This window comes from Pseudonaja textilis, chromosome 1, assembly GCF_049901715.1.
Source record: "Pseudonaja textilis isolate UNSWEBS1 chromosome 1, rPseTex1.2, whole genome shotgun sequence".
Classification (NCBI taxonomy): domain Eukaryota; kingdom Metazoa; phylum Chordata; class Lepidosauria; order Squamata; family Elapidae; genus Pseudonaja; species Pseudonaja textilis.
In genome coordinates this window covers 279,375,960-279,664,317 of record NC_141990.1, presented here as the reverse complement: position 1 = coordinate 279,664,317, position 288,358 = coordinate 279,375,960, and the positions used below count along the sequence as shown (strand labels likewise).

Sequence of the window (288,358 nt, the reverse complement as noted above, 5' to 3'; positions counted from 1 at the left end):
TCTAACTCTGATTATCTGTTATCTGTTAACTAGTTATGGACTTATCTCTTGCCAAGGTATTTTTCATTTAGAGCTCCCTTCTTTTCTAGAAAGCAGAAGGAATGGCAACTTGAAGTGTTTTGAACAGCAATTAATGAATTGCACCTGTTCCTTGGGAAAGAAAAAGGCAAGGTTACATTAGACGGCAAATATATAATTTGTAGAAATCTCTAAGAAATGGCATGATTTGAGAGTTAGGTTGATGCATGGGAATGTTTTCTTTACTTCCTGTTATGAAGATTTGCGTGCACCGTATTGGGCAAATCCAAATAAATCATGTTATGGCTTAATGCAATGTGAAAAATAATCATTGCTGATGAATGAAACTGACAGCAATCCAAGCCTTATGCCTGTAAGCCAAATAGTCGGTTGAGTGATCATAAGGTGACCAACCATCCTCCTTTAGGGAGGACAGTCCTCCTTTTGTAAATTCTGTCCTCTCTTGAAAAGTGTCCTTCTACATGTCCTCCTTTTTGATATTTGAAGAATAATCTGTAAACCTCTGTATTTGATCGATGCCAAGCTGATCCGTTGTCTGTGATGTGACGTATTTGACATGACGACTCATCAAGGCTCAGTACAGTGTGGCAAGGAGCGATTATGAGATGCATATGCTCCACAAAGGATAATTGTTTTGAGAGAGTATGCTGCATGAAAGAGTGTGCTGTGTGCAAGAGTGCACCGTGCACAAGAGTGTGCCACACACAAGAGTGCACCTCGCGCACATGGCTTTTTTTTCCTTCAATTTATTTGTGTCCTAGTTTTCATTGTAAAAAAGTTGGTCACCTTAGTGATCAGCATCTCGTAAGAGATAAGATAATGTTTATTGTTATTTTTTGTAAATACACTGGTCCACATTAAAAATGAAATACTGTTGTCCTGCTCTCAAGAGAAAGTATATATCTATCCAAACACATACATAACACACATATACACCTGCTGTATTTATATATGTAAATAGATACTTGCATCCAGGGTGGGATTCGACCAGTTTGCACCTATTTGCTAGAACCAGTTGTTAACATTCTAAGCAATTCAAAGAACTGGTTGTTAAAAGAAATCACTGGCCTAATCCTGTAAGGATGGAAGGAAGGAAACATTCTGGTGTTGCTTACAGAAACTGCCTCTCCATTAACCCTTATTACATTCTTGGCAGGACTAGATTTCCTGTCTCAGGAATTTCTCTGGAGTATTTTTCCCCTCCTTTGCTGGTACTTTGCTTGTGTGGAGTGACCATTCAAAGTTACAATGGCATTGAAAAAAGTGACTTATGATCATTTTTCACACTTACGACTGTCACAGAACCCCCACAGTCATGAGAGGCCAGGCAAGGAGATGCGTGCCTTGATGTGAGTGATATTGAGTTGGCCACACCCAGCCAATAACATGACCACCAAGCCATGTCCACCCAGTCACATGACAACCAAGTCACCCCACCACCTAAGCCACATCCACAGAACCAGTTGTTAAAAAATTTGAATCCCACCCCTGCTTGCATCCATCCATACACCCACACACATACATACACACGTATAGAGAACGAGAGGGGGGGAGAGGGAGAGGGAAAGGAAAAGGGAGAGAGAGAGAGAAACAAGGAAAACAAGTTGTGAAGAGGATGTGTAGTATCCCAGACAATCCTGAGGACTCTGTTCAAGCATTGCTTATGTGCTAAGAGCAGAGGTGGTATTCAGCAGGTTCTAACCAGTTATGAGGAACCGATAGCAGAAATTCTGAGTAGTTCGGAGAACTGGCAAATACCACCTCTGACTGGAGATTTTACAGTATCCTTCCCCTGCCACACCCACCAAACCATGCCCACAGAACCGGTAGTAAAAATATTTGAATCCCACCACTGGCTAAGAGTAAATGAATTGTGAAAGAAATTATCAAGATGACTAATTCCTTTCCACAAAGTTGAAAAATGGGAAATTGTAGCATTTTCTATTCACAGAGAAAGAATCAGAAGAAGTGTGGATCACCAATTGTTTTGTTGATGGGCAGTTAAATATTTTACAAATTAGAATAAAAGAATAGAGAATAATTTGTAAATATTTTACAAATTAGAATAAAAGGATAGAGAATAAAAAGGAAAGGTGGAAAATTAATTAGAATAAAAAAATAGAGAATAAAAAGGAAAGATGGAAAATCAGTTATCAAAGGAGCAAAAAGGGAAACACTACATAAATCCAAATCATGAGGGAGGATTATGAAAATATCTGAGGTACCGGGCTTCCGGTTTGAGCTTCTACGGTGACAGACCAAAACCTCATCTCTCCAAGGCTTTGATCCGTGCTCGCCGCTGGAGCGCCCCGAGCCGGCTGATTTTGGGGCTAAGCCACCCCGTAGAGGTGGTGAAGAGGGGGGAGACTGCCTGCAGGGTTGAGGAGAGCTGCATCTCTCCTCCCCAGCTGGCCATTACTCCCTTTCCCAAAGGTGGTTGTAGCGGTGGTCAGAAATGGCCACCACAAAGAAGAATTCGACCGGAAAAGAATGTGCAGGAGGAAGATACGAAGAGAAAGTCTTGGTTGACCGGGTCAAAAGCAACAAGTAAGGTACCCTGGAATTTAAACTTAACAACATTGTTCCCAAATAAGATTTTGAAGCTGCGAAGGAGAGAGAGAAGGGAAAGGATTAGGTTTTATTTTCTTCCCTTCCTTATACTGACAGCTAAGAGACTTAAGCAAGAAACTGAAAAAAAAAATCCACTTTGACATTAATAGGCATCTAAGCTGAAAATAAAAGTCAAAGGGTTAATAAAGATTTTTGGACATTTAAAAGTTTTTAAAAGCTGGAAAGGAGAAGAAAAAAAGAATAGAAGGGCAGGATCTGGAAAAATGGAGGAGACTGCCTGGAATTAAGGAATGGAACTGTAATTAAAAGGAACTTACAGTGAAATTTTAACAAGATTCCTCAAAGGTACATTTTAATGGAAACTTGGTAACAAAATAATAGAAACCCAGGAAGAGAAAGTGGAAAAAAGAAGCAAATAGAAACAGCCTTGGATTATTTGGATTACTTGGTGATTTTTGGTTTTTGCATCTAGATGACTAAAATTAACTGGGTGGTTGTTTAAAAGTTTTTTAAAATGGTATCACTCTTAGAAGAACTGAAAATGGAACTTAAAAAATGGAAAGAAGACTCACAAGAACGGAGAAGTTCTTTTGGCTTCGTGTTTCAGTTCTTAGAAATGGAGATCTGGAACTATGAGAAGCAACAATAAATGCTTGCAGAACAAGAAGATTGGGACAAAGAAGAAACCATCTTTAATTATCAAATAATTTTAAGTGGGGGAAAAAAAGAAAAGTGGGGAATGAGAGTGAAAGGTTTAAGATTAGAAAAAAACAACCAAAAAGAAGAAGAACAATTTGAAAGATAAGTATAATATTAGAAAGCAACAGAAGAGGGGATTACAGATGAGAGAGTTAGAAGTAGAGAGATGAGGGGGTAAAAGGGGGAGGGAGAAGAAGAGGGGGAAGAAGGCAAGGAAAAGAAGTTGTAAAAGACAGAAACAAGAAATGGAGAAACAGGGAAAAGATATAAGGATTGTAACCATAAGTTTGTTTAGAGATAATGGGTGAAAATTTAATTGTAAAAGGGATTCTGCAAAGGTACATAAGATAGCTTTGTTATATTACAAATAGAAATAACTTTAGAAAATATGATGGATAAAATATTTATTGTAATGCAGTGGGATGTTTGTAAATAAATAAATGAATTAAAATGATTGAGATAATTAAAAGGGAACATTTTTAATTATTAGTAATGATTTATAAAAATATAAGTGAGAAATATGGAAAAAAAAGAATTAACTATGGAAAGTTTATAAGTGTTCCCAAGGAAGTATGATATTCAATTGAAAAGAAATGTTAAAGATGTTAAGATTTTAATGTATATTAATGATAGAATTGAATTGGAATGGAATGTGTTTTATTTACACACACACACACACACACACACACACATATATATAATTTTTTCTTTTTAAGAATATAGTGTCTATTTTAAGAATGTACCAAGAAGAATTCGATTGGAAGTTATGTATTATATTGAATGCTATAATCTTAAAGCTATACATTGAAGCTTAAATAAGAGCTTGAATTGATAAAATTAAAGGATATAAAGGTGTCATACTCTAATTGGTAACTACAGGGAAAAATTTGCTTAATAAGAAAAGATAATGTGAAATTGTAACAGGACAGACAAAAGTATAAATATAATGATTGAGAAATTGAGATAATTAAAACAAAGTTGAGAAAACTAAAAGAGGGGAAAAATTATGTAGAAAATATAAAATGGTAATAAGACATGGAATAGAATATAAAAATGAGCAGGAAATTGTTCTGTGTCTATATGAAGAAGTGATAACCTGGGACCATGCTATTTTGAAAAAAGATGTTTTATTTGTATTTTGTTTTTGTGAAAACCCAAATAAAATTTTCAAAAAAAAAAGTAAATATCTGAGGTATCCTCTATTTCACATGAATATGAAAGATGGAAGAATTTTAGCACAGTCAGACTTATAAGATTATTTTACTAAAACCAATCTACATAAAACTAGTTTTCAGTCTTTGGTGGAATCTTTGTATTTCTTGGTCTGGTCTACCTTGTAGGACTAACAAGGAGTTAATAAATCAGACAAAGCTGTATTGCTTATATTGCTTACTAAGCTAAACACTTTCCTATATAGAGACTTATTTGGATTTTTTTTAATTGTGAAAACTTTGATCAGTGCATAGTGAATTTGAGAAGAAATTTTTCATGCATAAGACATTATCAACATGTCTTATGCATGAAAAACACTGCGTGAGAATTTGAAAAAAAGGCTGTTCTTATGCTCATATCCTGCCTAAGAACTTCCCAGTAGGCATTGATTGGTCACAGTAGGAACCAAATGCTGAACTAGGAAGGCCCTTAATCTGGTTGTCTATGGAGATTCTTAATCATCCAGGTCATTCAGGTGGTCCCAAAGGGGCTTTTCAAGAGGCAACTGGACTTTCCTGATTTTCTTTGAAGAAGTTTTGCTTCTCATCCAAGAAGCTTCTTCAGACCTCTGAATTCAGATACAGATACAGATAATCAGAGTTGGAAGGGACCTTGTAGGTCATCTAGTCCAACCCCCCACCCAAGCAGGAGACACTACACCATTTCTGACAAATGCCAGTCCAATCTCTTCTTGAAAGTCTCAAATGATGGCGCTCCCACAACTTCCGAGGGCAAGCTGTTCCATTGGTTGATTGTTCTCACTGTCAGAAAGTTTCTCCTTGTTTCCAGGTTAAATCTCTCCTTTTTCAGTTTCCATCCATTATTCCTTGTCTGGCCTACAGGTGCTTTAGAAAATAGATTGACCCCTTCCTCCCTGTGGCAGCCCCTCAAATATTGGAAGACCTCTATCATGTCTTCCCTTTACTAGACTAGCCAAGACCAGTTCCTGAAACCGTTCGTTGTATGTTTTAGCCTCCAGTCCCCTAATTATCCTGGTTGCTCTTCTCTGTACTTTTTCTAGAGTCTCAAGATCTTTTTTATAATGTGGTGAACAAAACTTGATGCAATACTCTAGGTGTGGTCTTACTAAGGCTTTATAGAGTGGTATTAGTATATAGAGTGATATCAATAGCCCTCTCTTAACAGAGAGGGAAGGGCATGACATTATCTAACTTTCAGCATTTCCAAGTAGGCTCCACACCCATTTGCACTACTCAGGTGGCCCTGAGGACACAGATAAGTGGCCAAGTGGCCTCAATGGATCTCTAAATGGTGGCTCTCCAAGTGGCCTCAATGGCTCGCTAGATGGTTGCAAATGACCAACTGTCTTCAAGGAATATAAATCCTTCTGTGCTTTTCAGACAGTATATAGATAATTGGGAATTGGGAACTGTCCCCTTAAGGGAATGCCTCATGGTAAATGTAGTCAATGCCTCATGGGAAATGTAGTTCATGTCAGTTGGTCACATCTGTAATCCTGATTGGCCACTGAATTGACCCTTGACTGGGTTTGGGGGAGTTTCCTTTATTCTTGCTTGGACCCCAGCATCATGCTGGTGTCTTTCCCTTTGCTCCATCGTTATGGGATGAAGATAACTATATTTTCACGCTATGAAGACAACTATGCAAAGGTTGGACATTAGATGAATCTCAACATAACTGTGAGTTATATCTTGAAGATGCCTATTACAATCCAATAAAGAAACTTTGTATGGAAGCCTTTGTAGAGTTTATCTAACTCTTTATATTCAGCCAGGAAGTTAAAGACAGAATACCTTCCATTCTATACCATCCAGTCAGAGCTGAAGAAGGTTTTTGGATAAGAAGCAAAAGTCTTCAAAAAACAAAAACAAGAAAGTCTAGTTGCTTCTGGAAAAACTACCTTTGAGACAAAGGTGGTCTCTTAATCATGGAGCACATTGAATGAGACCACCCAGCCATTCCTTAATCAATCTCACAAGATTTTTGGAATGAGATAAAGTGTGCAAAGAGCTCTGCATATAGCTCTTCGACTCCCAGAGGAAATGTGGTATACAAATATGGTAAATAAATAAATAAAGAGAAGCTATTTTGAGATGCAAGGATTTGAGGCTGATTTTTCTTTGAACAATGATTTGCAGAATAAAAATAATGTTTGACACAAAACAAGCTTTCTTAGAGTATAAAGATAACATGAGAAGAAGATGTTGTATTAGATTTACAACATCATTTTTTCATGTTATTTTTAGACATTAAATATTAATGACTTTTCTTTAGGAGAAGAAAATATTAAAGTTGTTTTTCTAAACATTTGTTCTAAAATGTAAAGTCATGTATGCTTAAAAATAGCAAGCAGTCATCTGAATATAATATTTTAGGCAAGAAAAAAGGAATGCTTAATTTAGAGGCATGCAGATGGGTCAAAAACAGATCATGCTTTACCAAATCAAGTTGATCCTGTGATTCTGCTCTGATATTAGATGGATTAAAGGGCACTTTTACATTCCAGTTCATAAGCAACAACTAATTCAGTACCCTATCATTTTCCAGTCACCTGGTTGCAGATTAACTATGCGTATAATCGGTATATGTGAACACTCTTTTAGAATGCAATTACTATGCTGCTACAGGCTCTTAATTCTTCCTTCTCCTGAAATTATGATAAAGTCCTAGAGAAGCCTATGAAAACATGGCCAGTTAAGCACGCTGTCTCTGTGGCTGGTTTGGTTTTCATCTATTCACAGGTGCATAGGAGTGTGAAAATGAAACAGTGATCTGGGTAAGATAATCTCAAAGCAGACTATTCTACACTAAAGTGGGTCAGGAGGTGACATTTGTTGAAATTGGTGGGGCAATGTAAAAAATGTCCACAACAGTAGAGATTCAGTCAGTCTCAATTATGTGCAGATGGTACATGATGGTAAAATCAACTGCCTAAAAAAGTAGATGATTAAGTCATTTGTAATTGTACTGTAGTAACATAGCCAATGTGGGATTTTACAAATCTGATATCGTCTGGCAAGAAATGATTCTTCTATACCACTCATTAATTATTTGCTAGTTTTGGTGAGAATGAAAATAGAGTGAATCAAATCCAATGCCAGGAAAAATCCGAATATTTGGATTGTATAATAAGCATTCATTTATTGTTTCATATTTCTCTGGCAGCATTTTATAAGTAGCTGCAGAGTTACAGTAGATGCCATTTCTCCTTCAAGTCACAAAAATGATTACTAAGATAAATATCAAATCTACTGCTTCAGCATTTTGTTTTATTCATCTTTCAACCAAAGCCAGCCTAGATGAGAGCTTCTATGCATTGATCAAAGCTTAGCCTAGGCTAATCTACAATAGAGAAAGATATTATGTGAGCTGACTTGTATTTATCTATTTAGCTTCCTGACAAAAGAATCAACTATCACTTTATCATAACCAGCTGCACTATGGACACAACTCTCTGAATAGTCAGATATAATTCGGAGTTTTGTCATCCAGCCTTCCATTTGCTCAGTTTCAGATCATGGAGCAAGAAAGATTTAATCTAGGTCCTATGCTCACCTTGTGCAAATTGAAAAAGTTATACAGATAAGATTTACAGAATAGAAAAGCAGCCTCTGTTAAGTGCCCAGCATGCTTAGAGTTATTATAGTGGAGCACCCTATCTAATTCTCTTCTCCTCTCTCCTTAGCTGCCTATTAGTGACTAGCATTTCTGAAGTGCAAACCAGCTGCTGCATGACAATGTGGATAAATCTGGTTTCCTTGTATAATGTGCAGAAAGCTGAAGGGAGCATGAAGACATGATTCTCCCTTTCAACCTAACAGAGGAAAATCTTTCCATGTCAGGTTTTGTAATCACTTGCAAAACAGGGAAGCAAGGAATATTTTGCCTGACTGCTCCTAAATGCTCCTACAAACTAAATAAACAAATTCAAGCATCACTTTAATACATTCCTAGGTACTAAGAACAGAAACAAAATTATAGTTGGAAACACTCCCTAGCTGGGTCATGGAGACCAATTCTCTGCTAGTGCAGGAACTCAAATTAAAGCATACTGGAAGACAGATGGCCTTCCATGTATTTATTTAAACAATTTATATAGCTACCCATATCTCATCACAGTGACTCTAGGTGGTGTATAGAGGTTTAGCACCTACAATGTAATTTACAAAATAGACATCCAAAATAATAGTATAACATTTGCTTGGGGTCTAAACATTATTTCATTTTCAAGGAGTAAAGACAAGAACTAGACAGACTTACCAATAGGACTGGCTTAACCTTCCAGTTCAAATGTAGAGGGAATATCTAATTATTTAATACCTTATGAAAACTCAAGAGGGTCAGGACCATCTAGATTCTAGTGAAGATAGTGTTCCATAGAGCAATTCTATATCCTTAAAGGAATTACTCCTAAGTCCCACATGGTGATATTTCTTAATAGAGAGCATCTGGAAAAGCCAATCATATTGGTTCTGGTGGTACAAGCAGAAACAAAGGAGGATAGATAGTTCCACAAATATATGGCCTTGTGCCATGTAGGTGACAGCCAGCACCTGAAGCTAGTACAGATATGTTACTTTGATGTATTGTGGTACACCCAAAACTATCCACATTGCTGCCTTCTGGACCAGATGCAACTTCAGTATGTTCTATAAGGGCAGCCTGATTTACATTACCTTATTGCAATCCAACCAAGAAGTGAGTAAAGAGTAAATTACTGTGAGGAGGACTCCTCAGTCAAGAAATGTGCACATGATAAATATGTGCTAAAGCCTTCCTAGTAACCAACATGGTTGCTACCTACTCTTCATGCAGGAGCCATAAGTTTAGTAAGAATTCCAAATTGTCACCAATTCTGTCTAGGAAGTGCCATCTTAATTAGAGATAAATACTGTATGTTTGTTTCTTTATTAAGTTTATATAACTGTCCACTTCTCAAATAAGACTTTGGATGAAAAATTTTCAGATCCATTTGATCGCAAAACCCACACCCTCTTGGTATGACCAGAGTTGAGCAAAAAACTGTTCTTCCCCATCCAGACCCTTACAGCTTCCTGATACTGGGTCAGAACCAGTATTACTTAGTTGGCTTGGGACAAAGATGGATAGTTTGATATCACCAGCATACCTTGCTTCATGTTGACAAAGAACTTCCCCAGTGGCTTCATGTAGATGTTAGATAGGAGCTTGGAGAGACTAGAGTCCTAAAAGACTCTGCAAAGCTGGGGTCTCCCTGATTATCAACATCAACTGGAACTGGCAGAAGGAGGAAAGCCAACACCAAGCATTTAAAAAACGCTATCATATCTTCTCTCAGTTTTCACTCAACGATAAGCAAATCCTGTTTTCTTAACTGTTTTTTGTTTCCAATCCTTGATGATATTGGGGAGAGCTGTTCAGGTAAAGAGCCACATCTGAATGGTTTTTGAACACTGATGGTTTTGTATTAGATCTGTATCTCAGTTCCCTGAGCTGGTCTAGAAGGATACCCTGATTGAAAACCATTTATAAGTCAAGGACTGTTAGAATGGATGCATTACCTCCATAGTAAGCTCACAAGAGGTGATTAAAAACTGCTCTAAATAGATCTGAATCTATACCAAGAAAAAAAAGGATCCAGGCAATCTATTTCATCCCCTAAATAGGGAAGGTTGGAACTGAATGAAAATTGACCAGTTCCATAAATGGCTTATTGATTGCAGATAACAGCCTTGTTAAGTTTGAGCAATGAGAGGCTGAACCAGAGCATGAGTGCAACAATACTTTATTATAACAATAAAGGGCTGACCGTGCTTGCCACGCCTGGAACTGGCTCGCAGCAATCAGCAACTGGTTGGACCCCGCAGCCTGCTTTTATAGCTGGCTGCTGGGGAGAACCAACCAATGAGGAAAGGGGGAAGAATGCCCACACAAAGTGAGTGGACCTGAGTGAGAACTCCTAGAGTTCTCAGGACATAACACCCCTTCCCCCCAGATGCGAGCATGCATAGTCTTTGAGGTAGGCAGGAGGTTTATGTTGGCGCCCGGAACGGCGTAGCTCTGGAACATCGTCTGTCCGTCCGGGGTCTGCCTGGGAAGGCAGAGTCGGCAAAGTGTCACCAGTGTGCCCCTCGGTTTGGGCCTGCCCGGGCTCGTAGGGTTGATCACTGGGGATGTGCTCCCGTAGACTGGATCGGGCTGGTCAACTGTCTGGGCGCCGCTGTCTGTGTTCGGGCTTTGAACCGGCTGTAGGTGTGAACTGATCGCCGGGCGTGATGTGGATGTGAGGCTGAGGATGAAGCCTCCCTCGCCTTGTGCCTCTGGGTCCCTGCTGGCGATGGTGCTGAGGCGTCTCACGCAGTTGGTCTATGTGCCTTCTCCAGACGCGGCCATCCTCCAGTCTGACCCGATACGACCGCGCCCGGTGATGGCTACGATCTCGCCCGGGATCCACAGGGGTCTCCAGCGAAGTTCCTCGCGAAAACTGGCTCCTGTAACATAAAATGTCTAACCCCGATGTGGAAGCGAGGGGAGAGTCAGGGCAGTATTGTGGGTGTAGTCTGTCCAATACAGTCCTCAGACGCCTGCCCATCAGGAGCTCAGCTGGGGACTTATTGGTGACTGAACAAGGAGTTGAGTGCTGGCTCATCAGGAACCGCGAGAGTTTGTGGTGCCAGTCATCCTTGTTGAACCTTGCCAGGGCTTCTTTAGTGGTCCTGACGGCCCTTTCAGCCAATCCGTTACTGGCAGGATGAAATGGGGCTGTGAAAATGTGGTGGATACCCAGGTTGGCAGCGAAACGGCTGAACTCAGTCGATGCGACTGTGGGCCATTGTCGGAGACAATGGAGTCGGGTAGCCGTGCTACTTAACAGGCGTGTTAACACGTTGGTGATTGCTAGTGTGGTGGTCGTGGATAGCTGTGCTACGTCAATCCATTTGGAATAGGCGTCCACGACCACTAGGAACATCTTCCCATGCAGAGGGCCGGCCAGGTCGATGTGAATTCTGGACCAAGGAGCGCTGGCGCTTTCCCATCTAGTAGGGGTGGCAATGGGGGAGCAGGACGGGATTCCTGGCAAATGCTGCAGGAACTTACCCAATTGACAATGTCCTCGTCTAGACCCGGCCACCACACGTAGCTGCGTGCTAACGCCTTCATTCTCATGATGCCAGGATGTCCCTCGTGCAACGCTTCCAGAACTCGGGCACGCAGTGAGGCCGGGATGACCACCGAGTGCCCCACAGTAGACAGCCCTGCAGACTGGACAACTCCTGCATGCGAGTCTTAAAGGTGTGAATTTGTTATCAACATTGCCACCCGGCCACCCTCCTCCTCACCCAGTCGAGCACCTGGGCGAGCGTTTGGTCTGCCTTGGTTTTAGCAGCAATGTCCAGGGCAGTGATGGGTAGGTCCAACTGGGTGATCTCGAAAATAGCGTGGACAGGAGCAGGGTCTTCAGCCGGGCCGGCAAGGGGCAGCGACTGAGTGCGTCAGCGTGGGACAGTGTTTTACCCGGGCGGTGTATAAGTCTGTAGGAGTAGGCTGCTAGGAAGAGAGTCCACCTTGTCATCCTAGGGGAGAGTACTTGAGGGGTCTGCTTGTCCCCGGCTAGTAGGCCCAGGAGGGGTTTGTGGTCCGTGACCAGCTCGAAAAAATGGCCAAAAAGGAATTCGTGAAATTTTTTCACGGCTGCAACAGCTGCTAGAGCTTCCTTATCGATCTGGCTGTAATTGCGCTCCGTTGCAGAGAGCGTCCTTGAGAAAAAGGCGATGGGAGCCTCGGCGCCATTGGGAAGCCTGTGACTTAGCACCGCCCCAATTCCAAAGGGGAGGCGTCTGCTGCCAGTACTAAAGGGAGGTTAGGGTCGAATTGAATAAGTACCGCCTCTGACGTGAGTAGTGATTTGACAGTGTGAAAGGCATGGTCTTCTTTGTGCCCCCAGTGCCACGGTGACTTTTTATCCAGTAATCTGTGTAGGGGTTCAGCTACTGATGCTTTATGGGGCAAAAAGGATGCGTAAAAGTTCAATAGCCCCAAGAAGGCCTGTAGTTCAGTTTTGGAGGTTGGAGTGGGTGCCTTGTGGATTGCCTTAACCTTGGACTCCAGGGGGTGAATGCCAGAGGCGTCAATTTTATAACCCAGAAAGTCCACCTGTCTAGTGGCAATGGCACATTTTTCTTTTTCAACTTGAGGCCATGCTGTCTGAACCTCTCTAACACAGCTCAAACTCTTTGGAAGAGTTGGGGTCTGTCCCTGGCCGAGACTAAGATGTCGTCAAGTAGGGTACTACACCAGGAGGCCCTGCAAAATCCGCTCCATGAGGGATTGAAAAATACCCGGGCAACACTTACGCCAAATTGGAGACGCTTGCATCGGAAGGCACCCCTGTGAGTGACAATTGTCTGGAGTTCCGCTGTTTGGTTATCTACAGGGAACTGCTGATATGCTTGAGACATGTCCAATTTAGCAAAAATGCTGCCTGGTTCGAATGTGTGTAATAAGTGCTGGATGACGGGCACAGGATAAGCGCTAACTTGTAGAAATTTATTGATTGTTGTCTTGTAGTCCGAGCAAATTCTCAGGCTACCGTCTTTTTTGAGGGGTGTGACAATGGGCGTCTCCCACTTGGCGAAATCTGTTGGCTCAATGACCCCTTGTTTTAATAGTTTATCCAATTCCGCATCTAGTTTTGGCCGAATAGCAAATGGGACCCTACGCGGTTTTAGCCTGATTGGGACTGCTTGGGGGTCAACTGAGAATGAGATGGGGTACCGTTATAACACCCAGCTCTTCGCTGAATACATCTGAGTAATCAGCGAATAAGGAGTCAGTGTCTGAGGTTGAGACAGCATGGACTCCTGTTAGCCCTAGGCCGAGATGGGGAAACCAATCGAGCCCCAATAAGGTGGGTAGATTGCCGTTAACTACCACTAGAGGTAGGTGACCTTTAAAAGCTTTAAAACTGACAAGAAACTTGCCTCTGCCGATTACAGGAATGGTCTTCCCTGGTAGTCCTTCAGGCCAAACTGGCATCTCTGGAGCCGGCTAGTGGATAGGCTTGGTTGGAGCCTCTTAAGGGTGTTCCACGAGATAATTGAGAGCGCTGACCCTGTGTCAACCTCCATGCGGCACGGTTTACCTTCTAGGGAAACGGAGAGAGAAATTTTACTAACAGTGTGGCAAGTGTGCTTGGCAAGGTGGTGCGTGCGACAGTTCAATACTTGCCTCTGTGGTCCCGAGTGTGAGGGAGGGTGCCTTTGTGCTGCGCTTTGGGGGCTTGGCAGACTCTCGCGATGTGTCCCCTTTATGGCAGTTATTGCAGGTGGCTCCTTTAAACTTGCAGGTGGCCCTCTGATGAGATCCCCACAGGCTAGGCACAGGGTGATGTGCTTGGGTGGACCGATGTTTTCTTGTTTGGCTCCTACCTGCGGCCGTCTGTCGTTGGAGAGGCGGTGGACTTCGTTTTCATCACTGATGGTTTCCTCTGCTACCACCTCCTCGGAGTGGACTGGAAGTGATGTCAGCTTGGCACTTGGGCCCTGGATTTCGGTGGCTGAGTTTGTTGCCAGCTCAGCTGCCAAGGCCTCCTCGACTGCTTGTGCGAGGTTGAGGTCTTTTTTGCAGAAGGCGCCTTTGCAGGTGGAGGTCCTTGACCCCGCAGACTAATTGATCGAGGAGCATGTCCTCCAGGTAGGTTCCAAACCCACAATGCAGTGCTGCTGTTCTGAGAGCGGCCATATATTGATTGATGGTCTCCTTGCTCGATTGCTTCCTCATACGGAAGGTGAATCTCCTGGCAATCTGTGAGGGCCTGGGGAATAGTGGTTAGTGAGAATTTCAAGTAACTCAGACCACGGAACATTTTTCAACTCACGAGGAGCCACGAGCGCCGTGGTAGTATCGTAGACGGTGGCTCCACAGTAGATTAGGAAATACGATTTTTTCCGATGCTCTCCCGCATCCGCCAGGCCAACTGCATCGATATAATGATTAAAGCGGTTCTTATATGATTCCCACTTCTCCTCGTCTGGTTTGAACGCCGGGAAGACTGGATTGGAACTCATGGTGCTGGGACCGGTTGAACAACCTGTGGAAAAATCTCTCTGGGGCAGCAGACAATGTTTTAGTGCCCGTGGTGGGCAAGTGATTTCAGCTCAGAGAGGCTGTTTGCAATCCTCTCTTTCTCTCTGGGTTAACCACGTTTGGCTGTTAGCCGTTGATGGCGTTTGGATTCGCGCCTGTGTGGGCGCCAGTGACTGGCTACAGCGCTGTGCTGTACCTTTTAGGTTTGAAATTCAAATGACAACCGTTTGAATTTCGCGCCTGATACTGAGCGGCTGCGGCTCGCAGCGCTTCACTTTCCCTGTAGCTGGGCTAACAAGCGGCTACAGACGCTTCTAATCTTTCGATTCTGACCGCTCTCTCTGGCCGCGGATCAGCGTTGCTTCTTATCGCTTGCTGGCCGCTTTCTGTCAGCGGATCAGCGTTTGCTCTTTTTGTTTGCTCTTTTTGTTTGCTGACCGCTCTCTGGCTGCGGATCAGCGTTTCTTATTGCCGGCCGATCGCTCTCTCTGGGCTGCGGATCGGCGGCTAGGTGACTCAGCGGTTGCATGGTGCTTCTGGTAGCCATCCCATCCTCGTCGCCAGTGTTAAGTTTGAGCAATGAGAGGCTGAACCAGAGCATGAGTGCAACAATACTTTATTATAACAATAAAGGGCTGACCGTGCTTGCCACGCCTGGAACTGGCTCGCAGCAATCAGCAACTGGTTGGACCCCGCAGCCTGCTTTTATAGCTGGCTGCTGGGGAGAACCAACCAATGAGGAAAGGGGGAAGAATGCCCACACAAAGTGAGTGGACCTGAGTGAGAACTCCTAGAGTTCTCAGGACATAACAAGCCTCTTTCTAAGGACGTGGCACTACCTCTCCTATTAATACCACATGAATTGAACCACCTGCCCCTCCTAGGCCAGTGGTCTCCAAGATTTCTGGCTTTGTGGACCAGTGGTGGTGGGGGAGAGAGATGCTCGGCAGGAGCAGTGGGCAAGCACATTCATGTGCAGCTCCATTTGCACATGAGGCACACACACTTGCTGCTCAAATAAATGGAGTTGTACATGTGTACTCACCCACTTGCTGCAGATGCAAGTGGAACATACTCACCCACTGCTTCCAAGGCCTAGTTCTGAACAGCAGTGGGCCATGACCTGGAGACTGGGAACCCCTGTCCTAGGGGATGTTAACCAGCGAGGAAGGACATGCATTTAAAACACAGGTGGCTGAGTTAACATTTCCAAAGACTCTGTCCAGTTCATCTGTACTAACTTATAAATCCAACACTGTGTTTTGCCATTCTTATTGATGTATGATAATGCCAATGAAATACTCTTACCTGCGCTTGATAGAATTCATACTTTTTTGCCCTCAGTGGTATTCTAGGTATCCTTTATGTCACCTCATTACCCATAGTGTTATGTCCTGAGGACTCAAGGAGTTCTCACTCAGGTCCACTCACTTTGTGTGGGCGTTATTCCCCCATTCCCATTGGTCAGTTCTCCCCAGCAGCCAGCTATAAAAGCAGGCTGCGGGGTCCAACTGGCTGCTGATTGCTGCGAGCCAGTTCCAGGCTTGGCAAGCACGGTCAGCCCTTTATTTGTAAAATAAAGTACTGTTGCACTCATGCTCTGGTTCAGCCTCTCATTGCTCAAACTTAACACTGGCGACGAGGATGGGATGGCTACCAGAAGCACCTTGCAACCGCTGAGTCACTAGCCACCGATCTACAGCCCAGAGAGAGCGATCGGCTGGCAACAAGGGAAACGCTGATCCGCAGCCAGAGAGAGCGGTCAGCTAGCGAAACGAGCGATCAAAAAGAGCAAACGCAGATCCGCAGCCAGAGAAAGCGGTCTGAGTCAAATAGAAACGTCTGTAGCCGCTTGTTAGCCTCGCTACACGGGAAAGTGAAGCGCTGCGAGCCGCAGCCGCTTTCATTTGGCGCGAAATTCAAACGGGTGTCATTTGAATTTCGAGCCAGTAGGAATCACAGCACAGCGCTGTAGAGAGTCACTAACGCCCACTTTTTGGTGCGAATCAAGACACCTCCAACGGCTAGCAGCCAACGTGGTAACCCAGAGAGAGAGAAAGAGAGGGTAGCAAAAAACCTCTCCAGAGCTGATATCACTAGTAACTCACGAGCGTTCGTAGTCCCAGAGAGATTTCTCCCGCAGGTAGCCCAGCCGTTCCAGCACCATGAGTTCCAATCCAGTATTCCCGGCGTTTAAACCAGACGAAGAGAAGTGGGAATCGTATAAGAACCGCTTTCAATCATTACATCGATGCGGTCGGCCTGTCGGATGCGGGAGAGCATCGGAAAAATCCTATTTCCTAATCTACTGCGGAGCCACCGTTTACGATACCGCTGCAGCACTGCGTGGCGCCGAGAGAATTAAAAAACGTTCCATGGTCCGAAGTTGCTTGAGATCCTCACAAACCACTACGCTCCCAGGCCTTCACAAATCGCCAGGAGGTTCACGTTCGAATGAGGAAACAATCAAGTAAGGAGACCATCAACCAATATATGGCCGCCCTCAGAACAGCAGCCCTGCACTGCGGGTTTGGAACATACCTGGAGGACATGCTCCTCGATCAATTGGTTTGTGGGGTCAAGGATCTCAACCTACAGAGGCGACTGCTAGCTAAAAAGACCTCAACCTCGCGCAAGCGGTAGAGGAGGCCCTAGCAGCCGAGCTAGCAACGAACTCAGCCACCGAAATTCAGGGCCCAAGCGCCAAGCTAGCAGCGTTCCCAGTCCATTCCGAAGAGGTGGAAGTGGAGGAAGGCCACAACGATGAGAACGATGTCCATCGCCTCACCAATGACAGACGGTCGCAGGTAGGGGCCAAACAAGAATACACCGGTCCACCCAAGCACATCACCCTGTGCCTAGCCTGTGGGGATCACATCAAAGGGCCACCTGCAAGTTTAAAGGAGCCGTTTGCAACAACTGCCATAAGAGGGGGCACATTGCGAGAGTCTGCCAAGCCCCCAAAGCGCTGCACAAAGACCCCGCCCTCGCACTCGGGACCACAGAGGCAAGTATTAAACTGTCGCAGACGCACCGCCTTGCCAGGCGTACTTGCCACTCTGTTAGTAAAATTTCTCTCTCCGTTTCCCTAGAAGGTAAACCATGCCACATGGAGGTTGACACAGGGTCAGCGCTCTCAATAATCTCGTGGAACACCCTCAAGAGACTCCACCCCAGCCTATCTACTACCCGGCTTCAGAGATGCCAGTTCGGTCTGAAGGACTACCAGGGGAAGGCCATTCCCGTGATCGGCAGAGGCAAGTTCTTTGTCAGTTTTAGAGCTTTTAAAGGCCACCTACCTCTAGTGGTAGTTAACGGCAATCTACCCACCTTATTGGGGCTCGATTGGTTTCCCACCTCGCCTAGGGTTAACAGGAGTCCATGCTGTCTCAACCTCAGACACTGACTCCTTATTCGCTGACTACGCAGATGTGTTCAGCGAGGAGCTGGGGTGTTATAATGGAACCCCATCTCGCTCACCGTTGACCCCAGGCAGTCCCAATCAGATTAAAACCACGTAGAGTTCCATTTGCTATTCGACCAAAACTAGACGCTGAATTGGATAAACTACTAAAACAAGGGGTCATTGAGCCAACAGATTTCGCCAAGTGGGAGACGCCCATTGTCACACCCTCAAAAAGATGGTAGCCTGAGAATTTGCTCGGACTACAAGACAACAATCAATAAATATTTACAAGTTAGCGCCACCCGTGCCCGTCATTCAGCACTTATTGCACACATTCGAACCGGGCAGTATTTTTGCTAAATTGGACATGTCTCAAGCATATCAACAGTTCCCTGTTGATAACCAAACAGCGGAACTTCAGACCATCGTCACTCACAGGGGTGCCTTCCGATGCAAGCGTCTCCAATTTGGCGTAAGTGTTGCCCCCGGTATTTTTCAATCCTCATGGAGCGGATTTTACAGGGCCTCCTGGTGTAGTACCCTACTGACGACATCTTGGTCTCTCGGCCAGGGACAGACCCCAACTCTTCCAGAGAGTGCGAGCAGTGTTAGAGAGGTTCAGACAGCATGGCCTCAAGTTAAAAAAAAGAAAATGCGCCATTGCCACTAGACAGGTGGACTTTCTGGGTTATAAAATTGACGCCTCTGGCATTCACCCCCTGGAGTCCAAGGTCAGGGCAATCCACGAAGCTCCCACACCGACCTCCAAAACGGAGCTACAAGCTTTCTTGGGGCTCCTAAACTTTATGCATCCTTTTTGCCCCATAAAGCCTCAGTAGCCGAACCCCTACACAGATTACTAGACAAAAAGTCACCGTGGCACTGGGGGCACAAAGAAGACCAGGCGTTTAACGCCGTCAAATCACTACTTACGCCAGAAGCAGTGCTCATCCACCGACCCCAACCTTCCTTTAGTACTGGCAGCAGACGCATCCCTTTTGGAATTGGGGCAGTCCTTAGTCACCGACTCGCCAATGGTGCCGAGGCCCCCATCGCCTTTTTCTCCAGGACGCTCTCGGCCACGGAGCGAAATTACAGCCAAATAGACAAGGAAGCCCTAGCAGCTGTTGCAGCCGTGAAAAAGTTTCACGAATTCCTTTTTGGCCACTTCTTGAACTGGTCACCCACCATAAGCCCCTCCTGGGCCTACTGGCCGGCACAAACAGACACCTCAAGTCCTCTCCCCTCAGATGACAAGGTGGACGCTTTTCCTAGCGGCCTACTCATACAAACTTATCCACCGCCCGGGCAAAACTCTATCCCACGCTGACGCACTCAGTCGCTGCCCCTTACCCGCTCCGGCTGAAGACCCAGCTCCTGTCAATGCCATTTTTGAAATCACCCAGTTGGACCTGCCCATCACCGCCCTTGACATCGCCGCCAAAACCAAGGCAGACCAAACGCTCGCCCAGGTGCTCGACTGGGTGAGGAGGGGGTGGCCGGGAGGCAATGTTGATAACAAATTCGCACCCTTTAAGACTCGCATGCAGGAGCTGTCCAGTTTGCAGGGTTGTCTACTGTGGGGCACTCGAGTGGTCATCCCGACCTCGCCATGCACCCGAGTCCTGGAAGCGTTGCACCAGGGACACCCGGCATTGTGAGAATGAAGGCGTGGCACGCAGCTACGTGTGGTGGCCGGGTCTAGACGAGGACATTGCCAATTGGGTAAGTTCCTGCAGCATTTGCCAGGAATCCCGTCCTGCTCCCCCATCGCCACCCCTACCAGATGGGAGAGCGCCAGCGCCCTTGGTCTAGAATCCATATCGATCTGGCCGCCCGTGCATGGAAAGATGTTCCTAGTGGTCGGGACGCTTATTCCAAGTGGATAGACGTGGCGCAGCTATCCACGACCACCACACTAGCAATCACCAACGTGTTAACGCGCCTGTTCGCTACCCATGGACTACCCGACTCCTTTGTCTCCGATAATGGCCCACAGTTCGCATCAGTAGAATTCAGCCGTTTTGCAGCCAACCTAGGCATTCGCCACATTTTCACAGCCCCATTTCACCCTGCGAGTAATGGGTTGGCTGAAAGGGCCGCCAGGACCACCAAAGAGGCCCTCGCTAGGTTTGGCAGAGATGACTGGCACCACAAACTCTCACGGTTCCTGATGAGCCAGCACTCAACCCCTGTGCAGTCACCAATAAGTCCCAGCGGAACTTCTGATGGGCCGGCGCCTGAGGACTGTATTAGATAGACTGCACCCACAATACTGCTCCTGACTCTCCCCTCGCCCACTTCGGGGTTAGACATTTTATGTTACAGGAGCCGATATTCGCAAGGAATTTCGCTGGGGACCCACTCTGGATTCCGGCGAGGTCATCGCCGCCACCGGCCGAGATCATATAGAGTCAGGCTGGAGGATGGTCGCGCCTGGAGGAGACACATAGACTCAACTCAGAAGGCGCCTCAGCAATCTCGCAAACAAGAATCCAGAGTCTCCAGTCGAAGGGGAACCGTCCCATCCGCCACCCAGCCACACCGCACCCAGTGACCAGTTCTGCGCCAGCGGTCGCCCGTCCAGCCCAAACTCGGACAACAGCGCCAGAGAGTTGATCAACCGGATCCAACCCACGAGAGTTTGACTCCAGAAACCAACCCGGTGGTTTCCGAGGATGCCCAGTCCAGAGAGAGTGTTGGCGACACTATGCCAGCTCAACCGTCACAGACTGATCCGAACAGACAGACTGCACCCACAATACTGCCTGCTCTCCCCTCGCTTCCACTTCGGGGGTTAGACATTTTATGTTACAGGAGCCGATATTCAAGGAATTTCGCTGGGGGACCCACTCTGGATTCCGGGCAGGTCATCGCGCCACGGGCCGAGATCATATAGAGTCAGGCTGGAGGATGGTCGCGTCTGGAGGAGACACATAGACCAACTCAGAAGGCGCCTCCAGCAATCTGCAAACAAGAATCCAGAGTCTCCAGTCGAAGGGGAACCGTCCCATCCGCCACCCAGCCACACCGCACCCAGTGACCAGTCTCGCAGCGTCGTTCCGGTCAGCCCAAACTTCGGACAACAGCGCCCAGAGAGTTGATCACCGGATCAACCCACGAGAGTTTGACTCCAGAAACCAACCCGGTGGTTTCCGAGGATGCCCAGTCCAGAGAGTGTTGGCGACACTATGCCAGCTCAACCGTCACAGACTGATACCGAACAGTCAGACAATGTTCCCGAGTTGCGCCCGCTCCGGCGCCAACACAAACCCCCATCTACCTCAAGGACTATGCGTGTTCGCATCTGGGGGAAGGGGTGTTATGTCCTGAGGACTCAAGGAGTTCTCACTCAGGTCCACTCACTTTGTGTGGGCGTTATTCCCCCATTCCCATTGGTCAGTTCTCCCAGCAGCCAGCTATAAAAGCAGGCTGCGGGGTCCAACTGGCTGCTGATTGCTGCGAGCCAGTTCCAGGCTTGGCAAGCACGGTCAGCCCTTTATTTGTAAAAATAAAGTACTGTTGCACTCATGCTCTGGTTCAGCCTCTCATTGCTCAAACTTAACACATAGTTCCTCTGAAAACTATGGAACTCCCATGCATAAAGATTCCCCACAGCTATGATCCAATCTGATGCCACTGTTGCCCTCTCATTCCAAGTGGTGACTTAAGGCCTCAGTCCAGAGCCACTCCTTCTGAAATGCAGTTGAGTTCACCAGGTGCCTGGGACAGACCAGTTGAATAGGTCCTATCTCTCTTCAGTGAGATACAATGCTAGAGTACTTCAAAACTAGAGAGAGTGAATTCTCACAAGTGAAGGCAAATACATGTGTCCCAGGATAATCTTGCAGGATCCTATCTGGGTCGGTCACCAGGACCAGTGGTTTTGTTTTCCAAGCTTTTGAACTTGTATTGAAACCCTTCCTCGGGGAACTTCTCTCTAGCAGAAGAGAACTCTCCACAATAAAGGCCTCATAGTAATATCCTCCAATCCCAGATAAAAAAATATCTGCTTGAACACACCCTGGGATGAGGAAACACTATTTTCCTTGGTAATTGTTCCATTATCAAATACCTCTTCTTGTTAGAGTATTAGGAAAATCTTCATTTGGAATATGCTTTCCCATAGTTGGCTATTCTGTACTCCGGCTCAAAGAAGTTGTGATTTTCTTCTATAGCCATTCATATTGTCTCTCAGTTTTTCTCAAAGAAAAATATATTTTCCCCCTCAGTTGTTTCTTGTCCAATCCCCGTTGGGACTGCTGCAGGCGAAGACCCACATCTAACAGGATTTTGAATACTGACTATTTTGTGTTAGTTCTATATTCACTAAGACCTTGTCTCTGCCCAACATTCCATTGATCCATTCTGAGGCACACTGCCAAGTTTTCATGTTTCATTTCTAGTCTTCATATTTCATTTCTGCTTCTCCTCCCAGCCATGATTGCAGTCTGAAATTGTGGAGTAATGCAATGCATCATTATTGGAACCTGCTATTTATCTCCGTTTGTTATTATCTACTTTTTCCACCTATAATGGATGTTTTAAAAATTAGAGTGTTTAAATAGCTGGTCCATACTGTTTTAAGTTTTAAGAAAGGTAAAATTACTGGATTAGACCACTTAGCACAGCTTATATCTATATTAACTGGGAACAAAGCACCTCATTTTTAGCATATTTTTTTTAAAAAAAATGTTAAAAGAAGGTATTTACTAAACTGGAAGGAGAGGGAGGATTAAGTATAACATAGCTAATGATAAAATCCAGGTATTGAATACTTAAAATAACATCTCCTTTAAGTCAAACTTTACTTCTGATGAATTCATGATCACATCCACATAATTTTCTTGGTAGAGATGTGGAAATAGTTGCCATTCCTTTATTCTGAGAGCTTTCCAGTCTAGTATTCAGCCCTGATGTTTTTGGGAAATTTCCCACCCAAGAATTAACTACTGTAGTCCTGATTCTATTTAGCTTCTGAGCTCAGACAAGTCAGGTAAGATATTGCTGCAGTTGAGATATTAGTAAACTCAAATATGCATTAAAAACCACCTGTCTTTTGAAAAAAAAGGATGATGTACAAACAAGGATAAAGTAATACACAACCAAAACATAGATATGCAATAAGATATACTCAAAACATTTGGGTACACAGAAGATGATCCATATCTCAGACAGGTTAAGTAATATTATTAGATTAGGTTAATATTGGCTTTTCTAGCTCACTCATGATTGAGTGGCATTTGGATATGCTGAACAGTGGGTTTGCTCATTTGTTGAGAAAGAATAGCAAAAACATAGGCATGGGGAACTTGTGGGTCTTCAAATTTTTTCAGATTACAACTCCAATAATTACTCGATGCTAATAATATTGACTGGGCCTGACATCCAACAAGATCTGGAATACTGCTAGTTCCTGAATTCTAAATCCGAGGAATGCTATTGTTCTGTATAATAATACTAAGTCCCAATTTGTTCTGAATTTTAACACCAAATGACATTTTTGAAAGGATTTGGCTGACATTGTTCAAATTTTTCTAGGCCATGTCTTCTTTGAGGCTGATTCCAGAAAATAGTGCAAGGGACATTTTACTAGACATCAATGGCATATAGTAGGTGAATAATCTGCAGCCAATTTTCTTTTCACCCTTGATGGGAATGAAAGGAGCCAAAACCTCTTGCTCATTAAAAAAAAAAACCCCAATATTTGCAGTTGGAGAAAATTAAAAGACAAAACAAGTGCCTTTAAACTTCTGCAAAAAAACATCCTATAGTATAAGTAAGTTCTACTGAAGTTCTACTGAGATTACAATTTGGAACGCATTAATATTATTTTATGAATGATACTCCCCTCAGTTATCTTCTTCATGCAATAGGAAAGAAGCAATTAGAGACCTAAATGGTAATAAGTTAGGTGAGTACCCATTACATTTGAAATTAATCCAAGCTAAGGGAGACAAATTATGGATTTGGGATTAAATCTTTTTTTTAAAGGGATGCATCCTTGCACTTGGAGTTTACCCATGCTTAGATAACAGCAACAACCAAACATGATTCTGTTCAATTTTTACTACTGTCTCCTTCACTCCTGCTCCTGAGATTGCCAGATATATTAATCTGAATTTTGGGGCTCTCCGTACACAAGGAAAGCACTGAACCAAGTTGACTGCTGCCCTTGTGTTTCTACCTAATACTGCAGGGTTTCTCATGGGCCTACCTGCTGAGTTTATTAAATTCAGAGATTAATTGGCTTGGATACTGCTCTGGAGGAGATGATGCAACACAGCTTTTGGGGGGTGAGTGGGGGCGAGATAGAGGTAACTTTGTCTTTTGACAGAAATATAGGAATTTTATCTTTTCTTCTGAAGTGAACATGCTATGATACTTTGTCATTTTTCTCTGGTTTTCTTGATCACTACGAGAAGCAGCTTTGCTATGCCTCTGCACATTGACGTTTGCTTTTTGTTAGTTTCCTTTTAATCAGAACAAGGAGGGGGATAGAATACTGGTTAGCTTCCATTTTTAGCGCTCCCCCACTAGCCAGCTAGAGAGAGCAATGATGGTTCAGGGAAAAAGAGGAGGAACTAACAGAGCAAGCCCAGCAGCACGCAAATGTTGCTAAATATTGGGTTTGTGTGTGAATCTGATGGGCATGTGGAAAGCTTTAATTACATGAAAAAGGGACCACTGTACTGAAAAAAAATGGAATACACTCTATATGGAGACATTTTACAAAAAGCTATTTCAGTAGTTACTTATTACAGTGTAACAACAAAACTGATAGTGGGCTGACTCCCATGGGGACATACTCCAGCTTTTTGCAATATCTACAAGGTCTACCATTTGCTTCTGGGCACAGTTCAGAGTATTGGCAGTTATTATTAAAATCCTAAATATCTTTGTTCTAGGGACTTGGGAAATTACTCCTTCCTTGCAGGGCCTACAAGGATAGGTCAAAATGGTAGATGGAGCACTGCAATGTAATCACCACTCCTTTTGAACATGCATGTGATGTCATGATATCTTGAAAACTGTGAAGTTTGCATCACAATGAGCAATCTACCTAAGAGCTATAGTGGTGCAGTGGTTCGAATACAGTATTGCTGGCTTACTCTGCTCACTGCCAGGAGTTTGATCCTGACCAGCTCAAGGTCGACTCAGCTTTCCATCTTTCTAAGGTTAGTAAAATGAAGACCCAGACTGATGAGGGGCATAAGCTGACTCTGTAAACTGCTTAGAGAGGGCCAAAGAACACTATGAAGTAGTATATACTGTAAGTCTCAGTGTTACAGTTGCTCTGTTGCTATTTTTAATTCCTCGAAGCAGCTGTCTATATTTTGGAATTTGACCAATGTGTGGTTTTCTGCTGCATAAAGTTTTTCAATTATTGTGTCCTCTTTGAGTGGTGCAGAACTAGAACTAAAATAAAATAAACTATACGTTGTTAAATATATCATAGAATCATAAAATTAGAGCATTGGGAAGGACTGTTTAGGACATTGAAACCAGCTTTGCCCATTGCAGGAATCCAAACTAAAACATTCGTTGGTTCATTAAGCCTCCACTTGAAAGCTGGAAACCCGTCATCACTCACTAATTGGTTCTATTGTTGATGTGTTCTTATTGATAGGTAAATTCTCCTAATATTTGGCTGAAATCTGTTATCCTATAAGATAACAATTCCTGTATATTTCTCAATAATAAATATAATGTATCACATTATAAAAATCAGGAGAATCTCTCTTAGCTTTATAATTCAGAAGTTCTGAATGTGTTACCAGTATTCTCTGACAACAATCAGAACTAGAAATGAGAAATTAAAGAATAAGCCACTCTGTTTCTCTTACTAAGATTCATTAGGGCAGGGCTGTCAAACTCCTAGTGTCAACTCTTGAAGCATCCCTGACCTGCTCTTGAGTTGCCATAGGCAAGGGGGATGGGAAAGCGAACTTCGCAGCTGCATCAAGGAGCTTGTATCTCAGTCAAAACAAAGCACATTCCAACCGATATGTCGAGGTCATCTCTTCAGAAACCCACATTGGCTGGAGGGAGTGACTTTTATAACCCGTGAAATTGCTTCATTGGGGAATGTGACTGATGAGACATTGGGGGGAGGGGGAAACAGGGTCAAAGGCAAAGCGTGAGGCAGTGATGGGATTCAAAATGTTTCACTACTGGTTCTGTGGGTGTGGCTTGGTGGGCATGACAGGGGAAAGATACTGAAAAATCTCCATTCCCTCTTCATCCCACTAATCTGCTTTCTGGCTCTGTTCTCTTGTGCAGGGCAACAAAAGAAGACACAGCTGATCAGATCAAACTTGGGAGGCAGAGAATAGATGGGGGCAGGGCCAGTCAGAGGTGGTATTTGCTGGTTCTCCAAACTACTCAAATTTTCCGCTCCTGGTTCTCCAGAACTGGTTAGAACCTGCTGAATATCATCTCTGAACTGAGGTCAGAGTTGGCTCCACCTACATGAAGCTCCTAATAAATAATCTTTTGAAACTTGGGTTGAGGCTCATGATTTAATTAGGGCATCAGTCGGAACCCTGACAGCCAGCCCACGGGCTGGATACATCATGTGCTGGCCATGCCCACACCGGGTTTAGTGAAGGTGGAAAAAGTTCCGATACATCATTTGATGCCACAATGACAATGTGAGTTTGACATCCCTACAATAGTGGGGGAAAGAGTAAAAATAAAGGCCCAAGAATTCTGACAATACTTTCAGATATTAACTTTATATGTAGGTAATTTAAAATAGTTAAGTTCTTAGTTGCTTTCTCCTACCCTTTCAGTTTCAATCTATTACATAGCCAGGTGAGAATTTTCTTTCACAATTAGGTAACTAGTTACCCCTTTGCTTTCTTTCCAGAGTGAATAGCATTTGCCAAAAAATAATGCTTATGGAATCTGAAGTAGGACTGGGATTAAACTGTGAAGTCCCTCTGTTCAAATGGATTGGAACCTCATTCAGATTGGTATTTTTCTTAAAAAAGGACATTTCTACTTTATTTTTACTTCTTCATTTTAGAAGCCAGAAAAAAGATTCCTAGTTTAAACTGATGCCCTTGATTATGTGCAAAAATGCCATGTTTTACCAGGATCACGGGATTTGTTATTTGCACTGTTTCTTGCAAAAAACAAAGCACTAGCTCACACCAATGCCAAACCCAAACAAAACCAAGCAGCCTCTCCCCCCAATCCTATTAGAAAGGCCTTCTTAAGGATGGCCTGCCTTCTGTAACTAGTTTTCTTATTTACATTACCTTCATACATTTTAATGTAACTGTATAAAGTACAAGTTGTCCTTGATTTACAACAGTTTCTTTAGTGACCATTTAAAGTTACCACAGCACTGAAAAATGTGATGTATGACTGTTTTTTAAAGTTACGACCTTTGCATGATCGTGTGATCAAAACGGCTATGTTCCAAGGTCATGTGATCACCTTGTGTGACAAAGTCAATAGGGAAGCCAGATCCACTTAATAAGTGTGTTCCTAAATTATCAGCTACAGTGATTCACTTAACAAATGTGTCAAGATAGTTTGTAAAATGGGACAACATTCATTTAACAAATGTCTCACTTAACAACATAAACTGTGGGCTCAATTGTGAGGACTACCTGTATTCTCTTAAATGTAAGCGTGATGGCCTCCTCGGATGCTTCCCCGCATGCCCCTCCACATACTAGCTTGTGGGAGGATGAGCCAGTCACAGGTATGTCAGAAGGGGGGCAGGTGGCAGCACACCCAGAGGTGGCAGCATGCCTGGAAGCAGCCAGTGACCTTGAGCTGGGATCGGAAAGACCAAGCATGGGGGAGCAGTCACCAGAGAAGTGACCAAACAAGGAGCTGACTGAGTGTGGGACAGTCGAGACACAGCCACAGCAGGACAGCCCCAAGGCTTCAGGTGGAGAGAATGCATAGCTGCAGGCAACCAGTGTGGATCAGGATGCTTTATTAAAGAACAGGATGTGATGAAACTGGGGAAAATAGGGATAAATATGAGAACCAAACACAAGATAGCAGTATTGAGTTGCTACTGAACATAACAATGAATAAATACAAGTAACCTAAATCTCACCGGTGATACTCTGTGTGTGGGATGTGGGTTTGTCTTTGGATGAATATGTGCCACAGATTAAGCTGGATTCTTTTTTGTGCTTTTGCCTCCTCCAAATGCTACAGGAAAAAAGAATCTGGCTTCCCAGCGGGCACTTGTTTTGAGTGTAGGCTTATGGATAAAGGGGTTGGGTCAGTTTCAAAATGATATAGATTGGTGTTTGTCTCTCTGGCCACTAGATGGGACTAGAGAGCAACAACAGTATATGTAAAATTATACGCTGGGGCATGACAAGTGACTTATAATCACTTTTCACATTTACAACTGATGCACCGTTTTTGTGGTCATGTGATCAAAATTGGCAACTGGCAACTGGCATGTGATCAAAATTGGCAACTGGCATGTATTTATGACAGTTACAGTGTCTCCCATTTAGGTGATCATGCAAGCAGAGTCCACGGGGAAGCCAGATTTAATTAGCAATTATGTTGCAACTTAACAACTGCAGTGATTCTGTTAACAACAGTGGCAAGGAAGATTGTAAGATGAGGCAAAATTCAGTTGACAACTGTCTTGTTTAGCAATGGAAATTAAGGACTCAGTTGTGGTTGCAGGTTGAGAACCACCTGTGTCTATGTGCAATTTCACATTATACATTTTAAAGATGTGTAGAGCTTGCATAGATAGCATTAGAGATCAGCAGGATGTTGCTTTACCATTGGCCCCCCACAATTCCCTGCCCCGAAACCCTGCTTCTGATTTTAACCACATCATATAGTTTAGCTATCAACATACAGGTTAAAAGAAAAGGATTACGTGTCATAATATTATTCCTACTTGCAATCAAAGCATAAGTCTATGCAATATGTAAAAGATCAGCAAAGACTGTCACTATTTGGATAAAATATTACAAGATTTGAAAGAGAACAATATTTACAAGAAGCCTACATTTGCGGTATGATTTATGTATGAGAATGTACGTGTGTGTGTGTGTTACGTGTGTGTGTGTGTATCTATGTACACACACACACACACACACACACACACACACACACGTAGGTATGTATGTAAATGACCACTAGATGTCAGCAGAGAACATATCTTAATTATATGTACATTGTCAGCCTGTCAGCTTCCCTAATTTTAAGTGCCACATAGAAGCTGCTTATGGCTTTATTTAGTTTACTTTTGAATAAATGCAACAATAAATTAAAAAAGCTATAACTTTAAAAAGTTTAAAACATAAAATTAAGGATAAGTTATTTTCAATATGCTCAGGGTATTTATTTGGAAACTGGGTAGCCTGCGCCTGGTTGGATCATCATTTCAGATATATTTCCTTACCTAAACAGATAAAGAGAATGATTATGGGTTGGCAAAAGAGCAGTGAGAGTGGAAGCAGCTTCTGACTTCCTCACAGCTTCCCTTTTGGATTTCCTTGTGAGAAGCTGGCAGGAAGCATCAGAAATCCTCCCTCCCTCTATCAAAGAAGGTGCAAGGGATACTTGTATAGATCACTTCAGAATGAGGAAACCTCCATCATGAAAACCTTTTCAGGGCACCTGCAGTAGAGCTTCTGCCCAGCAGGATCATATGTCTTCCCTGGACTGGGTGGGAGTGGATGGCCAGGTCTTTATTGGAGCTCTTGCTCTGAGCGTCCACATGTTGAGATTCTGCAAATGACTTTCAAACAGAGATATTTTCTGTAGTGATCCCCAAACTGGGAAATCACAGTTATAGAAATATGTTAGGCACACATGTCTCAAATTCTTTCCTTTTAAGGTCTCTCTCTCCCTCTCTCCTCCAGATAAGCTTTATGTTTTAAAGCACCATTTTGAAATTGTCAGTCACTCCTCTTCCTCATTGTGCCTCTTTTCCTTTTAAAATATTACTGTTTTTATACCTGATTGTTTGATTTTAAATGATGTTACTGCTTTATTATTAATATATTCTTTTTTTTATTATGTAGAGTGCTTTCAAAGCTTTGCAACAGGCAAATACACTATTGAAATAAAGGAAAGAACACATAAATGAATGTTGCTATTAGAACACAAATGAAGGTTGCTCTGTTATAAAAATGATTTAATTGTGCTCTCTGCCTCATGTGTCTCAATTCCTCAATCTGCCAGAGAGCACTATGACTAATCACTGACCTAGCCTTTCAGCTTAATGTGCATAATGCCCTTGGCTTTTATCACCATTCCAGAGACCCTGTGAACTGTTTTATTTTTTACTTCTAAACCAGAGACCACAATTTCACATAAAGTGACCTCTCCTGGTTAAAATTGCGTGGTGAGCACAACTGAGGAAGGGAGGGAGTTGCTTTTCTTTGCCTTGCCTTAAGCAGGCAAGCATAAGCAACAATCCCCTTGATTAATGCACAAGACCACCCAAGTGATCAGATGTGGTGGCTTTTGCTGAAAGAGTTTTGATAGTCTTTGATTGGCTGGAGTGTTCCAGTCAAGGTGAGCCTCTCTGTAGCTTGCTTTTTTTTTAAACTACATGAATGCACCCCAGAATATCTCAAGCCACTAATTTGAGTGACTTCCTCTATACACTCCTCCTGTGATACTTTAATCTTCAGAAGCGCTGTGCACCTAACTTAACTGATGATTTGATGTAGCTGCACTTGCTAGCTACTTGAACACAGCTAGGGTGGGAGATGCCCTGGGAATACCAAAGATGTAATTACTTTATATATTTTCCCAAACTTGCCATCTTTTTTCAGTTTCATCCTTCAGGTTTTGAATTTGAAATTTGGCTACTTGTAACTGGTCTTTAATTTCAGTATTTTTTTTAAATAAAAGCACCTCACATTTGTTTGCATTGCTTGCATGTTTGCATTTGAGAAAGACTATAATTGAATAGTCATAAATTGGCAACCACTAAACTGCTGAATGTTATTTATCAAATGTCACTTTATATTAAGGGCATCAGAGATGGTATTCAGGGGGTTCGGACAGGTTCGGGAGAACCTCTAGGGAAAATTTTCAGAGAACCAGTAAGGAAATTTTTTACTGGCTCCACCCACCCAATCCCACTCTTACCTCTCAAGGAAGAAAGAAAGAAAGAAAGAGGGAAGGGAGAAAGAGGGAAGGAAAGGGAAAGTGAATGAGATATGGATAGATGGATGGATGGATGGATGGATGGGACCTCGAGGTCATCTCGTCCAATCCCCTGCTCTAGCAGAAGACCTTACTGTATATGATCTTGGTTATTTTGGTGCCTCTAACACAGAGGCACTAAATTGGCAAAATGCACTGCTAAATTGGCCATGCCACCCAGTCACATGACCAGCAAGCCACACCCACCAAGCCACACCACACGTTTTTTGAATCCTACCACTGAAGGACATGACTGCATAGCAGCTATATCATTCCATCTGTAATTAGCCATGGTTTTCCAACCATCAAATATAGTTAAATATGATACATCAAGTGGATTTCAGTCTGTTTTCTAAAAAGTACCCCATGGCTCCTATCTTAGTGACTGAGATGTACTGTAGGATACAGTTCCTTGTATTGGCAGACCTGATAACACCAGAAGGGACAGTTTAACCTAGGGAAGCTCTGCCCATCCATTTCTCTGTGTGGGAAGAAGCAGGGAGATGTCACTCCTGCAGAGAAAAGAAAGACAGTATAGGGTAAAGCAGGAAGTATATACATGCATACACACATACATACATACATACATACATAGTTTTCCCAATGGAAACAATTGCAGCAACTGAGAGAAAAAGTCAAGTGTCCTCTCTCCTGAGATTAAAAAAGAAAAGAAAAGAAAAGAAAAAAAGGCAGTTAAGAGTGGGATATTTCATATAGCAACTCACTCTTGGTTGAGTCTTTGGGACTGTCACTGAAGGAGGGATATGAAGGACTGGTGGTGATTATTAATATTGTGCTAAAGTACATGTTTTAATGGCATTATGTATCTCTTTTTATTGTTTTGGAATGTTGTAAATGACCAAGTCTGTTGGAGTATGATACTTTAGAAGGTAGTATAGATCCATGCAATATATCCATGTAATATATATACAGTGTTTGCAGGGGTTCAGTTCAGCCGATTCAGCGAACTGGTAGTTCTGAAGACCAGCTGACCCCTCCCCTCCCCTCCCAGGAGTCCCCATGTGGCCTGTTTTGGATCCCAGGTAAGTGCAGGGAGGCTTGCTAGGCCTAAAACAGGGCATGGGGGGGGGTGCAGTGTGTCTCCCATGCCCTGTTTTGGCTCTCAGGAGGCATGTGTGTGTGTGAATCCCACCCCTTAGTGTTTGTGTGTCTGTATATGTGTGTATGCATATGCATATACATATATATTACAGATACATACATATATACATACATACAAGATAAAATCCATAATACTTTATGAAGTGTCACACTCTGACAGACTCTTGGTCCTAGCAAAGTCAAGGACAGAACATGGAAAAGGTTGCACATCAAAGAAACAGCCTTAAAACCTGCATTTTTTCCCTGAAAAAAGAAAGCAAATGGCAGACAGGAATGGAATATGCAGTTTGTTCTGGATGTATTTTCCAGAGCAGGCTAATATGTCCAATATTAGCCTGAATAGAATAAATAAATGAACAAGTAAAAATAAAATTAACAGAAAAGCACAGCTAGGTTAGTAGCAGTAGAATAGAGAAAGGATTTTAGAGGAAGGGGCATTGTTTTAACCCCTATTGGATATAAAGATTGGCCTGACAGCCTAGATCAGGGCTGTCAAACTCACGGCCCATAGGCTGGATGCGTCAAGCACTGGCCATGCCCACGCCCAGCTTAATGAAGGGTAAAAAAGTCAAGATACGTCATGTGATGCCCCTGTGACAACATGAGTTTGACACCCCTGACCTAAATGAATTCCATGGGATAGATCCCAAATCCTAAAATGAGTAGAGAAATGGAATGCAAGAAGATTCTTAATATGAAGCTAATAGTGTATGTTTTAGTCCTTCCTACCTATGAGGATTACAACCCTGAAATCAATTGCTTTTGGGTGGGGCTGGGGTGACTGAATGGAGCTGAGCATTTACTGACTGGATGCCATTTCTGATGCCTATGTGGAGTGCACAACAGATATTTTCTCTTTGTGCCCTGATAGAGAAACACCTGTTGCTGCCTAGGATAGAACTCTCAACCTTCTGTGTGGGAGCTGAGTATCTTCACCTCTAGACCACCGTGCCTCTCACCTATGAGGATCCAGTAGGACAAAATAGATGCAAAAAGTTCAGGCTTGGTCCAGAAGGATTTAACTATTTTGGCAGGTGTGCAATTTTATGCCTACGCATGTGAATTTGAGACATATACACAAACCCAACACAGCAATTTGAACAAATAAAATGACATGTGGTAGAAGAATGTAAGGTTAGTATATAAGAAGAAATATAGATGGAAATACATGCAAATATCCATGTTGATGAACTGTATAAGCAATTGATACAGAAATGAATGTGAGATTTACAGAGGTGGCACCAACATCTCAAAAGAGATAAGATGTGGGAAAATACCTATGTAACTTGTGGAATTGTTGAGATGTAGAAGGGAGTGTTTGTCTCCATGGAGATGAAGATCAGAGAAGGCTTAGAAAAAATTCACAGTACTTAAAAAACAGCAGTGACAGGGAAACAGAAAACACAACCTTGCATTACTGCTCAACATCTATTTAGCTATGATACCCTGGAGCCTGACGCAAAAAGTAGTTGTGTCAGGGGCATTATACTTTAGATCTCTATCTCCCAACTGGATTCTGTATACAAAATGAGTATTGCATTGTTGAGAAAATTAGTTTATGTTTTGCTCATCTTGACAAAGGTATTCATAAGACTTTCATGTCTAGTTCCCCAGTAGGCTTTAGCAGAGTGAAGAGAGAAAATAACTGTTTACATAACATCCAGTTGAATGCTCCCTAGGACTGTGTATGCAGAGGAGCAGTTTCACAGTTTCACAACATAATAATAAACATCTATTCTGCATTCAGTGGGTATACATAAAACCCATTAAAATTAACGGATTTACACCCACCCACACCCACACCCACACAGAAAGACACAGAGACACAGACACAGACACACGTATCTGTCCAAAGCAGTTCACTACAGGATAAAGGCCTCTTCATTGAGTAGTCTTGACCACCTACATGGAATTGTACTCTTAAATTTCTGGAATGTGCTAATTGCTCTCTCTCTCTCTCTCTCTCTCTCTCTCTCTCTCTCTCTCTGTGTGTGTGTGTGTGTATGTGTATAATGTTCATTTGTCTATCAACTATGCCCATGTTTATATAAAATCAACATGCAATTCCTAGAGAACTTGTGTAAAAGTTAATTGTGAATACAATATTTTAATTTGGACATAGGTTGCACTCAGTGCAATTATGTTTGAAACTGATTGTGTATTAAGATGGGTGGGAAACAATCCATCCAATATTTGTCTCAAGCCAATCCCATCCACATAAAAAAATGCCACTCCTTCCACTATTATTCTGATATTACAGAAAAGAAAGGAGAAATGTTGAATTATTTTGTGAAAGGTTCAGTTGCAAACTATCATTTTCTGGCTTGTCCTGGATGGACGACTTCTCTCCATACAGGATGAAGAGTATTGGCTTTTTGTCTCTTCCTCTATGGAGGAATTAAGGTCTATGGGAACAGAATAGGAGTCAATGTTATCATGTGTGGAGAACTTCAGCTACATTATAATTCTCGATAAGGGTCAAAGCACAAGAATCTCACTAGAAGAACATTCAATAGAGTCTCCTTGGTTATTTCATGATTTTATCAATTGAAAAATTATGTGTATGTCCGTTGGGAAAAAAAAATCAAGTGATAAATAGTACCTTGTGAGCATTCTGTTGCAATACCTTGTAAGCAAGTCTTCGTTTCATTCATCTCTTGTTTACTATGAGGAAGGAAAATTCAGCAGTGTCACAATGAAATCAATGCAATAGTAACTTAGGTTTGTGTGAAGGAAAGGGCTACAGGTAGTTTCCATACTCTATAGCCACCGCATAATTTCTGCATGGGCTGGTTTTTATGACTGCTTTGAACTGCAAGACATATGAGCTAGAAACAGCACCTCTGCTTTTGGCCAATCTATATTTTTGCAATTAGGGCAATTGAGTTTGTCAGTTGAAGTACACTTGCTTTGGCCAATAGTGATAAAGTTAATGGGGTTGTGCGGAATGAATGGGAAAAATTAGGGCAGGTAACTGGAAGTTCCAAATCTCCGATATAAGATGACAACTGGATAATTTATATTAGATCTAAGATAGCTTTATGAGAATACATTCTGAAGAACATTCTGAGAAAAACAATGGATGGTGATATAAGGTAGTACTGTTTATATTTTCTACACTTCCAGAAGTTTGTATTGTTTGAATGACCATTTAAAATTGCTAAAAGCCCATTTAACATTTTACAATTTTCGCATGCTATAAAATCTAACAAGTCATTAAAATGCGTTCATGTTGCTCTCCAAACTGTACTGTAATCCTGATGACATTTTTTGTTCATTGCACAGATCTAGCTGTGCAGTGTTTTCATTTTCACCCATCCATAGCAGTTGGAACTGCAACCCCAATATTGCTTTAGTGGATCTTAAAAGGGCTGTATGGAGAAAGGAAGGAGGAAAGAAAAAAGCCTACTTTGAATTTTAACCAGACTACCTACAGTAGAGGCATAACATTAACAAAGATGCTTAAACAGCACTCTGCAAAGATGTTAAGAAAATATTTGTAGTGATTCACACACACCTATAGACAAAAACAGTTCTTGTTGCTGTTGAAGCAACAACACAGCACAGCCTTAATTAAAGCATCATCTGACCTGGTTTTTTTAAATGCTACAGTTGCAGAATCCTGTTAAAAGAAAAAAAAAAGGATTAATTACAGACGGGCTGTGTGTCATGATAATTAACAATTGCCGCTTCTCCTATTTGTCACATTCTGAAACTTTTTTTCCCGTGCTTTAGTTAGGCAAAGGGAATCAGAATTTTTATCACATTCTTTGCCCGCAATCCCTGATGGAATTGTCACCCATAAATTTGCACAGCATATACAAAATATTGCGCCATCAGCATTATTGCACCATCAGTGTTTTTCACAGGAGAGTGTGCCCATATATTGCCCTACGTGAAGTGGTAAACACAATGATGGGGATAGTTAAATATGAATTAATAAAAATTAATACATGGCACTGAATACACCATTATTGACTATGCTGTTGAACTGCTATATAAATACCAGCTAATAGAATTAAAATTATCCATTCATCCTGCTCTTTTTTTTATTTTTATGATTAGCAGCCTATCTCCCTCCCCCACCCCCCCACCATGTGTACCAACCAAAATGATACAAAGTCAAATGGTGGATTACATAATGCATATATTTGCAAAACAACATGAATCGTGCCAATCCATTTCTAAATATTGGAAGTGAAGATTCATTGGTTCCTTCTTTCTTTGGCCAGAAAACTTACTTTATGAAGGATGTCAGGCTGACATGTTTGTTGAACATCTTCTATATATTCCATTTTATCTTTACTTAATTTAGAACAATAGATCATACAGAAATGTGAAATAAAATGCAATGGCTTTAAGGCAATATACTGGTGAACAGCTGAAAAATCCCAGGAGCTATTGTGTATTTTGCTCAGTTGTCCGGTTCTCTAGTCTAGGTCATCAACTATGTCTGGCACTTATTGTCTCAACTGTTAAGCAGGAGCTATATTAGTGACGCTGGGGGCTACGTTGCAAATTCTAAAAAGAAACAACTAATATTCCTTTATGTACTCCTTTCATATCTGCTAAGCTTTCCCACAGATCTCTAATCATACGAATTATATTCTTCTTGCCCATCTCTGAATGTTGTCTCTGGTGCTGTTCAGGAAGGACACAGAGAAAGCAGAACTGCTGGGATCTCTTTGATATATACTTGAGTTTGAAAGACTTAAGAGAATTCTATTCACACTGAAACAATTTGAAAACAGCTTTCAAGATACTTAGTTTGGACTGTATGCATTAGGGCAGTTCCCCTGCAACTATGCCCTCTCATCTTTCTGTTCCATGAAACCAACAGTCAACCACTTTGCTTTCTATAAGTAGGACTTTCAAGAGATAAATAGTTCAATTTGTCTCTGTATGCACATTTCTCTCCCCCCCGCTCTACATGTGTAGTGATAGATGTAGCAGTGCCAAATGACAACAATCTCAAAAAGGCACATGAGAAGCAGAGCATGAAAGAGGAATTCAAGAAGATGTTGAAATTAAAGCTCAAAGTGCCTAGTGGTGGTAGGATTCTTTGGGGTTGTGACTCCCAAACTGGGAGAGTGGCTCCCACAGATCCCAGGAACAATGTCAGAGGTCTCTATCCAGAAGGGTGCAGTGCTAGGAATACTGCAGTACCTTCAAACTCGCAGGTCTCTGGTAGATAATTTAAGACTGAGAAACCTACAACTCATAGAAGTGAGAAGGGAACACACACACACACACACACACACACACACACACACACAGAGTTTTAAAGCATCAAAATGCAGAAACATAAAGGTACAACAAGCAGTTTAAAAACAACAGCAATAAAATTCTTTCAAAATTCTACAACTATTAAAATAGCATAGCAGTTAAGATCGTGGCTTAACTTAGAGAGAAATTACTGTTTCAAAGTCAAGAGCAACTTTTTAAATTATGATTTTTCTTAAGAGGCTAGGTTTTCCCCTCTGTTTTTTTAAAAAAAATAAGTCCAGGCTTTTACTTTATCATTTTTCCAAACACTTGTTAGAAGGATTTTATCCTCAGCTCCAAATAGTTAAAAACAAACTTATGGGTTTTCTAGTATGGATTTGTACTGGACTTTCTAGTGCCTCCTGGACTTATTAATTTTTTCTCTGGAGAAAAATTATCTTCTCCAGAAAAGGAACAAATAAATATCATCCCTCGTTTCTGCCAGGTTTCAAACTGAGAACTTTGGCTGCACCAAGCAAAGATCTTAACCACTGTGCCATCAGTCTGGAACATGGGTAAAAGAAAGGATAGAGTGCAAGATAAACTCTGGCTCAATTGAAAAAGGCTCAAAGTAGCCAAATTTTGGCATGAACCCACAGAAAACTTAAATGATTAGGCAGTGGCACTTTCCATGTCTAACAGGATAAAATTACTTTGGAAATGGAACAGAAGGTCTGCGAGGCTGGTTTGAAGGTAAGTGGTAGATTAATAGTGATGCCATCCAATTCTGCACTTTCCTTTCTGGTGATGGATCAATTGGGCAATGCAGATTAATCCTCTATGTAGCATTCTTTTAATGGAATAATCTCCTAGCAGTGTCTAACAGGGTTAGGGTTTACTATTTTCTCCAGCCTCAAAGGCTTTGCTATTACAATCAATATTTTTTTTTATGGGGATTTTTGGTGAGAATTTCTAACTGATATTTGTTGATGCAACTTTGGCCATGGGAGCATAACTCAGTTTCTGTCTCCCAACTGAAATCACAAATAGTCCACATAATACAGGCCACCCATCAGTTCCTGATTGATGATATCCTCCTCCTTTTACCCCAGTTCATTGCAAATGTATTCACACCTGTGTTTTGCAGTTTTGATTTAAAAATGCTACTTTCCAAGGTGAGCTGATTTAAATCCTTCAGGACAGTTGATCAATATTTGGGTCTCTTATAGTGCTTCTTTGAGCACCAATTGGCTGGTTATTGCCCTGGCCAGCCATTTTATCCTGGTTGCTGACCAGGGAATCTTGGCTGACCAACTGGAAGGACCTATAAGGATCATCTAGTTCAACTAATGTGCAAGAAAACCAATCAAATCACACTTGGAAGATAGTTGTCCAACCCAGGGGTTCCCAATGTTGGCAACTTTAAGATGTGTAGACTTCAATTCTCAGAATTTCCCAGCCAGCAATATTTTTATGGTTTTTATCAGCAATGCTGGCTGGGGAATTCTGGAAGTGGAAGTTCACACATCTTAAAGTTACTAATATTGGTAATCCCTGGTCCAACCTCTTATTAAAACCACAACTTCCTATGGACAGACAGTTCCACTACTGTAGAGATCTTAGAGTCACAAAGAGTTTCTATATATTTATGAGGAATATAAACAATTCACAGTCATAGAACGAATTCCACTTGATAAAATGAGTCCACAAAAGAGACCTTGAATAAGATAGGTGGATTTCAACTCCCAGAATTCCCCAGACAGCCTAACTATAATAACCTTTACTGGCTGGCAAATTCTGGGAATTGAAGTCCACCCATCTTAAAGTTGCTAAGATTGAGAAAGAGTGCACTACTACATTTTGGTATTTGGCTAAAAACTAGGCATGTCTATCATATTAACAAATTAAACTGACAAGGTAAAGTCATTTAATTACACAGCTTCATTATTCTGACAGACTTACTTCAGTTTACAGTAATCTGACCATCCACTGGAGTCTCAAAACCTTGAAGATGACTTGGTTTCATCTGTTCTGGCACTTTGACTGTATATTAATTAATGATGTGACCTCTGAATAGACACTGAGGTTTTCAGCATATGCTAACAAGCAATTTAAAAAAAAAACATGTCTCCTCATCAACACTCCTTCAGTTTTCAACTTCCGTAACTTTCCCAAGTATTTTTTGAATGACACCTTCAAGGATTCCTTTTCCTTCACCCGCTGAACTTTGCTTTCATTGGAACTTGCAGTGACAGCAAGACTGAATAATTAGCAGCCTTTTGTCATTGTTGATACCTCCTCAAAGCTTTTGTTGATGACTTCTTGGAACTTAGGGCAGAATGGCAAAGGGTTCTGGGAGGCATTACGGTCTCCAGCTGGATTGGCAGCAGGAGTGTGTGGAAGTGTTACAAGCACTAAATACAAGAGGCTCAATATTGATGAAAATTACAGACCTCAAGTTGTCACATATCAGAATGGATCAAGAGTGGGCTTTTTAATTTGATATGATTTAATGTATTGAATTATGCTATTATGCTTCTCATATGCAATCAAAGTTCTGTGGTATATATTTAAAAACAGTAAGACAATGAAAACCAAGAAAATCTTATTAATAAATAGCAAAGATTAAAAAAGATATATAAACATGGATTTATTTATTATGTATGTATGTTTATATATGTATGTATGTATGTATGTATGTATGTATGTATGTATGTGATATCTTGCCACAATGTTACATTCCTTTGTGCTTTATAAGATGTCCAAAAATAAAATTAAAAAGATCCAAAGAACAATTAAGACAAAAAGAAACTAAATCATTAAATCATAAAATTAACTCTCATCTATCCATCTATCATCTTTCTAGGATGACATTCAAATCAAGCAAAAGAATTTTTGAACATGACTGGGAGAAATGGAACATACTAGCCTAGTACCTCAAAGACATAAATATTGGCATAGTTTCCATAGAAGAATGTACCATAACTGGGACAGCTGTTTCCTTTAGTCATCTGCTTCACTTCACTTAGTGTCAACACCTGGAGGATTGTCACAAAGGATGACTGGGCAAGTAGATAAGGAAACAGTTTAGCCGATGTCTGCTCAAGTTTGTAACCACCTTGTAATCAGCTAAGAAATGAAATGCTATGTGAGGACACCCTTGGATTCTATTTAAGCTACAGCTTTGCTTGATTCATATGTTTTTTATGATTTTCTCATGAAGTTCTAAACTCTTTTTGCATAGAAATAAAAAGGGTTCTATCTACTCTAAATTATTGCTTCATGTGAGGTCTACATATTGACATTTTTATACCGATTACTATTATAGCATTGGCTGGAGTCATTTCCTTTTGCAGCATTTGGGATAATTGCTAGGTCCTGGCAAATGAGAGCTGGGGAGGCAGCAAAACCTACCTGCCACAATGCAGTTTATAGGTGCCCCGCAACTGCAAGAGAAGCACTACTTCTGTGTCAGCCTCATTGCCTTTTCTTTTTAGTTTGTTTCTTCATGTCAACAATGAAAGATTGAAACATCCATGCCAACTTCTTTTTCTGTAATATATTAAATCCAGGTGTTAACATTTGTAATAGTGAAAGAAGAGCAAAGCAGTGAAACTTCATTAATATACTAACAACATACTCAGCTATTTATATGATTGAAATTACTTCTTTCCATTAGCAAGAGCTGAGCTATAAGCAAACATGTGTTATGCCATTAAATGTTTGATAATAGAATAGAATGGAATAAAGTAGAGTAGAGTAGAGTAGAGTAGAGTAGAGTAGAGTAGAGTAGAGTAGAGTAGAGTAGAGTAGAGTAGAGTAGAATTCTTTATTGGACAAGTGTGATCGGACCCACAAGGAATTTGTTTTTGGTGCATAAGCTCTCAGTGAACATAAAAATACATTCATCAAGAATCATAAGATACAACACTTAGTGATAGTCATAGGACACTAAACAAGCAATCAAATCATACTAGAAAACTATATAAAACGATCTTGATAAACCAAATAAAAAAATCTTGATAAAACCAGTCCTTTACATGGTGGGATATAATGGGGTAGAGCTTATATTTGCTTGGTCTTTTCCCATTCTGCCCTTTAATGTTATTTTTGTTACTATATAGTTTTGTTATTATATACACAACTATGTGAAATCACAGCTGCCAGTTCTTTACTCGGTGTTGGCCTTCATATGCATTGAGTTTTTCCCAAGAATCTAGAATGTCATAATGTATCAGGATAGTATATATGTGGATCCAAGTATAGTCTTTTCCAATTGACAGAAATTTTGTTAATGTGCAGCTAAGATTGTTTATTATGGCACCCGGAGTGCTGATAACCATTGGGATCACTACTGTCAGTTTATGCCATAATCTTTCAACTTTGATTTTAAAATCTTGATATTTTGTGATCTTCTCCAATTCTTTGTCTTCTATTCTACTATCCCTTGGGATGCCACATCAATTTCCCTCACTTTCTTGTTTTCATATTATGTGCTTAAGAATTTATCAGTTTTTATTCAGAAATCCCACAATATTTTAGCTTGCTGTTTTTCAACTACTTTTAAAACTCTATATCCCCACCAATTCTTCATTACTGGCACATAGGTTTTACAGATGTTCCAGTGAATTATTTTGGTCACTGGTGACCATACACCATTTAGTTTGGTGACAAATTGTTTACAATCAAATTTGTGTGATCATCTTACACAAACTGCATATATGATCTACTGTATCAAATTTGTGTGATCATCTTACACAAACTCAGTATATGATCTACTGTATCTTTGTCTCTTAGCACAATCTGCAAAATCAATCCAGGCAAAATGTAAATCGGTGTTTCAGCTTAGGCAATCCACCCACTCTCCCCTCCCCCCCTGCCATATTATCAATGTTTTGTATCTCTGCTTTTCCTTTTATTTATTTTCTGTTCTACTGGATGGATGTTATTTTCTTCTAAACAATCCTATCCTGTCCACTATTATGCTGGCAAATAATTTAAACATTGTAGGTAAGCATATTGTTGAGCTATAGTTTCCTGGTATTGTTCCTTTTATTGGTTCTTTTTGAATCAGATACATTTTGCCAGTTATTAACTAGTTCCTTATGCAATAGTTCATTAAGCTCTTTAGCTATAATTGGATGAAAGCAAGTCAGATATCTGAGCCAAAAACCATGCAATTGATCATTTCCAGGAGATATTTTTAATTGTTTTTCACACAACTTTTAACCATTTCTTGTTTTATTATCAGTTCTTCCTTATGGTTTTATTGAATTCAACTTCATTTTTTCTATCCATCTATCATTTTTATTGTTTTTGAACATCTTGTAGTTCTTTCCAAATCTGGATTGTTTCATTTTTATTTTCCTTTTCTTGTCCTTTTCCATTTTTAGAATTTCTGTTATGTTTATGCTTTGGTAGAATCATCTCTGGTCTGACTGGAATAGGTGGTTTTCTTGAATTGGATGATTCACAACTCACAGCGTTCAATTTGTCCAACAATTGCTGTTTGTTGATTTATAATTTTCAAAGCTTCTCTAATTTTTCTTGTGTTAAGCCAATATTTTTAATTAGGCTTGTTTTGATCCTTACACTCTTCCGTTTTTGCTCTTTCATGTCCTTTAAATTACTTGCATCTGATTTTAATTTTGTTATGTTGGCTTCCAGTCTGATGTTCCACTTTGGGATTGAATATGATTTTGTTTTTAGTTTTCTAATTGTGATACTCAGTTCTTCTGAAATGACTATTGCTGTACTGTAGGCAAGCTGATTGGTTTGTTTGATAGAAATTATTTTATCTTTGCAAGTGATTTATTCACATACTTCATTGCAGATATAAGGACTTTGTGGGGTATTACTTTTAGGAGAAAGGAGAATTGTGACAGGATGATAGACAAGAGAGAGAAGGCAGTTAAGACTAATGGGATGGAATTTCCAGTAGACCATATAGCATACATATAGACAAACTAGAAATACAGTACTTTAGTATCCCGCATTCCAGTGGGAACCACAATGAAGAAGGAAGGAAGATAGCAACATTCAAATAACACCAAAAGATAAGAAAAGTCCTGAAGATCAAGATCTATACCATCAACATGTACACCCTGCTAATCAACAGCTACCTTGCTAATATAGTGAGCTGGTCAAAGGAAAACAGGGAGGCTGTCTTTATGAAGACCCAGAAGCTTCTCACAATGTTTTCACCCCAAGTCCAGCATCTGGAGACTGTACACGAGGTGGAAAGAGGGCAGACAGAATCTGGTAAGTGTCAAAATCACTATCCTGGACAAAACCCAGAACATCTAGGAGTTCATCTGTAAAATCAGCAGACATGGGAAGAAGCTCAAGCAAAGAAGTGCTTTGGCAAGACAATAGTCTTTATTGGAGGTATTATCAATAGATAGCTGAAGTGGCTGACACTGGAAAATCCTACTAGTGGCTAGAAAGAAGTGAACTAAAAGACAGCACTGAGGCACTGATCATAGCAGACAAGAACAGTCACTAAGCACCAAATTATATCACACTAGACAAGACCCAAGGTGCAGACTTTGCAGAAGCTCCTCAGAGACAGTCCAACACATAGTGGGAGAGTGTAAGATGTAGGAGAATAACAGGGAGAAGACCTTTTGGGACTTAAAAGTTCCCTGAAGATGCGCTCCAGAACAAGTCTGAAAGCTTGGAAGACAAACTGCTGATCCTGGTGATCGACCCAGATTGGATCCTGGGCATGTATATTCACCTTCATTCATTTAGAAGGACAATCTGGCCAATCAACCAGACACCTTGATAGTAGACAAGGACCAGAAGGCAACATTGGTGGTAGATGTAACAGCCACACAAGAAGGAGTATGAGAAGCTGGAGAAGTACCAGGGTTTGAAGGACAGTTTCAAGGGGATTTGGAAGGTAAAGGTCAAAGTGATCCCAGTAGCGGTCAGAACTCTCAGAATTCCTAAGCTGTGCTTCCTAAGCTGGGACAGTGGCTCCAACATATCCCAGGAACAATATCAGAGTTCTCTTTCCAAAAGAGTGCAATATTAGGCAACTAAAATACTGCACAGGACCCTCAAACTCTCAGGCTTCCATCCATAGGGATGAGAAAGGAATTTTTATTCAACTGTATTCATATTCATCTGAAGGCATCTGACATACTTAATACTTATGCCTCCTATTTAATCCCCAACAACAACCCTGTGAGTTGGATTGGGGTTAGAGCTGAAAAGCTGAAGCAGATTTTCACCGCTTGAAAATCACCCATCCGGATTTTGTGCCAACCTGAGAAATCATGGTTTCCCGATTTCCAGGCCAGCACCTAACCACTACACCAAGCTGGTTCTCATTCAATGTATTTATTTATGCATTCAAATTGCTTTCATTATTATCTCTTGCCACAATAGAAAGAGCACAACACCTGCACAGAAACCCATGCCAGAAAACTTAGCTTCTTCATTCCTCAATAAATAAATAAATGTTAAAGCAATGTTTGGGTCTGAGAGTTTCATATAAACACACAACCCAGTGTAAGTTACATGGACCTAATAGATAGCTAAATGATTTAACTTTTAGCCAAATCACCTAGTTAAATAACAACTTTAAGCACGCAAAAGAGGAAATGTACAGAAACAGAAAAGAGTGATTATTTTTCTCAGCTTGACAAATTATTATGTATTAGAAGAAACAAATAAATAAATGTCAGAAGACTGTGTTGTACCACATGCCCAGTTTTCCATTGTCATCATTGCTGGAGATAGCACAGGTTTGACAAATAATAACTCTCCAAGTATTAAGTGAAGCAAAAATTGTTTTTCATCTCTCTACTCACCACACTAAAACATTTTGCTGCGTTCATTGCTAGCTATATGTTACACAGATGAACTGATTCCCCATTTTTCATAACATAAGACAACTGGCCAAAGTTAATGAACTAGAAACTCTTCTCAGAGTACCTTAATTTAATACAACCTAGCATATTTTGGACCAGAGACTTCTTCCTCCAAGCCATTTGGCAATCTGTAAATAACTTGGCAGTTTTCTGATTTATAATAAACCTAAAGAGGTTTTTTTTTTGCAAGTTTACCAGATGCCTTTTTTTTCATTGGATGCAGATTAAATATACAGTAAAGTGAGACTTATGTCAAACTATGAACTATGTATGAACATAGATATTTGTTGAGAAATATCCATTTGAATGCATGCCATTCAAATCTACATAGGACAGGGGTGTCAAGCTCAAGACCCGTGGGCTGAAACTGGCACGTGGGGTGCTTCAAACTTGCCCTTGGGCCACCCTGGAAACAGCCAAGGACCGGCCATGCCCCCTGGCCCCCAAGGTCAAACACAACCCCAATGAAGCCCTCGATGAAATTAAGTTTGACAGCCCTGACTAGGACATGCAGTATCATTAGTATAGCAGGAATGATCCAACTTATGTTTGATTTATTCATTAATAGATGCATGGAAAATACTTTAGCTGCATAATATCCCACATCAGCAAAATTGGTTATTAATTAACTAGTTTCATACCTGCCTTTCCTTTAGGAGCTCAAGGTGGCCTACTATCACTAAGTATATTTAAAGACAAATTCAGTCCCAGTCCAAGATTTTCTGAAAGTGCCCCAGACCCATCCATTCAAGTTATGGCGGTCCTTTTACATGGCAAAATGATCATATCATCAAAAGCAACACATTCATAATTTGACTTTCCTAGTTGTGAAAACATTAATCCACCGAAGAGCTCAGTGTTTTCTACCCTTTCAAAATATGCCAAATGAAAGACTTGGATGGGTCATCTCACTTTAAAAGAGAGAAAGTGATCTTTATGTGTTATCAGGTCGATACACTGAAGCTGCTGATGATTTGAGCAATGATAGAATATTGTCTAGGCAACAGATCATGCCAAGAATTTGTTTAATTGCATAAATGAATGAATGAATGAATGAATGAATGAATGAATGAATGAATAAACAAATCTAGTTGAAACTAAATTCAAGCTCAATACATCTTCTCTTCTACCAATAGTGAAGGCAATGGACATGGGCATGTAAGCTATCTTCCATAATTCAAGGAAAACCCTTGGCTGTAGGCTTTGTAATTGTTTTCTATAGTGCTCACCTTTCTGGCATTTAGGCAAATATATAATTGTTGTTACTATTTTTAATTCACCTTCTCTTTCAAATGATTGCCCAATTAACTGCTTCAATATGTTTTGAAATTCCTAATTTAAGAATATCAACAGCACAACATTTGGTGTAGATATTTTGATATGAGCAGTAGCTGGTAGTGGTAATACAATAATAATTGCTGGCTCATTTACGGACTATTTAGCTCGTGCAGTGAGCCAGATGAGAACAACTAATGAGCACAGCTTCTTGCTGTAATTAGTAGAATAATCCTGGCTCACAGATGATTTACAATTTGGGGGAAAATATCTATATAGTGATTTTGAACACCTATATACTGAAGTCCAGAGGTACATTCTTGTCCTATGTTATGTGATTCGTCTTTCTTCTTTGGAGGGCTTGCTCTAGCATTCATACGGAGGACAAAATGTAGCCAGCAGTAATGGAAATATAATGTCTTTAACAAATGATTCATTTGTTAAATCTCAGAGAAGATTACATGGTTTAAATTAAGGATTGCATACTTTGATTTCCCTCCATATAATATGGGAGTTTTGACATGTTGTTTTTGGAAAATGCAGCTAAATAGGGGCACAAGGCCTGGTAGTACTGTTAACTTGTTATTTATCTCTTCCTGCCCTCCTCTCCCTTGCTAGTTTTATGGAATAGGAGTGATGCTGTACAGAGGAGAGAAACAAAAATATTTCATATATCCTGAAAGTATTATCATTCCTGTTTTTGGAGAAAATTATGAAGCAATCATGGGATGGAAATAGGCTCTGTCTAAGAAAATGGATGGTGGTATGCCAATGCCAAAGTTGCCTGTAGTAACACACAAATTCAGTTTGTCCCATTATGATCTCTTTTCAGCATCCTTGCAAGTACAAGAGTATAGACCTCATGAACATAGACACTCATTAGCACCAACATCCTCATCTCTGATATTCACACATTCTTCAGGAATTCTACCAATGATGGCATTGAAACATGACTTATTTTACTTTTGCTGTTTGTCTAGCTGAATACTAGATAAGTATTTGTCATGAGTCCATTTAAGACAACAAGATTGTTACTAAAGAAATAAAATAGAAACATAAGAAATATATCTTTGTTTGCATGATAGGTCAGTTACCTTAGTTACTTGAATAGACTGGGGAAAAAAAATCCAGAACATGTCTAGTTCTACACTATCATGAAGGCACTATCACTTTTATTTGTTTAACAACGCTTTAATTTTAAGATACATTAGGAATAAGGTAATGATAATTTTGTGTAATTGATAAACCTCTGGGAGAAAAAGAGAGATGTTTAGTTCAGGCTATTTTTGTTAGCTATACAGATTCCCAAATATTTCTGGAGAATAAACAAAAACCATCACATTCATGTAAATAAATGTGCAAACAGACTCAAACCAGGTGGAACTACCATGGCAACATTAATCCTTGGTGACAACTGCCCTTTCTCCAACTCTGGAGAAACATTTTCTCTCATTTCTGTCTGTGTTTTATTTTTGTATATGTCATATTGGCTAGCTGTTCTGTCCAGCAGATGAACTGAGTGGAGAGATGTCCACATGTCACTTGTAGAAAGACAAGGATGGTTAAAGATGAGCCCAGGAATTAAAAAGAAATACAAAATTTACTGAGAGAATCAACTACTGCACAAAGTCAAGGGACAGGTTGATACTCAGAAAAGTAGGAAAATGACTGGGATGAAAAAGTATTGTTTCCAGCACTCTACTGATTTCTGAGTGAGGGTGTATCTTTTTTAAGGAGAAATGATTAGAAATCACTCAGATATTATATGATAGTACAGGTTCCCAAGGGTACTGAGAAGCCTTTACTCCCATGGAGTTTAGCCTTGAAGTTTTCCAACCTTGTGCTGCTGTTTTGCTGCTCCTCCTTCTGGCAGTTCTTTGTCATGGAACTGAAAGCTATCAATCAGAGTCCTCAGTTTTAAGGTTTGAAAAGGCAAGGGGACTTTACTCCATGACTTCACACAATAAAGTTTGGCCTACTAGGTGAGAGAGATAACTTGCTCTCTTCAAGTAGAAGGACTTGATCAGAAGTACCACAATATGAGTAGCCATGAAACCATTTCTTTTCCCTTTCCTTCCCCAATAGCAAGTTTAAACTTGAGGATGATGATGAAAGAAAAATGATGATGGGGAAAATAAAACCCTCTTGCAGTTTTCCTCAGGTTATTTCTCCTTGGATGTGAAAGTCATAAAATGATGAGTCTACAGAGTGATGACAATTCAGTAGAAATCAGGATTCTTCATATACATTTTAGTCAATTTGTAAGGCACACCTATCATATTGTTGACAATTTATCTTTTTTTAATGGGGGAAAGTAATCAAATTCTTACCTATCACACTGAATGAGATTGGTAAAAATGCAGCATAGGTTTTTTTTTTTTGCCAGAATGGTAACTACTGTCATAGAGGAAGTTGAAGATTCCTCTATAGCACTTTTGAATTTATTCCTACACATTAATAAACACTAACAATTGTTCTGCAAAAGATGAGGTTCCCTGTTTTCCTCAAGACTTCCTTTACTGATGTTACATACTGTTTTGAGATGTATTTTGAAAACTTATAGTATTCCTGTTTCAGGCACAAATCTTCCAGTGTATGAGATCCCATTAAGGAATCCTCACTTGCCACCATTGGTGTATTGAGTAAAGTTGGGGTCCCATGTCTGTTCTTTTCAAAAGCAACTGCAGTCATGCAGCGCCCCCCTCCTTCCCTCAGGCATTCACCCATTCCTTCAGAAGAATTGTATTCACAGGCCTGGTTTTCAACCTGGTTTTGCAGCTGCCTGACTAATTTAACCACACTGTAGTGTTTTCAAGGACATGGAGCTTCACTCCACCCAGTCTTTTGAGCTTATAAAAATGAATACTAAGAGAGTGTGAAGTGGATGGATGTGTAGCAAAAAGGTAAAAGCAAATGGCCTACAGATGAGAAGTGAAAGTGACACCTGGAGATTGGCAGCTGTTACAACTTACAAGAGGACTGTCATTCAACTACAGGGGTGTCAAACGGGTGTCCTGCAGACCAAATGTGTCATGCACAGGCCACGCCCATCCCAGCTCTGCGAATGGGAAAAACATCACAAAACGCCACGTGACAGCAATGTGACGCTGCAAGTTTGACACCCATGAACTACTAGGACCACAAACTATGATGAGCAGTAGATTCTGGTGGAAGCCCAGAAGCAATTAGAAGAGGAACACCCTGCACTGAAAGCAGCTCATCCCAACTAGTGCAAGAACATTTGAAAAAGACGAAGGTTGTGTGTTACTTTAAATATCTTGAGGCTTTCAACTGAGTATTAGAACAATAAGTATTAAGGACTGAGTGTTAAAGACATATTTATCTGGCAACATCACCTTGCAAGCCTAGAAGGGTGGAGCTGACCCAGAGAAATATTCTTGGGGACAGTATGTGTTGCAATAAAGTGGTTTGTTCAGATATGCTATGCAGTCCAGTCCTTGGAGAGCAAAGAATCCTCATATGGTCGTTTTCAGAATAAACTTCCTCAGAGACCTTGGTAAATTTATTTTTATTTACCAGAAGCAACATTTTATATCTTTCTTCCTTTTATAGCATACTACCATTACAATAATACAACATATACAAGTCATCTGAATCAATCACCTATTTAACCCATTAGGTTTTCTTTACTATAGGTTGTTAGATGTTTGAGTAATTTATATCTATTTTCCTCATTTTTTCACATTTCTTTTTCAACCAGGTTTCTTTTTCTATTGGTATTAATATTTACTGGCTTATTTGGTGCCTTTTTCTTTTTACACTTGCCTGTTTATGGATCCATTTCTGTTGGGGAAAAGTTACTGAATTTGCTGTTAGAGAGAGATAGTCATGATAGCAGAAGTCTTGCTTGGATTAAATTCTCAAAGCTTCAAAGAGCAAATATGCTATTACTAACAGGGTTTCACAGTTTCATCATAATCATATATATTATTTACATAGAAGTAGCCACATCAGAGAAAACTTTAAACAGTCAATTAGAATGTTTGGGCCTTTGACAGTTGCATACTAAAATAAACCAAATGCAATCATGCAAAGCATTTAAAGTGCTGTGTAATTCCATGTGTGCAGAATTAAATGCAAATAGGTTGCATTTATGTTTTATTGTTTTTCCAGCCTTCAGCTTCTCTCATCATCTGCTTTGTATTTTTATTGTGGATTGGCTTAGAGTTATATTCTGAATCTGAGTGAAAACAATCAGATCAAATCAAAATTTGTCAACAACAGTGGCAGTTGAATTTGATAGTTTGAAAAATATGCCAAAGAAATTAAACCAATGGCGATCACAATAGAAATATTCCCAAACAAATAATTTTCGCAATTTTAGAATATACCATGCAAAGTTAGCTGTTCTGTGTTTGGGGATTTCCAAACTAAAAGTATGGCAACAATTTAATTTAGGGGGAGCTGAGTTTTGCAGACACACTGCTGATCAGTTGTTTTGTGGCAATGGAACACAACTAATTTTGTTTCTACTTGAAAACCATTTTTGGGCTGTGTGCTTGAGGTGGAAGAAAATGAAAGTCTGATTTTGGGTTTTGCTGATTAGATAAATTAATTGTTATAGAAATGGCTAGTATATATTATTATATAAAAGTGAAAAATTGAGGTTTTATGCTATTACCTTATTTTACTGCACCAAAAGGAATCAGAAGTCAGTGCCTTTTCTTTCTTTTCCCCCTCTGCCCTACACTTTTTCCCCTTTCCTTTTCTGTCCCTTCTTCACCTACTACTTCGTATTTCTACTTTCTCTTGTATTTTTATATTTTATGTTATATTTGAATGAACAAATAAAATTTTGATCACCCAAAATTCTGCCTATCAGCCTTTCTTTTCGCTTTTTTATGCTTTTTTATGTTGTTGGAAGAAAAATCCACCTAGTTCAGTTCCAAGCCAGGAGAAAAGCACTGGAAATAAAATGGAAGCTGGAGGCAATTGGAAAGAAAGGTTCCATTTATTGATGAAGCAAAACCACCAACCACATGTGATTCTGGGACAGCTGACCAAATGGCTGAATAGGTGGATGGATTTTTATAGTTTCTGTAACTTTGAAGTTTGGGATATGGACAATATGTGTTTCTAAAAGAGTGTTGGGCAATTCCTATTGTGGCTAATGGCTTTCGTCCTGTGTTGGATCTTGGGTGAGGGGCTGCTTGTTCTAATCCTACCATTCTGCTTTTGTTCCCTGTCAAGCTTTGCTGCAAGGAGTTTCAAAATATCCTGTCTTGAATGGATTTCTGCCTGCAGTGTTTGCTTTGCTTATGAATGGAGCTATTTAGATAGTTGGCTTCCTCTTTCAATAAGCTCTTTATCTCCTTAAGTGCTGGTATCTGCTGTGGGCTATTAAAGAAAGACTGGGGGCTGCTTTCTGCCTCTAAAAACATGTTTCTCCATTTCTCCTTTAGAGAAATATAATCTACCTTTTTAAATATTTCCCAAAATATTTCATTCTTCTGGGGAGAGGGAAGGGATGCTTCCCACACATTGCAGCAACAGCAACAATGGATCTGGAGAGTTTTCTCCAGGCAGCAGAGATGATAATGGCATTAAGATCTGGGCTGCAATTGGGACTTTGAGCAGCAGCAGGATTGCATAAACAGCTGGAGGAGGCTTTCTCTGACATTTGGGGAACTGATTTCCAACTTTTAATGCAATGGCAGTAGGAAGGAGGCTTTTGGATGGATTCTGCATCCTGTGGCTGCTATTGGATTACATTGAACAGTGGCTGTTTTGCTAGTCATAGCTCTTCTGCTAGTTTCCTCTATCTTGGTGGACTGAACATTTATTTTAGCCCTCTCTAAAGTCTTCCTCCTTTGGCATCTGGAGGAGTTGTAATTGTGGGAGTTGGACTTTAGAACTTTGAATTGAGGAGTTTTGGTCGGAATTACTTGGCGGGGGGGGGGGTGTTTTTCTGGGGTGCTGCTGCTGTTTCTTCTTGATGAGAGACAAAGTAGTGGGAGCAGACCTTAGGTTCCCTGCCTGTCAGTTGGTAGGGCTTTTCCCGACGTAGGTGAGAGAAAAATAGGTCATAGTGTGGCACATTGGATGGAGTGGATTGCAAATTGATCTGAAGTTGTGAAAGAGAGTGGTGGAGTAATTGGTGTCTGAGCTAAAGAATGTCGAGTGAAAGACATATTGGTTTGTGCCAATCTCTGTTGGTATGGTTGATATGATGGAGCTTTTGGGCATGAGAGTAGACCAGCTAGGTTGGGAAGATTGTGGAGGCTGGGGAGAAAGGAACCGGTGGGGCTCTTAGGATAGTAAGAATTCCAGAATTGCTTACTCTTGTGTTTTACCCCAAGACAGTAACTAGGGTTCCAGAAATCCTGGCTTCTGGTTGCTATTGTTTCATGTATAATCAGTCTGTAATAAAGGTGATCTCATCCATAATTTAACTGTGGTATAACTATTAAATCAACTTAAACTGCATGTGTAGAGACTCAATATTTTGTAGCTTGATAAGCTAGTCCTGTACTCACATTTATGGCTGAACCTGAAGCTCAGTGGAAATGTTGATGTTGCTCTACCTCAGCCTTGTCTCTGATTGAATTGTTGTGGTAGAACAGAGCCAGAATAACTCCATCATTAAAACAAGAAAATCCATTTAGGAGACCTGACATTTTGAACATTGCACACTGCCAACTGGTTTGCAAATTATGTTTGCCCTCTGAACTGTTTATTGATCAAGTAAAGTGTAGTAATAAACTGCAGAGAGGTATTATTAGGATTCTTCTTAAGTTCCCCCTCCTCCAGGCACAATAGATTAAAATGAAATTTCAAAGTTCACTTTGGAATGTAATCAGTCCTTGCTCCAACAGAAGCCATACCCACTGAATGTATTTATCATGTTACAAAACAAACCTTTTGTCATCTTTTTAATACAAAAAAGTCTTAAGGATATTAGTTTTTTGATATCTATCTAGTATCCACCCTATCTAACCACCCATCTACCCACCCATCTACCTACCCATCTACTTATTTGTCTGTCTGTCTGTCTGTCCGTCTGTCCGTCTGTCCGTCCACCTACCTACCTACCTACCTACCTACCTACCTTCTTAGAAATACAGTGGTAATATATGTAAGCCTATTTATAAATTTAATAAAGATTTAAGATTCCAGTCTTTGTTTTCACACACATCAAATTGGCTCCCTTCTTCTCTTTTTCAATATAAGCATATAAAAATCCTAATGTTAGAAAAGCTAAACTTGGTAATTGCATATTTCTTTTAAATTATCTGCTGCTCTGTGCTTCCCACTGACCTCTCGGTCCTTGTTTTCCAAAGACATAAATTTTCAAAACTCTTGTTGTGAAATTAAACAAGATGGTTTTGTTAATCATGCTCAGATTATGGGGGGGAAAGGTATGGGGCTTTTTATGAAGACTACAACCTGATTTCTTCCAATTTTGCTAAATCATATTCATATGGCTGTCTGTCTAAAAACACATGTCTTAAGAGCACTGTCAGAAAAAAACATAAGGGATCATTCTATCTGGTGCAATGCAAGCAGTGAACAGAAAATGCCTTTTGAGTTATATTCATTAGAACAATTTGTCCATAACTTCTACTTAACTCCACATTATATATGCCTGAAGATACTTTTTTGATTGAAGTATTTTGAAGTTATTTCATTGCTTCATAAATGTAGCTAGTTATCCTTCATTTGCTTCTCAAAATTCACAAACGTACCATTCTATTTATTTTGTATGCTAGCTTTATGGCAACAACCATAATGTTAAAATTGGCAGATATATGTCACTATTAATGCAGAGTCACCAGGGGAGTAAAACTTGCAGCATTATGGCGATGTCATGTGACGTATCAGGATTTTCACCCCCTTCACTAAACCATGGGGTGGGGTAGGGGGAAACACATTAATCATCCAGTCCATGGGCTGCGAGTTTGACACCCCTGATATAGACTAATGGAAAATCCCTTTATAGGTTTTTAGAGAATACTTTTTCACTTCCAGTGCCTTCCATCTTCAAGAGCTACTTCGAAAACCAATCAAACTGGGCAGCTTTGTACTATTTATTTGGTAATACTTGTAAGTAAAAAGTAATACAACTAACAACAATGATTATTTCTACTCACTAAATAAATTGTTGTAGGTCTCTTTAGTATTTGGCTAAGAGAAAAAGTCAGGGATATGGAGTAAATTACTGATACTCAGAAACTCTTGGTTCAACTTACAAATACTCTGATTCATTTAATATTTTAATTAATGTTTCTGATTAACTAAAAGCATGTTTTCATAGCCTAAATATCATTTTTTAAAGTAGCCATTGTTCTTTCTTCATTTATCAACTTTTGATAGTTTATATACAAGAGGTGTTCAGAATTTCAGTTGAAACAGCTTCTTCTTACCTTAGAGCAGGGCTGTCAAACTTGTGGATGTGAAGGGGCAAAAAGTCATGATATGTCATGTGATGATGCCATGATGGTGCAAGATTGACACCCCTGCCTTAGAGCAAAGAGTATGGCAAGGTGCTTTGAACGAGAGTAGAAAATGAGGGGAGAGCCATTATAGCTACTAATTAGTTACTGTTGTTGTAATTCAGCTATATTTTGCATATTGATGAAAATTTTAAGGCAGTGGAAGAACTTTTTTCTAGAGATAAATATAATTGAGCGGTACTTGGTGCTCTCTGAGCTTAGTTGTTTTCAATGAATAGTGCATTGATGATGTTACCTAGTATGGGTAATGAAACATCTGCAAGAAAACAACCGATTTAGAGAGCAGCAAAGACCTCTTATTTCAACCCTGAGGTATAAATATATTTCTTTTACTGATAAATAAAATTTGACACATTCACATAATTATTAAGTTCACCTCTGATATAATATTCATGTTCTTGAGCAAGATATGGATAAGAGAGACAATGGCCTTGACTTGACTTCCGAGGAGTAAATTCTTTTAAACATGAAGTCCAAAATAGACTTCGGGAGTGTGCTGTCAGAATCCACTTGGGATACATCAATTAGTGGTAACGTTTATCACTGTCACCTATGTCCTTCTTTTGCCACCTATACTGAGGTATTAGGAAAGGATGGGACCAAAGTGTTTACTAATGTAGTAGATTCAATCCAGACACTTCCAGTCATTGTTTGGCCCTCTAGATATAAGCAAGATTTGTTTCCATTTCCTGGAATGGGGTGAAATAAACAAGATGACTGAAACACAATATTTCTTTTTAAAAGCAAATGGCATAACTGAATCTTTAACTTTTATATTGTTGTTCCAGGACAGCAGGCCTAGCCAAGAAAATATCCTTTTTGAAGGAATTTTTAATTAAAAACATATTTAAATCTTAAATTAGTTACATCTATGAATACAATAAATGGACTGAATAAAAATCTCATTTGGCAGGTCATTCAGAACTGAGATATTTCTGGACTTCTGGAATGAGTAAAATGTACATACAATGTTTTCTCAACTGCTGTGTATTATGCTTTTAAGATTGTATGTGAATACAAATGACTTCAAGTCATAAGCAGAAGAAAACAAAGGATAAATAATAGGATACAAAATTGCATCTCTCACTGTGGTAGTAATTATTTGTATTTCTCTTTTTTGCATCAGTGAATCTTCCCTTTTAGCCTGAGACATATGAACAGACCAAACAATTAGAGAAATAATTGATGATCAGTGCCTTCAAAGCTTGCAGTGGCCTAGTGTATGCTTTAAGAGTAAAATAATAAGCCAATTTTTCATTGGTGATGAATGTGTAGTGGTGATATTCTCAGACAGAGGTTGGGAGATACATCTGGATCAGATGAAATTTTTTTTTTCTAAATCTCTTTTCAGATAGTTAGCCTTTAATGAACTGAACTTTTGCCCCTTGTTGGTTTAAGATTCCAATTAAACTTGTTTGTGGTGCAGGCAAAATAATTACATACACATGGTGCTTAGACAGCTTTCCAGTTGTTTCCTGATGGGACTAAATTTCACTTGAAGATTATCTATTGCAATGTTGAAAAAAAAATAGAAATCTAGGCTAGATACTCTGTTTTTTTGTAGCTTGCATGTTAATCATCTATTTAGTTTGAATGTATACTAAATGTTTGAATTGCCAGTTGACTGAATTCTGAATTTAGGGGCCTACAAACTCTTGTTTCAATGGCTACAATGGTACACTCAGTACTACTCTGTCTGTGCTCATTAATTATGACTCTCTAGGGTTTCCAGCTGATGACATGTCCACTCAACATCTTACTCTCACCTGATTAATATCCAGGTGAAGAGTTTTATTGTCTTGCTGACATATTTATATTATCTTTATATAACACCAGGGATACAATATTATCTTGCCTCTTCCATTTAAATACCACACTATTTCAAAAGTAACAAATAAATAAACAAAATCAAGCCTAGATTTAGGAAAGATTAGATTTCCCACCTCTAATAGTTCTAGGGCACAGGTCACTCTGTGCCTAATTACTTAAGGTTCAGAGTGTGGTTTCAGTTCAGGGTGATTATATGAGCCATACCATCTCAAGTTGTTTCTATTAATGTTTTTATACAAAACATTTCTGCAAATATCCAGATTCCTCAGTTCACGTTATCAATTGTCTTTTCCTTCTTATTAATTTAAATAATTTATGTGGTCACCCATCACACAGCAGTGACTCTGGGCACTATACATAGATTAAAAACCAAATTGTTACAACAATAGGCCATGATGTCCAATACATCCTAATCATAAAAATCACATCAACCACACAATTTGCCTAACCTCCTGGCCCAAAATCCTGGGGAATCAGCCAGGTCTTTAGACCTTTATGAAAGGTTAATCTCAGCTTTGACAAGTATTAGAGTATTTCATTTGCATTACATGCCCAAACAGTATGAGTTCTTTTATTTGCTGTTAACTGGAGTATCCATTTTTTACTTGGTCCAGGATAGATTGGTTCTTCTTGCAGACAGAGAGGCATGTCACATTTTTCAACTTTCAATTTCCAAATAATTAAAGGTGATCAAAAGTTGTGACATGCCTTGGGGATTGTAAAGTTATTTTGGATACGTTAATGTAATTTAGATATGCTTGGTAAGTAACTACATAAATATCACAACACGTTGTGGGTGCTTCATCACTGGAGGTGTTTAAGAAGAGATTGGACAGTCACTTGTCTGAAATGGTATAAGGATCTCCTGCTTGAGCAGGGGGCTAGACTAGAAGACCTCTAAGATCCCTTCCAGCTCTATTCTGATTCTGATTATGTAAGTTTTTAATGTTTTGTTTGTTTCATTAACTAATTCCAAATCCATGCTTCAAGAGTATCTGTCTTCTTTCTTTTGCTTTTCTCTACATTCAGAAGTCACATATTACCATTGGAAATCTTTTGCTTTAAGTCAGGGTTTGGCAACCTTTTGGACCTCAGGGACCACCATACTCATAATTTTAAATCCCACAGACTACTAATATGAATTTTGACTGATGGTGGCTTGCTGACGTTGGTAGAAGGGAGAGAGAGAGAGAGAGAGAGGGAGAGGGAGAGGGAGAGGGAGAGGGAGAGGAAGAGGGAGAGGAAGATCCAATCTAATCTTGGAGGACTGGTAGTGATGTTCTTTCTCTCTCTCTCTCTCTCTCTCTCTCACACACACACACACACACACACACACACACACACACATCACACACACACACAGGTCACACACACACACTCTCCAAGGCAGCCACATTCTTAACCTCCTTTTCAGCTCCATTCTTGGGGGTGGGGGGGAGAGAGAGAGAGGGTGAGGGAGAGGGAGAGGAAGAGGGAGAGGGAGGGAAAGAGAGAGACCCTGGGAAAATCCCCCCAAAAGTCTGCAGGAAAATTCCCCACCCCATTTTCCTACTGATCAATCATTCTTGACCATCTCCAGCTCCGTTCTCAGGGAGGGAGGGAGGAGAGAGAGAGAGAGAGAGGGAGGGAGAGAGGAGAGAGAGAGAGAGAGAGAGAGAGAGAGAGAGAGAGAGAGAGAGAGACTGAGACTTTTGGCTTCATGCAAGGAAAGCAGCAGAAGCAGCAGAAATCTTTCTTTCTCTTCCCCAAACTCCACCAGAAATTAGTCTTTACCGATGCAGCTTCTTGGAGCAGGATGCTTTGCAGGGTCCCAAAGACTCATTTCTGGTGGAATTTGGGGGAGAGAAAGAAAGACTTTTCCTACTTTCCTTGCGTGCAGCCAAAAGCAGAAGAAGAAAGAAGCAGCCCGGTGGCCAGGCCAGGTGTGTGAGGTGCTTGGGGCAAGTTCCCCCCTCCCCTCACTACCTAGTGTTGCTTGAAATGCAAGCAATGCAAGCCTTGTGTTCCCACAGGCCACATGGGTGGCGCAGTCTTGTGTTCCCACACAGCCTGAATTAATTGCTTTGGGAGTGACATTTTTCTGCAGACCACCAAAATTTTCTCATGGACCACCAGTGGTCCCTGGTCCACTGGTTGGCAACCACTGCTTTAAGTAACCTAGTGTTTACCCTTTATAAAACTATATACTGTCTATGTTATAAGTTAATCACATTGCTTATTAATTATGTGGTGATTAAGTGACCTTGCTTGTTGGAAGCTGGTTGGGAAATGATTATGACATGAATCAGAATGCTGCAACCATAGTAAATAGATGCTGGTTGCCAAGTATCCAAATTTAGATCATGTGACAGTGGGGTTGCTCATGTGAGGACTGGTGATATCACTTTTGTTATAACTTTGAATGGTTGCTAAATGAATGGTTGTAACTTGAGGACTAGCTGCAAATGATCATATCTTTTAATGACCCCATAATCCCTTCTGGGATGGAGTCTGGGCAACTGAATGGAGCTGAGTGATTACTGGCTGGATGCCCTTCCGGTTGCCAATGTGGACTTATATTCAGCAGATATATTCTCATCATGCCAAAGAGAGAAATATCTGCCTCTACTTAGGATAGATCTCACAGCCTCCTGATTGTGAGGCAAGAGCTCCACCTCTAGGCCACCATACTACTCACTACCTGTGAATGATGAAGTGCTTTAATTGGGATGGTATTTAAATGGGATGGTAACAGGGGTGGGATTCAAATTTTTATCAACTAGTTCTGTGGGCGTGGTTTAGTTGGTGGGTTATGGTTGTAAGTGTGAAAAACAGTCATAAGTCACTTTTTTCAGTACCATTGTAACTTTGGTTACTAAATGAACTGTTGTAAATCAAGGATTACCTGTACAAAAATACAAAAAGCTTCTTTGCTTGCAAAAATACCAATCGTTAGATTAAAAATACCTGCAACCCAGAATTACAAATCAGGCAGGGTGCCAGAGCACCTTGAGGAATTAAAATAGTTAAAATGCAATGATAATTATCAGCAGCCAACTCTTGCTCATAAAGTGAAACCCTTTAGCAGAGAGGTCATTTAAGCTCTCCAGAAAGAACACACCCAGGAGAAGCAATCCTTAGATCCATTTGCACCACTTAAAGTCACCAGCTGGTCTTCCTCACCTCACAAGATATCCTAAGGAAATCATCCAGATTTAAGGAAAGGTCACATGCCCCCCAGAAAGCCAGTAAAAAATCAGTGCCAAGCTTGCGTCCTGCCTCTTGGGAGTATACCCCAAAAGGACAGTGCCAGATACTACTAGTGAAGGAAGACCCCATCCCCAGACAGAAAAATAAATAATGAGGCAGGACAAAATTCAAACACAATACAAATTAAATCACAACAGTACCTGTTGTTTATTAAATCAAATATCAGAACAAATAGACACAGGAACTAGCCAGATTTTTGAACCTTGCTTCTTTTCAGGAACAGAGATTAACCCCTTTCCTTCCAAAAAAGGTGAATAGGGAAAAATATCCCATCAATAATCACAGGATTAAATCTCACCAAGCACAGAATTAAACTTCATCAAAAACCAGTTTTAGACCAAAACTCAGAAAGGGTATGTAAGCTCATGTTTGAATGTCAATCCTTCTAGCTACTCTTGCTGAATGTTACTCATCTTGGTTCCTTGTCATTAAAAACTTCTTTCTGGCAGCTCTGCTTCATTATTCAATTATTTCTTCAAAGTGCTGATTGTCCAGGGAAGTATTTCCTCCCAACAGCAGTGTAAAAAGCTTAAAACAACCCTTCCCCTTTAAGAAAGTCAAGCCCCAGAAGCTCTGGAGTCAGGAAGTCTAGGCGTACTACTGCCAAGAATGTAATAAGGGTTAAAGGAGAGGCAGCTTCTGTAAGCAACAACACCAGAATATTTCCTTCCTGCCTTCCTTACAGGATTAAAGTAAAAAACAAAAAACAAAACAAAAGGAGATTTCTTCCAACAATCGGTTCTCTGAACTGCTTAGAAAGTTAACAACAGGTTCTAGCAAATAGGTGAGAACCAGTTGTTAGGAATATAAGTCACCTAACAGGTATTTGGGTTAGAAATATATAAACCAGGATAGACATTTTAATACTGTCTCTTTAAGAAAATGCAAAACTGTAATTAGGTGTGGTTTTTCAAACGGCCATAAGATGGAGCCAGAAACCTGGATTGTTTAGTCTGAGTCTCAGAAGAGAGATGAGTGTATCTCTGTTTCCTTCTGTTGGAAAGTTCCTCCATTTTTTCTAATTGACTGATATTACTGGATTTAATGTAAGTCTGTTGCTGAACCTTTTTTTGACACTGGACTTTGATATTTGGATTATCCCTGGATTGAAAAACTGACTGATTTACCTGTGAATGATTTTGGATTGCTTGTTTGGACTTTGCTTAACGTTTCTGGAAGTAAAAACCTACATTTACTGTACAGTGTATCTGTGTTCTGTATGTGTATTATTCAAACACTACTCTCAAATATGTCTCCCTGTATGCGCTCATTCTCCTAATGGGGAATTACCTCAACACCAGTAGAATCCCACCCCTGGATGGTAGCAAGGGCAGTAAAACCAACCATTTGGAGCAGGAGTGCTATTGTGAACATATTTTCTTTAAAATGACCTTACAAAATCAGCATGGAATTTTGGTATTTTGGTCACTTCCTAGAAAAGGGGGATGCTTAGGGAATTGTGTTGAATAGCCTTTCATGTGTCACATTCATTTATGGTTATTGCAATGTACAAGTAAATTCCAAGCCACAAAATACAAATTTTAGCCAAACCATTCCCGGGGTTGCTGCATGTAATGTTGTTAAAAATTTATCAATTTCCTTTTGGAACAATCTGATCTCCATCAAATGACCATTTATAAGCAAACAGCTCAAAATGGTTATTTTCTTAATCTCTTTTGCAGATCCTGGTCTGGACAACCCTTCCATATTTCATTTCAAACAAGAGTTAATTTGGGAACCTGGACAATGGACCTTGCAATTTGATAGCTGTAGGAGTGGAGCTAGGAGACAAATTCAATGGTGACATAACAAATCCTAATGTGGCAGACATCCCACAGTTTCGGTATTAACTATTGTTATTTCTGCTTTTAAGGCTATGATTATAAGCAACAAACAAATACTCATAGAAGTTGTGGTATTAAGGATATGGAGTTGGAATTTGATATGATTCCCCAAAGGGCCTTATGATCAGTAGGAATTCTAAAGGCATGTTCATAAAGAAAGTTGTGAAACTTCCTGATGCCTGTGATAACAGCATGGGCTTCTTTCTCCACTTGTGTATAATTCTTTCAGCAGAGGTCCTAGCCTAGAACAGTGAGCTACAGGTGTTTCTGTTCCATCTGGCAACTTCTGGCTAAGCATAATTCCAGAGCTATTAGGAGAAAGATCAGTGGTATATACTGTACAAGCACAGTCAGAAGTTACCTATTTCTTCTAAGAAATCTCAAATTTTGCAATTGAGAGATATTACCAGCTATATAATGTAAACAAAAATGCTTTCTTTTCAAGGTGTCCAGGAGCAACCATTTTAATACTGGATCTGTTCAAGTTTCCAATCTGGAGATTATTTGTGACTAATAACAGAACCAAATTTCCTACTGATCTTCAGCTCTCAGGAAAACCCCTTTTCTTGCCAAACACTTTTTTTTGCCAACACTGATTTGATGGCCACCAGATGGATCTGTAACTGGCTTACAAACCAAACTTAACGAGTTGTCCCTAATAGTACTACATTTACATAGAGGGAAGTAAGCAGTGGGGTACCACAAGATTTGGTCTTAGGCCCAGTACTCTTCAATATTTTCATAAATGACTTAGATGAAAGAATAGAAGGGAAGGGAAGGGAAACTCGTCAAATTTCAGATGACACTAAGCTGGCAGGAATAGCGAATAACCCAGAAGACAAGCTCAAGATCTAAAAATATCTTGACAGACTTGAACAATAGGCCTTATCTAATAACATGAAATTTAATGTGGAGAAAAGCAAGGTTTTACACTTAGGCAGGAAAAATCAAATGTACAAGCACAGATTAGGCAAAACCTAGATCAAAAACAATAACTATGGGAGAGCTTGGAGTCCTAGTAGATGATCACTTAAATATGAGCCAGCAGTGTGCGGCAACAGTCATAAAAGCTAATACAATTTTTTTCTGTATAAACAGATGCATCCAGTTTTGGTCACTATATTACAAAAAAGATGTTGAGACTTTACAAAAAGTGCAAAGAAGACCAACTAAGATGATTAAAAGCCTGGAGACTAAAACATATGAAGTGCAGTTGCAGGATTTGGCTTCGACTAATCTAGAGAAAAGAAGGATGGGGGTGGGATATGATAACAGTATTCCATTATTTGAGACTTGCCACAGGGGGTTGGACTAGAAAACCTCCAAGGTCCCTTCCAGCTCTATTCAGATAGATTGAGAACACTAAAATGGTGCTAGCATATCCAGGCCTAAAACAACTGATTTTTATTGTTATAACATAGGAGCAACAGAAGGCCAGCACAAGACATCAGCTGTCAAGTGCATAAGTTGCAGCACACAGAAAAACAATAAGAAATAATAAAATAACACTTCAAAGGGCAGACATCTATTTTGGAGATGCACGATACAAAATACTTTCTTCTTCTGTTTTGTACAGCTTTTAGTTGACTTTTGTACCAGAATGCCAGTGATTTTTTGAGAAATAACTTTCTGTATTCTGGGTTTCATTTCTGTCTTAGTCAAGTTCTCATTTAAAAGAATCAGCCTTTATTAGTTAGCACTGAATACTAATGGAAGCTGATTTTGATCTGATCTGGACTGACCTATTGATAGATGATCCTTGTGGTTTGGCATTTCACAGTTCCTTGTTTTTTTTCTTGCTAATACCACATATTTCACTATCTATAAAGCTTGTATCATTATTTCTCTAAAATTAATATATTTTTATGTCCTGCCTTACTATTGCCCTATGATCTGGATGGCAACCATTTATGGAGGGCTGAAACTGACAAAAGTTGTCTTCTAGCAATCCATCTCTCATCTTTAAGCGACTTCTGTGCTTTTCTGCTTTAGTGCCAAAGATTACTTTTCTTCCCTTGGAATTCAAGTGGTCCTGTCCAGTTGGGCTGGAATGCTTCAGTTTGTTGCAGATGAACCTGTAGAGAGTCATGGAGATAATCTTGAAGAAAATATTTGTAACTTAAGTTATAATCAAAACAAGAATGGCAGAAACATTCCTGAGAAAGGATGCAGAATAGGCTCAGGCTGATTCCTCCCTGACATACTGGGGTATAAGAAGGAAGGGAAGAAAAACATAATCAGATTTACCATTCACATAATCTGTCTCAACAAAGCTTACCACTGGTACCAAGTATCTGCAGTGTTGATGCCTTAACCTTACAAATACACATTAAATTTAAGTGTCTCTGTGTGATGTGTGTGTGTGTGCATGTAGGAGAAAAAGATATATGGAAATATTACATTTGTGCTTTTTCCTACTTCTGAGGAACAACTAGATCAGTTTGGGAAATTAATCTTTTAATACTACTACTGTAGCAAGACTAAATAAATCTATATTGTTTTTTAACATAATTTAATGTGTCTTTTCTAGGGAAGTTCTGGAGAACAGAAGTCAGGGAAAACTAGTTCCTTGGATCTGTAGGGAGAGATGGTCAAAAAGAAATAGTAATAGCACTTAGACCTATATACCACTTCAAAGTGCTTTACAGCCCTCTCTAAGTGATTTACAGAGTCAGCATATTGCCCTCAAAAATCTGGCTCCTCATTTTACTGACCTCAGAAGGATAGAAGGCTGAGTCAATCTTGAGCTGATGAGATTTGAACTGCTGGCTGCCAGTAGCCAGCAGTCAGCAGAAGTAGGCTGCAGTACTGCATTCTAACCACTGCACCACCATGGCCTCCATGTCTTGCTTCTTTATAAGGTTTTCTGAACCTCCAGAAGACTAGCTACTTATGGAAGCAAGAGGATTTTTTCCCAATAAAGTAGTATATGAAGTTTATGGACATTGTTGTTATTTTTACAAATCAGTTACATTAAACATAAATGTCACAGAGGTGTAAACATAGCTGTTTACAATCTTTCTATTAAATTGTAAGTGTAACAGGCTCTTTTTGGTGGTTTTGTTTGCAAGCTTTTGAAAATCTGTTTGTTTTCTGCAGATTTTGTCTAAAATTAAGCATTTTGGTTGACAACATGTTTAATTTACCAACTCAAACAACACGCTCCTGACAAACAAAAACAAACCTGTAATATAAATCTATATTATGTAATATAAATATAAAATTATACTTATTAGTTATAATTAATACAAAAATAAAATTATTTCAAACTCCGAAACTCAGTTTCCAAGGAGAATGACAGTCTTTTGGACAAACATGAGATTTACCTTCTTCTTTTAAAGCTCTTTTTTGTTTGCCAATTTGCTATCTCTTTCAATTCAAAACTCCCATGAATTTAGTCTTTGCCCTATCACATGAAGACATTTCTATTCCTGAAAAAAAATGTGCCTTTGCTTTTCTCCTTTTCCTTAGAAAGTACAAAATAGAAGGAAAAAAAAGCAAAAAAAAAGATGTAGCATTTTTATCGGTGACAAAAGTATAATACTAATGATGGTTGTTTACTTATTTAAATTTACTGGCCACCCAACTCCAATGGACTTACAGCAACCATACTGGTTTAGCTTTCATGGAAACAGGGAGGTCTAAATGGATGGTATCAGAGCTAATAGTAAGTAATAGCTTGGTTGAAGGGGTGGGATTTCCCCTACAACAGTGGTGTCAAACACAAGGCCAGCAGGCCAGATGACCTGCAGGACCACCTTGGAAACAGTGAAGGACTGGCCCGCGGTGCCTCCACCAGTGAAAATGGACCTTCAGAGACCTGTGCACTTCCCTTCCAAACTCCATTTTTGGCTGCGATGCATCCTGCAACCCTCTGCCAGCGAAAATGGAGCTTAGGAGGGCCATACATGTTTTCACTGGTAGAGAGCTCAGGCCAGCACAAGTGCCCCTGACATGAATGACATTGAGCTAACCACATCCACCCTGCCCCCACCCGAGGTCAAACACAACCTGATGTGGCCCTCAATGAAATTGAATTTGACATCCCTGCCCTACAGGAGCCAACAGACTGCTGTAGTTACCTTGCAACAAAAGTGAAGTAATGTATCCCAAATGAACAGGACCCTTGAGACAGCATAAAGGGAAAAGTGTATTTTTGGAAGCGGAAAAATATACTGTGGTAGCATTTTATAGGACTGGATGATAAGTAGAGAGAAATTTCTTCTTCTGCCCTTCAGAAACAGTTCCAGATCTGTTTTGATGATAGTGCAGCATGCAGTGTAGGATAAGTCCTGAGGCTCTTTTGTGATTAAAGTGCAATCAAGGACAACACAGGGTGCATTATTGTACATTAAACACACTATTATCTTCCTTATAGTCTCCCTGTGAAATGGCAGTCTCCATGAAATGTAGAATAACTATAGACTTCTATAGAGAGATGCATTTTTAATTAAATCCAAACAGAAATTTTGAATCAGTTATATTAGCTTCCAAAGATAGCCTGGCAACTATGTTGGAACTTTTGGAACCTTCACATTATCTTCAAAGACAGCTCTTCATAGATTAAATCATATTATTAAATCTACTTTCACCAGATCCTTCTTCTTCAACAAGGTAATTGCTGGTGTACCAACAACAACCATGATCACACAGAAACCACAGAATGTCTAATTCTCCCTTGTGAAGTTAATGGCAATTATGTAATATTATCCTTTTGAGATCATAGTTCAAACAATGACTTGTATTACAATACAGTACTTCAAGAAAAATCCTGCTCTTAAAAGCTATAGAATCACATAGAGCTGGAGATACCTTGTAGATCTCTTTTCTAATCCTGTTAGCTCTGTGATTTTTATAAACCTTGTTTTAATCTTTGCACAACTCAGAATTATTTTTATGTACTGTAATTTATGGTGGCGCTTTTATATCAGACACATTTCTATGCTGTTCAAAGTAGACATCTTCTGTGAATGAAATAGTGTTATAATATTGGCCCAAGGCTTTCCTTTGCTTGAGTTGCTGGGTTTTCCTTTTTAAATTCTGACCAAGGAATTAAAATAAGGTTTTCATTGTCAAATGTCAAAATGATACAGTGGCATGGCAACAGTAGTAATACAACTTCATTTTAACTCCTTAGCTTAAGCAGCTTTGATAAGAAGAGTAAATACTGTGGCAATCTTCTAAAAGAGTTATTTCCAAGTTCCCATAATGTTGAATAATAACTGTGTAGATCAAGTTTTAACAGGAAACAATCCCAGACAACTTCATCCACAAGGTGATCCAAAGTATATGAAAACAGATAGCTGTCACAGTTTAATAACTCAAAATGACCTTCGTGCTATGAATGCGATAAATGACTTTTTTCTCTGAATCTGGATCGGCATCTGTATATTAACTTTTTTTCAAGATGTTATCCAGCTAAAATTACTGTTGCTTTTCCAATAAAATATTTCAGTTGAGGTGAATAGCAACTCAAATAGTTCTCCATTTTTCAAAATAATTTACACAACCATGCCAAATGCTTTGTTCTTGCTTTGTCAAGAACTGGTATTACACAATGCATTTTCAGGTAGAAATAATGATTCTCAAGTGACATGTTTTTCCTTTTATAAAATCCAGTTTTATTATGTCATTCTTGTCAACACTGCTGAATATTCAAAGTGAACAAAGTTAATTGCTGGGGAAAATGAGGGTCACTACAGACTGAGCAAAAAGGAAGACACTTAACAGAAATCTATCATTTTATGACAAGATATAATTTATTCACACTTCATAACAGGCATTGGCAGGTCTCAACCCTGTCTTTGTCTTTGTGGGAAATTGCAATTATAATAATATATGGTGACATTTGACCTTAAAGGTTGCAGCCTCATTTCATTACTCATGAAAGATTTTTTTATTTCTCAGGAAATTCTTAGCAGCTGCAGCTTGAAAAAAAAAAGACTTATGACTCTCAATTGTATTTGTTCTTCATCTCATATATCTAGATGAATTGTTAGCACACACTGTTTCCTAAGCTTATTGTTATTATTGTGAAAAGGAATGATATTATATTGCAGTCAAATGCTGATATGCACAAAACCAAATGCTCAAGTATGGGGAGTACTGGAAGACCTGTATGTTGGATGTTGTGTTCGTATATGTTGGATTATATCAGTAGATAAGTAATTATGAGCTGGAAAAGACATGGTAACAGATCAGCCAATGGGGATTGTTTGAATAGACATGGTAACAGGTCACCAATGGGGACTGTTTGGAAACTGAAACATAGTATTTGTTTGTATGGGGCCATAAAAGACAGTTTGAAGTCTGGACGTGGCTTAGACTTGCTGGACTATAAAAGCATTGGTTTGTCCTTGGATTCTTCCCCTCTGTAAATTTTTGCCTCTGTATCTCTCTACTCTATAATAGAATAGAACAGAGTAGAGTAGAGTAGTGTAGAGTAGAGTAGAGTAGAGAAGAGTAGAATAGAATTCTTTATTGGCCAAGTGTGATTGGACACACAAGGAATTTTTCTTGGTACAAATGCTCTCAGAAAAGAAAAGATACATTTGTCAAGAGTCAAGAGTCATAAGGTACAACACTTAATAATAGCCATAGGGTACAATAAGCAATCAAATCATACTAGAAAACAGTCAATATAGATCGTAAGGATACAAGCGACAAAGTTACAGTCATACAGTCACAAATGGGAAGGGATGGGTGATAGGGAGTGATGAGAAGGTTAATCGTAATAGTAGTGCAGACTTGCTCCTTTGAATATTGCTTCTGTGTTCCTGATTTTGTATGCTGACTTCTGCTGTATGATATTGTATATAAAGAAGTTTCTTATGTAGATGAATCCTGCAGAATTATTTACTTGTGTGCTGGATGGATGTGCTGCACACTCTGATAGATTATATATTTATATTTGCACAAGTAAATATAGATAAGTTGGTGCTAAAAATGTAGACAAGTCTCTTGTCAATTATATGTGTTTGTGTATGTATGTATGCATGTGTGTGTGTGTGCACACACATGTACAATTAAATACATAAAACATAACATCCAGTCTCAATGACATGCCTCCATGAACCCATTCATGTGGTCTGGCTAAGCCACATAAAAACAGCTTGTCTTTCTTGTCTTTCTTACCTACCATTTGAATTCCTGATGCTAACTTGGCTTCATCTTAGTTTCCAAGGCCAACCAAGGCAAACTAGGTTCTATTATCTGCAGAAACATATTGCCTGTTTCTTATTTAGGTACTGCTTCAGTTTATGAAACTGTTATTTATTTATATAATTTGCATCCTATTCTTTCCCCCCCTCAAAGATGTTTGGTCAAGCAATCTCTCTTCTCTGTTAATCTTGCACTGAATCAGTTTCATCCTATGAGAAATTGATAATTGCACCAAAGTAACCTAATAAAATAAAGGTCTCCTTGATTTTTTTGGATATGTTTGGTCATATTCAACTATATGCACAATATTTAACAATATGCCTTCTTATGAACAGGATTTAATTTGTTGAGCTGCTATATTGCCATGTGTTTAGTTTGGATGTTTAAAAATATGTTCATGTGCTTATTTTATTTTAGATTTCTTAAATATTCATTATTTATTTTCTGGAGTATGAATTTATAGTTGTTTATGTAATAGTGATACTGTAAAATAAGAATTAAAAAGGAATTAAGGAATTCTGAATTAATTGGAAAAACCTATAATCCTATAATCATATTATATGCTATTACTTGCTTATTCCACAAGCCATATCCTTTATACTTTTGACATTGATTAAGTCAGTTGGGGATTTGCAATTCCTTGATCTGGGTTTATTTATTGGATATTGGATCATTTGAAATATAAAACAGAATTGTGTAAAAAGCAGCAATTGTTCAACTATTGACTAGTGTAGCTTCCACTATAAAAACGATTTCTCCCACAACTTTTAGTAATATATACTCCTGATTCACGATCTCCCATTTCTTAATTTTCTCTATTTGTATCTTTCTTCTCCATGTTGAAACGAGAAGTCAGAAAGCCTGGCATGCATCTAATTCTATCTGGTCCCAAAAATCAGTCTCCAGCCATGAATGTAACCTCATTTTTAATGTTCACATTATTTTAGATAGAATAATGATGATAGTTTAGATCACCTACATTATTGAGGAATATCAAAATAGAACAATATTATGTAGGCTTTTTTCTCTTTGAGATAATATTCTCAAGTTCAGTTGCCAATGCTCAAATTCTAATTGGCATGAGACTGATGTGGCCAGAGAACATGCAGTGAGGGATGGAGGCAAGCTGATTTCCTTAGTTCAGATGAAAAAAAAAAAGTGACAATGGAATCTGACCCATTGCTACTAAACTTGTCCTCCACCACAAAACTTATTGGACTGGTATCCCACCTTTTTTTTTTTTTTTTGCTGTTCCTAGTTGCTGCTCAGAATATCATCAAGATGATTCCCTTTGCCAATTTCATAGTTTTCCTCCTTGAATCTTCCTTACCCTAACTAGCCTTGCTCAGCATCTTGACACCTCCCTCCCAGGAGCAGAGTACAGTTGAACAAGGAACCAGCCAACTGTTAATCATGCAACCTACTTTACTTTTCTTGATAAATAAAAGCTGGGTTTGCTGGCATAGTAAATGTCTTTGGTTGCTTCCATAATCTTCCAACAAGGGTCCCTTCTCCTGTGACTTATCAATTTGTGAAGGTTTCTGTTTTAACAGTATCAGATATCAGATTACATTAGAAGTCCATGACTGAATTTTTCATTCAGCATCACTATATCCAATTAGTATTATAAATGAATAATGTCTTCCTTCTTTATTTATCCTTAACAGAGGAGATGCTCCTTTAGTCTCTGATCAGTTCTCAATTTTTTTTACTCTTAAACCATTTTCCTTGGTAATTTTATATAGTCTTTTTTCATAGTTATAAAACTTTGTGAAATAGATTCTTTTTTTTCATAAATGATTTTTATTGTTTTTCACCAGTACAAATTGTATTTACATTTCCAACAGCATTTTGCATTGACATAGTTTTGTCATATATTTTCTATCATCCATTCATATATATAATCAATAATTATCTTTACTTATGTTTGCTATTAATCTCTTTGTCTATTCTATATATTTACATCTCTATATATCATTATTTTAAGGATGTGAAATAGATTCTTAACAGGATAAGATTTATTATGAATTTGGGTGGTCTCTTTAAAAATTCACACATAATTTCTTGTTCCCAAAGTTGTTAAAGAGACCCTAGATCCCGCAAAAAATGCCATCATATTTTAATTTTTAATGTCAAAAGGATACAATTATTAACATGGATAGAGAATAATTACATTAGCTGTGTTTAATTATTGGAATTTTAATTCAATGCAAGCTTAATTTTCCCCACTCCTTTTTTGAAGTGTAGTCTCAGAAGATCATTTCAACATAGGGAGGCTCTTGGCAGAAGAAAGGTTACAAGTAAACTGATCACTGTGATGACTAAACAACATTTTATGAGTGTGAAAAGACTGAATAGTGGCCATTTAATTCCAAACTTTTTAAAACTAAGTTTCCAGACATTTCTGGAATTAGCCAATGCTTTCGGTTCATCACATGAATCTGTTCCATTTTCCAGTTCTGCTAAATGACATAACATAAGCCCAAGAAGAGTTCATTTTATTTTGGTGAAGTCTGTCTAATAAAAATAGGCTCCTTTTTCCAGACTGTCTTTTCATTAGGGCAGAAAGCAAAGGCCTTGAAAGTGGTAGAAAAACATGGTGTAATCACTAAGGAACCATTATCCTGTCCCTAGTAACCATTAAGTGTAAGCTTTCCAAAGCCAGGAGAGTAAATTACTCATTTATTGTTACTTGAGCTGTCTATGAGAGATTGAAATCTGGACTATTAATGATTTTTCATTCTGTTTTGGAGAGATTCTGTGAGAGTTCGTGTGCAACTTTGGATTCTGGCTGTCTACATTTTCTTCAGATGTGCAATAAAATAGAGGTGGAGTGTCATTTCTTCAGTATGAAAAACCCTTGTCTCTTAGAGCCGCTCAATTTTTTTTAAGTGTAATTCCATAGCAACTCAGAAAAATATTAGCCTGCTTGAAGTTTTATGTTTACTCAGGGCAAAAAGATATTACTAGAGTTTATAAATGAAGAGAACATTTAATTTATGGTTGCCTTTTATTGGCTTTACAGTGCATAGTTTGTGATGATGATAAGTCGTATCTGAAACAGTCTTTTTCTACTACCACATGACCCTGCTGTTTAGTGCCCAAGTAAATAATCTCCAACAGTGGCTAAACTAGAATATATTCAAAAACTTTGAAATTTATGATTAAACACAAAATATCCTCTTTGGATGAGGACTAGTAGCAGCAGATATATAGTGTAGCATTTTCTTTAAAAAAAATCACTTTCCCTGTGTCTGTTAAATTGCTTCCACTGTTTTCTTTGTAGTAAACAACCCACCAACCCACCAGGCAAATTCAAACAAGCAAAAGTGAAAGAACTGCAATGTAATTTACACCACAAGGTAAAGTATAAATATGAAATAAATTTGCTAGCTAGAGAATACAACCGATTACTATCCCATCAAAATGCAAGAATCAACACACTAGATACAAAATGTTCTGGGGGAAAATAAGATAAAATTGAAAAATAAAACATATGGCAGGAAAACATTCCAGAGGCAGGGAATTATTTATTTATTTATTTATTTATTTAGTCAATTGCTTACAAGATAATAGGTATAAGTAAAAACATAGTTATGAATACATGGATACATATAAGAAAAAAAAATAGGATAGGGACGGTAGGCACGTTGATGCACTTATGCACGCCCCCTACAGACCTCTTAGGAAAGGGGTGAGGTCAATAAAAAAAATACTAAAAAAGTACTAGAGAAAATTTTTTGGTTTTTTGTCCTTTCATAATGCATCTCTGTTGGAAAAGGGCCTTACTGTGCCAAGTGGCTCTGAGAGTCTTTAAATTCTTTGAAATGAATGTGTATTAGCCATTGGAAATGATAGCAGAATCTTCAGAAGGCTGTTTTTTGCCCGCAGCTGCTGTTTTCTGTTTAACCGATCATTTTGACCAGTGTTTCCCAACCTCACCAAATTTAAGACATATGGATTTCAACTCCCCCCCAACCCCCAGACAGCATCCCAGTTTATTCTGTGGGTTGAAGTTCACACATATTGCTGAGATTGAGAAACATTGACTTAGATCATAGGTTGTTTTAGACTGTTCAGCAGAAGATAATAAGCTGCAGTAGGGATGCTATTTTATTCATCCCTGCTCTCCAAAATCCCAAAATAATACCTCGTCCTGTAACCAATTCACAAACAAGACCTGCTATTAGTCACTTTTTACCCATTGTCAGACAATTGATCACAATCCTATGGTTTCTTGACCAGTCTTTACTTTTTTGAGATCTTAAAGCAACATCTTCTAGAATATTGTATCTTGTAGGATGATTGTGTTACCATAGTAATAGTTAAAAGAAGTGCCTTGATTATTTATTATGGGTAGATAAGACATATGAGAACCAATTTGGTCCAATGGTTAAGACACCAGGCAACAAAACAGGAGACCGTGGGTTCTAGTTCCACATTAGGTATGAAAAATGGCTGGGTAACTTTGAGCCAATCATTTTCTCTTAGCCCAACCCACCTCACAGGGTTGTTGTTGGAAAAACAGGAGGAAGAAATAGAACTAGATTTGCTTATTCTTTGAGTTATTTGTAAAAATAATAAAGATGGGTTATATTTGTAATATGTTGTGGTATGATGAAGGGTTGTGGTCTGATAAAATGTGCATTCGCTTTCTGTAAACTTCCTGTATTATGTTGCATATCCTAAAGAGCTTTACATATTAAAAAGGCTACCCTAGAAACAGGTATATTTTCCACTTATGGTGTGGCATAACCCTAGGTCCCCATAGATGGTTGAATGCTGATTGTGAGATAGCACCATGAGGTTGCAATGTAGCATGGGTTTTCATAAAAAAAGGAGTTCTAACAAACTCAATACAATTCAGTGTTATGTAAACAAACATAGGGCTTTATAGTAAGAGATACATATGTTTTTGTAGGCTACAGTTCACTTGCTAAAATATAAGAAGCATTGTTCAGGTGGCAGTTGATAGAAGAAAATGGGATCATGCAGCAAAAAGGACAGTTTGTGACAATTTAATATAAGACTTAAGATAAATCAAGGGGATTCCATTTTTGCTTGGTTAATAAACAATTGAAGCAGAATAGGAAATGTCTTTTCCATGTAATGCAGGCTCACTAGTTGTTTTGATTCTCCAGTTTTGATTTTGACTGGTTTTTCAGAGTAACCCATGTCAAGAAATTAGACAGGAGGGATTATTATTATTGGTCCTAGTGGAATTTCCATGGTTTTTTAATGATGAGAGCTTGACAAAGAAGTGCATTGCTTTTGTTGGGTGCACTTTTACTTGGGGAACAAATCACAGAGTCTTTGGAATTTTGTGATTTTTACATGATCTTATGTTGCTCCTTGTGCTGCTATTCAAGTTCTGCATGTAATGTGGGAGGATTGCCCAATGAACTTGAGCTGTTCATCCTCAGGAAGCTAGATGGCAGTATGCTAGGCAGGGACAGTTCACGGGACCATGGATGGAGAGATGTCAAAGTGTCACCAAAGTCTTTTCTTGCACCTCCTTTCTCAGTAGTCTTGCCAGTTTGAGGCAAAATGTGCTGAATGCAAAGTAGTGTGACGTTCCAGAGCCCTATGTAAATTCTGAATGTTCTCTTTGTTTTTAGTACACTGCATTTGCCTTTTAAAAGAGGAAAATTCGGATTTAGAGGACACAGTCCTTCAATACAAAGCTCTGAGGATCTGAGACCCAAGACTGACTTCTGCAGAGGGATTATAATAGCAGGGAAGAGAAGAGGTCTGGGCTGGTTATCTCAATATGGCTGTGCTAGAAGAACATGTCAAAATAATTACACCTTGCTAGTATTTTAAAGCTGCAGCATTTAAAAAGACAATATAAATATAGGGAACATCCTCTGTGCTTCTTTTTTTACCTGACTTTAGTGAGTGTGCATAGCTGTGTTCAAACCAGATTTCAGGTATTCTACTAGATTGAGCAAATTCCTCCCTTCCATTATAAGCATGGATTTAAATTTTATTTTCTAATTTCCAGTTAAACATATGTATTTGATTGAAGCATTGGTTTATATTATTGCTTAATCTGATTTTGTCTCTTTTGAATGGTTAAAAATAAGCAGTATATTATTGGTTGCCTAACTCTAGCCCCAAATAAATCATTTGTTTTATTAAATTCATAACTTCATTTAACATATCATTTTAAGGAGGGGTTGGTACAGGTAGTTCTCAACTTATGACCACAACTCAATTCAAAATTTTCCTTTCCAAACAAGACAATGGTTAAATGAGGTTGGTCCATTTTTCAAACTTTCATGCCATTGTTGTTAAGTGAATCACTGCAGTTATAAGGTTAGTAACACACAATTGTTAAGTGAATCTGGCTTCCCTATTGACTTTGCTTGTCAGAAGATTTTTAAAAAGTGATCACATGACCCAGAGTCACTGCAGTGGTCATAGATTCAGGCCAATTGCCAAATGCCTGAATTTTGATCACATGACCATAAGGATGCTATGACAGTCATAAGTGTGTAAAATCATTATACATCACTTTTTCAGTGCCATTGTACTTTTGATCACTAAATGAATGATTGTAAGTAGAAGACTAGCTGTATTGCAAAGTTTAAGAATCCTTGATCTTTATGTTTTATACTTTTCTTGAAGAAGTTGATCATTTGTGAATTCAAATTACGAAAAGGGGTTTGAACCTTCAGTTGAACAAAAGAACGTAAGGGAAATTAGAAATGCCTCGGTGGATCTGATCAAAAACATATTGAGTCTACCTCTTTTTGTTTGCTGAAACTGACTTGTTAGTTAGTGCCTAACTCAGTTTCCAGAGCAATATATTCCCAGATGTAATTCAGTTGCTTAATTATTAAGATGTAAGTAAATTTAAACTACACAGGACTACTGACTTTCTTATATAGGAGCTTGTCTATTTGTGTTTTCATTGAAACTGTTCTTTCATGCACTATTGTCACTGTTATCACACTATTGGTGTAGCAAACATAGCTTTTGTTGTTAAAATTACAGTGAATTATGCTTTAATTGAATCCAAGTACTTTTACTTTCTTCTGTTGTATTTCTATTATTCTTTTTTTACTTCATGATTTTTGAACTGCCCTATGAACTCATATAAAAATGAAAGGCATGTACATACATACTTTTACATTTCAGTAATATTGATTAAGATCTCAATCTCTATAGACATTAAGATCTCAATAGTGATAAAGATTTTAGGCTGCATTGTAATTAAAAACAGTTGGATTGCTGGCTACAATAAATTAATTACAAATATTTAAAGAAATAAAGGAGGGGTGATTGCAGATGTTTGCTTGAATGCATTGTCCTTCTCTTTCCAGTAGATGGCAGATACAGTTCTTCTAATATTAAAAAAAGAAGAAAATATTTGATTTGTTATGAACATATCATATACTTTTACAATGGGAAGCTGCAAATGTTATTCCCAATATATATAACAATGTATAAAATATATTAAAGGAAAAAAATAAATGTATTGCTGGAAAAATATTGAATTAAAACACTAAAAATGGAAAATAAATATTGAGAAGCAGATTCTTGATTAAAATCCAGACAAATATTACAGCCTGTACTAATGTATATTTATTCAATACACAGTCTCACCAAGTAAATGTAAATTTTGGAGTTTGTATTCAAATTTTACTTGGTGGAATATAGTGGGTCTACTTTTTAATTGTCTAAGAGTATACCTGTGGTATCTCAAGATTAAATGCTGGTAAAACTAAATCTGTCTGCTAATATGATGGCAGCAGTATAATAGAAAATTGGATTTTATTTTATAACCATACTCAACAGGGGAAAAGGGGGATTGCAGATCTAAACTGGTGCCTGTTGATGTAAAAATATTTAGGTGATGTAATTATTCATCATTTGCACTTTCAAATATTGGTGAGCTCTAAATCCCTTTTCCCTACCACATATATACTATACTAACAATGAATGGAATTGTAATCTGTCAAGTTCAGATGAGCCATATACAAATATCTCCCTTCTTTTCATGTAGAACACAAACCAGGCTTTAAAAAACCAGGATGATATCCAGTGAAAAGATTGCTGATTCTTTAATGTAGTAATTATTTTTTAAATTTTAGAAGAATCAATGTGCTTTCCACTTTTGTAACTTACAGCTGGTATGAAGAAAACAGTTGTCCATTTTAAACATATGACATGGTTGGAAACACTGACCTTTGAATATAGCAATGAATGTTTACAATCCAAAATGCTGGGGGAAAGATGATCCTGATGGAAGGAGCACCAGACCTATTGACGAATTTGATTTCTCCAAGGTCAAGGTGTAAAGAGCAATGAGCTATTATCATATTTGTATTCAAAACCATTATATTTTACCCAGTTGGTACATCAATCCAGTCAGTGCATTTTATAAAACTCATGGAAGTATGATGAAGAAGTAGGAATGCTGTAATCTAGAGCAGATTTTGTTCCTTCAAGTTGCTTTGATTTTCAGAGAGAGAAACAGAGCCTAGGAAAGAGATAGACATTATAGTACTAAGGGGTTCAATTTGATACTAAGCCTTGTCAGAGAAAATTGACACTTTAAGATCTGACTTTCTTCGTTATACTTTATGGACTTGATGTGAAATCCTGAACAAGTCACTAAGATGGAAAATTGGAGACAATCACCTGAGAAAAATGGAAAGCATTTGAGGTAGAAGAGGACCAAAACACTTGAATCAGATTATTGGCACATTTATTTTCTCAGTGACCTTATCTTATTTCATTCATATATATATATATATACATATACATATACATATACATATACATATACATACACATACACATACATACATACATACATACATACATATATATGAAATATATTATCTCTCTATCTCTCTATCTTTTTTTTGCTGTCAGCAACAGCCATTTTATTTCATTTTTTAAAATATTTTATTGAAGTTTAAAAACATAAAACTATATCCATTGTTATCAACATCAAGACATCTTTTACATTTTCTTACATTTTTCAACATATGATTACTTATTCCATTACCATTACATCTTACTTTTGTTACAAATCAATATATTTCATCTTACACTTCAATCTTTTCTATAACATATATACATATTTACATACTTCTTCATTCTTTTCCTAATTGCCATTTTATTTTCTTTTTATTTCTAAACCACTCATACTAGGCATCCCAGGCTCTGTAATATATTGAATCTTCTTTGTCTCTTAATTTCAACATTAGCCTGCCCATCTCTATATAATCTATTATTTTCTTTATAACCATGCCCTTTGATGGTATCCTTTTCTTCTTCCAAAGTAGCGCATACAAAATCCTTGCAGTTGTTAGTATATGTAATATAATGTACCTATCTTTTTTACTACATTTTTGTGTTATTATACCTAATAAAAAAAAATCTGGATTAAATTCAGTTTTCTGATTGATAATATCCTCTAGCCATTGTCTGATTGTATTCCAGTATTTCTTCACTTCTGGGCATGTCCACCAGATATGAAAATAAGTGCCTGTTTCTTTCCTGCACTTCCAACAATTAGGGTTTAAATTAAACATTTTTGCCAATCTAGCGAGGACTAGGTGCCACTTGTAGAACATTTTATACAGGTTTTCCCTGTATGCTATGGATATGATTATTTTGTAATTTAGTCCCCACATTTTTCCCCAATTTTCCAAATCTGTATTGTGGCCAACATTTTTTGCCCATACCACCATTGTTTCTTTGACCACCTCCTCTTCCATTTTAAAACCTATCTATCTATCTTATATGTAAAAAAAGAGACAGACATCCCACTCTCAGGAACTAAAAATTTATATTGGTCATGAAGCTTTCATTAGCCTCTGCTAACATCGTCAGATTGTAAAACTACCAGAGTTTTACACTCTGACCATGTTAGCAGATGCTAATGAAAGCTTAGTGAACAATATAAATTATTATGTGTGTGTGTGTGTGTGTGTGTGTGTGTGTGTGTGTCTTTTTAAAGCTCTTTTCCTGTGATATTATAGCTCAAGATTAAATCAAGATCTTTAACACAGGCTTTGTATCCACATTTGATGCTGGAGAGAGGGTGTGACACTCACTATGCCCTTTTGAGATGAAATCTCTCTTCATGTCTAGCTCTTGGTTGTAGAGTTGAACAAAAGGTTGTCTGGGTTATAGCAGTGCTGTGTTACTTTTTGCCCATGAAAATTTATTGATTGTACTACTGTGTTTCTCCAACAATATGGCCTCCACCAATAGGAAGGCCCAGCATGATTTCTAGGCATGAGGTGGAATTAAGCCCCGCCCCCAAAATTTAGGCCTATTCAAACCATGCTTTTCCCTGCCATTTCTCACATCGTTTGTTAGAACTACGCGAAGTGAAGAGAAATGGGCGGGGGAAGGGCAGGGGGGATGGGGAGAAAACTTGCCTTTAGGAGTGTCCTGCAGGTAGCCTAGGCTAGAATACCCCGGTAGCCGATAGAAGCTCCCTGAAGGTAGAATCCCCAGCCACTTCAGGGTGTGGTGTGGCTACCTGTGTCCCCTCGCCTTTAGGGCAGTCTCTTTCGGGTGATGGAAGCTCCCCAAATGCAGTCACCAGCTACTTCAATCGGCCGGTAGAAGCGGCCTCGCAGCGAGGGGAGTGTGTGTGTGCCACGCCTCGCCCCGAAGCAGCTGGGGACTCTGTCTTCAAGGGAGCTTTGATTGGCCGGTAGAAGCAGCCTTGGGGCGAGCACACATACACACTCCCCTTGCCGTGAGGCCGCTTCTATCGGCGGACAAAATCTTCCTTGAAGGCAGAGTCCCCAGCCACTTCAGGGCGAGGCATGGCTGCCCATGTCCCCTCGCCTTTAGGCAGTCTCTTTCGGGCAATGGAAGCTCCCCCAAAGCAGTCACCAGCCACTTTGATCGGCCGGTAGAAGTGGCCTCAGGGAGAGTGCACACACACACTCTCCTCGCTGTGAGGCCACTTCTATAAGCAGATGAAAGCTCCCTTGAAGGCAGAGTCCCCAGCCGCTTCAGGGCGAGGCGTGGCACACACACACTTCCCTTGCTGTGAGGCCGCTCCTACTGGCCAATTGAAGTAGCTGGTGACTGCATTTGGAGAGCTTCCATCACCCAAAAAAGACTGCCTAAAGGCGAGGAGACACGGGCAGCCACGCCTCACCCCAAAGCGGCTGGGGACTCTGCCTTTGGGGAGCTTTCGTCGGCTGATAGAAGTGGCCTCGCAGTGAGGTACGTGCGTACAGGCCGCTCTAGGTGGGGGAGGAAATTAAGTCACCCCTGAAAAGACGGCCTACCCATTTTTTCAGGGGTCCAATAAAAATAAGGCCCGGCCTTATTTTGTGAGAAACACAGTAGTATACTTGACATGTAGTGATGATGATTTATGTTTTGCCACTGAAGGCTCATTTAGGATTTTGAAAAACTATAATGGAGTCTTTTATAAAATGGTTGCCATTTCTTAAAAGATAAGCTGATGAGCAAAGCTAAAATTAAAACCTGAACTTTAGAATGCAAACCCTTTTGTCTGAATGCAGTTTACTGTTTCAACACAATCACAATTCAAATACAGTAATTTTCCCTAGAAATCAAATTCAAGGCTAGGATAATATCTGAGTCTAAGTGTCAAACTATATATCTGGCAACATTAAATCCAGAATGACGAAAAATCAATTTTGATACTTATATTCTCAAATAGTATGTTTAACTCATCCCCCCTCCCCCAAAGTAGTAAAAATGATCAGGAAGAGCAAGATTTTCAACACATACTAAAATAATTACTTTTGAGCCTATTGGCTCAAAAGTGGACTTTGTTCTGAAATTATCAAATGATATATCTTTTTCATGATAGGACTCATTTTCAACATCATTAATTTTCCTTAATTTTCAATGAGTTGCTTGTTCCTGTTGAACAAATAAATCTTTTTCTCCATATTTTTTTTTTTTAACACTCACCCTTTATGATGGCCCTTACTAGAACTATTTCTACTTATAACATGTTCATCTTTACTAGAACTGCAGTATTTCTATTTACAGTAAACTTTTGTTGATGATATGATCAGTAGTAAAGTTTACTGTAACTAGAAATACTGTAGTTCTAGTATTTCTAGATAGGTTTTTTTAGTTTTTCTAGTAGTTTAATGAACATTCAAAGTTATGGTGGCCCAGGAAAGGCTGCTTTATGGTCCTTAAAGCACTTGTAGCCATCATAAGATGTCATGCCACACAACCCATGGTTACATTATTGCATTTCTGGCACTTGACAACCAGCTCGGCTTTATGTCTGGTTGCAATAAGTTCTAGTTGTCACATGACTGAAATTTGTGGTATTTTCTGCTGGCTTCAGACAGAAAATCCAGGAAAATGAGTTTACAGGATTTGCTTAATGATTGCATAATTTGGGCTTGTGACTGTATAATTTGTTTAATGACCACTGTAAAATGGTGGCACAACCAGGTGCAGACATGAGGGTGTCTCAACTTACAACCATCACTACTTACAACCAAAATTCCAATGTGTAAGTCAAGGACTAAATGTATACCACAATGTTCTTGACTACAACTATGTATCAGAGGTTATGTCTCTTCTACTTCTATCAAATCAAGACTGGTAATTAGAGTTCATTGACAATTTCAAAAATTTCTTCAAGGTGATTAGAGTCGTGCAAATCTCTATTCCTCTTTTTGTTGGCCAACCTATTTCTTACACTCCTTTTCATTCCTTTCTTTTGTCCAAGCTCAATGCTAAATCATTACAATATTTTTAGATTTGATCAATCAATCTAAAAGATAGCTCTGAAAGAAGCTAAATCCATTAAAGATTCTGTATTGAATGAAAAAGGCCTGTCCCTCAGTGTGTTAAGGAAAGGGTTACAGAAGTGTCCTTCAATAACCTCTCAGCATTGACAAGCTAACTGCACATAAAGAAAGCCTTCTTTCAGAAAAAAACGCTTTTTAAAAAAACGCTTGTAAACTCTTGCTGTTGATTTCTCATTTGTCCTTTTTACCCAAATCCCTCTGCTCTCAATTTTCTGGATTTATAACTGCAGATTTGGGTATAAGAAAGAAAAAGCACAAGTTTTACATCAAATCTCTTGCTGTTCTGTAACTGTGAGTGGGCTTTTTTTTTTTTTTTTTGAAAATTTTATTTGGGTTTTCACAAAAAAAAAAACCCCATAATACAAATAAAACATCTTTTTTTGAAAATAGCATGGTCCCGGGTTATCACTTCTTCATATAGACAAACTCAATTTCATGCTCATTTTTGTGTTCTATTCCATATCTTATTACTGTTTTACATTTTCTACATAGTTTTTCCCCTCTTTTAATTTTCTCAACTTTATTTTGATTATCTCATCTCAATTCAAATCATTATATTTATACTTTTGTCTGTCCTGTTTCAATTTCATATTATCTTTTCTCATTAAACAAATTTTCCCCTGTAGTTACTAATTGGAGTATGACACCTTTATATCTTTTAATTTTATCCATTCAACTCTTATTTAAGCTTCAATGTATACCTTTAAGTTCATAACATTCAATATAATACATAACTTCCAATTGAATTCTGCTTGGTACATTCTTAAAATACACACTATATTCTTAAAAAAAAATATATATATATATATATATATATATATATATATATATATATATATATATATTTTCTGAGGTTCTCATGGTATTTGTATGTGGATCTTTGGTTGTTCGGGTTTTCTCCTGCGTAAGATTCGAAGTATCTAGGCAACGTTTCGATGAAGTCTCATTCATCATTAATAGTTAAAATGTTCCCATCCTTTCCTAATTTAATTCTCTCATTCACTTTATTTCATTTATTTATTAACAAACATTCCACTAGATTACAGTAAATATTTTATCCATCATTTTAATCATATTTTCTAAAATTATTTCTATTTGTAATATAACAATACTATCTTATGTACCTCTGCAGAATCCCTTTTACAATTAAGTTTTCATCCATTATCTCTAAACAGGCTTATACTTTCAATTCTTATACCTTTTCCCTGTTTCTCTATATCTTGTTTCTGTCCTTTATAACTTCTTTTCCTTTCCTTTCCCCCCCTCTTCTTCTCCCTCCCCCTTTTACCCCCTTGTCTCTCTACTTCTAATTCTCTCTTCTGTAATCCCCTCTTCTGTTGCTTTCTAGTATTATACTTATTTTTCAAACTATTTTTTTTCAAATCTTAAACTTTTCATTCTCTTTCCCCCTTTTCCTCCCCCCCCACATAAAATTACTTGATCATTAAAGATGGCTCCTTCCTTGTCCCAGTCTTCTTGTTCTGCAAGCGTTTCTTGTTGTTTCTCATAGTTCCAGATCTTCATTTCTAAGAGTTGAAATATGAAGCCAAAAGAACCTCTCCCTTCTTGTGCATCTTCTTTGTACTTTTTAAGTTCCATTTTCAGTTCTTCTAAAAGTGGTGCCATTTTAAATACTTTTAAACAACCACCCGATTGATTTTAGTCATTTAAATGCAATAACCAAAAATCCAAAGATCACCAAATAATCCAAAGCTATTTCTTCTTGCTTCTTTTTTCCACTTTCTCTTCCTGGGATTCTATTATTTTGTTGCCAAGTTTCAGTTAAAATGTATCTTTTAGGAATCTTGTTGAGGTTTCACTGTAAATTCCTTTTAATTCCAGGCAGTCTCCTCCATTTTTCCAGATCCTGCCCTTTTATTCTTTTTCTCTCTTTTCCTGCTTTTAAAAGCGTTTAAGTATCCAGAAATCTTTATTATCCCTTTGACATTTTATTTTCAGATTAAATGCCTATTGATGTCAAAGTGGATTTTTTTTTCAATTTCTTGCTTAAGTCTCTTAGCTGTCAGTATAGGGAAAGGAAGAAAAAAAAAACACCAAATCCTTTCCCTTTCCTCTCTCCTTCGCTGCTTCAAAATCTTCTTTGGGAACAAAGAAGTTTTTTATAGTTTAAATTCCAGGGTTGCCTTATCTTGTTGCTTTTGCAGTTTAACCCAGTCAACCAAAACTTTCTCTTCTTATCTTCCTCCTGCACATTGTTTCTGGTCGAGTTCTTCTTTGAGGTGGCCATTTCTGACCACTGCTGCAACCGCCTTCGGGAAAGGGAGTAATGGCCAGCTGAGGAGGAGAGATGCGGCTCTCCTCAACCCTGCTGGCAGACTGAAGAAAAAGCATTGGGAGAAATGTGGAAGTGTTTTAGAACAACCACATCTCTAGTTCTTTTGATTGAAGGGGACAATAAGTTCAATTGTCTCCTGGTAGCTTTTCTTTTATCCGAACCCCAAAGGATTTATTCCCAGTTTTAGGAACTGTTCTTGATGTGTCCTTTTGGAGGTAGTTCATGCTGATTGGGGCTTATAGAGATTGCAAAATCAGATTATCTACTCTATATTATGAGAACTGGAGGTGAATGGTGGGGGGGCAGTAGAATAATATTATGAGAACTGGAGGTGAATGGGAGGCAGTAGAATATTTATGGAATAATAATGACTATGAAATGTCTTAAATTCAGCTAAGCTGATGACAACATATTCTAAGTATAATATAATACAACATATCCTAAACTGTGTGTCCATATCCTCTCATGTGGGGAAACATTACTCATTTGTTAGCCACATGTTGCATCAATTTTACTGGGGAATTGCTTAACAGAAAAAAACTAACAGGAACTTCTGAATTTTAGACATGTATATTAGACTATCCTTTTAATCATCTGTCGCTTGGTATTTAGGGAATGCAAATGAAAGTCTTATTATTTTGCCTAAGCTTGAGCAGGGAAAGAACAATTCTCAGAGTTGAAAAGTGGGAACTTCAAGCTGTTCTGACACTAGTTTGGTGTATTTTCATTCTGTAAGTCACCTAAAGATGTCTGAAGTAACCATTGGTGATTAGATACTGATAATGATCAAGAGAAATCAACTACCCAAGTCCTTGTGGAATGGAAAAGTGTATACATTTTATACAGTCTTGTATAAAGTCATTTGCCTGATATCAGAATTGTTTCAAATTAGATCCTAAACAGTGACATATCTTTTAATAAAGAGTACTAGCTATCAATCAGATTCGCAAGTGGCATGACTAGCACAACTATAAATACTGTGATCTAACCCAATCAATGTTTTTGATCCAGCATTTGGTGTGAAGCCTCCTTTATAGAACAGGAAAAGATAATCTAAATTTCATTTTTAAAAGAAAAATGACTTGCTTTCACGAAGCCTCCATAAGTTGATGAGAAGAGATGCCATATATGGGCTTGGATGTTTCTTCCTAATCATACTCAAGAGTTCTTCAAAGGGAAGTAGAGGGAAAGTTGTCTGTCATTGTTGCTTTAGTGGATCCTGCATAGAACAGGTAGCTAGAATTGATGACTCTAAGGTCTCTCCAGCTCTGTGATTCTACAAAGATCCTATGAATAAATTGTGCAACAGATGTACTGTATCATTCTCAACCTTTTGCATAATATATATAGCCATCTGTTATGTTGTCTAGAAAAGACTAGATATTAAGAACTGGGAAGCAAAAAAACAAAAACAAAAAAACAACCCATAACTCTGAAAAGTTGTAATTTACTCTTGCTACATAGCTTTTTAATATCGCTACAGTTCAATTGTTCCTGTAATTGCAGTTAAAATGGGAAAAAATGACTTTTTACCAATAAATTAACAAATAACCATGAAAACTCTCCATCCATTATTGTGTCAATGGAATTGAAAGAGATAAAAAAGAACAATGATCAGAATTCCACATTTGTGGTAAAAATGTTCTTCATATACCCTTACTATCTCATTTGTGTCATCACTTTTGTATGTCATACTTTGAATATGATTTCAGAGGAATCTACTTTCTGAATTGTGTGTTGTTTAAGTGTTCACTTGAATGACAATGCGTAGCCCACATTTGTGCATGAGAAAAATGGTCTGTCATTCCATTCTTCTATGATTCCCCCCTCACCTGAGATGCCTCATTCCCAACTTCTATATCTAACCTACAGTTCTGACATTTTCTACTCAAATACTTATAAGTCTGATCTTCCTTAGATTTTTTTGCCCCCTAGTTTTTAGTTTATGTAAAGGAGGGAGGCTGCATTTACTTCTTATGTTTCTTATATGTTTCTTAAGCTGCCTTAAGAAAGTTCAAAACATTATTAAAGATCCATCTCATCCTGGGCACCCTTTTTTTTTTGAACTATTACCATCTGGGAGATGATACAGAATAATAAAAACAAGGACAAATAGGCTGAAAAACAGCTTCCACCCCAGGGCAGTAGCTCTGTTGAATTCTACTGTATAGTGCAGTGTTTTTATTTATTTATTTATTTGATTTGTCAATTGTTACAAGATAATAGATATAAGGATAAACATAGTTATGAATACATGAAATGAATACATATAAGAAAAATAAACAATAGGACAGGGACAGTAGGCACGTTGGTACACTTATGCACGCCCCCTACAGACCTCTTAGGAAAGGGGTGAGGTCAATAGTAGAAAGTCTAAGGCTAAAGTTTTTGAGGTTTGGGGAAGAAACCACAGAGTCAGGTAGAGTATTCCAGACATTGACCACTCTATTTGGTGTGGTTAACCTTGAGTTTGTATCTATTGTGTGCTCTTGTATTGTTATGGTTGAAGCTGAAGTATTCATTGACCGGTAGGACATTGCAATGTATGATTTTATATACTATACTTAGATCGGACAGAAGACAGTGTAGTTCTAGGTTTTCTAGGTCTAGAATTTCAAGTCTGGTGGCATAATGTATTCTGCAACGAGTAGAGGGGTGTAGAACTCTTCTTGTGAAATATTTCTGGACTTTATGTGAAGTGGGTTCCAGACTGATGAGCTGTATTTGAATATTGGTCTAACAAATGTTTTGTATGCCCTAGTTAGTAGTCATGCCCTCACAACATTAAAACACTGAAAAGTATTGTAAACATTAAATTGATCTACAGTTACAAACTTCCCACCAAAATGTACACAACTCCTCCAGATATTTTAAATCTATAGAAAATATTTTGGTATCCACATTTTTAATCTAATATTTGCAGGAGCAATTTGAAATGTGAAATGTCAGATGGGCCGGATAAAGCACATCCTGTTTTCCCCCTTGCTTTCTCTTAAAATACTTCTCACAAATAACTATCAGCACAGCTCAGATTGACACTACCTGTGTGACCGAATTGACACGCACCGTGTGACCAGATAGGTTCTTGAAATAAGTTTGAAAGCCTGTTTAGTTCAAATGATTGCCTAATCTTTTCTCCCATAACATATTCCTCAGAGGCTTTCCAACAATCTTGAGAGAAAGCCTGGGATGCAAGCGTGCTAAACAAATGACAGTGTTTTATCCTCCCTTTATTGTTTGAAAGATGGAGGCAGAAGGAGGCTTGCATTTGTTCCAGTGATGGAAAGAAAAATCTCCTCCTCCTTCTTGAGATTAAGGGCTTCTGCTCAGAAAATGACAATCACTAGAGAGGATGTTCCCCTCACCTCATGTTTGGTAAATAGAAAAATGACAGGTGGTGGGTAGGATTCTTGCTAGTTTTTCTTTCCTGTCACAAATCAAGGGGGAGGTGGAGCAGCAGCAGCAGCTGAAATAAGGGACAGCCTAGAGCCTCCACTCTGTAGTGACAGCACACTTTCTTTCTTCCCTGCATGGGGCTGCCTCTTGGTGGGGGTAATGGCACTATTCACTGCTGTTCTGCTGGATAGGAGACAACTCGAAGGAATTAGCTGACAGGTTTACACTCCTGCTTACAAGAAAATTGTAACCCGGCTCAGAAGCAGCCACAAAGCAGGAGGATTCAGAATTTCTTCCGGCCTTCCCGGCTAGTAAGAACTGTTGCTACCTTTCACTAATACAAGAGCATCAGCTGTGGAAGAACCATTAGCAGCCGGGATGAAGGCGGCTTTGAAGGTATTGACCAAATCAAAGGGAACTTGGAGGGTGTAACATTCTCTCTTTGGATCAGACCTTTTCAACTTGGTAGCCTCTGCAAATGTGCCATGTAGGTTGGGGATGATGGAAGTTGTAGCTCCCCTCCCCCTTGGAAGGCACCTGGATGAGGAAAACTATTACTGAAAAACCAGAGCTAGGTTGGAGTTTTCTGAAAACAGGAAGACTGTGATAGATGGATAGCAAAAAGCTAGAGAAGGCAGGGCAGGACATAGAGGTGTTTGGCAGAGGAGTTAGGGGAGTTTAACAAAGTTAAAGTTGGAAGAAAGAGTTGCCAGCTTTTTCCAAATCAGGCTTGTGTTATTTTTCATAGCTATGAAATAAGCAGAAGTACCCAGGTGACTCTTTCTCTCCAGCCAGAGTTGGACTAAAACTTCACCTGCCGTTCAGCTGTTCAGCGCTCAAGAACCTCACCACTACACAGGCGACGGCAACCGGCCCTGACCCACAAGTTAGGCCAGGGTCGCGTCCAGGAGCGTTTGTCAGGGACAAAGCGTCGGGCCAGCTTGGAAGTCAATTCGGCGGCCAGCGGAGCGCAGGCGGGGCGGGGCGAGAGCCAAGGGAAAGGCGCGCCAAAGGGAATTGTTCGGTGCTACCCGATGGGGAGGTCCGTCTCTTTGGGTTTGGGTCAGTGCCCCGCCACTCAGGCGCCTCGGTGCGGCTGCTGCTGCTCAAGGCCGCCGGGTGGTGGCTCAGGCGCCTACGCCTGCTTTCCCGCCCTTCCTTTTTCTCTCGCAAAGCGCGCTTGACCGCCCAGTCGCCGCCGCCGCCTCCTCCTCCTCCTCCTCCTCTTCTACCGAGCGCTGGGAGACGCGGCGGTGGTGGCAGCAGCAGCCAGAGAGGCGCTCTCCCCTCGAGGCTCGCCTCTTCTCCAAGGGTGGCTTGAGCTCCACTCGGCGTCCTTGAGGAAGTTTGCCAAAGCCTCCCCCCGCTTCTTTATCGACGGCACTTATCCTGGCAAACTCTTCCTAAACCGCGCTTCTCTCTCTCTTTCTCTCTCTTCTCTGTCTTTCCGCCACATCTCTCGCGCTGCGGGAAGTTGTCGATGAGTGCTCCGCCGGTCATCCGACCGCCCAGTCCTTCGCAGCCCGGAGGCGGCGGGGGCAGCGGCATCTCCTTCCACCTTCAGATCGGCCTCAGCCGGGAGCCGGTGCTCTTGCTGCAAGACTCCTCGGGGGAGTTTAGCCTGACCCATGTCCGGGAAATGGCTTGTTCCATCGTCGATCAAAAGGTAAGGAGCCTCCGTCCCCCGCTTGAATTTGGGGGAGCGGAAGACGTCAGACTTGTACAGGAGACAGCATCTGGCCTTCCCAAGCTAGGTAGCTTACTGCTCCCTCTTCTGCCATCCCAGCCCCCGCAGCCCACGCTTGCTCGCCTCGTTTTGGAAAAGTCTCCCAAGATAGCTGGGGGAAAGTCACCGCTCCAGGAAGGCTTGGGATTCGTTTTAGTGAATAAAACGCGAATTCCTTTTGACTCTAACGTCCCCGAACTAGCATATAATGTAAAGTTGTGATGCATCTTTTCTTTGCTCCTTCCAACTGAACTCCCTGCTTTCTTCCCTCGGTCGGGTTACACTTTCCGTAGTGGCTACTTGTATTTGTTGACTCTCGGCAGAGTTTGATTGCCACGCGGGAAAAAAAAAACACAAAACTTTACTGCTCCGCCGCGCCTCCCCCTCTCCCTCCCTCCCTCCCTCCCCCTCTTCTGTGTCCAAGAATGAGAGTTTAGTAGGAGGGGCTGGAAACAAAACGAGAGATAGGGGCGCACTGGCAGCTGTCAAAATAATCCCTCGACCCTGCATTATACCGCTGGGGAAATAAAAGTTTCCACTTTGCAAGCCAGAAAGCAAAACAAGCCGGCACGCTTGGCAGCCTGAGCTCAGGAAAGCAATCCGATGCCTGCAAGCCGGTATGACCTGGGATATGTGGAATGCCGGCTCTGACCTTACAAATGGAATCCGGCTGCCAATTCCGGAAAAAAAGACTCCTGGGCTGAAATAAAAGAATTCCATAAATCCATTTAAAAAAAAAATCTGTGATTTCCCAGAGTATGCAGAGGTATTGCTCCTACAAAAGTGAATCTTGCAAAGCAACCCAACAGCTAAACTCTGCTAAGTCAAATCCTGGAAATTTCCCCAAAGTTGTAATCTTTGGATATGTCCAGAACTCTCATAACATCCAGGCATATTCTCCTGCAACAGAGGTGACAAATTTGGGGAGCACCACATGGTGAATAAAAGTGCAGCCTCAAGCACGATGCCTGTAATGTTGAAAAGATGTACAGCATGGTATTTTATGGATAGATGTGCATTTTGCTGCAGCTTTGCTTGCTCATCTAAGGAATGTCAACAACTATACCACATTTTTAAAGTTATTTTGACCTCCTTTCTCACACTTTCCCTATCATCTGCTTTAGCCTCATTCCTTCACTTTGAGAGTGGTATTATCTTTTCCCCTTCTTTGGTACATCAACACATGTATTGATTTGGTGAATCTGGGAATGAATGAATGCATGTGGCTGAGGAAAATAGGGTAATTCAAACCTCAGAACTGCTGACTTATTATTTGTGCCTATTATTTGTGCCATATTTGTGCCATTTATTATCTGCCTCCTGTGGTTCCCAGGAGTTTCCATGCTAATTTGGAAGGTGGTAAAATTGCAGAGGCTATAATTTGGGGAGAGATTGCACCTTCCTCTTTGAATATGGTAAAGTTCAGTTCCAAAAATCTGGTGGTTTTACAGAAAGTCTTTTAAGATATGAAAAGTATTTTATAATACTTTATAGACAAACTGGCTTGTTATGGAATGGGCTGTTCAAGAAACAGCCAATTTTCACAGATGCATAAAATGGATTCAGAAAGTAGCACCTGATGACAGTTGATTATTTCCTAGATTTCTATTTATCCATAGGCAGCTACCATTTGTTTCTCATGAGATTGAACTTCCTGTTCACTGAATTTTTTGTTGTTGTCTTTCTTTTATGTATTTGTGTGTGAAAAGATAATGATGCCATATTAATGAGAAATTAAAGCTTGATAAAAATACGGTGTCCAGAAGGAATTTTCAAAATACCTCTAATGAGAAAGTAAAGGGATTTGCAAAGAAATGAACTCTCTTTCCTAATCAATACCCTAGTCCACTTTCGTAATCAAGTAACCTTGGATTTGCAACTGAGGGTCCAAAAAAGTTTTGCCTAATACTTTCTTACATGTGTGTGTTCTACCTGTTTAAGAAGGAATGCTATTGTTGACAAAATCAACAGGTAGATATAGCCTGTGACAGATTCCTGTCCTGTCAATACTGTAGAAAACAATATATGTAGCTCAGGGTTGAACTATGGAGGCCTTAGTGATCTCTGACCTTGGTTGTTTGCTTGCAGACATTTCATTACCAGACTAGGTAACATCATCATCAGTAACAGAAAGGTGTAAGTACTTAGAAACAAAAAGGGGCCGGTCATTAAATTTTAATGTGGAAATTGGGTAAGGTACTAAAGCACTTCATATTAGGAAATAATGAATAGTGCAAAAAAGCTGTTAGAAATCAATGGCATGCCCTAAAAATATCAAATCTTATGGGCATAAGGACAGAAATCTCAAACTTTTGCAACCAAAAACCTGATAATGGAAGCCAAAAATACTTTTGGATTTTACCCTTTTATATTGGGGACTTCCCTAACTACACTACAGATACTTTTGACTCCTTGTTAAGGGAAATACCGTAGCAGAGGCTTAAACATCTTTGGCACTGAAGGAAAAATGACAGGTATACATATCAGAAATAAGAAAGTCTTCTTTTCTAACACCTGTATTGTGCTCAGTGAACTTTTAGGTGCTTAGGAAATGTTTATGTTTGGTACCAAATTGAATTTAATGCAAATGATTAGGATAAGTATGTCAGGGTTTTTTGTTCAGGACAAAAATATGATGTCAGAGTGGATAGGAACCTTTTAGAAATGTTGGTGCTGAATTTCAGTTGGGGGAATTTTCAGGTGACCTCTTTGCATAATAAACTTTGAGAGGAGAACTTGATCAGTGGACTATGGCTGTAAAGAGTTAGTACTTTCTGCAAAAAAAGAAAAGAAAAGAAAAAAAGAAATAAATAAAAAACCAAAGAGATGCAGAAACCACTAACTTTTTGTAGCCATCCAGTGATGGTTCAGATTTTTGCATTCTAGAACTTTGAGATGAAAATATATGCTTCTCTTATAGTCCTTCCATCTCCTTATTGATGACTCATTATTGATGAGGAAGGTTTGCCATAAAATTGGGTTCAGATCCAGTTAAATGCATCTTATGGAGTGATGGGATCAACTGTCCTTCAACTTTAGGGTTTTCTTTTACATCTAGATAGGCTTTTTAGTATCTGACTTTATCTGGTTTAAGTAGTGATGAGTTGCCCATACCCTGCCTCTAATGTTAGTTTTGCTCCATTACTTAGATTGTGAACTTTTCCACACTTAGTTATGAGTCCACATAAAGATGGAAATGATTGGGCTTTAAAGTTTATTTATTAATTCAAATGATTCATGGACAAAAATCAATGTCTCCTTTTTAAAAACAAAACAAGTGTTAAGTTCGGAAGGTCGGGCTCATAAAGATGAGAGACTCCGGTTCAGTAACAACAGCTCTTTATTTATCGGCTAGAACAAGCTTAAAAGAATAGCAGCCGCGGCGGCTCTTTTATAGAGCTCGCCAGGACTTGGCGGCCAATGACATTGCTTTAAGTCTCCCGTGCTTGGTTTCAACCAATCGCGGCAGGCTCTTAGCAAGCCAATCATAACCGCCCTGGTTGTCCAATCAGGTAGCGGTTAAAACGGACCAATGGGAATGCAAGGTTTCAAGTCTGCTAATATGGAACAACAAGCATGCTTCATTTTTTCCACTGCAGCTTGTGTAGAAATAGAAGGAAAGTGGCATAGGGTAGGAAATATCAGGTTCACAGCTTAAACAAGAAAAAAAAGGCATCCCATCCTAGGTGCAATTGTTCCCTTTTATACATTGGTGGCCCATTAAGGTGATTATATTTTCTGGGGAAGAAGATGTCAGGGATTTTTGTGTTGTGGGAATAGTGGTAATGAGTGCAGGATGATGGGCCTTGGGTAAATCTGGATCCTTTCTATCAAACAGTGACATACTGATGAGTGTTGGACCCATGCCTTATCAATTGCAATGCCTGCCTTGTGGAACAGCAGCCTTCTGGAGATTCAGATGTCCCCAGCCCTGTTAGCATCTCAGAAAGCATCTTGTGGCTATTTCCCCAGGCATTAAGGCTAGGAAGGTAGATGAACTCTGTTGTGGCTGATGTGTTTTTTTTGGTGAGTGGTGTTATTGTTTATCCTTGGTTGCCAGGTGTTATATGTTGGGATTTTTCTATGTTCAATCTTTGTAAGTCACCCAGAGTCACTTGTGTTAGATGGGCAGCTTTATAAAACATATGAAATAAATACATTTGTATTGATGATTTAGACCAGGGGTGTCAAACTCGATTTCATTGAGGGCTGCATAAGGGTTGTCTTTGACCTCACAGGGCTGCAGGGGGCATGAGCATGATTGGTGTGGCCAACTTGATGCCCCTTGTGTCCGGGAGACCTGTGCTGGCCAAGTGCTAAGGCAGAACTTCCCTGAGACCCTCACTTACTGTCATTGTAATCTCCTTCCTTCCTTCCTTCCTTCCTTCCTTCCTTCCTTCCTTCCTTCCTTCCTTCCTTCCTTCCTTCCTTTTCTTCTTTTTCCTTTCTTCTTCATTGTCCTTTCTTCTTTTTTTCCCCTCCTTATTTTTTCATCCTTGCTCTCTTTCCATCTTCCCTTCTTTTTCTTTCCTCTTTCCCTTTCTTCTTTCCTGTCCCTTTTTATATGCCCAAATGCAAAAGGGGAAACATTTCTCCCTTTGTTTTGTTTTTAGTTTTTTTTGCTAGCCCTCGGCCAGCAAAAATGGAGCCCAGATATAAAGATATACTGAATGAGAAGGGGGAACTCAAAAAATTGTTCTGCTGCACGTTTTAAACTTTCCTCTCTTCCTGTATCCAGGTGGATTCTACACTTGTAAAGGAAAAAGCATCAAACTATATATATATTGAGTTTCCTATGATTCTGTTACTGAAGTATTAATCACTTCTACACACATGCTAAGAAATTATTGGTACCTTTTATATGAAAGAAACATGATTTCTTCATTCATCTCTTAGAATAGGGGTGTCAAACTCAAGGCTTGGAGATCCGATCTGGCCCACAGAGTGCTTAGATCTGGCCCATGGGGCCACCCTGGAAACAGCAAAGGAGCAACCCGCAGTGTCTCTGTCAGCAAAACAGAGCTAGGGAGGGCTGCATGCTGGCAGAGGGTTGCAGGAGATCATTGCAGCTGAAATGGAGCTTGGGAGCCTGTTTTCGCTGGCAGAGTGCTTGGGCCATCACAGGTACCCCTGAAACAAGTGATGTTGAGCTGGCCATGCCTACTCTGGGCATGTCCACCTTGCCCCCTGAGGTCAAACCCAACCCTGATGTGGCCCTCAATGAAATTGAGTTTGACACCCTGTCTTGGAAACTATGTTAAGTGAGCCCAATATTTTATTTAAAAAAAGAATGGACACTGAAGAGTAAACAAAACAAACCACTCCATTAATTATTTTCAAACTTTAGAAACATGTAATCCTTTCTGCCATAATCCAAGTCATTACCTATCCCTACTGTCTATAAAACTGAAACAACTAATTAATTTAAATAGCATATAAATAGTTGAAAGTTAATTTGACCTAGAGATTTCTTATAAAGCTGGAGTTGTGGTGGTACAATGGTTAGAATGCAGAATTGCAGGCTGACTTTGCCCACTGCCAGGAGTTTGATCCTGACTGGCTCAAAGTTGATTCAGCCTTCCATCCTTCCAAGGTCAGTAAAATGAGGACCCAAATTGATGGGGGCAATATATTGACTTCTAAAATATCCAGAGAGTGCTGTAAAGTATTATGGGGTGGTATATAAATCTTAAGTGCTAAGTACTATTGCTATTATATTTATTATGACTGCATTCAAAATATGTATTATAATAATTTCTGCCATAAGCATCAAATAATCACAGCGAAATTCTGTTTATGCCTGGAGGTAAAATATCTTTCCACTTTGCAAAGGAAAGTGGGGTCATTGTCATTAACTAGAAAAGGTGAAGTTCATGTCTTCATTCTGTTTAGAAATGTATTAAAAAGCAAAAAGCTACCATAGCAAATATTTTGTTTAGCTTCACCTAGAACCTACACAGAAAATTGGGTATTGATTAGATTTTTACATTTTACATGATTATATTATTTTTCCTTTAAAACTTCTGGAAAGCTGGCAAAGGATAATGTTAAATTATCCTTCTACTTCATGCTCTGCTGTACCAGTTTAGGTAATCAAGTCATATTTATTGAATTACAGTGAAGAAATTAACTTTGACATCTGTTAGATAAGAAGTAAAATCTCTAACACTTCCAAGTATGCTTTAATGTCTAATTTATTATATAGGGAAAAGGTTGTTTTTTCTTAGCTCCAGAGGCAACAGTCTTGTCTGCCTTTTCAGGAAAAAGGATGACTAAGTAGGAAGTCCTGTGAAGTTTGTACTAAGAAATGAAGAGACTTTTCCCCTTTGTATTGGAGTTGTTGTGTGGGAAGGAGAGAATGGGGGTGGGGGGTGGGAGGGGGAGAAGAGAGAGTGGGTGCTATCTGGCTGCATCCCAACTAGAGTCTTTATCTAACTTGCTCTGCAGGCTTTCCTCCTGCTTCCTGAATTCGATGAACCAAAACAAACATGGTGATGCAATTATCCATAGTTGTATGCCACTTCTTTATGCTTCATTTAATCAAGGAGTGTCAACCCTTTAACCTTAATGCCTAAGTTGTTGGCAAGGAGGAGAAAACAGATATGAATGAGAAGAAAAAGGAAACTTTTGGGGTATGTATATAATATATGTACATCATGTGTAAGCCACAGGAGACCCGAGTTTGTGATTACACACCTACACTTTGGTTGTTCATGTGGACAAGGTGTTACTAGTTGGCTTCCTGGTGCACTCCACTGATTTTGCATTTGGATATTTAGTGACAGGCTACTGATTCTATTTTCAGTTCCCCAGTGCTTGAGAATTTGAGTGCTTGACAGCAGGGTGCATTTGGCACTTTTATTGGAGCCATATGGAGCCATTTGCTCTGCCTACCCTGACTGTGATGCCCATTATTATATACTTACAATGTAAAATTCTTTATTATACATATAAGTGAGTATGAGGAAAAGTATATGGTTTTTACTGAAGATAAAGGTGAAATCTGTTTGAATTTTTTACAGGATTTTTGTTGTGGGGTACACATCAGGGAAAGGTCACCAAATGAATCTGGAAGTTCTTAGAAGTGTCAGGGCATTAATATTTATACTGAGAGTTGCTGTACATGCATAAAAGAGAGTCACTAATAGCCATGGAACTGGCACATTTTTTGAGAGTCTATGACAATTCGCTGCAGCCAACTCACCATGGCCAACTCACAATGGCCAATTCCCTGCAGGACAACTTGCCATGGCCAACTTGCTGTGGGGCAACTCGCTAAGGGAAAAGAGTTACACTAATATCAAAGAAATGCTGGAATAGAATCTTTAAAAAAAGGATGCAAAATGAGGGACAGAATCAGGGGTGGGATTCTACCAGTTCGCACCTATTTGCTAGAATAGGTTGTTAACATTCTAAGCAGTTCAGAGAACCAGTTGTTAGAAGAAATTACTGGCCTAATCCTGTAAGGAAGGCAGGAAGGAAACATTCTGGTGTTGCTTACAGAAACTGCCTCTCCGTTAACCTTTATTACATTCTTGGCAGGATTAGACTTCCTGTCTCAGGAGCTTCTCTGGAGTTTTTCCCCCTCCTTTGCTGGTACTTTGCTTGTGTGGAGTGACCATTTAAAGTTACAATGGCACTGAAAAAAGTGACTCATGACCATTTTTCACACTTATGACTGTTGCAGCATCCCCACAGTCATGAGAGGCCAGGCGAGGAGATGCGTGCCTCGATGTGAGTGATATTGAGTTGGCCACACCCAGCCAATAACCACCAAGCCACGTCCACCCAGTCACATGACCACCAAGCCATGCCCACTACCTAAGCCATGCCCACAGAACCGGTTGTTAAAAATTTTGAATCCCACCCCTGGACAGAATGAAATGTTAATGTCAAAAATTAAAATAATTTTTATTTGTTTTAAACAATTACATTGAATTATTAAATTATCCAGTGATGAGTTGTGCTGTGACGAGTTGTCCTGCAGCAAGTTGGCCATGATGAGTTGGCCACAGGGAGCTGGCCATGGTGATTTGTCCCATTCTGTTTATTGAGGTACTGTATGTATGTGTGCAGTGTACAATGTAATGACACTTAAGTTGATAAAAACCTTTGCATCACTTTTTCTATAATATTTTCATTCAGTGCTAAAAATATCTCCTTATTTTTTTCAGATAGACACTTTCTAGTACTACCAAGGAATTGTGTAGCTTTTCTTTCTTCTATATCTCTTTGTTTTTGTTTTTTTTCTGGTTACAAGTATGACAGAGCATAGGAAGGCTCCAAGGGAGGTGGTGTCTCTGGGGGTGGGGTTGATCAGGAAACCCAAAGTGTCCTTTATGTTTCTGTGATTGAAGCTCCACCCTGTTTTACATGTATCAACACGATCCAGATTCCTTCTAAGATTTAGTTGATGAGATGGGAAATTTTATCTTCCATTCAGATGATATATTACATAATATTTTTAGAATACAAATTTTCTCCTTTCTTGTTTAAATCCTTAGCCTTTCAATGCATAATTCACCAGGATGTTTAATCTGTTATATTATCTAACTTTGTGTGTGTGTGTCAGTGGTGGCATGCTATCGGTTCGGACCAGTTTGGACTGGTTTGGCTGAATCGGTAGTTAAAAAAAAAAAGCCTCAGATCAGCTGATAGGAGGAAAACAAGCCTCCAATCAGCTAAGAGGATAAAAGACCAAAAAGCTCATGGGAGGGTTGCTCCTAGTTTTTCAATTCTTCAACCTTTCAGCTGATTAGCTTATTAGGGGTGCGCAATCACCCACTGAATCAGTAGCGACTAAGGCAGGATCCCACTACTGGTGTGTGTACATATGTATATTTGTGAAAGAGAGATAGAAGAGGAACCGACAAAAAGTTTTTACCTGCCTTCGTTGAGATCAGGTAGTTTCATCTTCCATCAAATATCCTGGAAGAGCAAGGATTAGTATGTAGCACCCACCAGTATCATGTCACTCATAATTCTTTCAGATAGCACCCATGGGATTCCCCCAAAGTGTGAATATGTATATTTCAGAGCAATTCTGCCCTAATATTTCAAGAGAAGGTCCTATGAGTTTTGATAGTGTTCATGTATTGCAATATTTTCTTTGGTGCTAACAAAACCCTAGATGAGAAAGCATTGAATTTGTAACAGGCTATTTGACCATTCTACAAATAGAAGTGGCTAAAATGACTCACTTTACACTTTTCAAATTTGAATAATTTTATCCATCTCTAACTCAAAGCATTATGCAAAATTAGGTGATAGTGCCTGACATCTGAAAAGATTGGTTCTTAATGGTTCTTGCCTATGATGCCTCTTATATGAAAAGAGGGAAGAATTTCTAGCTACTGAAAAGTTTATTTCACTTAGCAGATCCCAATTCACCAACTTGAATCATAATTAAATCTCAGATTGCCTAGCTCATGGGAATACTTATGGCTTTAGACAGAAGCAAACGACAGAAAGAGGAGTGCACATTTGTGGGAAGAGGCATGTAGCAGGAATAGCTCTGCTTGTAAGTAGCATATGGGCTTGAAGTGCCAGGCCTTGTAATTAGGTCTGATAGGCACCAACTGTGCTTGGCAGAAGCTGAGAGAGTGTGTATTTAAGGCTTTACTCAAGCACTGTTAAGTGTTGAAATAGTTTTCTGTTATAGCTCAGACTGTGTTGATTGACTTCTGGGTTCTTGGGTTCTGCTTTTACATAACTACTGTACATTTCTGCTTGTCTAGTGAGCCTTGATATCGAAGTTGTTACAGTACACCTGGTGTCTCCCTCTCTCTCTCTCTCTCTCCCTCTCTCTCTCTGTGTGTTTTTCACCCTGACAATGAATCTACTTTTCTGAATCTGGTTTGCTGTTAGAAATTCTGTGTTTTGAAGTAGACTTGCACTGCAAATTTACATGGCTTAAATGATTTATCACTTGCTAAAAGATCTATGTAAGCCAGGGCAATTGTTTGAATCTTACCCCAATCTAAAGATAGAAAAAGGGAATCTACCTGTTATGTGAAATGTGCCTAAGAAAAATCAAGAGTGATCCAGAGGTTTTACTTCTATTTAGCAGCATGGAACTACTTAGTAGATCCTATTTCATACAAAGTTGTTTCATGACTGAAGTTGCTTCTTCAGTGATTGCTTTTAATGGGAATTTGGGTGTGCCAACCAAACTACAGTGAGACTTGAATCCATTATTATAGGTAGAATCCAATAGTTGATCATAGCTTATGGCAGTGCATAGTTGACTGTGACAGATCTTAGATAGGGTCTATTCTGGTTAAATGAGAGATGACCAGGAAATCTCTAGATTATAGATTGTAGGCCAGGATGCTATCCAGATTAAAAGCTATGAATCAATGAATGACAAAAGCATGTTATGATTCTGATAACTATTAGAGCATATGGGTAGTTATAAAACTCAAGAGCTTAACAGTAGGAATAAATGCTTGATATACTTAAAATACTACAGTAGTGATTAATAACAATTCTTTTATGTTTTCCAGAAGTTATTTTTAAAAAATGTTTTAAAAGTGTCTGCATATGTAGGTATTCATTTTCTTTCATCACATTAAGTGTTGCAAATCATCTAAGTGTAGCTAAAAAGGATTTAAAAGTCAACCAGTGACTTTTTTAACACTGGAAAAAATCTCTTCAAGTAGAGTGATCATACAACTATGTAAATGTTACACACAGCAGACTATTAGCTTGAAATATTATAGCTTTTTACTGTGTCGTTGTAAGCACCAGAATGACTACTTCAAGTTAAAGATTAACAAAGAGTAAAACATGACAAGCCTTGTTGGCCAGATTAGGGGAAAAATGAATTTTCACATTTTCAACTCATTTGTTTTCAGTAATCATTGCCCTGTTTCTTTAGTGATATCATTATAAAGCAGTGAAAGAGATGTTCAGTTTAGGGAAGCTTACTTGTTCTCTCCATCTGGTACCCTTCTAGTGGCAAATTCCCAAGAAAAACTAATGCTGGACTACATGCTGGTAATTACTGGTTTTGAAAAGCTTTTTACTGGCAGTTATTGGGGAATGGAAAAATGAAATAAATAATAGGTTCATCAACATTATGTGAAAATTAGCAATCTTGCTTTTATTTGCCCTTCAGTGCAGCTTCTGTTAATGCCAACATTCTGCTACTCCCACAAATCCACACATTGATTAATTCAGCTGGAAACAGATAAACTGGTAGATGAATGTCTTAACCTCTCTGCTTGTTTCTATATTGTGATTTCTAGACAAGCCTGCTGTACTGTAGATAGTTTCTAATCTTTGCAGATTTCCTGGACTAAAGTGTGCAGGATTCCTCCACTTATCCTTTCATTGCTGCTATTTTCACTTACCGTTTGTACAATTTCCCTAAATATAACCTGTGCTGAAAAGGCTACTGAACTATTTTGCTAATGACAACTTTGCATGGCATCTCTCTGAATAGAAATTGTGCATTCTTTCTAATAGACAAGGACTTTGGTATTCAGAAGGCCTAGTCTCCTCTTCTGAGGACTAGGAGAAAAATTAAGGACAATGCTTTATAAGAAAGAATGCGGAAACAACAGATAATAGTTGTCATTAATTTATACTGTTGCTAGCAGTAGCGATTCCTTAATAATAGAATTCTGAGTCAGTTTTCATTGCTCCTCATTTACACTCAAAGTTATATGGATAAGTGCATGGGGCTCTATGCTCTTAATGTATTGCTGTGAGCTTGCAGGAAGCAAAACATTCAAACTAGTGTTGATGGCAGTTCCATTTTGGGCTAGGAAGTGTTTCTGAAGAGCCTTTGTTTTGGAGAAAGAGAAAGGAGCCAACTCCTTATAAACTTTGGTGTTTCCATTACAGCAGATTGTTCCAGACTAGCAGGCTTGTAGCCTGCAAATCTGATTGGCCCGCTGAAAGCCGATCGTGATTGGTCGCCATAGACTGATGCGATTGGCCAGTAAACGGGCTGCCGCGATTGACCCTGCCAAGAGCGGCAAACTCAAATCGCCTTCATTGGCTGCCTAGCCGCAGCCAGCCCTATATAAGGGGCTGCTGCGGCTGGGGTTAGTTGCTCAGATCTGAAGTCACAAATAAAGAGCTTTAGTTACTATCTGAGTCTTGCCTCCGTTCTTGAACCGTCCTCCCAGATATAACTCTGGCGACGAGGATGGGATGCGGAGGCAATGAAAGCTATTGAAATTGAGCTAGCCGAAGGAGCACGTGGCTGACAGAATGCAACGATAGTGACATGGCCAGCAGCGCTATACCACCCGCACCATTAAATCCAGCTAGCGAAGATTGGGACTCATACATGGACAGATTTCAAATGTTCCTGGAGTCCAACAACCTCAAAGATGCCACGCCCAGCAAGAAACGAGCCGTTTTTCTAACCCATTGTGGGCCAGCCGTTTGTAAGATGGCTAAAGCCTTAGCCAAGCCAGCTGAAGTTAAAACCATGGATTGGGACACCCTTGCTCCCATCCTGCGCAACCATTACGCCCCAGCCGTGCCAACTCTCATTCGCAGGCATGAGTTCTACCAGAGGGACCAACATGAAGGTGAGCGTTGGGGATTTTGTGGCAGACCTGAGGAACCTGGGTGGTTTGTATGGCTTCGCCAACCTCGAAGAAGCCATGAGAGATCGCATCGTACTTGGCCTCAGAGACCCCACCGTTCAGAGCAAGATCATGGCCAAGGGGGCCATCTCGCTTGCAGATGCCATAGCAGATGCCACAGCAGCCGAAGCCACTCGTAAATCGGCAGCACGAATGCATCGAACCAGCGGGACCAACCGCCAACCCACCAACAATGCTGGTAAACTTTCAGACAAGTACACATCAACCACCCATCACGAAGACGTCGAGTCATCCTCAGACAGCGAGGAAGAAGAAGTCCACAGGCTCCGGTCAGAACGTGGGCAACGGGACCAGCGGGGTTGCAAAGCCAACTACCAATGCACCGGATGCGGGGGAAACCATCCCCGATCCGAATGCAGATTCTTAGATGCCATATGCCGTTTTTGCGAGAAACGGAGACACATCGTGAAGGTATGCAGAAACAAGAGAAATTCTAGCCCCAGACAAAGAGAGAGCAGCCCAAAGAGAAACGACGGCAATGCCACCATGCAGAGGGACTGCCCTAGCAACCAGTGGAACTAGTACAGCAGACCCCGAAGGTTTAACGACGCCCCCAGATGAGAGGAGGCTCATCAAACCATCATCATTGGCCACGCTTCATCACTTGATGCTAAAAAGATCCGAGTAGAGGTCACGATTGAAAACAAACCATGCAACATGGAAGTCGACTCTGGGTCATCACTATCCATGGTATCCTGGAGAACACTCAAGCAGCTAGTCCCCAACATCCGACTCCAAGACCTCAGCAGTCAGAGACTCATACTAAAAGACTATCAAGGCAACCGGATTCCAGTCGCAGGTACTCACCATGTGCAGGTCTCGTTCAAGGGACATAAGGCAATTCTACCACTCACCGTCGTAGACCGAGACCGGCCAAGTCTATTGGGTCTTCAGTGGTTTGCGCCACTAGGAATCGGAGTGGCTGGCATCCATCATACTGAAGACAATGACTGGGAGGCGGCTCTCGTCCACGATTTCCGAGAAGTGTTCAATGAAAGCCTAGGCAAATACAAGGGGTCCCCCATTTCATTTAATCTTTGCCCCAACATAGCACCCATTCGTCTAAAGCCACGCCGAGTTCCCTTTGCTCTTAAATCTAAAATTGACGAGCAACTGGACAAATTAATCGCACAAGGCGTGTTAGAACCTATTGACCACGCCCGATGGGAGACACCAATTGTCACCCCCATAAAACCTGACGGGTCCATAAGAATCTGCGGTGACTACAAGGCCACCCTCAACCACGTGCTACAGCAGAGCGCCTACCCAGTGCCAGTTGTTCAACATCTCCTGCATTCACTTGGGGGTGGCAAAATATTCTCAAAATTAGATCTGGCCCAAGCTTATCAACAGCTACCAGTTGATCCCGAGAGTGCAGAAGCCCAAACTATAGTCACACATTGTGGTGCATTCAAATGCAACAGGCTCCAGTTTGGTGTAAGCGTAGCCCCAGGCATATTTCAAAGCCTGATGGAGAGACTATTACAAGGGATAAAAGGGGTCGTGCCCTATTTTGATGACGTATTAATAGCAGCACCCACAAAAAACCAATTAGAAAAACGTCTCAGAACAGTCCTACAGAGGTTCAAAAATGCTGGCCTCAAGGTTAAGAAGGAAAAGTGCCAGCTTTGCACAGAAAGGGTAGAGTTTCTTGGCTACCTCCTTGACAAGCAAGGAATCCACCCCACAGAAAAAAAATTGGCAGCTATCAAAAATGCCCCAAGACCTAAAAAAAAACCCGACCTCCAAGCCTTCCTGGGACTTATTAACTTTTATAACATCTTCCTACCCCAGAAGGCGACTGTTGCTGAGCCCCTTCATAGACTACTCGATAAAAGGGCATCCTGGATTTGGGGACGTCGGGAGGAACACGCCTTCCAGCAAGTAAAAGACCTCCTTACATCAAAGGCAGTACTAATTCAGTATAACGAGACACTACCTTTGACTGTCACGTGTGATGCCTCACCATTTGGGGTAGGGGCCATCCTGAGCCACGTCCTACCAAACGGCTCAGAAGCACCAATTGCATTTTTCTCACGAACTCCTTCAAAAACAGAAAGAAACTATAGCCAATTAGATAAGGAAGCCCTTGCAATTGTCTCTGCAATAAAACGATTTCATGAATATGTTTATGGGAGACCATTTTCTATTATAACGGATCATAAGCCACTACTTGGGATCCTGGCGGGTGACAAACCTACTCCACACATTCTCTCCCCCAGAATGACGCGATGGTCAGAATTTCTCGCTGCCTACGACTATCAATTAAAGTACCGCCCCGGGAAATCTATTCCCCATGCAGATGCCTTGAGCCGCTCACCACTACCCGAGCCACAGGAAGACCCAGCTCCCACACTCCCCATACTGCAAATAGAGACAATGCCATCACCTCCACTAATGGCTCAAGACATCGCTTTTGAAACCAAAAGAGACTCTTGTTTGGCACGAGTTCTTGGCTGGGTGGAGAGGGGATGGCCAGATTACGACACTACGGAAATGTTTAAGCCGTTTAAAAACAGACAAACGGAACTTTTTTCACAAAAAGGGTGCGTTTTGTGGGGAGACCGAGTTGTTGTACCAACTAAGTTACAAAAAAGGGTCTTGCAAATGCTACACGATGGACACCCGGGCATCGTATGTATGAAAGCACTGGCAAGAAGTTACGCCTGGTGGCCAGGTATAGATAAACAAATCGAAACCTGGGTCGCCTCTTGTAACAAATGCCAGGAAAACCACTCTGCTCCACCTAAAGCCCCACCAACAGAATGGGAAACACCCAGGGGTCCTTGGTCTCGCATTCATATTAACTTTGCGGGACCTACGAGAGGCCACACCTTCTTAATAACTGTTGATGCCTACTCAAACTGGCTTGAGGTCAATAAAATGAAAGCAACCACTACTGAGGCGGTCATTAAAAAACTGAACAGACTCTTCGCCACACACGGGTTACCAGATGTCCTGGTCTCTGACAATGGGCCCCAATTTACTGCCTTAGCCTTTGAACAGTATTTAGCGGAACGGGGCATCCGACACGCACTCACATCGCCGGCTCATCCTGCGGCGAATGGTAGGGCTGAACGAATGGTTTAGTTTACAAAGAAAACCCTGCAGAAAATGGATCAAGGCAACATCCACGACAAAGTCACTAGAATGCTGCTCCTACAACACATCACACCAAACAGCACGACCAACAAGTGCCCAGCTGAACTCCTGATGGCCAGGAAACTCAGATCGCCTCTAGATCATTTGCACCCTGCCTAGACCCCGGAAAAGCCCCTGGGTTCCAGCAGCAAGCACCGTGTTTTCAAGGTAGGAGACCTTGTTTTCGCAAATTTTTTTTCTGGGGATCCCCTTTGGATTCCTGCCCAGGTAACTCAAGTTACGGGCCCCCGCTCCTACCGTCTACTCACCACTGATGGCAGACCATGGAAACACCATATTGACCAACTGTGCTCCAGACTAACCACATCTTCCAACCCTGACCCTAACTTTGACACTAGGGGGGGAGGGGAAGCAGTGAACTCAGAATTAGAACCAACACCTGTCTATTCCGAGCTATCACCGAGATCACCGCACCATGGTTGGCAACACTCACCAGCTGCAACTGAGACTGGACAGTCGAACGCTTCGCCAAGAAGCAGCAGCCAGGCAGGTTCAGCGAGCCCCGGGAGCCATGGCAGTAATAGCGAGGCTGAGGACTCCATCACCCCGGGAGCACCAGAGGAGAGCCCTAACCATGACACTGGTTCACCGTTCCTGTTTGATCCAGCAAACAGTCCATCTGAACCCGGGTTTGAACAGGGTCAAGCGGAACTGCGTAAGTCAGGCAGACAGGTGCGAAGACCTGCCTACCTGAGAGACTATATTACGCCACCCCTTAAATGGAACCGAGAGGGGAGGGGTGTTCCGGACTAGCAGGCTCGTAGCCTGCAAATCTGATTGGCCCGCTGAAAGCCGATCGTGATTGGTCACCATAGACTGATGCGATTGGCCAGTAAACAGGCTGCTGCGATTGGCCCTGCCAAGAGCGGCAAACTCAAATCGCCTTCATTGGCTGCCTAGCCACAGCCAGCCCTATATAAGGGGCTGCTGCGGCTGGGGTTAGTTGCTCAGATCTGAAGTCACAAATAAAGAGCTTTAGTTACTATCTGAGTCTTGCCTCCATTCTTGAACCGTCCTCCCAGATATAACACAGATAATATATAAGAACTGGATATCTTGTGGGTCCCCCCACCCGATTACCAATGAGCAGATTTGGGCAAGTGTTAAGAACTCATAGACTAAATCGTAAATTGTTGCAAGGCTAGGGTTGTTTTTTTTTTAATGGTTATTTTAAACTAAAATAGGGATATACAGAAATGCCATATTTTAAATGTACTGTAGCATCGATTAGTGTTCTGTCTAGTTTCAACTATTTGTTTTTAGCTGCTTGAGAACTATAGGGCATTTGAGTTTTCTTTCTTAATATCTACCAGGAGTGATAATGGCTAGATAGATAGTACTCATATTTATGTGAAGATATTCCAACTTCATGGTCTCAGGAGAATGGCTTGAGATTGTGCAGATCTGAAGTTTTCCCCAAATCCAGAAACCCCACTGTAAGGCAGCTTCTTTTGTTCTATATCCAACAATGATTAGTAAATTCCTCTATTTGAATGATTTGTAAATTGCTGTGCTTTTCCTGAATATGTATCCAGCTGGGCAGTTTTTCCACGAAAACCTGTCAATTCCTTACTAATACTAATAGCTCTATTTGAAGGTTTTAAAAATAGTATTTTTATTTCAATGAATAACGTAATGCATAATCATACAGAAAGTTATCTGAAAACATCTTTCTTCCTTTCTAATATCCAATAATTCCTGGTGCTATATCTATACTGCTGCTGATATCAAAGTTTGAAAAAGCTACTGACAAATTCAGCAGAATGAATAAAGTTTGTATTGTGGAAGAGGTAGTATATTTGATGATTATTCCTCTTGGTTGGTTAACCTTACCTGTCATCTAGTAGTGTTGTTGATTGCCCTGAAGTGCCTATGTTTTATTCATTTATTTAAAAGATTTCTATAACTGCCCATCAAAACAGAGTTGTGGGTGACTCACAACAGTACTATGTCCTGTGATTCTTGCAAAAGCAAGTGGTTTTATGAAAGTTTTAGTAATACAAGCAATAGAAGAATTATCCCCCTTTGAAGTTACTTTGATCAGTAGACAAGGCAGAACATCAGGTAGTCCTCAACTTACAACCATTTGTTTAGTGACCATTCAGAGTTACAACGGCACTGAAAAAAGTGACTTATGACCACTTTTCACAGTTCTGACCTTTCCAGGATCCCCATTATCATGTGATCAAAATTCAGATGCTTGGCAACTGGTTCATATTTATGACCGTTGTGGTGTCCCAAGATCACATAATCACCTTTGTCAACCTTGTGACAAGCAAAGTCAACAGGGAAGCCAGATTCACTTAGCAACAGGGTTACTAACTTAGCAACTGCATTGATTCACTTAACAACAGAGGCAAGAAAGGTCATAAAATGGGACAAAATTCACTTAACAAATGACCCAGTTAACAATAGAAATTTTGGACTCAATTGTGGCCATATGTTGAGTACTTCCTGTGTGAAATTAATGCTCTTCATTTTCAGGATGAGATAATTCACATTAAAATATTATATCTTTGGATAAATATATCAAACTTTGTAGTTGATGTCTTGCAAACAGCAGAGCTTTTTGTGTTTTTGATTATTTTATTTCAAGATGAACTGATAGCGCGCCTATTGAAGTTTTCAAAAATAGCCCAATCTGAGACATACTGTGCATATTGTCTTGCCCTCCCCACTCCATTTTCCCCCCTGACATCTGCAGCTCATGTGACTAAATATTTGATTTGCTGAAGTGAACATTTTGGATCTGACTGTCATGGTGTTTGCTCTGATATTACTGACATCTTACAAATGCCTTGCAGCGTAGAAGTAATTGTCTCCAATTCCCAGCATCACATTTTAAGATATTAGTATGCATGGATGCGTGTGAAAGAGAACTGCAGCTGAAGGGTGTGTGTGTGTGCACTCATCATACTCTGCAAACTAATCTTGGTTTTTATTTGTTTCATAGATTGAATGGAATGTGGAAAGAATTCAAACTAGGGTTATTATCAGTTTTGATTGTACCCATTTTCTATTTCAGTTTTGGAAAAAAATGAGCATCCATTTTTTAAGGCAAAATAGTACAATGACAGGAGTGGGGAATGAATCCTGTAAAACAGCAAGTAGTAGTAACTTATGGAATAAGCAAGAATACATACTTTTTATATGAAAAAGCAAAATATTTTTAGCGTAGAGAAATAGATTTTTTTTTTGTAAATTTTATTTGAGTTTTCACAAAAAGAAAAGAAATACAATTAAAACATCTTTTTTGAAAGCAGTCCTGGGTTACATTTCTTCGTACGGAGACAAATTCAAGTTCATGCTTATTTTTATATTCTATTCCATATCTTATTACTATTTTACATTTTCTACATGGCTTCTCCCCTCTTTTAATCTTCTTGATTTTATTTTATTTATTTCATCTCAATTCAAATCATTATATTTATATTTTTTGTCTGTCCTATTTCAATTGTCTATTATCTTTTCTCATTAAACAAAATTTCTCCTGTAGTTACTGATTGGAGTATGATGCCTTTATATCTTTCCCCTAAAGTTATAATACATAACTTCCATTTGGATTCTGCTTGATACATTCTTAAACTATGCACAGTATTCTTAAAAAAAAAGCAAAGGAAAAAATTATAAATGTATATAATTAAAACAACATTCCATTCCAATGCAATTCTATCAATATTAATATTCATTAAAGTCTTAACATTTCTCACATTACTTTTCAATTAAATATCATACCTCTATGGGAACAATTATAAACTTTCCATAATTAATTCCCCCCCATCTCTTCACTTATATTTTATAAAACATTCTAATTAAAATGTTCCCACTCCTTCCTAATTCAATTTTCTCATTTATTTTATTTCATTTACTTTATTCACAAACATTTCACTAAATTACACTAACTATTTTATCCCTTATTCTAATCATATGTTGTTTCCAATTATCTAAAGTTATTTCTATTACAAATATAACAATACAATCTTATGTACCTTTACAGAATCCTTTTTTCAGTTAGATTTTCACCCATTATCTCTAAATAGGTCCTGTTTCTTTATATCTTGCTCCGGACCTTTGTAACTTCTTTTCCTTTCCTTCTTCCCTCTCTTCTTCTCTCTCCCCTTTTTACCCCTTTGTCTCTCTACCTCTCTTTCCCTCTTCTGTATTCCCCTTTTCTGTTTCTTTCCAGTATTATACTTATTTTTCAAATTATTTTTCTTTTCTTTGGTTGTTTTTTTAAGTCTTAAATTCTCCATCCTCTTTCCCCCCTTTCCTTTTTCTTCCCCACATAGAGCTACTTGTTCATTAAAGATGGCTTCTTCTTTGTCCCAGTCTTCTTGTTTTGCAGTCTTTTCTTGTTGTTTCTCAAAGTTCCAAATCTCCATTTCTAAGAATTGAAAAACGAAGCCAAAAGAACCCTTCCCTTCTTGTGCATCTTCTTTGTACTTTTTAAGTTCCATTTTCAATTCATCCCAAAGTGATGCCATTGTAGAAGTTTTTAAACAACCACCCGATTGATTTTAGTCATTCAAATATAATAACCAAAAATCCGAAAGTAATCCAAATACACGCAAGCTGTTTCTTTTTGCTCTTTCTTTTTTCCCCCACTTTCTCTTCCTGGGGTTACTATTTAGTTGCAAAGTTTCAGTTAAAATGTATCTTTTAGAAGTATTATTGAAATTTTACTTTAGATTCTTTTAAAGTCTAGGCAGTCTCCTCCCTTCCAGATCCTGCCCTTATTCTTTTTCTCTGCCTTCCTGCTTATAGAAGAAAATTTTTTTAATGTCCAGAAATCTTTATTGTCCCTTTGGCATTTAGTTATATTTTCAGCTTAATTGCCTATTGATGCCAAAGCAGATTTTTCCAATTTCTTATTTAGGTCTCTCAGTTGTCAATATAAGGAAGGAGAGAGAAGAAAAAAAAAAGCCAAACCTTTCCCTTTTCACTTTCTTTTGCTGCTTCCGACTCTTCTTTGGGAGCGATGTTATTTCTTGTGAAATTTAAATTCCAGGGTACCTTAGTTGTTGCTTTTTCAACTTAGCCCGGTCAGCCAAAACTTTCACTTCTTATCTTCCTCCTGCACATTCTTTTCCGGTTCTTCTTTGAGGTGGCCATTTCTGACCACTGCTCCTATCGCCTTCGGGAAAGGGAGTAATGGCCAGCTGAGGAGGAGAGATGCGGCTCTCCTCAACCCTGCTGGCAGTCTCCCCCCTCTTTACCACCTCTACGGGGTGGCTTAGCCTTGAAACCAGCCGGCTCGGGGAGCTCCAGCGGCAAGCCCAGGCAGAAACCGCACACGATCACGGATTCCTGTCTGTCGTCGAAGCCCTTCAAACCGGAAGTCCCCACGTAGAGAAATAGATTTGATTCCCTAAAGATGCATTACAGATAGATGGGAAAAAAATAAAAAGCAGATGGAAAATGAAAGCAAAAGCTGGCAGTTTCAGGATTGAACTTAATATCTCCCTCAAATTGCTATGGACTAGTAGAACTGAAGGGAACAACAATGATACCCTTTTTTAAAAAAATTGTATTTTTGGATAGGATCTACCATTAGATAGAGTGAGGTAATTCTCTGACTTTGCAGAATCAAGTCTGGTTAGTAGATTGATGTGAAACTACTAGGAAATCCCAGGCTGTAGGAGACACCACAAATTGCAAAAATATGCTGGAACTAAGAAGTTTTGTATCCATGAAGTTACATTAAAGTCAACTTGAGGGAGTATTTACATTGATAACTAAATTAGATATGCAGTTGGTAGGTTCAGAACTATTCAGAGCAGGATGAGCGTATATTGCTCTATACAAAGCAGTTCTGGTACTCCATAATATGAACTGCTTGTTACAGAGAGACTATTTGGAAGAAATACCTTTTGTATTAGTGTTTTGCAGCCACATTATTATTTACGAAAAGTAAGGATAATCAGATGATGGAATGAAGCTGCCAAAATTTTTTTAGGGGAATTATCAGGGGTGGGATTCTACCAGTTCGCACCTATTCACTAGAATTGGTTGTTAACATTCTAAGCAGTATGGAGAACTAGTTGTTAGAAGAAATTACTGGCCTAATCCTGTAAGGAAGGCAGGAAGGAAACATTCTGGTGTTGCTTACAGAAACTGCCTCTCTGTTAACCCTTATTACATTCTTGGCAGGTCTAGACTTCCTGTCTCAGGAACTTCTCTGGAGTTATTTTCTCCTCCTTTGCTGGTACTTTGCTTGTGTGAAGAGACCATTCAAAGTTACAATGGCACTGAAAAAAGTGACTTATGACCATTTTTCACACTTACGACTGTTGCAGCATCCCCACAGTCATGAGAGGCCAGGCGAGGAGATATGTGCCTTTATGTGAGTGATATTGAGTTGGCCACATACAGCCAATAACATGACCACCAAGCAACGTCCACCCAGTCACATGACCACCAAGCCATGCCCACCACCTAAGCCACGCCCACAGAACCGGTTGTTAAAAAAATTGAATCCCACCCCTGGGCATTATAAAAGCATTTTTTGAATTCAGAAAACATTTGCGAATCCATTTCAGAGTTGCCCATTGAAAAGACAGATGATTTTCTCTGAGCTTCATATTATGTTCTTCTTATTATTTTTTAAAAATTTTTATTGCTTTTTAAAACAAACAAACAAACAAAACATAAAAACATCAAGTCATCTTCCATATATATACATACAGTGTGCCGGTTGGTTTACAAATTGTTTTGCGCTTCCATTTCATAGTCTTCAATTATAATTACATTGTATATAATCTCATATTTTCAATCATTATTAATCAGTCATTTGACTATACTTTTATTCATGTTTTACAAAATGATCATATTTTATTTAATTTGTTTTATGTCAATTCATATTATCATCCCAGATCTATCCTAGAATCATTTTTGTTGATATAATAAGAAAAGAATACATCTTTATATATTTATTATTTTCTAAAAGTCTACATATTTCATTACTATATTTTATTGTCTAACCATTGATAGAATAGATCCCAAATTTTATAAAATTGATTATCATCTTGTTCTCTAATTTCAAATGTCAATCTACTCATTTCAGCACATTCCAATGTTTTCTTAATGATTTCCTCCTGTGATGGTGTTTTCTCATTTTTCCAGTTTTTAGCAAATACAATCCTAGCCGCTGTTAATACATTTACAATCAGGTATTTCAAGTCTTTACTATATATTTCAGGTAAAATTCCCAATAAAAGTATCTCTGGTTTCAAATCTATATGTTTTTTTTGTCATTTTTTCCAACCACGTGTAGATTTTAGTCCAGTATTTTTTAGCATCCGCACAAGTCCACCACATATGGTAATATGAGCCAGGTGTCTGATGACATTTCCAACATTTTTTGGATTTATTCTTGAACATTCTTGCTATTCTTGTCGGGGGAAATGCCACCTGTAAAACATCTTATACAAATTTTCTTTATATGCTGTTGACATTGTCATTTTATAATTTTGAGACCACAATTTTTGCCATTTCTCTAAATCAATCCCATATCCAAAATTCTTCCCCCAAGCAATCATAGTTTCTTTAACTTGTTCTTCTTCTAATTTAATTTCTAATAAATATCCATACAATTTTTTAATCACCTTTTCATCAGTACCTGTCAAAATCTTACCTAAGTCAGTCAGTTTATCATAGAAACTTTCTGTTTTAAAATCTTTATTATACCTTGAGTGTATTTGCACATATGAAAACCAATTCATCTTCAAATAACATTGTCTTTTAATCTTCTCCCAGTTTAACCACAGAGACTCCCGTATATAATGTCTTCTAAAGTACCCCTGTGTTTTAGTTCCTTTATACCATAGAAAAGCATGCCACCCCAACAACAGATCATGTCCTTCTAATGTCAACAATCTAGTATTTCTTAATATTATCCATTCCTTAACCCACATCAAATTTGTAGCTTGGTCATACAACTCCCAATTAAGCAAACCAAATCCTCCTCTTATTCTAGCATCTTGCAAAAGTTTTAACTTTATTCTCGCTTTCTTACCTTGCCATATATATTTCAACACAATTTTATTTAAATCTTCAAAGTAGTCTTTCCCAAGCCTAATTGGAATTGTTTGAAACAAATATAAAATTCTGGGTAATATATTCATCTTGATTGTTGATATTCTCCCTATTAATGACAGTTGTAATTTTTCCCATTTCACCAAATCTAGTGCTATCTGCTGTTTAAGTTTGATATAATTATTCTCTTTTAGTGTACTGCATCTTGCTGTCAAGTATATCCCCAAGTACTTGATCTTATTCGTGACCTGAATTTTCAATAGGTCTGCCAGTTCTTCCTTTTGTCTTGATAGCATATTCTTTGTCACAATCTTTGTCTTATCTTTATTTATTTTCATTAAATTTCTTCAGGTTCTTGTATACCTTAATCCAATCGGTTGGTTAGATGACAGTAAAAATTCAAAAATGAAGGAAAAGACTATAAACGCACCATAAACACACACAAAAAAGAAAAAGTTGTAAAATTCTAAAAAAGGCAAAAAAAGTGAAGAAAAGGCTAAAAAAAGAAAGGAAAAATTCTTCAGGTTCTTCAACACTTTAATCCAATTAAGAGGTCTCAGATATAAAAGGATGAATAAAAATACCCCCCCCCCAAAAAAAAACCCAATATGGAAGGTAGATGGAAAGATAAAAATACCAGGAAGGGAGAGAGAGAAAAAAAGGCTACTCCCTTAAAAAGAAAAGAGAAGGAAGGGAAACATTAATACTAAAGCTTTTCCTTTAAAATAAAAAGCAGGCGTAGAAATTTAACTTCCAAAGACAAGAAAAAAGAACAAAGACAAGTTCCAAAGAGCCAAAAATCCAAATAGCTATTATAAAAAAATGATGAGGAGGGGTAGCACAGCTTAGAAAGAATAAAAAGAGCACACTGCACTTTGTTTAATTATCCAAGGCTCTTGTTATAACTCTCTTCTCCAAAGACATCACTTTTTCTTTTCCTAAACTTCAACACCAGACTCCAGCTGTTGATAGAGACCCAGAAGAGCACCTGCAATAATACTCTCCCATGCTCTTCCCCTCTATCTTATCAAACAGGCAATGTCCTTGAAAAAAAGTCTCAGTTCTTTCTCAGCTTTGTCTGGTCAAAAGAGAAATAGAATACTTCCAAGCCTCTAGTTGGTAGTGTTACAAGGTTTCTTTAGCTTTCACTTTCCCCCTCTTTTTCCAAGGAAAATATAATAAGAATTAATTAAAAAATGAACAAGATATTAAAAAAAACAACTAAAAGGGAGTCTCTGGCTTAGAATATTATAAAGTCAAAAAGGAATAAAGAATAGAGAAAAAGAAGAGAAAAAAACCAGTCTAGTTTGAAAATATAAGATCATGTGTAAAAAATCCAGCAATGAGAAAAAAAATAAAAATATTACTTTGACATTCCTTTTTAAAATCGCCGCTTAATCACTTCTGTCAAAACTTTTACAGATTCTTTCTTTCCCTTAGGGTGTCCTTTCAAGTCTTAAAATAAAGAAAAAGTTCTCACCAAACCGGCACACTCTCTTTCTGTTCTCTTTCGTTTTGGAGCTGTCCCAACTTCAGCAGCTTTAATGGCTGACTCTTTGCCACTGGCAAAAAGAGCTTCTCCTGGATCTACCAGGGACTTTGCAATATCCCTGGGATCAAAAGGATGTGCTCTTTACATTCACCATCTCTTCGGGATGGTTTAGCTCCACTTGGACCGTCCAGGAGCAAAGATATTGGCAGCGATCTCAGACCTCTGGAATCGCATGCCGTATCATCGCGCCGCCAGCTCCGCCCTCCTGACCCATATTATCTTGTTATTATTGAAGCTTTATCATGCATATATGCTTGAGCTTGTTGTAATTTCTCTTTGTCACCCTTCAATAGCATTGGATACAATTAGTCCAAGATAAGTCGAAAGTTCCAAGTTAAGCAAAGATATTTTTCTTTGTATATGAAGAAAAATGCCTAGTTGGCATAGTGTCATAATATATAACAATATGGTTTATTTTATTTGACTTTTGTTAGTTCCTCAGATCTACTTTGAACCCTTGCTTGCTTTTCTCCTATTCCTTCTTTCCTCCCATGTCAAGGCTGTTTGATTTGAATGTTATAGATACTATGGTGGTAATTTTTTTTTTGCAGTACTTGAAAGTACTAAAAATGGACCAGGTTCCAATTTCAATATGGATTTTTTGATATGATCATGGATTTTCAATAGTTATTTTTACTTTGTATACTTAAAACAATTTCAAATGTACTACTTAGACTTCTGGTTTTTTTAAACATCATTTTGAGCTTTTAAAAATTGGTTCAAATGTTGCTTTATAATGCTCATTATGGAAATAAAAATACTGAAGATAAGTAGGTACAACAGAGTTTTATAACACAGAAATTATATTTATTTAGTAAGTAAGTCTATCTTGGGGTCACAACGGACTATCAGGAGATTCAAAAGCTCTTGAACCAGACATTATTCTTTTCAGTTCATCATATAAAAACACAGATCTGTATGCAATTCTGTAATGAGATGGCATTATTTGTATGATGCCTATTGGTTTTAGTTTTGTACGAACAATCAGAATTATATATTGTTGGCTGATGTTCTGCAATTACAGCAGAACAAAGTTAAGATAATTGAAACAATATACTAGCTGATTTTAGTAAATTGTATAACCTTGTCATGTCAACAATTTTACATTTGTTTTAATATCAACAACTGTAACATCATTTGTTTTTATTTTATTGCATTTGTTTATCTTTCCAGCTATTCAAAACAACATACTTTTAAAACTGTAAAATTCAAAATTCACTATAAAAATGATACAGTCAAGGATAAACAAAAACCCATGGTAGTTAAAACCTCTTTCAGCTAAAAAAGGCTTAGAAGAAAACTTTTTATCTGTTGCCTAAAGGAGAACAAAGTAAACCTCCATAGAAAGTGTTTAATGAAATAGCTCTTCATTTTTGTATTGAGTTAGGAAGCAGTGACTTACATCTACATGTTGAACTTCCATCATAACTATAAAGTCTTTCTAGACCAGAGGTGTCAAACTCATGGCCTGCGGGCTGGATCCGCCACATGCTGGTCCTTCCCCTGCACAGTTTAGCAATGGGGGAAAAAGTCCTGATACATGACGACATGAGTTTAACACCCCTGTTCTAGACTATGTACTATTTATGCATCATCACAGTGTTCTGTTGCTGCTGTGATTTTATTCTGGATTTTTATTTTGGCATGGTTGCGATGCTATACAGTGCAATTACTTTTAAACTATACAATTGCTGACTTCTACTGTTTATTCCCTGAATGTAAAAACTATATAAGAAAAGTTTAATTTACAAATATTCTAAGGAGCCTGTGTCAATAGCTTGCTTCTTCTATCACCATCTTAGCTACCAGGCCTTTTTCTAGATGCTATATTTTTATTACCAGTATGCATTCAAAGTCTGTGTTTGCTGTATTTGAGTCCCTTTGTTCCCCTTTATTAGGAAATTTCATGTGGCTGCTCCCAAATATTTATAAGTAATAAAGAATCCTGTAATGACTTTTAACACGAGGGCAGAAATTTTAGATGTTTAGTTAAGTAACGGTACAAGAATCTAACATTATTGGGTAAGTTAAACTTGAATTAGTAAGAGAATTGTAACTGTAAAATTGGTGGGCATTACTTAATGTATCTTTCTTTAATACCTCAGATTGATGAAGAAATAATTGTTGTATTCCTTTGTTCACAAAGGAGATAAAACATGATTATGTAGCAAAATTAAAGAGGATTAAGTATGAGCAACCTAAAGTGTAACAAAGCGTTTCAGCTGAGGCAACTTTTAAGCCTCTTGAAAAATAATGGCTCATAATATACTAACTGATAATGGCTTTGTAGAGATCCATTTGTTGAAATGTCCCTTATAAAGAGCATTGTCTTTTAGTCTTGCAAGTTAGTAAAGGCTTCATGAGGTTGGTAATACATTCCTCAGGCAAATTATTAGTTTAGAAAAATGAATAAGAAAATTATTCTCACTGGGAGACCTCAGTTAATCCTGATTTTTGGCGCCCCTGCTGTTCAGTGAACTATATGCCACTAGCATAGATAAAATACATTTATTCTTTTGCAAGAATCAGACCCAAATATTCTGGGATTCTTCATTGTAAAATGTTACTTCTGAAACTGAAGGAACTAAACCATTTTATTGTAACTTTTATTTGTAGGGGAAATTTGAATCCTGAGTTTTTCAAAGAATGACCATCAATCTCTCTAAGCTCCAATAGAAATTAGAAAGGTTGAAAATGATATGATAAGTAGATTTGGGAGTAAGACTTTTACTTTGAAATTTATTATTTAAATTGTGAGGAAGATTTGTCATCAATTCTAAAACAGTGACAAGTTCTAAAAATTCATATTTTTAAATAAAGTTTGTTAAAAAAGGGTTTTCATGTGTGAAATTGTTATTTGTAACTGCATTTTTATTGTCATCCCCCTGAAAGCATATATTTGCTAAATTAATAAAATTATAATGGTTTTCAACTTACAACTACATTAATAACGAGTGTCAAACAGTATATTTTTGTTCTTGCTGGCAGTAAGTCTTGAAATCATATGCCAGCAGAAGAAAGAGAATTTCTGCACAATGCTCTTTTATAAGCCATCTAGATCTTGTTGAACTACAATCAAGCCAGCATTGCCAATGATGCATTGGCATTAATTAATCAACAGCAACATCTAGATCCATGATGGCGAACCTATGGCATGCGTGCTGGAAGTGGCATGCAGAGCCATCTCTGCTGGCACATGAGCCATTGGCCTAGCTCAGTTCCATTGCACATGCACACACACCTCCCACCAGCCAGCTGATTTTCGAGTATCTATCATGCATGCACAGGGAGCGGGGAGTATGCAGAAGATGCATGCACATGTGCAGGGAAGCAGGGGGTTGGGGGAGCATGGGGGGTCATGTGTGCATGTACAGGAGAACATGGGAGGGTCATATGCCCATGCGCAGGGGGCAGGGGGAGCATGGGGAGTCATGCATGGATTGCATTATGGGTGCAGGCATGCATACGCACGCACTTTTGACACATGACAACAAAAAGGTTAGCCATCATTGATCTAGATCCCCATCACTGCTCTAGACAGAGATCCCTTGATCTCAATGGATAAACTTGTAGATATATACTCATGTCTCTAATGTTGGTACAAAATGCTACCTTTTAAATTAAAATTATTTATTTATTTATTCATTATTTGTTTATGATAAATTTAGTTTGAGGTGCTATGTCACTGGGTTTAAAACATTTTGGGGGATTAAAGAGAATGTAGAATCATAAACTAACATAGGCATCCATATTGAAAAGTACATCAAATAAATGAACAGGTAAGCACAATATATTATTGGGTGCATATTGCATAAAATTTAGTTCAGATCTCCATTCTGAATCATTCTGCTCTGTCTCTATTCAGCAATTTGGAAAAAAGAGTTCATTTCTTGTTGGACTGCATCTTAAGGGATTTATTCAGAATCCTCTTAGAACAGGCAGGAAAGAAGAAAGAAAGAAAAGAAAAGAAATTAAAATGAAGTTGATTATAATACATCTTTTTTAGAAAGTGAAAAGACTGTTGAACATATCTTTGGGGCATTTCAGCAGCAACGCAGTTATGGTGAAAAAAAAATTAATTCTTTGCACGGATGAGTTTATATGCTCAGGAAGTCTTGAATTTCCCATGAAAATATGATCATTTGTATGCTATACTCTTATTTCTGTAAATAGGTATAAAATTCTTCACCGCATGAAAACTTTCAACATTGATTACTACAGTGGTATTCAATGGCACTGCCAACAGGAATCATTCCCAGAGGTGTTACAAGGTTTCTCTAATATTGATATGATGGAAGGAAGGAAACTGCAGCTCTCAATATATGAGATTATAACATCTACAAGCCTGTTTAATATATGGAGGAAGACAGATGATGAAGAGGAGAAAGAGTAGAATAATGGTGCTGGAAAGCCATTTACTTCCAAATATTTTAACAGAATTCCCAATGTGGCATTTTAAGATCTCCAAAGTACCTTGTAATATTTTGATTACCACCAGTCAGGTTCTATGCTTCCTCTGTATATGTTTGTGAATGATCAGCCCACATCAATCCACTGCAGGATGAATCTCTCACCACTGAAGATTATACAGGTCCTCAATTTACGACCACAATTGAACCCAAAACCCATTGAACCCATTGCCAGAATGTGGCAAAACATGGATATATGATCCCGGGACACTACAACCGTCATAAATGTGAGTCAGTTGTAAAGCATATGAATGTAAATCATGTGACCACAGAGATGCTGCTAAGGTCATAAGTCTGAAAAATAGTCATAAGTCACTTTTTTCAATGCCATTGTAACCTTGAATGGACACTAAGTGAACTATTGTAAGTTGAGGACTACCTGTACCGTGTTCTGTACATTTGTGTACTATTCATGAAGCCAGGCAAGGCACTCATGCTTCCTCTCTCTAGGAAGAAGGCAGCGGTGAAGCATTTTTGAAAATGTTGCCAAGAAAACTGCAGGAATGTGTCCACTCACCAGAAATTGAATGCACAAAAGAAAGGCACATAATTCAGATACTTGGTGAGAAGGTTTCATGAAGAAAAATTGCATTAATTGGCATTCAGAAAACTTGCATAAGTTAGAGCAGCATAACTGACATATTATAGGACCTAATTATTAATTATTACTTTATTGTCACAATGAGATTGGCTGAGCCTCCCTTCGTGCACCCCTCCCCCAACTGTAGGGTCTCCCGCTTGGGTGGGAGGGTTGGACTAGATGACCTACAAGGTCCCTTCCAACTCTGATTATCTGTTATCTGTTATCTGTTAACTCACAGTGAGGACAGCAGTCCCTAACTCAGTCCCAATCTTATTGCACTATGTGACCTTGTTGCACAGCGCGCCGGTCCTGCAAGTCTAACATACTATGTTGACATGAAGTTATTTTCCATTCAGAAGTCTGACAGCCCACAGGTAGAAATTGTTCTTCAGCCTGTTGGTGCAGCTAGCTATGCTTCTATATCTCCTACTCAATAGTAGGAGAGTGAAGAAATGCTGACCAGGATGTGAGTCGTCCCTGAGAATTTTCCTCACTCTTCTAAGGCAACGAGCCCTAGCGATGTCATCTAATGGTATCAGGGAACAGCTCATGATGTTTTGTGCTGTGCTCACCACTCTCTTAATGTCTTTCTATCCGCGGCTGTCAAGCCAACATACCACACCATAATACAATATGTGAGGACACTTTCTATTGTGGACCGGTAAAAGGAGGTCATCAGTCGTTGTTCCACTTTATTCTTTTGCAAGACCCAAAGGAAGTGGAGACTCTGTTGGACCTTTCTGGCCACCAGGGTTGTGTTGACTTTCCAGGTAAGATCTTCACTGAGGTAAACTCTTAGGAATTTAAAGGAGGAAACTCTCTCCACACAGCCCCCTTGATGTAAAGTGGGGCGGGTTCCTCTCTCCTTCTGGAAGTCTAACACCATCTCCTTTGTCTTGCTGATGTTTAGGTGCAGGTTGCTTTCTAGGCACCATGAGGATAATTTTTGAATCTCTCCCTGTACACTGTTTCTAAACATAGGATATGTAAACAAGACAATGTATACAAATGTCCTGAGGTCTTAACAGGATCTCTAAAAAGTTTGTAGGTGAAATAACAAAACTCTTAAGTGATTACTGCCTAACACTAATCAGAACGTTACTTTTACAATGATAAAGTCAAATGAATCATGCAAGATGATTCAATAGTTTTAGCCATTTTTCTTTTAAATAAAAGATTTTTAGATTGACAGCTAATGTTTGCAGGTTGCTAAATAATACAAGCAAATATACAAGTTGCTACATGCAGCTCACTACCATGACTTTAAATAAATTTGAGATTACCCTTATTATCTAATGATATGTTTAGAAAGAAGAGGTCTTTGAGATTTTAGTTTTCCAGATGCTTAGACAATGTGCTTTAACTACTGCATTCACAGGCCAGTCTTGTAACACATAAGAACTGCTATTTTAAGATTTGTATAGTGCATAATATGTACAGGATTCAAATACCACCACATCATTAATACTTGCAAATGTGGATAGCCTGAATTAGCAGTACTGTCTTCAGTTCTATGTTCTGTTGAAAATTTGGGATTCTTTAGGTATATAAATTTAAATTTTTAATTTTGTAATATTGCTGAATTAATATCTGATTAATCATTCAACAGACATATCAAATATGTATGTATATCACATTTTACCATAATTGAAATGAAGATAATTAGTGTAAACAATAATATAAACTTCAGACAGTTTGGTATTCTTAAGAGATAAAAATCATTAATTGATTTGTAAGCTAAATGTATGTATTTTTTATTTTGCCAAAACTGTTGCTTTCATTTGTATATTGTATAAATTTGATTTAGCTTCTTTAATAAGTCATTGAAGATCTGACTATGGAATAAACTAAGAATCAAAACCTTTAATATGTATGTTGGTTCACATTTTATATCTAAAAATAATAGAGGGCTTATATCTCATAGGTAGAATTCTAGAAATCAAGTTTCAGTAAACTTCAAGTGACCAAAGTAAGAAATGGAATGAAGATAAAATTATTTAAATCTTCTAATTTATATATGCATCGCAAGTGGTATTTTTCAAGCTGTCTCAAACATACTCAAAGACCTGTAATAATCAGGATACCATTGATTATTCTGATTATGATGAATTGTTGAATGGGTGAATATATCTTGGATTTTGGAGAACTTTGTTTAATCATTGGCTTGACATACCTGATCCTTGCTATACTAGTCTATCTGCCTGAAAGAACTGCATATTTTCTGTCTTACACCTACCGGAACATTAATCCACCAAGTTCTTTGTGCTGCTTAAATTTAGAAACCAGAAATAACGCAAGCATTTATATGGTACTAGCAAATTCATCCATATATTTGTACCACAGCTCCTAAAACATGGATTCATGAAGAGATTCCTTCCTTTCAGTTTATACATAACCTCCTTAATTTGCCTCTCAGAAATGTGGTATGAACATATCCTACCATAGTCAATTATCAAGTTGAAAAATTAATGTACTTCTTGTGAAATTTTATTTGTATCATACTCTTGTAAAGCTGTATTTCTGTTGAATTAATGCCAATAAAATTAATGCCAATAAAAATCACACCCATTTATATTCCCATGATAGAGAATTGGGCATTTGATTGGTTCTCTGAACCAAATGAATACTCTCTGCACTGTTTTAATGAACACCACTTTCTTTCCAGATATGTTTTTGTTTTGGTTAATTAAACATAATTATTCATTTTATATTTGTTTGTTTAAAGCCATTATGGGAATCTATGGTTCTTCAGATGTTACTGAACTATATAGCTCCTAGCAGTTCTTGCTTACATGAATAATGGAGAAGAAATATGAAAACTGCAATTTAGCAAAACTTGGAAAGTCACATGTTCACCACCACTGCTTTAAGATGATTGCATTCCAGGTTTATTTGTTCATCTGTTGCTTCCTGAAGAGTTGTTTTCAAAAGATACGACACACATTTTATTTCTTACTTGATTTACACATTGTTTAAAACCCACCATTTTCCTATAGTCAGATTTTATTTTTGGATACACAGTTTCTCTAATATGAAATCAAGGAATAGTTTTGACAGCTGCAGTCAATGGTTTTAACCTGACCTGAAGCATTTTTCAAGGCTGATTTTGTTGGTGGTGAAATAAAAGGTGACACAGACCTTGCTTTGATTTGGATGACATTTTCTTGGAAAATTGATGCTGTAAAATATGGAGTGCAGAAAAAGCAAGCTCAGCTTTGAAAACAGTACAGTTTAATGGCTAATATGAAATGAACCCTGCTGGATTGGATTCAGAGTAAATGAGTCAAACTGGAATCCTATTGATTTTACCTGGAGAAAAACGTATTATAACAGTTACCATTATATTCTTTGATGTACACCCTTTCAGTGTGGAACATATGCAACTTTCCTCGAAGAACGCAATGGCAAGTCTTTTCTATATTTTTGCCAAGAAAACTATAGAGCTGTGTCTATGAAGCCATCAGGGCTTCAATTATAAATTACCATTTCTTGAATATGTTGCAGTAGCAGAATGCTCTCCAAGATTATAGGTCTAGCTGTATTATACTGGATGATCAGACATAACAATTTATTAGTGTTTGGATAAATACAAGTCATCCAATTTTTGAAACTGGAGAATATAAAAGCAAGATTGGCATGTAAGACTTTGTTCTACAGTTGTTGGAGAACTTGCACAATTGGGTAAATTTCTGAATAGGATTTTAGTTTCCACCCAATTCACAGTTTGTTGGGTCCTTGCTGCTCTCTGAGCTTGGTGGTTTTCTTGTACTGATGATGTTACCTGGTTTGGAAATAAAACATCTGCAAGAAAATAATCAAGCTCAGAAATAAACCCCAGAGATAAACTCTGAACTACAGATATTCTCTCCTATCAGTTCACAGAGTCTCCTACTTAGAGTATCTACAAAAAGGCTTGTGGAATGAACTTGAATAAGCAGTTAAAACGGCATCATATTAATATACACCCTATTTTTTTATAATTGAATTTGGTCACATGATTAATTCTCTATCTACTAAAACATAGCAGATTGAAGATATGCTATACGTTTGGGCTAAAAGCTAGATGATTTCAATTATTATAGATTTCAACTGCCAAATGTCCAGCTAGCATTGCCAAGGATCAAGATATATGTGTCATCTAAAACCCTGGTAGGAAAATAATGTGGAAGACTTCAGGTTACACCTTGCCGGAACTTAATTTGTCCATCAGTGTGATCATGAAATGGTTCAGGTGAAAGTTAACTTCCTTTGTGAGATTTACAAGGTGTGGGTGAGATGGCAGTTTTCACAGTTCCATCATATTGAATTCTCTCTACAAATTCCATCTTCCCACAATACAGGTGCATTCCAATGTGTTTTAGTCCCAGTTGCTGGGAACACAGCTGAATTATTGTTGCTAAACTTTTTTTGTTACTGGAGGTTTTTATTCTTTGTGATACTGTTCTGGGTTCAGTATTTTATATGGCTTCTTTTTTTGATGTTTTGTTTGATGTTGCATGCCACTCACACTTATTTGAAATTGGGATGGATTACACATATTGCAAAATAATAAATATTAACCAAGTAGATAAATGTGTTGTGCAGAATATTGGAATTTGTTTTTCTAAAACCTGGAACAAATAATAAGCACAAAATTTCAATATAGTTTAAAGTTAAGAATTTACATAGTAATAGGAAAATATCTAAAGTAAAATAGGCTCTTAATATTAGTGAATTTATTTTCAAAACTTAGTAATATCACTTATAATTGGCGACTAGGATTGAATACATTGATTAAATCAAAAGTAAAGTATCTTAATTTAATTAGTAACTGGATTTTTGTTTTTTTTTTTAGGGTCAGGGGAATTAGACAAAAACCCTGAAGGATGACAGTAGTGTTTCCATATTGTTCCCAAGAAAATGATTTGGGCATATCCATTGAATTATCTGGGTCAAATTTTATCTTAGGATAAAAAGTTTAACTCCAGATCATAATTATAGGATTAGAATGTATGTATATGTATTATTTTAGTTTACTTTAGTGTCATTGCACCTCGTACAATGAAATCAAACACCATCTTCAGTGCACATCATGACCATGACCATGAAAATAAACACAATCACACATCCATCACCCTTTACACATTGAACCGGAAACCCCAATACCACACCAACACTGTGCTATACAGCAGAATTCAAAAAAGCTACTCCCCTGGGATAGAAGCTGTTTTTCAGCCTATTTGTCCTTGTTTTTATTATTCTGTACCATCTGCCGGATGGTAATAGTTCAAATAAGGGTTCCCAGGATGAGATGGATCTTTGAGAATGTTTTGAGCTTTCTTAAGGCAGCAGGAGCTATAAAGCTCTCCCAAAGAGGGGAGAGAGCAACTAATGATCATCTGGGCAATGACACTAACCCTTTCCTATCTGCCACTGTGCAATTGGCAAACCATACAGAGGTGCAGTATGTTAAAATGCTCTCTATGGTGCAGCGGTAGAAGGTCACGAGCAGTTTTTCATTTAGTTGTTGTTTTCTGAGAAGTCTCAGGTAGTGTAATCTCTGCTGGGCCCTTTTGACCAGGGCTGTAATGTGGTCATCCCAGGTCAGGTCCTCTTTTAGGATAATACCCAGAAACTTAAAACTGGCCACTTGCTCCACTTGGTCTCTATTGATAAGCAAGGGCTGGATGTCTGATCTGTTCCTTCTATAATCCACCATAAGCTCTTGGGTCTTATTGGTGTTGAGGACCAAGTTATTGTCTCCACACCACAGAAGCAACCGGTCCACCTCATCTCAATAGGCAGACTCATCCCCTCCCCCGGAGATAAGTCCCACCACTGTTGTATCGTCTGCAAATGATATGTGTGTGTGTGTGTGTGTGTGCTTATTTCTGATTTGGTAATATTAATCTTGTAACCAGAAATGCTCCAAAACTGGAAGTTTTTAAGAAGAGATTGGACAACCATTTGGCTGAAATAGTAAAGGGGTTTCCTGCCTGATCAGGGGGTTGGACTAGAACAGGGTCTCCAACCATGGCAACTTTAAGCCAAGCGGACTTCAACTCCCAGAATTCTGGGGGTTGAAGTCCGCTAGGCTTAAAGTTGCCAAGGTTGGAGACCCCTGGACTAGAAGACCTCCAAGGTCACTTCCAACTTTGTTGTTCTGTTTTCTTTTGTTCTGTTCCGTTCTGCTCTGAATTACCACTTAACATTTAACATTTAGCAGATACAGTCTTGGAACTATTTTTGTGGCTCGGAAAAACTACATTTATGTTATGTGTCTCATTGGACTGCTTTTAGTTTTTTTTCAATGTAAGTCTAGATCCAACTGTTCCATGCAACTAGTGAAAACTGGGGGAAGTTAATCATATTAATATTAATCTATTAATAATTTGGATAAATTCTAATTGCTTACTATTTCTGAACATGATATGTACATATAGATAAGAGTCTAATATTTGTAATTCAATTTAATTTTATATTATGCAAACTTAAAATGAGATGTTAAGTGTATTATGTTGTCATCTTTTTCAAATTTATAAAATCTGCCCATTGCCTTGTTTCCTTTTTTAATGTAGCTATTTTAGAAGTGTAACAGCACCATCCATGCAATCCTTATTTAAATCAATATTAACATAATTGCTACTTTAAGGCTTCAAAGTTCTCACCTTCTTTTTTTAAATTATTATTTGCATATTGTTTCAACTAAAATTATATTTTCTTTTCCAAAGAAAGTTGGAATATAAACTTATTTAAATTTATCAAAATAAATGTTGCTTTTTCATTAGTAATTTCGGAAGTTGCTGGCAAAGATTTGATTTTTATAGTTGTTTGCTTCAATCCATACATGGAACAAGTATACATAAAGTGAAAATGTGAAAGAAGTTTTGTAGGTGCTAACTGGTAGTTATTAAAGCTAAAGTTCAAGATAACTTTTGTTTTTGATCAAACGTGCTTTTGTTTTGTCTGCCGAGCTCTTGAACCATGTACTTTTTATGTAAAGAATGTAAACAATAATTTTGTACTTCAGCCTTCCACACTGCAAATTCAGACAACCTCATGTTTTCTTTCCCTTGTATGTATTTTTTCTATTGTGATTGTATTGTATATACAGATATTCAAAAGATACAATAGTAACTCAGGTATTTTCAAAGCAGCAGCTGTATAGTGAAGCTGTCTTGAAAATTTAACAGAATTTACAAGAAATTATGAGAGCTTGGAACACATTTAATAATGTTGAGGTTGCATTGTGGAAATGTCATTTTCTTTTTCAATAGCAAGTTCAAGTTCCTATTGATTTTTTTTAAAAGGGACTGTCATACTGATTGCTTCATCTACAACCTGCCACTCTAAACTGTCACCAAAATTAATTGAGCAGTAATCTGAGTAATTCACCAACAATGCAGTTTATTTAATCTTTAGTGTTAATTTGAAAAAAGAGTAACTGCATAAAAAAGTGAGAATTGAATAATTTGCATTCAGAGAAATTTACATCTTATTTTTTAATTTAATGCTTAGAAAGATATTGAGATTCTTCACAAGAAAATAATCCCTCGCCATTTCCTAGTTTACATATAATGATTAAAAAAATAAGCCTTCATTTCTTAATTTCCCTCACATACTTTTTTCATCTTGTTTTTCCTTTATGGATGACAAATACATTGTTTAATGCAGGCATGTCCAAAGTCTGGCCCAGGCGCCAATTGTGGCCCGTTTTCAAATTTCGAGGGGACTGCAGCCTCACCTCCCCACCAGCTCAGCCTGTCACTCATCCCTGCCAGCTGGCATTTGCCCCTTCACTGCACAGCAGTTCCCATGAATGTCAGGCTGAATGGTCAGCCCCCACACATTTTCACCTCACCAAATCTGGCCCTCCTTGCAAAAAGTTTGGACACCCCTGGTTTAATGCATGCATATGCAGTAGGTTTTAATTTCTGCTATTCTGTAGTTTACTCAAAATTATTTAGAGTATCAAAAAAGTAAATATGATATCTAGCACTGATATTATGATGACCATTATGCAAGATTCTGAATAATATAGTATGTTAATATGTTATTGGAAATCCATACATGTCCTATTTTCTGTGTAGCTGAAAGTATTTTGTCAAAAATCTGATTTTTGTGTGTGCGTTCCATGTTTTCAAGATTAAAAACCATTGTAATGGAATTGTTTTGTCTAACATCTAAAATCAAATATAATAAATGGATAATTAAAAAAAAGGAGATTGAATGAACAATAAAGCCCTATTATCAGATCTGTCATTACACTGCTATGGCCATACTTTGTTTTGATGGCAGTCTGCCATAAATTATGCGAGCGGGGGAAGGAGGATACAGAGAACGGGATGATTGGAACCAAAAACTGCAACCAGAGACTATGGCTGAATGATCAAGGACACACCCACCAAAGGACACACCCACTAACATCCACCAAAGAGGCACCAACTCTAAGACTGTTACCAAAACAACTAATTTGAACTCTATTGGACACTAGCTAAACGGTCAAAGGGTCTAGGAGAAGGGAAAACTATTGGCTTTACATAGGAATATTCAGATCTGGCTTTTCTTATACTGTAACCACTTGGCTTTAGTAGACTTTCTTGGAGTCAAGGGTCTTTCCTTCTAAATTCCCAAGCTGTGATAGGCCTGACGCCTATGATTACAGTAAAGTCCTATAGTTACAGATACAGTAAGACTATTTAAGATGATAACTATGGCTCCCTATATATGCAGTTATGTCATTTCAAATCATAGCAATGGGGAAAATTAGGAACATTTATCTGTGGTAACTGTAGTTAAAGGAGGATAAGATTCAGCACAATTTAAAATTTCTCTCTCTTTTTCATTTAAGATTAAATTGAGAAAAGCCCAGAATATCTATGAGAACATCTGCTATTTTGCATGCATTACAGTCCCTGTTTTTAATATGTAACAGTTTTTTTTATGCAAAATATGTTGTCTTCTTTGATAGTCTTACCTAATTAAAGATCCATTTAATTGTTTAATAATGTCACTGTGTACACAATTATTGGATAGCCCCAAATGCAGGTGTTTTGGAGAATGAATGATGTTTTGTATAATATGAAGATGAGGAGACCTAAGTGATAGGTGTACACAGAGTGTACAGTATCTATATATCTAGGTAAGAATCAAAAGGTGATTTGACTGCTTCAGAGCATAGTACCAAAATATGGAGGAGGTATTAGATATAAAAAGATGTTTAGCACAAAATACTGCTAAAGTATCATTAGCCATGTATACACTAAAATAGAAGCAATGGATGGAAACTAATCAAAGATAGAACAAATGTCAAACCAAGGAGATATTGCCTGACAGTGAAAACAATCAGTGGAATGACTTGTCTCAAGAAGTTATGGGTGCTCCAACATTGGAGATTTTAACAAAGAAATTGGGCAACCTTCGTCTGAAAATCGTATAGGGCTTCCTGCTTGAGCAGAAGGGTAGACCAGAAGACTTCCAAGATCCCTTTCAACTTTGTTTTTCTATTATAGTTGTCATCAAATTTATTCCCCACTGCTGATAACCATGATACTTAAAACTTGGAAGGTAAGTATGAACTTAATTATTCTTTATTAAATCATGTTTAGCAATTAGGTAATTTTTAGCTATGCCAGTAATTGGTTTTGAATACCAGTATTCTGTGTTCTATGCTGGTCCAAAACTATTCATTAGAATGCATTCCTGGTTAAAGCCAATGAGTGCTTTGCAATCACAGAAGTAAATTTAGGGGTGGTATTTTATAATTATAATAATATACTGGTAATTTTACGATACTGAAGGTTAACATATGAATGCAAACAACTGATACTAACAGATAATGAACAACTGGGAATCACTAATACTTCTCTGAATGTAAGGTAACATGAGTTGAGAAATCTATGGATCTCTGTAGGTTTCAAATATAGACTTTGTATGTAAGATGAGAGAAGGAGAATTAAAATTATATAACTACAAGTAATGGGTGATAATTTCACATAATATTGGCATTTATAAATCTGCCTAACATAATACTACCACAAATAAGATAATACCATGTAGTTTTGTTAAGTATAATATGATTACAGATATTTTAGGATTCTATTATGCACTTAAACCCATTTCATAAGTTCATAGTACTTTGATAATATAATGGAAATTTAAATTTGGTATTTATAAAGAGTATGAACTAGAACTTCACTTCATTCAAACAGTGGATGATCCTGCTGGGAGCTTACAGTTCTGAAAATTCCCCTAATAGAATAGATCAGAATTCTATGAAATTTTATAAGTTTAGGTTTTTCACTTCTTCTCATTCCATCCCTTTCTCTTTGTCTTTGTGACACCACAATAGTAAAATTCAGAGTAGAATCTCTTTCTTTAAAGCAACATGCTTTCCATTGTATGAGTTGATCATTATAGGTAGTCCGTGATTAATAGTGGCAATTAGGACTGGAATTTCTACTGCTAAGCAACATGACAATATAATGCAACATCATGTGACCATGTTGCTTAGTAGCAGAAATTCTAATATTCTGATTTTCACTGTTAAGTGAATCATACCAGATTTAGCAAGGACATCAGAAGGTTGCAAATAAATGGCAGTCACATGACCACAGGGACACACATCAAATCCATATATGTACGAAGATTGGTTGTAACTACCACCTGTTCAGCACTGTTAATGTTTGAATGGTCACTGAATGAGTGGTCATTATAGTTAAAAACAACAATTTAATGTAGGCATATGAACTAGAAGGTTACTGCCTATATATAGTTGTTGCCATTCAAATACAGTATTTTATAATATGTGTTGTTCAGGTAATATCAAATCACAATTTTATGAAATTCCTGATTACCTCTCAACCAAAATGTAAATCACTGAACCGGTAGTTATACCGGTTGGCTCCCACCCCTGCTCCCAACTCCCATAAATGTTTGCTACAGTTATAACAATATTACACAAAATATTCAGATTGAAATGCATCCTGAAAACCCATAGCTACTCATTGCTTTGTTGAAATCGCTTAAGGAAGATTGTGTGTCCATGAGCTGTGGAAGATATGCTATAACTCCAATGTAAAGTATATTGTTCAGTATTAATCCTTATTTTTGTTCCGCTACTTTATTCTATTGTGTGTATTGTGTTGTGCTGTATATACACTGTATTGTACTGTATTGTACAGGTAGCCTTTGTTAACTGACTCCTTGTTCAGCTACTGTTCAAAGTTACAACAGTGCTGAATGAGGACACTTATAAGCAATTGTCATAACTTCAGCACAGTGCCCCCATGTGACATGATTGTGATTCAGATGCTTGTCAAACTGCTTGCAGTTATGATGTAAGAGAATCCCTCGGTCATATGATCATCATCACTACCAACTTCCAACAAGCAAAGTCAATGGGCAGCTAGCAGAATGTCACAGATGGTGATCATGTGATGGCATACCTAATGACCATAAGGAATTCACCTAATGATGGCAACTGGAACTGTCATAATTTGGCATGGTCACATAATACAAATGTGTCACTTAGGTAACCTGGTCTCAATTATCATGATTAACTTTCTATATTATGTTTCAATTTAAAATGGGATTGTTTATCCAAGACTGTTCATTCATTTAGCTTTCTTGGCTCTATTATTATGTATATAAAAAGGAATGTCGATTGCTCTTTATATGACATACAGATGGACCTTGCAATATCAAAGATCCATTTTGGGATATCACATTAAAGAATTCAAGGTTGGGATATAAAGAGCAGTTTAGGAGATTTATGCTATTCCAGTAGAATGTTTTAATTTTTCTCTTCTTCAGATGGATGACTTTCTTGCAGTGTTTGAAAATATTTTTGAAAACTGCCATATGTTTCAAAATCAATCTGTGCCACTACTGTGGCTACAGTGCAAGAAAAAACAACTTTATGGTTCTTTTTGGATACTAAAAATTTGGCAGCTGCATTCTCATACCTACCTACTATAAGAATATAAATACAATTATTTAGAGATTAATAATTACTACTCTAGTAATATCCTTTAGCAAATTATTTCAAAAAGAACAGATTTTAAAAAAGGAATTTTATTATTTGGCACATTTCTTGTTTCCAGTTTGTTTTTTTTACTATTTCTCCTTCATACACAATACAATTATCTAGAATTCTACTATGACATAATTGTTCACAAAATATTTCACATTAAAATGTTCAGAATTATCACTGAAATGTACATTATGTACAAGTGGTCCCCATTTAATAACCCCTTCAACCAGTGACCTTTAAAGCTTATAAAGGCATTAACCAAGTGGTAGTTATGACTGTTCTGCATCTGTTTGGCTGGTGCAGCATCCTGAAATCATGTGATCATTGCGATCTTCCTTGCTGGCTTCTGAGAAACAAAATCAATGGGGAAACAAGCAGGAATTTGGAAATTGCAGTTACATGAGGTCCTCACTTAATGATCTGCTCTGTCCTCGCTTAACAGTAGCAGCAAGGTCTGCTGGAATTGCCTTCTCTAAGTTGCATGGTCAGGTGGTTTTTCTGACAATGAAAGAGTTTGGTCCCAGTTAGTATCATTAACTGTGGACCACCTGTATATAAGTATATTTGACAACCATATAAAAGATAAATATTGTTAAACTATACAGGCATATTTTGAGAAAGTAGCTTTAAGTGGCTTTTGAACATCTGTTGAATGCATATTTCGTGGATTACAAAGTTTGCATCTCCAAATGTATAAAATATTTATTTAACCAATTCATGCATGTTAAAACTTAATTAAAATATACCGAGAGAAGTATAGTATAGAACTGATCTTTCTTTAGAATCAAATTATTTTATTTGCCTGTGTGCCTTATCTTGCCTAAATAGTGTTTGGTTTGATATATTTAATGCAAATCCAACAGCATTTTAATATTAAAACTATCACATCAAAATGATACTTTCGTTTGCTGTGATATTATGCTAACTTCGATGGGTTATTATCAAGACAATAACCTTCTTTTATTTCTAGGGATTAGACACTAAGGATTATGACAAATAATTTCTCATGGACCAACTTTAAGAAATATTTTCTAAACATGTTATTAAATCCAACTATGGCTTTGAAACTGTTGACTGGCACTGGGCAAACTGAATATGTGACATAAATTCTTACACAATTTCACTAGTTGATCCTTTTTTCTGAGCATACTTCATGCAACTTTAATCTTCTGAGCTACATATTACCTGGGATTTAAGCATCTTTTTATGCTTGAATATGTCAAAAGTCTGAGATCTTTAAATAGCTTGATTTTAGATTGTCTATGGAAATTTTCAGTCATCCAGATCATGGTTGTCCCAATGGTGCTTTTTTCAAGAGGCAACTGGACTTTCTAATTTTTCTTTGAAGATGTTTCATTTCTCATCCAAGAAGCTCTCTCATCCAAGAGCTGAAGAAGCTTCTTGGATGAGAAGCTAAACATCTTCAAATAAAAACCAGAAAGTCCAGTTGCCTCTTGAAAAAAATCACCTTTGGACATTGATATTAGACTGTCTTGAAGATATTTACAGTCTTAAAAATGCTGACAATTAGACAGTGCAATTCCCCCAAGTTTGATTTACAACTTTCTTATTTGATATAATAGAATGAAATGAAATTCAGTTTAAAGCAAGGGCGTCAAACTCATGGCCCACGGGCCGGATGCGTCACTGGCTGGCTATGTCCACCCCCAGTTTAGTGAAGGGAAAAAAGTTGTGATATGTCATGTGGTGACAACGTGTAGGCACAGGTTTGACACCCCTGGTCTAAAGGAAGATTGATTCCAACCATTGACCTAGATTTTGGGTATGCAGGGAGAGCTTACCAATATTGCAGGAGTTTATTGTTTAACAAAGAAAGAATTTTGATTAACATATTAAGAACAATTGCTTGGTAAAACAAAGTCATCCATTTTTTTAAAGTTCCATTAGATGAGTTTCATCAAAGCCCTCTTTGACTTACTCAGGCAGATGGGGTCAGACTGGGGTTGCAGGACCATGGATAGCTCCAAGCAGAAATATCCTGAAAATATCCTCTTCAGTCATAAAATATGTAACCTCTATTAGGTTTTGGCAGGTGCCAACACTTACTGTAACTGACTTTGTTTGGCTTGAAGCTAAGCAAGATCCACTCCACTGAATACTTAGATCGGAGGTCACCATGGAAGGCTAGGGGAATAGGTTTGAGTAGGAAGTTGAAAAACATTTTGGAAGAAGTATTAAACATTTTTGCATGATTGTACACTGCACTGCAATCACTGCACTGCATGATTGTGTTGATATGATTATCAAAGGTTGAGTTTCATTGGAAGGAGTCTATACTTTTAAAGCAGGAGAAATAGGATTTATATACAGAATGCATATAGACTATACAAAGCTTTAATGCAATTTTAAAACATTGAAGCATAAATTGCACTAAGACTTTTGGGACACCCTATATTCTGTCTTTGTTGCCATTTTTTGATCAGCAGAAATTGATGGTCTTATCATACATGTAGAGTTAAGTCTTATCATACATGTAGAGTTAATATTCTACTGCATCATATCTTTTCTGTTTTTAATGTTGCTTATATAGACATCAGGTAATACACAGTTTAAGGGCCTTACCACAAAGATAGAGGTTGTTTGTAAAACTTTGGAATGATCTCTCATCAAGAAGTACCAATTTGTATTTTTACCAGCATAGGTGATAACATGACACTTCTATCATATTCAGGAAAAATCAGTTCGAATTACCATTTTTAATGAAACTATTTCATCATTTCTAATGAAACTAGTAGAGGTATACCTCATTTCAATTCACTGTATCCAGAGGTCAGTTCACTTTTTGTGCAAAACTATGGATAATATAAAAAGGAACTTATGACTTGCCAAGAATATCATGTAATGACTTTGGACATTCTAAATAAAGCAAAATATTTTGGTCTTGCCTCTGAAATTATTAGTTTCAGTTATTTTCTGAGCTCTTAGAGTATTGGAAAAATGATGCACTACATTCTGAAAAGATATGCCTTGGCTCTACTTGTGTAGAATGATTAATATAAGCTAATTGTGGTAGTATATACTTGGGCATTTATATGTATATACTATATGTATCTTATAAATACATACATATTGCAATGCATAATAGTTATATTATTTCTTTAGAACTCTGAATCATAAAATTCAAAATATGTTAAAATTAAAGCTTAGTACAGATTTTATAATTTGACTAATTTTTAAAATATATGATTTTCCTTTTATTTGCATGAGTCGTTATGCAAATTTCTGAAAGCTTTAAAAAGAGCTTGATATTCTGAAGCCTTCTTGAAAAATGACTGCTATATTTATAGCAGAGAAATGTATGGCTTTATCAGCTCTATTTTGTTCAAAAGTAACACCTACTAGTTGGCTAAAATTATAGTGCTCTCACAATGGAGAAAAAAACCCTATGTTCTTTTGTTAAGTTTACATATTTCTCCATGTTTTATATTATCTCAAATGAACTTTTCTCATTCTTGGCAGAACATTTTATTTTTTAATATTTCAGGATTGAAAATGTATTGCTTTAAGAAAAAGATATGTGTGAATTTAACTCATTGTATACTCTTCCTATAAGCATAGCTTTTGTTCTTTTTTTTTTTGCCAGTCATGAATTGTTGGTTCTCTTGTATAAATATAAATAAGGCTGATTCAAAATTCATAGTGCATTTAGACTTTCATGGTTTTGATTTGGGCACTAAAACTGCATTGCCTAGTTTGTGACTGACCTTTTCTGACCAAGGAAATAGGATAACTGGGACTATATCATATTGAATCTTTTAAACATATTTAGGGAAATTTTATCTGTGTTGAATATTGGCTATGTAACAGTTCTATTATATTCCCTTGAATTTGCATGAGTAATGCAGGTGGAGTTCTGTTCAATCTTGTTATATCTTTGAGATCATTAACATTCTATTTAACCAGTTTAACCTCTGACATTAATTAATATTTGTGGAATTTAGGGCTGGATTCACATTTCATGTTAAATCATAGTCCCTTAAGTAAGGCATAATAAATGGATTGACAAATAATGCCTAAATAGAACTCAATAATCTTTTAGCATCAGGCTAATTATTATGCAATCTTAAGTCATGGTATAGTTACCAGGCTTTTTTGTTAAAATATCCTGAAATGGAATACATCACCAAAGATTTCAGTGATCTCAACCTTGATATCTCATGAGAACAATGAACTCTCATAAGATTTTCCGATGTTGCAAGACTTTGTTCTTAAAGTAATTAAAAACATAATGAACATCATGGTTCCCATAGATGTTATAATTGTTAACTAAACACTTGACTATAAATTACACTTTTTAAATTACAGCGGCTAGGTTCATTGTAAGAACCTCAGTTCTTACCAACCAAAACAAAACAAAATAAGAAAAAACTTCCACATTATGATGAATGCAGTTGTGAATGTCGTTATGATGGGCTCAGACTCTGCAGAAATGAGATTTACATAAGAGATGGATGCAGAGATCTCCTGGCTCCATTTTCTATTCAGACAATCATGAAGTGAAGTTGAAAGTAAGAACATTATAAGATGATATGACTTTATTTGATACAATTATTTCAAAATACTTGCTCTGGACTGACATGTGTGCTGGATAAATTAAGGCGAGTTAAAGCCTAGGACCATGCGTGGAGCATTTTAAGCTGGCATAATGATTAACAAGCACACATCCTCCTGAAAAGGCATTAGCTTAAAAAAATGCAATGTAACATATGAGGTTACATATTTCTTGCCTGCTACATTATGATAATGTACAGCAGAAAGCTTTTGTGGTCAAAAATTAACTCAATTGCAAGGCAAGTAGCTACTCATAAGAGAAGAAACTGTTTCGACAAAGTAATGGAGCATAATGATGGACTGATGCTGAGGCAACAACTGCACTGGAAAGAAGATCTGGTGAATGGATAATGAAGGTGATAAGGTTCTTTGAAGGTTGGCAAGAGGGAACCAGAGAGAAATAAAGTGCATAATTAAAGAAGTAGAGACCTATTAATACAGAATAGAGCAACATTATTTTGGTGTGAAAGAATTCCAAGGCTATTTGGGAACAGTGCATTCAGAAATTAATCTTAAAATTGTCTGCTATTATAAAAATGGATCCAAATGAAGATAGGGAGAAAAACCAATTTTACTGGATAAAACAGAGTGAGGCTGATTTGAATATGGATTTGAATACAATTGTAAATACGTTAGAAAAGAATAATTTGGTAAAAGATGACATGCTGGATTTAAACCAGTTGATGTCTTGAAAATTAAAGGAGATATAGAAATAACAAATCAGAAGAACGACTTGGATTGCTTTCTTCTCTTAGATTTACAAAGGAGAAGAGTTTTGTAACTAGTGAAGGAGTTTCTGAGCGGTGATAAAGAGAAAATGATAAGAAATCAACTTATGAGAAATTCTGTGGGGAGTAAAATTCAGAATTCTTAAAAGTAATGGAATGAATACAAAGTGAGTTTATTTCATCAAGGTTAAAATATATATGTTGTTTCGGTAGTTCCTAATGGCTTCTTCTTGACTAGGCTGAATGGCAAGGCTTACATATTTCTGTATGTATAAGATATAGGATATAATCAGAGTTGCTGTTTGTATCCATTTATTTTATGGATGTTTTCATTGTTTTAATTATAATTTAATTTTATTATTTTTTAGAATTAGGGTCACTTAGGATCACATAGTTAAGTTGGCTGGGTATAAAAATTGAATTTTGCAAAATCCAAACAAAATGTTGAATGCTTGCCTCCAAGCATTTCTGTTTCAGGCTGATCATACAAAATAATGACTATGTATGTAAAATTTTAAAAAGCAATGTTTCCAAAGCTTGCTAGAGCAAAATGAGCGCAGTTCGAGATGCTAATTATTAGTTAGAAAATGTTATTTGGGAAAACATTTTAAAATTTGTTTATAATCAACTAATTATCAGACTAATATTTGTCTTGAGGTGGGCACTGGGCAGCAATACAAAATGAATAAATGAGTGAATGAAATTATTGTATTGGTATGAGATACCCGTATGTTGCAATAAATACATTGATTCCATAATTAAGGTAATTACTTATACAAGGTTGCTATTTTGTGTCTACATGTATATGTGCTATAGTCTTGCCTCCTTTCATCCTGATTTGATGGAACTGTTTTTTCTGTATCCAAATTGAACATAAATGGATCATTTTAAGATGTCAAAAGTCCTGCTAAGAAAGCATGTACCTGACTCATTTTGATATAAATTACTAAACTCTTGCCTTAATCATATTAACATTTATGTTCAGATTAATGAACCATACAAGAAATATAGAGTGGGATTTTTCTCTGTTACAGAGTTTTGTTAACTCCAATCCCAATTTTATTTAAGAAAGAATAAGACATAATAAGCATGAATTACAATTAAATAAAGTGCATAAATTATTATGTAAAATATCAGCAGAATGAAGCTATTTGGGTGTTAGGCTGAAGTATGTATTAGTGAATACTAAAATACAGCCGTTCATTTGAGATTAACTGTCTGAATTTACTTATTACAAATAATTTTAAAGATTCGTAGCATGATTCACAAACAGGACAAATGGTATTTTGTTGTCAACTATTCTGAAGTCAGTGACATTTGACTAGGGGTGGCTGTGTTTCCACCCACCATCAAACTGAATATATAATATGTCAACAGTTTTATTGTATGAATAGTCCTGGGAAGAAAAGGAACACAAATTTTAAATATTTGTGAGCCCCAAGGAAACACTGAAGGGCAGAAAAGAATGTGGCATAAATGTCCTGTTTTTGTAAAAAAAAAAAAAAAGAGGGAGAGAATTACATTGTACCAAAAGAATGTGCTTCTATTCTTTTTGATAATCAACTAAGAATAATAGTTTCAACTGAATGCAGATGTGTAGGCTTAAGTCTGTTCATTTCAGAATATTTACTACAAAGCTGTTCATTAAAGGACTTTTAAATATAATCTAAAGTTTAAAAAGAAAACAAAAACTCCTCTAATGTTTTAATACAAACATGGTGACTAACATAATATACATTTTGCTTTACATGCCTGTATGAACCCTTATATGGTGCCACCTCTCTGTTCTTCAAGACTTTCCCAAAATGATTTCTCCTGTGTAATTTTGGTCTTTTCCTCTTAAACTCTATTTTCTACTGTTTCAAGCTTGAAATAGAGAGATCTCTAAATAGAGATATAGATGGCCACATTATTTCCTTTTTCTCAGGGTTGCTTTCTCATAGGTAGATTGTACCCTCTTGGGAAGCAAGGATTTGTCTGTTCAGATTGAATGCACGAGTAATGACATGATTAGAGGAGTTCAAAAATCAAATAAACAACTTCTTCCTTCTTTCTTCTTCAATCTCTTCTATATAATATATTGGCTTTGTTGAATTCAGGAGTGAGTAATCTCTTTTCCCTGGGTACTATGTGATTGGGTACCTCTTACAGTTCCTTTCCCAACATTTTCTACAGCTCCTAAAGTTTCCTCTGCAGTTGTCCTAGGATTTGGCCTGATATTTGGTAGCCAAACTGTGATTTAATGATCATTAGTGCTTTGAAACATTTACATTTTATTGCAATTGGGTCTTTTTCTAGTGCGGATAGTCCTCGAACCCTCATGATGCAAATTAATGACAGCATCTGTTCAAATCTATATTTGAACTTATGATCATCTCCCCACCCCCATGGTCACAAGATTGAAATTCAGGTGCTTGGCAACCAGCTCACATTTAGGACTGTTGCAGCATCCTGCGGACATTGTGATTGCAAAGCTGCCATTGGTTAATCTGGATTCACACTTACAACTGCATGACTCAACTTATGACAATTGTAAAAATTGGTTTCAAAATTTGATCTGGTCACCTGATGACTGCAGTGACTTATGAGGGAAGTCCTAGTCACAATTGTGGTCATTAATTGAGGACTTCCTATGCTTTATTTGGAGTGAGAGCATGGGTTTGTTTTGTGTATGGTCCTGATCTTAATGTTGTGGGCCCTTAGCTATGTAAATCACCTGTGGCCTAGCTCTAAAAAGCATGTGAAACAAAAATTGGCTTTGACTTTTTAGAACCAATCTTCTGTGTTACTTCATCTCTGTTCAGCCAAGCACTACCATATGGGGTGTCTTTATTAGTCCAACCCATGTTATTTATGGGAGAAAATTTATGAGTAAAGTATAATTATTATCATAAAATATGATATTTTTTAGGAATGTGGGATCGCCTTCTTTCTCAAATAAATTTTAATTGGTACTTGGACCCACTTTTTATTTATTTATTTTGGTATGATAAATTTTGTCTGTATCCTTAAGTTACAGCACCTGAAATTTATTTCATGGTCTGGGATCAGACACTACTCTGGACTCATGCAAAGTGCTCCAGCTATAATATAAAGGTGTTGTTAATTTATCTCAAAAACTTGCAACCCTCTCATTTGCTAACAGTTTTTCACTTCTTGCACTGTTGTTTTCCCAATCTTGTCCTGTTAAATAATCAGCACTTTATTGATTGCTTTAATCCTCTATTCACAACATTATTTTACTCTTGTTCATTGCACTTCTGCTAACCTTATATTTATGTAAATCATACGGTTACTTTGATAATTTTCCATGTGGATAATATTGAGAAATATGGATAGGTATCATATAATGTATGGTTTTCACATGACCTTATTGTTCATTTAGTTTAATTCAGAGAACCACTCCTGATAGAGAATCCTCTAGTCCCTGTTTGAAAACTTCACGTGAGAAGGTAATCAACCACTACTAGGCAGATTGTTCCACTACCTAATAGATCTTACTGTGAGGTGATTTCTTCCAGGTTATAGATTTTTCTGCATGTGAAACCTTTATAGATAGTTGCAGATCTTCTCTCAGTCTTCCCCTTTACAAGATACACATTACTATTCTCCATAAAGCTTGTTTCCCATACATTATACCAAACTTGCAGTTCTCTGAAATCATTATAAATTATCTGTGCTCAGAGGTGGTATTCAGTAGGTTCTACCAGTTATGGAGAACTGGTAGCGAAAATTTTGAGTAGTTTGGAGAACCGGCAAATACCACCTCTGACTGGAGATTTTACAATATCCTTCCCCTGCCACGTCCACCAAGCCACACACATAGAACCAGTAGTAAATTTTTTTGAATCCCACCACCATCTGTGCTCCTTTTAAAGCTTATTGTACTTATTTTTTTCTAATATGAGCCTTTTTCTTTTAATTCTTTGCTTAATAGATATATGTTCTAAGCAATTTACCGAACAAAGGTATTTGTATATATCAGTTTCACTAACATACATTTGTATGACAATTCTCTTTAATATCAACATTTTTGAAGGTACTTTTTGACAGAAAATTGCATTGCAAAGTTCAGAAGAATGTATAAATACTAAAGAATTATTTAATTTACTATTGGAAAGAGTGCACTCTTTCTCCCTATGAATGAGTTTGCTATTAGCATCAGATGATATAATTATGTCTTGTTTTCTGTACTGTTTTATTACATTATTTATAACATCTTATTCTATTAATTGAAATTCTTTAAAAGGAAAACACACACACACACATACCTATTCTATTGAGTCTTTTCAAGTGACGTGTTTGTTCTGCTTTCAAGTGATGTGTTTGTTTGTTCTGCTTATAAATGTTTAATATTTTACAAAGCTTGTGCTTTGGCTTCCATGGAAACTAAAGGATGACTGGAAATCCACTATCAGAATGACTTGTCAACCTTCCAATTTATTACTTTGAAACTTCTGAAAATTAAGGCAGGCTAAATGGAATTGGAATTGTTGTGAATGAATAGAGAACCAGCTTTATGTGAAAACTTATGTAAAGAGATCAGCATACAAACGTTTTCCCATGGTTATCCTTGCCTTCTATTTTCCAGACACAGGGGCAGAAATAGTTATGATTTAGACAATACTTGCTGACCATTAGTAGCATCAGGGACATCAAGGTTGTTTCTCTGGCGGCATTGCTAATGAGGATATTGGATTGGCAAGAGATTCTGCAGAGGAACAGCAAGTTCCTTACAGCACATAATTAATTTAAGAGTGTGTTGTTGGCCTTTAGTTTAGTTGGCTTGAAAAGAAACAGAATCATGGTGAATAGGTTTTTACTCAGTGGAAATGTATCATAGAATATTAACTGGGCCCAAATAGCAGGGAAGCCTTTTATTTTTGAGCTTCTATATTTTCTACAAGGTTTTCCTGGAAGGTATGTCACAGAGCACTGTTGCAACAGGATCCAGAGGTGGATATCAATAGCACTTAGATTTATATACTGCTTCATGGTGCTTTATAGTGCTCCCTAAGTGAGTGCTGTAGAGTCAGCATATTGCCCTCAACAATCTGGGTGCTCATTTTACCAACCTCAGAAGGATGAAAGGCTGAGTCAACTCCTGGCTATGGGCAAAGTTTGCCTGCAAAGCTGCATTTTAACCATTGGGCCATGACAGATGGTCTATTGATTCAATCAGATACGGCCACAATTATATTTTCTGAATCAAAAGTTTTGTTTAATTTGTGTGGGTGTCAGGTATCTGGATAAGTGATAATATTTTATCAAAACATGGATATTGAATACTGTATGTATAGTATTGAACTTGCCAGCACTTTAGAATTTCATTTGGATAACTGAATGGAGATGCAACTGCAAAACAATTTATGATTCCTAGCATCACAGGATTAGAAATAACATATCAAGGAGTTTTCTAAAACTGAAAGGAAGAATATATTAAGTCCTTGAATTATTTTGGTGCCAAAGATTAAAAATGGGGCAAGAAAATTACATTTAAAATTAAACAAATAAAAACAAGTTACTCATACACAGGATGCTTATTTCCCATCTCTGTTAGCTTGTCATCACTGTTTTTATACCCAAATTATGAGGCATGTAGAAGCCCCAGCCTGTAATCCTACAATTAATATTTTAAAATTTGAGAAAAAAAGAGATGCATTTCACATTTATGTAATGCTAAAAACAAAATAAATGATTAATATTAATAATGATTAATAATAATGATCTAATAAAGAACAAAATACAAGGGAAAAAATTGTAATATTTGTATTAAAAAAAGGCTAAAAAGGGATTTTCTGAATTTCTCAGGGGAATGACTTTTCCGGGTAGAAAGGGATAGACAGAATGAAAGCATACATACAAAATAGCATAAGGGGCATAGGTTAATATTTAAGGGACAGAGTGTCAGATCTGTGTATCTGTCATTTCTTCAGTGGAAGAAGAAAAGCGGGGGGGCAGGCTGATAAAGAAATCCTTTCTTAATGTAACCTGAATAAATTTAATCTTATATCGAATTTGTATAACCCACACATGATACAATGGAGGGAGAAAAGCCAGATGGCCAGAACTATCACCTTTGAGAGGCACAACCAGGAAATGAGAAGATCATAAAAATTCCACAGTGGGATGTGTCTTGGAAATCTCTTGAATAGTTCGTTCTAAAAAGGGGTGGGGACGACTAGGTATGCCTTGGGAAACTGTGAAAAAGATTGTTCCTTAAAAAAAAGGGGTGGGGAGGAATTAACATAGTGGCTTTTGTTTCACTAAATACACATCGAGATAAGGGGAGGAGTTCTAAACTCCCTTATGTATCCCTGTATGTCTGAGAGACCTCAGACGCTGCTTTGAACTCCTACAGGAATTGTCTCATCTCAATAAACGATTCCTTTCTGATACGTTTTCAGAAGTTCATTCTAGTTGAGTGAATGGGAAAAGTTATGTAGCCTGACACAGAGGGAATAAAGGGCACAATTTAAAGAAGAGTTTACAGGTAGATAAACAGATACATTAAAAGCACAAATTAAAACTAAGCAAGTAGATACATAGAAGAGACAGTTGAGTTGAAATAAAGTTATGTGAAAAATAACTTTCATTAAATTCACAGAAGCTTGCATCAAAGTAAAATAGGGACAGAGTTGCAGCCTTTAGCAAATAAAAGAAAAGACTAGGAAGCATAAGGTTTTAATAGGTCAATAGATGAGAATAATTTCTGAAAAGACGGGCTGAATTGGCATATTTCATTAACTTAGGTACGTGGAGCAAAAAAGTGAAAGGATAAAAGTTAACATTCAAATCCTAGACCTGAGAATTCCTAGGAACTGGGAATAACTATTTGTAACAACTAATAGACAGAAAAAAGGAATACAGTAAGATATTTGCATATTAAATATTTATTTATTTATTTAATTTATTCGCCACCCATCTTGCAATGAAACAACTCTTACATAATCTTACACAACGTTAGGCTGCTGGAATAAACAACATTTTAAAGATAGGTACACAATGCCACAGTGAAAGGGGAAAATTGAGCTGGGAGCTTTAGGTAATTTGCAATATTTGGATTATTCACTCAAAGCATAAAGGGAAGTGAAAACAGAATAATTTATTTAGAAATGTCCAATGAAAATGGAGAGGTGCACTGTACTTCAGTGATTGGATATCTTTTTTTATATTAAAGCTGCTTCTTGTGTTTTACTGGTGGTAAGAACTTCTGTTAATATTTTCTGCACTCCTCAGCTCATGACACAACATGAAATCACAAGATCATTGCAAGATATTAAAGAATGGTAGCCAAGTATGAAGATTCAATGTTGATATTCAGGTTCAATTCTCTTTATGTGATTGCTCTGAGAAGTATTATTTTGACTTAAAAAGTTGTAGGAGTGAAATGTTGTTCTTTAAACACACTTGAGCCATTTTTAGTGTTAAAGTGAGAGAGGAAAGGCTTCTTTGCCACCTTGTGCATTTAACAGTGCAAAAATAACCTTTCTTGCCACCTCTGCAATGTTTTAAAAAGAAATTTTTCCCTGTCTACAAAAAAGGCAGTAGAAAACAATGTATTTTATAGGGCCAAAGATTTGCCTGAAAGTAGGTGGCAAAAATTTGCCACAGTACTATAAAGAACAAAAGCTTTTCACTTTTACAAGCCAAATTCATCCTTGTCCTACCAAAAGAAAGAATTTAAAGGCTGAAAGAAAAGAGGTTGCAGGTTTTTGCCCTGCTAAGAGTGAAAGGAAAGCCTTTGGCTCTGAAAGACGCCAAGGGAAGAAGGAAATTGAGAGGAAAAGAACCAATCAACAGATAATTTAAAACTTACAGGGGGAAAACACCTTAAAACAAAGAAAGTACTATATCACCAAAGCAAGAAGAATGAAGAGAATTATGAAGCTTTCATGAAAACAGGGCAACAGCAGAACTCAATGAGAGTAATTAACTTTAGAAAACTGAATGAAATCAGCAGGGAACTAATAAGCTAAGGTAGGTGGAAAAATGAGAGGTAGAGAAAAATTGAAAGGCCAGCTGAACAATAAAAATGAGTGGTGGAATGCAGTATAGAATACCATCACTGAAATCCCAGCAATGCTATATATAATTATAATGGTGGAAAATCCTGATGTTCTTCTACATGAAAAGAATTGACCACTTATCTTAAAAGAGAGAACACATTTTGTAAAGCCTCCCTGCCTTCTTAGAAAAGGGAGATGTGTTTTCTATGTGCAAGCAAACCGAGGGGTCATTTACACTCCAAATAATACACAGCGGATAAGAAAATGAAAACTATGAATTCATGTCACATTTTGACTTTGTAAGTTCTCAGTTGCATTTTAAAAAGTCTTCATTGTGTATTCAGTGCTAAAATATACTCTCTTGAAAGTTGAAAGTTAGTATTTTTAGAAATCAAATCTATGTATAGCATATCATGAATGGAGTCAACACAGACAGTATTTCAGTTTTGAAGACCAGAGATTCATAAAATGCATTTTATATATTTAAGCCTCTGTAAATATAGTTATGTCTACTTATCTATACATTTTTGTTTGGTTTTTTTTTATACCTGGGCCTAATTACTTGGAAATTAATCTTAAGTTCTTAATGGAATCTGCTTCAGTGTTGTTAATTTTACTGTTTTTTCAAGACCTTTTTCCAAAAGGTAACTGGATTCCCCCCACCCCCACTTTGAAAATGTTTTGTTTCTCAACCAAGAAGCTTGTTTAATTCAGAACCATGATCTGAATGATTGAAATCGCCATAGATTGTTTTTTCAGGAGTGTTGTATGTTGCCCAGAGTCAATTTCTGTCACAAGGGCAGCCATATAAATTTGATAGAGATAGATGTACAGCAGGGACCTTCAAACTTGACAGCTTTAAGACTTGTGGACTTCAATTCTCAGAATTCCTCTTCCAGTCATGTTAGCTCAGGAATTCTGGGAGTTGAAGTCCACAAGTCTTAAACTTGCCAAGTTTAAAGACCCTTGATGTACAGTATCAAATGTAAATGGAGTTTATTATCTTCTGTCACTTACTAATAGCTTTTACAGTGTTTAATTTATCATTAGACCAATTACAAGCCCCTTGAAGTCTCTTTTTGGTCATGATCCTAAAACATTTCCTGTAGGACTGGGCTTATAGACTCCATTCATTGACTCCAAAGTAGGTTGTTTTCATGACTAAGGTTTTGACAAACCATTTTTGAGATTAAAGGTTAGCAAAATAGTAACTAGAGTCCCAAAAATTAAATTATATGTTTAAAATAATTAAATGACAAAAATCACACTGTCATATTTTTGATATTCAGACTTTTCATATGGTTTACACAATTTTATAAATGGCAAAATAATTGATTTATTTTCTAATATTGTACTATGTAGAGCAATTTGAAATTGTGAGAGAATTAGACACTTGGGGCTAGAATGTTACCAGATTCTTGATGTAGAATAATTGGAAGATTTTTTTATTTTTATTTTTTATTTGTTACAAAACATTAAACAAATGTTTTGATGCAAAGGTTTCTTGACAGATATCTTTTGGGATAAATTCAAGATCATATGTTATACTATGAACATTGAAATATCTGTTTTTGCATGGGAAGGTGATTTACCACTTTCTGGATTTAAGATGAAGACTCATAGATAACTGGGAAGAAAAAAATTACAAGGGAAAGCTCTTCCCTTTGCATCTGTTCACTCTGTTTCTGCCAGAGGACAATTATTACCATAATAGAACTGGCTCTGAACTAGTTGTCAGCTTACCACGTTATGCTTTTGGTCTGTATAGGGAAGTATCCCCAATAATCTATAAGACCTATCATTTATTTTTTGAAAAATTATGGAAGAAAAACAAAACAGCTCTTAGATGGAAGTTTATTTGGTATGAAAGTATGAGCGTCAGCACAACTTTATTCAGCTGAAATAAAGATAGTAGAATAATAGGGGATGAAATTAACAAATAACCGTCTTTACTCAACAAACATATTTCCCTCCCTAATTGGCACCCCTTATTCATGATTAACTATATTACATTACAATTTCTTAAGTTGGCAAGAAACATAGTGCTGTATGATTGAACAACATTTTTCAAGGATTGTATTATTTTCCATCAATTTGTACCTGCCAAAATCAGGTGGACTCTGCAAATGTGATTGTACATGGAAGGGAAACATGGTTCAGTGCTACCATAGGAATGATCCAGAATATTACCACAGCAGATTTGAATCATACTGGAAAATACAGGGTGGAGAAGAGGAAAGAACAAGCTGTACTATGCAAGTAAAATTTATATGACTTTTGATGCATTCCATCATATTAAAGATAAATAATTGAGAAGGGCTTGGAACCACTGAAATCATGAAGAGCTGTCAAGAAACAGGTGGATCTATTGTCTTACAAAATATTACAGCTTATATGTTTTACTATACATCAAAATGACTTGATAATCTACTGAGATTGAAAGTTCTACTGTATAAGAGAACAAATATATATCTGAGATAGTCCCAGAAAATACTTTTGGATTTTATGAGTAATATATGTGGTTAGAAAAGTGCTTTCACTTAAAAAAAATTAAGAGTATGTTTTCATGATGAATATATATGAACTGTGCTATCTAAAATATCTCTATATCTGAAACTGTAGAAGTTATATCTGCAGCTTTATGGAAAGAGATACAGTTCATTATGAGCATCTCATCTAATGACTGCATTACTTTTGATTTTTCTGGGTTAAAATAATAATTTTAGGGGGTTTATTAATAAATAATAAAAAGTAATATTTAATATTGTGTATAATTAAGTCTCAATACTACCCATTTACAGTTTCCTGAGTGTGGCTTCTATGGGATGTATGATAAAATCCTGCTTTTTCGTCATGATTCAACTACTGAAAATATACTCCAGCTGGTGAAGTCGGCTGCTGATATTCAAGAGGGTGATCTGGTTGAAGTTGTCTTATCAGGTAAAATACTTATTTGTATTCCTTTTTCCTGAAAACTTTAAACATATTTTAAATATATTCAAGGTCCACTAATTATGGGGGGGGGGAGTAAAAGAGAGAAAGAAAGTGGCATTCTGTCCTTTCCCACAGTGCAAAAACAAGTAAAAATATAAATCCTAAGTTGGAAAGATTTATTTGTAATGTACTGTAACAAATGCACAATCATGTTAAAAAGAAAAGAACAGTTCAGAAAGAGGTGACTGCATGTAGCAACTAACATATATAACAAATACAGCTCATCTTTCTGGAATCCACACTGTATATCGGACATTAATATAATTGAGCGAGTCCAGAAGTATTTCACGAGATGAGTACTACACTCCTCTGCTCGCAACAGAATACCCTACATCACCAGACTTGAAATTTTGGGCTTGGACAAGCTTGAACTATGCTGCCTACGGTTGGACTTAAGCGTAGTACACAAAATTATCTGCTACAGTGTCCAAAAGTCAATTACTATTTCAGCTTCAACCGCAACAATACAAGAGCACACAACAGATACAAACTCAATGTTATCCACTTCAAACTTGATTACAGAAAATACGACTTCAGCAACAGAGTGGTCAATGTTTGGAATAGACTACCTGACTCTGTTGTTACATCTTCAAACCCCCACTCCTCTAACCTCAAACTATCCATTATTGATCTTACCCCATTCCTAAGAGGTCTGTAAGAGGCATGCATAAGTGCACCATCGTGTCTCCCGTCCCTGTTCTATTGTCCCCATTTATTCATACCTATTTCCTGTATTCTTATTCATGTTTATACTTATACCTATTAACTTGTAAGTGATTGACAAATCAAATAAATAAATAAATAAAATTCTAACAAGGGAGAACATTTAGCCAACTAGAAGTCAATTCTTCTGTGAGAGAAGATCATTTCTTTTAAAATTAGAATTAGAAGCTAAATATCCAGAAACAACCTTTCCATATAAATGTCTACTGCAACATGCTCTATATGGGTTGCATGTGAAGCTTCAATTGATTCAGAATGCAGTGGCATGAGCAGCAATGGATATGCCTCAGTATGCCTATGTCATACATTTCTTTGCAAGCTGTATTAGTTGCCAGTTTGTTTCCAAGTACAATTCACATTGGTGTTTGTTGACATGGTTTAGCCCTGGTTTCTTGAAGGACGGCTTATCTTCCATACTATATGCCTGGCCAATATAGTCTTACAGGGTTGGTGTAACTTGGGTTTCTGATTAAACAATGTCACCTATCAAGACCTTGAAAGTGCACATTCGATGTAGCAACCCCTGCCCTCTGGAAGAAGGTTCTCCCAGGATTTAGATGGCTCTGATTCTGCTGTTGTTTAGAAGAGTTACGAAGACCTGGCTCTTCATCTAGACATTTGGCAAAGGCATATGAGACCACTTGCTTTATTCCATCTGTTCTGCCATGCTTGTCATCTTTTATCTTTGGTAGATTTTATTGCAAATTCTTTAATGGTTGTAAGCTACCAAGAGTCATTGGGAGTTGGGTGTCATGCAGGTTTAATAAATTATTAGATGAGTCATATGAAAATGGTTAATTAATGAGTACTGCTGCAATGAGGAAAATTCACCAACAATCATGGCTAAAATGCTAAACCTAACAGGGACTCATTGAGGGCTTTATATTGGGAAAGAGAGTTGGCTGAAGAGGGTTGCTTAATTGTTCTTCAACCAAATGATGTGGTAAGTATTGTCACATGATTAAATGTTTGGATACCAGGGACAATGTCTTACTGCAGAACCACATCCTAATTACCTTTCTTTCACAATTTGCACAAGTCAAGAGTTTAATTGGCACATAATATGTGATTGTACTATAACCAGTCCTACAATATCCACTCCATAAGTTCTTTTGAGTTCATTTGAGTTATTTCCAGATAAATCTATCTATTATTGTATGTTGAGTAAAATTGTTTGCAATATAATGAAATGTAGTCAAAATCTAGATTAGTCATTTTTGAGCATATCATCCAGTGAAATTTAAGCAATAAATGTAGGAAAATTGGTTCTATTTATGTTTATGATATATAATGGGATGCAAGACATTAAGGCATTCAAATAATATGAAAAATATGTTATTTTAAAAGATCCATATTTTGTTGTAGAGGTTATCTTTTCTTTTCCTACCAAACATTGTACTATGTGAAAGATTTTTATATCCTGAATTTGACAGATCCCACAGGGATAAGCATCTTCTTTTTTTGAAGAGACAAAGAATAGTGTGTTCTATAGTTAGTAGCACATTTTAGTAAAGTTGGATCAGAACTCATGTGTTTCTTCATACATCAGATTCTTTTTTGTTCAGAAAGGAAAAGTACATTTAAAATGATGTTCTATAAAATTTGAATAGGCATTCAATTTGAGATGATGTCTTCCCTGGCGTGTAAAATTACAGGTTTCTTATATAATGTAAAAAAGTAGAACACCAGAGATATTTTCACAGGTTTGTTCCATCAGGCATTAATAGATTAAAACTTCTTTTAAAAGTCAGACTGATCCCACCTGCCAGTGAAATTCACAGCATCACATAATTGAAAGAAATGAAAACTATTATATAATAGTTTTACCCGAAATCTTAAATTTTATACCAGCACTGATTCAATATAAAATTACATTTTAGAGATGTATCCTTGAAGGCATATGGGAATCATTGCATATCAACTTAATATAATCAGAGAGAAAATGAGACATTTCATACCAGCATTTTTCTTTAGAAGTAAACTGGTTAGAAGGGGTTATTGAGCTTTTCACACAATTCCAATAAGGGCTCTTTTTTTTTGTACCCATTGATGAAAACTGATTTTTTTTAGTCCTTTTCTGCATCTGAGTACTAGATTGGACCATGTGAAATGACATTGCACCGATAACTGTCTAGAAGTAAGCTGAAAATTCTAAATTGTTCAAGGTATAGACCTCTAATGAATAAATCTTATCTCAGATTAGTCTGAGATGATGAAATGAAAAATAGTAGTTTTTTTAGGATTAGTAAGCTTACCATTTAGGGCTAGTAAGCATATCATTTACAACCTATATGTAGTCATGATACAACAAATCATATATGGGATTACTTTTTATAAGTTTCCTATGGTGTTATTCTGTGGTGTCTAAAAATATGGTTATTTTTCTGTACATTTCTTTTTTAAAAAGCCCATTCTTCCTTATACTTCCAAGAATATAGAATATAGTAATTATATGGAGAAAATTTAGCAATGATTATTGTATAGAAGAAGAAATAAGAAATTATCCACCCAAATCCACATTTTGACTGACTATAAGGGTATACGTATGGTGACAGTTAATTTTTTTAAAATTAATTCTACCTGTGTGTCAGTTTGTGATTCATACTTACGTCAAACCTCTATGAATCAAACTAAAAGCAGACTGGCAGTTAATTAGATGATATTTATGAGATTCTCATGAACAGAGAAGAGAGAGTTGAAATTGCAGGAACCTTGGGTGAGGGTGACCATTTCTTATTGGAATTCAATATAATGCAAACACAAGTAATAGAACATAATGATATCGGGTCTTAGATTTTAAAAGAACTAATTTAAACAAACTCAGAGAAAACATGGGAAAGATTCCTTGGATGAAAATCCTAAAAGGAAACAACTCAAGAAGCTTGGGAAACTCTGAAATATATGTTCATAAAATTCCAGTCCAGCACAATATCACTGAAAAAGAAAAACAAGAAATCCAAGAAGAAACCAGCATAGTTGCACAAAGATCTCTCTGATAAAAAGGATAAGTACAAAAAAATGAAAAGAGGGACACATAAGAAAGGTAGAATTTCAGCAGATAGTCTAGGACTGTCAAACTCGTGTCCTGCAGGTCAGATGTGTAACGTACTGGCCTTGCCCATGCCCAGTTTAGCAAAGGGGGAAAAGTCATGATACATCATGTGACGGCACCTTGATGACGCGAGTTTGACATCCCTGAGATAGCCAAATTCTGCAAAGATGAAGTCAGCAAAGCAAAGGCTCAGAATGAACAAAGACTTGCAACAAAAGTCAAAGATAATTTTAAAAAGTTTCTTTCAACATACAAATAACAAGAAAAAAAATCAAGGAAATAGTCGGTCCACTAAAGAGAGAAGATCAGGAAGTAACAGGCAGTAGAGAGAAAGCAGAGCTTTCAGTCTTCACATGAAAAGAAACTATCAAAACTATCAACCTATCAAAAACATAAATGTAAAAGATAGACTAGAAATAAAACACATGTCTGAACTTGATTAATAGAAATCACTGGGATCTGACGGATTACACCCCAGAGTCCTAAGGAGTTGTACCATTGTACCATATCTTTCAAAAATCCTGGAGCACCGGGAAACTCCCTGAGGACTGTAAAAGAGCTGATGTGGTTCCTTCTTCAAAAAAGGAAAACAAAAACAAAAAACCCAGAAACTATAAACCAATCAGCCTAACATCAATACCCGGGAAAATACTAGAAAAGATAATAAAAAAAATAGATCTCTGAACATCTAGAAACAAATAAAGTAACAACTAGAAGTCAATGTGAGTTTGTTAAAAACAGATAATGAAAACCAATCTTATTTCACTCTTTGACAAGGTGACTAAATTAGTAGAATATAGGTTGTTGTACATTAATTAAAAAAAAACATTATTCCAAAGTGGAAACATATTTATTGTAGAATATATTAAAAAAATCAAATTGAATGTGATGTAACCAGTCTTTTTCTGATATCTATGTTTATATAGCATGCTTATTGATAATGCACTTAAATATGGTCTCTTCAAATTACCATATTTGTCTAAGTTACATATTCTGAGCCATAAATTGTAGGTAAATAACTTTATAGCTATAAACTATATTTTGTTGATTTGTAGTTCATTGTGTCATGGGAAAACAATTGATGTGCAACAAGTTGAAAGCTCTTTGTATATCTTGGATTCTGACATAGCAGCTTAAACCTTTTTAATAGATTGTGGAAGGATGACAAGCCAGGAATCTTACTTCAAGTCTGACAGCCAGTTGTGGTGAACTTCATTTATTCTTGATTATTCATTGTCAATTGATATTTCTGAACTTAACCATAGTGGTTGATGGCTGTGACTAATTAGGATGCACATTCCAATGAGAGTGACTGAAATGGATTGTTAGTGTAATGTGAGCATGGAGTTAGCACATGTGAGCATGGAGTTAGCACATACAGAGGATATTGCCAGCAAGAGAAAGCAAGAGAAGATACTTTTGTTGACAAGGTGTGCTTATATCTCCAGAAGTATTTCACATGCAAGAATACTTGCAACTTCTTTATTTATAAAATTTTTCTTTAAAATGCCCTGTCCCTCTCATATTTTGTGATGACAGGTTGCTTTAAGAATTTTATAGAGCTCCTGATTTACTTATGAGTACCTAGACCTTACATCTCTAGCAACAATGTCTTGCCATTTACTTGGCCATGCCCTTTAGAACAGAACAAAAGATTATGACTCAACCAAGCCACAGAAAAACAAGAAGAAACAGGGTGGGGCAGTTACATTTGGCAAGTTTTCATTGAAAATGATCTTAATTCAAGGCTGATTTCAGTTTACCTCTTTTCAGGCAGGGAAATTGATAGAGGAAAATGGTATAAGAAATACAATGGTCTGCAGTCAATATAATAGTAAAATTATTTCTCAAATAAGGATACATGATATATTCTAATCCTCTTTAGATAAAACTAGACAGACCATGATTTGTTGGGTCATCATTTCATAGATATTTCTTTACCTAAAGAATGAAACAGAATTTGATGTCCTGGTTTTCTTTGCCTCTTTGCTTCAGGAACCAGATCCAGTTGCTAAGCCCACACAATATTAGAAGGAAGAATTGCTTATGACAGCAAGGAAGCAGAAAAAAGCAATCAGATGTAGATAAGGACTTAGGTGAGAATTCCAAGTCAACAGTACAAAGTCAAGCAGATGATTTACAATGCAAGCCAGGGTGTAAATAACTGGATATCATGAGTCATGGTATGGTATGCAAGCCAGATGCTGCAGTTGCTTCTAGCAAGGGAATAATGTTTCAGTGAAGCTTAGATTCTTTACCTGCTTAATATGCACAGCTGTTGTCATATACTTCGCTGATGAGTGCAGTGTTTTGCTGCTTGTTCCTGAGTTGTACACTTTAGAGAGGTGCAGAGATCCTAGAAGGGTTTGCTTGGGAAGGGGGAAAGTAAGTGCCTCGAGTAGCCCATGTTGCAGCTAACTCACACTCCTAGAGAATGACACTTAATGACCATAGGTGGGCAAAATGCATTGGGAGTGAGAATGATTTCTGACTTCATGCTGGCTTCCCCATAGACTTTGCCTATGGGAAGCTGGAAGGGAGTGTTGGAAATGTTCCTCCTTTCCTCCTTCCATTTTCCCTTTCCAGCTGGCAAGTAAGTGGCTGCTGTCAGTTGGGGGAGGGAGGGAGGGAATGTGCAAGTAGTTGATGCAGTGCAAGGACAGAAGGTCTGGCAGATGGTACACAAATGGTGGAGACTTACCCAAGTAACTTGTGACCTTCCCTGCCAGGTTCCCCATTGACTTACTCCCCCAAGCACTGATTTTGCTAGTGGGAAGGTAGCAAGAAGCATCACATCAGTTCCTTTTGGCTTCCCTATCAACTTCTGGAAAGGGAATGTTGAAAATGAGAATCATCTGACCATAGTTGACCACTTTAGTTCTGACAGCGAACAACATTAACACAGTGGCATTGAAGAGGCAGCAACTGTCCCAAATTTCATTCCCATGGGACTCATGTTCCAGCATTCTGCAAGTTAACTTATTTGGATTTCCTTAGTTCAATAATTATTGTCCTGCATCTTCCAATTTCACCCAATTTAAGGTTACAAGCAACTAAATATGAAACCTTTAGTAGTATGTAGGTTCAGTGACATAAACCCTTCCAAAGGAATTATTCAATAAAACATTACAAGTATATTAGTTTTATAGTGGAGTATTGGTTAGATTTTTAAAGTTTAATGTTTTATCCACAGGCTTAAGGTAAAATAACTAAAAATTTTCAAAGAAAAGAAATCATAAAATAAATTGGGGACTACAGTAAAACACAGTGTATGATTCGGCAGAGAGCTCTTCTAAATTACTCATAAATAAGGCACAAAAGTGATTTACTTCAGTTTACCATTCAAATGAATGGGAAGAAACAATTGCACTGCAATCCTAAATATATTTCTAGTCAAAAGTGGGTTCTAAGAGCTTAATGGTGCTTAATCCTTGGTAAAGAGGATAGATTTATGGAATTAGCATTTTGCTGATGTGAATTACACTGGTAGGATTTAAACTAAAGATCAGAGATTTAAGAAGGACTTTATTTAAATTTATAATTCAGGATTAAAATGCTGTGTTTTTTTTAAAAAAATCCATAGGTTGTGATAAGGAAGCCTCAAAGCACCTACAACTGCATAACCTTTTGATATAGAAGGATGAGAATAGCTAGGACAGTGAATTTGTTAGTTGAAATTGGCCCTGTAATGTGGCATTGGATGTCTTCCTGTTTTCCTCTTTAGTTTTTTTTAAATATTCTGACTGCACCTTTTTTCAGGCAGGGATATGAAGGATAGTACAACAGCCTCTGAATTGCCCAGCAAAGAATCTAAATTATCCTGAACTAATGTAATGAGTTCTACCCCAACTTAATACTAAACCCTTTCAAAAGTTGTTTAAAAGGTATGCTGTAATTTTCCCATTTACTTTTCTAGGATACCTGACTTAACCTTGTGTGGTAGTGTAGCTGAATATTGACTTTTCTAGGCATGGCTTTGTTACTGGTAAAGTTGAGCCCTCTGAGAGGGACCCTTCATCAGTGGTAGGATCAGGTTTGTGCCTTACTGGTGTTACTGTATACATATGTCCCCATTTCTGTTTATGAATGTGCTTCTCTGAAGTAATTTGATGGAAGTTTTATGGAATCAAAGCAGTCCACTTACAGCTTTGCACATCCCTTGAAAGGGATATATTCAAGTATGGACAACTATTTTTAAATTTTCACCCTGGAATATTGCTGAGGAACTTTAGAACTACATTTTTGTTAAATTAAGTTAGGTTAAAATGTCAAATGCATAGGTTGTGTTAGAAAAATATGTAGGACTAGTTAACATAAGAAATTAATCTTTGTGATTCTCAGTGCTCTTGAATTATATTGAATAATATTTCATGGATATGTTTCCACTGGAATTTCTTTGATTGTGATACTACTTTTTTTTTATTCCTGTAACAACTAAAATTGTATTACAGGTACATTTATGGATTAGTGGTTTGCACTGTTAACTTCTAAATGATTTTTTGTATTCATCATTTGTGCTCAAATTATTTTAAATGTAACAAAAGCTGATTTATAGATATCAAAAGCATTCTTCTTTGGTCTTCATCCTGTTTTAATGCTGGTGTGTATTACTCATTTATGAGAAAGAAGCACTCTGCATGCCTTCCAATGCACTGTAATTATTATTTTTTACATGTTGCAGCTGAAAAAAAATCTAGATTCTGCTAATTAAACAATGGGATTATGCAGAAAGGGATAAAGTAATAGGAAACATGTTTGATTGATTTAACTTTTTTTTTAGAGTTGCCACTTTTGTTTGGGTTTAGCCCTCAAATCTGTTTACTCATTCTGAATTTATGTCAAGGATAGCAGTTGTGATAATCCCATAATTAATGTGCAGAGTGCCTTGTTGGACAAACAGTGGCATTAATAAAATATATGTTAGTTATTTCCCTTTCAACTGACTTGGAATAATAGGATGAAGGCTGTATAATAATAAAATAGTTACAGTAATGGAGGCTACAATATTTGGAGTTATTCCTATTACGTTTACTTATGAGTCAGCATACATGGGATTGTGTGCCTATCATGAACAGAACAGTTTAATTTGAATGCCTGTTAAAAACACATAGGTGCATAAAACTAAACTAATATGTTTGTATTTATCTGAAAAATGATCCCATGTGTTGAAATGAACACAATTGTACATCAAGAGAAGAAACTAAACATTCATATTTTAGTTGTTTATGGCTTCTTGTTTAATAACAAAAACATGTTTTAAAACAAAACTTAAAAAGTCCTTGATAGCTTAACTCAAATATGCTATCCCTAATATCAGGAGTAGAAATTACCATTGGAATTGGTGAAGGCCACAATAGTAGTCACAGAACCAAAGTTGAAACCCTTGTAAAAACCCAAGCTATTGTTTGATTAGAAGTGATGTTCTCTTCACAGGAGAAAGAAACTCCTTAATCTCCTATGCCTGATCATATTTGGAGTATACAGGTAGTTTTCACTTATTGACCACAATTGGGGCAAGCAACTCTGTTGGTAAGCAATGTGCTCAGAAAGTGAAATATCATGTACACACCCAACTCATGTTATTTCCAGTCATTAGGTGAATCACTGTGAGTCATTAAGTGTAGCACCATGTGACCGCAGCTTGCAACTTCCTGCTAGTTTCCCCCATTGACTTTGCTGGTTGGAAGTCAGCAGTGAGGATTGCAAATGGTAATTATGTGACAATGGATATGCTGTAATGGTTGCACCTGTGAGAACCATTGTAGGTCTCCTTTTTCAGTGTCATTGTGACTTCAAATGGTTGTTCAACAAATGATAGGTGAGGGCCACCTGAATTCCCTATATGGTACATTTGATACATCATGGTAGCACACAAACAAATATATAAACCAAACCAAACCAATCATGGAATTATCACACTCCCACCAATATTGGCAGGGCAGCCTAGTGTACATCCGTACAAGATAGATAGAATTTTTTATTGGCCAAGTGTGATTGGACACACAAGGAATTTGTCTTGGTGCAAATGCTCTCAGTGTACATAAAAGAAAAGATACGTTCATCAAGAATCAGGAATCATAAGGTAGTTAATAATAGTCATAGGGTACAATGAGCAATCAAATCATACTAGGAAACTGTCAATATAGATTGTAAGGATACAAGCGACAAAGTTACAACCATACAGTCACAAGTGGGAGGAGATGGGTGATAAGGAGTGATGAGAAGATTAATAGTAATAGAGTGCAGACTTTGTAAATAGTTGGACAGTGTTGAGGGAATTATTTGTTTAGCAGGGTGATGGCGTTTGGGAAAAAATTGTCCTTGTGTCTAGTTGTTCTGGTGTGCAGTGCTCTATAGCATCGTTTTGAGGGAAGGAGTTGAAACAGTTTATGTCCAGGATGTGAGGGAGCTGTAAATATTTTCATAGCCCTCTTTTTGACTCGTGCAGGATACAGGTCCTCAATTGAAGGCAGGTAGATAGTAACTGTTTTTTCTGCAGTCCTAATTATCCTCTGAAATCTGTGCCTGTCATAAATAGGGAACAAACCTGATACTAACATCAGTGACATTGCCTTAGTTAGTAACTAGTTTGAATTTGTTTTCTGAGGAGATGTCTAACTTACATAAATTTAGATGTCTTTTTAGAAAACAAATGCAAATGATGCAAAGCAAATGTACTCCCCTCAAAGTGATGTCCCCTCAAATGTACTCCCCTCTAAGTGTTGCAGTTGTCCTAGAAATATTTTTTTCTGAGTCCTTCAATTTATTCACACTATCTTCCATTTAGTTGTTGACCTAAACATTATTTATTCTATTAGGCCAGCAAGTTTATGTTGTGTGAATCGATTTGCCTCATATAGATCAGGGATAAAATGCTGCTTTTTCCACCTTTTTGGATAAAATGATTTAATCCTTCCATCTTCATTGGGACATATATTTCTCGATTATTCCTTAATTTCTAGAACTAAGTAGGATGAGAAGAAGCCATACCTTTGTTGTTGGAGTGGGAAAAGACCTCCCTGTTAAATATGAGCTTTGGATTTCTTAAATCTTTCTCTTCCATTTTTCTTTGGTGTTGTATCTTTTAGATTATAAATTTGAGGGCAGTATTAATATTTACAATATTGTTTAGGAGCATCTTTAGCTAAAATAACTCCAAAAAAGATTTCTATAGAATGATTTGACAACTACTTTGGAAACTCTAAGTAAACTGTTCTACATGCTCCGCTCATTATTATTGTTCTCCTGAAATGCTAAATCTTTGTTTTGTATTTCAGTTTTTTTAAAAAAGTCTTCAAATGTATACTCCTTTGCCAGAATGACTAAAGTATTCAGTTGTTTAGAGGAGCAATAAACAGTAATAAAATAAATGTAGCTCTTAAATCACCATCTTTTAAAATCTTCAATAATCTTTTATTTCATAAACCAGCTTCTGCAACCTTTGAAGACTTTCAGATTCGGCCACATGCTTTATTTGTCCATTCCTACAGAGCACCAGCCTTCTGTGACCATTGTGGAGAAATGCTGTGGGGACTGGTACGTCAAGGACTTAAATGTGAAGGCAAGTGAAAGATCTACCTTTACATATTTGACATGCTTCAAAATGTACTGCAAATTACACACACACACACACACACACACACACACACACACACACACACAAACTTCAGGAAAAGAAAATCTAACAGTGAAATTTTGAAGTCTACAATAGGATACACAACCTGGGCACGACCTAAGTATTGGATCCTTTAACTTGCTATACTTGTTCTATATGCAATTTAGCTCAATCAGTACAAGCAATTAAGTTTATTCTCAATTCAGTCTAGTTCTACTTCCAATCTATCTTTGCCATTCCATTCAGGCTTTGCCTGTCATAGAGAAACCATAAGAATATAGAAAGCTACCTTGTATTTCATCAGATTATGCAACAGCTGTCCAAGATTTTATTTCAAACAATAGTCTTTCCTGGCTTCTCTGATGATAAACAAAAGAGAGGGTGAGGAATTCCAAGTTCCAATCATTTTTTTTTTTAATTTGGCCCAACATGTTTTGAAAAGTATAGTCCTTTTTACTAGAATGACTTGCAACTTATATATAACATTTCTAAAAATGGTCACTGTTCTCTGTGTATATTCAAAATAAGTCAGTAAAGGTCTAAAACAGAATAGTCTTATGTTACAAATTCAAATCATTTATATATAAAAAAGGTATAATGTATCTGTTTGCTGAACTTAGCTATTAAAGATAGGAATGTTGCTGTAACAAGTACAAAAACAGTTATCTACAAATGACACAGACATTTTTAGAATATGTAGCAAGCATTTATTTCTAAATAAAAAAATAAAATTTACTTCATTTACTTCTGAATAAAAAAGAGTCCCACAAACACAGAATTAAGCATAGGATTGTTTTAACTTCTGGAATGTCCATGATCCTAATTGACTGGTGTACTCTATAAAACTGACCAATGTTGACAGATTTCCGGGTGGCAGGACAGGGACGTCCAGAGGTGGAGAAGCCCAGCTGGGGCTTTCGAACACCTCTTCTCGCGTTTGGAGGGATCCCCAGTGGATACACGAAACCCGTAGAGCTTCGTGTCTGAATAGAGGACCCCCGGGTTGCTGTTTGGGGGTAGGCAACTCCCCAGCAACGAAGGAAGAGCCTCTGAGACCAGCGCGATTGAGCCAGCTGCCAGCTAATGGCGGCTCCAAAGTCCGGTCTGCCACTGAACTGATGAAGCAAAAAGTGACTGCCTGAAAGGTCTGAGCGGAAAAGGGCAGAAGGACTACAAAGCCACGAGAGAGTTCGGTCTGATTCTCCCTGTTTCACTGTGAGTAACAGTGGGGGAAGCTGGAGATAAGCGGCCGGAAAAGCAGTTTGAAAAGTGAAAGGGGGATAAAGTGGCTCGACACTTAGAGTGAAAGTGTGGATTGGAGCGTTGCCGAGGAGAGAAAAAGGCGGTGGGAACTCAAGAAGCTCAGGAGTGGATTGCCATCTCGGATCTGCGCGTGAGAAGGCTAGAAGATTAGGAGAGGATTTTAGCTGCGAAGGAGGGCAGAGCGAGAGGTAGAGAGCCAGAAAAAGACGTACTGACTTTTATATGCAAGATCCTTTCCTTTTAGCATTACTGCCTACAAAACTGATTTTTAAAGTGATCGATCTGAGGCAGATACCCAAAGTGACTGTGGATTGACAATTGCTGGCAGGAGGAAGAAGAAGAAGGAAGAGACAGACGGAAGCCTGGCCAAGACTGATCGCTGATTGCTGACAGCAATTAGTCAGCACTTCCTCCCCTGCTTCCTTGGTGCGCCCAGGAGGAGAGACGATAAGACTAAAACGCCAACCCCAACTCAGATTTGTTTTTCTATGGAACTAATCCTACAGATACGTGCTTTGTGATTCCCTAAAATTGAAAAGACCCCTTTCTTCCTGCATTCTTTCTCTCTCTCCCTTTCTCTTTGTTCTTTCCTTTTTTTCTATAATAGTTAAGTATAAAGGCAAACTGCTTGTTACAGTTATTAAGATTTACAGATTAGACTCTCTTGGATATATAAAAATTTTAAGGACTGTTAATAGGGTTGTCTCAGATAAAATGGAATCTTAAATATTAATATACACTATAGGACAAAAGTATATATAGTATATATAGAGTGAGATATTCTAGAGTTGGTTGTATGCTTTAAACAAGTATGATTTATTAGGGGTAAAATACAATTAACTCCGGTATTTGAATTCAATATAGAGAATAATACATAATACATCGAATGGTGATTTGGGATAACATTCTTAACATAGTCCAATTGCAAAAACAAATTTTATCAGAGATGACTTCCACAACAACCACGGCCCTGAAAACAGGAAGGAAGAACAACCAGACCTTGATGACAACTCTGGCAACTGCCTCCCAACAACGCAGAAAACTATAGAAGAGACTTTGGTAGGAGAAAAACAACCGACTGTTACTAATGCCAACCTACAAGCGTCATTATTATCCCTGCAAGAATTAATGCAAGAATCAATGTCTAGAATGCAGGAGATTATGATTAGGAATCATAATGAGACCAGAGCAGATATTAGCGAACTGAAAGAAGAAATGAGTAAATTAAAAGAGGAGATGAGAGTAGATATACAGAGAGTTGAAGATAGGGTCGGGACAATGCAATTGGCCATGGAAAGAACTGAATTAAAAATAAAAGAAATAGAGAAGAGGACGGAACAAGCGGAGAGAAACCTGGAAAGGACTGAGGAAGATTTTAAAAATGTAAATAGAGAAATGGAAGATTCCTTGGTCCAACTTGAGATGGACAGAGCAGCTGCATACTTAAGGTTCCAAAACGTGGAGGAATCCAAAAATGAAGAATTAGAACATTTAATGGCAGGTTTGTTGGCTGAACTACTTGGAAAAGAGAAGGATGACTTACTCAAGGAATTTGATGAAATCTATAGGGTGAACACCAGTTATGTAAGGCGTCACAATTGCCCAAGGGAGATCCATATCCGCTTTTCAAGAAGATGCATGAGAGACCTAATACATAGAAAGGCCAGAGATGAGAGAATATTATATAAGGGCAAAGAGATCATAATTCTCAAGCAGATTCCAAGAAAAGTGAGGGCCATAAGGCAAGAATATAAATTTTTAGCCAATTACTTAAATAAAAATGAAATCTCATTTAAATGGCTAATCCCAGAAGGGATGCTAATATCGTGGAAGGAAGAAAAATTAAAATAGATTCAATAGAACAAGCACAAAACTTCCTAGAACAGCTAACAACCACGGAGGACCAACTCACTAGGAGAAAATCCAAAGGAATATGCAGGAAGATCGTAACCGCATACAGGAACAAAGAAGAAAGACCTGTCCAAATTCAAGGGAAAGACAACTTACAACGAGAAAGAGAAGAAACAACTTCATATCAATCACAAGAAGAGAGCCGTAGAGTTACGAGACAAAAAGCGAGGCAGACTTAAGTAAATGGACGAAGGAAGGAAAATTCTTTCCATTAATATAAACGGCCTAAATTCAAGAGCTAAAAGGAAAAGGATTCTAACCAAACTAATAAAACAAAATGTTGATATAATTTGCATACAAGAAACACACATTAGGAAAAGTGAGGAGAAATTCCTAGATTGTCCGAAACTGGGAAAATTATTTACAGCACCAGCTGATAAACACAAAAAGAAAGGTATTGCAATCTATGTGAGAGATGACTTAAAAGCGGAGTTAATCTGGGCGGACCCTGAAGGAAGAACTCTGGTGGTACAAATTTTGATTAATGGCATTACACTCTTACTGGTAGTAATCTATGCCCCAAATGATGATCAAGGTAAATTTTTTAAACATCTCCATCAAAAAATAACAGAATTTGAAAATGGTAATATTATTTTGATTGGCGATTTTAACTCTATTGCTGACTATCGGAAGGATCATAGTAATAGGAGTAAGAACAAAAAGGAAATAGAGAATTCTCTAAGCCATGTAAGGATATGTTGAATGAAATGAATCTGGTAGATATCTGGAGAAAATTAAATCCCCAAAAGAACAGTTTACTTATTATTCTAACCACATAAAATTTGGACAAGAATAGATATGGCTTGGATAAACGGTGAATTATTTAATGAAATCAAAGATAGCGAAATCTTACCAAATGATTGGGCTGACCACAACCCAATTCAAATAACCTGGAGGGTAGAAGAAAACCAAAGAAAAGATGGACTTTTAACACTCATTTAATAAAAGAAGAAGAATATACTAATAAATTGAAAGAAGAACTGAACTTCTTCTTAAAGGAAAATAATAATGATCTAACTTGAAACAAAATATATGGGACACATTAAAAGCATATATAAGAGGTATAACAATCTCTTACAATGCTATGAGAAATAAAAGAAAGTATGCCCAACAAAGTAACTTACAACAAGAAATTAAGGATTTAGAAACCCAATTACAAAAGAACCCCAAAAACCAAAGAATACAGAACCAGTTATTAACAACTAAACATAAACTAAATTTACTGGAACAAGAAAAATTGGAGATTAGTCTGAAAATGACTAAACAAATCTACTTTGAGCATGCAAACAAGCCAGGGAGATGGTTAGCCCACAAACTTAAGAAAGCGAAAGAAAAAGATTGATACACCAATTAATGGATGAGGGGGCAATATGCAAGAGGAGATAGAGAAGAAAAAGAGATCACTTCTAATTACTTTGGGAAATTATACAAAAAGAAGAAGTCTCTGAGGATAAAATAATGAAATACCTGGAGGAAGCGAATGACAAAGCAATTGGAGAGGAAGAGATAGAATTATTAAACCAAAATATAACATGGTCCGAACTGAAGTCAGCAATAGAGAAGCAAAGTAACAATAAAGCACCAGGACCAGACGGGATACCGGTAGAACTTTACAAAATTATCATAGAACAAATTGGACCACTGATGCTGGATGTATTTAATGAGGTACTGTTAGCAGCCAAGATGCCGGACTCGTGGAGGGAGCCTTAATTTCACTGATCCCGAAGGAGGACCTTGATCATAGACTTATTAATAATTATAGACCAATTTCGCTCCTGAATGCAGATTATAAATTATTCTCTTCTATAATAGCCAATAGATTAAAACAGGTTTTAAATACTTATATCCATGAAGATCAAAGCGGATTTCTCCCATTTCGACAAATTAAGAATAATTTAAGAACAGTGATAGACATTTCAGAATACTATGAAGCCCACCCAGAAAAACAATTTGCATTTATGTTCTTGGATGCTGAAAAAGCATTCGACAACTTAAGTTGGCATTTCTTAATTCAAAAATATATAATATGAATCTTGGCACCAGATTTGAAAATGTCATCACTACAATTTACCACACTCAACAGGCAAACATTCTAATAAATGGGGAACAAACTGGCCCGATAAAAATAGAAAAAGGGGTAAGACAGGGTTGCCCTCTCTCCCTCTGCTTTTCATATTCGCTCTAGAATCTCTTCTGACGTACATTAGGCAAAATTTGAGAATTAGAGGTTTGAGGATCAAATCAGAAGAATATAAAGTACAGGCTTTCGCAGATGATTTGGTTTTTTTCTGGAGGAGCCCATAGAAAAAGGACACAACTTATTAGAAGAACTAGAGCGATTTGGAGAAGTTGCGGGATTTAAAATAAACAGGGGAAAAACAAAATTAATGACTAAAAATTTAACAGGAGACCAGAATAAAGAGCTAGAGACAACAATGGGAATACAAGTGACAAAAAAATTAAATACTTAGGAATTTGGCTAACTCCACAAAGCAAATCGTTAAAAGAAAACAATTATGATAAACTTCTCCAACAAACTAAGAAAGACTTAGATTTTTGGAGCAATTTACAACTTTCCTTATTGGGCAGGATTGCTTTGATTAAGATGAATATTCTGCCAAAATTTCTATATTTATTCCAGACAATACCAATTAAACTAAATAAAATTTTTTTACGGAACTAAACAAGATAACATTGAATTTCATTTGGCAGGGAAAAAAGCTAGGATTAACGTAAAAGCCCTACAAGATTTGAAAAGCAGAGGAGGGTTAGCCTTGCCAAACTGGGAAATATATCATACGGCAGCCACCCTCCTATGGATAAAGGATTGGGTGAACCTAACCAACAAAAGAACACTAGTATTAGAAGGCCACGATATGCAGAAAGGATGGCATGCCTTTCTGTGGGAATCTGGGAAACCCAGGCAATCATATTTCCATAGGCATCTTATCAGGGACTCTTTATTAACTAATTGGAAAAAGTACGTAAAAAGATTTATTTAAAAATACCGATTTGGATATCCCCAATGGAAGCGATAGTACACCCTAATAATTTGGATATAACCAAAATGATTAAGTACGAAAATTTATTAGACCCACAAGGAAAATTGAAAACACGACAAGAACTGCAAGAGCGAGGATCTATAATTGATCAGTGGGTGTACCTACAAATTCATAGTAAATACAAACAAGACATTAAGGAATTCGGAATCTACAATAAATTACAGACCCTAGACAAAATTCTACTAGGACCAAGTAAAAAAATATATCTAAATTTTACAAATATTTATTAGAAACAGAACTAGAACAAGAAATTGTCAAGGAAATATGATTGCGTGGAGCAGAAATGTGGGTCGGAGCATTACCCTAGCAGAATGGGAAAAGATCTGGAACAGGAACATTAAGATCACAAAATCAGCAGCTTATAAAGAAAACTTATATAAAATGTTTTATAGATGGCACCTGCCCCCTTCGAGATTGGCGAAGATGCACCCCAACACGAGCCCCAAGTGTTGGAAATGTCAACACATAGAAGGTACCTTCTTTCACATGTGGTGGTCATGCAAGGAAACCCAGAAGTATTGGCAAAAAATTAGGCACTGGCTAGAGGAAATAACCATGGAACAAATTGAGTACAAACCAGAGTCCTTCCTTCTAGGAATTTTTGATAAACAAATATCCAAAAAGTCAAAGTATATTACAATCCACATCTTAACCGCGCCAGACTGGCATTTGCCCAGTGCTGGAAACTACCCTCTATCCCCACTGATCTTATGGTTATTCAGAAAATCTTACAATGCGCGAAATGGACAAACTAACACAAGCATTAAAAAATAAAGAATCTTCAACCTATTATAGCAATTGGAATCCTTTGTACATTTGGCTTAATCAAAGATAGATCACCTCTAAGAAAATTAAGGCCGAGGCCTCCGAGGCAGAGATAAAGAAAAGCACTGCCGATGATAGTCTGGAAGAAGAAAAGACCTTACAGACAGTCACAAAAATATGGTTTTATTATAAATGTTTTCTCTACTTCTGTTATCCCCACTTCCCCCCCCCCACCCTTCCCTTCCCTTTCCCTCTTTCCTCTCTCAAGCTTTCCTCTCTTTCCCTCTTGGCCCATGCCAAGACTTGTTCGTCTTTTTGTTGTATATACTTTGTAGCTGTGTTGTCGTTGACTTTTTAAAAAGTAAAACTAATAAAGTTTATTAAAAAAAAAAAAAAAACTGACCAATGTTGATAGCAGTTCTGGCAATTTGTAGTGAAAGGGAGAGCAATGAGCTGCAAGGGCAAACTTTTAAAGAGGAGTACGTTTAAATAAAAAAAGTTACTGAATGTTTTCCTTCTGTAGTTAGGATTGTTCAGTGCTAAAATCTATTTGTTATTTTTTAAAAGTAACTGTCATATAAGCTCAGTAGGGTTTCATTGAAATATGAGTGCATTTTTCTCCAGAAGGGTTCCCATTTTGTATTTTTTATGATGCCCAAACCATCTCTAATTTTGGTCATGAAAACTCCAGTTGTTTTATCCACACAAGGTTCAGGACAAGGGCACTGAATGGCATACACTGTGGAACCTGTAGCAAGCATAAGTCAAATAATAAAATACATTGAAAAGGTTGTTTTCTGTGTGCTTGCAAATATGGAGAATACTTGTTTACACAACACGGTCATTGCAGAATTTTTCTGCTTCTTGGGAATATTTTCCTTGTGGTCAGTGCTTTTATTTCAAGGACATCCCTCCCCATCTTTTTCATCAATCTTTTCAATGAACAAAGATACTCTCTGCAAGAGATATGCTAACCTTGCCTGTTAGCTGGTTTTCCATAAACAATATTTTTCATGCTGGTTCACAGAAGTCCATAGAAACAGGTTGAAGATTAGATTTTGATGGTGATCAGTAAGATAGCCAGATTTTGGTTTGGCTAGAAACTAAAGGTCTATGATAGTAAAAACAATCGTATAACCACAGCTACTACAGAACATTTTTTTTACTACACTGATAAAGCACCAAGAAAGACTAAAGAAAAAAAAGGATATTAGGAGCTGTGATAGTGCAGTAGTTAGAATACTGTCTCTTCCAACTGCCAGCAGTTTGATCCTGACAGGACTCAAAATTGACACAGCCTTCTATCCATCTGAGATTGGTAAAATGAGGACCCCGATTGTTGGCAGCAATATGCTGATTCTATAAACCACTTAGAGAGAGATGTAAAGCACTGTGAAATGGTATTGTGATGACTTGGGGCATGGCGCAAAAGCAACAAACTCACAAAAATAGGTAAAGTCCCTTTAATGCTTCCAACTTGGCTCCCAATGTCCAGTTATCCTCAGCTGAAGATCAAACTCTTCCAAAAACAGTCTACAAAGGGAAGAAATGCAGTTTGGACCCAAAGTACAGATAAATTAAAAATAAAAAACCCAACACAAACCATGCTGAAGTAATTAACATGACAGGCCAGGATAATAAATTGCAGACTTCCAAAAGATAATGAAGCACACACATTTGGGAGGATGCCAAAACCCAGATAAGCCTTGACAAAGATAATGCACGCTTTGCTTCCAGCAAGGTGCTGTGTGCAAACGTTTTTCTTATATCCTATTCTCCCAGCTGCAACTAATGAAAGGGATTAGGGCCCTTTTCTCTCCCACAAGCCACGTTGTTCCCTTCTCCATTCCTCCCCGCGTGCCCTAGGATGAAGAGGGGATGGCCCTGGGTCATCCTCTGAATGCCCAGCTGGACTGTGCCCTTCCCCCATTTCTTCCACAGCCACCGGAGCCACACTCCCACTCCCTGTCAGCTGCTCAATCTCTGCCTCAGAATTAGACTCCAACAAGGGCATGATAGGTATATTTATTTTACTTACTAACTATAGTTTTGAATTTGGATTACTTCAGAAAGAAAAATATCTGCGCTCAAGGGAAACTAATTAATGTAAGGTGTGTTAGATCATCCCTAAGTGAAGAATCTTTTTCAAATCTAATTGCTTTTTAATGCATGCTCTTGACAGCATAAATGGAGTCCACATATTAGAGATTCATTAGCATATTCCAGAGTATAAAAATTTGCTTTGATGAGAAGGACTGTGTTACAGAAACAAACCATGGAATATTGGTGAACGTGTACATTTTACTTTTCCTGCTTATTTAAAAATGCAAACTTAAAAAAGATAGTAGTCTTTTTATCAAATTCTAGTATTCATTGCACTCATATTGTAATACATTATATTATATCGTAATATGGAGTAATAGATTTTTATGTTCTTTTCAGGATGCGGCTTAAACTATCACAAGAGATGTGCATTTAAAATCCCTAACAACTGTAGTTGTGTCCGGAAGAGGCGATTATCAAATGTTTCATTAACAGGCCTTGGTAATCTCAGAACAATGTCTGCTGAACTTTCGTCTACACTTGCAGATGAAGGACTCCAGGTACAGAATGTCTAAATGTTGAGAATAATAGGCTGAGTAACAAATATATTTGAATGTGTGTTTTTTAGTGTAGATGGGCTTTTCACATGTGTGTCCCAGCATAAATGCTTTTGGGATCCCATAACAAAACTCATTGTAGAAACAGCACAATAATTTCCACAAATGTGGGTGAGGGATCTTAGTTGCTTCTTATTTCCTCAGTGTGGGAGGATTCTCCAAACTTTTGTATCAAACTGTTCTAGCAAGGTAAACATGTTTGGGATCAAAAACATTCCTTAGGTGTTTTTTTTTTTTAGGCACGTGGAACCTTCTGCTCCAATCTGCTTCCATTCTTTTCTTTTGAACTTTGAAAAGTTACAGTAGTACATTTTTGGTATTAAAGTTCAAACTGTAAATTACCCAACTATAATTTCCTAGCTTTTTAAAAATAGCAAATCTAACTTTGTATGAGCAGAATTTAATTTTTACAAAACAATTCTCTCTCTCTTTTCTTGTTGATTATGAGGGGCAGCAAGGAAAAAGAGGAAATCTATGTATTTACTTTGTTGGCAGATGAGTGCAATTGGGGGCAATTCTGAACTTGTTGATCAATTAATTTATAGAATCTGTATATATTTTATAAATGAACAATTGTGTCATGAAAATGCACATATTAAATAATTTCAGACATGTTTCAGTTTGTTACTTTTTGTTCTAAACTTTATATTTACTTTCTAAATAATATTGCTCTACATTTTCTTTTTCCCTTGTTCTGAATGTGGCCTTCATTTTCTAGATTCCTGCAAGCCCCAGTTTTGAGGTGGGTTTTTCTTTTTTTCCTCTCTTCTCTCTTTAAAGTGTCAAATCAGAACATATCAGGAATTTGGCCTTTCTAGTTTTGCTGTAAATTTCATGTAAGACTTCAGATAGATCATGATTCCTTAGTTCTGTACAACTGTAAGTTGTAATAATGCTAATGCTATGATTAAAACATATATTCTCAGTGCAGAAATGAAACATTGAGAAACTTTCCTATAATTCCAGTTGCATTATGCTGCTCTATTTTAAGAACACAGTGGAAAAGGTATATTTTTACCATGTATCAGCCAGAAATAGGGATATGGATAATGTGTTAAGGTTTCATTATGCTGTATCATAACATAGCTAATGCCCAGGAGACAAGGCTTATAATGGAAAATATTGATATTTTAAGAGGTGGTACATTGCAGCCTAATTCATCAAAAACTTTCATTTTCATTGTCAGATATTATTTTATGTACGCATTTATCAAATTGAAACAAAACTTGTTTCAATATAGAAAAGTGGCTTATACCTCTAGTGCTTGGAGAAAGGGGTTTAAAATATTATGCCCTTTTAGCTGAAAGGAGAGAAAAATGCTTTTGTGATTAATGGGTTTGGAGACTGGGATAGTTTATGGAAAGAAGGAAATTATGATGTAACTTTAGAGAGAGAGAACAAAATTTAAATGTATCTATAACTGTTCTCAAGAAAATTGGAAGCCACTACTATATAATATTTTTCTTTCTTTTTCTATTTTCTTTTTTAGCCTTTTATTGTTTTCTTTATTTTCCTTTATTTTTTTACTTCGTTAAAAAATTCTTTAATAAAAATTAGTTTTAAAAAGTTTAAAGGAAGAAAATGCAATGCAAGCAAAAGAGAGAGAGAGAGAGAGAGAGAGAGAGAGAGAAGAAGCCCCGTGCTAAAAAGGTTAAAATGCTTTGGGCATTAGAGGTTTTGCAAACAAATAGGATCAGTGGCAGTAAACAGAAAGCATCTAAATTTGAAAGTAGATGTACTGACAGAGATAGAAATTTGGAGAAAACTGTTTGGGAAGTTTTGGGGTTTCAAATGATACTTCAGCTTTGATATCTTGAAACAAAACAAAAATATACTATACTATACGTAGTGTATATAAATATACTATGTCAAACTTTCTCTCATACACAGAGTCACCTCTCTCTCTCTCTCTCTCTCTCTCTCTCTCTCTCTCTTTGTGTGTGTATTTACTGAAATCCTTTGTATACCTTCATGAAATGTGGTTACTCACTCATTAACAAAACGAAAATTCCAAGGAACAAAACCACATAATTCAAATAGTTAGCAAATAAAAGAGGACTCTATAAGGTATTATTTTAAAACATTACTTTGAAACCCCAAGGAACGAGAAGAGTTTGTTATGGCTCCAAAAAGAACACTCTGTTTATGCCAAGCATGTTTTCTCAGAGGTGGGTGAAGCTGCCATGACCCAAAAGGTTGCTTGTTAGCTCTCTATTGTTTCATTTTAAACAAGAAGACAACAGAAAAGAACAGAGTTCAGAGCCAATGGTGTGTATATGGTGATGAGACAGTTTCAAACATTTAGGTTTCAAGACATTAGGTCAAGGATGGATCTACTGCTTAACAATACTTTTTTTAAGGTTTCATTTCTAGGTGGCGGGGGGGGCGGGAGGAGCAAAATTAAAAATTGCCAGTTTGCATTATGGCACTGATCTGAGTGCTTTGGGAGCCAAAAAGTGGGGATGAGAAGGTCACAGGTGGCTCAGAGGACTAAGGCCGCCTATTTGGATTTAGTAGCTTCCACCAATTTTATTCCTTTTGTGGCAGACAATCCTATATTTGGAAGTTGAAGATCTATGGATATTTTTGTTTTCAACTTCGGTTATAGTTGGCCAAAGCTGAACTGCTGCATAGTGAAGTTTTGCTGCTGAAAGGGTATTTTAGATTTAATCATTTTTTTTCTGAAACATTTGGCAATGTGGCACTTGTAATGCCTCCCCCATAGTATTTGCAAAAGGTTCTTGTAGTATTTCAAGGATATTATTTCTCAGACTCAGTATACTTGCTGCAAATTAATTGGAGCATTTTTCTTATTGCCTGACAAACAGCTGGCTTCTGTAGTTTCCATAGTGTAATCTGAGCAATTGTTTCCTGGTCAGAATCCAAGCTTCCCGAGTCAGGAATTCTGGCTAGCTATTCGGGGAGGCGGGGCCAAAGAAAACTAGCTAACTAAAATATACTGGATAAAAGAAATCCCCTATGCTTTTGATACAAGAAACCTGAGTTTTAGCAGATATGTCTACAATATAATATAATTTTGTGTTGAAAACTTTAGACCTAGTGCTACCTTTCATGCTAACGAAACATTCCTAGCTCACTAATTGTATTTCATTTTTGGGAAATTGTGCTTGTTCCCTGCAGAAAAAGAAGATTGATTTATAACAGTAGGGATGTATATATAACATTTGGGCTCTGTGCTGATTTGGGTTCAAATACAAAATGTATTATATTGAATACATGAATCTATCACCTGTGTGCAGCTCCTTATGAACATAAGGACTCCTGTATGCCCTGAATCACCTTTTTACTTTACACTGTTCTTTATTTATTATTTCTGACTGTAGATTCCTAGAGTTTCAGGGGATGAAAGAATGTTGGCAGTCTTTGACATATGACAATTGAGCTCAAAAGTTTTGTTTGCCCCATGTTGAGAACTTTCTTAAGACCACAGTTGTTTAGTGAATCTTGCTCTTCCATTGACTTTGCTTGTCAGAAGGTCACAAAAGGTGATCACAGGACCCTGGGACATTGTAGTCATCATAAATATGAACCAGTTGTCAAGCATCTGGATTTTGATCACATGACTATGGGGATGCTGCAACAGTCATAAGTATGAAAAATGGTCAAAAGTCACTTTTTTCAGTGCTGCCATAACTTTGAAAGGTCTTTAAATGAATGGTTGTAAGTCAAGGACTACCTGTAGAAAGAATTAAGGCATCTATTTACTTTCTTATGGGACACAATTCTTTAACCTTTAGTTCCAGTTTTAGGGCTTCTATTGTCTGCTTTTCATTAATAGAAAATATTGGCAGGGAATATTCTAGAACTGCCTCATATATGTTTCTCAGTCACTTGAGTGTGAATCTTCTTAAATGACATAGGAAGCAGTGCATATTACACATTAACTACGTTGGACTGAACTGTCCCAATATATAAGGATACATTCAGAAACTATTCTAAATATTTCTTATTGATTAAGCAAACTGATTAATTAAATACAATGCAGAAATTATATATATATATATTTATATTTATATTTATATTTATATTTATATTTATATTTATATTATTCAGCTTTGTTCGGGTATTTTCCCACGTCATTATAGTTGTGCTTTTAAAGTTGTAGCAATGTTTTGGCAGAATCTCATCTGCCATCATCAGGCTTCTGTATTGTGTTCGTCTGTGAGTCAAGCTTTCACAGTGGCCAATTCGTCTATACAGAAGCCTGATGATGGCAGATGAGATTCTGCCGAAACGTTGTTACAAGTTTAAAAGCACAACTATAATGATGTGGGAATATACTCAAGAAAGCTGAATACCATACATATAAATACCTGCGAAAACTTAAGAAATTTTATATATATATATATATATATATATATATATATATATATATATATATATATGGATGGATCTTTGGTTGTTCGGGTTTTCTCCCGCGTAAGATTCAAGTATCTAGGCAAGCGTTTCGATGAAGTCTCATTCATCATCTTCAGGCTTCTGTCTCCGGCTCTGTGTTTCTCAGAGTAATGTGAGATTGCAGCTGCTTCCTCCTTTTAACTGCCAGTGGGGTGGGACTTGATTGGGTGGGGGCTTGGCTGTGTTCTGATTGGGTGGGGTGTGTTCTCATTGGTAGGGGTTTGGCTGTGTTCTGATTGGTTGGGGGTTAGCCGTGTTCTGATTGGTTGGAGGCGTGTTCTGTTCAGGTGGGGGCTTGGTTGTGCTCAGGTTAGTCTTAGTTGCTGGGGATTTGAGCTGGAGAGTTGTGATCTGGCTGTTTGGCTTCTAGTTCGTGGTCCTGCTGCATCTTCATAGTGGGTGTCGGTTTGCTTCATGTATGGCTCAGAGGGGTTTGAAGTAGGTAGTGATGCAGCTGCAGTGCAGCTTCTGGTCCATGGTCGTTTCTCATTTTCTGAATGGGTGGGAGTCTGTTTTCTACATGGAAGTGTGGTGGTGGCATCTTGTGTGGCTCTTATGGGTGTGGGTCCGGTGTCCTTCTTCATGTTAGGTATTCGTCTGTTCATGAGGGCGGGTAACCAAGCCCCCACCTGAACAGAACACGCCTCCAACCAATCAGAACACGGCTAACCCCCCAACCAATCAGAACACAGCCAAACCCCCTACCAATGAGAACACACCCCCACCCAATCAGAACACAGCCAAGCCCCCACCCAATCAAGTCCCACCCTCACTGGCAGTTAAAAGGAGGAAGCAGCTGCAATCTCACATTACTCTGAGAAACACAGAGCCGGAGACAGAAGCCTGAAGATGATGAATGAGACTTCATCGAAACGTTGCCTAGATACTTCAAATCTTACGCGGGAGAAAACCCGAACAACCAAAGATCCACATACAAATACCCGCGAGAACCTCAGAAAACAAATATATATATATATATATATATATGGATCTTTGGTTGTTCGGGTTTTCTCCCGCGTAAGATTCGAAGTATCTAGGCAACGTTTCGATGAAGTCTCATTCATCATCTTCAGGCTTCTGTCTCTGGCTCTGTGCTTCTCAGAGTAATGTGAGATTGCAGCTGCTTCCTCCTTTTAACTGCCAGTGGGGTGGGACTTGATTGGGTGGGGGCTTGCCTGTGTTCTGATTGGGTGGGGGTGTGTTCTCATTGGTAGGGGGTTTGGTTGTGTTCTGATTGGTTGGGGGTTAGCCGTGTTCTGATTGGTTGGAGGCGTGTTCTGTTCAGGTGGGGGCTTGGTTGTGCTCCAGTTAGTATTAGTTGCTGGGGGATTTGAGCTGGTGAGTTGTGATCTTGCTGTTTGGCTTCTAGTTCGTGGTCCTGCTGCATCTTCATAGTGGGTGTTGGTTTGCTTCATGTATGGCTCGGAGGGGTTTGAAGTGGGTAGTGATGCAGCTGTAGTGCAGCTTCTGGTCCATGGTCGTGTCTCAGATCAATTCCGTAGCCAAGACACTCATCTCCAGAACAAAATGCTTAGCCGATGAACAACACCAAAAAACCGAACTACACACTCTCACCAACGTACTTACAGCCAATGGATTCCAAAGAAAGAAGATTACCCACCTAATCCAAAAAGAAACCCCAACCAAAATCCAAGACAGAGAACAGGAAAACAGCAAAGCCCTCCTCCCATATATAAAAGGCACTACAGACAAAATTAGCAAGATCCTCCAAAAACACAACATCAAAACAGCATTCTGCACAAACAGAAAAATATCCACCATCCTAAGAAACCCCAAAGACAAAATCAATTAGAAAACCAAGGAGTATACGAAATCCCCTGCACTGCCTGCCCTACCACATACATTGGACAAACTAACAGAAGAATAAATGCACGCATTGAAGAACATAAGAACTCAATCAAAAAAGAAGAAACGACCTCTTCTCTGGTCCAACACCTCAAAGCCACAGGACATGAAATTGATTTTAAAAATACCAGAACTATCGCCAAAACCGAACACTTCAACAGCAGAATAATCAGAGAAGCCATAGAGATAGAAAACGCCCACACAGCATGAACAAACGAGATGACACCTCCCGCCTTCCAGCCATTTGGAAACCCTCCCTCATGAACAGACGAGTACCTAACATGAAGAAGGACACCAGACCCACACCCATGAGAGCCACACAAGATGCCACCACCACACTTCCATGTAGAAAACAGACTCCCACCCACTCAGAAGATGAGACACGACCATGGACCAGAAGCTGCACGGCAGCTGCATCACTACCCACTTCAAACCCCTCCGAGCCATACATGAAGCAAACCGACACCCACTATGAAGATGCAGCAGGACCACGAACTAGAAGCCAAACAGCAAGATCACAACTCACCAGCTCAAATCCCCCAGCAACTAATACTAACCGGAGCACAACCAAGCCCCCACCTGAACAGAACACGCCTCCAACCAATCAGAACACGGCTAACTCCCCAACCAATCAGAACACAACCAAACCCCCTACCAATGAGAACACACCCCCACCCAATCAGAACACAGCCAAGCCCCCACCCAATCAAGTCCCACCCCACTGGCAGTTAAAAGGAGGAAGCAGCTGCAATCTCACATTACTCTGAGAAGCACAGAGCCAGAGACAGAAGCCTGAAGATGATGAATGAGACTTCATCGAAACGTTGCCTAGATACTTGAATCTTACGCGGGAGAAAACCCGAACAACCAAAGATCCACATATAAATACCCTGAGAACCTCAGAAAAAAAATATATATATATATATATATATATATATATATATATATGTGTGTGTGTGTGTGTGTGTGTGTGTGTATGTATATGTGTGTGTGTGTATGTATATGTGTATGTATGTGTATGTATAACAAATATCTCTATCTCTATCTATCTATCTATCTATCTATCTATCTATCTATCTATCTATGGTAGAAATGGACATGTTTGAAGTTTAAGTCTGTTTTTGTTTTCAACTTATCTGGTCAGTTCCAAGCAATGACTTAAGAATATAATTGTTCTGTATTTAAAAGTATGCAGTGTTCTTATGGATGTATTCTACAATATCACGCACACACACACACACACAAACACACACACACACTCATATTTACTATATAATATGCTGGAGAACTAATTGGATTAAAAATTAATTGTATTGCTAAAATTGAACATAGGTTCATTTGGTCAAGTGTAGAATTTTTCATGTCCAGAAATCTCAATTGATAATCTATTTCTGATATTTTTGGGGGCTGCTTCACTATAAATGCTTTATGGGTAAGGGAGAAAATACAAAAAGGAATTCCTGTAAGGAGCCTGAGAGACTAGAGTATTGGTTTAAGCTCTTTTTTTAAAAACACACACACACACACACACACCTTCCATACTAAAATGACTTTATGTATCTTATCGACCTATTGTAGCAGAAATCACCACCTGATTTTTTACTTGGAAGAGAGAAGAGGTTGAATTCACAATCACACATTGGACGACCTATTCAGCTTGACAAGATTTTACTTTCCAAGGTTAAAGTGCCTCATACTTTTGTCATTCACTCATATACAAGGCCAACAGTTTGTCAGTACTGCAAGAAGTTACTTAAAGGACTTTTTAGACAAGGCTTACAGTGCAAAGGTAAGCAATTTAGAACTGAAAGCATGATAATAATGCATCTGTTTTAAATTTTTTTAAAACATTTTAATATTTAATTTGTTGCTATTGAGTCCTGAGTTATATGCTGATATTTTTCTGAACTGATAGGATACAGACAACAGTATGTCAGCTTGAAAGATAGTATGTATTTTGGAGAACAAAATCTTAATTCATTTGTTTGCAGCTGTGCTAAACTATACAACTGTTCTTATCATTAGCTTGGAATACCAGAGCTTACATTAGATATCTCCAATGTCTCTCCCAATTATTATACTCTAATGCAGTGTTTTTCAACTTTGATGGCATGGTATGAGATATGACAATGGGTAAATTTTGCCCATGAGCTGTGCCATGGCATAGTGGTTCAAATGCAGTGTTGCAGGCTGACTCTGCTGACTGCTAGCAGTTTGATTCTGACAGGGCTCAAAGTTGACTCAGCCTTCCATCCTTCTGAAGTTGGTAAAATGAGGACCTGGATTGTTGGGGCAATATGCTGACTCTGTAAACCACTCAGAGAGTGCTGTAAAGCTCTATGACGTGCTATATAAATCTAAGTGCTATTGCTATTTGGAAGTACAGTATAGTTTAATGTTGCGCACTACATGTGCAAACCAGATTTAGCCTTTCAGGCAACTCATTACAAAATGTGTGATTATGGAATTTTTTTTTCTACAATTGATGATTTAGTGTATTATACAGTGAATAGGTGTGAATTTTTGAACAAGTTTTCAGAAATATGTTACTGAAAGATAGTTAGCTATTTTAACTTCCATTCTTGAATGTGTCCCTGAATGTATGTCTGTTGCTTATGAAACGTTCATATGCTGTAGAGGAGTCACGAATAAGATTTCTCGTAATTAGACTGAAATTCTACTCTGTCTGTCATAGCAACTTTCTGTAACAGTGTAGAAAAATTGAAATAAAGGATACAAAATATTAAAGGATTATTATTATGATGCAAAAGTATGCTACAAATATACAAATAGAATTCAGATGTTCTTAGTGCAGGATTCTTGCTGGGATTCAAATATAGCAAAGCTTTCTTAGGAGGTAAAATGTCATACATCATTTGGATCTACTTTATCACTGCCTTCTTAAAATAGGCTTACAGTATATTTTATATGATCCTATGCTGTGGAACAGTCACTTGATTGAACTGCATGGAATAGCTGGCAGGGAAGTAATTCCAGGAAGAGGAGAAAATAACTGGAATTCATTTCAGCTTTTTCACATAGCATCAAACCTTGGTTTGCTTGAATTGAGATTTGCTGTCTAAGTCAAGAACCACTGTCTCATATCCAGCTTTAACCAGGTTCTTTGTATCTGAAACTGTCACATTATAATCAAGCAATTTGTGCAAATTATGCATCTTTTCTTTAAAAAGATTGTAGATTCAACTGTCACAAACGTTGTGCACCAAAAGTACCGAATAATTGCCTTGGAGAAGTGGCCATTAATGGAGGTAAGTTGCATCAAAGATATTAGTATTCTGTACCCTAAAAACTATTTAAAAAACAGCAGTTATTTATTAGTGAGATGAAGAAAAAAACAGATGTAAAAAAGATGTTGAGACTCTAGAAAGAGTGCAGAGAAGAGCAACAAAGATGATTAGGGGACTGGAGGCTAAAACATATAAAGAACAGTTGCTGGAATTGGGTATGTCTAGTTTAATGAAAAGAAGGACTAGTGACCTGATAGCAGTGTTCCAATACTTTAGGGGTCACCACAAAGAAGAGGGAGTCAACCCATTTTCCAAAGCACCTGAAGGCAGAACAAGAAGCAAAGAAAGGAAACTAGTCAAGGACAGAAGCAACCTAGAACTAAGGAGAAATTTCCTGACAGTTAGAACAATTAATCAGTGGAACAACTTGCCTCCAGAAGTTGTGAATGCTCCAACACTGGAAGTTTTTAAGAAGAGATTGGAGAACCATTTGTCTGAAATGGTATAGGTAGTGATGGCTAACCTTTTTGGCACCAAGTGTCCAAAACACATGCACATGCACCCCCAAAATGCAATGCATGCCCATGCCCCGTGCATGTACCCATTCCCTTGCACATGCACATGTGACCCCCTGCACCCCCGCACATGCGTGTCTGACCTCCATAACCCCTGTGCATGCACACCTTATCCCACACATGCACCCCACCCCTTCACATGCGGCCCAGCCTTGTGCATGCACCTTATCCCCACTCAACTGATCAATGTTGTCTTTATAACATACTTTTTTCAGTAGTGCAGACTTTCAGTATTTAGAAGCAACCTTTTCTGTGAAGAATCTCCCCCAAATGAATCAATTTGTAGGCAAACCTTATTTTCCTCTGTAATTGTTATGCCTGCCAAAGGAGAATGACTTTCAGGAAATTGCATGAGGATGTTTGCCATCCTTAAGCAATCAGCCAAGGATTCGAAAAAAGTTTATTGAAAATTCATTCCAGAGAGAGGCAAGATTACAGTACTGGTACTTACAGTATTATTAAAATACTGTATTATAAAGATAATTAAGGGAACAATTTCTTTCTGGCACAAAACATGTAAACTTACAGAAAAAGATACTAGAGGAATGGCCGATTCCCCTAGTGCATTTTCAATATTGAATAAAGCTAAAAAGAAAATGCTTAGAAAATAAATATATAAGACACTATATGATAAAGATTTGAGTTTTATAGGTTGCCATTGATTTGATAAAATATTTGTTGTAATCTGTGGATATTTTTATATATTTACAGGCTTAGCTCTATTTTATTCATTGTGGGCTACAGCAAAATGCTAAAATGTTGTTTAATTTTGTCAATAGTTCTACTAATCATCATTTACTCCCATCTCCTTAATAACACCTGGTGATCTGCTACTTCACCAATGTCTTTGTCTTTATTTTTTATAATTTCTTTCCCTCTTCTCCTTTCTTCAACAGTTTCTGTCAAGATTTTGGCTTAATCTAGTTTTGTAATTTATACAATTAGATAAACTGAGATTAAAAACTTGTTATATCTATCTACATGACATGCTATTTATTATTCATACTTTCCCCTCACTCGTGTTGTTTTCACCTATATGCATCTGATTATAGCAGATGGAAGCCAATATTAGCCTATCTTAAAAAGCTAAAAAAAAATGAGAGATGTATAAGAAAATACAGGGTGTCATATTAGGCAGAGAAGTTGAAAAATATCATTGAAGGCAGTCAATGTCCTTGACCATGACAAACTATTTCTATATTGTTGCCAAAAACAATACATTTGTGTCCATGGAATAATTTATCTTTACCTTATATTCATCAGGCTTTTTCATCCCACAGATAAAATGGATCAATACATATGCCTACATTGTATATAAAAGTTGTGCTGTTTCTTGCTTATTAATAGGAAAAATGCTTTGCATTGGCTAATATGCTAATATATGGTCACAAATACAATATAGTATTTTTGCAGAAGTTAAAGAATATTCTTGATGTAATTTCACTACTGATTTTCTACATTTATTTTAGACATAACGGTAGATATACTGTTTAGATATAACATTCTGTTCAACTAGCTTCATCCAATGACTAAATTTGTATTCACCAATGAGCCAGGGAGTTTTATTCTTCCTTCCCTCAACTACAAAATCTGCTCCAAATATAAAAAGCCCTCCAAAGCAGTTTTAGAGACTTGAAGATGAGATAAGGTTTACTTATGTAATGTGGAATAATGTTGCCAATTCAGCTTGAACTATTTTTCGGACTGCTATAACAATGTAGTTTTTTAAAACATTCCAGACTTGCTTAGCCCTGGAACGGAGACTGATATAGTGATGGAAGAGGGAAGTGATGACAATGACAGTGAAAGAAACAGTGGCCTCTTAGATGAAATGGAAGATTCCATGGTGGCTGATACTGAGATGGTGAATCCAGGTGACAGTGGAGACATGCAGGACATTGATCTTGACCATGATGAGAGTAACAGAATGATCAGGTAAGTTTAGCTTAGTGAGAGATCAGTTTGATCTAGTGGCTGTGACACCAGGCTGGATAGCTGGAGACTGAGTCCTAGTCCTGTCTTAGCCATGAAAGCCAGCTGGGTGACCTTGGACCAATCACACTTTCTCAGGCCAACTCACCTTACAGGGTGGTTGTGGGGAAAATAGGAGGAGGAAGGTCTGTTGGATGTGTTTGCCACCTTGAGGTTCTTGGTTCTTTTTTTCCAAGTAATATCATACTGAGATCAAATGATATGTGTCTAAATTCCATTTTAGTTTTATTGTAATATAATTTTAATGTTCTATTTAATTGAATGTGTCATTTAGATATAAGGTAAATTATGTATGATCTAGATCCAGGGTGTCAAACTAGTGGCCCATAGGCTGGATGCGTCATGCGCAGGCCACGCCCACTCCAGTTCTGGAAATGGGGAAGACCTTGCAAAATGTTATGTGACAGCAACGGTGATGCTGCAAGTTTGATACCCGTGATCTAGACCAATCAACTCAATTAGATCATACAAAACAGGTAGCAATGTAGCTCCTTTTAAAACCTTCTAGTGACACGTCTATATTGGGGTGGCTATGTAAGTTCATAAATATAACAAATGAATGTGATTCTAGATATTATTATGCTGCAATAAATAGCTGTTCAGAATTACATGAGTTGAACAAATAACCCTTCAAATTGTCTCTCTTTGAAAGTTTCATTCAAATAATGTTATTCAGTTTGCTGTTCTTTTTTTTTTCAAGCCCTTCAACAAGCAATAATATCCCATTAATGAGAGTGGTACAATCTGTCAAACATGCAAAAAGGAGAAGTAGTACAGTAATAAAAGAAGGATGGATGGTTCACTACACAAGCAAAGACAGTTTGGTAAGGAAGTAATTAGCTGAACCTATTCATTTATTTAACACTGAAATAAAGAACATTCAGGGTACTTTGCAGAAGTCTTTCATTGTTCATGATTACATTGTGTATGCTGCAGTTTAATTTCCATGTATACAAAGTGCTTCAAGAGTCACACAAAAAGCAAACCTGGGATGGTGTTCAGAGAACTTAGGTAGTGTACAAAGGGACACTCAGGTGTTCCCACAAAATAGTTTTCCTATTATATGTATTGGAATAACATCTATTTTTTTCTAAGCTGTAACATTTCATTTCAGTGTTGGTTATAAAGGTACTAGCTCTATTCCCGTGCTTCACTATGAAACTGTGTGATTGGGCTTAAATAAGGGGGAAAATTGTACCTCTGCCTACCAGCATCCATTGGTATTCATCTGGCTAGTGTTCTGTCAGTGTGTGAGAGTTGAGGGCTGTTTGGAAACTGAAACATGGAAACTGAAACAGTATTTGCTGTGTGAGCAAGAAGGAGACAGCAAGGAGCCTGGATGTGGCTTAGCTCAACTGTTCTGTAATAAAGCTGGTTGCTGCTATGAAACTGAAACTCCTTAGCATCAGACTGTATTAATAATAATATGTGAAATACGTATGCTCTGATGGTCATTTCAAAAAATCCTTACTTAGTGAGCATCTAGAAGCCAAGAGGAACATACATGCCAAATTTCAAGTTTGTAGGCTTTATGGTTCTGGAGATTGTGTGATGATGCGTGAGTGGTATTTCGCTTTTATATAGAGATTGAGTAAACTTTTTTCATTGATATCTATAAAAATAGATATTTTCCACCACATATTTCATGGTTACTTTCCATTAGCTTATGTTGGTTAGTATGAAGTCAAGAATAGGAACCCACAACTTCCAGGCCACAGCCTAGTACCAGACCACGCCCTGTTGGGGACCGGACCATGCAAGCAGTGGATGAGTGCATGAAGCTGTATTTGTGCAAATGGGATAAACACGAAACCATTCCCACTCCTCCCCTACTGCCACCGGCGATGTACAGAACCAGAAAAGTTGGGTACCGCTGGTCAAGAACATCTTGATTACCTGATGCAGTGTCATTTGATAGGTCCCAGTTTCTTGCTTTGAACAGTGCCTCGTGTATAATTGGAAAACAATATATAAATTTAATAAATAAATTAATAAATATCCTTTTTCTAACACACATAATTTCAGATATAATACCACTTTTGACTCAAAATGTTGTATGTTAATCAGTCTGTTTCTGATCTATTAACATGGAATGATAAATAGAAACTTTGTACAGTATAAACTTTGCCAAGCAAAATATTATTTTATTGATATATATTTATTTTATTGATAGATATTTATAAGAGAAGGGAAAGACACATTTGACAAATGTTACCCAGTGGAAAATGCAATCTTCAGAGAATAACATAACAAAACATATAAGGAAATTGGATTTAACACATTACTTTTAGGCAATATAAAATGATGCTCTGAAGCACTTCTCTGTATTAACTACAAACCATTTATTTGTCTAAATCTGCATTATTGCATTATTTCATTTCATTTCATTATAGCTGTGTTCTTTACTATTAAAGTATTTTAATTTTCTACTTCCATACAGAGGAAGCGGCATTACTGGAGATTGGACAGCAAATGTATCACTTTGTTTCAAAATGAAACTGAAAGCAAATATTACAAGGTAAAAATGGTTTCAAGTTTAAGACAAAGTTTAATTACATACTTACCAGTACTTATCTGGGCTTGGATGCTGCCTGATTCTCATTGGCTCTGGAAGGGCACATCATAAAAAAATTCAGCCTAATAACATTACTGAGAGTTGTCTTCTGAAGTAGATTATCTACAGTAGTTGCTAGGAATGGGGAAGGCCCTTTTCTCTTTCACATGTAACAAACTTGGCTTACTTTTACCATCAGTACAGAGATTGGGGAAAATCAGACTACAGCTCTAGTGTGAATCTGAGCAAGAAAGAAGTTTTTTTTAAAATATAGTGTGGAAATTGTGGGTTTCCAAACCTTGAATTAAACTTGATCTTACCAAGTTTCTCCAGTGTTTTTAGTAAGCCTGTGCAAATTATCTGATGAGCCTTCACTGATGAATTAAACATCCCTCTAGATCTGCTTCTCAAAGCCATGAAGCAGCTGCAGCTGCTTTTAAAGCTCAGATCAACTGGTTCCAGGTCCTCCTGAGATCTTTTGGACATGCATTTGCATGCCCAGAAGACATTTCCAGTGGGGTAGTTAGCAAATCAGCTCATCAAATGATTTGTAAAAACCTAATGTCTAATACATTACTATTGATGCCAACATTTATCATTTAATTACTAAACATAATTATAATATTTAAACCGGCAGATGCCATGAAAAATGTAGGAGGTAATATTTAAACCTAACCCTTCTCTGAGCTTTTTTTTCCAAGAAGAAAGGGTAAAGAAAGCTCTCTGTAATTATCTTTTCAGTTATTCTAATATGAACCATGATTTTGGCTAAAAGTACTGTCTGGATTCTAGCAGAATATTTGTGAGTCCCTCTGTGAGGGAGATGGGTAGTTTAAAAATGTGATAAATAAATGAATAAAGTAAAAAAAAAACTTTAGGATATGTAGATTGTGAGGAACAAGGTGTGTGTGTTTGAGGTATGATTGAGCTGTTGCTATTTAGAACAGGATTTTGCAAACTGTGAGGTATATCTCCCACAGGGAGATATAGACCATGTCCAGAAGAGGTGTGAAGAATCTCTTATCTGTCTATTGTTAGAATAAATCTATAGGGCAGGGTGACCTAGAGGTTAAGATACTGGCTTGTTGGCAGTTCCAGATTCAGGTACCTCATAACAAGATAAGTTCCCGTTCTTGCCCCAACTCCTGCATGCAAAGCACTCAAATAAAAGCTGATAAATAGGTACCATTTCGGTGGGAAGGTTATAGTGTACTGTGTACCTCAGCAGACATGCTGACCATGTGACCATGGAAATATCTTCAGACAACATTGGCTTCCTTAGCTAAGAAATGGAAATAAGCACTTCCCCCTAGAGGACAGGGAACATTTACTTTTTACTTTTACCTTACCATAATCTATCTTTCCCAAAGTTTCATTGTATTGTTTTCATTTTTCATTTGTGCTCACTTTGTATTTGAATTTTTAAAGGAAATGTGACATTAAGATTCAGGGGAGCTATCTTGGCAAACAGTTTAGGAACTCCTGATTTAGAAGTTAGTTTGCTAGAAAGAAGATAAGTTTAAGTTCTTGATTCTCAAAGTATGACCTGTAAAGAACATTTAGCTTCCTCCCCAGGTGGAGTGCCAAGATGCAAGGACCAGAAGATCATAGAAGAGATAGAACTTCATGAGCTGAGAACTGGATTTCACTAAGTTCTCAAAAGTTGGGAACAAATCAGTATTTAGATATATAAAATAAGCAGAACACAGTCCTGCAAGAAATAAACAAACTTTGGAAAATAAGTCTTGGAATAACATGAATAACTGTTCTTCACAGGAAATTCCATTGTCTGAAATACTATCCCTGGAACCTGCAAAAAATTTCAGTTTTTTACCACAAGAAGCAAATCCCCACTGCTTTGAAATAATGACAGCTAATGTGGTTTATTATGTTGGGGAAAACATTGAAAACCTACCAAGTCCTTCAGTTAATAACAGCGTACTCACAAATGGTTGTGGCCCAGATGTGGCAAGAATGTGGGAGATGGCAATCCAGCATGCCCTGATGCCTGTCATTCCCAAAGGAGCATCCACTGGTTCAGGACCAAGTTTGCACAGTAAGTCTGAGGTCTCTGACCTCTATTCATGTATAACACAGAAACATCCCAGACCAGTTAAAGGCTCAGTTGATATCTCCACAACACTAAAGCATCTCATAACAACAAGAGACATTTATTAGAAACAGTTTGCTGGGTAGTGAACTAATGTTTAAACAGTATAGTGGATACATGAGTGCAAAGAATGAAATGAATTTCTGCATTTTACCTCAGCAGTTAAGTCCATACCAGAAGCAGAAGTTTAAGTCAGTGTGCTATCAGGTAAGTAAAGGCAGAAGGCAGAGCACAGAGTCAGAAAAAATCTAAATATATTTTCATTACAATTTAATTCTAATTTAATTTGGTTATATAGAAGTGATATATTATTCCTTCCTCTTATTTCTGTTTTCTTCTTTGCATGTGGCAAGTTCTCACAAATGCATATATGACTACTGTAATATTCTTTTATTTGATATTATATGTTGTAAAATAATGATGGGATCTTTTCTTTCTAGGAAATATATCCATAAGTATTTCTGTATCCAATTGCGAGGTCCAAGAAAATGTGGTAATTATTTTCATATTTTATTGTGGCAGTATGATTTCCCCCCCTTCTTTACTTACATTTAAGAATAGTTAAACAAATGAAATTCTCAAATAAAATCTAATTCCATTCATGGTGACATATGTATTTACGTATTTTAGTTACACTAATTTCAGAAACTATAGAAGGCATTAATGTAACAAGGGAAAGCTCCTGCCTTAGTCTTCTATAGTTTTTACTGTTACTCTATCCACCTTCCTGTTGCACAGCAATTTCCCTGCCTGGGTTTCTAGACTTCATTTCTAGGTTGGTGTTAGAATTCCTCTTGTAGACTTACAAATTTGGAAGGCATCAATCTGCTCTCTCTAGGTATGAAGTCTGATGCAGCTCAGAAGTTCATGGCTACTATGATCGCCATAAGCTTATACTATGTTTCCAAGGGAGTTGGGAGTTGTGGCTGCCAGTCTGCTGCACAGTTCATTTGGGGCCTTGGTTGACACCTTGAACAGGAGGGCTGTTGAGACCTTAGATAGGACTGAACTTATGCAAACCTCTCCCCTCTTGTGGATCCATGGTTTATAGAGGAACTGGGCAAGATAAAATGGGAGATGCCCTAGAACATTCCTTGAGCCCAACAAGGGATGAACTCATCTAAACATGGTTAGAGATGCTATTACGGCCTACTTTGTAGTGATAAGAACAGCATCAATACTACTCTGCTCTTATGTACCTGCAAATAGTATTTTAGATGACACATACCATCTTGGATAGAGGGGCTGCAGAAATACCCCAGCAAAGCTATGCAAAAGAATTTTCTCAGCTTCTATTGAATTAAGTCACTCAAATTCATTTGAGCTTTTGACACCAGTTTTGTTTCATGTTCTAAGAAGGTGCCTAGGGCTTGACTTGTTATATGGGAACATTTTGAACTGGCTGGCCTATAAGTGGACAAAGTCCTTATTTCTGTGAGCATGGCCACTTCCTCTTAAGTCCATCCCCTCCTAACTAATTAAAGCTGATCAGGGGATGTCATGTGAATGGGTTCTAGTGCTGAGAGTTGTTCCTTGGGTGAGGGGGTTGTTTCCCTGCCTCTTGAGATATTAGTTCACCCCTTCCTCAAGGAACATTCGCTGGACCTCACTATACTGGACAAATTTTGTCCAGGATCTAACCTCCCCATACAGGGGAAGATTATGGAGAAGCACATAGCAGCTTCGAAGGATCCTAAGTGAAGTAAATAATCTGGACCACTTTTGGCAGTGTAGAGTAAAACAATTGAACCTCCTCCAAAATTGATTTAAACCTCCTTTACCAAAATTTAGGGCACTGCCCTTTGTGCGGTATTCAGTGGCATGTTTGTTTGCTATTTTTTTAAATTTTAAGTTTCAAGAAATCAATTCAAGTTACAAAATATTTGTATCCACAGGATATCAGTGCAGTATATCAAATATTTCCAGATGAAGTTTTAGGATCTGGACAGTTTGGAATTGTTTATGGGGGTAAGACTCTTTATCTATACATTGGGGGAAGTGAAATGCAATGTAAATGCAGGATTTCTAGTAATTTAAAATTTAAGTTATATAAATAGGAAGTTATGCAAAAGATAATTGTATGGAAGACAGAATAATTATTTAGTCATTTTCAGCAAGTGGCCCAAAGTTTTGTGATCTGAAATACACTATGATTATAATATTCTGAAACTACAGTACTTTGCAGTACTTTCTTTTGCATTTTAATTTTTTTAATTTGAATTCTGAGAAATATACTCCCCTGTAAGTATTACTGTACTGCCATTTTAAAACTAAAAAAAAAGTACTCAGGCTGCTAGTCTCTGAACAAAACTGGCTTCTCTTGAGAGCCTCATGTTCATCTAGTTCTTTTTCTGTAATAGCTTGTGGGAAACATGTGCGCATAGTGGACTATGGCTAGTGGCATTTTCTATCAAGTGCCCTGGTTTGTGTGGCAAAATTACGGACTATATAATCTGTAGTTTTTAAACAAGTTTTCATAATTTATTGACATTTTACAAAATGTAGAAGCAGAGTTTGCAAATGAAACTCTGTTATGTAGTTTGGATAGGTTCATAGCCCTTTGTTCTTGCAAATGTGTATAAAAATATTGTGTAGAGCAAGAAAAAAAGAATAGTTCAAAACATTTGTTCTTATCCTATTCTCTTTTGTGTGTGAGAGAGAGAGAGACAAGAGAAAGAGAGAGAGAAAGAGAGAAAGAGAGAAGAATGAGTTTTTCCTTATAGGCAAATGACATGTTATGTTCAGAATTATCTACAGTTTTAGTATCAGTGCTGTACTGTTTTTGCCCTATCAGAAATGTTTAAAAAGGATTAAATGTGAAGGAGATTTATTGCCTTTCATCTTTATATTTGATGTGGAAAATGTAGTTAAGAGTGATGGGTATTGTAATCCTAGAATATGCAGAGGTCTCTAGTTGGGGAAACCTGCTTTGGGTTAACCATTAATTGGATGACAAAAATTCCCATTATAAAAGGCAAAACTTAGATTTTAATAAAAGAAAAAGGTGAATTTTAAGAAGCTTCTGCTTCTTAGAACTGATCATGTTAATTGGCATATTTTTCATCAAACAGGAAAACATCGGAAAACAGGAAGAGATGTAGCAATTAAAATCATTGACAAACTGAGATTTCCAACTAAGCAAGAAAGCCAGCTTCGTAATGAGGTTGCAATTTTACAGGTATCTTTTATATAATTACCAATTATATCCTGTATGTATTTAATTTAGAGCAGGGTAATAAAACTTACTGAGAAAGGCTCCAGCATGAGAAATCTATGGAACTAATTTTACGCTAAATTACCAGATAAAGTTCTCAAGTAATGTCTCTTTAAGATAATTTCTAATCTTTTAAATACATGAATCTGGAAATCAAAATGACCAGTATTTATAGTGGTTAATATACATTTGTAAGATAACCTATGACAATTATAATTCAGATATATATCTGTACATATTAAGGTTCTGTTTCTACTTGTACCACTATATGTAACAATGTAAGATTAACCCATATTAGTTATTTAAAAAAAGAGAGGGACTTGTTGAATGTTTTTGTGAGGGTGGGGAGTGTGTGTGTGTGGGGGGAAGAGAACGAGTCAACACAGGTAGATGGCATCTTATGTTCAGAATTATCTACAGTTTTAGCAGCAGGGTTTACAGCAAGGAAGCCTTCCTGTGTCTGGTTCTTGATGGGAACACTAAACTTAAATGGGGTAATATATGTGGTTTTACAATTAGATGCTAATGGCATAGGTTTTACATCCTAGAGGCTAAAGACAAGCTCTATTTCTAAATGTTAATCTTAATAAAACAGATATACTCATGGCAAATTCATAGAATTTTATGTGATGGATGCCAAATGGGAAACATGTTCTCCCAATGTCAATCCTAATTCATCATAGTTCACTTCACAGACACATTTTAGCTTGTCTTTAGGCCTGGTTCTTGACTGGAGATTGTGCTTATCACTACAGATTTCCAGAGTGAAAATTAAAGAGCAAGGAACATTACTTTGTAAATTTTAAAATACAGGTAGTCCTTGACTTATGACCACAATTGGTCTGTTAGATATTTGTTAAGTGAGGTTTGCCCCACTTTACAATGTTTCTTGCCACAGTTGTTAAGTGAATCACTGCAGTTGTTAAATTAGTAACACATTGTTAAGTGAATGTGGCTTTCCCATTGACTTTGCTTGTCAGAAGGTCACAAAAGTTGATCACATGAGCCCGAAACACTCTAGCCGTTATGAATATGAGCCAGTTGCCAAGCATTCAAATTTTGAGCATGTGACGATGGGGATGCTGCCATGGTCGTAAATGTGAAAAACAATCATAAGTCACTTTTTTCAGTGCTGTTGTAACTTTGAACAGTCACAAAATGAATTGTTGTAAATCAAGAACTATCTGTAGTTTGATTAAACAAAATAGACCAGTTCTCTACCTGGAGAAAAATGTTGATGTGTCAGAACAAATTTTTGACAAGTTCTAAGCATATTTGTGCTATCCTGGGTATTCCTAATGTATTTTCTTCCCTCCTTGTTACACTTTCACTGGTGCCAAAGGACTTGAAAAATGAATGGCTGCACAATAACCTAATATTTTCTGAAATCTTGTAATTGGATGGAGACAAATTGGCTCATTTAAAAGTGTTTATCTCTTATTATAGAATCTGCATCACCTGGGTGTTGTAAATCTGGAATGCATGTTCGAGACACCAGAAAGAGTGTTTGTTGTTATGGAGAAACTCCATGGAGATATGTTGGAAATGATTTTGTCAAGTGAAAAAGGAAGGTTGCCAGAGCGGATAACCAAGTTTTTAATTACCCAGGTAAGAAGAGTCCATTAGGATAGACATCAAATATGATACTTCATTTTGTGCGAGATTCAATTCTATAAATTAAATATATTTTCAAAAATTCTTTATGTATAAAATAGGTCATTTAGAGGATGAATGTACAAGCCAATTTTGGCTTTGTTTGGTTTGTAGTGTTTTCATATCTTAATTGGTCTGTCCTATTTCTACATTAGCTTGCAGTTTCTTTTCTTTTTTTTAAAGTCTATGAGGATATTTCATGTGTGTTTCTCCTAATTTACACATTTTGTAGGCATTTTTGCATTATCGACACATTTTTTTACAAGCTTTTTTTATAGTATTTCATGAGTATACATATTTTTGTTTGGAAAATTGCTGTGCAAAACTCTTAAGAAGTGTGAATACCAAAAATGACTGTGGCATTGTTCATATATTGATTCAGAAGGTGTGAATTGGTAATTGGATATTAAAATGCAAACCGAACAAATTCTCCAGTGCAATTCAGGTTAAGCAAAGAAATGGTTGAACTGCTTTTTCCTGAATTAGTATGACAGTATGTGCTGGCCAAGGTTTTTGTAGAGGCAGTGATAACAAAAGAGCATTGGTGACATTTTATGGAAACTTAATATTATATTCCTCTCATTTCATAAGTTATTGCTCCAATTTGGAATAACATAAAACCTTTAAAATCAGCTGAAGCCAATCACCATCTTTATGTTTGTTGATGTTATATCACATTTCTAGGAACACATTAATATGTAAAATAAACATGGAATGGTTTTTCTATGTTGCAGAACAATTAATTTGTTTCTTTACAGATTCTTGTTGCTTTGAGGCATCTTCATTTTAAAAACATTGTTCATTGTGATCTCAAGCCAGAGAATGTATTGCTAGCATCAGCTGACCCTTTTCCACAGGCAAGTAGGAATATTTTTCTTTGCAGGAATATAGTTCAATCCTTTATTAAAACAAATCACAAGTTACAGAAAGTGATTTATAACACTCAAACTTTAATTGCTTTTCAATGAAATATGACATTATTTTTTTTAGAAAATAATGTAAGAAAACATGTTTCATTTTCTTGAAGCAGAGCTCCTCAAAGTATGATTTAATTCTTTGTTCCAATAATGCTTTCCATGACCGTAGTCCCATAACACAACTAAGGAATCAGTAAAATGTATCACTTTATACCTCTATAAATCGCAAAATGTAAATCAATGCATCTTGATTTTAATATGAATTATGTGGATGAAGATTAAATTGTATGTGAGAACACAAATGAGATTTTTTAGATTTTCTTTGTGTGCATCTCTATATAAGTTATCATGGGGAAGTCTGACATTATCAATGACTCTTATAATATAAGCTTTAAGTTATGTGAAGATGAGTTCCAGATTGTAACTAAAATGAAATGTATTAGTATATCTAAATCTACATAATTTGTGCTATAAACAATAAATGAAACATGTTTTTCCTGATTGTAGCCAAAGCCAAAGTTCTAGTGGCAATTGGTTGATTTCCAATGATGATAAAGCAGCAGCTTACTCCCTTGGAATAATTTTCTTAGCTTTAAAGCAATGCATCTATGTGAGTTTTGAATAACAAAGAACAATTAATCAAGTTAGAAAACATACATGCCTGTCTTTCTTTCTTTCTTTCTTTCTTTCTTTCTTTCTTTCTTTCTTTCTTTCTTTCTTTCTTTCTTTCTTTCTTTCTTTCTTTCTTTCTTTTTTCTTTCTTTCCTTCCTTCCTTCCTTCCTTCCTTCCTTCCTTCCTTCCTTCCTTCCTTCCTTCCTTCCTTCCTTTAAAAAAGCTGGTTGGGCTTGGATGAAGGGTAAAGCAATCAACTAAATTCTTGTACAACTTCACTTGTATTTCAAATATATGAGGAAACTAGTTTGTTAATATTGCTAGGGAAATCTGTGGCCTGATATTAGTACATCATACACATTTTATAAGAAATGTGCATTTACTATTCCTTTCCTTCATTTTCTCTCTAGCTCTACAGTTGTTGCTTACATTGTAAGGCTTTTAATGTACTTAAGTTCTTTCAATACTACTACTACTACTACTACTACTACTACTACTACTGCCACTACTACCACATTTAGAATTTGAACAGACAGGCATTCTGTCATATAACATGCCAGACTTAATAGTTGTCAATAAGAAAAACAAAAAAAGTCTGGATAGTCAACATGACAATACCTGGAGACTGCAGAACAGAAGAGAAGGAATCTGAGAAGATTATAAAGACTTGCAAATAGAAATAGAACAACTGTGGCAAAAGCAAGCAAAGATAGCACCAATACCTATAGTAATAGGCTATAGCTATAGTAATAGGCTATAGCTAATAGTAATACCTATAGCACCAATACCAATAGTAATAGGCTCTTTGGATGCAATCCCAAAACTCCACTTGAACACCATTGGCTTGACAAATTCACCACCAGTCAATTGCAAAAGCTTTACTCAGAACAGCTTACATGCTGTGATGACATCTTTAAAACTATATAAGATCAACATTTGCCTGTCCCATATCCTTGGGAAAGACTTGATAGGTGGATAATATGCCAAATCCAGTCTGGCTGTGTGATGAACAATAATGAACCGTAATAATATCACTCTTTTTTTGAAGTTAGCAAAACTATAGGGATTCTAGCTCCCAACTATTTTTGTCCATTACCAAATTGACATCATACCAAATCTACTACTTTTCTCCAGTAGATGAGAGTATCTTTTACAACAAACGAGTGGGATGTATGTGGAAAGGAGGGGGACAGTTATCAGAATATCAGCTATCCCATTGTATAAGTAAAAATTAATTTATCTGATATTGGATATAGCCCTACTTCATAAGAGTTGTGTCATCAATTTTGTACCAAATAGGTGAAGCTTTGTGATTTTGGTTTTGCACGGATTATTGGAGAGAAGTCATTCCGACGTTCACTTGTGGGTACACCAGCATATCTTGCTCCTGAAGTTCTGAGAAACAAAGGATACAACAGATCACTTGATATGTGGTCTGTTGGGGTCATTATCTATGTTAGCCTCAGTGGTACTTTTCCATTCAATGAAGATGAGGATATTCATGATCAAATCCAGAATGCTGCTTTTATGTACCCACCTAATCCCTGGAAGGAAATCTCTCATGAAGGTATTTACTTACTTACTTACTTTTCTATTTATTTATTGTACTTATATATCTATTAATTAAATATATTTTGCCTTTCCATAGATGTTATCATCTATTCCATAGATGATTTCCAACAATACATATTATATATCTATTATCTAAAAATAAGAATCCCAATTATCCACAATCAAATCCAAAGATTAAAAAGATACAGTTATAAAATTAAAGAGAATATTGTTACTGAGGTTCAATTTATTCTAAGATTTTATTATATTTTAAATAGAAAGTGCGTGAATTCTTTCCTTTTTATCAAAAATCAAAACTAAACATTCAAGAAGTTACTTGATTGCAGACTTCTTCCTTTTGTGTACTTGGAAGTACAGTTCCTCTAGAGTGAGACTTTATGATATATAACAATTTATCCTTTCAATGGATCTAATAGGGTCCTGTCCTGCTATATTCTTACTTAGCTTTATCACTAAAAATATTTAATCATGTCTCATTGAATTACATCAATTTATTAGAATAGGGCTGTGTGGCACTTCCTATTTGCTTCACAAAAACTGTTTCTGAGAGCCCTGGAATACAAAGAGAACATGTCTGCAATGCCTTAAAGTAGTTTAACCTTTTCCTAAGACTGCTCTCCAAAGAACTTTTTGAGACTGAATCTGAACCTTCAACAAACATACCAGTGAACATTGGCTTACTGCCAACATCACAAAGACATTGACCAGAGATGGAATCCTTCCATGTTTGAATCTCTCTGTATGTACATTAAATTACGTACATTTTCAGAGACACACTGCAGTATGTATCAGCAGGATAGCTTCTTCTAGTAATGTAGAATAGGAACACTTAGACATTTGAAAAGTGGAGTTCTTTATGTTCACTGAGCTTGTGGTTTTCTTGCAGACATTTCATTACCAAACTAGGTAACATTGGCAGTGCTCTATTGGTATATTTGAAAAGAATCTGAATTTTCCAGGAAAAGTGAATTGGAACACTTCTTAAAGTAGAAATGGAAAACATAGTACATTAAAGTTATTGAACTAAAACTATTTTTGTATAATTTTTGTATAATTCTATGATGGTTACAGGTCTATATAATGCCTCTCTTGAATTATGGGATGAAATAGTCCAGCTTTTTAAAACTAACATATATGGTCTTATTATACTGGAAATTAACATTAAGCTCATTAGGATCTAGTTTTCCTGGGACTAGTACCATGCTTAAATAGGTAGGCTTATAATTCATAGTTACTGTGTGATTTGTTAAGCCAGCTCTCAACATGTTAAGCTAGGAATTTCAGAAAGTACACATGGGAATTAGCAATTACTAATAACAATAGCAATAACAATAGCACTTAAACTTATATGTCAGGGGTCGCCAACCTTTTGGACCTCAGAGACCACCAAACTCATTATTTTAAATCCTAGGGACCACTAATGTGAATTTTGACTGACATGGCTTGCTGATATTGGTGGGAGGGAGGAGAGACAGAGAGAGATTCGATCTAACCTCAAGGGCTGGTGATTTCTCTTTCTCTCTCTCCCTCACACATCCCCACCCCCTCCAAAGCAGCCCCATTCTTAGCCTGCTTTGAGCTCCATTCTCAGAGGGAGTGGTGGGGAGGAAGAAAGATCTGATCTAACCTTGAGGGCTGGTGATTTTCTTTCTCTTTCTCTCTCTCCCTTACACCGCCTCTAAGGCAGCCCCATTCCTAGCCTGCTTTTGAGCTCCATTCTCAGGCTGCATGCAAGGAAAGCAGCAGAAGTCTTTCTTTCTCTCCCCTCAAACTCTGCCAGAAATGAGTCTTTGCCAGCACAGCCTCTTGGAGCAGGATGCCTTGCAGGGTCCCAAACACTCATTTCTGGTGGAGTTTTGGGGAGAGAAAGAAAGACTTTTGCTGCTTTCCTTACATGCAGCCAAAAGCAGAAGCAGAAGAAGCAACCTGGTGGCCAGGCAAGTTCCCCCCTCCGCTCTTTCCCCCCTCCCCTCACTACCTGGTGTTGTTCCTAATGCAAGCAATGCAAGCCTTGTGTTCCCGCGGGCCATGTGGGCAGTGCAGCCTTGTGTTCCCCGCAGCCTGGATTAATTGCTTTGGAGAGTGTTTTGGGGTGGCATTTCTCTGTGGACCACCAAAATTTTCTCACAGCCCACCAGTGAGCTGCGCCCCACTGGTTGGCAACCGCTGTTATATTTCACTTCGTAGTGCTTTAAAGCGCACTCTAAGCAGTTTATAAAGTCAGCATATTGCCCCCAACAATTTGGGTTCTCATTTTACCTCAGAAGGATGGAAGGCTGAGTCAACTTTGGGCCAGTCAGGATCAAACTTACTGGAAGTGAGCAGAATTAGCCTGCAATACTGCATTCTAATCACTGAGGCACCAATTGCCTGTCAGTTGACAAAAGGCTATATAGAAATAAAATAGAATTATGCAATTTAATAATTTCAGTGATCAAAAATCGGCCCACAATACAACATACATTTTCCATCTATAGGATGTTTCTTATTTGTTTCAGTCTCATTTTTTTAGCTGTCAATGCACTTAATCTGGCTTCTGAATAATCAGTAAAAATTATTCAAGCCTGTAAGCTTATACTATATAAAAACGGGAAAAGAATAATAATGGTAGACACATATTCCTGGGCATTTTATGACATTGTTTAATGTAACTCTTACAATCATGTACTAGTCCTGATAAACATTGTATTAGTATTTTATTCAAAGCCTTACGATGCTTTTGATGGGAATAGACAATAAAAATGTATTGATCTCAACAATTATTTATTTACTATTTATATTTCATATCTCTAAACCACCCACCTCCTTCAAAAGGGATTCTGAGTAGTGTACAATATAATATAACCGATAAATAAAACAACATAAAAATTAGGTTCAAAACTTTCAGAACTTTTAGAATAATGACAATTCAACATCAAAAAGAGAAAAAGAAAAAAAAATCCTAAGATAGCCATTTAAGAATTTCTATTACAGGTAGATGGGGCAGTTCTCATGAGACTAGCCAGCCGCACAGTTGAATGGTCTTCTGTGACCCCCCACCCCCCAAATCTGCAAAGCCAGGTTTTGACCCCTTTGCAGAAGACTAAGAGATTGGGGTTTTCCTCCTCTCTCAGGTTGCGATGTTCCATAAAGTAGCTCAGAAAAGGCTCTTTTCCTAAATCTTGCCAATAAAAATTCTTTGACTGATGGGTTCTGCATTATATCTTCCCTGCCTGATTGAGTGAGAACAGGCTGATGAGATAGGGCAAGGCTGATTCTGTAGGTAACCTAGTTCTATGCCATGTAGTATGTTGTGTAGTGGGCTTCAGTAGGCAAGAAGCAGACCAGCATAATACAACATTTATTGACTCTAAACTGGAACTGAGGAATTTCAGGCAAAGACCTGTAATTTTACACCCTGGGCCCACAAAAACCCTGCCTGAATATGAATGTTCTAAGTTTCCCTCCAAAACAGTTGGTGTTAACAGTTGGGGTCATCTAAAGGTTAGTCTCACTTTAGCAGGGCCTAACACCAGTTTATATGCTCAATATGTAATATAGTGCTTTATAGGTAATGACCAGCATCTTGAATTGGGCTCAGAAGCAAACTGGCACCCAGTGCAGTTCACGGAGCAAGAGTGTTATATGTGCCCTTCTTCAGACATTCACTATGGACCACATGACCGCATTCTGCACCATCTGAAGCTTCTGGATAATCCAACTTTTAGGGATAGCCCACGTAAAGCACATTGCAATAGTCCAATAGGAAATGACCAGGGCATGAATGACCAATGATCATGAAAATATAGTTATTATTGATTATCCCAATTAAATTAATTATTCTGATTAAAGATTCCTGCATGTGTTAATATGCATATGGAGCTTCTATTAGTTGTTGACAGCTTGTATATGACAAACTTGATTATCCACTGAATACAGAAATGACTATTTTAAAAATGTAAAATGTAATGCAGCAAGCTCACAATGGCTGAATGTTCCTTGCCATTTCATTACTTCTAAAGTGGAAAGTTAATATAATGCTGCAGACAAATTATGCTAAAGACACATTGTTAATTCTCTTACTGAGAATAGCAAATTATATTTAACCAAGAAAAGTTAAATTATGTTAAAAGTTAAATATGGATGTACAAGTTTTACAGCCAGAACTAAGTATTCATGGGAGCAATATATTACAAGCCACCTTCATGTATTTCCTGATATAAAAAGGAACCATGTGATGGTTGGAGAGCATTTATAATATGGCCCTGGAGGTGATTTGGTATTGGTTATTTTAGCTGTAATGGGTATGTGTTGAGAGTGAATATCTGAAGAAGAATACCTAATATATGATAGCTCTTTACTTTGAACCAAATCTACACAATGCATGGAAGTAAGATATATTTAACAGTGCTAACACTTTCATTTTATAATATTTTATCATATGAGTAATCAATAAAGTCTATTGGAATTTTTCCAGTTGTCACTGTCCTCTCACCCCAAAACACTGCAACATTGATTTAGGAGAATGGAATAGCTAAGAGAATAAGGTACTTTAAAAAGCCCTATGTTGAATTACAGTATCATATTCTATATATAAAACCATCTTTTGAAATCTCCTATTTGGTACAAATGCTAGCATAATAATATTGATTTGTCTGTAGAAAATAGATATATCAGCACACAAGAAGACCATATTTCACTTTTTGCCACCTACAGTTTTCCAGCCAAACAGCTTGTCTGGCAATGAAAACTGCATAGAGAAAAGCCAAAACAAGAAGTTGCATATTGTATATTAAGGTCCTGCCCATTAGACTATTGAATCAAAATGTCAAAATAAGACTGATATGATTGCCTCCTTTCTATTCAATTGAACTTCTTAATACTTACTTACAGCTTACAGCTTTTGATCAGAATGGATGACAAAAACGGAATTATTAGTTTGGCCTTCCTGTTTTGACTTTGTTATCGCATGATCCTCGAGCATATATTAGAGAATCATGTCCTCTGAAATTGTATTTTCTCTCTCTCTAGCAATTGATCTCATAAATAATTTGTTGCAAGTTAAAATGAGAAAACGTTACAGTGTGGATAAGACATTAAGCCACCCCTGGCTGCAGGTAATGCTATAAATTTCATGCCTTTTACCTCTTCTTTAATTTATAGATAAGATAAGAGTTTACCACAATTGTTACAGATTTGAGCACAATTACCTGGACATGGGAAAAACAAGGGGCTGGTTTAAATACTAATAGCGTTATGTCCAGGTTGGTCCAGTAGATATGATGAGCTTTCCAGAGTCCAAGTGTAATTTTACTTGAATTGTATACAGTGTTGCTTAGATTACAAGAAGTTACAATGCTCCACATACTTTACATGCAGAATGTTCTGGGTTCAGAACTGCCAGAATCCTGGAAGACTGTTGCCATTTAGATACACCATCTTTCTTCAAACTGGTATCTCTGACATGATTGGATTTCAAATCCCATCCCCAAGCCTTGGTGACCTAGGAATCCTGGAACACAGAGAAAACTGAAACAGTTGAACTAATGGTCCATCTTCATATTGAGATGAATCTATATCTGAACATTTAAAAAGTAAGGCGGGCAGGGTTCGTATCTCTTATTACTAGAAGATGAAGGGTTTACAATATTGTTTATATTCTCAGTGGGTTTTTTTAATATTAATTAAGATTGTTATTTCATTTTACAGGATTACCAAGCCTGGCTAGATTTACGGGAACTTGAATGCAAAATAGGCAAGCGTTATATCACCCATGAAAGTGACGATTCCCGATGGGAACAATATGCAGGAGACAATAGTTTGCAGTATCCAGCACACCTTATGGGTCAAAGCCCTAACCACAATGAAAATCCTGAACCAGAAGAAGCAGAGTTGAAAGCCCTCAGTGAGCGTGTCAGCATCCTTTGAATCACAATCTGTCAAAACACTGTGGAATTTAATAAATACATACGGTCATGTTTAACTTTTGCTTTGTAGAACATGCCATTAATTTCTGTCAGATGGGAACAAAGCTGTTATGCTGTTACCATCATTGATGTATGAGAGTTGCCAAGACAAATCAACAGATTATTACTATTGCTATTATTATTTGTGAACAAACATGTTATATTAACAAAAAAAAAAAAGTTCCCAGGAATATTCACCTATTGTTGTGAATGATTTCTATTATACGTTGAGCATCCAGACCTGTTTCCACTGTGCCTTTTCAGGTGAAGATTTCTTCTTAGTCAAACTTTTCTGTCTCAGATGGAACTGACTGATCTTTGGTTTTATGTGCAGTATGGACTAGCATTGTTTGCAAACTCTTGAAGAGTAGATTACTACCACTGTTCTGTGAACAACTTTTTACTGTTTTTTAAATAAAGTTAAGGACTTGTGTTTTTGTTTTTGCCATGAAACAATATGTTGGCATCCTGATACCAGGAAGCATGCATAGAAATTGTACAGTTGCATAGTAAGGGTGCAGCCTGTTTTTAAGTAGGGACACCTTATAATGGAAACTGCAGCTTCTTCTTAGTAGCCTTTTTCCTTGTACTAATGCCAGTCTGCTGTAAAATGTACATTTAGAATCTGAGCAACATGATATTTTCATGAATGTTTTGAATAAAACATTCTGCTTAAAGCACTCAAAACTTTGAATGACTTTGCCAGGGTCAGTGGTTGCCAGGAGCATCTGTTGAATAATAATTATAAACATTTTGCAAAAAACTGTCTAACCCCAAACTTTTTTTGTCTTGCAAAATAGGCTTCTTTTTTTTTCTCTCTGTATGTTTCAGAATTACTTCTGGTAATGTTTGAAGTTCTTTTATTGTTGCTTGATGATGCAGGATGTGATTGCTGCGCTTACAGATAGTCTATAGACCACTGAAGAAATAGTTATATAATAAGGCAGGGCACTCATACATATCCCTCGGCCATCTTATAACTAAAATAAGGGCCTGAGTCTGTCAACCCTTTCATCAGAATGTATTTTACATCGGATTAAAGGAAAGAAATGCAAGAAACTGATGGCACAACACTAGATTATTTATTCTCTTCAAAGTAATCACAAAGCGATGTTGTGGTTCTGAAGAAAATTAGAATAGGTATATTATTCTGACCTAATTAGTTTTGAAATTACCTACAATGCTTTTTTCATAAAACCAACGGTAGCAATCAGCTTGTCTTTTCAATGAAGGTATTGATAGACCATGGTTGAGATTCAGTGGCCAATAACAGGGTTGTCTCTTTGGGATAAATGAATTTGCCAAGATCAATGACAGTCACTTTTAGTAAGGATTTGTAGTTATTTCCAGGGAATGAGAATAGGAGGTAGAATACATCTATTGTACATTTAATTCAATTTACTTTCAAGTTATAGAACTTACATACCAGGATAAAAGGATCAGTAGTAGATGTCATTGACAGAAGAAAATGCTGATTGAGATGTAATGCTTATATCCTGAAGAAATGACCTTACAGTCCCAGAACAAAATCTATTTGTAAGCTATGCAAAAATGATAAGGTGCTCTCAGCACACTAACCCAAGCAATTTACTATTCCATTAGTAATTCTTCAAAGCTAACTTTTTATAATGCATCTCCACTTCCTTTGAATAATAGTTGCTAGATCTTATTTAATGGTAAATCTGTTATTTATTTTTTAAAATGTATTTATAAATACCGCCCATCTGTGCCCACAAACCAGTCATCAAAACAAAAGGACAAAAAGATTCTTCTTTGCAACAAGCAGAAGATCAGCAAATGGCAGCTATTACTGGACCTTGTAAAGTTGGTAGAAATAGAAGCAACAAGAATTGTCTAAGAAGGAGTGTTAGGAGTAAGTTGGTACAGAAATGACACCCTTTTGTATATTTACAACTCTTGCCTCTAATTCAATTTGTGCCTTAAAATCTGTGCTGACACCTGGTGACCATCTGGACCAGTCTCTATTTTTCTTGGCAGGTTTTTAGAAGTGGTTTGCCCCTGCCTTGTCCCTAGGCTGAGACAAATTGACTGGTCCAAAGTCATTCGAACAACTTTGAGGAGTCTAAAATTCACGGCCACCCAATTTCTAACCTGGTGCCACTACACCAGACTGGCTCAAAGAGTTTGGAACTCTTTAGAACAGAGTTAATTCCAAAGCAGTTCACAGAAGAAGACAGTGTATAGTCTCATCACAGACTGCTTCTTTGTGTATTAAAGGAAACACTTCATGCTATGCTTGTAAACAATCTGGAAATGTGATATTGATTCAGGAGCAGTGCTCTATATTCATTTCAAAGGGCACAAAGGAATGCAGTGCAGTATTTTAAGGAGTTGTATTTAAGGCATAAATAGCCAGTTTGGGTGTAGCGGTAAAGTCACCAGAAAGAAACAAATCAGAAGGGCATGACTTCTTGTCCTGCCTTAAGCACAAAACCAGCTGTGCAACTTTCAGACAGCTGTTACCTCTTAGCCCTAGGAAGAAGCAAAGACAAATCACTTCCAAAAATATTGTCAAGGAGACTGCAGGAAATAATGGGTGTTCATGAATAATAAAAACTGACTTGAAAAAACCAAAATAACAGTAAATAAGACATGAACAAGTGTGATCAGATAAGATCTTCTCAAAGAATCACAGTGGTGTGTAAAGGTTCAGGTGCCCCTAATCAAACTATCCTGAATTTTCACATACTATGAGGGCTGCTTAGAAAAGCCAAGGGTGATTGACCATAGACAAACATTGTGAATTTGGGTCTTCAGAAAGAACACAGTACCATTCAAAAGACCAAACTACAGTGTTTTAATCTCAAAATGAGAAGGGTTTGATAGAAGTGGTTTCTATCTTCTAAATATTTTCTTCATTATGCTAAATAATGAAGAAAAACTTTTTGGTGCATGGTGAAAGACGATCAGTTTTTATTTGGGCAAGTTTTGTTCCTAGCACTGAAAGTAATTTTAAGGGCTCCACCTTGAAAAATATTAAGCAAATTGAACTTTGAAGGTAACTTACAATGAACATTTTTTGTGATAGTATTTTGGAATTTATATAACTATTTTAAAAATGTAGAAAATTATGCTGTGAAATAGCATTTAATAGTTTATGATTATAGAATGATATTATTTGTAACCCATGATACTTACATCTCTGCAGACTTTGGTGTCCTCAGAACATCAGAGGAAAGAAGTCAACGCATAATATATTCATACCTTGAGCAAGAAACATATCTATTGTAAAAGTTCTTTTCTTCTGAGCAGTTGTATTTAATTGTCAGACAAACAATGTAATAAAGTTGAGATTCTTGTGGCACCATCCCAGAGCTAAAACACTGAAGCTCCATTCTCACTTCATAAAACTATTGAAGTCAAAAATGAAGAAAATAGCATCACACAATCAATCACTAATTTAATCCAATTATTAAAAAGTATTCTGAAACAGAATCATAGGCAACTTGACACTTCTAGAAAAGCCCTACTCATCAAATTAATTAAATTTTAGAACCCTACAACTCCATCTACTATTCGTGTCATTGTCATAGCTTTCTGCCACTAGCAGCAAGGTGACAGGCTCTAATCCCTCCTCTGAAGATTACCCCAATAACGTATCAGATGTACAGCCACTTTCTTGGACTGATCAACTTTCTAGTACTGAGACATCCTTACTCCAAATTTGCAATGAGAAGAAGACATTGTGGAGATTGCTGTTCCATCAGTAATGCAACAATTCCCCTGGACTGTCTTGCCTCGGTGTGGAAGCATGTCCTTTTGCTATACCAAGAAAGAACCAGCCAAGCTGAGTAAGCTGATGTCACATCCACAGCAGCACTCTAAGCAGGGTCCATGAGCAAGACACTGTCTATCATTCTAACCCATTCCCCCCAAAGCAACATTGCAAGCTGTAGAAAACACATGTGATCTGCAGGCTTACATATAAGATGCCTGCTGAAAGAAAGAAGAAGTTGGAATAGAACTGAGTTCATAGGTTGCTTTTGCTAGTGAAATTTCTTTCTGTGAGGGCCTGAATTGTGAAATTTTGGAGTATCTTGAGGTAACCAATGGTGTTAAAGTAAGACTGACTTGATAGAATTTCTCCTCTTTGCCAGTAAGCATCACCAGTGGTTTAGAATCTCTTCTATGAATAAAAGGAGTTGTTTTGTACATTACCAGCCATTTCAGGATACAAGCTGCTAAGTTTACCTGCTGACACTGTTGTGAAACTATAGAGGAAAATGCACAGCATGCTTCCTTGAGCTCAGAAGATACATGTTTCTATCATGGCTGGGAAGAAATACAGTAGGTAACTTGGTATCCTGTAGATGTTTTGGACTTCTAATTCCCTTCATCCCAGGCATTATGTCAATGCTGAAATGGCATCAGTTGCCTTTTCCCCAAGCTCAAAGATAGAAAAACCGTTATCTAAAATTCTTATGATAAAAATAAGTTCTAGGGTGGTTTGAGTCTCACTTGCTTCTATTTTATTTTCATCAAAGAATTTTAAGCTACTTTATTTGTTCTCAGAAGGTACTTTTTGAACGGGGCAGTCCAGTCAAAAAACAATTCATGTTCAATATCCTTGCAAATATTTTCAAAACAAATCAGCTTTGTTTTGTTGCGTCTAAATGATGTAGAATATAAAGAAAACATAAAGCCAACTGAAAAACCAACAACTTCCTCGGATGTGGCACAAACTGTCTCATTATCTTCTATTGTATTGTTTTCATTTAAGATTCTTTTAATCACGGAATGCCAACTGAGTCATTGCTCTACACAAACATATATACACACAAACAATAATGGTCTACAAGAGAACTCGCTTTTGAAAATGTGTCAAAATTAGAGATACATACAAGAAAACAGCACAAATGTGGCTTTTGTATAACTGAATTTTTCACAATTATTATAATTAAGTTAAATTTGCTCTGACAATAGCAGGATACATGAAATCTGCAAAGTATTTAACTTTCATTGTATTTTAAAACTTACCAAACCTGTTTGTTGTTGGAAGTTATACCTAGAGATTAAAACTGATAGAAAAGAGGGTGCAAATTAGTATAATCTTTCAAAAGGCTGCATTTTGAATGAGATGTTTGCTTTCCAACTCAGAAGCTGGATCATATTTCATGGCCAAAGCTTGCTTTGAATTACACCCTTGAAAGAGCAAGAGAAGGAGTTGGCAAGGGTAGAGGAAATGAGGTGACTATTGTGACGAAATGAATATGTTGTTATTTGTGTGTTTAGCCTGATGTTTTTTTAGGAACAGAAAAGGGTGTGATAAAAACAAATATATACGTGAAACATTTATATGAAACTAGAATCCTGTAGCCACAGTATGACTCATTAATCCAATTTCAATTTAAATATGCCCTTGTTCTTAAAAAAAAACAAAACTTTTTGGTCTAAGTGTTGCAGGCTGCTGATCATCTTACAGTACGTTTTTACTTGCTGTGCTTAAGATTTCCCATAATGGAATTCCATGCTTCTCCATTATTTTAATCATTGCCTTCTTGTTTCAGCCTTTCTTCAAGTGCCAGCTGTCCAGTCTGCCCCATATGCAAAATAAGTTGAATGCAAACTATATTAACCTCAGAACAGCCATTATGAAGTTTTGAGCTCAAAACAAAACACATTCTGAGACTTCACTTAAAGGTCAGAGTAAAAGTTTATGATTTTGTATAGCACGGTGTTTCAAATGTTCTGGTTATAGAAACACTGAATTGGGATGTTTGAAACTTTGAGGGCTATTTCAAGTTTTTTACACTCAAAATAAAACAGATGGACTGTTCTACAGTTGGAGCAGAACAAAGCAAATTGTTTGGATGAAATGTTTTTAGTGGAACTAAATTGCTTCAAGTTTGAAAGAGTATGCAATCTTCATTTCACGCATTCCTCTATTATTGCTTTGGAGATGGATAAACTGCCCTGTTACAGCAAAGTTGTCTGTCTGTCTGTCTATCATCATCCTGTCTGTCTGTCTGTCTGTCTATCTATCTAGCTATCTATCTATCTATCATCTATCTATCTATCTATTTATCTATCTACCGTGTTTCTCCAACAATACGACCCCCCCAATAGGAAGACCCAGCATGTTTTCTAGGCATAAAATGAAATTAAGCCCCACTCCCCCAAATTTAAGCCTATTTTAAAACATGTGAAATTGGGGGGGGGGGAAGGCGGGGGGGATCTTGCCATTAGGAGTGCCCTGCAGGCAGCTACGCCTCACCATCAACCTCTCCTAACAGCTGATCATGGTGGAGCGTAGAGGGCTCCTTACTCCCACCAAGTGCCTTTGCTGCAGACCTGGGTCAGCAGGCAGGCGGTGTCAGTGTGGATGTCCACCAGCAGCATTTCAGCCACTTCTCAGGCCTCCATAGCTTCCATGGTTCCCACCGGTGCTGGCGCCTCTCTCGCCAGTGCCGTCTCCAACAACAGCACCTGAGTCGCTCCCACTTTTCCCCATAACATCAGGAAAAAAACATTTTGAGGTACCTGAGAGCGCCACATGTTGCATTTTGGTTTAATCCCAAATGGTTGGGTGGGCATGAGAAGACCCGAGAGAGCGTCTCTGCTGCTGCTACCCTTGGTGCTCCAGCCTCGGGCTCTGCTCGGGTTCCGACCACCGCTGCCACTGTTGTTGAAGACAGCACTGGCGAGAGAGGGACAGCTGCAGCTCGGCCTGGGCATGCTTGGAATGAAGGAATGGGCTATGCACCAGGACTTTTGGAAACTTGCAGAGCCCGAGGCTGGAGCACCAAGGGTAGCAGCAGCAGAGTTGCTCGCTCAGCTCTTCTCATGCCCACCCAGCCACTCGGGATTAAACCAAAACGCAGAGCGTGGTGCTCCCAGGTACCTCAAAATGTTTTTTTTTTCTGTTGCTATGGGGACAGGGGAAAAGCGGAAGCAACTCAGATGCTATTGTTGGAGACGGCGCTGGCGAGAGAGGTGCCAGCACCAGCGGGAACCATGGAAGCTATGGAGGCCTGAGAAGCAGCTGAAACGCTGCCGGCGGACATCCCCACCACCTGCCCACTGACCCAGGTCTGCAGCAAAGGCACTTGGCAGGGGTAGGGAGCCCTCCATGCTCCACCATGATTGGCCATTAGGAGTGGCTGGTGGTGAGGCATAGCTGCTCACAGGGCACCCTAGGTAAGGGTGCTCAGGGGGGAAGAAATTCATTCATTCCCGAAAAGATGTCCTAGCTTTTTTTTTCAGGACTCAAAAAAAAAAAAAAAAAGACCTGGCCTTATTATATGAGAAACACGGTATCTATCTATCTATCTATCTATCTATCTATCTATCTATCTATCTATCTATCTATCTATCTATCATCTATCCATCCACCCATTAATCCAACCCATCCATCCATCTCTCCCTCTCCCCCCCTCTCATCTCTGTGTGCTCTATCATCTATCTATCTATCTATCTATCTATCTATCTATCTATCTATCTATCATCTATCCATCCACCCATTAATCCAACCCATCCATCCATCTCTCCCTCTCCCCCCCTCTCATCTCTGTGTGCTCTATCATCTATCTATCTATCTATCTATCTATCTATCTATCTATCTATCTATCTATCTATATCTATCTTCTATCTATCTATCTATCTATCTATCTATCTATCATCTATCTATCTATATCATCATGTCTGTCTGTCTGTCTGTCTGTCTATCTATCTATCTATCTATCTATCTATCTATCTATCTATCTATCTTCATCTATTCCAAATCTTAATGCAAGAGAATCTTAAGACAGCCTTAGAAAAACTCCCTTTACATATTATTTGCCAGATGAGTTGGAATACATAGCTAGAAATTTCAAGGCAGCATTTGATCATTGTCAGCATTTTTGGTCAACATTGTGACTATGAACATGGGAGCTGTAATTTAACAAAGATTTTGTTTGATCTAGTGACTAAGGTACTAGATTACATACTTGAGTAGGAGTGAGGTAAGCTCCTTCCTATCAGCTCTAGGAAGAAAGCAACAGTGAACCACTTCCAAAAATTCTGCTTGGAAAACTGCTTGGACTTGTCCATGTGGTTACTGGGAGTCAATCCTGACTCAGGACCACCCGCCCCCACTTCCTCTAAGAAAGACCACCTTCACCAGTCTGGTGCCCTTGATATGTTACCCATCCAGAATGCCCCCTAAATTAGTGTATAGGGGTATATTGAACTTTAACTGCAATTCATATCGCTCTAATTGGAAGAGTGTCTAGGATCTTACACTATTTGAATATGTACAGATTTACATATTAACAGAGTTGGAAGGGACCTTTTAGTCCAACCCCCCACCCAAGCAGATTATTATCCTTATTTTAGGTTGAATCTCTCCTTGATCAATTTCCACCCATTTTTTCTTGTCTGGCCTTCAGGTGTCTGAAGTCTTTCATATCACCTTTTATTTTAAATGGTTGAGATAGAACTTCTGCACACAAAGCCATTTCAACAGGTTTTTTTCTAGTAGAGCTTCAAGCTCTTTTCAAGTTCTGCTTCTCATTTTCTTTGTCCATTGGCATTCCTACATGCTAGCACATTTTTCCCCAAATACAACCCATAGTCCTCTATTACACAGGCCAAAAAAATGTATGCATGAGAAAGATTCCTTTAATTCTTTAGTTTTGCTGAATAAATAGATCAAGATAATTATTTCTCTGATGAAAATGAGAGAGAGAGATACTGGCGTGACATACACTTCACCACAAATGTTTAATATTCATTAAACATTTCACAAAGGGGGCATTTCCCCAATAAAGCAATACATACTTCTCTGCAAGCCTTTTCATTTGAGTTATTGAACATAGCAAATGTTAGAGAACTTGTACAAATATTTTTATAGTAGCATGCATTATTATTAATCAATAGAAAAAAAATCTCATTTTTCTCCATAGCTAAACAAAAAGCTTATTTGGTGAAATTGGAACAATTGGCAAATCAGTCAGGCAGCTATACAAACAAAGCCTTAAAATAACCAAACTCTTGTTTAAATTACTATAGAAAAATAGCATTTTGGTGGGCTAGGTCAGCAATGAAATGTCTTTGAATATTAGTACCTCAGGTCATTAGTTATGTTGTTGGTTTGAGCTCCAAGCTTGGCAATTTGGTCCAGAACTATATTAAAATTTGGTCCAGGACTATATAAAGGTATTCAAAGGCCAGTGCTCCCCCAGAGAAATATAATCCAAAGTGCATTGAAGATGTATCCTTAAATTTGGACAAAATGTTTGCAACCATATCGCCAAGGTCAGAGTTCATATCAACCACATAGATAAGCATTTTCTTCATTTTAATAATCAGATTTAAAATGCACTATTCTAAATGTTGAAATCAGTCCCAAATGATTTCTCACTATTGGAACTCTCCATCTACCTTAACTATAGTTGCAGAGAGCAATTTAAATGACTGCTTCCCCATATCTTTGAAGAATGGGTACCTTGAATTACCTGAAATGAGACAGGAAATCTTTAAGGAACACCTGACAACTTATAAGATATCTAGAAATCCCATTTCTACTACATTTCCCAAAATATCATTTTTAAATAATATTTTTCTTCAAAGAAACTTTTACGTAACACGTCTGAAGTTCAACAGCTTAAAAAAATCACACAAAATGATACTTTAAAATAAAATTATTATTGGCAACTTCTTTACGAGTGTTTATGTGTGTGTTAATCTTTACATATTCTTGGAAAGAAGTATAAATCTTTATCCCTTTATCCCTCTGTTTCTCTCTTTCTCTCTATGGCTTGCTAGAGTTAGTGCATTTGTGTACCTTGCCACCTTGTGGCTATTTTAGATATTTGCATAAATCTGTTAGCAGCTTCCAACAGTAAATACAATGGACAAGATTTCACTAATGAAATCAGTATCTGGTAAATATTTGAATATCATTTTGTACTTGCACTGAATTTCATTGCACCTATATTTTTTTATATTTAGGTAAGAGTATTTTGCATATATACTTTGTAATACTAAGAAGCACAGTTATTTGATTCCCTCTCATTCCCCTCCCCCCTCTCTCTACACACACACACACACACACACACAGAGAGAGAGAGAGAGAGAGGATGCATGTTGCTATACATAAATGGTACACCTTTCTGGATTGATTCTTGCTAGCATAATCACATATCATAAAAGGACAAGAGTCAGTACACCAGCCTTTGTGTTTTTCTCTAAATCTTAAGCAACATATCCTTGAAGCTTAACTTATACTTAACTTGCTGCTTTTATGAATTTGGATCAATTCCGGACACCAGAAAGCTAAGAAATGAACAGGCTCAGAGCATGACAAACCATACTGATCACCTTGCTTTGATTTTGCCCTAGCTACTTGTAGCATGGTGACTAGTATGATTTGTCATGACCTCATTTCTTAGCTTCTATTTTCTGTTTTCACTTATTATGTGGGAATCCTTGCAGGAGGTTTGCTGTGGGAAATTGCCATAGGATTCTCTGGATCTCTGGGCATCTCACCAAACATGGAATCTCTCATTTAATGTTTTTACCCAGTCAGTTAGTTATCTTCTCTGCCTTAAAAAATATATTCCGTTGATCAGGGACCTAGTTGCTACATCTCTGGATGGCCGGTTCATTGTAAACTATTTTTATTTCTTAGCAATATAACATCATATGATTTTCTTGTTTTGGTGTTAGTTTTCATTTATCTAACTCAAAACTGAGCAAGGGTGTTACTTAAAGCAAGCAAGATGTGTTTCCAACTAATTGCCACATATCTTCAAAAAAAAAAGATTAGTGTAGTTAATAATAATAATAATAATAATAATAATAATAATAATAATAATAATAATAATAATAATAATTGTAGAACATGTAGTGAATCATAATCACACCAAGACCATTTTTTCAAACTTGGTGGTTCCATGAAACAGTAAAATTTCAAACAGACTGACCTATAAAATCCTGATATTATAAATTCAGGAATCCACTCAAAATAATACAATTTAATTAATTATAAATTGAGACCTGTGAGAAACAGCAGTTTTGGAATGTAGATCTCAATTTACATTGGGACTACTGGATGTTTCATAGGCCTTTAAAAACCAATTTGTTTGGAATTCTAGGACTGCTAGTCTTTAGTCATCATTGTAGCTGCAAGCTGATCCTCATCATTGTAGCTGCAATCTGAAAATCTCTTTCTTGTCTGTTATTAGCAACAATAGCTTAGATCATATATATACATACACACACACACACACACACACACACACACACACATATATATATATATATATAGTCATTGTTGTTGGTATTTTCCACATCATTGTAGTTGTGTTAGTTAGTAGTAGCAGCTGCAGAATCTCATCTGCCATCATCAGCCTTCTGTATTGTGTTTGTCTGTGAACCAGACTATCACAGCCGTTGACTGACTCACTGACTCACAGACGAACACAATACAGAAGCCTGATGATGGCAGATGAGATTCTTCCAAATGTTGCTACAACTTTAAAAGCACAACTACAATGACATGGGAAAATACCCGAACAAAGCTGAATACCATACATAAGTACCGTAAACTTAAGAAAACATATATATATATATATATGTTTTCTGAGGTTCTTGCGGGTATTTGTATGTGGATCTTTGGTTATTCGGGTTTTCTCCCACGTGAAGATTGGCAGTATCTAGGCAACGTCGATGAGACTTCATCAAACGCTGCCAGATACTGCCAATCTTAGCGGGAGAAAACCCAATAACCAAAGATCCATATATATATATATATATATTTGTTTTCTGAGGTTCTCGCGGGTATTTATATGTGGATCTTTGTTGTTCGGTTTTCTCCGCGTAAGATTCGAAGTATCTAGGCAACGTTCTGATGAAGTCTCATTCATCATCTTCAGGCTTCTGTCTCCGGCTCTGTGCTTTTCAGAGTAATGTGAGATTGCAGCTGCTTCCTCCTTTAACTGCCAGTGGGGTGGGACTTGATTGGGTGGGGGCTTGGCTGTGTTCTGATTGGGTGGGGGTGTGTTCTCATTGGTAGGGGTTTGGTTGTGTTCTGATTGGTTGGGGGTTAGAGCCGTGTTCTGATTGGTTGGAGGCGTGTTCTGTTCAGGTGGGGGCTTGGCTGTGCTCCGGTTAGTCTTAGTTGCTGGGGGATTTGAGCTACTTCTACTTCCATGTAGAAAACAGACTCTCACCCACTCAGAAGATGAGACACGACCATGGACCAGAAGCTGCACTACAGCTGCATCACTACCCACTTCAAACCCCTCCGAGCCATACATGAAGCAAACCGACACCCACTATGAAGATGCAACAGGACCACGAACTAGAAGCCAAACAGCAAGATCACAACTCACCAGCTCAAATCCCCCAGCAACTAAGACTAACCGAGCACAGCCAAGCCCCCACCTGAACAGAACACGCTCCAACCAATCAGAACACGGCTAACCCCCAACCAATCAGAACACAACCAAACCCCTACCAATGAGAACACACCCCACCCAATCAGAACACAGCCAAGCCCCCACCCAATCAAGTCCCACCCCACTGGCAGTTAAAAGGAGGAAGCAGCTGCAATCTCACATTACTCTGAAAAGCACAGAGCCGGAGACAGAAGCCTGAAGATGATGAATGAGACTTCATCGAAACGTTGCCTAGATACTTCGAATCTTACGCGGGAGAAAACCCGAACAACCAAAGATCCACATATATATATATATACATACATACATACATACATACATACATACATATATACATACATACAAGACCCAGGATGTCACACATCACAGAACTCAGGAGGTTACACCACAAAACCTCAGGATGTTGCAACACAGCCAATGATCCAGGAGATTACAGCACAAGATCCAGGATGTCACAATAATAGAACTCAGAAGGTCATCACACAGCCCATTACGCAGGTCGTTACAACACAGGAGGCTGATAGACACACAGCCAATACCTCAGCCACACATGTTCTCATGAAAAAGCCAGTCAATCTGCAAACATCAACTCCATCAACCAATCAAGATATGACAACACAGCCAACCTCCCTACCAGTATATATAGAGAGACAGCAGCTCCGATCACACTTAGCTTTGTTCGGGTATTTTCCCACATCATTATAGCTGTGCTTTTAAAGTTGTAGTGACGTTTCAGGCTTCTGTATTGTGTTCACCTCTGAGTCAGGCTTTCACAGCCATTTCTGTTTTAAATTTGGTGCTAGCCTACTGCTGTGTTAGAATGGTTTTTTTCTTCATCTTGATTAGTTGGGAGTCTTGGTCTGTGTTTATTGGTCTTGGAGTTTGCTGTGTTCTGCTTGATTGGTGTTTCTAATATCTTCTGTCTGTTTTGTAGTATTTTTTTGTCTTGATTGGCTGGCAACATTATGTTTCCTGTGTTCTGCTAGTTCCATGAGGTGTTTGGGTGGTTGGTATTTATTTTTGATGAAAATCTCCACACCACAAGCCAGGCAAACACCTGGGCACAAACAGGACCCCCCCGATGCCTCCAGCTCAAACACACCCCAACCAGGCACTCAGATGAAATCTAGCTTCCTAATAAATGATAGCTGTCCGTTTACTCAAAGCCAAGCCGCACTAAAAGCCTCCAATACAGGAAACACAATGTTGCCAGCCAATCAAGACAAAAAAATGCTACAAAACAGACAGAAGATATTAGAAACACCAATCAAGCAGAACACAGCAAACTCTAAGACCAAGACTCCCAAACAATCAGGATGAAGAAAAAAACATTCTGGCACAGCAGTAGGCTAGCACCAAATTTAAAACAGAAACAGCTCACAGACAAAACACAATACAGAAGCCTGATGATGGCAGATGAGATTCTGCCAAAACATTGCTACAAAATATATATATATATATATATATATATATATATATATATATATATATATATATATATATATATATATATATATATATATATATATATATTTGTTTTCTGAGGTTCTTGGTATTTGTATGTGGATCTTTGGTTGTTCGGGTTTTCTCCGCGTAAGATTCAAGTATCTAGGCAACGTTTCGATGAAGTCTCATTCATCATCTTCAGGCTTCTGTCTCCGGCTCTGTGCTTCTCAGAGTAATGTGAGATTGCAGCTGCTTCCTCCTTTTAACTGCCAGTGGGGGTGGGACTTGATTGGGTGGGGGCTTGGCTGTGTTCTGATTGGGTGGGGGTGTGTTCTCATTGGTAGGGGGTTTGGCTGTGTTCTGATTGGTTGGGGGGTTAGCCGTGTTCTGATTGGTTGGAGGTGTGTTCTGTTCAGGTGGGGGCTAGGACACACCATCTACCAGAAGAAAACACATACTAACCGCTATCTACATGCACTCTCACACCACCACCCAGCACAGATCAATTCCGTAGCCAAGACACTCATCTCCAGAACAAAATGCTTAGCCGATGAACAACACCAAAAAACCGAACTACACACTCTCACCAACGTACTTGCAGCCAATGGATTCCAAAGAAAGAAGATTACCCACCTAATCCAAAAAGAAACCCCAACCAAAATCCAAGACAGAGAACAAGAAAATGGCAAAGCCCTCCTCCCATATATAAAAGGCACTACAGACAAAATTAGCAAGATCCTCCAAAAACACAACATCAAAACAGCATTCTGCACAAACAGAAAAATATCCACCATCCTAAGAAACCCCAAAGACAAAATCGAATTAGAAAACCAAGGAGTATACGAAATCCCCTGCACTGCCTGCCCTACCACATACATTGGACAAACTAACAGAAGAATAAGTGCACGCATTGAAGAACATAAGAACTCAATCAAAAAGAAGAAACGACCTCTTCCCTGGTCCAACACCTCAAAGCCACAGGACATGAAATTGATTTTAAAAATACCAGAACTATCACCAAAACCGAACACTTCAACAGCAGAATAATCAGAGAAGCCATAGAGATAGAAAAACGCCCACACAGCATGAACAAACGAGATGACACCTCCCGCCTTCCAGCCATTTGGAAACCCGCCTCATGAACAGACGAGTACCTAACATGAAGAAGGACACCAGACCCACACCCATGAGAGCCACACAAGATGCCACCACCACACTTCCATGTAGAAAACAGACTCCCACCCACTCAGAAGATGAGACACGACCATGGACCAGAAGCTGCACGGCAGCTGCATCACTACCCACTTCAAACCCCTCCGAGCCATACATGAAGCAAACCGACACCTACTATGAAGATGCAGAAGGACCACGAACTCGAAGCCAAACAGCAAGATCACAACTCACCAGCTCAAATCCCCAGCAACTAAGACTAACCTGAGCACAACCAAGCCCCCACCTGAACAGAACACGCCTCCAACCAATCAGAACACGGCTAACCCCCAACCAATCAGAACACAGCCAAACCCCTACCAATGAGAACACACCCCACCCAATCAGAACACAGCCAAGCCCCCACCCAATCAAGTCCCACCCCACTGGCAGTTAAAAGGAGGAAGCAGCTGCAATCTCACATTACTCTGAGAAGCACAGAGCCGGAGACAGAAGCCTGAAGATGATGAATGAGACTTCATCGAAACGTTGCCTAGATACTTCGAATCTTACGCGGGAGAAAACCCGAACAACCAAAGATCCATATATATATATATGTTTTCTGAGGTTCTCGCGGGTATTTGTATGTGGATCTTTGGTTGTTCGGGTTTTCTCCCGCGTAAGATTTGAAGTATCTAGGCAACGTTTCGATGAAGTCTCATTCAACTGGCCCTAATTAGAAATGAACTTCACACAAAAAGGTTTCTCCTAGACCAAATCAACAAAGATCTCCTCACACTCCACCTCAGACTCAGCAACAAGATTCACCCCCTACTTTGGGACAAATCCAAACAACTCGCTGTCTGGAGAGCCGAAACACAGACCACCCTCAAGACAGACACACACACCAACAAACTCAGGAAACTACAACAACGCCAGAAACCAACTCCTCCCCCCCCACAGCCACACATGAAACAAACAGTGCACAACATCTCAGACAAGATCCTTACTGAAGCTGAAACCAAGGTCCTTTCAAAAGGATTCAACTTTGCTGTCACTCCCAAACACATCCCCACAGAAACCATCATATGCGGAGTTGAAACCAGCCTGACCAGAACCAACCCTGATGATGCTAACAAAATCAGACTTGAAATCACCAACATCCTCTGCACTAGCAAACCACCCAAAAGCAACTTATCCAAAGAAGAACAAACTGCACTACTTAACCTGAAAGAAGACACCAGCATAATAATCCTACCAGCAGACAAGGGCAATGCGACAGTGGTTATGAACACATCTGACTACCAAACCAAGTTAACCAACCTACTCCAAGACCCCGCATACAAACCCCTAAAGACAGACCCCACCACCTACCTAGAAAAAACTACCAAATCCAAAATAAAAGCCTCCCCATCAGTGAAGAAATCCAGCAACGAATCATACCCAGAGAGAAATCATCCAGATGTCCCAAGCTTTATGGTCTCCCCAAGATACACAAAGAAGGAACCCCACTCAGACCAATAGTCAGCTCCATAGGCTCACCTCTACAAAACCTGGCCAAATTTCTTGCCAAACAACTACAACCCTATGCAGAATCCATCAACTCACATGTAAGAAACTCATTCCAGTTCATCGAGATCATAAAGAAACAAAACTTACAACCTAACGACCTACTAGTAAGCTTCGATGTCATATCCCTCTTCACCCAAGTACCAATAAAAAAAAGAAGCCTTGACAGCCATCCAAACAAATACAACCCCCAAGCACATCCTAGATCTGACCAACCACTGCCTATCAATACATACTTCACCACCTACAATGAACAAAAATACAAACAAATAGAAGGAGCACCCATGGTATCACCCCTCTCACCTGTCATTGCAAACCTCTACATGGAACACTTTGAAACGCAAGCTCTAGAAAAATACGACCACAAACCCAAACTCTGGCTCAGATACGTAGATGACACCTTCATAATCTGGCCACACGGGAAAGAAAAACTGAACAACTTCCTCACACACCTCAACAGCCTACACCCCAAAATACAATTCACCATGGAAACAGAAGCCAACAATCAACTTCCTTTCCTAGATGTCTTGGTATACAAAAGATCCAATGGCTCCCTAGGACACACCATCTACCAGAAGAAAACACATACAAACCGCTATCTACATGCACTCTCACACCACCACCCAGCACAGATCAATTCCGTAGCCAAGACACTCATCTCCAGAACAAAATGCTTAGCCGATGAACAACACCAAAAAACCGAACTACACACTCTCACCAACGTACTTGCAGCCAATGGATTCCAAAGAAAGAAGATTACCCACCTAATCCAAAAAGAAACCCCAACCAAAATCCAAGACAGAGAACAAGAAAACGGCAAAGCCCTCCTCCCATATATAAAAGGCACTACAGACAAAATTAGCAAGATCCTCCAAAAACACAACATCAAAACAGCATTCTGCACAAACAGAAAAATATCCACCATCCTAAGAAACCCCAAAGACAAAATCGAATTAGAAAACCAAGGAGTATATGAAATCCCCTGCACTGCCTGCCCTACCACATACATTGGACAAACTAACAGAAGAATAAGTGCACGCATTGAAGAACATAAGAACTCAATCAAAAAAGAAGAAACGACCTCTTCCCTGGTCCAACACCTCAAAGCCACAGGACATGAAATTGATTTTAAAAATACCAGAACTATCACCAAAACCGAACACTTCAACAGCAGAATAATCAGAGAAGCCATAGAGATAGAAAAACGCCCACACAGCATGAACAAACGAGATGACACCTCCCGCCTTCCAGCCATTTGGAAACCCGCCCTCATGAACAGACGAGTACCTAACATGAAGAAGGACACCAGACCCACACCCATGAGAGCCACACAAGATGCCACCACCACACTTCCATATAGAAAACAGACTCCCACCCACTCAGAAGATGAGACACGACCATGGACCAGAAGCTGCATGGCAGCTGCATCACTACCCACTTCAAACCCCTCCGAGCCATACATGAAGCAAACCGACACCCACTATGAAGATGCAGAAGGACCACGAACTCAAGCCAAACAGCAAGATCACAACTCACCAGCTCAAATCCCCAGCAACTAAGACTAACCTGAGCACAACCAAGCCCCCACCTGAACAGAACACGCCTCCAACCAATCAGAACACGGCTAACCCCCAACCAATCAGAACACAGCCAAACCCCTACCAATGAGAACACACCCCACCCAATCAGAACACAGCCAAGCCCCCACCCAATCAAGTCCCACCCCACTGGCAGTTAAAAGGAGGAAGCAGCTGCAATCTCACATTACTCTGAGAAGCACAGAGCCGGAGACAGAAGCCTGAAGATGATGAATGAGACTTCATCGAAACGTTGCCTAGATACTTCGAATCTTATGCGGAGAAAACCCGAACAACCAAAGATCCACATACAAATACCCATGAGAACCTCAGAAAACAAATATATATATATATATATACATACATACACACACACACACACATATATATATACATATATAGTTTTTTAAAGATAATTCAGAATAATTCAAATATAGATAAAGTTTTCCCCTATCCAGTTGTATCTGACTCTCTAGGACAGAATCCCAGTTTCTTAGCCAAGACAGCCAGCATTATCCAAAGACCCTTTCCATGGTCATGTGGTTCAGGGAATGCTGTTATCTTCCCATCAAAATGGTACCTATTTATTTACTCACATTTGCTGGCTTTCAAACTGCTAGGTTGGCAAGATCTGCAGCAAATAATTGGAGCTCATCTCATTGCACAATGCTTAGATCTCGAACTCAGGCTATCAGCTTTCCAGCTACCAAGCTCAGAATGTTTCACTGCTGAGCCATCATGCCCTCCATTTCAAATAATTTGTGTTTATATCTAAATGGAGCTAAATAAATGTTTATTTAACTTTTAAGTGAATTGCCACATGTCCATAATTAACTTTAAATGCTCAGTTTATTTTATTTTATTTTATTATTTCATTTCATTTTATTTTATTTTGCATTTTATATGGGCAGAAGAGTAGGAACTAATATATGAAGCCCCTTGGAGTTTATAATTTCAGTTTGAAGGTAGAATGTAGTTTAGATTATGAATATTGTAAAGACAGGTTCTTTTTTTAAAAAACCCTCATTTCCTATAGATTTTAAAAACCAAAAACATTCTACCCTATGCTAGAAATTCAATGTCTAGGACCAAGGCCTGCATTTGAGAAATAGTTACTCTAAAAAGTAACCTGGGCCTTGGAGAAAAATACTAAATAAAATTTAATATATTTTATCATAAATATTATAATTAATTGATTGATTTGATTATTCTCTATGTATTTAATATTTGCCACCTTTCCATAACATTTCTGGGAGGTGTATTTAATCTTTTTAATGGCTAGGATCAGATATGGTCCTCAATTTCAGATTGTAATCTCCTATTTTAGAACCTAACACAAAACACAAAAACAGAGATACATTTTTTAATTGTGAGGACCTGATTGATTATTGTCACAAAGTCATTGTTGACTGCAGGATCCAATCTGGGTCTCTCTAGCAGAATGTGACACACAGAAGTTTCCTGAGTATGGGCTCAAGCATGAGTCTGGAAGCTCAGAAGACTAAACCTCTGATCCTGGTGACTGAGATTGGATCCTGCAACATTATCCTGGGTTTGTGTGTATTTGCCTTCATTATTGACACTTAGCAATCACATAGACAGATTTTCTACATGATAATATGGCCTTTCAAGTCCTCCAACCATACACTTATCATCATTTAACTAAGTCCAGCCATCTTGTTGCTGATTGTCCCATTCTTTCCTTCAATCTTTCTCTTTGTGAGAGTCTTCTCTAGAGAGCTGGATCATCTCATATTGTGTCTGAAGTAGGATAAGTTTAACCTGCTCAATGGGAACTCTGGGCTGGGTTAGTTAGTTTGATGATCCATTGGTTTGTTTTCTTGGCTGTTTGTAGCATTCTCAGGAGTCTTTTCCAACATAAATGATCAAAAGTGATTATCAGGAATAATATAATCTACTCATAAATTTAAATTATGAAGCTCTAGATATACTGATCGATAAATTCTTACTAGAAAGCTTTCCTTCCTCCCTCCCTCCCTCCCTTCCTTCCTTCCTTCCTTCCTTCCTTCCTTCCTTCCTTCCTTCCTTCCTTCCTTCCTTCCTTCCTTCCTTCCTTCCTTCCTTCCTTCCTCCTTCCCTCCCTCACTCCCTTTCCAGTTCTGGACCAGAATGTTGCTGTAAAGCCTCCATCTCAATCTAGATAGCTACCAAGAATCTTAGGATGTAAATGGTTATATATATATATATTTGAAAATCCTGTTATTTGTTTTAGCTAAACAATTAGTTTAGCACTTATCAGGCACATTTAGAGATTTTTAAGTATACCTTCAAACTTCCCACAGGACTTGTATCTCTCTAGAGTCTTAAATATATGGATTTTACCTTTTAAATAAGTCTCTGAAGACAAAAGAATGCTGTCTCTCTTTTTACTAAAATAGTAGCAAAATGCTATACAAAACTACATTTCTATATCTTTGGCTAAAAAGTATGATTACCGTGTTTCTCTAACAATATGCCCCCCCCCAATAGGAAGACCCAGCATGTTTTCTAGGCATAAAATGAAATTAAGCCCCTCCCCCCAAATTTAGGCCTAGTTTAAAACATGTGAAATTGGGGGGGAAGGTGGGGGAACTTGCCATTAGGAGTGCCCCGCGGGCAGCTACGCCTCACCATCAGTCGCTCCTAACACCATGGTGGAGCACGGAGGGCTCCCTTACCCTTCCCTTACCCGGGTCAGCAGGCGGGCGGCGTCAGCGTGGATGTCCAACAGCATTTCAGCCGCTTCTCAGGCCTCTGTAGCTTCCATGGTTCCCACTGGTGCTGGCGCCTCTCTTGCCAGCGCCATCTCCAACAACAGTGTCTGAGTCGCTCCCGCTTTTCCCCTGTCCCCGTAACAACAGGGAAAAAAGATTTTGAGGTACCTGGGAGCGCCGCGTGTTGCATTTTAGTTTAATCCCAAATGGTTGGGTGGGCATGAGAAGAGCCGAGTGAGTGTCTCTGCTGCTGCTACCCTTGGTGCTCCAGCCTCAGGCTCTGCAAGTTTGCAAAAGTCCCGGTGCGCAGCCCGTTCCTGCATTCCAAGCGCCCAGGCCGAGCTGCAGCTGTCCCTCTCTCACCAGCACCATCTCCAATAACAGCAACAGCAGCAGCAGCAGTGGGAACCGTGGAAGTTACAGAGGCGGCTCCCCCACCTGAGAAGCAGCTAAAATGCTTCCACGGTTCCCTCCACTGCTTCCGCTGTTATTGGAGATGGCGCTGGTGAGAGAGGGACAGCTGCAGCTCAGCCTGGGCACTTGGAATGCAGGAACAGGCTGTGCACTGGGACTTTTGCAAACTTGCAGAACCCGAGGCTGGAGCACCAAGGGTAGCAGCAGCAGAGATGCTCACTCGGCTCTTCTAATGCCCACCCAGCCATTCGGGATTAAACCAAAATGCAACACGTGGCGCTCCCAGGTACCTCAAAATCTTTTTTTTCCTTTTTTTCCTTGGAGATGGCACTGGTGGGAGGGGGGGGAGAAATTAATTCACCCCCCAAAAGATGTCCTAGCCGTTTTTTCGGGGCTCAAAAAAAATAAAATAAGGCCCAGCCTTATTTTGTGAGAAATACTGTAGTTATGATCCATTTGAATTATACAACAGTCAGAAGCAACTGACCTTTCCTTTTGGGAAAAAGTCTCTCCAACATTACTTAGATTTACTAAATTCATAGTCTCCCTTTATTTTGTATAACTCAAGGTGGCAAACATAATGCTGTCTTTTATGTTTTTCTCTACAACAGCAACCCATAAACAGGGTTGGGTTGTGGAAGAATGGTTGGGCCAAAGTTGTCCAACTAGCTTTTGTGCCTAATAAAAACTTGAGTTCACCATCTTTTTGTTTCTAGTCCATCATTGTAACCATTACACCAAGCTGGCTTCCACTTCCATTTCTATATATCCTTATAACTATTAACTTAATAGTTCATGTCTCATGCTTGAACATATTTATAAGCAGATTATCTGAGATAACAGTCCTTTGTCTCAAAACTATAGAACTTTGGAAAATGGTAAGTGCATTTTATGAAAGTTTATGTGGTGGTGTGATTGTTATGTCAGACTGGAACAAATGCAATAAAAGTTCAAATTCTTATTTATCAGTGATGGTTATTTGATAACTTTGTGCCAAAAATATTTTATTTTAGAGAATTTGGAGAGGTTAGAATGTAAAAGATAGAGGAGATACTATTCATTTCTAGCTGTTGCAAGAAGATTGCACACAGAATGTGTGGCATGACAAAGTAGCAGCAATGGTTCATTGGAAGATCTACAAGAAACACAGAGGTGGTATTCAGCAGGTTCTGACCAGTTCTGGAGAACCAGTACCGGAAATTTTGAGTAGTTCAGAGATCCAGCAAATCCCACCTCTGACTGGAGATTTTACAGTATCCCTTCCCTGCCACGCACACCAAGCCACGCCCACAGAACCGGTAGTAAAATTTTTTGAATCCCACCACTGAAGAAATACCATTTACCTACAAGCAAGAACTGATGGAACCACAAAATAGAAACAGTCCTAGAAAATGACAAAGTTTAATTTACTTCATTTTCAGTGCTCTGCAATTTTAGAATTTAACAGATAAGCAGCTGTCACATATCACTGCAGACTTAACAATTGTGGATAAGAAAGACAAAATAATATGGATAGTGGACATTGCAGTACTTAGAGACAGCAGAACAGAAGAGAAAGAACTGGAGAAAATCATATTTCTATAAAATGATTATAGAAAAAGAAAGCAAAGTTAGTAGCAATAGTAATAGTCACCTTGGGTGCAATCCGAAAACAACTGCAGCACCTCTTGAGCACCATTGTCATTCACCAAATCACCACTAGTCAATTGCAACAGGCAGCTTTACTTGGAATAGTTTACAAACTGCAATGATATCTGTAATACCATCAAACATCCACATCTGCCTATCCCATGCCCTTGGGAAGGACTCAATAGGTGGTTAAAAATTCAAATCCAGTCTAAACATCTGGTTGTATTATTATTAGGGCAAGGAGCCCTAATAATAATAGATAGCTGCATTGACTCTTGGAGGGTGATATTGACTAATTTGGGGAATCCTAGATTAGTGGAGTATAGCTTTACTCATTTTTGGAGTCTGAATAGGAGCTCAGCTTTTGGACCACTGTCTGACAAACAAAACATCTTCATATATTTCTCTAGTAATTCTCATGCAAATTTGCTTTAGATATTCTTCCAAAGAGCATATATGTAGAGCATTGTGTATTTGCAATTACTTAGTTACAAGGTTTTATTTTTATTTAGCATATGGCTGAGGTCATGCAATCACGGAAGTACAATACTAATAAAACACATTATACATACAAACACAAATATAAGTTTAAGCAGAACATCATTTTACACTATGCATAAAATATGCGCGCAGCACAATATATGAGATAAAAAAATCAAAGCAAGGCTGATAAAATTACCATAATAAGGTGGTATAGAATTAGAAGGTAACCAAGAGGCATGTATTTTGTATCTTTCAAAGTACAATTATTTCTCCAATGATTTGCAGCCTCCCTGGCTTCCTGTGCATTTGTGATATGCCACCATTAGGGGACCTTCTGCCCTGAGGAAATGGTTGAAGAATTTGTTCAGATCCAGTTTAAAAATAGAAAAATCATCTCCATCAGTAGCCCCCAACCTTTAGAGCACTAGGGTTTTTTTCCGCAAACTGGAGGGGGCATGGTTTTGTGTGCTGCCTGCCTCCCACGGATGAGGCTTTACTTGTTTGCATGGCCTGGTTTCTGGCATGCTGTGGACTGATGCCGGTCCATGGACTGGATTTTGGGGACCCCTGATCGACATGATTTCTCTTTTCATAGATATGGTGATGTGGTGTATTTTTTGTTTTAGTCTTGCCCAACTCCATATGGAACTGTGGAAAATGGAAAGTGCATTTTATGACAGGTAATGTGACAGTGTGGTTAGTATGTCAGGGTTAAACAAATGCAATCAAAGTTCCAATTCTTATTTATCAATGAGGGTTATTTGACACCTTGGATACCAGAAATATTTGACTTCAGAGAATTTGTAGAGGATGGCATGCAGAAGATAGAAGGGATACAATGCATGTTATTATGAACATTTTGATGAAAGGGCAGAATAGTCATAAAGAAATACTATAAAGGGGTAAAACGAAGTCCTTCACCTCTGTTGGTTTTGTTGATGCCAAAGTATTGTATACACCTAACTTTCCCTGCATTCACCAAACAGGTAGAGGTAGATTTGTGCCTGCGGTTGCTGATTTTTTGCAAGTTTGAGCCTCTAGTTTGGTATTGTGTGGATAGCACAACAATAGCACTTAGACTTATATACTGCTTCATCAGTGATGGGATCCAACTAGTATAACTACCGGTTCTGTCTATTTGCATCGCACGCGCATGTTCGAGTTGCGTGAGTGCAATTTACAACCTGCTGAGCTGCCTGGACAGCTGAGCAGCGCTGCATGCAAGTGTGCAGCGGTTAGAAAAGCCCCTTTTTCCTGCTTTTTCAACTGCAGCTGTGTTGCACAAAGCAGCTGCAGTTGAAAAAGCAGAAAAGTCAGGTAAGACCCCAGATGGGAGGGTGGGCCAAAACAGCAGCAGACAAAGAACTAGTTCTATGTCTGCTGCTCTTCGGAGCAACCGGTTCTACAGAGGTGGACAGAACTGGTAGAAACTCACCCCTGCGCTTCATGGTGCTTTACAGCCCCTTCTAAACCATTTACAGAGTCAGCATATTGCCCCCAACAATCTGGCTCCTCATTTTACCAACCTTGGAAGGATGGAAGGCTGAGTCAACCTTGAGCTGAACTGCTGGCAATCAGCAGAGTTAGCCTGCAATACTGTATTCTAATCGTTGTGCCACCAAGGCTCTTTGTGCTAGAGAGAACAGAAGGAAGCCCCTATACAAGTGGAACTGCATCTACATGGAGGCTTTTCTACCCTTCTTTGTAAAGATGAATATTTAAATAATCATCAAAAATTATGACACCCCCAAATCACATATTTGTAATTGATTTGTAATCACAGATTTGTAATCACAGATTTGAGATTAACAGATCAAATCCAAATCTTAATGAATGTCCAGATTTAAAATGCAGCAGGTTCTAATTCATCAACTTTTTTTTCAGATCAATGAAAAACTCTTTCAAATTATCCAGTTTTATCTAAATAGTGTTTTTAAATTGTCCTAAATGTTGGGAAAGGCTGCAGGATGGCCATTCTTTCTTAAAGCTTTTGAGATGTTGACCATCTTCAACAAGATCTTGTGAAATTTGTGATGGAAATTCTCAAATTGTAGATGGTTTGGTGAATTCAAAAGGTTTCAGCCATTATGTTTTATTTACCATATTGTTATTTAACTTTAGGATCTACATATACTTTCTGAGACAGAACACATGGGGCAGGATGCTGAGAGACTACACTCCCAATCTCTGTTTTTGATTATATCAATGCTCCAAGCTCAGTCAAAAAAGAAAATTAAGTTTGATGTCAAATTTCTGTAGCCATAACTGAATCTAGAGCTAGCAAGCATGGGTGAATAGTTGAAAAGATCACACTACTTTTTCAGTACTGATATTTCAGTGAATCAGGTTTGAATCCTTATAAGGAAAAAAATAATAAAATGATTTTCTGTTAAATTAGTCAAACATATCTTGCCCAAGGTATCTATGGCTAGTTCTTCTTTCACAAGTTATCTTATCTAAAACGTTCATTGAAGATAAATGCATAAAGTATTTCAGCTAAAAGCAACTAAAATTGAAAAAGAGAGAAAAAGATAAACACATTTGCTGAGACCTATTTTTCCTAAAAGGATATAATTATACAAAGAGCTGTTGAATGATGTTTTTGAATGATCTTTGGACACTATTACTACTGCCAACAGCAACAGCAATAACCAAAGCACCTTAGTAGTTGCATGCAAGAAAATAAAGATGCCAAGGCAACTACATTAAGCTACTTCTCTTCTTGTAAAATTTGCAATTTTAACATAATGTCAATAAATATTAGCAGGGATTCAGAGGCAAAAGCATTTTGGAGATAATTCTTAGCAATTATCTACCAGGAGATGGCACCATTGACAAAATAATTTTGAGAACTACAAACAAGCTCCTTATAGCCATCTGTTTATCTGAATATATTGACAGCCCCAGGTGTTCATCATGGGCCCAATCCTGTCAATTAGTATTCACTCCAGCAATATAAGCTTTAATGTTCTGGTAGTAAGGGCAGGTAGGCAGCAATGGATAGTTTGGGTCAGATGAGTAGCAACTTGTGAAATTAAAAAAATATGTTGGGGTGGGGGAGGTGAAATATTATTATTTGAAGATTATTATTTATTGGAAGATTATCTCTGTTGTCTCTTTCTCAAACTGCAATCCTGTACATTTATCTTGGAATAAACCCAACCAAAACACAGTGGGGCTTCCTTATAGATAAGCACGGAATGAATCAGACTGCATTTTTATAAACTGTCTTTCATCAAAAGGTATTTGGGGAAGGCGTAATAAATACAAAAAAAAGTCACGCAGTCATGAAATGCAATAAGAACAATAAAATGCCAACCTAAAAGAGCATGGGCAAGAACAAATACAATAAACAGAACAGTCTGGCCAACTTAAAATGTTTCAGAAAACTGATAATGTAAAGTGGAAATGGTTTCTGAAGAAAACAGATCAATTTTAATTTTCTTTTTCTTTTGGAAATAAATTTTCATCTTAAGTAGAAAAGACAGCCCCAGATATTGTTATTTTCTATAGGCTAGGGCAGAGGTGTCAAACCCGCATCGTCACAATGGTGTCACATGAGATATCATAACATTCTCCCCCTTTGCTAAACCAGGCATGGGCGTGGCCAGTGCATGACCTATCTGGCCCACAGGCTGTGAATTTGACAGCCCTGGATTAGGATATGGAATTTAATTTTTCAGGTGAAAGTTACCATTCAACTTTCTTAGTACCTGTTTTATTTATATGGACTATTAAACTTTTTTTAAAAAACCAACCCTAAATGGCAACTGATATGAGATCATCTGGGGGGTTGGTGATCAAGGAGAACAATTTGTAATAAACAAAACCTTGCTGAAATGGACAAGTTAACTCTAGAAATGAAAAACAAAGATGAATCGGCATATTACACAATTTGGGATAAATTCTATTATTAGTGGGAGCACTTAAGTTGGGAAAGGAGTTGCTGAAAGAATAAATGACTGGATGAGATGAAAAGAAGATGAATGATATTAGAAATGTAATATATGAGCAAACAAATGTATATATGTATATAGTTGGATAAATGTTTATAGGAATATATATATATATATATATATATATATATATATATATATATATATATATACAATTATATGCAATATTGCAATATATATGCAATATTGACCCAAAATCACATCAAACCAACTTCACCATGTTCAATATTTTAAATTGTTTTGTTCAATAAAATGCATTTTTTTAAAAAAGGAGATCAATCTGAAATGATTGCATTCTAATGGATGATATGTTGGTATTCTGAAATTTTTGTTTGACATTATTAGAGGTGGAAGATCGTGTCCTTGGTGACATTTGTCAGATGGTCTGAGGAAGTTTACTGGGGACATTGGATGATATGCAGTGGTGGTATTCTACTGTTCAGCCTGGTTTGGCCCAACCAATAGTTACTCTTTACTCTCAATAGTTACTCTCAAATGTTACTCTTTAGCTGAACTGATAGTAAAAAAACAGCTACTGGTTTGGCTGAACTGGTATTTTGTTTTTTTCCCTCCTGATGATCAGCTATTCCAATGATCATCTGTGCTGGGATCCCCCTCACTGTCTTATTGCTTCTCCCAGGAGGCTTCCCTGAAGCCTATGAGGCCAAAAAATGGAGCACTGGGGGTGGGGGGGGGGTGTTGCTGCAAAAAAGAAGAAGAAGAAGCTATGTCCACCCAGTCACATGGCCACACCCACATGGTCATGCCCACCTAGCCACCCTCACAGAATAATAAAAAATATTTGCATGCCACCCCTGATGACATGGTGAACAAGGCTAGGTCATCTTGGGAAAGGAATATGAATGTTTATTGCACTTGAAGGAGATGGCTAGAGTGCTTGATGACATTTCTCTAGAGCAGCTTCTTCCTGTCCAGAGATCCTGGGTAACAGGGACTTGATTTGCTGAGAAACACTGGGAGATGAAGAAGCAGAGCAATCTCCCAAGGTATTGTGGGAGAAAGAGTGCAGGAAGTAAACTTGACAAAATATGGTTAAGAGCTCACATTCTGCTATATGCTGTATTGATAAGAGTAGTGAAGAAAAATTAATCCTTTGCTGTCAATGCATTAGTGGCTTGAGTTCTGGTGGTCATTTTCACAGTGACATGCATCTATTGAGAGATAATTGTTTGAAGACCTTTTGAGTGCTGCTGTGAGAACTTTGTGCAATATTTCTCTGAAAATCACTCATGATTCAACATGGGCAGGGTCAAAGAATTGGATAAAGTCTTAGGAAGTTAGCTTGGATGAAATTCAGTTTGTTAGTTCTGAGGAAATGGAAAAGGTGATTTGTGATGCCACCCATGGTTAGATCCATGCCCAATCATCATGAAGCTGCAGGACCTATAGTGTTGGTGGTTGTCTGAATCTGGGAAATGGAGAACAGAGGTGATGATGACACTTTGAAAAAGGCAGTGACAAACCACCTGCAATTCCACTTTAAGGAGATTTTGGCCAACTTAGATAATGATTGTTTTATCTTTTCATGAAAGATTATATGAATGAGTTGAGGCTAAAATGACAGAATGCCCTAGACATCACAAATTATTTGGTTCCATTTCAGTCTGGCTTAAGACATGGGTATGACATGAAAACAGCAATGATCATTCTGGTACAAACTTTGCTGAACTCTGGATGGAAGAAGTGGGTTCAACTTTTTTGTTTTGGATCTCCCACTGGCTTTCCATATTTTTCTTGAACTCTAGGTATAGGGAAAAGCTGAAGTTGTATAGAAACCATTTATTTTTTTCTCTGCTTCAAATATTGCTCTAAGTTAGCCAAGGTAAGGATTTTTTCCAAAAGGTCTGTGACTTGGAAGGCTTCCTCCACTCTTAGCTATTGTGAAAGACTTAGGTGCAGGGGTGGGTTTCAGCTGGTTAAAGCCATTTTGGATGCAGGTAAGTGCAGGGTCTGCCTGGAGGCTCTGGGAGGGTGAAAAACAGCTCTCCTGGAAGTTCTGGAAATCCAGAAATGTGCCTGTTTCTGGACCCTGGGGGAGGTGAAAAATGACCCTCCCAGTGTTCAGAGTACTGCAGCATAAATTCAGTGCCAGAAAAGTAAACACAGATGACTGAACTCTATTCCAGTTCATGAATATACTCCGAAACATCTCCCTTCGTAACTGGAATAGACATAAATTCAATTATTTTTAATATTCCTCAGATACCTGTATTTGAAGACTCACATTCACAGTTCCCTCCAAATACCTGATAATTCCTTTTTATACCTATCCAATGCAATTGCATTGCTCCCTACCTTTTAACTTTCCAATGCATATGCAACTATACTGCTAGTGCCAGCCTGATGCTCTCACTCTTTACAGTTGGCGCAAATTCCTCATCATAGTGCACATTTCTGTGAAAACCCCTGTGCCATTAACCTTGGTTTATATTGTACTTCATTATCAGGCAGTACCTTTTTCTTGTATACCTGCTTGCATCCTACAGCTTTGCTACCCTGTGACAAAGTTATAGATGTGAACACTTCATGTTCTCCCATGGATTTCATTTCCTTGTCCATGGCTTTTTTCCATTTTACTTGTTCAGTTTTAGGTAATGCCAATATTTCTTTATAGTTCCTTGGATCATACCATACATTACGCACTTTAACTTCACTAGCAGAATAACTGTCAAGTGGAATCCCCTTGTTCCATCACTCTGGCCTGCATGGCACTGGCTGCTCCTGTGTGTCAACCCTCTCTTGCTTCATATCTTGTTCAGCTTCTCCTCCCTGAATGCTGACATCATCACTGTGAGTTACCATCACTAAGTGAGTTACCATCACTAAGTGGATACCGTTGCTAAGTGAATCTTTCCACAAATGTGCATCAATTCTGTTCCAATTTTGCTCTGCAAAGCTTGCAGACCTTGAAAATACTATGCTCCCATCGCTAAAGTGATAATTTTTTGAGCCTGGCTCATAGCCCACAAACCTGAGCTTTCTAGCCTTTGGTTGCCCCTTTCTTCTAATTGCTTTTGGAATATGTACCCATGCATTGCTTCCAAACACCCTTAAATGTGCTAGAGATGGTTTTCTCCCATATAGCACTGCATATGGAGTATCATTAATGGAGGAACACCACATCCTATTAACTAAATAATTAGCAGTCAATATGGCTTCACCCTAATATGACCTGCTTAGACCAGAATCCTCTGCTGTGTAAGGATTTGTGTGTCTGTGTTTTATTCCTAACTGTGCCAACCACTGTTGAAAACTTGTTCACATGAATTCTGAATCTCTGTCAGTTTGCAGCTGACATAACTGTTGTTTATACATTCTTTCTACAAAGCTTACCCATTGCTTAAATTTCTGTGGCACCTTTGTTTTACTCTTTAGTTAGCAGAATCCAAACCTGTTATAATCATCTACAATGACCAGCACATACTTGGCTCTTCCCAAACTGGCTTGCAATGGGCCACCAAATCTGCATGTTCCAGCTCTAGAGCTCTTGTTGTCTGTCTTGTGTTACTCTTGCATACTGGGAATGCCTTGGACTTTATGTTTTGCATACTGCACAATCCAAATATGCCTTACATCCCTTTAAATTTAAACTTTCTGCAAATTGTCTCATCTTCTGCAAAACTTGGAAGCTGGCATGCCCAAGCTTTCTGTGTAAAAGATAAACATATGAATCATGTTTTGCAGCATTGCCAAATGTTTGTGCACATTGAACTTTTTGTCCCTGTAATAATTAAAGGTTATCATGCTTTATGCCCTTTGCACAGACAATCCCATTTTTCTTTATAAGACACTGCCCATTTACAAATATGGTCTCAAATTCTTGCTTCTCTAAACTAGAGACACTCAGCAAATTACATTCCATTTCTGGCACACATAAAACATTATTAAACTTTGTTTCCAAATATGGAATTTGCACACTGCCTTTTCTCATGACTTTAGCCTTCTTGTCATTTGCCAAGGCTGCTGTGTCTCCAGCAGCTGTATCCATCCTGTAAAACAATTTACTATTATTAACAATCATTTGGCTAGCCCCACTGTCTATTAGCCATTGATCTCTCCTGCAAGAGTTGACTTTTGCTATTGCAATTTGTCCATCAACTTGTCTTTCTTGCAAACTGCTTCTTCTGTCTTGCAAACAGTCCCTTTGCAAACAGTCTTTCTTTAAGTGAGCCATTTCACCACAAACAAAGCACCTCTTCTGTTGCTGGGTTGTAACCTGCCGCTCTTCTCTTCTGTGAAATTTTCCATTCTGCTCCTTGGGCCCACTCCTCAGGGATTTCTCCTCCTTGTGGCTTTTTCTATAATGATGTTTCTACTTTTCAGCTATCAGACACACTTTCAGAGCTTCCAAACATAATTCCTGCTCTGGTTTGCATTCAAACACTGCAGAAACAATGTCCCAAGTTGCTAGGCTGTTCAAAACTAGCAGCACTTTCTGAGATTCAGGAATCCTTATCCTACCCTACAGACAAAGTTTGCCTATGAACAAAATGCTGTTCCATTGAATCTCCTGGCTGCAAATGAGCTCTATATAACTTTCTTGATAATTGTATGATGTTGCATGCAGATACATTCACATAAACAGTCCTCAATTTATCCCAGATTTCCTTTGCAGTCTCTAAATTACTACATTGATAAACTATTCATCTTCTAAACTTAAGATGATATAAGCAAATGCTCTATCATGCAGCTTCTGATCTGCAGCATTCAATGGTGCCTGGGGTAGATTTTCAAAATATTCCAAAGCTCTTTTGCTTTTAGGAAACATTCCATCTTTGCAGCCCAAACAATATAGTTCTTCTTACCCAAGTGGGGTAGAAGGCTCTTTTTAATTTTTTTCAGGCATCCTGCAAAGCCTCTTGCCTTGTTTCTTACTTTTAAAACAGGTAGTTTCTCAACTTTAATTACAATTCAGTCTTTTTCTGTGCTTCTGGGCTGGCTGGGCCTATAACCTGTTCAGAGTATAAATTCAGTGCCAGAAAAGTAAACACAGAGGCTTCATTTAACTTCTTTATAAACATATATAGTAAATTTTACAATACCAGTTGTAGATTTCTCCAACATGGAGCAAACTCAAACAGAAGCAGACATGTTCAGAGCAGAACAGCAACTCAGGAGCTCAGAAGGAGATATCAGTTTCACTTTAGTTCAGCAGGCAAGCAAGACACACAGCAGAAGAGAGAAGCAGTTTCATTTTCAATAGACACATTCAGAGCTCAACATAGCTTCCAAGCTGCAGAACTTAATATAGAGCCATGCCTAGGCTACTTCTGGTTTCAGTTTCCAAACAGTCCTCATTGGCTGACTAAGTTGCTATGCCTATTCATTGGCTGACCTTGTTACCATGCTCTATGCCAGTTCATTAATATACTCTGACACCCAGAAGTTCTGGAAGTCTGGAAACAGGCCTGTTTCTGGCTTCCAGAGGGCCTCCGGAGCCCAGGGGAGGCCGTTTTCACCCTCCCATAGCCCCGAGGGAAGCCTCCAGACTCTGGGGAAGGTGAAAAATGGTCCTCCCAGACATTCTGATAGGCCATGCCCACCATGGCCATGCCCATCCAGCAACCAGGCAGAGAAACAATTGCTGGGATTTTTGAATCCACCCTGGATAGGTGGATGCTATTGATTTTTGCCCAACTTTATCTGGCCACTGATTGTAGCCCAAGATGGTAGGAATATTTTGGTCTCCCTTACACCTATCCTTGTTAACTCCAGGATGGCCTGTTAATGATCTGATGAAGCTGCCCTTGAACTCTATTCAGTAATACAATAATTTGCTTGCTGAGGGGTATAAGCAGAACAGAATAGAACAGAATAATAGAGTTGGAAGGACCTTGGAAGTCTTGTAGTCCAATTCCCCCTCTTAGGCAGAAAACCCTATACCCGTGATGGTGAACCTGTGGCACGCTGATTAATTGTTCTAACTGTCAGGAAATTTCTTCTTAGTTCTAGCTTGCTTTTCTCCTTTATTAGTTTCCACCCATTGCTTCTTGTCCTGCTCTCAAGTGCTTTGGAGAATAGCCTGACTTCATCTTCTTTGTAGCAACTCCTGAGATATTGGAACACTGCTATCATGTCCTTCCTAGTCCTTCTTTTCATTAAACTAGACATACTCAATTCCAACAACTGTTATTTATATGTTTTAGCCTCCAGGCTGTGAAGATCACATAATACAGGAGTTGGTTGCTAGTAGATTTCAGAGTACAATTCATAGTATATAAGGAATTATATAGGTATCTTCAGGGTCACTTGCTTCGAATGTAACTGATCGATCAGTTACAGTATATTTCCAGATTAGGAATAGTGAGGACCCCAAATTATGAAATGAGACAGGTGGGGTGAGATACCTCTTTATTGGCTTTTAGAAATTCAGTCAAAACAAAACTACATTAAACAGTTTTAATTTACAAAGTTGTTGGAAATGGAAACCTATGAAAAATTGTGGAGAGGCTGAAAATATTAAATGTAAATAATACAAATAGGACAAGAGTCAGTTGCAGATTCCATAATAATAGCAGCTCAGTCCACATTGCTGAAAACCCAGAAAAATAGAGATTCTAAATATTCAAATAAACTATGCCCTAATTCACTCACTAATGTATGAGGGCTGCAAGTTTCTACTACAGTTTCTACTAATTTGTTCACTAAACTCTTTACTATTTTGAAGTTTCAATGATTTTTGCTTCTTGTGTGATCTGTATCCTGTGGTCTGAGGCTTGACGACACATAGAATGGAATATTAGTTATGATAAGAAAAAATAAAATGAAAACATTTAACATTTTATGTTTTCAATTAATTAATATAAGTAAATTGCCAGCACTTCATATGGAATCATGATATATGTCAAATAAAATAAATAAATAAATAGGTTATTAAAGAAAATTTATAGTCACGTATCTATCACAAGGGAAGCAAAGAGAATAAAAAGACAATATATTTAAAACACAAAAATAACTTAAAATAGAAATCAAAGTTGCCACCCAAGAATCAACCACATCACGCTAGCTCCATCAACATCCTGGCTGCAATGCATGGGTGGGAGGGAAAGCTGTGTCTCTATTGCTTTCTAAAACTCATAAGGGCTATCCATATCTGGAATTGCCCCATGACAAAGGTAGGGACATGACAAAGAAGACACATTTCTATGGCCCTGCCAGGTGACTCATGAATAATCTGACCTATCTCATGTAGGGCTTTAAAGGTGACAATCACCACCTTGAATTGCAACTGAAAACCTACTGACTCAGTGCAACTTACACAACAATATTGTTACATAGGGTTATTATGATGCATGCATTACTGTTTGTGAATCAGCTTCAGTTTCTGAATGCTCTTAAAAGGCAACCTCATATAGAAGGCATACTAAAATAGAGAGGTGATGAGTGAGCATTTCCTCCCAATCTGTTGAATGATACAACTGACACACAACACGAATTTGAGCAAAAAGGGCAATGTGATGCTGCGAGTTTGATCTCTTTGATTAGCAATTGAGCAGAGAGCAACAGACAATAATAGACTTCACTGATTCTTGTCCATTGCTCTGGAAGTTCCCATAATTTCACTTCTGTACAAAATTTATTTTCTTACTTAGGTATTAATATAGGAAGATATGAAGACCTACTATTGACATTGGTGTCACAAATTCTGTTCACAAAGCACTTATATAAACCTTCTCCCTAACCTTAGACCTGCAGGGAGTCTAATTTTAGCTTTAGAAAACAGGTAATTTGTTTTAAAACTTAACGTTTAATCTCTCTGTATTTTTTCTGCAGTGAAGGTTTGGCATGATTCAGAAGAGTGACTATTGATTTCTCATTGTGGCATAGGTGCTTTGCTGCCTCTAATCAGTGAGTTTATTGAGGTATTAGGAATGTCTGTGTGATTGCATAAGAAGCTTGTCCTCTCCTAGTTCCTCACATCCCTGGGTCGGTAGGGTGCCAGGCTGGGCAAGAACATTGGAAAAAGTGTCTTCCGGACAGGATTTGGAAGAATGATTTTGGGAAATCTGTAGCTTTCCTGCCTTTAATCTCTATATCTCTATGGTACCAGGATAGTTGGCATAGTTAGTTGGCAAATGTGACATATCTGTTAGGAATGTAAGTCACTTAACAGTTGGGTTGGAAAATATATAAACCAGGATAGACATTTTAATACTGTCTCTTTAAGGGAATGCTAAAATTGTAATTGGGTGTGGTTCCTCAAACGGCCATAAGATGGAGCCAGAAACCTGGGTTGTTCTGTTCTGTTGTTCTGGAGAGTGTTGCCATTCCTATTGACTGTTGCTGATCATGGTTATTCTTGGATTTGATGTGAGTCTTTTACTGAACTGTTTTTGATACTGGACTTCGTTATGGATTATCCCTGGACTGAAAACTGACTGCTTTAACCGTGAATGACTTGGACTGTTTTGTTGAACTTTGCTGAACCGTTTTACTGGAAGTAAAAACCTACATTTTACTATACAGTGTGGCTGTGTGCTGTGTGTGTGTTATTCTTTACCACTCTCACTATGTCTTTCTGTGTGCGCTCATTCTCCTAATGGGGAATTACCTCAACATTATCCCTTTGTTTATTACTGGCATTACTCAGGTCTTCTACCGTAGTCATAGGTTTCAAATAGAATAGAATAGAATAGAATAGAATAGAATAGAATAGAATAGAATAGAATAGAATAGAATAGAATAGAATTCTTTATCGGCCAAGTGTGATTGGACATACAAGGAATTTGTCCTTGGTGCATATGCTCTCAATGTACATAATAAAAAATAAAATACATCCATCAAGAATCATAAGATATAATACTTAGCAACAGAAACAGGCTGATGCCATAGAATATTTTCTATTGTTTTTGCTTAGCCAGTACAATCAGACAGTATTATCATTCAAGACCCAAGAAGCAAGCTTTCTCTATAATAACATATGCTCTCTGAAATGATGCTTCCCCTCTCCCCCATGAGATCTCCGTCAAAGTTCCCACACTGATGGCATTCCATAAGTCCAATAAAATCTGGCTATTCAAACAATCGAACAGTCAGAATAGACTGGAAAGGATCTTGGAGGTCTTCTAGTCCAATCCACCCCCCCACTCAAACAGAAGACCCTACGCCATTTCTGACAAGTGACTGTTCAATGTCTTAAAAACCTCCAATGATGAACTACCCACAACTTCTGATGGCAAGCTGCTCCACTGGTTAATTGTTGTCACTGTTAGGAAGTTTCTCCTTAATTCCAGGTTGCTTCTGATTGGTTTCTACCCATTGTTTCTTGTTCTGCCCTCAGGAGCTTTGGAAAATAATTTGACCCTTCCTCTTTGTGGCAGCCTCTTAAACACTGGAATACTGCTATCATGTCATCTCTAGTCCTTCTTTTCTCTAGACTAGCCATACCCAATTCCTGCAACTGTTCTTCATGTTTTTTTTTTCTCGAGGCCTTTAATCATAGTTGTTCTTGTTTGCACTTTTTTCAAAGTTACATCTTTTTTTGTAACATGGTGATCAAAACTGTATGCAGTATTCCAGGTTGGAATCTCAGGTCTTGGGGTACACTGGATAGACACTCCTATCATTTCAAATAGGTTCATTATCTGGATTGCCATTTTTAATCCTTTTGTAATTCTTTTCAGGATTAATGTTTCTTATATTGTATTTACTTGGTTTTTGTTTTGAGTTTTATTTTGTAAACCACCCACAGTCAGTTGGAGTTGACCTAAGTTAAAATCAGACCAAACAAATCAAAAATTAAATATAATGACATAGAAATAAAGCTGGCATTATACAAGCAACACATGTAGCCTTGCCTTTCATCCTATTTTGAGACTTTAAAAAGTTTGGGGCAGTGCCTGTAACTGTAAGCCTGGCACTTATTTATTCATTTTCTAGAGGTGAAAAGTATCTCAAATTGCACGGAATAAAAACATAGCCCCATATTTAGCCTGCTGAAAGTTGAGAGTCAATTGTGTTGGCAGGGCAAACACAGAAGTGTAATATTCTATTCGGCCAAGCAAATGCAAAGCAATACTTGTGGTTGGTCACATTAAAGAAGCTAAGAACTGAAGCAATATCGGCCCTGCCACCCAAAATAACTCTGAATGGCAGAAAAATTAATGAGCTGCTAAACTGATTGGCTAGCTACTCATCTTAATATCAAAGAGCCCCTCACATCACTAAACTCTCCCTTGGCACTTTTCATATTTGGAACTGAAATTGCTATCAAATCTGCAAAATACTCTAAAAGGCTTCTAAACACTTCAAAGCAACTACACTCAGTTCACTGCTTCACAGTACATCTCTGCTTCGATTTGTGAATCTGCTTTGATGGGATAATTCAACTAAAGCTTTGTCAAATCAAATCATCCTTCAGAGCTTTACATAGCCCTGGATGCCTTTGAACTATGGTGCTGGAGAAAATTGTTGGGAGTGTCTTGGACAGCAAGAGGAACAAGTCATTCAATATGAGATGAAGTGAAACTAGACAGCTCAGTAGATGCGCCAATAATGAAGCTAAAGCTTACATATTTTGGGTATAGAAATTTTGGTGATTGGGAAAAAAAATCTATAGCAATTAGTAAAAGAAGCCAAAAGAAATAAGACAGCTAGACACTATATCTGACAAACACAAGCATCAGTTTACAAGTAGTCAAAGACACAGTTGCTACTAGGCAATTGTGACAAATTACTGTCCAGCAGGTCATGAAGATTCAGATGGGACAAAACAATTGAAAAAAATCAATGGATACTTATAGGGGTAATGTGAGTTGGCTGCCTTTGATTGCTCAATATTTGGAATATTCCCTAAAACCATTGGAGCATTATGCGTAAAGCAAATTTATTGTTTAGACATTTCAATAAATAATTAAAAGAGATTCACACTTTTTCTGTTTGAATAATTTCAGAGTTTGGGGGACAAACTTATGTCTGAACATCAACTATCTATATTGGGATTTCTACAGCGTTCCTTTGGTAGAAGATACATCTAATAAGAGGAAAGCCAATATGCTAATAATGATTTTTTAAAAATGAAATAGCCCCTCTTGTTCACATAACAAAAGATCCAGCCTTCAAGAAACAATTTGATATTGTGGCAATGGCATGGAAGTAAAGTTATCTTTGAAGTATAAGTGCAAAAATACCATTGATAGTATCATATTTCAAAGAGAGGTCAAGCAGAGCAATGGGTTCAGCAAAATTAGTGTGTTATTTCATTTATTATTTCCCAGAAAAGGGGATGTTTAAAAAGTTCCAATTCCAAAGCTCATGTGAATCTGGATTAAAATGTATCCAGCCAGCAGTTAGTGTTCCAAGGTCACTTATGGTTCAAGTACCTTGCTAAAATATTAGTATCTTGATAATAAAGAATTTAGTACAATTGGATAATAAGTGTTGTACCTGATGATTCTTGACTCTTGACAAATGTATCTTTTCTTTTATGTACACTGTGAGCACATACACCAAGACAAATTCCTTGTGGGTCCAATCACACTTGGCCAACAAAGAATTCCGTCATCTATTTGTATCTTTCTATTCATCTCTCTCTCTCTCTCTCTCTCTCTCTCTCTATCTATCTATCTATCTATCTATCTATCTATCATCAAGATATTACAACAATCAATGCATCCGATTCACTCAGTAAATGTTCCCTTACCCGCTTAAATCAGAGTGAAGCATTCACATAATTGCTTTCACAATATTAAGGATCATGTTGACATTTTCAAATTGCTTGGAATTGAATTAAATTGAATTTGCGTTACATAGGGAGATATAACAAAGCAAAGGGTAAGAGCCAAGATAAACAAACAAGTATCTGACCCTTTGTTACTCCTATCCCATCTTTCTCTTCTCAACTAACTGTAGCTTGGCATTGCATTTGTGCTGTTTTCTTTGTAATGCACTTTCCCAGTCTTCATGGTTTAAGCCAGGACATTTCAGGGTACCAGACTATCTGAAACCATTATGGAAAATATTGTGTATTTTATTTTGTCCTAAGACAAAGAGTATTTGTTCAAAATTTAGAAAAATCAAAATATGTGTTCCAAGATCTCAGAATATTCAGAAATACTTTATTCACTGCCAAGATCAAAACTTTTATCTACCTAGTAATTCTTGTTATTAAAGAAAGTCAAGGCTAAATTCTGCTGTATAAGGAACATAACATATTTTGGGACAACTCTACAATTATATGAAGACCCCATGTAATTGTTGAGTGATTCCTGAACAAATAGACTCTGCATGGAAGGCAAATTCTTCCAGTACCACAGTTCAGGTGCTGAGAGAATGCAGTAAATGAACTGAAGCATATTATGTTCAAAATAAGCATTTTAGAGAATGGTGCACAAAAAAATATCAGAGAAAGGTCCACAAAACATTGCATTGTTGAATGCAACAAAAATTGATGAAATAGACCAATTATTGACTGCTTGCTAAAGTAAGACAAATCATATTTATAATGATCCATGGTAACCTAAGCTTAAACCATGCTCAAGAGTATTCTAGCTCCTGCACAGCAGATGGATGATACACACTGAGAATGCTTCTTGTGGCTTGGGTGCCTATCCTTAAAAATAAATCACTCATTTCAGTCTTCCATACATATCAGGTGAGCTCCTGGATGTTCCCATTTACTGGCTTGCCAAACAAAATAATTTGTTTAAACTGGGGATTCACTAACAAACAGAATTTATAGCAAGATAAATGATAAGGGGAAATGAAAGACTCCCAGAGGAGATATGGTGAACTGAAGATGGATCTTGAAAAGTAGAGCTAATAACCATGAGAAAGATCAAGGAATAGACCAGTTCTTTGGAAATCTGTCTGTATAAAGAGAAGATGGAAGATTGCTCACATATGCTTTAGGTCAGGGGTGTCCAACCTTTCACCTTCCCTGGGCCACATTAGAAGATGAAAATTTGGTTTGGGCTGCACATAAAATAAAATAACACTAACGATACCTGATCATCCAAAAAACCATAGAAAACATAGTTAACATATTAAATTTATTTGGAAATGAAGTTAGTGAGATGTTTTTATTATTAATTATTTATTAAACATTATTTATTTTTTATCACGGTTTTTTTATCACAGTTTTTTATCACAGTTTATTTTCCAGCCAAATTTTGCGGGGGGGAGAGTGGGGGGGAGAAAGCTCGCCCGCCTCACGCCTACCTCTCCTCCTGCAAATGGCCCGGCTGGATGAGGCAGGACTGGAAGGCAGAAGCAGCAGCAGCAGCGGCAGAAGCCTTCCCCCACCACCGCTGCTGCTTCTGCCCCCGCCGCCGCTGCCACCGCTTTTGCCCCCGCCGTCGCCGCCGCTTCTGCCCCGCCACCGCTGCTGCTTCTGCCCCGCTCTTCTTCTCGCCACCGCCGCTTCTGCCCGCCCATGGGCGGGAGAGAGCAGCTGTGTGAGGGAAGGCTGGGCAGGCCGCAGCGCGAGGAAGAAGTGGTGGGGGTGGCAGCGACGGCGGGGGCAGAAGCAGCAGCGGTGGCGGGGAAAGAAGCAGCGGCGGGGGCAGCAGCGGCAGCTACGGCGGGGGCAGAAGCGGCGGGGGCTGAAGCAGCAGCGGGGGCAGAAGCGGCAGCAGGGGCAGAAGCGGCGGCGGGGGCAGAAGCGGCGGCAGGGGCAGAAGCAGAGGCAGCGGCGGGGAAGAAGCAGTGGCGGCGGGGGTGGCAGCGACGGTGGGGGCAGAAGCAGCAGTGGTGGCGGGAAAGAAGCGGTGGCAGGGGCAGCAGCGGCAGCGATGGCGGGGACAGAAGCGGCGGCGGGGGCTGAAGCAGCAGCAGTGGCGGGGAAGAAGTGGCGGCAGGGGCAGAAGCGGCAGGGGCAGCAGCGGCAGCGATGGCGGGGGCAGAAGCAGCAGCGGTGGTGGGGAAAGAAGCAGCGGCGGGGGCAGCAGCGGCAGCTACGGCGGGGCAGAAGCGGCGGCGGGGGCTGAAGCAGCAGCGGGGGCAGAAGTGGCAGCAGGGGCAGAAGCGGCGGCGGGGGCAGAAGGGGGCAGAAGCAGCGGCAGCGGGGGGGAAGAAGCAGCGGCAGCGGCGGGAAGAAGCAGCAGCGGCGGGGGGTGGCAGCGACGGTGGGGGCAGAAGCAGCAGTGGTGGCGGGGAAAGAAGCGGTGGCGGGGCAGCAGTGGCAGCGATGGCGGGGGCAGAAGTGGTGGCGGGGCTGAAGCAGCAGCAGTGGCGGGGAAGAAGTAGCGGCAGGGGCAGAAGCGGCAGGGGCAGCAGCGGCAGCGATGGCAGGGGCAGAAGCAGCAGCGGTGGCAGGGGAAGAAGCGGTGGCAGGGGCAGAAGCGGCGGCGGTGGTGGGGGAAGAAGCGGCGGCGGTGCCGGCGGCGGCAACAGCAGGAGGTGGCGCTCTGATGGCACCCGCCTTTTCTCTTGCTGCTTGGCCTGGCACTCGCCTCGCCCCGCCTCGCGCCTGCCTCTCCTCCTCCTCCTCGCTGGCTCTGGCACGAAGGTTGGGGTGGGCACTGGGCCGCATTACGAGGCGACCTGGGCCGCATGCGGCCCGTGGGCCGCGGGTTGGACAAGCCTGCTTTAGGTGACTACTTCCTGCAAGGGACTGTAGGGCAGCAGTTTTCCATGGATTTGAACACTAAGACAAGACAGAATTAGCCATCTTGCTGGCAACCCCAGTAGATACCTTTTAAGGACACTAAGTTTACAAACCTCACTTTTTAATCTCTTTTGGAAATTGCTCATTAACTTCTTAGAAATTTTTGGAATGATACATTTGAAAATGCTCGGTAAGACTGCCTTTAATCCCAAACAAAATAAAACTTTAATTCAAATCTTTAAAATTTAAGAATCTGAAATAAACAGCAAAAAGCTAAATAGGATGTTGATCTTAGAAAGTTATAAACATCCAAATAAAATTGGAATATTCAAATTTTGACAATAAAAGTTTTGAATTAATTATAAAGTACAAACAGCTTTTCCTGGGAAGTAGATCCTGTTTTGATTTTTGCAAGAAATAATGCACATAAATTATGATTTCAAAATTGGATACTAGAATTGTAATGATTTTAGGAAAAATAAGCATGCCTGCAGTATGGTTATATACAATAAAAATACAGAATATGAGTTGTTTAGAATAGAATCAGGTAATAGTAGTTATGATATCAACAATGTCAGTACCAATGTCTGCTTCTATGATCAGACTATTTTCAAAAATGTTAATAAAGAAATATTAGATGTGGAACAAATTTTAGCTGATAAGACAGAGATAATATCAAAAGTAGATTTGCAACTGACAGACCAAGATAGTGATTTAGAAAAAGGATATTTCACTGGATCTGCAAAAGAAACTGGATGAAGTTTTAAAATTGAAAGGGCAAATACAGTGACAAACTAAGAGACCAATCTGGGTAATATTTTTTTCTACTGGATTTACAAAAAAGGTTGTTAAAGGCTTGAAGAATTCTATGTAATTGGACAAAGAAGAAATGAAGAGAAATCAATGTCCTATAACAAGATTTGAATGAATTAAAGAGTAAGACTGTGAGAGGCAAAAAGTAGAAATATACAGTTGTTTTATTTTGATAAGGTTAAAATAAAATATATTGTAAATTTTCTTTAACTGTTGAACTTTCTGCTATCACCAGACTTAAAAGAGGCTTTAAGGATTTAGTTTTAGATAAAGATAGAATATGATATAAAGAGATAAATGCTTGTAACTTTAGTGATCACTACTAAATTTGTTTATACTTGTGATGAAGGTTGGAGGGTCACTTCTTCATATATTTCTTTTCTCTCTCTTTCTTATATTCTTACTTATTTATTTCTTCTCTTTCTTTCTTTTCCTTTTTTTCTGTCCAGTTCATTGCTCTTTCATCTTTACTCCCCCCATTTTTATTTCTTATCCCTTTTGTTACTAATGTTTTAAATAATTTGTAAACTGCCCAAAATCACTAAAAGTGGGACAGCATATAAATTTTAATAATAATGCTCCGTGATTTTTATTTACAATAACTTTTAATTACTTATATTTCTGTGTTTCAAAATAAACTGGAATAGAACTGTACCATACATTTCTTTCTATGTGGGAGAACTGTAGGTCCTTAGTTTGTCATTTACTGAAATTACTAGCCAGACAGGCAGAATAATGCACCTGGCTTTCATCCAGACTGATCACATAATTTTTCCATGTATGTACTTAGTACCAAGCGAAGTACTAAGTGGGACATTCAGATTTGTTTGCTGATTTGATAGCCATCATAGCCATAATTAGGTTTTGGGAGATGGGTGAAGGAAAGAGAAGATGTTCAGGCAGCTCCTAACAAAGAACACAATTTTCACACTCTCTTTCTATCTGTATAAGTTGTTTTCTCCACTTTACCCTAAGAATTAAAAGTGAAGCTAACTAATAAAACACATTAAAGTCAGAGGTTTGCTAACTGTGGTCATTAACATACCCAAAGTCATTTCCCTCTCTCCTCCTCCTCCCACCCTCATGTATTAGCACCACCCATGCAAACTGGATGTTTAGCAAAGAGCACCTGTCAAAACAAAAAGAAGAGCTTCACACTTCACCATTTTAAGCCCCAGGTAAGAAAGGCAGTCTTGTGGATCAGCAAAAGAGGAAGATGTTGCAACCTGAAACCAGAAGACTTGGAGCACAGTCAATGAGATGCCTTTGGCTACTCAGGGGCTTTTGTTTGACAAGATTAAAATCCTCTTTGTTTCCTTACCAATTGAGGGCAAAAACAAACAGCCAGAGAAAGCAAAAGACCTTGCAGCATTTAGGGATGTTTTTTTCCTTCTTCCATCATCACAGTTGACACCTCTTTAGTGGACAAGCTTAGAGGAACTTAATAATTCCACTCAGATAAAACTGATGAGGCCTTCAGTGCAGGTGTACATGAAAAGCCTGAGACTTTTTTTTTAAAGAAAGGCATGAACAACTTGTGTCAGGGACCTGATCAAACGATAAGTATGCTGGCTTCTTTTCCTTTCTAATTAATTTTCTCTTTGTGGAAAGAAACAGCTTCGATTTACATGATGCTGAAGAAGGTTTAGACTTCACACCAGGGGGAGGAACATTTTATCATAAGGGGTGTGTGGCGGGGAAGCTACACAGAAATAACAGCTCACATTCCAGCAGGCCCCTACTCTACATGAGATGGCACATAATTTGCATCAGGGCTTCTGCTTCTTGGATTTAAAAGCGAAACTTCTCATTCAAAAAAAGCTTACTTTAATGTTATGGAACACTAACTCCTTCTGCCTAAACAAACAGAGAATATTGTCAGCTTCCGAGCTCTAGGAAACTGACAGAAGCTGAGGGTCATATGGATACACATTTTAATTATCTTGTTCAAATCAGGAACATCATTAAGCAACTATAATTGCCGTGCATATATCATGAAATAATTAGTCTCTATAACAAATTCTGCAATGAGCAACATGTTTATGCAAAAGAAAGTCTCTCTGAGTTCAGTAAGAGTTACTTCCAGGAAAGTATTTGAACTAAGCTATCATAGCCTCTCTTCATCGTCTGCTTATAAAACTAAACAATCTCAATACCTTATAATTCTGCATAGGACTTAATTCCATCCCCTGATTTCTCTGTTCCAGTTTTTCTGCATTTTTTCCATCTTCCTGATACACTGAAATGTTTATTTGGCAAATGGCTACAATGCACTCCTTTCATTTGAATAGTAATTTTTCATTGCAAAAAGAACAGATGTGTTGTGCTAGCTATCTCTGATGATGTTTATGTAGCTCTAACTGTATATATGAACACATGTACACTCGGGGGTATAACTAGCTCTTGTCTTTTGACTTGGGGGAGCTCTATTTGAAGCACATTTAGCACTTGGTGACTTGCTGAGTTCTGGCTTCCAAACTCCCATTAAGGTATTGTCTCTGCATGCTGAAAAAATTCATGGATATAGTTTACTGAATGTGCTTGCTTTAACTCTTACTTGCAGAAATGGCTCAGAGTTTAAAGTAAAAAAGTGGGGGTGGGGGGAATTATCTCAGAAGCAAAAACAGACATTGAATATCAATGATTCAGTATTCTACAATACTGTTCCAAATTAAATTGAAGCCATGTAATGGGAATCTGAAATCAAAATGATTGATAAGAAGACTGAAATTTACCAGACGTTTAAATCTTGTCTTGTATAATGTAGCTTGCTTCTGGCTAAACTTACAGTATGCATATAGTTATGGCTAGTTTTATGTTTGAACTGGACAACAAAACGTGATTAAAAATCCAGATGTAGTACTATGCATGCATGGATAATATTTCCCTTAACATTTCCCTGTTCACCAGGCCTCTACTGTACTAGCCTTCCATAAAACTTTGAAGGCCTGGTTTTTCTCCCACAAGTGTGTGCTATGATAAAAATGTGTGCCACTGAGCCTGCCTTTAGTTCTTTGTATGCTAAGTCAGTGCCCTCAGATGTCAGGGGTGTCAAACTCAATTACATTGTGGTCCATATTGTGACATATCAGGATGTTTTTTGCCTTTGCGGAGCAACGGTAGGCATGGCCTGTATCCAGCCCATGGACCACCAGTTTGACAGGCCTGTACTAGAGGAACCTCTATTGGTTGTTGAACAACAACAATCTGTTTTTGATAAGATTTAGTGACAAATCAAAATCAATTTCTGCACAAGAATGTAAACAACAGCACCTTCTCTTTCCCCTGGCAGTGAAATTCCTTAGATTGCCCTGCAAAATGCATTCTAAAATAAATAGTTCTGAATGAGATGTGTATGCCTTACATGTGCTCTTGTTTTACATACAGATTCTGACTATGAGAAAAATTTGTGATTTCAAACTTAAGAAATGTGTGATTTGATTTCCAGTGAAGGCATGGTGAACTAAACATATTTCATGGAAGGCAGAGATGTCTGTGTAGAGCAAAGAACCAATGAGTGTTCTTTGGAACCTGTTTGGATAAGGAAGAGATGGGAATTGCTCACATGTGCTCCTGACAACTGCTCCTCATGAAGAAACTGCAGCAGATTGGAGTCCAAGAGATAAAAGTAATAATAATCAATCTCATATTTATGGCTGACACCTTTGAGAGGGCATTAACCTTGCTTGTAATCATTTTTGGAAATTGCTGAGTTAAATATCTTAAGGTTATTGGAATCTTTGGAATGATAAATATGAAAAGTCATCTTGTGAAAGCGTGAAAAGTAACCGATTTCTGACTAGAAGACTGGTCTTCTAGTTTCCAGTGTGCGCATGCGCACCAGCCACCTGGTCTTCTGGTTTCTGGCATGCATGCATGCATGAAGATCAGCTGGCCGGAGCACATGCACTTGCTGGAAACTGGAAGCTCAGCTTTCTGGTGTGAGCATGCGCGCCGGGGAGCTGCTCTTCCAGTTTCCGTTACTCCCAAGTGTGCAAAGACTAGCTGGCTGGTGCGTATGTTTGCGCAGGAACCCAGAAGAGCAACAGACGATGGCTGGCATGTGTGTCACTTCCGGCATGTGTGCCATAAGTTCACCATCTATAGTTACAAAACTCTCTTCTTTCTATAATCTATCTTATATTATCATCAAAATCACAAAACATAAGTTAATGTTCTGTTCTTTGCAAAAAGTTGATAAGGAATTTCTAGTCAGCAATAACTATAGATGCTGTCTTCTCTCTGATCAAAGAAGTCAATGTAGCCATCTCAGCAGGTTCTATCATCTTCACCAACCATTCCTTTATTGTGGGTAATGCTGAGTTTTTCCATCTTTGTGTATATCATAATTTCGCTGCAGTTTCCATATACAAAAATAAACTTCCATAACTGTTTTCCATCTCTTTGTCTAATCTAAAAAAAAAAAACTCCTCTACTCTCAATTGAATATTGATCTTTAAAATTCTCTGAATCAATATATATATTTGTATCCAAATTTTTCTATAGTAGATTTTTTCCCACTTCCACTAAACATGATAAAATGTCCATTCATGTTCTTCACATTTGCAACATAAATTTGAAGTGCCCTTATTGTTGTGGTTTGCCAGCAGCCTGTGCAGACAGCAGCAGAATTGGACAGTGGGGAAGAACAGGGACCGGTCCGGGAGTCTGGGGAGGACTTGGATGAGGGTCCTGCATCCGATACAGAGATGGGGCCAGGACCATCCGAGAGTTATGTGCTGACTCCAGAGCCTCCAGAATCTGGCAGCAGCGAGGCAGAGGAACAAGGGGAGCCTGTTCCTAGTGCACGTGTGCACAGAGCTGCCAGAAGGCAAGAGCAGTTAAGACAAAAGGGCAACTTCAGGAGTAAGGCTTGGAGGTGATTGCCCCTCCCATAAGGTATAAAGGAAGTGCAAACGTAGAGAAACCTTTGCAGGAAGCAAAGTTGTTCGTTCTGTTCAGATTAAACCTTGAAACTCTGTGTGGACTTTGTACTTCATTTGGCTTTTTACAGTTAATTTGGCACGTTAGTTGTTGGCAGCAATTCAAAGGAGATAAATGTGGGTGCTTATCTCGAGAGACTGTTTGGGATTCATTATAGGCTGGGAATGAACATAATTCCCAGTGTTGAAATAAAACAAGAGTTGTTTGGACTAAGCAGGTGCTTAATTATGGTCTCAGGAAGCCTTGGTCAGAACACTTATTTCTAATATCTCTGGTGGCATATGCCAACAGTATATCATTTTATAAAAAATATATTTAAAATTATAGTAGAATAAATTTCAGTCTGTTTAACTACATATTTTCCCACTATTTTATTTGTATATTATGATCAAACTTTAGCCCACTATCATACATTTTTTCACTTCTTCTGTTTCAAATGTCAGTAAAGTTTATATATTTTAATAATTACATTTCATCATTTGTGCACAATTCAAATTCAGTCTTAGAATATTAAAAACTGTAAACTTGTTTATGTACTTTATTTAAAAAAACAGCACATAAGAAAACTATTGATAACTATGTTCCTCTGCCACTACCATAGTCCTCTTCTTTTTATTTCATAATCCCATTGACAAAATTCTAATATCTCTTTGTATTTGCCTATTATGCAAATGCTTCTTGTGCTGACAACCACAAAGGTTGTCAATACTTGGGTTTGTAACTATTTCTTATTATTAATATAGATTTGTATAAGTTTTGGAAGATCTTTTAAAAGAAATTGAAATATTAATAGAAAAATCAAAAGAATTTGGTGCATGAGCAATGTTGAACAGAAGTTGAAAATGTTAAAAAAAATAGATCAAATAGAATCAGATTTTAAGATTAAGAAGAAGGTCAAATATCTGGCTTTCACTATGACAATTACGAACTGTATATTATTTCAAAATAACTATGTTAAGACATGGAATGAAGTTTAAAAAACATTTTAAGATGGGAGAAACTATAGCTGTCATTGTTGGGAAGAATTTCTATTATAAAAATGAATATCTTCTTTAGAATGATGTTTTTGTTTCTGACAATGTCTGTTTTCGAAACTGATATGTTATTTAAACATTGGCAGAAGGATATATTTAAATTTGGCTGGCAGAAGAACACTATCCCAAGTCATACAGAGCTAAGAGACCTTAACTTTTAAATTGGATACTAGAAAGCATTCTGAATGAATTAAAGATCAACACTGTTAGAAATAAAATGAAGGAACATAAAATAAGTTTATTTGATCAAAGTTAAAATAGGACATGCTTTTATAAAACTGTGGTAACCTTTTGTGAAGAATTGATATCAGAACTGAAAAATTGATTTATGGTTTTACCCATGGAAGGAATGTGTTAGGGGAAGAAGAAATATTTCCTTGTAACTTTTAGGGGTCATGATTTATCAAATTTGCTTTTACTTGTGCTGTAGATTAAAAGTAACTTCTTTACATATTTTTCTTTATTCTACTTCTTTTCTTTCCTCCCTATTTTTTCCTTCCTTCCTTCCTTCCTTCCTTCCTTCCTTCCTTCCTTCCTTCCTTCCTCCCTCCCTCCCTCCCTCCCTCCCTCCCTCCCTCCCTCCTTTCTTTCTTTCTTTCTTTCTTTCTTTCTTTCTTTCTTTCTTTCTTTCTTTCTTTCTTTCTTTCTTTCATTCTTCTATGTATCCCTTTTTCTTTTTTTGAGTTTAATTCATATTCACTTGTACTATTGTATTTAAAGTATTTAATACATAAAATAAAAAATGATTGTGAAGTTCAAGGGAATAAAAAAATTAATAACCTCTAATACCATCTTATTGTCTGGAAAATAGTTTGTGGAGTAGTAATAGAAGTAGTAGTGTGGAAATATGAGCAAGTAGCAAATGAGTAAAAGAAAAATATTTTAGAATAGGTTAGTTTAAAACCTTAATCCTAACCTTGACTTTTCATAGCTCTTCCTTCTCCCAGGAAAAGGTGAAGGAAAGAGGCAAAAGTGTCCCCTGAGGGAAATTTGCCTTAGCCCGTATATTAGGCTCTGCTATTGCTGAGCCTGGGGGCATGAGGGCCTAGTGGTTAAGACATTGGGTTTTTTGACCAGAAGAGCAGTAGTTAGAGACCCAAGTACTATGTGATAGGATGAGCTCCTACTCTTCCCCTAGCTCTTGCCAACTTAGCAGTTCAAAAGCATGCAAATGCAAGTAAATACATACGCACCATTTACCAGTGGGAAGGTAACAGAATTCCATGTGCTTTAGTGTATAGTCATGCTAACCGTATGATAACGGAAGTGTCTTCAGATAACCCTAGCTCCCTTGACTAGGAAAATGGAGATGAGCATTGGCTCCTAGAGTTGGACACAACTGGACAGGGGAACTCTTTACCTTTTTTATTGCTGAGCATGGATTCAATATTAAGCAAGAAGCTTTTCTTTCTTTTAGTTGTTAGAGCCTCACGAGGAAGGTCTCCCATGGCGAATAGGCTCCCAAGACCAAACCAACTATGTCTTGGCTGGAATCATCAGGATTCCTTCAAAAAATACAGTGGCCCCAATAATCTAATAGAGGCACATCAAAACACATTTTCAAGCTTAATTTGGAGAAAATTGAGACAAAATCGAACATAATAAAGATCAGAATCCTCAAAGTAAATCAGCAAATCCTAATAAACTTTTGAGAACTTGGTCATAAAATAATGGAAAATATGGTCCATGAATCTTTATGAGATTTCTAAAGGTAAAAAAGTATTGCTGTATATTCAAATTTCGCATACAATTATCAAATTTTTATGAAGTATTTGTGTCCTTGGTCCATACAAAACAAATTTTAAAGTTTGGTAGAGATTCATGGCAACTACAACTGTTCTAAGAGATGAGAATAAGGAGTGGAGGGTACTGTTCCTCAACAATTAGAGAGTTCAGAAGCTGGTAACAAAGCCAAACAGACACATTGATGAAAAAAAATCTTTAATGAATAAATTCCTTTAGGAATGTCAATTCTATTGATGATATTTGATAAAGATGCTTCATTGCCATTTGGGATGTATGTTTCAGTGATAACGTTGGTAATGCAATCTCGGGATCAAAATCCTTTTCTAAATAGAGCTGCCTTTTCCTAAATATTTGGAAGGCAAGATTGGAGAGTTTACTTCTTTTGAAAATGTAACTAATGTGGGCCTCCCAGGGAGTCCAAGATGATTTCATGATTTTGTTAATGAGTATTTGATCTGTGAGGTTATAGTCAGTCTATTCCCTGAATTACTGAAAAAAGTAAGAGGGGTACTAAGTAAAGTTGTGGAAATTCATTATGGTGAACTATATGTTAAACATGTGGTTTTTGATAATCACAATTATAACAAGGAGATGCACAGAATGAGTAGGGAGAACATACTGTAGTTGTTACAATGGATCATTCAATGAAGTTACCACACTTTAATATTAAAACCCTGTTTTTTTTCCAACAGGTTGTCCTCCCTCCTCTGCTGTACTAGCTTATAGTACTGAAGAAGTTATGATTTTAAAATATAATTTTTATCACAATTTATTATTTGTACTAGTTAACTTTTTGCCTTTTATCTGTGGGAACTATGATTCTTTGTTCTTTGTGTACGTGCTAGGACAACGGAGCCTTCTGGTAGTTGGCTGGAACATGGAGCAAGGAGCAAAGCCAAATTGTTGCCATTTCTTAACCAGAACTGTAGCAAACTTAAACTCTGCAGCCTTGTATGCTTTATGCGAATGATCAGTGCATGTTGTGTGATGTAATGCATTTGTGATAGGACGTTAACAAAGATTGCTTCTAATAAAAGAGGGTTTCAGAGTTCTCTCTGCGCTCTCATCCCAAGACAACTTTGCGAAGTGTCTTCTTTTCATGAGAGACCACCACAACTGGTGACCCCGACGTGATCTACTCAAAAGAGATACATCTTTGGCACACCCATTCTCATCGTCTGGAATAGACTTGGTGCACCTCATCCGTTTGAATCGCTGGCGACAACGGATCCCTAGTGAGTATGGGTGGTAGATTCTCTAAGGAGCAGGCAGCTCACATTCAGAGAATTGACCAAACAAAAAATTTTTACCTTTAAAAAGGGGGGCTCCCTTCATGCCCCCCTCCCAAAAACCTCTATTGAGGAACTCCTAGAATACATTTGGCAACACTGCCCTTCTTATCCGGCTAAAGGCAGTATCAAAACTACAGTATGGAAGGAGATTGGAAAATGCCTTCATGCAAGTCCCAGGGCCCCTTCTTCTATATTAATTGCTTGGAGGGTGGTTTTTGAGTCTCTCTCCTCTCTAGAGCAACCCCTACTTGGCCCCCTTTCTGGACCCCCTCCCTATGTGAATCCTTCTGTACAACTCTTGCCCCCCGCTGTGGTGCCTGTGTCTCTTAAACCGACTGCCCCCCCGGAGGCAAATGAGGTTGCTAAACCTCCTCCCCCTTCTCCTGATCCCCCCTCACCCAATCCCTCTTCTTCTTCTCTTGCTTTCCCTTCTGTGCCTTCCTCTCCTGCCTTACCCCCTCCTATGGGCACGGTTCATGCCGCCATCGCTGCAGGAGTTAGAACTGGTGAGTTAGATCACTCTGACTGCCCATCGGCATTCCCGTTAGTTTATGCGCAGAACGCGCAGGGACAAAACATCCCGCACTGGGAACCCATCCCTGTTAAATCAATCAAGGATATCAAACAAGCTGTACAAATGTATGGTATTCAGGCTCCATTTACGATGGGATTATTTAGAATGATGGCTAACGCCCATATAATGATCCCAGCTGATTGGCATAGCCTTTTTCATATGACTCTAACAGGGACTCAATTTGTTGTATGGCAATCGGAGTTTCTCCATCATTGTCGCCTATTGGCAGCTCAAAATCCGAATCTTACTGCAAATGAACTGGCAGGAGAGGGTGCCTTTGCTGCTCCCGCAGCTCAATATAATAGCCCTATTAATGCTCTTAACCTTTCTGCACAAGCCGCTCTGCTTGCTCTCTCTCGCTTGGATGACCCTCATACCTCCGCACAATCTTTTGCAAAAATTCTACAAAATTCCAATGGACCCTATGCCAATTTTATTGAACGCCTCCAAACGGCCCTACAAAGGCAAATTACAAATGAGGCGGCTCGGCAGGAAATTCTTCTTAAATTGGCATATGAGAACGCTAATGCAGACTGTAAAACCTTGCTTACTCCCTTGATTAATTCTCCAGATGCCACTCTAGCCCAATTCCTACAAGCCTGCAGGGTGGTGGGAACACACCAATACACTTCTGAAATGATGGCTGCAGCTATCACCAAAGGTAATAAGCCATCTGGTAATTGTTACAATTGTGGGAAGCCTGGCCATTTTAAATCACAATGTCGAGCCCCCGGCGGGGGGGCAGCAAAGCCCTCTGCCAGTAGAGATGTTCGACCAAAAACAGTCTGCCCGAAATGTAAGAAAGGCTATCATTGGGCTAATCAATGTCAATCAAAAACTGAACCCTCGGGAAACGAGTAGAGGGGCCGGCAGCTAGCCCTTCTCTCAAGGCTGCCCATATACCATCCACTGTATATGAATTATCAGTGGCAGAAGATGTGCTCATATCCTTTCCCCATCTACCACTCTCTGTCGGCGCACAGCTTCCTCCTTCTGCCTCCTTCTCCTCCGATAAAACTGCTACTATTCTATCTGCTTTCTCTCTTTCTCCCCTAACCCCTTGGGACAGTCATAACTATTTTCATCAAAATAAAAGGGCTCTTATGAAGGAATTCCAAATCACCGCCCAAGAGGCTGCTGCAATTATTCAACAATGCCCTACTTGCAGCAAGCAAGCCCCTGCCCTGCCAATGGGAGTAAATCCCAGAGGCTTAAAAGCCTGCCAAATTTGGCAAATGGATGTAACCCAGTATGCGCCTTTTGCACCATGGAAATATATCCATGTTTCAGCGGACACATACTCAGGGTTCATCATGGCCTCCCCGCAAAGAGGAGAGACCACAAAACATGTCATTAACCACTGCATCCAGTCATTTGCGTGCCTGGGAAAGCCCTTGGAATTAAAAACTGATAATGGCCCCGCCTATACTAGTACCAACTTTGCTACCTTTTGTAAACAATGGGGCATTTTGCACAAATTTGGCATTCCATACAATTCTCAAGGGCAGGCCATAGTAGAAAGAGCCAATCTGACCCTAAAGAATGCTCTTGACAAAGTTCAAAACTCGATGGGGAAACTCACCCCAGGGCTACCCACGCTGCAAAACAAGCTTAACTTGTGCTTATTTACACAGAATTTCCTGAATGAGTCTGGCACACCTGCTTCTTCTGCTGCCTCTCAACACTTTTGCTCTCCATCCAAGGATGTTCTTAGACCTCCAGTCTACTTTCGACAGTTGCCAGATCCCACATGGCATGGGCCAGCTGAACTTATAACCTGGGGACGAGGGTACGCAGCTGTTTCCTACAACAATGCCACCACCTGGGTCCCCGGACGACAAGTGAGGCCTTTTCTACCCAAACCAGCCTTGCCTACATCAGCATCATGAAGCTGCCCGCTGCATTCATCATTTGCCTCCTGGGTTTCCACATCGTTCCTGCCGATACGCCAGCCACCCTATCCTCCTGTGATGCCTGCATCAAAACTACTCGCAGCGGAACGAAAACCCAATCCACCCTGATCTATCATACCTTGAAGCCTGAGTGCAACTCCACGACGGTCTCCCCTTGTCTGCATAACAACACTCAATATGCGCGATGTTACACTGCTGAAGGCATTCAGTGCTATGAGCCCAAGGCAGTGGGACCCATTACAGCATCCCTATATGTCTATGCATACAAAGATGGCTCCAGTTCTGATGTTGCAGGAATGTTCTCTACCAGTCAAACAAAAAATGGGTACATAACCCATAATGTCACTTGGGGGGGTACCAACACCTCAGTATGCTTTGATGCTGGCCTTGCCATCAGCAAAGGTCAAGGTCCTAACGATGCTGCAGGAGTTACCTGCGGCTCACACAGCTGGCAGAGATCTTATCTACAGGAAAAGAAATATCTCTTTCAAAAGGTGTCCGGGACTAACGTGGGGGCCACCACTGTTTACAACTACTGATACACCCCACCTATTGACTCTGCTCAAGTAAGAGGCCCTCAAAATATTAATATCACTGTTAAATCAAGCTCTACTTCATGTACCACTGACAAATGTAATCCCATTTGCTTTTACACTCACTTACCTGAATCTAAGTGGGTACAATATCGTTTTTTAGGTCTTGATTTTAGAGACATGTTTGGATCCTGGTTCCCAAAATTGCCTGGTTTGCAAGCTATTGTAGCGCTCATTGGTATGATTGCTGCGGGATGTGTTGTATTGCCTTGTGTATTACCCATCTTTGTACGCACTATTTCTAACAGTTTATCCCTCTTGGCTGAGAAAAAAGCCACTGCACAGGTAATGGCTCTCTGGAATCAACAAATAACTAACACATATGAACTACTGCCATTCGAAAATGAGATAGGAGAGCCAACCTGTGACGACCCAGACGAGGACAAGATGTTTGTGATGGTTGAAGAAGTCACGAACGCCATGGATAACATCAGCATGCACAGCACTCTTGCCTACGGGCCTGAAAAAGACTGTTGCTGGGACTAAAACACTCCCTGTCTCTTAAAAAGGAAAAACAGGGGAGATGTGGGAACTATGATTCTTTGTTCTTTGTGTACGTGCTAGGACAACAGAGCCTTCTGGTAGTTGGCTGGAACACGGAGCAAGGAGCAAAGACAAATTGTTGCCATTTCTTAACCAGAACTGTAGCAAACTTAAACTCTGCAGCCTTGTATGCTTTATGCGAATGATCCGTGCATGTTGTGTGATGTAATGCATTTGTGATAGGACGTTAACAAAATTGCTACGTTAACAAAGATTGCTTCTAATAAAAGAGGGTTTCGGAGTTCTCATCCCAAGACAACTTTGCGAAGTGTCTTCTTTTCATGAGAGACCACCACATTTATCTTTATGATAATTTGTGAAGGATGACTGGGAAGAAGAAACAGAAATAAAACAAAAGCAAAGTAAAAACAAAGTTGCAAGAACACTATTATATTAATTTTGATCAAAATCATTATTTTTAGAGAGAGGAATTCTGCACTCAAGGATTTCCCTCTTGATGCATTTTCTTTTCTGCATTTTCTTATTAAAATAAAATAATGTTTTAAAATTATATTTAGTTTAAAATACTGTTTGATGACATTGATTTAACAATGTAATACACTGCTAATGCTGTTAATATACTAGTGCAACCTTTCTCCTTTTCTCCTTCTCTGAAAGATGAGCAGATGTTTTGTCTTATAGACTGATGTTCTGAGTTGACTCACATTATTTTTATTGTAAGTTTGAAATTTGTTGTTTATGACATCTGGCACTCATCATTTGGGATTGTTCTAATACAGGTGATCCTCAATTTACAGCACTTTGTTTAGTTATTATTCAAAGTTATAACAACACCGAAAAAAATGACTTATGATCATTTTGCACACATACAACCATTATCCTGGTCAGGTAATCAAAATTCAGATGCTTGGCAATTGACTCCTTATTTATGATAGTTGCAGTGTCCCAGGATTGTGTGATTACTTTTTGCAACCTTCTGACAAGCAAAGTCAACTGGGAAGCCAGACTGACTTAATAGCCAGGTTACCAATTTAACAACTGAAGTAATTTGCTTAACAACTGTAGCAAGAAACTTCATAAAATGGGGCAAAATTAACTTACCAACTATCTTGCTTAGCGACAGAAATTTGGGGTTCAATTATGGTCATATGTTGAGGAAAATCTGTAGTTGGGTTTAACTATGAATTCCATCCAGAGTCACAGCTGTGAGGTGGTCAGCATGTATAAACAAAATAACAAAAAAAGTATGAAAACCTATTCCCAGAGTTCCTAAAAAATTTTTTACACTACTAGTATATTTTAATAATCTGATTTATTAGAAATTTTTATAGAACAAAGGTCAAAAAAAAAGAAGGAAAGAAAGAAAAAAGAAAACCCAAGAAAAAAAACCCAGAAAAAATAAGTTAGGAAATATAAGAAAATAACTTCCAACCTTCTTTTCAATAGTTATAATCTTAGATTTTATAGAAGCCCTTTCCACACCCATTTAATCTACACCTTTCTTAATTTTTAAATCCTTAAATAATTTCATTTCTATCTTCCTTCAGTAAAAAGTCTACATAAGATTTCAAGTCTTTCAGAAAAGTTTTTGTTATTTATTCTGAATTTACTGAATTCTTTTTCTGTGAATTCTGACATTTTTCACAATCCGTTCCTCCACCGTGGATCATTAGTGTAATTTTAACATGCAATTCTTACCTAAAAAGCCAAATGTCCAAATGAGGACATATGAATAATGAAAACACATTACAATTATTGTAAACACTTTGAGAAAGGCAGATGTATTGTAAAAATTGTAACTAGAATTTTTTCACATTCTGCTAGTTTTTTGTCTATCTGTACTTCACAGTTTGAAAACATTAACCTACAGATTCATTCTCATGCCTATTTGAGTGTAACTGAAATTTCTATATATTTATATTTAATTTTGCAGATCTGGATTCCACTGACTTCTAGAAAATTTGGGGGATGGTATTACCTTGTTCTCAATCAAGCAGTTTTGGATCTTGTGGGAAATCTGCTGGAAAAGTTCTGTGTTCCTCCAATATGATGCTTAAGTAATGCTTTGGAAGGTGTGGCATATATAAGGTCTCCACAATAAAGTTATGGGTGCAAAGATATAGCATATCTTGGGAATTAGTGAAACTACTATCTCCTTGCTTCAGCTTTCAACTCCAAAAATCTCTGATGTTGAGGTAGAGGGTTCAGGTGGAAGGAGGAAAGAATGAAAATTAATAATGGTGCTTTCTCTTTCCATCTATATTCTCCTATAATTATTTGAGATTTCCATCAGTGCCCAAGTAGTCATTATATCTAAGATGTCTTGACAAATTAACTCATCTTGTATTTTGTCTGACAGTGAACCAATCAATTAATTCTATCTTATTCCAGTATACATCTTGAACTAGCAGTTTAATCTCTATGAGCGCTCTATGAATGCTCAGCCTGTCAGAGGTGGTAGTTCTCATTGTTGCCTGTCACTTGCTTGAAAGGAACTTCAAAATTAACCTTCAAGCATGACAGAAAATTAGTATTGTCCAGTTCAGAGTTGGCTTGAATCAAAAGACTGATTACACATTTTACAGTACTCTCAGTCGATAGACTTCTGAGAGTTCTGCATGGGCTCTGTGGCTGGAGAAATCCTCCAGTACAATTTTATTGAGTGAGCATGGCATATTTTTATTGGAAAGGAAGCAGACATTAGAGGTAGCTGTAGAATTAATGGAGTTAAAGAGGGCCATTAGTCATGATGATAACCTTACACAGCATAGGATGGTTTTCCACCTATGGTAGGAGAAATATTGAGAGGACAATGAAGCAGTCCAGCACCTCAAATTAGGACTTTTGTGTAAATTTCCTGATTTTAGATGGTTTAACTAGGCTGGTTATCTCAAACCTGGCAGAAGTCTCCCAAGCACTCAACACATAATGGCTGCAAAAGTATATTTTACTTATTTGTTGAAGAGATTTATATGGATGGATGTCTTAACCAACTCTGTGCGGGTCACAAAAATGATATATCTTATCTATATATCACCCCCACCCTCTAATTTTCTGTCTCATTGCCAGAAAGCAGAGCCTACAACTCTCAGATTATTCTCTCACATTCCTGGTTGAAAAACAGGATGAATGTACTTGATTTCCTTCTACGAATAGAATAGAATAGAATAGAATAGAATAGAATAGAATAGAATAGAATAGAATAGAATAGAATAGTTTATTGGCCAAGTGTGATTGGACACACAAGGAATTTGCCTTGGTGTAAGTACTCTCAGTATACATAAAAGAAAAGATACATTCATTAAGAATCAAGAATCATAATGCACAACACTTAATGATAGTCAACAATCAGCAATCAAATCATGCTAGGAAACAGTCAATATAAATCATAAGGATACAAGTGACAAAGTTACAGTCACACAGTCACAAGTGGGAGGAGATGGGTGATAAGGAGTGATGAGAAGATTAACAGTAATACTAGTGCAGATTTTGTAATAGTTGAACAGTGTTGAAGGAATTATTTGTTTAACAGAGTGATGGCTTTCAGGAAAAAACTGTTCTTGTGTCTAGTTGTTCTGGTGTGCAGTGCTCTATAACATCGTTTTGAGGGAAGGAGTTGAAACAGTTTATGTCCAGGATGTCAAACTCATGGCATCACAGCAGCATCATGTGACATATCAGGACTCCTACCCTTCGCTAAACCGGGCATGGGCATGGCCAGCATGTGACACACCCGGCTTGTGGGCCAGGAGTTTGACAGCCCTATTCTATGAGATTTGAACCAAAATTTATGCAGTTTCAGTCCTACTGAAGATGCCTGTGAAGCACTATTATTTAATTAATCAAATGTTAACTAAGAGATATTTTATTTTATGAAGGAGGGGAAAGGGTTGGCGCTATTTGTCAACATTCAATTCAATAAAATCTGATAAATGTAAGAAATTTTATTTACTGTACTAGTTTTTCTTCAACTGTGGAGATTCTAATATTTTCTAAGAACAAATCATTTCTGTTAAATCAGTCTGTGACAAAAAAAAGTTGAATCAGCTTGCAAAATGCTTGACATAATTGGTTAAGCATATTACTTCAGAGAAGAAATAAAATGGAGAACTGTAAAAACTTGACACTGGCCACCAATCAGGGTATCTGCAGGAGGTGGATCAAAAATTTAAGATAGCTGTAACTGCATGCCTGGCACCCTATCCCTTTTCAACACGTCATTCTTTTTTTGTCACGTGCACAATATTGCTTACTCTAAAAGAGAAGAAAATGGGAGCTATGTCTGTATGTATAATAGATGAAAACAGTTACAGAACCACATGTGTACTCTAGAGGAATGTCTTACTTTTTTCTACATCCCTTGGCACTTGGAATGCCTCTACCAAGGTGTGTATAAGTGTGCAGGGATTGAGGGCAATTGCTTGAGTTTTTGAGTCTTTGAATGACCCAATTCAGCCCTGAACCAGAAACAGCCCCCTTAAAATTTAAGGGGAATCTTGAAAGGAATTGCTACAGAGGTAATTGACAAAGGTGTTCCCTTATCATCTGTAGAAGGTAAATCAAGTTTTAAAAGGTACCTGGCAGACTCACAAAGGGGGATGGGAATTAATTTTTGTAGTTCTAATATTTTTAAATTGTTAGTACTATGGTATTATCCTTTATAAAATAATGATTGCCAGTTTGATCTTATTTCTTAGAGCCAGTTTTGATGAAGAATAATATTGTTCAGCTTTAAACTGTTTGAATTATCTGACTACAATGTTTGCAAGCAACCAACTATGTAATATTTCTCTTTGTAATAAAAGGAATTGTTTGTCTGAACTCTACTCTCTCCCTCTCTCTTTCTCAACAGATCACTGGTTCTAAACAGATAACTTATTTTAAAGCCAAAGAACCCACATAGGGAGAATTACACTTATCTATAGATATCTGTGGGACTGGATGATCTCTTTCATTATTATCCGATATTTTTGGGAATAGGTGCTTACCTGGAACCTTTTCCTCTTAACAAGGCCACATTTCAGACCCCTGAAGGCAAATCCAAATAGTGTGATTGATGCTGAGTAGATGACATGGAGACTACAATGCATGTGGAATGTTCCCTTTATACAATGGGAATAATATGTGAAAGGAGTTTTAAGTTCATTGCAATAAATGTAACCTGAAGTTAGCCATTTGTTCTATACATACACATGAAGCTCTCAAAAGATTGGTTTGCCTTAATTTCAATGGAGTGATCCAAACAGAATCCACACCCCCTTTGTCTTTATAATAGCTCCGTCATTGAAATGAATTGGTTACCCCCCTCAACACACACTGCTGTGATCTGTTTGTGTGCCTTCACTCAAATAAATAATATTGGATGATATACAATAAACAATATGAGATAATTCAAAGAGTTGAAAATTTTCAGTTCATTGTTTCATTGTGTGTTATTTACAGCCTCATTACATGCCAATAAAAGAAAATAAAAATAACCAAGAACTGTGGCTCATTTTTTTTTCATTAGTGAATTTGCCTTGATGAATATAAGCGTCATTACATTGCAAATGTTAAAGAGTAGGGGGGGAAATTGGTCTTGTTTTTTTTAAAGAAAAAAATCATTGAGTTTACATTTGCTCAGAAACTCTTTCTTAGCATCCATGTCACACATTATTTTAAGTGGAGTAATACATTATTTGCAATAAATAAATATTTATGTTCAAATTTCTAACAAGTATCAAGTTTTGGAGGGGGGAGAGGGAAATGTAAAGTGAAGAAAAAGGGGTCTGCATTAGCTGAACATTGTAGCTTTGAAGACAAATCACTTTCTTCTCAATATAGCTGAAAAAGTCTAATATACAAGTTTTCCCCTATTCCTGTTAGGATGGTTTGAACATTCTGACATTGCTACTGGTATGTTAATGAGAAGCTAGTGTTCCATTAAGAGTAAACCATATGCTCTACTGCATACTGTGAAAGAGAAAACATATAATGTGACTGTTGCCTTAGTAACACATTAATTCATTTTGTCAGTGTTGGCACAGATCATTTCATTTATAAGAAAACAAGTATAATAGTTTACCACATCTATAATATTTACAGTGTTTCTGTTACAAAACAGTGACAAAATGAGCTTAAAAAATAGAAATTGGGATAACAATCATTAAAAGATGGGTTGTAGGATTAAGAAAACAACAACTCTGGTACAAATTAAAACTCACATTGATGTAAAATCTCCCATCACGTTTTAACACTGAACTCTTTCCTTTTTGTCACATAACTGAATTACACCAATGAAGTGCATTAAAAAATGTAGCCCATAAAAAGTGTATTAACAGTCTTAATGAATGCTAAACAAAATATTTCATACAACAGTTTTCTTAAATTGCAAGCTTTATAAATGTAATTGTATGCTACTGTGTTATTCACAACACAATTACTGTGTTATTCACAAACAATTATCTAGCATTATTCCTCTTTTACCAGATATTTCTTACTATTTTAGCACTCTAAAAATATTTCATGTTAAAAATATGTATTGTTCCTCTCTTGAGCATTAATCTATTGACCAAACAGTGATTTGTCAGTATATCTAAATAAAAAAGAAACTTTAATAAACCTTGTGTCTTACTGCTATTTTAAATCAAATGAAATAAATCAATAGTATGATAAATTTAAAAAGATGGTGGTAGATGCTAGAAAAGGCAAGAAGCTCTTAAAGACAGAAATAGTCTTCTTGAATCTCAGGTCATAATTTACTTCTCTGTAAGAAACTATTGCAGCTGTCTATGGCTCAGCCTTCCAAACATAGATGCAACTGAGTACTTCATGATATAGGAAAAAACCCTTGATTCTGTAATCAAAGTTGGATTATTTGTTTTCTTTACTACTAAACTATAGTTGCAACTCTAATCAAACCAAAATTCACTTGTACGGCTACAGGGAAAAATCTGGCCACAAGTAATTCTCCCCTACCCTTCTCTAGCAGGTGACACAAACACTGTCAGAATTAACATAATGTTACTGGAAAAAATCTTTTGCAGAATAATATGATATATGAATAGTGAGACACCGAGCATTAATCATGAATAAATTAATACATCTTCTCTAACTACTTACTGGAAACATAGATACAGGACAGAGATGGACAGAGGGATGAGGACATATGGCCAAGTTTGAAAAAATGGTTTTCATGTGTGGATTACAAAAAAACGCTGTGAGTCTGAAGTTATTTGGCCAATGAAAAAGAAAGTATATTACTTCATGAAGTTTTGTAACATGGGATTATCATTAGCAAGAGATGTGAACAATATTTTAAAATATCTAATTAATTAATTAATTAATTAATCTCAGAATGTTATTAACATTTTCTGATTTAGGAATGCTGTTTTAAAAGCCATTTGTAAATAATGAACATGCATAATTAAAAACAATATTTGATTAAGAAAATTGCTTTGAATAATCTTAGAATATTCAGGAATGAGTCTTGTAACAGCCCACAATACTTCTGTTTGCTGTATGGTTCATTTCCCTTATTTTTTTTGTCAAAGTGCTTTCACCTTCCTGAAACTTAGAGTGAATGTGATGATATCAAAATTCTACTTGTTGATATTTCGGCCTTGCCATTCACATTTGACTATGCAGTTATGTGGCTAAAGGTAATTGAATGCACGTACAATACTCTTTGAATTAATCATCTTAGTGATCTAACCAATTAGGAGTCTTTCAAAAGACAAAATGATGTCACCATGATACATAGCCCACTCAATATAGTGACAAGTGACATCACTGAGCACAGAACAAATGTTAAGAGTGAGAACTAATATAAGTATTGGTATAAGATAGTACTTTCCCAATTACTGAATAGGGAACCACTTTTAAAAACTCCTCAGAGTATAAGTGAAACTTGAATACATATATATGTATGCATACATATATACATACATATTTTTGCCTCTCTTCATTCAATAGATAAAAAATTACATTTCCATCTGAGCTCTACTCTACCGTTATATGTACTTGCCCCATTTTATCCAATTCTTTGTCTGCCACTGGAATTTAAATAGAAATTGACCAAGGTTAATTAGTGTCAAAACTGATCAAACAGCTCTTGAATATGTCTTTGGATTGAAGCAATATTTAGATACAATGAAGTTTGATGGGTACTCTGGCCAGTGTTTCTTTCTTACCCTTTAGCATCAGTGTCATCCTCCTCCTTGTCTTCCTTGCCCGCCAGTAAAAAGATGCAGCAGTGATAACAGTCACTTTGTTTGGTGCTTACTCTTTCCCCTTTTGTGCACAAGTCTAAATCTGTTTGATCCATGTTGCCAAGAGAAATGGCTGTAATGTATCTTCACAATCAGCAGTAAGGAATTATCAACAGCACTAAACACGGTGCAAATGCTCCAGGGAAAATAGCATCAAGTACCATCTTTCTGATCCCACCATGCTAGAGCCCAAGGGCAGGCTACATAACACAGTCAGTGGTGGTACCTGCATCTGATTCACTTAGAAGTGCTTATACAGGATGTAAAAAAGCAAAGAGGAACAAAGCTTAGTAGTTTTAAGAGAAGAGAACATCACAAGGTCTTGGACTTTCTCTCCATCTGCTAGAACACTTCTCTTGCTTTAAGAAAATTGGCATGCACCTGTACTTTAAATTAAAACCAAAAGGCAAAGATGACCCATCTAAGGATATTTGAAATCTAAATTTTAAATGGAAAAGATGGGAAGAAGGATAATATTTATTCTCCCCACTCCATTTTGTGATGTCCTGATGTGGATTTTGCTGAGAGTTACATACATGAAATGAAAAAGAAAAATTTCCAGAGCAACATGATAATATATATTTATGTATTGTGTAGTTTAGCTACAAAGGTTTTTAACTATTACTTGGATAATAGTGCAGAAAACCAAAGTAAATGTTTTGTTACTTGATGATTTCTTGGAATGAATTACATACACAAAATGGTGATGTTAAAATGGTATTGCTAATTCAACTTTCCTGTTCTTTGAGTCAACTACATTGGCTCAGGTATATATATATATTGTGGACTAAATCCCTAAATTAGTAACAGAAATATATACAAATACAGGTACAGCGCAATCCTATGTAAACACTGCTTCAAAATAGATCTTGGTTCCATGACATAGCATCAGCTTGGTGTCTAATTGTAGCATAAGAAGGAATGAAGTGGCTAGAATGGCCTAATCCTATCTTTTTTTCAACCTTATTCTCCATATGGAAAGGTAAGGTAAAGATTTCCCCTATCCAGTTGTTTCTGATGCTCATCTCTATTTCTTAGTTGAGAGGGTCAGCATTGGTCCAAAATATATTCATGGTTATGTGGCCAGCATGACTATATACCAAGGTGCATGGAATGCTGTTACTGCCAACCAAAGTAGTACCTCTTTACATTTGCATACTTTCAAACTGCTAGATTGGCAGTAGTTGAGGCAAGTAAAGGGAGTTCACCCCTTTGCATGGCACTCAGATCTCGAACCCAGTCTGTTAGCTTTCCAACTGACAAGTTCAATGCTTTTAACTGCCAAGCCATCTGTTCTGACCCAGCCTTAGTAGAAGCCAGAAACAGACTCCTTATCACAAAAAACCCCTCTTTATTTCTGTCTTGTGAATTAATTGCATTCACCCACTGAAAAGTCCAGAATAGTCCTTCAAAGAGTTAACTGCAGTAACAGACCTTATCAGTTCCTTGTGAAAATTGCAAGGCCATGAGCTCCCAGCTGAAAGGCTGCAAATTAAGTTCTGGCAAGCAGTCTCTGTGGCACAAAATACAATGAGCAAACTCTTCAGCAATATGAACTGGTAACTTCCAATAACCACTCTCCTTTCCTTCTATTTATTCCCCAACCAAGGAGAGGTCATTCTGTGTCCATATGTGCTTTGCTTCCCTTGTTGACTCCTTAACCTATGTTGTTCCCCTCTCCTAGCAGCCCTGCGCATCTGGAACAGGCCCCAGCTGTTCTTCCTCCTCACTCATAGCAGCCTCCAAAGGCAGCTGCCTCTCTGATGGCTGGGAAATGTTGGATGGCCCTGGCTCTATCCCTGGGTCTGACACAGAGCCTCCATCAGAGCCTTCCCCAGACTCCAGAACTAGTCCAAGTTCCTCCCCATCATCTGATTCTGCCACCAGCTCCACTGACACCTGGCGGGCCGCAACACCACCATGCCTCTGGCACTTCCATAGGTATATTAGTGCAAACTATACTGGTGTTACTATGTGTGTTTTTGAGTTGGTGTTGACTTTAAATCCTGGTCATCATCTATAAATTCCTACATGGCATAGGACTAGTTATTTGCAAGACAAGCGGAGAAAGAAAGAAAGAAAGAAAAAAGAAAGAAAGAAAGAAAGAAAGAAAGAGGTATTATTTAGTAATTGCTTCATTTAGTGACTTCAGTTACACAATGATGAAAAAGTAACTTTATGATCAATCTGGTAAAGAAAAGGAAAGCAGAAGTGATATCACATGTACAATCACAGTTCCATTTAACTATTGCTTCACTTAACAACCGAGTTGCCAGTCCCAATTGTGATTGCTAAAGAAGGACAACCGGCATTTCTTTTGTAAAATTGGAGATCTGTATATGTGGACCAGCACAACAAATCTACAAATATAGATTTGTTGGTTAAATTTTCATCAGGGCATAGTTCAAATCATTTTTCTTATGTTACGCTGTTATATAAGATGCCCAAGAATGCTGATATTTTTTCAGGTGAAAATTACCATATGGCCAGCTTTACAGCTATGATGAATTGTATAAATGCCAGGGATATTTCAGCCTTTGTTTAAAATGAGAGGTCATTCTAAATTGCTGGTTGAGGAAAGCAGATAGAGGGGCCTGCAATATTACAGGATTAATATTACCAGAATGCTGAAAGAAACAAATAATAACTTTTTAGTTGTACATAAGGATGTTTAAAAAGTGTCATTTAAATTCCACAAGGAGAAGGAGATAGAGATATCTAGCCAAAAATAGAGCAAAAATTATGGAAAATTAAACCTTCATAAGAATGACATAATTTAGATTTTAAAAAAAACCTCAAATAGTTCCAATAGGATCTAAGGTATTTATGTAAGCCTGCAATTTTGGGGTTTTTTTAAGGAATAGTTTACATTGATAGAAATAAATAGCAAATAACAAATACCTCAAATAGCAAAAACTGAAGATCCCAGTTTACTGCCATCTAAGGATTGTTCTGCTTTTTTTGCACCCTAGATCTGAGCAAAATACTGCTACTACTACAGTCATATCAGAGCACTGAAGCGCTTCTGGATTGAAAGGATTGAAAAACGACATTACTGTTGCCTGGGGGTGCCCATTTGAGGGCTCCTTTCAGGTCCCCATTAAGTGTACCACTGAAGTGGTACCCATCTATCTACTGAGGGTCACTGTTTGGGTCAGCAAGAACTGGAGCATGTGAAGGAACAGCTGCAACTGGGTCTCAAATATGAGTCTGCCAATCATTAGCCCAGCATCCTAACCTTGTGAATTACTGTGCTCCTATCTGATAATAGTAAAAAACAAGGATGAGGATCAGTTAAATATAGTCCAGTTTGTCATGGTACTTTTTTTGGAGGCAACTGGACTTTCTTGTTTTTCTTTTTGAAGATGTTTCACTTCTCAACCAAGAAGCTTCTTCAGCTCTCACAGGATAGTGGGAAATGGATTAGAATGGGAACTATCCTGTCAGAGCTGAAGAAGCTTCTTGGATGAAAAGTGATATGTCTTCAAAAAGAAAAACATGAAAGTTTTCCAGTTGTTTCCTGAAAAAGCACCTTTGTGACGACTGTGACTTGGATGACTGAAAATCTCTACAGACCTATCGTTTATTTTATCATTAATAGTTAAGAAGAAATTCTAAAATCTCTTAGAGATTCATATTTTTCAGAAAAAACTATGTTAATAAAATCCACATTTACTTTTGTTCACAAAATAAAGCTTTTGAACACAGGTTCCATTAACATTAAACATTAAATTACACTCCCTAAGAAAACAATGAATTCAGAAGTCCTAATGTCACCTTCTATAATGCACATTCTCTCATGGTAAAGCTTTTTTATATGTATATTTTAAAATATATTAATGTACATATTTCCAATTTAAGCTCTTTTTAAATTCATTTTTATGCACTATTTATAGATTTTTTTTCTTATGTTCTCTCACAAACAGGCCATATTCTTGTCTGAACTGTTATCAAAAGACAGGTGCTTTTAAGATCAGTCTGTGCTGGGACAAAGTTCATTTTAATGGGATTTCACAGTTTTGCTCCCTGAAAATCTGTTTTGGAAGAGTTCAGCTCGAACTTTATCAGCTTTCAGGTGGTCTTCAAAGGCGACTCTATGTGAAGTAGCCTATTGTGGGGCAACCAAAGTGTGTGTGAATGTCTGAAGGGCTTTTCTAATGGAAATGGGGTTCTGGAATCTGCAATAATTGAACTTTTCAGTTTTAATTTGATTTTGATTTGTCCTTTTATGTCTTGTTGGAATGTGTTCTTTAGTTTTTTATCTTATGATGAATCTTGAAGACTGGGGATCAATCAAATACACCCCATGTATTTTACTTCATTTTCAGCAAAATAACTCAAATTTAGTTTTTGCCCTATCCAGTCCATTTGACCTTCAAATTTACAACTTACATAATACTTATATTTGTCCATTCACAGTGTACGTTTTGTGAAGTGCACATAATTTCTGAAGGCTGCTGCTAGAGTCACAAGGAAGCCCAAAGTGTTTTGTTTTCTTAATTATATGATATAGTAACAATTTATACTTTGCAGCCATAATTTTACAAGCATTTTATGATTACTGTGAAGTGAAAAATTATATAACAAAAGAAAAGGTAGGATTTTCTTTCTTTTTAATAAATTGATTCAGACTTTTTAATAGAGAACTTTTGGTAGCCTAGGTAGAATGCTAACACCTGGCTTTTGACAACTTTTGCAGTTATGCCAGTGATATCACATGAGCACCTTGAATGGAATGTGACAGACAGATCACCAGAAGCATACTTAATTTTAGAAGGTGTGGAGATGAAGCTTCAAAAGTAAAAGAAAGATCAGCCAACCAACTTGGACTGTATATAATTATTCTGTCTGTCCGCTGGTCAACCTTGTGTTCTAAAATGCAAATTAGATGAGGTGTACAGATGTATAACCTAGGGAACATTCCAGATTCATCTGGAAAAATATGGTTTTTGAGAGCCTTGTTTTATACAGAACCATTTTGTCTAGAGAAATACAGCCAGCAAGGCCTGAGAACATGGCTTGATGAACACGCAGATTTTATTCATTAAGTATAATTTTCAAACATCACATAACTTATAAGAATTTGTATTCTCATTTCTGCAATATAATAATTGTCTTCAACAGTTTTCATAATATATTAAGTTTATCTATATGGAGTGACTTAAATCTCTCCTATTTTTCAGAATTATGCAACAAGTAGAATAAAACTGGCACCTTTTGTTTCAGATTGAACTAATATTGGGTATACTATACTGATATTGGGTATATTCAGCCATCTTAGTGCCCCCCCCAAATTGCATTCCCATACAATCTCAAATGATTCAGACACAATTGAGAAATGTAGTCTTCCTGAATTTATAGTAAATGAACTTATCCATATTTAGCCTCATGAACATTTGCAGTAGAACTCAACTACTTATCAGATTTGTTACCTTACAAGTGTTGCAGCATAGTTTGTAGAAATGTAAATGTATCAAAAGAGAAAGTTTATCCATGTGTTCTAAAATGTATTTCAAATTCTTTCTATTCAATTGTGGCCTCCATTCAGACATTCAGAACATTTTCATTCAGGTTTAATTCAGAATATTTTATTCCTGGAACATGTATAATTTATCACAACTTTCAAATATTTTTTTAAATTACAGACATGGATAACTCACAACCCAGTTCCTGCTGATGTCACTGTGTGATTGTGTGGCCATAATTAATTATTTAAATATAGGCAATGCTGGACTCCAAACTCTTTTTAGGTGACTCACAATACATCAAACAAAATAAAAGCACAGCATAGACAAAATAGACAAGATGGGTTCTGGCCACTCAATGCAAAAAGCCCCACATCCCATAAAGTGGTCCTGCTACCCTACCCTAAGGTCTGGGAGAAAAAAAACATATCTTCAATATCTTCTGCAACAAGGTATTAGGAACAGGATGTGGATGTGGGTGTGGAATTCCCATTCCAACACAGTGGAAGTTACACAAATCTCTGGAAGGATTCCAAAATGCAGGCACCATGGCAAAGAAGGCACAGTTCCAGGGTCCTGATAGATGACACTGTTTAATAAAAGGGATCTGGAATGTGTCAACTTTTTGATTTGTAAACCATGAAAATAGGCAGTCTCTAAAAGAAAACTGACATTATGCTATGTAGGCCTTTATTGGTGATATAAGAATTTTGAACTGTACCTGGAAATAAACTGGCAACCATTACAGATCACAAAGCACACGTATCTGGTGAGTACACCTAAGTATGCACATCACTGCTTGGACCAGTACATTGTGGATAGTTGAAACTTCCAAGTGATTTTTAAGGGCAGCCTCATTTGCAGGATATCGCAATAGTAAAGCTTGAAAGCTTGACTGACTGTCTAAAGGGCCTTCCAATCCAGGAAGAAGAGAAATTGGCACATGAGGTGGAACTGTGTAATGGTCTTCTTGGTTTTATCTGCCACTTGGACTTTGAGTAGGACTCTTAGACTGAGCACCACTCTTGAATAGGGAAGGGCTACTTTATCCCAGATTAAAAATGGAAAATCTCCAGATCTAGTGGATCAATACTTGCAGTTACTTGGTTTTTATAGGATTGAGTTGGAATTGGTTCTGTTCCGGACTAGCAGGCTCGAAAGCCTGCAACTCTGATTGGCCCGCGAATAGCAGATCGTGATTGGTCACCGCAGACTGATGCGATTGGCTAGCAAACGGGCTGCCGCGATTGGCCCTGCCAAGAGTGGCAAACTCAAATCGCTTTCATTGGCTGCCTAGCTGCAGCCAGCCCTATATAAGGGGCTGCTGCGGCCGGGATAGCTCGCTCAGATCTGAAGTCACTAATAAAGAGCTGTTGTTGTTATCTGAGTCTTGCCTCCGTTTCTGAACCATCCTCCCAGATCTAACACTGGCGACGAGGATGGGATGCGGAGGCAACAAAGCCTATGAGAACTGAGCTAGCTGAAGGAGCACATGGCTGACAGAGCGCAACGACGGCAACATGGCCAGCAGCGCTATACCACTCACCCCATTCGATCCAGCTAGCGAGGACTGGGACTCATATATGGACAGATTTCAAACGTTCCTAGAGTCCAACAACCTCAGAGATGCCACGCCCAGCAAGAAACGAGCCATTTTTCTAACCCATTGTGGACCAGCCGTTTTTAAGATAGCTAAAGCCTTAGCGAAACCAGCTGAAGTTAAAACTATGGATTGGGACACCCTTGCTCCCATCCTGCACAACCATTATGCCCCAGCAGTACCAACTCTCATTCGCAGACATGAGTTCTATCAGAGGGACCAGCGTGAAGGTGAGAGCGTTGGGGATTTCGTGGCAGACCTGAGGAACCTGGGCGGTTTATGTGGCTTTGCCAATCTCGAAGAAGCCATGAGAGACCGAATCATCCTTGGCCTTAGAGATCCAACTGTCCAGAGCAAAATCATGGCCAAGGGAGACATCTCGCTTGCAGATTCCATAGCAGACGCCACCGCAGCTGAAGCCACTCGTAAATCAGCAGCACGAATGCGCCGAACCAGCGGAACCAACCGCCAACCCATCAATGATGCTGGGAAACCTTCAGACAAGTACACATCAACCACCCATCATGAAGATGTCGAGTCATCCTCAGACAGCGAGGAGGAAGAAGTCCACAGACTAAAGTCAGATTGTGAGCAACGAGACCAGTGGGGTCATAAACCCAACTACCAATGCGCCAGTTGTGGGGGAAACCATCCTCAATCCGAATGCAGATTCTTAGACGCCATGTGTCGTTTTTGCGAAAAACGAGAGCATATTGCAAAAGTATGCAGAAACAAAAGAAATTCCAGCCACAGACGGAGAGGGAGCAGCCCAAAAAGGAATGATGGCAACTCCACCACACAGAGGGACCGCCCTAGCAACCAGTGGAACCAGTACAGCAGACCCTGAAGGTTTAACGGCACACCCAGATGAGAAGAGGCTCATCAAACCATCACCATCGGCAACGCTTCATTGCTTGACGTTAAAAATATCAGTGTAAAGGTCACCATTGAAAATAAACCATGCATCATGGAAGTCGACTCTGGGTCATCACTATCCATGGTATCCTGGAAAACGCTCAAGCAACTGATTCCCAACATCCGACGCCAAGACCTCAGCAGTCAGAGACTCATACTGAAAGATTATCAAGGCAACCGGATTCCAGTCACAGGTACCCGCCATGTGCAGGTCTCGTTCAAGGGACATAATGCAATTCTACCACTCACCATCGTAGACAGAGACCGGCCAAGTCTATTGGGCCTTCAGTGGTTCGCGCCATTAGGAATCGGAATGGCTGGCATCCATCATATTGAAGACGATGACTGGGAGGCAGCCCTCGTCCACGATTTCCGAGAAGTGTTCAGCAAAAACTTAGGCAAGTACAAGGGGTCCCCTATTTCATTTAATCTTCGCCCCGACATTGCGCCCACTCACCTAAAGCCACGCCGAGTTCCCTTTGCTCTCAAACCCGCAACTGGACAAATTAATTGCACAAGGCGTGTTAGAGCCCATTGACCACGCCCAATGGGAGACACCAATTGTCACCCCCATAAAGCCTGACGGATCCTTGAGAATCTGTGGTGACTACAAGGCCACCCTCAATCACGCGCTACAGCAGAGCGCCTATCCAGTACCAGTCATTCAGCATCTCCTGCATTCACTTGGGGGTGGCAAAATATTCGCAAAATTAGATCTGGCCCAAGTGTATCAACAGCTGCCAGTTGATTCCGAGACTGCAGAAGCCCAAACTATAGTCACACATCGTGGTGCATTCAAATGCAACAGGCTCCAGTTTGGAGTAAGCGTAGCCCCAGGCATCTTTCAAAGCCTGATGGAGAGACTATTACAAGGTATAAAAGGGGTCATGCCCTATTTTGATGATGTACTGATAGCAGCCCCAACAAAAAGTCAATTAGAGAAACGCCTCAGAACAATCCTACAAAGGTTCAAAGATGCTGGCCTCAAGGTTAAGAAGGAAAAGTGCACAGAAAGGGTGGAGTTTCTTGGCTACCTTCTTGACAAACAAGGAATACACCCTACAGAAAAGAAATTGGCAGCTATCAAAAATGCCCCAAGACCTAAAAACAAAACTGACCTCCAAGCCTTCCTGGGACTTATTAACTTTTATAACATTTTCCTACCCCAGAAGGCGACTGTTGCAGAGCCCCTTCATAGACTACTTGATAAAAGGGCCTTCTGGATTTGGGAACGTCGGGAGGAACATGCCTTCCAGCAAGTAAAAGACCTCCTTACCTCTGATGCAATGCTAATTCAATATAACGAGACACTCCCCTTGACTGTTATTTGTGATGCCTTACCATTTGGGGTGGGGGCCATCCTGAGCCACGTTCTACCAAACGGCTCAGAGGCACCAACTGCATATTTTTCAAGAACTCTGTCAAAAACAGAAAGAAACTATAGCCACTTAGATAAGGAAGCCCTTGCATTGTCTCTGCGATTAAAAGGTTTCATGAATATGTATATGGGAGACCATTTTCTATTATCACGGATCATAAGCCATTACTTGGCATTCTGGCGGGCGACAAACCTACCCCACATATTCTCTCCCCCAGAATGACGTGATGGTCGGAATTCCTAGCTGCCTAAGACTATCAACTAGAATATCGCCTGGGGAAATCTATTCCTCACGCTGATGCCTTGAGCCGCTCGCCACTACCCGAGCCACTGGAAGATCCAGCTCCCACGCTCCCAGTACTACAAATCGAGACAATTCCCTCACCTCCACTAATGGCCCAGGACATCGCCTATGAAACCAAAAGAGACTCTTGTTTGGCACGAGTTCTTGGCTGGGTGGAGAGGGGATGGCCAGAATACGACCCCAAGGAAACCTTTAAGCCATTCAAAAACAGACAGACAGAGCTTTTCTCACAAAGAGGGTGCATTTTATGGGGAGACCGAGTTGTCATACCAACTAAACTACAAAAAAAAAGTCCAGCAAATGCTACACGATGGACACCTGGGCATCGTGCGTATGAAAGCGCTGGCAAGAAGTTACGCCTGGTGGCCAGGTATGGACAAACAAATTGAAACCTGGGTCGCCTCTTGTAACAGATGCCAGGAAAACCACTCAGCCCCACCAAAAGCTCCACCAGCAGAATGGGAAACACCCAGGGGTCCCTGGTCACGCATTCATATTGACTTTGCGGGACCTACTAGAGGCCACACTTTCCTAATAACTGTAGATGCGTATTCTAACTTGCTTGAGGTCAATAAAATGAAAACAAGCACTACTGAGGCAGTCATCAAAAAATTGAACAGACTCTTTGCCACACACGGCCTACCTGATGTCCTGGTTTCTGACAATGGGCCCCAATTTACTGCCTTAGCCTTTGAACAATACCTAGCTGAACGGGGCATCCGACATGCACTCACATCACCGGCTCATCCAGTGGTGAATGGTAGGGCTGAACAAATGGTTCAGTTCACAAAGAAAACCCTACAGAAAATGGAACAAGGTAATATCCACGATAAAGTCACTAGAATGCTGCTTCTTCAACACATCACACCTAACAGCACGACTAACAAGAGCCCAGCTGAACTCCTGATGGCCAGGAAACTCAGATCGCCTCTAGACCGCTTGCACCCTGCCTACACCCCGGAAAAGCCCCTGGGTTCCAGCAGCAAGCATCGCACCTTTAAGGTAGGAGACCTTGTATTTGCAAAAAAATTTTCTGGGGATCCCCTCTGGATTCCTGCTCAAGTAACTCAAGTCATGGGTCCCCGCTCCTACCGTCTACTCACCACTGATGGCAGAGTGTGGAAATGCCATATTGACCAGCTACGCTCCAGACTGATCACACCTTCCATCCCTGTCCCCAGCCTTGACACCAGGGGGGGGGGAGGGGAAGCCGTGAGCCCAGAAATAGACCCAACACCTGTTTATTCTGAAATAACACTGAGATCACCACACCATAGCTTGCAATACTCACCAGCTGTAGTTGAACCTGGGCAGACAAACACTCCACCAAGAAGCAGCAGCCAAGCAGGTTCAGCGAGCCTGGGGAGCCATAGCAGTAGCAATGAAGCTGAAGACTCTATCACCCCGGGGGCATCAGAAGAGAGCCCCAACCAGGGCACCGGTTCACCGTTCCTGCTAGATCCAGCAAACAGCCCATCTGAACCCGAATTTGAACATGGACAATTGGAATTGCGTAAGTCAGGTAGACAGGTGCGAAGACCTGCCTACCTGCGAGATTATATAACTCCACCCCTTAAACAGAACCAAGAGGGGAGGGGTGTTCCGGACTAGCAGGCTCGAAAGCCTGCAACTCTGATTGGCCCAGGAATAGCAGATCGTGATTGGTCACCGCAGACTGATGCGATTGGCTAGTAAACGGGCTGCTGCGATTGGCCCTGCCAAGAGCGGCAAACTCAAATCGCTTTCATTGGCTGCCTAGCCACATCCAGCCCTATATAAGGGGCTGCTGTGGCCGGGATAGCTCGCTCAGATCTGAAGTCACTAATAAAGAGCTGTTGTTGTTATCTGAGTCTTGCCTCCATTTCTGAACCATCCTCCCAGATCTAACAGGTTTGTCCCCATGCAGGCCTGCAAAATCCTCAGGCACTGGGAGAAGTATCTTGAGAATCTTCACTAGACTGGGATAGGATGATGATGCTGATGATGATTAGCATATGGAGTTGTTACATTAGCCAGGAGACTACAATGCAGAGTAGTAGTTGGCTGCCAATGTACCAGCTTACATGCTTCCCATGATGTATCACAAGCTGGCTAGAGTCACAAGGAAGCCCAAAGTGTTTTGTTTTCTTAATTATATGCTATAGTAACAATTTATACTTTGCAGCTATAATTTTATAAGCATTTTATGATTACTGTGAAGTGAAAAATTATATAACAAAAGAAAAGGTAGGATTTTCTTTCTTTTTAATAAATTGATTCAGACTTTTTAATAGAGAACTTTTGGTAGCCTAGGTAGAATGCTAACACCTGGCTTTTGACCTGGCTGCATACCAGAAAGATAAGTAGCTCCCCCTGCAGTGTCATGCAGGCCCCTTTCCTCCCTGGAGCCACCTTGCAAATGGGTGCTGCAACTGAGGAGGTTCATAGGGCAGGAATCTGACTGCCTGTATGGAACACCAGCTTGTGTCCCCTCCAAAAGTGGTACCTATTTTATCTACTTGCATAGAACAAGCTTTCAAACTGTTATGTGGACAGAAACTGAGATGAGTGACAGGAGCTCACCCTGGAACGCAGTGCTAGGACTCGAACTGTTGGAGCAGAAACCTTCTCCAGCGACATTAAGATACTGAACCACCACACCTCTTGGTCTAAAGTATAACTGGGTATCATCAGTATATTGAAAATACCAAACTCCAAATCAATAGATGACCTTAACCAGCAGTGTCATGTAGATGTTAAACAGGAGGAAAGAATGTGTTGTGGCTATGGAATAACCACAAAGTTGGGAGCTAGGAAGGGATATCCCTATTTTTCAACACTGACTGAAACACACCATAAAGGAAAAAAAAGAGAACCATCAAAAATGGTATCCCTTAGAACTGATCCAGAGGGATATTGTGGTTGCTGAGAAAGCAAGGAATGTAAGGATGGATGCAGCTTATTGATAAATGTGACATTGAAGGTGATACATATTTGGGAAATGGTGAGATGATCTTTTGATTTTTCGTCTTTTTCCATATTCCTGTTTGTACCAGTTTGCTGAAGAAGGTGGAAGAAGCAAACTTCCTTACATCTTGTCAGCAGTCAGCCTCGGCCAAAGACTGGATTCCTTGTGAGAATTCAGTGAGAGATACACAAACCTATTTTCTACATCAGGAGTAAGAAACTGAACAGGAGTTCAAAGCCAAAGAGAAAATATGGATATTAAAATAGCACAAAAGCAAAGAAGATTGGAATCTGCAATCTGCTTATCCTAATGCCTGCTTTTCTTGCCAGGAATACATATATCTCACATGCATACATAGACATGCACAATGGGAAAGGGTGAGAAATAGAATGAACCTAACAATAATATAATGATTTTTAAACATCAGTATAAAAGAAAATTGTGTCTTTCAGAGTAATTCTACTAGAATAGAATAGCATTTTTTATTGGCCAAGTGTGATTGGACACACAAGGAATTTGTCTTAGTGCAAATGCTCTCAGTATACATAAAAAAAAGATACATTTATCAAGAGTCAAGAATCATAAGGTACAACACTTAATGATAGTCATAGGGTACGATAAACAACCAAGTCATACTAAGAAACAGTCAATATAAATCGTAAGGATACAAGTGACAAAGTTACAGTCATACAGTCACAAGTGGGAGGGGATGGGTGATAAGGAGTGATGAGAAGATTAACAGTAATAGTAGTGCAGACTTTGTAAATAGTTGAACAGTGTTGAGAGAATTATTTGTTTAGCTGAGTGATGGCTTTCAGGAAAAATTCTGTTCTTGTGTCTAGTTGTTCTGGTGTGCAGTGCTCTAGAGTGTCATTTTGAGGGAAGGAGTTGAAACAGTTCCTGTCCGGGATGTGAGGGGTCTGTAAATATTTTCATAGCCCTCTTTTTGACTGTGGCCAGCATGACTAACTGCTGAAGGCACACAGAACGCTGTTACCTTCCCACCAAAGTGGTCCCTATTTTTCTACTTGCATTTTTTACATGCTTTCGAACTGCTAGGTTGGCAGAACTTGTAATGGGAGCTCAATCCATTACGTGGTGCAAGGGATTCCTAACCGCCAAACTGCCGACCTTTCTGATCATCTTAGCCACTGAGCCACTGCGTTCCTATAATGTATAAAGTTGTTTTAAACAAATCCTTTAAAACTTGTGCTATATAATGGTGGTCGCCAACCAGCAGACCCATAAGGGATTATGGGGTCATTAAAAGATGATGATAATTTGCAGCTAGTCCTCAAGTTACAACCATTCATTTAGCCATCATTCAAAGTTACAATGGCACAGAAAAAAGTGATATCACTAGTCCTCACACGAGAAACACACTGGCACATAATCTAAATCTGGATACTTGGCAACCAGCATGTACTTACAATTGTTACAGCATCCTGATTCATGTCATAATCATTTCCCAACTGGCTTCCAACAAGCAAAGTCAATGGGGAAACCAGATTCACTTAATGACCACATAATTAATAAGCAATGTGATTCACTTATAACCAAGACAGTATATAGGTTTATAAAGAGTAAACAGTAGGTTACTTAAAGCAGTGGTTACCAACCAGTGGACCAGGGACCACTGGTGGTCCGTGAGAAACTTTTGGTAGTCCACAGAGAAATGTCACCCCCAAAGCAGTTAATCCAGGCTTTGGATTAACACAAGGCTTGCGTCGGAACAACATGAGGTAGTAAAAGGAAGGGGAAAACAGCAGGGGGGAACTTGCCAGGCCACCGGGCTGCTTCTTTTTGCTTCTTTCTTCTTCTGCTTTTGGCTGCAAGCAAGGATAGCAGCAAAAGTCTTTCTTTCCCCCAAATTCACCAGAAATGAGTCTTGGGACCCTGCAAGGCATCCTGCTCCATGAGGCTGATGGAGTTTGGGGGGAGAGAAAGAAAGACTTCTGCTGCTTCTGCTGGTTTCCTGGCATGAAGTCAAAAGTCTTTCTCTCTTCCCCTGAAAGCAGAGTTGGAAATGGTATCCTGTGATCCCAAATAAAGAACAATCAGTTGGTAGGAAAATGGGGTGGAGAATTTTCCTGCAGACTATTTTTGCGATTTTCCCTGGATCTCTGCAGACAAAATCTGCAGACAAAATCTCTGCAGGAAAATCCCCTTACCCCATTTTCCTACTGATCGCAGAACACCCTCTCTCTCTCTCCTCCCCCGAAACGGAGCTGAAAAGCAGATTAGGAATGTGGATGCCTTGGAAGGGGTGGGGTGTCTGAGGGACCTGTATATGTGTGTGTGAGTGGGGGGACATCACCACCAGCCCTCCAATGATCTCTCTCTCTCTCTCTCTCCCTCCCTCCCTCCCTCCCTCTCTCTCTCTCTCCCACCAACGTCAACAAGTCACTATCAGTCAAAATTCATATTAGTGGTCTGCGGGATTTAAAAGTATGAATTTGGTGGTTCCGAGGTCCAAAAGGTTGCCGACCCCTGCTATATAACATATGTCCATATGAAGTAGCTTTCTTTCTCAAGTTGCTGCATTTTTGTCAGGATTGTGCAGCTGCTGTGGAAGCCATATTTGACTTTGTCAAGCTCCATGTACATATGTACCCACAGCATTTGAACAAAACTGAAAAGAGGTGGCTATTCAGACATCCTCATGATGTGATAGCAGGCAACAGCTTTTGATGCAATTGTATGGTGCATCAAAAGAGAAGTGCTTCATATACATTCCCACACATAATGACACATCTCTTTCAAAGCATATCCACAGCTCCGTTGTTTAATGTCAAGCATTGGGCTTTGTCGTTTAATGTCAGTTGTATTTAAGTGGGTTCAGTGTCCTAAATTGGTGGAATATGAAACCTTGCTAGATGTAAGATGTATCTCCTCTCTCTTCCTCTGTCATTTTCTCCTCGCTTGTTTGAGGGATCCTTGCTGCTTTCTGAGCTTGGTTGTTTTCTTGCAGATGTTTTATTACCTGAACTGGGTAACATTATTGGTGCTAGCGATGATCGCTAGCACTGATGATGATCACTAATGTTGATCACTAGCATTAATGATGCCACCTAGTTTGGGTAATGAGTCATCTGCAAAAAAACCAAGCTCAGAGAGCACCAAGAACTCCTCATTTCAATACTAAGCTACAAATATTCTCTTTTTGTGGTCTCATTTGTTTGTTCTGTCTTCATCTTTCTTTCCCACCAAAATATACAGGCTATTTGAAAAGATGTCTGGATGCCGCATACAGTGCTTGTACTTTAAATTTTCTAGCCTAATTTTGAAGCAGCTGGCCTTCAACTCTTCAAGCAGCAGATCAAGAACAGAGCACTCTATGTATAAATGATCCGTGGGAAAGAAGTTAGTACTACAGCAGTTGCTGCTAATATTCTTTTCATTTTGTTTGTATGTGTGATTTGGGGGAAGGGTGAAATACCAAAATTTCTATTAACAGGTAGAAATTAATGTAAACTGAGCCTTGAGCTATCAGATGTACTATGTATTTGTCTATATATGGCTATATGGTGCATTGAACCCATCTACCAGGACTGTATCCCATCCCATTCTCCCTCCTCCAGAGACTTTCTAAGGTCAGGGAACTCCTAGTGTAGAAAGAACCAGTCTATGGGCTGTTGGGAAAGATGGAAGATCAGTCTAATATTGGAATTACTCTCCAAGATCAAAGGTCTCCCATTGACTATCCCACTGATCCCAGAATGCTACACCATTATTTCCTAATATGCTTCAAGAAAATGTTCCTTTCATATTAATTATATACTGTGCATGTGTAAGCACCTTCCTAGGAAATTGTACGAAAATGTATTTTTATAGTCATGAAATAATAACTTGCAAAAGCCTTTGCCTATAAGATATAATGTTGTTATCCACAATATATTCCAGCATGATACATACTGCTATGTGCCTATAACATCTTACATCCTATTAGAACAGATCCAATTAAAAAAAATACATTTTCCCAGGACACTCCGTTACAGTCCTTAACAGAAGAGATTCAAAAGCAGAATTCTTGATGAAGCAGTTGAATTAGAATTTCTCCAGAAATTCAACATTGTCTTCAAGCTTGAATAGCAAACGCTTTTTGCAATACTTCATGTGTTAATCAGTTCATCAATGCATCCATTCATTTAGTGACTATTCAAAGTTACAATGGCACTGAAAAAGTGGCTTATGACCATTTTTCACGTTCGTGCAATCAGAATTTGAATGCTTGGCAACTGGCATGTATTTATAGCAATAGCACTTACACTTATATACTGCTTCACGGTGCTTTATAGCCCTCTCTAAGCAGTTTACAGAGTCAGCATATTTGCCCCTCAACAATCTGACTTCTCATTTTGCTGACTTTGGAAGGATGGAAGGCTGAGTCAGCCTTGAGCCAGTCAGAATCGAACTGTCAAATTGCTGGAAGCCAGCAGTCAGCAGAAGCGGCCTGAAGTACTGCATTCTAACCACTGCACCACCATGGTTCTTTATAACAGTTGCAATGGTGGCATGTATTTATAATGGGGTCATGTGATCACCTTTTACAATATCCTGACCACCAAAGTCAATGGGAAGCCAGATTCGCCTAACAACCATGTTAATAATTTAATAACTTCAGTGGTTTACTTAAGCACTGTGACAAGAATGATTGTAAAATGGGTAAGATTCACTTAACTGTCTCTTGCTGAGGAAAAAAAAAAAGAATTTGGGCTCAATTGTGGTTGTAAGTCGAGGACAACCTGGATTTCTGAATGGTCAGTTGCTTTTATAATAACTATCTTCACCATTTCATTTTCCTTTGACTTCACTGTTTATAATCTCTGCTTATCAAGAGAACAGATGCCTATAACTATCTTAGGTTAGCATTAATGAATTTGATTTTCATGGCAAATGCACTGGACTTTGACATTCACAAATATATAGGTGTGACTCCTACTTGTACCCAGTTACTGTCCTGGGAACATCTTTTTATTTTTTGCCTTCAACTCTTACATTAGTATTTCCTCTACACTCTGATAGTATCCAAGGGCAACTTCAAGGTGTACTTCCACAGAGCCTTATTAATATGCATTTCCATTATTAAAAAAAGTAAATCAACATAATTTGCACTGATTCCATAGTCAAGCTTTACTGTTCTTCAACTCTTAGGTCAGAGAATGATTCTTTCCTTACATATTTAATGTAGGACAGTTTCAGGGAAGATCTGGTTCTCCTACCCAAGGTCATCTAACTGCACAACAAGAGAATATTTCATAATTCTCCATAGCATGTGATAGAGTTGTGTAGGGAGGCCCCAGAAATTCCCTCCTGTTTCATCTCACACTTAACTGAGATGTTTATTTTGAATGAGTTATATAAGAGGAATTAATTTTTTTTTATCTTGGAGCCCAAACCAAAATGTTAAGGACTAGAATATGATTTTGGTCTATTTTTGAATATAGTAATATTGATCTCTTTTCCTCTGTATGGCATATATTAGATGGATGTGTGTTCAAATGTCTACATACATGATATTATGGAATTGCTAGCAAAGTTTGTATGGTTGTAAAAGTTGCATAAAATGAATATATTTAGAGGAAAGATCACTTATATTTGATCCTGAATTTCATTCTGTCTGGAAAAAAAAAGAATAAAACAAAATAAATAAAAATAAAAAAGCAGGAATTTTACTGGTGGAAGAAAAAGAATGTTATGCTCAGCACTTGGAAATTATGGTTCATTGGGCAGCCAGCCAGATATTATCATTATTATCATTACATTTTTATCCTGCCTTTTTAATATATATAACCCAGGGCAGTGAACATACCTAATATTCCTGCTTCCTATTTTTCCTTGCAACAACAATCTTGTGAGGTCAATGGCCTGAGAGGGAATAAATGACCCAAAGTCATCTACTAGGAAGATCTCAGAAATAGACCTCGGAATAAAATCCATGAAAGGAATCCATCTCCTAGATCCCATCTAAAGGGGTTGCAAAGATTTTCTTCTTCCTGATTCCATCCATTAAATTAAATGCAAGAATACTCAGGACAATTAAAAAGATGTCCTTCATTTAGAACATAATTCAGCTATGCGATTTGTTGCATTAGATATAAACCTGGTTATTAATACTGTTGAGCTTTCATGGCATCAGATTTGGAAGAAACCATTTAGGCCAAACTCAATCCCTTGAGTTGTGCAAAAATTCATATGTTAGCAGTGTGCACCAGGAGCATATAATCCCAGCAAGAGCACCTAAGTCATGAAAGTTATCTTAGCTGCCCAGATAAAGTAAGTATGAAGCTTTATTGGTGGGTAGCAACATAGGAAGATGCTGGGAGCAGATGATCTCTACAATGACAATGGCAAAGGCATCACATCTACTGCATGAGAAAAGGACACAGAAAACCACTCCTGTATTTCTATCAAGAAAATCATGTAGATAATAAAAAAATAAAATGATTCATGATACAGTGCTAGATGATAGGCCTTCAGGCTGCATTGTGCTCTGTATGCTATTGAGGAAAGTCTGTGGATTTTTCAGAGTATTTATGGTATTTATGACATGACTAGATTAAAGCCTTCAGGGCATCTAGTCTAGACATTGATATATTAGGCATCATCACATTTAAATGGACAGAAGTTTTTAATCAAAACATATTAAACAGTAATGAATGGGCTTTCAGACTCAACGACTATGGTCTGGTTTTCTGTTGTCTGCTGCTGTCCATCAGAAGACCACCAGAAAACTAGACCCTGGCCATTCAACTCAAAATGTTATCACTAATACTGACCATGAAAGATTACACTCCCTTGTTATTCCTGGTAATCGTAGAAGGTGATAATTTACAAGTCAGGACATGAACAACAACCTATTATCCATGTTTATATTCCAACCACTGATGCAAAAGAAGATGATGGCGAGTTTTATACTCAAGTGAAAATCAATCTGCTTATAATTGGGGCCTGGAGAACCAAAGTTGGAAATTAATATTAATAGTAAAGGAATTTTATTTATGAGTTAATATTAAGGAAATTCATTCCTTAATAGGAAGAAAATGTAATTGGATAGTATGACCTAAAACAAAGAAATGAAGCTTAAGAATGACTTTCAAGACAATATTACTAATGCATGCAGGATAATTGAGAAAGCCAAAGCACACCAAAAAGATTCAAATATGTGCTTCATTGTTTATGGAAAGTCCTTTGGTTGCATCTACTATGCCAAACTGTGGAATATTGTTAGAAAATTTGTTAGAAGAACGAGAATCCTCAATCTTTGCATTGTCCTCATGCAAAAACTAAACCTAAATTCAGGAAAATAATCCACAATCCAAACAGGATGTGATGAAACAGACTTGCTCCAAGTTGACAAAGTAATGAGACAAAACTTTCAGTATTTATTTGATTTATATGTTGAATATATATTGACGGAGTCTAGATTGAGAATGGTTCAAAAATTGGGGGAAGATATATCAATAACCTGCTTTATGCTGATGACATTACTCTGTTAGTTAAAAATGTAAATCATCTGCAAGTCTACTAATGATACTGAGGAACACAGTGGAAAAAAGGGACTAAAATTAAATATAAAGAAGATTCAACAAATGAAAATAGATTCATCAACCAAGCTTTGGAATGGACAATAAAGATATTGAAGTGGTGGATAGATTTTGCTTTTATATTCAACTATTAACCATGAAGGGATGAGCAGTCAAGAAGACTACAGACTGGTTGAGATGGTAATTTAAACAACAGGTATTTGAATTAATTGCAAGTGTAGATTATTTTCCTGCCCACAAGAGGGCAACACATATTGATTAATTTAAAAGACAGGACAGGTAGGTAAAGAATTTCAATTAAAATTATACAAAGAGCTAATCTACCAAATTCATATCGTTCTTACCTACATAGGGTTTCTCATCATCCAGGTCTTTTGAAGGACAGACTGGAGAAACACCATTTATAGGCACTAGATATCCATTTGTACAAGGATGCAGGAATCAAACTCTGATACAAACAAAAATAGCCAAAATCTTGATAGTCTGTGAAATTTGCAAGATTTTAGAACCTCATCTATGAGTTCTTGCAGGGTTTTGATTCACTCACTCTTAAATTCAAAAATGCATTTCTTGTTTGAAATCTTACAACAGCTAATTCTCCTAGGGGAAATATTGTGAGGCTAGAGTAGTGGTTCCCAAAGTGGGCGGTACCACTCCCTGAGGGGCAATGGGATGCCTTGGGGGGGTGCTAAGAGGCAAGGAGCCCAGCAGAGGGGTGCTAAGAGGCAGCAGGGGGGCACTCGAGGCGCCGGCCCTGCAGGTTCACCCGTTGACTGTAGCACTGCTCCGGAGCCGGCGCCTCCAATGCTGAAGCGGTGGCACGTTACATGTCACAGCGGCCATGTTCGATGCACCGCCCCCTGCCGCCTCTTAGAGCCCCTCTGCTGGCCCCCTTGGGGATGCTAAGAGGCAGCAGAAGGGTGTTTGAGGTGCCGGCCCTGCAGGTTCACTCATTGACTGCAGTAACACTCCAAAGTTGGCGCCTCCAATGAGAAAGCGGTGGCATGTTATGTGCCGCCGCATCCATCTTCAATGTGCCGCCCCCTGCCACCTCTTAGCATCCCCAAGGGGGCCAGCATAGGGGCGCTAAGAGGTAGCAGGGGGGCATTCGAGGCACCGGCCGGCCCTGCAGGTTCACCTATTGAGGCGCCGGTTCTGGAGTTGATGTTTCCTGACATGCCTGTGGGGGAGGTGCCTCGAACGCAGTGGTGGCGGCATGGCTTTGCTCTACTTTTCCAATGCTGCACCACTACCTGCCCTGGGCTTCCTCAACCCTTCCCTGTACTGGCTCCAGGAAGCAAGGAACAGCACCGCCCTCTACAATGTGAGTGCCCTGGGAGGGGGGGTGCACTTGGGAGGCTGATCCCTGGTGGGAGGGACAGCCTGTGAACTTGCTGTCAGGCACGGCAACTACAAAGAGGGGCGGGCTTGGTTGAGCAGGATCCTGGATATTGGGCATGTGGTCAAAGCCTTCCTACCTATCTACCAATCTATCCATCCATCCATTCATCCATCCATCCAAAAGGTGTGTCTGTCTTTCTGTCTGTTTGTCTTTCTGTCTATTTACCTATCTATCTACCTACCTATCCATCCATCCATCCATCCATCCATCCATCCATCCATCCATCCATCCATCCATCTATCTATCTATCTATCTATCTATCTATCTATCTATCTATCTATCTATCTATCTATCTATCTATTTATCTTCCTACTTACCTACCAATCTATCTACCAATCTATCTACCAATCTATCTACCAATCTATCTACCAGTCTCTCCACCCCCCCCTCTCTCCATACTTCCATCCAAAAGGTCTGTCGGTCTGTCTGTCTTCCTGCCTGCTTGCCTGCCTGCCTACCTACCTATCAATATATCTGCCTACCTACCTACCTACCTGTCTGTCTGTCTGTCTGTCTGTCTGTCTGTCTCTGTCTCTATCTATCCATCCATCCATCTATGTTCGAGGTGCCAGCTCCACAGGCACATCAGGAAAGTAAAGCCAGTGTGCGAGGGAGGGAGGGAGAGACCTGATGCATCAGATTGAATGAGGCCTAGTTTAGACTGAGGCCCTTTTCCACATTGAAATTTCTTTGCCAACACATTGAAACATCTTTGGCTTCTGTTAAAAGTTTTGTGGACGAAACATGGTCAAGACTATCAGGAAGCTCTTACATTTTGTTGAGGCTTTAAACAGGATCCATTGGACCAGAACTCCACCCTAAAAATTACTTTTCCCCAATGAATTATAATGTACCGGTAAATTACAAGGAGAACACACACACACACACACACACACACACACACACTCCCTTCTAACCCTACTGGAGCAGGTGATTGGACTAGAATAGATATCTCATTATCTTACTCCTCCCTCCCTCCCTCCCTCCCTCCTTCTTTATTTCTTTTTTTTTTCCTGTCCCTTCCTTCCTTCCCCCCTCTTTCTTTGTCCCCTTTTCTTTCTTCCCCTTTCATCTTTCTTTTCTTCCTTCTTTCTTTCTCTCTCTCTTTCTTTTCTCTCTCTCTCTCTTTCCCTCTCTCAGGGTCACCCCATTGACTTGATGCACTGCTCTGCTCGGACTTGCTTGGGCAGATCCCTCCAGTGCAGTGAGCTCAATAGGGTGGACCTGTGGGGCTGGCACCTAGAACGCGGCAGTGCTGGCAAGTTTGAAAAGTAGAGCAAAGCCAGAGGTTGGTAATTTTTGCTGCAAAGAAAAACAAAAGCTTCTGGGCTGTGCACAAGAAGGGACACACACGTCAATGCAATTCAGCAACATAAAATAAAGTAATACAAATAAAACAAATCAACAAGAATCATCAAAGCATCTCTGATTAGATTCTATTCACTACTAGAATCTAATCAGAGATTTTTTGATGATTCTAGTCCAATGACCTGCTCCAGCAGGGCTGAAAGAGAGTGTGTGTGTATGTGTGTGCGTGGCTGTCAAAACTCCAAAAACAGGTCAAGTAGCTCTGGGGAGGCCAGTCATAAATTAGAACTCTTGCTAAACAACCGGCTATTAAGTAAGGACCACTTGTATTTGGTTTGCCAGTCAACTGGCCATGCCCACCCCATCACATGCCCACCAAACCACACCTACCCGGTCATGTGTCCACCAAGTCACGCCCAGCCAGACACGTGAACAGCAAGCCACACCCTCAAATTAGGCCATGCCCACAGAAATTTGAATCCCACTCCTGGGTGGGAGGCACCGAGGATGAGTCTGTAGCACCAAGGGGGTGGTGGACTGAAAAAGTTTGGGAACTACTGGGCTAGAGTATCTTGTTTGGAATTTGAACAAATTTCAAGCAAAACATAAGCAATGGATATGTTGCAATATTTAAACTCTTTTTCATAATCTTTAAATTATTGTTTGTGGGGAATCTTTAGATATCTCCTGACTTTATGCTAAATTAAATTAAATTTATTTAAACCAACAAATTATATATGCAAAACCCATCAAGCTTCTCTTAGTGAAACATTTCTATGAATTCTCCCTAAATAGGCAGCTTCCACCATAACCTCAGTTTAAGGCAATAGGATTAAAACTATTCAAACCTAGGCCTTGCAAATTAATAGATGTATGAAACCGATTGTTTCATTATAAGGCATTTATTTTTCTTTCAGATGTAAACGTTGTCTGAATTGTTATTATGCTTAGGCTGCATAAATATAATCAAAAGGAGCACTTGCATTTTTGGAGATTGTCACCAGAGGGCATTTATGCACCAAAAGAAGGGATTTTTTTTTTTTTTTTTTTTTTGGACAGGTACTACAGAAACAGTAGGAAACTTTTTAAAAGCTATCCTTTATGGTTATTTAAAATCCATGCCAGGTTTTTTTAAAAAATAAAAATGTAAATTAAAAAATCGAAGCTACCAGAAAGGCAAGTATATTTAGAATATTGGTTCACAATAGATAAGCTGATTCATAGCTTTTGTGAATAAAACTACCTTCTAAAAAAAAAGAACCCAGTGGGTAAAATAAATATTTGTACACAGTTAGCTGGTAATTTATTTCTACAATTATATTCAGGAGGGTTTTGGGGGAGGTGGTATCATCTGTCCTTGAATAAGAATGGCAAATAATCAGAAAAGCTGTTAAAAATTAAGGAGGTTTTAAGAATTCACAAGAACCTCATGTCTTACATGCTACAAGGCTGCTTGTTTTGAGAAAAAAATGTTCTTAATACATCTTAATTCTAGATCAGGGTTGTCAAACTGGTGGTCACATACAGGCCACACACACCTCAGCTCCATGAAGGGGGAAAACATTGGAAAAGGTCGTGTGATGGCAATGTGACGTGGTGAGTTTGACACACATGTTCTATCTAGATCATTCCTCTCAAAGCAAGGTCATCTATTTTGGTTTAACAAATGGGCTACACTGTTGAGTCAGAAGTTTTTAACCTATACGTAGAATTTTCCCACATTAGTCCTGGTTCTTTAAACCACTCCAGAATTTCAACTCTCTGAAGCATGTGAAGGCCACACAGAGCCTATAAGAGGGGTGAAGTTTTTTTTTTTTTTTTACTGCTGATTGATATTATCTATTGAGGTAATATGTTGTTTTTGTTGCTGTCAACATTATTTCTAGGCAGCTTTGGAAGTGAAAAACATGTAAAGGCATGGGTTGGAGATCACTATGTAAGTTGGACAATTACAATTAGTTAATATCTTTTCGTTCTTTGGAAGAAGAAAGAGCAGCATGATGGTCTAGTGGTAAAGATGATCATCTCTCACTTGGAAGATTGAGAACTCAATCCA

General features: G+C 38.3%; 2 protein-coding genes across 3 annotated transcripts; both read left to right on the top strand.

Annotated features, from left to right (window-relative positions):
• The first annotated feature begins 88,663 nt into the window (after positions 1 to 88,663).
• PRKD1 (protein kinase D1) lies at positions 88,664 to 200,544 on the top strand. Of its 2 annotated transcripts, none has more exons than XM_087921852.1 (19): positions 88,664 to 89,336; positions 147,946 to 148,084; positions 159,343 to 159,474; positions 168,972 to 169,132; positions 169,908 to 169,931; positions 177,056 to 177,263; positions 178,666 to 178,743; positions 181,037 to 181,232; positions 181,990 to 182,113; positions 183,730 to 183,807; positions 185,620 to 185,899; positions 186,394 to 186,446; positions 187,849 to 187,921; positions 189,025 to 189,131; positions 190,614 to 190,775; positions 191,579 to 191,677; positions 193,650 to 193,917; positions 198,933 to 199,018; positions 199,611 to 200,544. In XM_087921852.1, the coding sequence occupies exons 1-19, from the start codon at positions 89,151 to 89,153 to the stop codon at positions 199,827 to 199,829; spliced, it is 2,673 nt and encodes an 890-aa protein (XP_087777978.1). In that variant the 5' UTR covers positions 88,664 to 89,150; the 3' UTR covers positions 199,830 to 200,544. The 2 variants fall into 2 exon arrangements, with proteins under 2 accessions (XP_087777978.1, XP_026566482.2); XM_026710697.2 differs by having other exon boundaries at positions 177,053 to 177,263.
• Positions 200,545 to 252,066: 51,522 nt separating this feature from the next.
• Positions 252,067 to 253,038, top strand: LOC148128231 (endogenous retrovirus group K member 8 Gag polyprotein-like). Its single transcript, XM_087931445.1, has one exon. It carries the CDS (start codon positions 252,067 to 252,069, stop codon positions 253,036 to 253,038), a length of 972 nt encoding a protein of 323 aa, XP_087787571.1.
• Positions 253,039 to 288,358: the final 35,320 nt, after the last annotated feature.

Coding starts and splice junctions, on each gene's coding strand:
- PRKD1 (XM_026710697.2), top strand. CDS start 89,151: ATGAGTGCTCCGCCGGTCATCCGACCGCCCAGTCCTTCGCAGCCCGGA. Junction 159,475..168,971: donor TCAAGGACTTAAATGTGAAG/GCAAGTGAAAGA, acceptor TGTTCTTTTCAG/GATGCGGCTTAAACTATCAC. Junction 182,114..183,729: donor ACACAAGCAAAGACAGTTTG/GTAAGGAAGTAA, acceptor ACTTCCATACAG/AGGAAGCGGCATTACTGGAG.
- LOC148128231 (XM_087931445.1), top strand. CDS start 252,067: ATGGGCACGGTTCATGCCGCCATCGCTGCAGGAGTTAGAACTGGTGAG.